The sequence below is a fragment of the Engystomops pustulosus genome, chromosome 2, assembly GCF_040894005.1.
Source record: "Engystomops pustulosus chromosome 2, aEngPut4.maternal, whole genome shotgun sequence".
Taxonomy (NCBI): domain Eukaryota; kingdom Metazoa; phylum Chordata; class Amphibia; order Anura; family Leptodactylidae; genus Engystomops; species Engystomops pustulosus.
The window spans coordinates 14,401,053-14,641,342 of record NC_092412.1 but is presented as its reverse complement, the minus strand read 5'-3'; the positions used below and the strand labels follow the sequence as shown (position 1 = coordinate 14,641,342).

General features: G+C 48.5%; 9 protein-coding genes across 26 annotated transcripts; 3 read left to right on the top strand and 6 right to left on the bottom strand.

Annotated features, from left to right (window-relative positions):
* The first annotated feature begins 34,148 nt into the window (after positions 1-34,148).
* PHOX2A (paired like homeobox 2A) lies at positions 34,149-44,185 on the top strand. The gene is made up of 3 exons (XM_072132947.1): positions 34,149-34,420; positions 40,901-41,088; positions 42,664-44,185. Exons 1-3 carry the CDS (start codon positions 34,180-34,182, stop codon positions 43,093-43,095), a joined length of 861 nt encoding a protein of 286 aa, XP_071989048.1. The 5' UTR covers positions 34,149-34,179; the 3' UTR covers positions 43,096-44,185.
* Positions 44,186-49,135: 4,950 nt separating this feature from the next.
* Positions 49,136-94,105, bottom strand: INPPL1 (inositol polyphosphate phosphatase like 1). Of its 4 annotated transcripts, none has more exons than XM_072133768.1 (28): positions 93,578-94,105; positions 83,477-83,540; positions 68,383-68,533; positions 67,409-67,511; positions 67,083-67,223; positions 64,891-64,981; positions 60,504-60,593; positions 60,292-60,390; positions 59,971-60,115; positions 59,627-59,733; positions 58,751-58,853; positions 58,413-58,609; positions 58,217-58,334; positions 58,037-58,133; positions 56,605-56,743; positions 56,305-56,404; positions 55,170-55,258; positions 54,930-55,011; positions 54,770-54,859; positions 54,585-54,698; positions 53,967-54,055; positions 53,615-53,702; positions 53,292-53,447; positions 53,125-53,209; positions 52,844-52,981; positions 51,835-52,537; positions 51,577-51,704; positions 49,136-50,362 (listed from the first exon to the last, which is right to left on the bottom strand). In XM_072133768.1, exons 1-28 carry the CDS (start codon positions 93,760-93,762, stop codon positions 50,272-50,274), a joined length of 3,783 nt encoding a protein of 1,260 aa, XP_071989869.1. In that variant the 5' UTR covers positions 93,763-94,105; the 3' UTR covers positions 49,136-50,271. The 4 variants fall into 4 exon arrangements, with proteins under 4 accessions (XP_071989869.1, XP_071989870.1, XP_071989873.1 ...); XM_072133769.1 differs by lacking the exon at positions 93,578-94,105 and adding an exon at positions 85,507-85,744; XM_072133772.1 differs by lacking the exon at positions 93,578-94,105 and adding an exon at positions 84,919-85,497.
* Positions 94,106-103,516: 9,411 nt separating this feature from the next.
* Positions 103,517-109,522, bottom strand: FOLR2 (folate receptor beta). Of its 3 annotated transcripts, none has more exons than XM_072133775.1 (6): positions 109,403-109,522; positions 108,441-108,696; positions 107,593-107,736; positions 106,438-106,626; positions 105,979-106,114; positions 103,517-105,618 (listed from the first exon to the last, which is right to left on the bottom strand). In XM_072133775.1, the coding sequence occupies exons 3-6, from the start codon at positions 107,722-107,724 to the stop codon at positions 105,341-105,343; spliced, it is 735 nt and encodes a 244-aa protein (XP_071989876.1). In that variant the 5' UTR covers positions 107,725-107,736; positions 108,441-108,696; positions 109,403-109,522; the 3' UTR covers positions 103,517-105,340. The 3 variants fall into 3 exon arrangements, with proteins under 3 accessions (XP_071989876.1, XP_071989874.1, XP_071989875.1); XM_072133773.1 differs by having other exon boundaries at positions 107,593-107,733; XM_072133774.1 differs by lacking the exon at positions 109,403-109,522 and adding an exon at positions 109,188-109,210 and having other exon boundaries at positions 107,593-107,733.
* Positions 109,523-113,210: 3,688 nt separating this feature from the next.
* On the bottom strand, positions 113,211-135,860 carry LOC140116416 (transmembrane O-methyltransferase homolog). Its single transcript, XM_072132945.1, has 5 exons — positions 135,185-135,860; positions 124,482-124,600; positions 114,994-115,263; positions 114,720-114,916; positions 113,211-113,924 (listed from the first exon to the last, which is right to left on the bottom strand). The coding sequence occupies exons 1-5, from the start codon at positions 135,304-135,306 to the stop codon at positions 113,604-113,606; spliced, it is 1,029 nt and encodes a 342-aa protein (XP_071989046.1). The 5' UTR covers positions 135,307-135,860; the 3' UTR covers positions 113,211-113,603.
* A 6,473-nt stretch (positions 135,861-142,333) lies between these two features.
* On the bottom strand, positions 142,334-164,015 carry LOC140117260 (secreted frizzled-related protein 2-like). 6 transcript variants are annotated; one of them, XM_072133763.1, is made up of 4 exons: positions 163,925-164,015; positions 147,164-147,686; positions 147,010-147,087; positions 142,334-143,271 (listed from the first exon to the last, which is right to left on the bottom strand). In XM_072133763.1, exons 2-4 carry the CDS (start codon positions 147,654-147,656, stop codon positions 142,967-142,969), a joined length of 876 nt encoding a protein of 291 aa, XP_071989864.1. In that variant the 5' UTR covers positions 147,657-147,686; positions 163,925-164,015; the 3' UTR covers positions 142,334-142,966. The 6 variants fall into 6 exon arrangements, with proteins under 6 accessions (XP_071989864.1, XP_071989865.1, XP_071989867.1 ...); XM_072133764.1 differs by having other exon boundaries at positions 163,904-163,971; XM_072133766.1 differs by lacking the exon at positions 163,925-164,015 and adding an exon at positions 162,204-162,237.
* Positions 163,943-168,516, top strand: LAMTOR1 (late endosomal/lysosomal adaptor, MAPK and MTOR activator 1). The gene is made up of 5 exons (XM_072133767.1): positions 163,943-164,127; positions 166,771-166,919; positions 167,016-167,093; positions 167,211-167,337; positions 167,649-168,516. The coding sequence occupies exons 1-5, from the start codon at positions 164,086-164,088 to the stop codon at positions 167,739-167,741; spliced, it is 489 nt and encodes a 162-aa protein (XP_071989868.1). The 5' UTR covers positions 163,943-164,085; the 3' UTR covers positions 167,742-168,516.
* A 2,085-nt stretch (positions 168,517-170,601) lies between these two features.
* On the bottom strand, positions 170,602-177,280 carry LRRC51 (leucine rich repeat containing 51). Of its 3 annotated transcripts, none has more exons than XM_072133757.1 (5): positions 177,097-177,280; positions 173,074-173,160; positions 172,505-172,710; positions 172,004-172,152; positions 170,602-171,103 (listed from the first exon to the last, which is right to left on the bottom strand). In XM_072133757.1, exons 1-5 carry the CDS (start codon positions 177,263-177,265, stop codon positions 170,965-170,967), a joined length of 750 nt encoding a protein of 249 aa, XP_071989858.1. In that variant the 5' UTR covers positions 177,266-177,280; the 3' UTR covers positions 170,602-170,964. The 3 variants fall into 3 exon arrangements, with proteins under 3 accessions (XP_071989858.1, XP_071989859.1, XP_071989860.1); XM_072133758.1 differs by lacking the exon at positions 177,097-177,280 and adding an exon at positions 174,089-174,201; XM_072133759.1 differs by lacking the exon at positions 177,097-177,280 and adding an exon at positions 173,919-173,940.
* Positions 174,279-207,458, top strand: NUMA1 (nuclear mitotic apparatus protein 1). Of its 6 annotated transcripts, none has more exons than XM_072133752.1 (27): positions 174,279-174,382; positions 183,746-183,825; positions 184,369-184,454; positions 185,408-185,478; positions 187,100-187,188; positions 187,382-187,462; positions 187,548-187,638; positions 188,020-188,149; positions 188,250-188,407; positions 188,751-188,865; positions 190,529-190,646; positions 190,746-190,886; positions 191,157-191,279; positions 191,392-195,027; positions 196,910-196,951; positions 197,747-197,815; positions 198,866-198,976; positions 199,184-199,414; positions 200,133-200,305; positions 200,402-200,657; positions 200,936-201,224; positions 201,352-201,488; positions 201,571-201,807; positions 201,896-201,991; positions 203,223-203,438; positions 204,096-204,119; positions 206,299-207,458. In XM_072133752.1, the coding sequence occupies exons 2-27, from the start codon at positions 183,784-183,786 to the stop codon at positions 206,329-206,331; spliced, it is 6,795 nt and encodes a 2,264-aa protein (XP_071989853.1). In that variant the 5' UTR covers positions 174,279-174,382; positions 183,746-183,783; the 3' UTR covers positions 206,332-207,458. The 6 variants fall into 6 exon arrangements, with proteins under 6 accessions (XP_071989853.1, XP_071989854.1, XP_071989851.1 ...); XM_072133753.1 differs by lacking the exon at positions 174,279-174,382 and adding an exon at positions 177,162-177,298 and having other exon boundaries at positions 198,869-198,976; XM_072133750.1 differs by lacking the exon at positions 174,279-174,382 and adding an exon at positions 177,162-177,298.
* Positions 207,459-207,610: 152 nt separating this feature from the next.
* LOC140117259 (interleukin-1 receptor type 2-like) lies at positions 207,611-212,422 on the bottom strand. The gene is made up of 5 exons (XM_072133760.1): positions 212,329-212,422; positions 209,849-209,920; positions 209,259-209,315; positions 209,013-209,142; positions 207,611-208,011 (listed from the first exon to the last, which is right to left on the bottom strand). Exons 1-5 carry the CDS (start codon positions 212,369-212,371, stop codon positions 207,807-207,809), a joined length of 507 nt encoding a protein of 168 aa, XP_071989861.1. The 5' UTR covers positions 212,372-212,422; the 3' UTR covers positions 207,611-207,806.
* Between the last annotated feature and the right edge of the window lie 27,868 nt (positions 212,423-240,290).

The window sequence follows — 240,290 nt, the reverse complement described above, 5'->3', positions numbered from 1 at the left end:
TCTTATATCACTGCTGGACTGTAATAAGATGTGATATTAGCCCCTCCTCTTATATCACTGCTGGACTGTAATAAGATGTGATATCAGCCCCTCCTCTTATATCACTGCTGGACTGTAATAAGATGTGATATCATCTCCTCCTCTTATATCACTGCTGGACTGTAATAAGATGTGATATCAGCTCCTCCTCTTATATCACTGCTGGACTGTAATAAGATGTGATATCAGCTCCTCCTCTTATATCACTGCTGGAGTGTAATAAGATGTGATATCAGCTCCTCCTCTTATATCACTGCTGGACTGTAATAAGATGTGATATCAGCTCCTCCTCTTATATCACTGCTGGACTGTAATAAGATGTGATATCAGCTCCTCCTCTTATATCACTGCTGGACTGTAATAAGATGTGATATCAGCCCCTCCTCTTATATCACTGCTGGACTGTAATAAGATGTGATATCAGCCCCTCCTCTTATATCACTGCTGGACTGTAATAAGATGTGATATCAGCTCCTCTTCTTATATCACTGCTGGAGTGTAATAAGATGTGATATCAGCCCCTCCTCTTATATCACAGCTGGAGTGTAATAAGATGTGATATCAGCTCCTCCTCTTATATCACTGCTGGACTGTAATAAGATGTGATATCAGCTCCTCCTCTTATATCACTGCTGGACTGTAATAAGATGTGATATCAGCCCCTCCTCTTATATCACTGCTGGACTGTAATAAGATGTGATATCAGCCCCTCCTCTTATATCACTGCTGGACTGTAATAAGATGTGATGATATCAGCTCCTCCTCTTATATCACTGCTGGAGTGTAATAAGATGTGATATCAGCCCCTCCTCTTATATCACTGCTGGACTGTAATAAGATGTGATGATATCAGCTCCTCCTCTTATATCACTGCTGGACTGTAATAAGATGTGATGATATCAGCTCCTCCTCTTATATCACTGCTGGACTGTAATAAGATGTGATATCAGCTCCTCCTCTTATATCACTGCTGGACTGTAATAAGATGTGATATCAGCTCCTCCTCTTATATCACTGCTGGACTGTAATAAGATGTGATATCAGCTCCTCCTCTTATATCACTGCTGGACTGTAATAAGATGTGATATCAGCTCCTCCTCTTATATCACTGCTGGACTGTAATAAGATGTGATATCAGCTCCTCCTCTTATATCACTGCTGGACTGTAATAAGATGTGATATCAGCCCCTCCTCTTATATCACTGCTGGAGTGTAATAAGATGTGATATCAGCTCCTCCTCTTATATCACTGCTGGACTGTAATAAGATGTGATATCAGCTCCTCCTCTTATATCACTGCTGGACTGTAATAAGATGTGATATCAGCCCCTCCTCTTATATCACTGCTGGAGTGTAATAAGATGTGATATCAGCCCCTCCTCTTATATCACTGCTGGACTGTAATAAGATGTGATATCAGCCCCTCCTCTTATATCACTGCTGGACTGTAATAAGATGTGATATCAGCTCCTCCTCTTATATCACTGCTGGACTGTAATAAGATGTGATATCAGCTCCTCCTCTTATATCACTGCTGGACTGTAATAAGATGTGATATCAGCTCCTCCTCTTATATCACTGCTGGACTGTAATAAGATGTGATATCGGCTCCTCCTCTTATATCACTGCTGGACTGTAATAAGATGTGATATCGGCTCCTCCTCTTATATCACTGCTGGACTGTAATAAGATGTGATATCGGCTCCTCCTCTTATATCACTGCTGGACTGTAATAAGATGTGATATCAGCTCCTCCTCTTATATCACTGCTGGACTGTAATAAGATGTGATATCAGCCCCTCCTCTTATATCACTGCTGGACTGTAATAAGATGTGATATCAGCTCCTCCTCTTATATCACTGCTGGAGTGTAATAAGATGTGATATCAGCTCCTCCTCTTATATCACTGCTGGACTGTAACAAGATGTGATATCAGCCCCTCCTCTTATATCACTGCTGGACTGTAATAAGATGTGATATCAGCCCCTCCTCTTATATCACTGCTGGACTGTAATAAGATGTGATATCAGCTCCTCCTCTTATATCACTGCTGGACTGTAATAAGATGTGATATCAGCTCCTCCTCTTATATCACTGCTGGACTGTAATAAGATGTGATATCAGCTCCTCCTCTTATATCACTGCTGGACTGTAATAAGATGTGATGATATCAGCCCCTCCTCTTATATCACTGCTGGACTGTAATAAGATGTGATATCAGCCCCTCCTCTTATATCACTGCTGGACTGTAATAAGATGTGATATCAGCCCCTCCTCTTATATCACTGCTGGACTGTAATAAGATGTGATATCAGCTCCTCCTCTTATATCACTGCTGGACTGTAATAAGATGTGATATCAGCCCCTCCTCTTATATCACTGCTGGACTGTAATAAGATGTGATATCAGCTCCTCCTCTTATATCACTGCTGGACTGTAATAAGATGTGATATCAGCCCTCCTCTTATATCACTGCTGGACTGTAATAAGATGCGATATCAGCCCCTCCTCTTATATCACTGCTGGACTGTAATAAGATGTGATATCAGCTCCTCCTCTTATATCACTGCTGGACTGTAATAAGATGTGATATCAGCTCCTCCTCTTATATCACTGCTGGACTGTAATAAGATGTGATATCAGCCCCTCCTCTTATATCACTGCTGGACTGTAATAAGATGTGATATCAGCCCCTCCTCTTATATCTCTGCTGGACTGTAATAAGATGTGATATCAGCCCCTCCTCTTATATCACTGCTGGACTGTAATAAGATGTGATATCAGCTCCTCCTCTTATATCACTGCTGGACTGTAATAAGATGTGATATCAGCTCCTCCTCTTATATCACTGCTGGACTGTAATAAGATGTGATATCAGCTCCTCCTCTTATATCACTGCTGGACTGTAATAAGATGTGATATCAGCCCCTCCTCTTATATCACTGCTGGACTGTAATAAGATGTGATATCAGCCCCTCCTCTTATATCACTGCTGGACTGTAATAAGATGTGATATCAGCCCCTCCTCTTATATCACTGCTGGACTGTAATAAGATGTGATATCAGCCCCTCCTCTTATATCACTGCTGGACTGTAATAAGATGTGATATCAGCTCCTCCTCTTATATCACTGCTGGACTGTAATAAGATGTGATATCAGCTCCTCCTCTTATATCACTGCTGGACTGTAATAAGATGTGATATCAGCTCCTCCTCTTATATCACTGCTGGAGTGTAATAAGATGTGATATCAGCTCCTCCTCTTATATCACTGCTGGACTGTAATAAGATGTGATATCAGCTCCTCCTCTTATATCACTGCTGGACTGTAATAAGATGTGATATCAGCTCCTCCTCTTATATCACTGCTGGACTGTAATAAGATGTGATATCAGCTCCTCCTCTTATATCACTGCTGGACTGTAATAAGATGTGATATCAGCTCCTCCTCTTATATCACTGCTGGACTGTAATAAGATGTGATATCAGCTCCTCCTCTTATATCACTGCTGGACTGTAATAAGATGTGATATCAGCTCCTCCTCTTATATCACTGCTGGACTGTAATAAGATGTGATATCAGCTCCTCCTCTTATATCACTGCTGGAGTGTAATAAGATGTGATATCAGCCCCTCCTCTTATATCACTGCTGGACTGTAATAAGATGTGATATCAGCCCCTCCTCTTATATCACTGCTGGACTGTAATAAGATGTGATATCAGCTCCTCCTCTTATATCACGGCTGGACTGTAATAAGATGTGATATCAGCTCCTCCTCTTATATCACTGCTGGACTGTAATAAGATGTGATATCAGCCCCTCCTCTTATATCACTGCTGGAGTGTAATAAGATGTGATATCAGCCCCTCCTCTTATATCACTGCTGGAGTGTAATAAGATGTGATATCAGCCCCTCCTCTTATATCACTGCTGGACTGTAATAAGATGTGATATCAGCTCCTCCTCTTATATCACTGCTGGACTGTAATAAGATGTGATATCAGCCCCTCCTCTTATATCACTGCTGGACTGTAATAAGATGTGATATCAGCTCCTCCTCTTATATCACTGCTGGACTGTAATAAGATGTGATATCAGCTCCTCCTCTTATATCACTGCTGGACTGTAATAAGATGTGATATCAGCTCCTCCTCTTATATCACTGCTGGACTGTAATAAGATGTGATATCAGCTCCTCCTCTTATATCACTGCTGGAGTGTAATAAGATGTGATATCAGCCCCTCCTCTTATATCACTGCTGGACTGTAATAAGATGTGATATCAGCTCCTCCTCTTATATCACTGCTGGACTGTAATAAGATGTGATATCAGCTCCTCCTCTTATATCACTGCTGGACTGTAATAAGATGTGATATCAGCCCCTCCTCTTATATCACTGCTGGAGTGTAATAAGATGTGATATCAGCCCCTCCTCTTATATCACTGCTGGACTGTAATAAGATGTGATATCAGCTCCTCCTCTTATATCACTGCTGGACTGTAATAAGATGTGATATCAGCTCCTCCTCTTATATCACTGCTGGAGTGTAATAAGATGTGATATCAGCCCCTCCTCTTATATCACTGCTGGACTGTAATAAGATGTGATATCAGCCCCTCCTCTTATATCACTGCTGGACTGTAATAAGATGTGATATCAGCCCCTCCTCTTATATCACTGCTGGACTGTAATAAGATGTGATATCGGCTCCTCCTCTTATATCACTGCTGGACTGTAATAAGATGTGATATCAGCCCCTCCTCTTATATCACTGCTGGACTGTAATAAGATGTGATATCAGCCCCTCCTCTTATATCACTGCTGGACTGTAATAAGATGTGATATCAGCCCCTCCTCTTATATCACTGCTGGACTGTAATAAGATGTGATATCAGCCCCTCCTCTTATATCACTGCTGGACTGTAATAAGATGTGATATCAGCTCCTCCTCTTATATCACTGCTGGACTGTAATAAGATGTGATATCAGCTCCTCCTCTTATATCACTGCTGGACTGTAATAAGATGTGATATCAGCCCCTCCTCTTATATCACTGCTGGACTGTAATAAGATGTGATATCAGCTCCTCCCCTTATATCACTGCTGGACTGTAATAAGATGTGATATCAGCTCCTCCTCTTATATCACTGCTGGACTGTAATAAGATGTGATATCAGCTCCTCCTCTTATATCACTGCTGGACTGTAATAAGATGTGATATCAGCCCCTCCTCTTATATCACTGCTGGACTGTAATAAGATGTGATATCAGCCCCTCCTCTTATATCACTGCTGGACTGTAATAAGATGTGATATCAGCTCCTCCTCTTATATCACTGCTGGACTGTAATAAGATGTGATATCAGCCCCTCCTCTTATATCACTGCTGGAGTGTAATAAGATGTGATATCAGCTCCTCCTCTTATATCACTGCTGGACTGTAATAAGATGTGATATCAGCTCCTCCTCTTATATCACTGCTGGAGTGTAATAAGATGTGATATCAGCCCCTCCTCTTATATCACTGCTGGAGTGTAATAAGATGTGATATCGGCTCCTCCTCTTATATCACTGCTGGACTGTAATAAGATGTGATATCAGCCCCTCCTCTTATATCACTGCTGGACTGTAATAAGATGTGATATCAGCCCCTCCTCTTATATCACTGCTGGACTGTAATAAGATGTGATATCAGCTCCTCCTCTTATATCACTGCTGGACTGTAATAAGATGTGATATCAGCCCCTCCTCTTATATCACTGCTGGACTGTAATAAGATGTGATATCAGCTCCTCCTCTTATATCACTGCTGGAGTGTAATAAGATGTGATATCAGCTCCTCCTCTTATATCACTGCTGGACTGTAATAAGATGTGATATCAGCTCCTCCTCTTATATCACTGCTGGACTGTAATAAGATGTGATATCAGCTCCTCCTCTTATATCACTGCTGGACTGTAATAAGATGTGATGATATCAGCTCCTCCTCTTATATCACTGCTGGACTGTAATAAGATGTGATGATATCAGCTCCTCCTCTTATATCACTGCTGGACTGTAATAAGATGTGATGATATCAGCTCCTCCTCTTATATCACTGCTGGACTGTAATAAGATGTGATATCAGCTCCTCCTCTTATATCACTGCTGGACTGTAATAAGATGTGATGATATCAGCTCCTCCTCTTATATCACTGCTGGACTGTAATAAGATGTGATGATATCAGCTCCTCCTCTTATATCACTGCTGGACTGTAATAAGATGTGATATCAGCTCCTCCTCTTATATCACTGCTGGACTGTAATAAGATGTGATATTAGCCCCTCCTCTTATATCACTGCTGGACTGTAATAAGATGTGATATCAGCCCCTCCTCTTATATCACTGCTGGACTGTAATAAGATGTGATGTCAGCTCCTCCTCTTATATCACTGCTGGACTGTAATAAGATGTGATATCATCTCCTCCTCTTATATCACTGCTGGACTGTAATAAGATGTGATATCAGCTCCTCCTCTTATATCACTGCTGGACTGTAATAAGATGTGATATCAGCTCCTCCTCTTATATCACTGCTGGAGTGTAATAAGATGTGATATCAGCTCCTCCTCTTATATCACTGCTGGACTGTAATAAGATGTGATATCAGCTTCTCCTCTTATATCACTGCTGGACTGTAATAAGATGTGATATTAGCCCCTCCTCTTATATCACTGCTGGACTGTAATAAGATGTGATATCAGCCCCTCCTCTTATATCACTGCTGGACTGTAATAAGATGTGATATCAGCTCCTCCTCTTATATCACTGCTGGACTGTAATAAGATGTGATATCAGCTCCTCCTCTTATATCACTGCTGGAGTGTAATAAGATGTGATATCAGCTCCTCTTCTTATATCACTGCTGGAGTGTAATAAGATGTGATATCAGCCCCTCCTCTTATATCACAGCTGGAGTGTAATAAGATGTGATATCAGCTCCTCCTCTTATATCACTGCTGGACTGTAATAAGATGTGATATCAGCTCCTCCTCTTATATCACTGCTGGACTGTAATAAGATGTGATATCAGCCCCTCCTCTTATATCACTGCTGGACTGTAATAAGATGTGATATCAGCCCCTCCTCTTATATCACTGCTGGACTGTAATAAGATGTGATGATATCAGCTCCTCCTCTTATATCACTGCTGGAGTGTAATAAGATGTGATATCAGCCCCTCCTCTTATATCACTGCTGGACTGTAATAAGATGTGATGATATCAGCTCCTCCTCTTATATCACTGCTGGACTGTAATAAGATGTGATGATATCAGCTCCTCCTCTTATATCACTGCTGGACTGTAATAAGATGTGATATCAGCTCCTCCTCTTATATCACTGCTGGACTGTAATAAGATGTGATGATATCAGCTCCTCCTCTTATATCACTGCTGGACTGTAATAAGATGTGATATCAGCTCCTCCTCTTATATCACTGCTGGACTGTAATAAGATGTGATATCAGCTCCTCCTCTTATATCACTGCTGGACTGTAATAAGATGTGATATCAGCTCCTCCTCTTATATCACTGCTGGACTGTAATAAGATGTGATATCAGCTCCTCCTCTTATATCACTGCTGGACTGTAATAAGATGTGATATCAGCCCCTCCTCTTATATCACTGCTGGACTGTAATAAGATGTGATGTCAGCTCCTCCTCTTATATCACTGCTGGACTGTAATAAGATGTGATATCAGCCCCTCCTCTTATATCACTGCTGGACTGTAATAAGATGTGATATCAGCCCCTCCTCTTATATCTCTGCTGGACTGTAATAAGATGTGATATCAGCCCCTCCTCTTATATCACTGCTGGACTGTAATAAGATGTGATATCAGCTCCTCCTCTTATATCACTGCTGGACTGTAATAAGATGTGATATCAGCCCCTCCTCTTATATCACTGCTGGACTGTAATAAGATGTGATATCAGCTCCTCCTCTTATATCACTGCTGGACTGTAATAAGATGTGATATCAGCTCCTCCTCTTATATCACTGCTGGACTGTAATAAGATGTGATATCAGCTCCTCCTCTTATATCACTGCTGGACTGTAATAAGATGTGATATCAGCTCCTCCTCTTATATCACTGCTGGACTGTAATAAGATGTGATATCAGCTCCTCCTCTTATATCACTGCTGGACTGTAATAAGATGTGATATCAGCTCCTCCTCTTATATCACTGCTGGACTGTAATAAGATGTGATATCAGCCCCTCCTCTTATATCACTGCTGGAGTGTAATAAGATGTGATATCAGCTCCTCCTCTTATATCACTGCTGGACTGTAATAAGATGTGATATCAGCTCCTCCTCTTATATCACTGCTGGACTGTAATAAGATGTGATATCAGCCCCTCCTCTTATATCACTGCTGGAGTGTAATAAGATGTGATATCAGCCCCTCCTCTTATATCACTGCTGGACTGTAATAAGATGTGATATCAGCCCCTCCTCTTATATCACTGCTGGACTGTAATAAGATGTGATATCAGCTCCTCCTCTTATATCACTGCTGGACTGTAATAAGATGTGATATCAGCTCCTCCTCTTATATCACTGCTGGACTGTAATAAGATGTGATATCAGCTCCTCCTCTTATATCACTGCTGGACTGTAATAAGATGTGATATCGGCTCCTCCTCTTATATCACTGCTGGACTGTAATAAGATGTGATATCGGCTCCTCCTCTTATATCACTGCTGGACTGTAATAAGATGTGATATCGGCTCCTCCTCTTATATCACTGCTGGACTGTAATAAGATGTGATATCAGCTCCTCCTCTTATATCACTGCTGGACTGTAATAAGATGTGATATCAGCTCCTCCTCTTATATCACTGCTGGACTGTAATAAGATGTGATATCAGCTCCTCCTCTTATATCACTGCTGGACTGTAATAAGATGTGATGATATCAGCCCCTCCTCTTATATCACTGCTGGACTGTAATAAGATGTGATATCAGCCCCTCCTCTTATATCACTGCTGGACTGTAATAAGATGTGATATCAGCCCCTCCTCTTATATCACTGCTGGACTGTAATAAGATGTGATATCAGCTCCTCCTCTTATATCACTGCTGGACTGTAATAAGATGTGATATCAGCCCCTCCTCTTATATCACTGCTGGACTGTAATAAGATGTGATATCAGCCCCTCCTCTTATATCACTGCTGGACTGTAATAAGATGTGATATCAGCTCCTCCTCTTATATCACTGCTGGACTGTAATAAGATGTGATATCAGCCCTCCTCTTATATCACTGCTGGACTGTAATAAGATGTGATATCAGCCCCTCCTCTTATATCACTGCTGGACTGTAATAAGATGTGATATCAGCTCCTCCTCTTATATCACTGCTGGACTGTAATAAGATGTGATATCAGCTCCTCCTCTTATATCACTGCTGGACTGTAATAAGATGTGATATCAGCCCCTCCTCTTATATCACTGCTGGACTGTAATAAGATGTGATGTCAGCTCCTCCTCTTATATCACTGCTGGACTGTAATAAGATGTGATATCAGCCCCTCCTCTTATATCACTGCTGGACTGTAATAAGATGTGATATCAGCCCCTCCTCTTATATCTCTGCTGGACTGTAATAAGATGTGATATCAGCCCCTCCTCTTATATCACTGCTGGACTGTAATAAGATGTGATATCAGCCCCTCCTCTTATATCACTGCTGGACTGTAATAAGATGTGATATCAGCTCCTCCTCTTATATCACTGCTGGACTGTAATAAGATGTGATATCAGCTCCTCCTCTTATATCACTGCTGGACTGTAATAAGATGTGATATCAGCCCCTCCTCTTATATCACTGCTGGACTGTAATAAGATGTGATATCAGCTCCTCCTCTTATATCACTGCTGGACTGTAATAAGATGTGATATCAGCTCCTCCTCTTATATCACTGCTGGACTGTAATAAGATGTGATATCAGCCCCTCCTCTTATATCACTGCTGGAGTGTAATAAGATGTGATATCAGCCCCTCCTCTTATATCACTGCTGGACTGTAATAAGATGTGATATCAGCTCCTCCTCTTATATCACTGCTGGACTGTAATAAGATGTGATATCAGCTCCTCCTCTTATATCACTGCTGGACTGTAATAAGATGTGATATCAGCCCCTCCTCTTATATCACTGCTGGACTGTAATAAGATGTGATATCAGCTCCTCCTCTTATATCACTGCTGGACTGTAATAAGATGTGATATCAGCCCCTCCTCTTATATCACTGCTGGACTGTAATAAGATGTGATATCAGCCCCTCCTCTTATATCACTGCTGGACTGTAATAAGATGTGATATCAGCCCCTCCTCTTATATCACTGCTGGACTGTAATAAGATGTGATATCAGCCCCTCCTCTTATATCACTGCTGGACTGTAATAAGATGTGATATCAGCCCCTCCTCTTATATCACTGCTGGACTGTAATAAGATGTGATATCAGCTCCTCCTCTTATATCACTGCTGGACTGTAATAAGATGTGATATCAGCTCCTCCTCTTATATCACTGCTGGACTGCAATAAGATGTGATATCAGCTCCTCCTCTTATATCACTGCTGGACTGTAATAAGATGTGATATCAGCTCCTCCTCTTATATCACTGCTGGAGTGTAATAAGATGTGATATCAGCCCCTCCTCTTATATCACTGCTGGACTGTAATAAGATGTGATATCAGCCCCTCCTCTTATATCACTGCTGGACTGTAATAAGATGTGATATCAGCCCCTCCTCTTATATCACTGCTGGACTGTAATAAGATGTGATATCATCTCCTCCTCTTATATCACTGCTGGACTGTAATAAGATGTGATATCAGCTCCTCCTCTTATATCACTGCTGGACTGCAATAAGATGTGATATCAGCTCCTCCTCTTATATCACTGCTGGACTGTAATAAGATGTGATATCAGCTCCTCCTCTTATATCACTGCTGGACTGTAATAAGATGTGATATCAGCTCCTCCTCTTATATCACTGCTGGACTGTAATAAGATGTGATATCAGCTCCTCCTCTTATATCACTGCTGGAGTGTAATAAGATGTGATATCAGCCCCTCCTCTTATATCACTGCTGGACTGTAATAAGATGTGATATCAGCTCCTCCTCTTATATCACTGCTGGACTGTAATAAGATGTGATATCAGCTCCTCCTCTTATATCACTGCTGGACTGTAATAAGATGTGATATCAGCCCCTCCTCTTATATCACTGCTGGAGTGTAATAAGATGTGATATCAGCCCCTCCTCTTATATCACTGCTGGACTGTAATAAGATGTGATATCAGCTCCTCCTCTTATATCACTGCTGGACTGTAATAAGATGTGATATCAGCTCCTCCTCTTATATCACTGCTGGACTGTAATAAGATGTGATATCAGCCCCTCCTCTTATATCACTGCTGGACTGTAATAAGATGTGATATCAGCTCCTCCTCTTATATCACTGCTGGACTGTAATAAGATGTGATATCAGCCCCTCCTCTTATATCACTGCTGGACTGTAATAAGATGTGATATCAGCCCCTCCTCTTATATCACTGCTGGACTGTAATAAGATGTGATATCAGCCCCTCCTCTTATATCACTGCTGGACTGTAATAAGATGTGATATCAGCCCCTCCTCTTATATCACTGCTGGACTGTAATAAGATGTGATATCAGCTCCTCCTCTTATATCACTGCTGGACTGTAATAAGATGTGATATCAGCTCCTCCTCTTATATCACTGCTGGAGTGTAATAAGATGTGATATCAGCTCCTCCTCTTATATCACTGCTGGACTGTAATAAGATGTGATATCACCTCCTCCTCTTATATCACTGCTGGACTGTAATAAGATGTGATATCAGCTCCTCCTCTTATATCACTGCTGGACTGTAATAAGATGTGATATCAGCTCCTCCTCTTATATCACTGCTGGACTGTAATAAGATGTGATATCAGCTCCTTCTCTTATATCACTGCTGGACTGTAATAAGATGTGATATCAGACCCTCCTCTTATATCACTGCTGGACTGTAATAAGATGTGATATCAGCCCCTCCTCTTATATCACTGCTGGACTGTAATAAGATGTGATATCAGCTCCTCCTCTTATATCACTGCTGGACTGTAATAAGATGTGATATCAGCTCCTCCTCTTATATCACTGCTGGACTGTAATAAGATGTGATATCAGCTCCTCCTCTTATATCACTGCTGGACTGTAATAAGATGTGATATCAGCTCCTCCTCTTATATCACTGCTGGACTGTAATAAGATGTGATATCAGCTCCTCCTCTTATATCACTGCTGGACTGTAATAAGATGTGATATCAGCCCCTCCTCTTATATCACTGCTGGACTGTAATAAGATGTGATATCAGCTCCTCCTCTTATATCACTGCTGGACTGTAATAAGATGTGATATCAGCTCCTCCTCTTATATCACTGCTGGACTGTAATAAGATGTGATATCAGCCCCTCCTCTTATATCACTGCTGGACTGTAATAAGATGTGATATCAGCTCCTCCTCTTATATCACTGCTGGACTGTAATAAGATGTGATATCAGCTCCTCCTCTTATATCACTGCTGGAGTGTAATAAGATGTGATATCAGCCCCTCCTCTTATATCACTGCTGGAGTGTAATAAGATGTGATATCAGCTCCTCCTCTTATATCACTGCTGGAGTGTAATAAGATGTGATATCAGCCCCTCCTCTTATATCACTGCTGGACTGTAATAAGATGTGATATCAGCCCCTCCTCTTATATCACTGCTGGAGTGTAATAAGATGTGATATCAGCCCCTCCTCTTATATCACTGCTGGACTGTAATAAGATGTGATATCAGCTCCTCCTCTTATATCACTGCTGGACTGTAATAAGATGTGATATCAGCTCCTCCTCTTATATCACTGCTGGACTGTAATAAGATGTGATATCAGCCCCTCCTCTTATATCACTGCTGGACTGTAATAAGATGTGATATCAGCCCCTCCTCTTATATCACTGCTGGACTGTAATAAGATGTGATATCAGCCCCTCCTCTTATATCACTGCTGGAGTGTAATAAGATGTGATATCAGCTCCTCCTCTTATATCACTGCTGGACTGTAATAAGATGTGATATCAGCTCCTTCTCTTATATCACTGCTGGACTGTAATAAGATGTGATATCAGACCCTCCTCTTATATCACTGCTGGACTGTAATAAGATGTGATATCAGCCCCTCCTCTTATATCACTGCTGGACTGTAATAAGATGTGATATCAGCTCCTCCTCTTATATCACTGCTGGACTGTAATAAGATGTGATATCAGCTCCTCCTCTTATATCACTGCTGGACTGTAATAAGATGTGATATCAGCTCCTCCTCTTATATCACTGCTGGACTGTAATAAGATGTGATATCAGCTCCTCCTCTTATATCACTGCTGGACTGTAATAAGATGTGATATCAGCTCCTCCTCTTATATCACTGCTGGACTGTAATAAGATGTGATATCAGCCCCTCCTCTTATATCACTGCTGTAGTGTAATAAGATGTGATATCAGCTCCTCCTCTTATATCACTGCTGGACTGTAATAAGATGTGATATCAGCCCCTCCTCTTATATCACTGCTGGACTGTAATAAGATGTGATATCAGCCCCTCCTCTTATATCACTGCTGGACTGTAATAAGATGTGATATCAGCCCCTCCTCTTATATCACTGCTGGACTGTAATAAGATGTGATATCAGCTCCTCCTCTTATATCACTGCTGGACTGTAATAAGATGTGATATCAGCCCCTCCTCTTATATCACTGCTGGACTGTAATAAGATGTGATATCAGCTCCTCCTCTTATATCACTGCTGGACTGTAATAAGATGTGATATCAGCTCCTCCTCTTATATCACTGCTGGACTGTAATAAGATGTGATATCAGCTCCTCCTCTTATATCACTGCTGGACTGTAATAAGATGTGATATCAGCCCCTCCTCTTATATCACTGCTGGAGTGTAATAAGATGTGATATCAGCTCCTCCTCTTATATCACTGCTGGACTGTAATAAGATGTGATATCAGCCCCTCCTCTTATATCACTGCTGGAGTGTAATAAGATGTGATATCAGCTCCTCCTCTTATATCACTGCTGGAGTGTAATAAGATGTGATATCAGCCCCTCCTCTTATATCACTGCTGGAGTGTAATAAGATGTGATATCAGCTCCTCCTCTTATATCACTGCTGGACTGTAATAAGATGTGATATCAGCTCCTCCTCTTATATCACTGCTGGACTGTAATAAGATGTGATATCAGCTCCTCCTCTTATATCACTGCTGGACTGTAATAAGATGTGATATCAGCCCCTCCTCTTATATCACTGCTGGACTGTAATAAGATGTGATATCAGCCCCTCCTCTTATATCACTGCTGGACTGTAATAAGATGTGATATCAGCCCCTCCTCTTATATCACTGCTGGACTGTAATAAGATGTGATATCAGCTCCTCCTCTTATATCACTGCTGGACTGTAATAAGATGTGATATCAGCCCCTCCTCTTATATCACTGCTGGACTGTAATAAGATGTGATATCAGCTCCTCCTCTTATATCACTGCTGGACTGTAATAAGATGTGATATCAGCTCCTCCTCTTATATCACTGCTGGACTGTAATAAGATGTGATATCAGCTCCTCCTCTTATATCACTGCTGGACTGTAATAAGATGTGATATCAGCCCCTCCTCTTATATCACTGCTGGACTGTAATAAGATGTGATATCAGCCCCTCCTCTTATATCACTGCTGGACTGTAATAAGATGTGATATCAGCCCCTCCTCTTATATCACTGCTGGACTGTAATAAGATGTGATATCAGCCCCTCCTCTTATATCACTGCTGGACTGTAATAAGATGTGATATCAGCTCCTCCTCTTATATCACTGCTGGACTGTAATAAGATGTGATATCAGCCCCTCCTCTTATATCACTGCTGGACTGTAATAAGATGTGATATCAGCCCCTCCTCTTATATCACTGCTGGACTGTAATAAGATGTGATATCAGCTCCTCCTCTTATATCACTGCTGGAGTGTAATAAGATGTGATATCAGCCCCTCCTCTTATATCACTGCTGGACTGTAATAAGATGTGATATCAGCTCCTCCTCTTATATCACTGCTGGACTGTAATAAGATGTGATATCAGCCCCTCCTCTTATATCACTGCTGGACTGTAATAAGATGTGATATCAGCTCCTCCTCTTATATCACTGCTGGACTGTAATAAGATGTGATATCAGCTCCTCCTCTTATATCACTGCTGGAGTGTAATAAGATGTGATATCAGCTCCTCCTCTTATATCACTGCTGGGCTGTAATAAGATGTGATATCAGCTCCTCCTCTTATATCACTGCTGGACTGTAATAAGATGTGATATCAGCCCCTCCTCTTATATCACTGCTGGACTGTAATAAGATGTGATATCAGCTCCTCCTCTTATATCACAGCTGGAGTGTAATAAGATGTGATATCAGCTCCTCCTCTTATATCACTGCTGGACTGTAATAAGATGTGATATCAGCCCCTCCTCTTATATCACTGCTGGACTGTAATAAGATGTGATATCAGCCCCTCCTCTTATATCACTGCTGGACTGTAATAAGATGTGATATCAGCCCCTCCTCTTATATCACTGCTGGAGTGTAATAAGATGTGATATCAGCTCCTCCTCTTATATCACTGCTGGACTGTAATAAGATGGGAGTTGTCTGTAGAAGCTTTGGATGTGACTAGAGTATAGTCCTGCTGTACGGTATATTTGTATAATCTCCGGGTGTGATATGATATAACGTGATGTTGGGGGTCAGTAATAAATCTGCGGCTCCCGGTTAATAATTCATGGTTTTCCGCTGTAGAATATTCCGGGGATCGTTCATCTCGGTGACGGCGCGGATCTGTCCTTCCGCCGCCGCCGTCGCCCCCGGCAACCAAATAGAAAACAACTTTATTTATTGGCTTTCATTTTGCAGCATTTACTGTCAGGGGAGACGAGCAGCGGGGGAGGCAGTGTCGCCTCGAGTTCAGCATCACCGGCTCATCCTCTAGTCACAGCCAGAGCTGCGCACACATAAACCTACCCTGCAGACAGCAGCGTCAGTGGCTTCCCATTACACTCTACTCACACCTAGAGCTGCCTGCAAAACTCACCTGCTGCAGTGCATCATGGGAAAATGCTGAATTCAGCGTCGTGTGACAGCAGATTTCTGAATACAGCTCTGAATGTGTCTAGAGACTGATGTGCTGTGACAGCAGAATAGTGAACGCAGCATTGTATGCGAATAGAGTACAAATCATGGTGTCAAATGCAGCTCTGGCTGTGAGTAGAGTATAAGACTGGACTGTAAGATCGTGTAAAGCCATATTGATGCCCGAAGCTTTGGATGTGACTGGAGTAGGAAACAGGTTGTAAATGCTGCTTTGGATATAAATGGAGTGCAACATTGTATGACAGCAGAATTGTGAATGCAGCTCTCGCTGTGAATTGAGTATAAGACAACAGAAAGTTATAATAATGACTGAATAACCTGGTGTCATTGAAGAATTGTGAGTGCAGCTCTGGGTGTGAATGGATTATGATATTGTATAACAGGATAATTGTGAGTGCAGCTCTGGGTGTGAATGGAGTATGACATTGTGTGACAGCAGAATTGTGAATGCAGCTCTGGGTGTGATTGGAGTATGACATTGTGTGACAGCAGAATAGTGAGTGCAGCTCTGGGTGTGAATGGAGTATGACATTGTGTAACAGCAGAATAGTGAGTGCAGCTCTGGGTGTGAATGGAGTATGACATTGTGTGACAGCAGAATAGTGAGTGCAGCTCTGGGTGTGAATGGAGTATGACATTATGTAACAGCAGAATAGTGAGTGCAGCTCTGGCTGTACGGGATAAATGATATGACAGTGCTGGGGATGTCTCAGGGTAGAGATCTAGTAGTGGTTGGCACCCAGCTTTCCCAGGGTCTGGCCGTCTTCTTGTACTCAGGACGTCTCGGGAATAGGAGCTGACACTCTACAGGAAGCTCCCAGGTTATTGATCGGTCGCCCTGTGATTCCCCGGAGACCCCCCCATTATCCTGTCACCGCGGCCCCTAATGAGGTTTGTACTGGATTTACAATATTTTTGAGTTTCCTACAAGAAATTACATTCCCCGCTATAACATAGGAACTAATGAGAATTAACGTCACAGATGTAACGATATAATCTGCTAATGAGGCAATAATGAAATCCTAATCACTGACCTCCGACCCCGGAGACAGGAGACAACATGTCCCCGCTATAACCCGGCCAGCTGGTATAACCTGGGTAGTATCCCCTGTATATAATGATATATGTACAGCCGGTATAACCTGGGTAGTATCCCCTGTATATAATGATATATGTACAGCTGGTATAACCTGGGGATCTCCTGTATATAATGATATATGTACAGCCGGTATAACCTGGGGATCTCCTGTATATAATGATATATGTACAGCCGCTATAACCTGGGGATCTCCTGTATATAATGATATATGTACAGCCGGTATAACCTGGGGATCTCCTGTATATAATGTTATATGTACAGCCGGTATAACCTGGGGATCTCCTGTATATAATGATATATGTACAGCCGGTATAACCTGGGGATCCCCTGTATATAATGATATATGTACAGCCGCTATAACCTGGGGATCTCCTGTATATAGTGATATATGTACAGCTGGTATAACCTGGGGATCTCCTGTATATAATGATATATGTACAGCCGCTATAACCTGGGGATCTCCTGTATATAATGATATATGTACAGCCGGTATAACCTGGGGATCTCCTGTATATAATGATATATGTACAGCTGGTATAACCTGGGGATCTCCTGTATATAATGATATATGTACAGCCGGTATAACCTGGGGATCCCCTGTATATAATGATATATGTACAGCTGGTATAACCTGGGGATCTCCTGTATATAATGATATATGTACAGCCGGTATAACCTGGGGATCCCCTGTATATAATGATATATGTACAGCTGGTATAACCTGGGGATCTCCTGTATATAATGATATATGTACAGCCGGTATAACCTGGGGATCTCCTGTATATAATGTTATATGTACAGCCGGTATAACCTGGGGATCCCCTGTATATAATGATATATGTACAGCTGGTATAACCTGGGGATCTCCTGTATATAATGTTATATGTACAGCCGGTATAACCTGGGTATCTCCTGTATATAATGATATATGTACAGCCGGTATAACCTGGGGATCTCCTGTATATAATGATATATGTACAGCTGGTATAACCTGGGGATCCCCTGTATATAATGATATATGCACAGCCGGTATAACCTGGGGATCCCCTGTATATAATGATATATGTACAGCCGGTATAACCTGGGGATCTCCTGTATATAATGATATATGTACAGCTGGTATAACCTGGAGATCTCCTGTATATAATGATATATGTACAGCCGGTATAACCTGGGGATCTCCTGTATATAATGATATATGTACAGCCGGTATAACCTGGGGATCTCCTGTATATAATGATATATGTACAGCCGGTATAACCTGGGGATCTCCTGTATATAATGATATATGTACAGCCGCTATAACCTGGGGATCTCCTGTATATAATGATATATGTACAGCCGGTATAACCTGGGGATCTCCTGTATATAATGATATATGTACAGCTGGTATAACCTGGGGATCTCCTGTATATAATGATATATGTACAGCCGGTATAACCTGGGGATCTCCTGTATATAATGATATATGTACAGCCGGTATAACCTGGGGATCTCCTGTATATAATGATATATGTACAGCCGGTATAACATGGGGATCTCCTGTATATAATGATATATGTACAGCTGGTATAACCTGGGGATCTCCTGTATATAATGATATATGTACAGCCGGTATAACCTGGGGATCTCCTGTATATAATGATATATGTACAGCCGGTATAACCTGGGGATCTCCTATATATAATGATATATGTACAGCCGTTATAACCTGGGGATCTCCTGTATATAATGATATATGTACAGCCGGTATAACCTGGGGATCTCCTGTATATAATGATATATGTACAGCTGGTATAACCTGGGGATCTCCTGTATATAATGATATATGTACAGCCGGTATAACCTGGGGATCTCCTGTATATAATGATATATGTACAGCTGGTATAACCTGGGGATCTCCTGTATATAATGATATATGTACAGCTGGTATAACCTGGGGATGTCCTGTATATAATGATATATGTACAGCCGGTATAACCTGGAGATCTCCTGTATATAATGATATATGTACAGCCGGTATAACCTGGGGATCTCCTGTATATAATGATATATGTACAGCTGGTATAACCTGGGGATCTCCTGTATATAATGATATATGTACAGCCGGTATAACCTGGGGATCTCCTGTATATAATGATATATGTACAGCTGCTATAACCTGGGGATCTCCTGTATATAATGATATATGTACAGCTGCTATAACCTGGGGATCTCCTGTATATAATGATATATGTACAGCCGGTATAACCTGGGGATCTCCTGTATATAATGATATATGTACAGCCGGTATAACCTGGGGATCTCCTGTATATAGTGATATATGTACAGCCGGTATAACCTGGGGATCTCCTGTATATAATGATATATGTACAGCCGGTATAACCTGGGGATCTCCTGTATATAATGATATATGTACAGCCGGTATAACCTGGAGATCTCCTGTATATAATGATATATGTACAGCCGGTATAACCTGGGGATCTCCTGTATATAATGATATATGTACAGCTGGTATAACCTGGGGATCTCCTGTATATAATGATATATGTACAGCCGGTATAACCTGGGGATCCCCTGTATATAATGATATATGTACAGCCGGTATAACCTGGGGATCTCCTGTATATAATGATATATGTACAGCCGGTATAACCTGGGGATCCCCTGTATATAATGATATATGTACAGCCGGTATAACCTGGGGGTCTCCTGTATATAATGATATATGTACAGCCGGTATAACCTGGGGATCTCCTGTATATAATGATATTTGTACAGCCGGTATAACCTGGGGATCCCCTGTATATAATGATATATGTACAGCCGGTATAACCTGGGGGTCTCCTGTATATAATGATATATGTACAGCCGGTATAACCTGGGGATCTCCTGTATATAATGATATATGTACAGCCGGTATAACCTGGGGATCTCCTGTATATAATGATATATGTACAGCTGGTATAACCTGGAGATCTCCTGTATATAATGATATATGTACAGCTGGTATAACCTGGGGATCTCCTGTATATAATGATATATGTACAGCTGGTATAACCTGGGGTCTCCTGTATATAATGATATATGTACAGCCGATATAACCTGGGGATCTCCTGTATATAATGATATATGTACAGCCGGTATAACCTGGGGATCTCCTGTATATAATGATATATGTACAGCCGGTATAACCTGGGGATCTCCTGTATATAATGATATATGTACAGCTGGTATAACCTTGGGATCTCCTGTATATAATGATATATGTACAGCTGGTATAACCTGGGGATCTCCTGTATATAATGATATATGTACAGCCGGTATAACCTGGGGATCTCCTGTATATAATGATATATGTACAGCTGGTATAACCTGAGGATCTCCTGTATATAATGATATATGTACAGCTGGTATAACCTGAGGATCTCCTGTATATAATGATATATGTACAGCCGGTATAACCTGGGGATCTCCTGTATATAATGATATATGTACAGCTGGTATAACCTGGGGATCTCCTGTATATAATGATATATGTACAGCTGGTATAACCTGGGGATCTCCTGTATATAATGATTTATGTACAGCCGCTATAACCTGGGGATCTCCTGTATATAGTGATATATGTACAGCTGGTATAACCTGGGGATGTCCTGTATATAATGATATATGTACAGCCGGTATAACCTGGAGATCTCCTGTATATAATGATATATGTACAGCTGGTATAACCTGGAGATCTCCTGTATATAATGATATATGTACAGCTGGTATAACCTGGGGATCTCCTGTATATAATGATATATGTACAGCCGGTATAACCTGGGGATCTCCTGTATATAATGATATATGTACAGCCGGTATAACCTGGGGATCTCCTGTATATAATGATATATGTACAGCCGGTATAACCTGGGGATCTCCTGTATATAATGATATATGTACAGCTGGTATAACCTGGGGATCTCCTGTATATAATGATATATGTACAGCCGGTATAACCTGGGGATCTCCTGTATATAATGTTATATGTACAGCCGGTATAACCTGGGGATCTACTGTATATAATGATATATGTACAGCCGGTATAACCTGGGGATCTCCTGTATATAATGATATATGTACAGCCGGTATAACCTGGGGATCTCCTGTATATAATGATATACGTACAGCCGGTATAACCTGGGGATCTCCTGTATATAATGATATATGTACAGCCGGTATAACCTGGGGATCTCCTGTATATAATGATATATGTACAGCCGCTATAACCTGGGGATCTCCTGTATATAATGATATATGTACAGCCGGTATAACCTGGAGATCTCCTGTATATAATGATATATGTACAGCCGGTATAACCTGGGGATCTCCTGTATATAATGATATATGTACAGCCGGTATAACCTGGGGATCTCCTGTATACATCTCTGTCAATCTTCATTGCAGAAACCAGAAGCAATTTTTTTGGGGGATTTTTTGTTGGGGAGGGGGATATTTTTTTCTCACGGTAAATTTTGTTTTGTTTTGTTTTTTTTCAGTTTTTTTTTTACTTTTCTTTTTTTTTTTTTTTTACTCATTTAGCCGCTCTGTGCAGCGCTGCATAATCTGTGTGCACTATTTTAATAAAGGTATTATTATTAATAGTGGTTTCAATTCTAAAATATTTGTTTATGATTTTGTCCTTTTTGTTATTTTCTACATTTTTTATGTTATTTTTGGTGCATTTTGTTTTAACTCTGTGTTGCATTTTTTTTTTTACATTATTCATTTTTTTTTTGTTCTCGTTATTTTTCATCCTCTTTGTACGTTTTTTCATTTCAGATTTTTGCTGTTTTTTACGTCTAAAGTTTATTTCAGTTCTCCGCTTTTCTTATTATTCTTTTACTTTTTTATCTTTATTGTTCTTTTATGTTTTTTTATGTTTTTTTTACATTTTAATAAATTTGCTTACCGTGTGTTTTTATCTCTTTCTTTGTTATATATTGTCATTTTTGTTGTATTATTCTGTTATTTGGCGTCTTTTGTCTCCTCCTCTGGTGGATCCTGTGTTGGGGATCTTCTCACATTCGCTCCTCCAGATGTAGTGCAGCGCCCCCTCCCTCTCCCGCAGCTGCCGCCTCCCCCTCCCCTCCTCTCAGGCAGGAAAGAGTCTTCTGGTGGCAGATTGTTGTCTAATTAGTTTATAAGAGAAGAGATGTAATTGAATTAGTCTCCTGTGCTCAGGGGGGGCGCTGCGGCCTGACAGTTGGTGCTCCTCATTCAGCAGACAGGACCCATCTTCTTGATCTAATTAACTTGTTTAACAACCTGCTCCAGTGCAAAGACACCGCAGCCAGCAGCAGGGAGGGGGCCCTAACCCTGCCAGAGGGTCAACACCCCCACCCAACCCCACCCCGGGGGATATAGGTGCTCTATCTATACACAGGAGCACCAGGGAGGGGGCCCTAACCTTGCCAGAGGGTCAGCACCGCCACCCCGGGGGATATAGGTGCTCTATCTATTCACAGGAGCACCAGGGAGGGGGCCCTAACCCTGCCAGAGGGTCAGCACCCCCCACCCCACCCCACCCCACCCTGGGGGATATAGGTGCTCTATCTATACACAGGAGCAGCAGGGAGGGGGCCCTAACCCTACCAGAGGGTCAGCACCCCCCACCCCACCCCGGGGGCTATAGGTATTCTATCTATACACAGGAGCACCAGGGAGGGGGCCCTATCCCTGCCAGAGGGTCAGCACCCCCCACCACACCCCACCCCGGGGGATATAGGTGCTCTATCTATACACAGGAGCACCAGGGAGGGGGCCCTAACCTTGCCAGAGGGTCAGCACCCCCACCCAACGCCACCCCGGGGGATATAGGTGCTCTATCTATTCACAGGAGCACCAGGGAGGGGGCCCTATCCCTGCCAGAGGGTCACCACCCCCACCCTGGGGGTTATAGGTGCTCTATCTATACACAGGAGCAGCAGGGAGGGGGCCCTAACCCTGCCAGAGGGTCAGCACCCCCACCCCGGGGGATATAGGTGCTCTATCTATACACAGGAGCACCAGGGAGGGGGCCCTATCCCTGCCAGAGGGTCAGCACCCCCACCCAACCCCGGGGGATATAGGTGCTCTATCTATACACAGGAGCACCAGGGAGGGGGCCCTATCCCTGCCAGAGGGTCAGCACCCCCCACCCCACCCCAGGGGATATAGGTGCTCTATCTATACACAGGAGCACCAGGGAGGGGGCCCTATCCCTGCCAGAGGGTCAACACACCCCACCCCACCCCGGGGGATATAGGTGCTCTATCTATACACAGGAGCACCAGGGAGGGGGCCCTATCCCTGCCAGAGGGTCAGCACCCCCCACCCCACCCCGGGGGATATAGGTGCTCTATCTATACACAGGAGCAGCAGGGAGGGGACCCTATCCCTGCCAGAGGGTCAGCACCCCCCACCCCACCCCAGGGGATATAGGTGCTCTATATCTATACACAGGAGCAGCAGGGAGGGGACCCTATCCCTGCCAGAGGGTCACCACCCCCACCCTGGGGGTTATAGGTGCTCTATCTATACACAGGAGCAGCAGGGAGGGGGCCCTAACCCTGCCAGAGGGTCAACACCCCCACCCAACGCCACCCCGGGGGATATAGGTGCTCTATCTATACACAGGAGCACCAGGGAGGGGGCCCTATCCCTGCCAGAGGGTCACCACCCCCACCCTGGGGGTTATAGGTGCTCTATCTATACACAGGAGCAGCAGGGAGGGGGCCCTAACCCTGCCAGAGGGTCAGCACCCCCACCCCGGGGGATATAGGTGCTCTATCTATACACAGGAGCACCAGGGAGGGGGCCCTATCCCTGCCAGAGGGTCAGCACCCCCACCCAACCCCGGGGGATATAGGTGCTCTATCTATACACAGGAGCACCAGGGAGGGGGCCCTATCCCTGCCAGAGGGTCAGCACCCCCCACCCCACCCCAGGGGATATAGGTGCTCTATCTATACACAGGAGCAGCAGGGAGGGGGCCCTATCCCTGCCAGAGGGTCAACACACCCCACCCCACCCCACCCCGGGGGATATAGGTGCTCTATCTATACACAGGAGCACCAGGGAGGGGGCCCTATCCCTGCCAGAGGGTCAGCACCCCCCACCCCACCCCGGGGGATATAGGTGCTCTATCTATACACAGGAGCAGCAGGGAGGGGACCCTATCCCTGCCAGAGGGTCAGCACCCCCCACCCCACCCCAGGGGATATAGGTGCTCTATATCTATACACAGGAGCAGCAGGGAGGGGACCCTATCCCTGCCAGAGGGTCAGCACCCCCCACCCTGGGGCGCTGTAGGTGAGATCCAAAATATTGGGTGATTTTTCTAAAAAATCTCAGCTAAAAGGTGGAGATTCTCAGCGAAGAGGAAGAAAAATCATTGGAGCTGCGAGACAACTACGACATGTGTAATCCCAGAACCCATCAGAACCAGAGCCAGAGGTCCAAAATACATGGACACTCCCAGCCCCGTTATTACCAACTTGTGCTCCCAGTCACTATTTATTTTCATCTCCTCATAATATTTGTCCTACATGACAATGCAGCGCTTGTTATCCATATATCTATCTCCTATCTATCTATCTATCTATCTATCTATCTCATATCTCTCTATCTATCTATCTATCTCCTATCTATCTATCTATCTCCTATCTATCTATCTCCTATCTATCTATCTATCTATCTATCTATCTATCTCCTATCTATCTATCTCTCTATCGCATATCTATCTATCTATCTATCTATCTCATATCTCTCTATCTATCTATCTCCTATCTATATCCATCTATCTATCTATCTCATATCTATCTATCTATCTCATATCTATCTATCTCATATCTATCTATCTATCTATCTATCTATATATCTATCTATCTATCTATCTCCTATCTATCTCCTATCTATCTATCTCTCTATCTATCTATCTCATATCTCCTATCCCTCCATCCATGTTTGGTGCCGGGATGATGGGATATAATGGGATGTTTCCATCTGGGATGCACATGAATGGGGCAGACAATGTTGGGGGAGATTTCCCTTTAGTCCTGACCCTGTGATGTCTGTGTACATAAGGTCCTTCGTTCTGGACGCGGCTCCTTTAATCTGCACATTCCATTACAGACCTATAGTCGCCTATGATCCCGTCACCGTTGGGGGGGGTGTTCCGGATCATACACCCCTGGTATCTCTCATACTAAAATCAGCCATTCAGGATTATGGGAAAGTTGCATCACTGTTGTCATGGCTGTCACCCAGCTTTCCCAGCCGCAGATATTATCCGTATACCTCAGTGACGCACGGATTCCCCCCGTGTCTCCGGCCGCCTCGTCTTTTTATCACCTCTTTCCACACTGATTTATTTCCCTCGTAAATGACGAGATATTTCTTGTGAATAGTCATTATCTGTCTAGAAATGATAACGAGGCTCATCTCCGGTCGGGAAAATGCGGCTCCTCTATCACCGGATAATTGGGAAAGAACAGGAGAACTGAATCACCGGGAAAATGGCGGATACAAGATAATAGCATTATAATATGATGGCAACCAATCACAGCACAGCTCCAATGCTACCAGAGCAGCCTGAGAAATGTAAGCGGCACTTTGATTGGTTACAACTAAGAAAGGTTCTTGATGGGGTTGTTCTTTCCATAGGACCCCCAGCGATTCACCTCCACTTTCCTGATCACCGGGGGACGTTGTGGGTAAGAGAAGAAATCTCCCTCAATGGAAAAGAGCTATGAAAGCCGACTCTAAGGGGAACTGCTCTTGTTACCAATAGCAACCAATCACAGCACAGCTTTCATGCAGCAAATGTAAAAAAGAGATGAAAGCTGCTCTGTGATTGGTTTTGTTTTAGTAATTAGCTAAAAGAGAAAGTCACAAGACCTGAAGCAGCTGATAACAGAGAGTAATAGATTGTAATCTCATAGCCTGACATGGCTGATAACAGAGAGTAATAGATTGTATCCCCCTGTACAGTCACCTCTCCCCAGGATGAAATGGCTGATAACAGAGAGTAATAGATTGTATCCCCCCCTGTACAGTCTCCTCTCCCCAGGATGAAATGGCTGATAACAGAGAGTAATAGATTGTATCCCCCTGTACAGTCTCCTCTCCCCGGGATGTAATGGCTGATAACAGAGAGTAATAGATTGTATCCCCCCTGTACAGTCTCCTCTCCCCAGGGTGTAATGGCTGATAACAGAGAGTAATAGACTGTATCCCCCTGTACAGTCTCCTCTCCCCAGGATGTAATGGCTGATAACAGAGAGTAATAGATTATATCCCCCTGTACAGTCTCCTCTCCCCAGGATGAAATGGCTGATAACAGAGAGTAATAGATTGTATCCCCCCTGTACAGTCTCCTCTCCCCAGGATGAAATGGCTGATAACAGAGAGTAATAGATTATATCCCCCTGTACAGTCTCCTCTCCCCAGGATGAAATGGCTGATAACAGAGAGTAATAGATTGTATCCCCCCTGTACAGTCTCCTCTCCCCAGGATGTAATGGCTGATAACAGAGAGTAATAGATTGTATCCCCCTGTACAGTCTCCTCTCCCCAGGATGAAATGGCTGATAACAGAGAGTAATAGATTGTATCCCCCTGTACAGTCTCCTCTCCCCAGGATGTAATGGCTGATAACAGAGAGTAATAGATTGTATCCCCCCTGTACAGTCACCTCTCCCCAGGATGTAATGGCTGATAACAGAGAGTAATAGATTGTATCCCCCCTGTACAGTCTCCTCTCCCCAGGATGAAATGGCTGATAACAGAGAGTAATAGATTGTATCCCCCTGTACAGTCTCCTCTCCCCAGGATGAAATGGCTGATAACAGAGAGTAATAGATTGTATCCCCCCTGTACAGTCTCCTCTCCCCGGGGTGTAATGGCTGATAACAGAGAGTAATAGATTGTATCCCCCTGTACAGTCTCCTCTCCCCAGGATGAAATGGCTGATAACAGAGAGTAATAGATTGTATCCCCCCTGTACAGTCTCCTCTCCCCAGGATGTAATGGCTGATAACAGAGAGTTATAGATTGTATCCCCCTGTACAGTCTCCTCTCCCCAGGATGTAATGGCTGATAACAGAGAGTAATAGATTGTATCCCCCCTGTACAGTCTCCTGTCCCCAGGATGTAATGGCTGATAACAGAGAGTAATAGATTGTATCCCCCTGTACAGTCTCCTCTCCCCAGGATGTAATGGCTGATAACAGAGAGTTATAGATTGTATCCCCCTGTACAGTCTCCTCTCCCCAGGATGAAATGGCTGATAACAGAGAGTAATAGATTGTATCCCCCCTGTACAGTCTCCTCTCCCCAGGATGAAATGGCTGATAACAGAGAGTAATAGATTGTATCCCCCCTGTACAGTCTCCTCTCCCCAGGATGTAATGGCTGATAACAGAGAGTAATAGATTGTATCCCCCTGTACAGTCTCCTCTCCCCAGGATGTAATGGCTGATAACAGAGAGTAATAGATTGTATCCCCCCTGTACAGTCACCTCTCCCCAGGGTGAAATGGCTGATAACAGAGAGTAATAGATTGTATCCCCCCTGTACAGTCTCCTCTCCCCAGGATGTAATGGCTGATAACAGAGAGTAATAGATTGTATCCCCCTGTACAGTCTCCTCTCCCCAGGATGAAATGGCTGATAACAGAGAGTAATAGATTGTATCCCCCTGTACAGTCTCCTCTCCCCGGGATGTAATAGCTGATAACAGAGAGTAATAGATTGTATCCCCCTGTACAGTCTCCTCTCCCCAGGATGAAATGGCTGATAACAGAGAGTAATAGATTGTATCCCCCCTGTACAGTCTCCTCTCCCCGGGGTGTAATGGCTGATAACAGAGAGTAATAGATTGTATCCCCCCTGTACAGTCTCCCCTCCCCAGGATGTAATGGCTGATAACAGAGAGTAATAGATTGTATCCCCCTGTACAGTCTCCTCTCCCCAGGATGTAATGGCTGATAACAGAGAGTAATAGATTGTATCCCCCTGTACAGTCTCCTCTCCCCAGGATGTAATGGCTGATAACAGAGAGTAATAGATTGTATCCCCCTGTACAGTCTCCTCTCCCCAGGATGTAATGGCTGATAACAGAGAGTAATAGATTGTATCCCCCCTGTACAGTCTCCTCTCCCCAGGATGAAATGGCTGATAACAGAGAGTAATAGATTGTATCCCCCCTGTACAGTCTCCTCTCCCCGGGGTGTAATGGCTGATAACAGAGAGTAATAGATTGTATCCCCCCTGTACAGTCTCCCCTCCCCAGGATGTAATGGCTGATAACAGAGAGTAATAGATTGTATCCCCCTGTACAGTCTCCTCTCCCCAGGATGTAATGGCTGATAACAGAGAGTAATAGATTGTATCCCCCTGTACAGTCTCCTCTCCCCAGGATGTAATGGCTGATAACAGAGAGTAATAGATTGTATCCCCCTGTACAGTCTCCTCTCCCCAGGATGTAATGGCTGATAACAGAGAGTAATAGATTGTATCCCCCCCCTGTACAGTCTCCTCTCCCCAGGATGTAATGGCTGATAACAGAGAGTAATAGATTGTATCCCCCTGTACAGTCTCCTCTCCCCAGGATGAAATGGCTGATAACAGAGAGTAATAGATTGTATCCCCCTGTACAGTCTCCTCTCCCCATGATGTAATGGCGGATAACAGAGAGTAATAGATTGTATCCCCCTGTACAGTCTCCTCTCCCCAGGATGTAATGGCTGATAACAGAGAGTAATAGATTGTATCCCCCCTGTACAGTCTCCTCTCCCCAGGATGTAATGGCTGATAACAGAGAGTAATAGATTGTATCCTCCTGTACAGTCTCCTCTCCCCGGGATGTAATGGCTGATAACAGAGAGTAATAGATTGTATCCCCCCTGTACAGTCTCCTCTCCCCAGGATGTAATGGCTGATAACAGAGAGTAATAGATTGTATCCCCCTGTACAGTCTCCTCTCCCCAGGATGAAATGGCTGATAACAGAGAGTAATAGATTGTATCCCCCCTGTACAGTCTCCTCTCCCCGGGATGAAACGGCTGATAACAGAGAGTAATAGATTGTATCCCCCCTGTACAGTCTCCTCTCCCCAGGATGAAATGGCTGATAACAGAGAGTAATAGATTGTATCCCCCCTGTACAGTCTCCTCTCCCCAGGATGAAATGGCTGATAACAGAGAGTAATAGATTGTATCCCCCTGTACAGTCTCCTCTCCCCAGGATGAAATGGCTGATAACAGAGAGTAATAGATTGTATCCCCCCTGTACAGTCTCCTCTCCCCAGGATGGAATGGCTGATAACAGAGAGTAATAGATTGTACCTCCTCTATTAGGGGTCTCTTCTCTATGGGGTCCCCAGTGTCCGGCCATGATGTAGGGTTACCGCTTGGCTCCTGACCCCTGACATCTGGATCAGTAATCAAATTAACTAAACACCGCCCTCTAGTGGCAGAGGAGCAGAGTGACATCTCAAGTCATAATCCATTATCTGTAATAAAACTGCCACATACACTGCCTGTATATACCCTGTATAATGCAACAATGTGCCGCCATATAGTGTGCAAGTAATGACATACAGCACACAAATAATACCACCAAATAATAACTGTCAGATAATACCACCATACTGTGCTCAGATAACATAATGCAGTGCCCAGATAATACCACCATACTGTGCTCAGATAACATAATGCAGTGCCCAGATAATACCACCATACTGTGCTCAGATAACATAATGCAGTGCCCAGATAATACCACCATACTGTGCTCAGATAACATAATGCAGTGCCCAGATAATACCACCATACTGTGCTCAGATAACATAATGCAGTGCCCATACAATACCACTATACAGGGCAGGAATAAGACTGCCATGGGCTATGAGCTGTAAGAATATTATGGCCCCTACGAGTCTGGAGTCACTCCCTACATGTGGTGCTAGGATCAGCTTTTTGGGGAATGGAGGATTGGAAATCTGTGGTTTCAGGACCTTTAGAGGACCTTCAAAAGTACTGAAATGGCTCATGTTGTCCATGTGTATAGAGAACAGGAGCGATGTATGAGGATTTCATGGATGAAGGTCCTTCTCAGTATGAAGTCAGTCAGTGCTTTGGGTGGCCATGGTGCCCAATCCCCCAGTATTGTAATCCACTACTGCCACTATAATGTGCCCAGATAACCAGACATTACCCAGATAATACCACCATACAGTACCCAGATAATACCACCATACAGTACTCAAATAAAATTATCATACAGTACCCACATAATAACATTATACATTACCCAGATAATACCAGCATACTGTGCCCAGATAACATAATACACTGCCCATATAATACCATCACACATGCCTGATAATACCATCACCCTGTGCCCATGTAATACCATCACACATGCCTGATAATACCATCATACAGTGCCCATGTAATACCATCATACAGTGCCCATGTAATACCATCATACAGTGCCCATGTAATACCATCACACAGTGCCCATGTAATACCATCACACAGTGCCCGTATAATACCATCACACAGTGCCCGTATAATACCATCACACAGTGCCCATGTAATACCATCATACAGTGCCCATGTAATACCATCACACAGTGCCCGTATAATACCATCACACAGTGCCCATGTAATACCATCATACAGTGCCCATGTAATACCATCACACAGTGCCCATGTAATACCATCACACAGTGCCCGTATAATACCATCACACAGTGCCCATGTAATACCATCATACAGTGCCCATATATATTACCATCACACAGTGCCCATGTAATACCATCACACAGTGTCCATATAATACCATCACACAGTGCCCGTGTAATACCATCACACAGTGTCCATATAATACCATCACACAGTGCCCGTGTAATACCATCACACAGTGTCCATATAATACCATCACACAGTGCCCATATATATTACCATCACACAGTGCCCATGTAATACCATCACACATGCCTGATAATACCATCACACAGTGCCCATATAATACCATCACACAGTGCCCATATAATACCATCACACAGTGCCCATGTAATACCATCACACAGTGTCCATATAATACCATCACACAGTGCCCATGTAATACCATCACACAGTGCCCATATAATACCATCACACCAACACATCACATTTACACATTATAACTATACATAACCCATACACACATATAATACCATCATACAGTATACACGTCACACATATCATACCATCATACAGTATACACGTCACACATATCATACCATCATACAGTATACACATCACATATATAATCCCATCATACAGTATACACATCACATATATAATCCCATCATACAGTATACACATAACATATAAAATCCCATCACACAGTATACACATCACATATATAATCCCATCATACAGTATACACATCACATATATAATCCCATCATACAGTATACACATCACATATATAATCCCATCATACAGTATACACATCACATATATAATCCCATCACACAGTATACACATCACATATATAATCCCATCATACAGTATACACATCACATATATAATCCCATCACACAGTATACACATCACATATATAATCCCATCATACAGTATACACATCACATATATAATCCCATCATACAGTATACACATCACATATATAATCCCATCATACAGTATACACGTCACACATGTAGCCAGCACTATTATATGTTGGCTTTCCCTGGATCAGAACATGTTGTGACTTTGTTGCCATTTTTTATGTTTTTATTCTATGGTTTTGTTGTGACGTTCTGAGGATGTATTGTCCCGGTCATGTGACTTGTGTCTTTTTTGTTTGACACATGTAACATATAACACATCACATTTACACATTCTACCTATACATAACCCATACACACAGTATACACCTGTATACACACACCTATATACACCTGTATATACACCTATATAAACATCTCATATACTGCACATGGCTGCGATGTGTGAACAATAACCTTATTACTGGAGGGTGTATGACGATATAATACTACTGCTATTATACTATTATATGCTGTAGCCAGTATTATAATATCCAGTGTTGTATCATTATAGTATCACGTGTAGTGGGGGAATAATAACCTTATACTGTGCAGTGATTAGAATATATGAATATTATCATCTACTGTACTCTTATGATCTTATAATGTACAGTGAGGATATAATCATGTTATAATATACAGTGAAGATTTATAATCATGTTATAATAAACAATGAGGAGACTCATGTTATAATAGTATAACCATTCTATAATGTGTAATATATATAAATATATTCTAATCGGCTGCACTTATATTATGTCTAGTTCGTATAATATAATGGTATAATGTGTAGTGATGATATAATTATCTTTCTATAAAATGTATTACATATATGTGTGTGTTATAATCTGCTGTAATTATATTATAATGTATTGTGGGGATATAATCGTCCTTCCATATTGTGCAGTTAATACATTATAATGTTATAATCCGCGGTCATGATATAATGTGGCTGATATGACCAGGTTATAATGTTTGCTGGTGATGTAATAATGTTATTATTGTGCACTGAGGATTCATCATCACCCTGCACCTGTTATAACGTTATTAGCAGCCATTAACCCCTCCGCCGCCGCCCGTCGTTCTGGGGGGGTCGGAGTCTCCATCACATGAGATTATAATCTCCACATCTGCCTCCTGGCATCAGATTTCGTTGAATTTCCCCGGATGTGAGACATAAAGATGGCGCCCCCCCCCCCTTATATTATAGCTGCAATGCATGACGTCACTGCACGTCATATATCTCCCTGATCACATGCGGCGCTTATTATATTATATTGGGAGACAGGATTATCCATCATGTAGCATTATAGATTGTTATTATTATTATAATTCCCGGATGTTCCTGCTGTTCAGACACAAACCATTATATCATCATCATTATAATAATCATTTATTACTACAACAACCGACCTCATCCTCCCTATCGCGATATAAAGAGAGGATCGTCATGTAATGTCCTTTGCCCGGGAACCTGTTATAACCTTATAGTAACCACAGCGGTATAAGCACCTGCTGGACTGTAATAACCATATAAAGCTCTAGTACAGAGAGAGAGCGATAGACTTATATAATAAGGTATCAGGCAGCTCTGTAATATAATGTCACAGAGCTGTAATAATGTTATATATCACACAGCAATGTAATATTATTATTATTATTATTATTATAGCTATAGTATAGTAATAATGTTATATATCGCACAGCACTGTATTGTTATAATGATACTGAGCTGTAGTATAGTAATAGTGTAATATATCGCACAGCACTGTACTATTATAGCCTTATAATGCTCTATCATGGTGATTACTATGTAGACTCCCCCAGTATAATGTGATATCGCAGGGTAATAAGGTGACTGCGCTATAATAACCATATAATCACCTGCTGGTTTGGGTATTGGGACACAATGAAGCGGTTTATTATAACCATATAATGCTCTGATGATGTGACGCAGCCTTGTACCATTATAATCCCCTATCATGACAGTGAGACCCCCCCAGACAAGAGGTGAGTGACAGGGGGCGGGGCAGGGGGCGGGGCGCCCAGGGTCCGGGTATTAGAGCTGCAGGAGCCCGGGCGGCGGCAGATGCGGGATGTGCCGGGAGCCCTCAGCATGGATTACTCTTACCTCAACTCCTATGACTCGTGCATGGCCGCCATGGAAGCCTCTGCCTACGCCGAGTACAGCAGCTGCAGCCAGGCCAACTCCTTCCAGTACACCCCCATCCGGGGCAGCTTCACTGCCAACCCCGGCTGCCCCCCGCTCACCCCGGCCAGCTGCACCCTGGGCGCCCTGCGGGACCACCAGCCCTCCCCCTACTCCACAGGTGAGTACAACTGCATCCGACTACACCCACCTACCATAACTACCCCATCCGACTACACCCACCTCCCATAACTACCCCATCCGACTACACCCCACCCCTGATATATGCCACCCACCCCCGACCAGGAAAGGACCAGAGGTATTCCCTTTTTACCGGTGAGTGAGTGCACCCCTAATAAATGCACCCTCAGTTACTTCATCCGACTACACTATATCTCTAAAAACTGCACCCTAGGAACCGCAAGCTGCCGCATCCCACCCCTGACCAGGTGAACCCCTCTGATACTAGAGGTCCCCCACTCCTCCTAACTGAACACCTAGATACTTCATCCGACTACAATGCAGCTCTGAAAACTGCACCCCAAGAACCCCAACCCCGCTGCATACCACATTTATCCAGCAATGAATCCTAGATATCCTTTATAGGAGTCCAACATCCCTGACTCCAGATCCCCTCCCGACTACAAAGGTGAGTGCAGGTAACTGTCCCCTATAGAGGATCTCCCACTGCTGCCTCTGTCAAACATATCCCTGTAACTACCCATGTCATATAAGGAGCCCGGTAGGTGGGCAACTCAGGGATCAGCTGTCATCTTTAATGACACCCGATATGTACCCGATATCTCCTATATAAGGCATCCGACTGCTCTGGATATTCTCTGTGACCCCAATCTTTGTTAAAGGGGGTCCTGAATGTTGTGTTGGTTCTGTACCTGATAATAGAAGGCGATGGGATTGGAGATCTTTGTATATATCGGGGGATATTCCTCCTTGTCGCAGCCTTCATCATATTTTGCGATCTTTCATTCCTCCTATAAATAGCGATAAACCCGACTACATCCGGATTTGAATTGGATTCTTTCCATGTCACGATATACAGGAGCACGCGATCGCTGTGTCGTTCTCCTCAGTAGGGACGAGTTCCACAATCTGATCATTGTATCTGTCACGATATCAGGAACAAACGCAACTATAATAGTGTCAGGATGTTCTCCTTCTCCCTTGTTATAATTATTGATAACAATAATAATTATTATTATTGCGATGACATCGTCCGATGTTTTTCGTTCAGAAAGATTTTGCAGAAAAATAAGCACAACCCCGACCATCACCTTCTAAGATCTTCTTATATCATTCCCAGATTTCTTATTCATTATCTGCAAAATGATTGATCTATTACAATCAAATCTACAACTATTGCGTTTTTTTTTAATAATTTGTCGTCCATTGGTTGTATTGTCACAGCGATAAAATAATAAGGACATTTATAATAAATTCACCTGTTATAATAACACCTTCATAGTAGGATATTAGGATATAGCAATTATACACACTGTTATACAACAATCGCACTAATATCGCAATACTCTATAAAACACTACAGTACAAATACCGGGACAATACTGGAAGCATCGATTTTTATCATTTGACAATTCTGTACTGCAGATTTTCAGGTTAACTTTGTATAAAATATTTTATCACAATATTTGGTCATCTTTTCCATATCGCAATATAAAAAGTGTAATTTTTTTAAAAAATTGAATAAACTATTTTTGTTTTAACATTTTATGAGATCCTTATATAAAATAGTTAGAACTTTCTGCTGTTCACGATTAACCCTCATGTCGCGATATTACCGCATCATGCAAAAAAAAAATATCTTTGAATTTGGGAGTTTAAATTTCTATTAGTGAGTGTTTGACTACAAAGTCTTCATTTACATAAAAAAACTCATACGATAATATAATATTTCTAGAGCATTATATCTGATATAAGGTTCTTGTACATTATCTCTGTCTTGTTACTTTATAATCTGTATATTATAGGAGAAAATAATATCATCTTATTCTATCACAAAACACTACACCATACATTGCTCTATTATATATAATATCGCGACATAACATTATAATTATGTGATACATTCCCGTGCCAGTAAAAAAAAGAAAAAAATATGACTATAAATTCCTGATATTAAACAATTAAATAACTGCCCCAAATGATTTACTGAAATATTCTCATCATTTTACGAAATATTCCGTCATGTAACCTTCATATCGTGATACATCGATAAATATTCCTTATACATGAATGAGATAATGGATGTCATGTCTCAGGATGTTTTATTGTAGATCGTTACAAAATCATCGGACGATCCCTAATCTATAGGAGACCCTCATATCGCGAGATGAAAATAATATAATATAATTATAATATTAGGAAATCCTCGCATCTCCTTGATAATAACCCGTAGATTATAATGTATTATAATCGTTGGAATTACCGCAGAACATCGTCCCGTGTGAATGCACCGATCACTGTCAGGATGTCGGTCTAGATGTTATCACGATATAGAATCGTCCTATGGGGAGACTGCTGTGATGTTGTGAGGGCCTATTATGATTATGTGGGGTCTCGGCACTACAACCCCCGACATCCCAGAGAAGATGAGTAGGGGGTGGACTACTACCCGGTGAATGGGGGGAGGTGAGTCTCCAGTGTATAGGGGTCCTCAGTATGGGGGGTCCCTATCAGGACTGAGGCTTCAAAGTGCAGGAGACCCCGGAGACTGATCCTTCCTTTGAAGTGTTAACATTGTATCCAGCCCTTTCCCTGCTACATTGTATCCAGAGCGGCCCCTGCAGGGCCCCAGCCGGGGGCCCCTCCCTGCCCCTCCACAGAATGAGAAAGGACAGTCACCTCCTGCGGCTCCGGGGCCATTATACCCTGCAGGGAGGGACACAGCCCCATTCATTAGGCTAATTACTGCTGGTCACTGCATGATGGACAGGAGACCACCATAGCCAGACCAAGAGCTGACAATCTATACAGCATCACCACACACTATCCCCCACTGGTCCTACCAGACCAAGAGCTGACAATCTATACAGCATCACCACACACTATCCCCCACTGGTCCTACCAGACCAAGAGCTGACAATCTATACAGCATCACCACACACTATCCCCCACTGGTCCTACCAGACCAAGAGCTGACAATCTATACAGCATCACCACACACTATCCCCCACTGGTCCTACCAGACCAAGAGCTGACAATCTATACAGCATCACCACACACTATCCCCCACTGGTCCTACCAGACCAAGAGCTGACAATCTATACAGCATCACCACACACTATCCCCCACTGGTCCTACCAGACCAAGAGCTGACAATCTATACAGCATCACCACACACTATCCCCCACTGGTCCTACCAGACCAAGAGCTGACAATCTATACAGCATCACCACACACTATCCCCCACTGGTCCTACCAGACCAAGAGCTGACAATCTATACAGCATCACCACACACTATCCCCCACTGGTCCTACCAGACCAAGAGCTGACAATCTATACAGCATCACCACACACTATCCCCCACTGGTCCTACCAGACCAAGAGCTGACAATCTATACAGCATCACCACACACTATCCCCCACTGGTCCCTACCAGACCAAGAGCTGACAATCTATACAGCATCACCACACACTATCCCCCACTGGTCCTACCAGACCAAGAGCTGACAATCTGTACAGCATCACCACACACTATCCCCCACTGGTCCCTACCAGACCAAGAGCTGACAATCTATACAGCATCACCACACACTATCCCCCACTGGTCCCTACCAGACCAAGAGCTGACAATCTATACAGCATCACCACACACTATCCCCCACTGGTCCTACCAGACCAAGAGCTGACAATCTATACAGCATCACCACACACTATCCCCCACTGGTCCCTGCCAGACCAAGAGCTGACAATCTATACAGCATCACCACACACTATCCCCCACTGGTCCTACCAGACCAAGAGCTGACAATCTATACAGCATCACCACACACTATCCCCCACTGGTCCTACCAGACCAAGAGCTGACAATCTATACAGCATCACCACACACTATCCCCCACTGGTCCCCAGACCAAGAGCTGACAATCTATACAGCATCACCACACACTATCCCCCACTGGTCCTACCAGACCAAGAGCTGACAATCTATACAGCATCACCACACACTATCCCCCACTGGTCCTACCAGACCAAGAGCTGACAATCTATACAGCATCACCACGCACTATCCCCCACTGGTCCCCAGACCAAGAGCTGACAATCTATACAGCATCACCGCACACTATCCCCCACTGGTCCTACCAGACCAAGAGCTGACAATCTATACAGCATCACCACACACTATCCCCCACTGGTCCTACCAGACCAAGAGCTGACAATCTATACAGCATCACCACACACTATCCCCCACTGGTCCTACCAGACCAAGAGCTGACAATCTATACAGCATCACCACACACTATCCCCCACTGGTCCCCAGACCAAGAGCTGACAATCTATACAGCATCACCACACACTATCCCCCACTGGTCCCCAGACCAAGAGCTGACAATCTATACAGCATCACCACACACTATCCCCCACTGGTCCCCAGACCAAGAGCTGACAATCTATACAGCATCACCACACACTATCCCCCACTGGTCCTACCAGACCAAGAGCTGACAATCTATACAGCATCACCACACACTATCCCCCACTGGTCCTACCAGACCAAGAGCTGACAATCTATACAGCATCACCACACACTATCCCCCACTGGTCCCCAGACCAAGAGCTGACAATCTATACAGCATCACCACACACTATCCCCCACTGGTCCTACCAGACCAAGAGCTGACAATCTATACAGCATCACCACACACTATCCCCCACTGGTCCTACCAGACCAAGAGCTGACAATCTATACAGCATCACCGCACACTATCCCCCACTGGTCCTACCAGACCAAGAGCTGACAATCTATACAGCATCACCGCACACTATCCCCCACTGGTCCTACCAGACCAAGAGCTGACAATCTATACAGCATCACCGCACACTATCCCCCACTGGTCCTACCAGACCAAGAGCTGACAATCTATACAGCATCACCACACACTATCCCCCACTGGTCCTACCAGACCAAGAGCTGACAATCTATACAGCATCACCACACACTATCCCCCACTGGTCCTACCAGACCAAGAGCTGACAATCTATACAGCATCACCACGCACTATCCCCCACTGGTCCCCAGACCAAGAGCTGACAATCTATACAGCATCACCACACACTATCCCCCACTGGTCCCCAGACCAAGAGCTGACAATCTATACAGCATCACCACACACTATCCCCCACTGGTCCCCAGACCAAGAGCTGACAATCTATACAGCATCACCACACACTATCACCCACTGGTCCTACCAGACCAAGAGCTGACAATCTATACAGCATCACCACACACTATCCCCCACTGGTCCCCAGACCAAGAGCTGACAATCTATACAGCATCACCACACACTATCCCCCACTGGTCCTACCAGACCAAGAGCTGACAATCTATACAGCATCACCACACACTATCCCCCACTGGTCCTACCAGACCAAGAGCTGACAATCTATACAGCATCACCACACACTATCCCCCACTGGTCTCCATGATCACGCACCGGTCCCTATTGGTCTCCATGATCACGCACCGGTCCCTATTGGTCTCCATGATCACGCACCGGTCCCTACTGGTCTCCATGATCACACACCGGTCCCTACTGGTCTCCATGATCACACACCGGTCCCTACTGGTCTCCATGATCACACACCGGTCCCTACTGGTCTCCATGATCACACACCGGTCCCTACTGGTCTCCATGATCACACACCGGTCCCTACTGGTCTCCATGATCACACACCGGTCCCTACTGGTCTCCATGATCACACACCGGTCCCTACTGGTCTCCATGATCACACACCGGTCCCTACTGGTCTCCATGATCACACACCGGTCCCTACTGGTCTCCATGATCACACACCGGTCCCTACTGGTCTCCATGATCACACACCGGTCCCTACTGGTCTCCATGATCACACACAGGTCCCTACTGGTCTCCATGATCACACACCGGTCCCTACTGGTCTCCATGATCACACACCGGTCCCTACTGGTCTCCATGATCACACACCGGTCCCTACTGGTCTCCATGATCACACACCGGTCCCTACTGGTCTCCATGATCACACACCGGTCCCTACTGGTCTCCATGATCACACACCGGTCCCTACTGGTCTCCATGATCACACACCGGTCCCTACTGGTCTCCATGATCACACACAGGTCCCTACTGGTCTCCATGATCACACACAGGTCCCTACTGGTCTCCATGATCACACACCGGTCCCTACTGGTCTCCATGATCACACACCGGTCCCTACCAGAGTCCAATATCACGTAGTGTCTGGTCTGTATTAGCATCTTCTATCTGCAGCTCTGACTCTCCCTATAAACCGCACACAGACCTTCCCCTGCAGCGCCATATGCCTGATACCAGAGAACAATAACCCGCAGGCATATGATGCCAGTCTTCATGTATCCTGTGTATATATTATGTCAGGCCTGACCCAATCTCTTCCTGCACACAGTACCCTACAAGTTCTTCTCCGACCCGTCCAGCATCAACGAGAAGCGGAAACAGCGGAGAATCCGGACAACGTTCACCAGCTCCCAACTAAAAGAACTGGAGAGGGTATTCGCCGAAACCCACTACCCAGATATCTACACCCGAGAGGAGCTGGCACTCAAGATAGACCTGACCGAAGCCCGAGTACAGGTAAGGAGTCCACAATTATACTCCAGAGCTGCGCTCACTATTCTGCTGCTGGTGCAGTCACTGTGTACATACATGACATTACTTATCCTGTACTGATCCTGAGTTACATCCTGTATTATACTCCAGAGCTGCACTCACTATTCTGCTGCTGGTGCAGTCACTGTGTACATACATGACATTACTTATCCTGTACTGATCCTGAGTTACATCCTGTATTATACCGCAGAGCTGCACTCACTATTCTGCTGCTGGTGCAGTCACTGTGTACATACATGACATTACTTATCCTGTACTGATCCTAAGTTACATCCTGTATTATACTCCAGAGCTGCACTCACTATTCTGCTGCTGGTGCAGTCACTGTACATACATGACATTACTTATCCTGTACTGATCCTGAGTTACATCCTGTATTATACTCCAGAGCTGCACTCACTGTTCTGCTGCTGGTGCAGTCACTGTGTACATACATGACATTACTTATCCTGTACAGATCCTGAGATACATTCTTTATTATACTCCAGAGCTGAACTCACTATTCTGCTGCTGGTGCAGTCACTGTGTACATACATGACATCACTTATCCTGTACTGATCCTGAGTTACATCCTGTATTATACTCCAGAGCTGCACTCACTATTCTGCTGCTGGTGCAGTCACTGTGTACATACATGACATTACTTATCCTGTACTGATCCTGAGTTACATCCTGTATTATACCCCAGAGCTGCACTCACTATTCTGCTGCTGGTGCAGTCACTGTGTACATACATGACATTACTTATCCTGTACTGATCCTGAGTTACATCCTGTATTATACTCCAGAGCTGCACTCACTATTCTGCTGCTGGTGCAGTCACTGTGTACATACATGACATTACTTATCCTGTACTGATCCTGAGTTACATCCTGTATTATACACAGAGCTGCACTCACTATTCTGCTGCTGGTGCAGTCACTGTGTACATACATGACATTACTTATCCTGTACTGATCCTGAGTTACATCCTGTATTATACACAGAGCTGCACTCACTATTCTGCTGCTGGTGCAGTCACTGTGTATATACATGACATTACTTATCCTGTACTGATCCTGAGTTACATCCTGTATTATACTCCAGAGCTGCACTCACTATTCTGCTGCTGGCGCAGTCACTGTGTACATACATGACATTACTTATCCTGTACTGATCCTGAGTTACATCCTGTATTATACTCCAGAGCTGCACTCACTATTCTGCTGCTGGTGCAGTCACTGTGTACATACATGACATTACTTATCCTGTACTGATCCTGAGTTACATCCTGTATTATACCCCAGAGCTGCACTCACTATTCTGCTGCTGGTGCAGTCGCTGTGTACATACATGACATTACTTATCCTGTACTGATCCTGAGTTACATCCTGTATTATACTCCAGAGCTGCACTCACTATTCTGCTGCTGGTGCAGTCACTGTGTACATACATGACATTACTTATCCTGTACTGATCCTGAGTTACATCCTGTATTATACTCCAGAGCTGCACTCACTATTCTGCTGGTCTTACACTTTTTTTCCCCTTTATCCTCAGGTTTGGTTCCAGAACAGAAGAGCTAAATTCCGCAAGCAAGAAAGAGCGGCAAATTCCAAATCTGGAAGTGGTGGAAATGGAGGAACGAATGGTAAAAAGTCTGACCCAACGTCATCATCGGAAGATGACGAGTCCAAGGAATCCAACTGCAGCCCGACCCCTGACAGCACAGCGTCCTTGCCCACGGCAGCGAGTCTGAACAGTCCGGGGGGCAGCCTGAGCCCCAGCCCGGGCAGTGGTAACAGCCTGGTGCCCCCCAGTCACAGCAGTCAGACCCTGAAGCCCCCACTATGGCCCGGAGTCCCCACCAGCAGCAGCACCGCGGACCTCCTCAAGGCCTGGCAGCCCGCAGACGCCGTGCCGGGACCCTTCGCCGGTGTCTTGTCTACATTTCATCGGAAGCCAAATGTCCTTAAGACAAACCTGTTCTAAGATACTGAGGTGATAAAATGGCCGACAAGGAGGAGGCCGCAAATGGACGATTGTGGAAATCGCCAAAGACGTAAAACGAGAATACAAAGGTCTCCGCTCCACGTCTAATACAGAGGACAGGCCCTCGAAGGCAAGGAGACATCCAAAATGGCGTCCGTCCATAGCAACAGCAGGACCCGCCCCCCACTCTCCAACCCCTTTTATTTATTATATTTATCTACAAATCGGATGTTTTTCCACAGAACGCAGCAGCGCGGGGGACGCCAACATCCACCATCTTATCCATGAGCAAAAGAATATGTGACACCCAAAGCAACCAATCAGAGCTGAGCTTACATTTCTCACACGTAGTACTTGTGCTGTGATTGGTTGCTAAGGGCAGGAGACAAGTTTATTTTGTGACAGAAATGAAATCCATGTTTTTTTTGATAATACGATCACGTGTTTGTCAGTAAAATGGCCGCCATTGGCTCATTAAAACATCCAGTGACGCAGGCTCCTCCCACCTGACTGTATACACAAGATACTTCCTGTTGTTGAGGAGTCACAGCTGTGCAAAGTCATGTGATTGGAGAGGAGTGCGCAGAGGGGAGGGGCATATGTGGTCATGTGATTCCCATACGGTAAATGAGCTCCATTATAGCAGTATTATAAGATCCCGCCCCTCACATCCATTACCCTCTCGATCAGCACATCTTCCGTTTTGTTATGGTGGGGGAAGGCGGCGGGGGCGGCCATCTTGAAGACAATGAACTGACGTTTCACTGTAAATTACTGTACATAATATAGAAGTTTTTGTATTTTCCAGGTGGCGAAAATGTCACTTTAGAATAATTGGGTGGGAAGGGTGAGAATCCATAAGACTCCGCCTCCTCCATGTAGTCACCAGGAGGGGGCGCCAGGTTGTAGATTATGTGCAAACCAACAGTATCACAACCTAAGGAAAGGAAGGGTTAATTCCCCAGTACGGTATAAATCTATATACCCTTATATACCGCTATACTCCTACATGACCCCACAGAGGTGATCGTTACCCCACATCAAATGTTTCATGTAATTTATAATCTCCAAATAAAATGTAATTTATTGTAAAGCTGCAAAACTGTTCTCTGTATTATATCTCATGTACACAGGGGGCGGTATTATAGTAGTTATATTCCTGTACATAGGGGGCAGTATTATAGTAGTTATATTCTTGTACATAGGGGCAGTATTATAGTAGTTATATTCCTGTACATAGGGGGCGGTATTATAGTAGTTGTATTCCTGTACATAGGGGGCGGTATTATAGTAGTTGTATTCTTGTACATAGGGGGCGGTATTATAGTAGTTGTATTCTTGTACACAGGGGGCGGTATTATAGCAGTTGTATTCTTGTACACAGGGGGCGGCATTATAGCAGTTGTATTCCTGTACACAGGGGGCGGCATTATAGCAGTTGTATTCCTGTACACAGGGGGCGGCATTATAGCAGTTGTATTCCTGTACACAGGGGGCGGCATTATAGCAGTTGTATTCCTGTACACAGGGGGCGGCATTATAGCAGTTGTATTCCTGTACACAGGGGGCGGCATTATAGCAGTTGTATTCCTGTACACAGGGGGCGGCATTATAGCAGTTGTATTCCTGTACACAGGGGGCGGCATTATAGCAGTTGTATTCCTGTACACAGGGGGCGGCATTATAGCAGTTGTATTCCTGTACACAGGGGGCGGCATTATAGCAGTTGTATTCCTGTACACAGGGGGCGGCATTATAGCAGTTGTATTCCTGTACACAGGGGGCGGCATTATAGCAGTTGTATTCCTGTACACAGGGGGCGGCATTATAGCAGTTGTATTCCTGTACACAGGGGGCGGCATTATAGCAGTTGTATTCCTGTACACAGGGGGCGGCATTATAGCAGTTGTATTCCTGTACACAGGGGGCAGCATTTATAGCAGTTGTATTCCTGTACACAGGGGGCAGCATTTATAGCAGTTGTATTCCTGTACACAGGGGGCAGCATTATAGCAGTTGTATTCCTGTACACAGGGGGCAGCATTATAGCAGTTGTATTCCTGTACACAGGGGGCAGCATTATAGCAGTTGTATTCCTGTACACAGGGGGCAGCATTATAGCAGTTGTATTCCTGTACACAGGGGGCAGCATTATAGCAGTTGTATTCCTGTACACAGGGGGCAGCATTATAGCAGTTGTATTCCTGTACACAGGGGGCAGCATTATAGCAGTTGTATTCCTGTACACAGGGGGCAGCATTATAGCAGTTGTATTCCTGTACACAGGGGGCAGCATTATAGCAGTTGTATTCCTGTACACAGGGGGCAGCATTATAGCAGTTGTATTCCTGTACACAGGGGGCAGCATTATAGCAGTTGTATTCCTGTACACAGGGGGCAGCATTATAGCAGTTGTATTCCTGTACACAGGGGGCAGCATTATAGCAGTTGTATTCCTGTACACAGGGGGCAGCATTATAGCAGTTGTATTCCTGTACACAGGGGGCAGCATTATAGCAGTTGTATTCCTGTACACAGGGGGCAGCATTATAGCAGTTGTATTCCTGTACACAGGGGGCAGCATTATAGCAGTTGTATTCCTGTACACAGGGGGCAGCATTATAGCAGTTGTATTCCTGTACACAGGGGGCAGCATTATAGCAGTTGTATTCCTGTACACAGGGGGCAGCATTATAGCAGTTGTATTCCTGTACACAGGGGGCAGCATTATAGCAGTTGTATTCCTGTACACAGGGGGCAGCATTATAGCAGTTGTATTCCTGTACACAGGGGGCAGCATTATAGCAGTTGTATTCCTGTACACAGGGGGCAGCATTATAGCAGTTGTATTCCTGTACACAGGGGGCAGCATTATAGCAGTTGTATTCCTGTACACAGGGGGCAGCATTATAGCAGTTGTATTCCTGTACACAGGGGGCAGCATTATAGCAGTTGTATTCCTGTACACAGGGGGCAGCATTATAGCAGTTGTATTCCTGTACACAGGGGGCAGCATTATAGCAGTTGTATTCCTGTACACAGGGGGCAGCATTATAGCAGTTGTATTCCTGTACACAGGGGGCAGCATTATAGCAGTTGTATTCCTGTACACAGGGGGCAGCATTATAGCAGTTGTATTCCTGTACACAGGGGGCAGCATTATAGCAGTTGTATTCCTGTACACAGGGGGCAGCATTATAGCAGTTGTATTCCTGTACACAGGGGGCAGCATTATAGCAGTTGTATTCCTGTACACAGGGGGCAGCATTATAGCAGTTGTATTCCTGTACACAGGGGGCAGCATTACAGCAGTTGTATTCCTGTACACAGGGGGCAGCATTACAGCAGTTGTATTCCTGTACACAGGGGGCAGCATTACAGCAGTTGTATTCCTGTACACAGGGGGCAGCATTACAGCAGTTGTATTCCTGTACACAGGGGGCAGCATTACAGCAGTTGTATTCCTGTACACAGGGGGCAGCATTACCGTAGTTGTATTCTTGTACACAGGGGGCAGTATTACAGTAGTTGTATTCTTGTACACAGGGGGCAGTATTACAGTAGTTATATTCTTGTACACAGGGGGCAGTATTATAGTAGTTATATTCTTGTACATAGGGGGCAGTATTATAGTAGTTATATTCTTGTACATAGGGGGCAGTATTATAGTAGTTATATTCTTGTACATAGGGGGCAGTATTATAGTAGTTATATTCTTGTACATAGGGGGCAGTATTATAGTAGTTATATTCTTGTACATAGGGGGCAGTATTATAGTAGTTATATTCTTGTACATAGGGGGCAGTATTATAGTAGTTATATTCTTGTACATAGGGGGCAGTATTATAGTAGTTATATTCTTGTACATAGGGGGCAGTATTGTAGTAGTTATATTCTTGTACATAGGGGGCAGTATTGTAGTAGTTATATTCTTGTACATAGGGGGCAGTATTGTAGTAGTTATATTCTTGTACATAGGGGGCAGTATTATAGTAGTTATATTCTTGTACATAGGGGGCAGTATTATAGTAGTTATATTCTTGTACATAGGGGGCAGTATTGTAGTAGTTATATTCTTGTACATAGGGGGCAGTATTGTAGTAGTTATATTCTTGTACATAGGGGGCAGTATTGTAGTAGTTATATTCTTGTACATAGGGGGCAGTATTGTAGTAGTTATATTCTTGTACATAGGGGGCAGTATTGTAGTAGTTATATTCCTGTACACAGGGGGCAGTATTGTAGTAGTTATATTCTTGTACACAGGGGGCAGTATTGTAGTAGTTATATTCTTGTACACAGGGGGCAGTATTGTAGTAGTTATATTCTTGTACACAGGGGGCAGTATTATAGTAGTTATATTCTTGTACATAGGGGGCAGTATTATAGTAGTTATATTCTTGTACATAGGGGGCAGTATTATAGTAGTTATATTCTTGTACATAGGGAGCAGTATTATAGTAGTTATATTCTTGTACATAGGGGCAGTATTATAGTAGTTATATTCTTGTACATAGGGGTCAGTATTATAGTAGTTATATTCTTGTACATAGGGGGCGGTATTATAGTAGTTATATTCCTGTACATAGGGGGCGGTATTATAGTAGTTATATTCCTGTACATAGGGGGCGGTATTATAGTAGTTATATTCTTGTACATAGGGGGCAGTATTATAGTAGTTATATTCTTGTACATAGGGGGCAGTATTATAGTAGTTATATTCTTGTACATAGGGGGCAGTATTATAGTAGTTATAGTCTTGTACATAGGGGGCAGTATTATAGTAGTTATAGTCTTGTACATAGGGGGAAGTATTATAGTAGTTATATTCTTGTGCACAGGGGGCAGTATTATAGTAGTTCTATTCTTGTACATAGGGGGGCAGTATTATAGTAGTTATATACTTGTACATTGGGGCAGTATTATAGTAGTTATATTGCTGTACATAGGGGGCAGTATTATAGTAGTTATATTCTTGTACATAGGGGGCAGTATTATAGTAGTTATATTCTTGTACATAGGGGGCAGTATTATAGTAGTTATATTCTTGTACATAGGGGGCAGTATTATAGTAGTTATAGTCTTGTACATAGGGGGCAGTATTATAGTAGTTATATTCTTGTGCACAGGGGGCAGTATTATAGTAGTTCTATTCTTGTACATAGGGGGGCAGTATTATAGTAGTTATATACTTGTACATTGGGGCAGTATTATAGTAGTTATATTCCTGTACATAGGGGGCAGTATTATAGCAGTTATATTCTTGTACATAGGGGGCAGTATTATAGCAGTTATATTCTTGTACATAGGGGACAGTATTATAGTAGTTATATTCTTGTACACAGGGGGCAGTATTATAGTAGTTATATTCTTGTACATAAAGTACAGTATTATAGTAGTTATATTCTTGTACATAGGGGGCAGTATTATAGTAGTTATATTCTTGTACATAGGGGGCAGTATTATAGTAGTTATATTCTAGTACATAGGGGGCAGTATTATAGTAGTTATATTCTTGTACATAGGGGGCAGTATTATAGTAGTTATATTCTTGTACATAGGGGGGCAGTATTATAGTAGTTATATTCTTGTACATAGGGGGCAGTATTATAGTAGTTATATTCTTGTACATAGGGGGCAGTATTATAGTAGTTATATTCTTGTTCAGGCACATCCTACCATCCTTATACTTACCCTCTTGCACCACATGACATGTATACATTGTCTCACACCCCGGATGGTGGTCACTATAGTATTGATGAGACACAAGTAGAATATACATCTATTTCCTTACAGGTGATGACTCTTTCATGTCCAGACCTCTTTGCCACTTCCATATTGTTAAGCTCGGAGCAGGGCATCACCACACTGCGCCCCTTAAAACCTCACAATAATTCAGAGAATAATTACAGCTGGATAATAACTATGTCCCACACTGCACCCCTAAATAATATATACTCCTCACAATTGAGCACAAATGGTGATGTCTGTCTGTGCACATCTATGATCCCGGTCATATTTGCTCAGTGACGTCGGAGGCTCAGTCTGATTCTCTTTATTATAGTCAGAACACATGGATACGGATCAGTGCGCTGCTGTTAGTGCGGTCGCTCGTGCGGTCGCTCGCGCGGTCGGATGATATTCTGGCGTCTGTCAGTGATCGCCAGATACGAGGAGTCTCGTTCCCTTTATTTGTGTTACCAATATCAAGCACCGGGGGCGCTGTGGCCAGGACTTCCCACACTGGTAACGCAGCGGCCATAGAAGCGTATGGTCACATGAGACTCCAACACAAGCAGTGGCGCAGTACAAGGAGCACACCGCCCCCTGCAGGCCACATCCCCTCATTACATGGCAGTAGAGGGGTAGACGACCCCTTTAGACTAGAAGTCATCAAATCCTCCACAATTCGCCCCTTTTATACCGATCCTGAGTCACATGATGTTTTATACTCTGGTCACAACCAAAGCTGCATTTACTCCACACCCAACCCCAGTGCACTTACTGGTAGAACTCCTCATCTCCCACAATGCAATACTGCTGAACCCAACCCATATTGGACAGTATGGATGTGTATGGGAGAGTGGCAATTGCAGCTCTGGTGGTGAGCAGAGTAGATTGATGCAGCTCTCACAGTGATTGGAGCAGAGGATGTAACTGATGATCCGTATGTGATAAGTTATGAGGGATTTGAGGCTTGTATAATAGCCTCATCCGCCATGACACCTGCAGAGCATCGCACAGTCCAGCAATCCGAAATGTGATTGGCCCACACAGCGCCATTCCCTTCAGTAGAGGAGAATCTGTTATCCAGGGCATCAGATAACTCACAGTCCGGGGGTTCATAAGGCACCAGGGCAGAGTAAGAGCAGACAAGATGGCGCTCGGCGACCACAGTACTGTCCATTGCGATGGTCGCGGCGGCCATTTTGGTCTAAAAAGAGTTGAAATGTGAAAAAACGTATTAAATAAGTATAGAAAAAAAAAGTAAAAATAACACAAAAAATCCTCATTGACGGCGAATATTAGTAACTAGAATAAAAACACATCAAATCTATAGAAATGTATAGACGGACGGCGCCGGTGTCCAGCAACACAGCAATGAGCGCGGACAGGAATATCCTGCGTAAGGAGCGCCCCGCAGCGAGGGGCCAAGGTAAACGCGCCGGACCCCCGTTACTTCCTGAGCTGCAGGTTGTCCAATATCTTCTTCTTGTGGCCGGGGTCCAGCACCCCCGCCTCCTCCAGATCCTCCTCCACAATGTCACTGCAAGACACAAGGGGATGCACAGACGTGAGCTCTGCAGAGCATCGCACCAGCTCCCCCCCCATGCTCTACACTGCAGCTCTGCTTGTTATGATTATATACCGAGCCAATGAGAATAAGCAGAGCTGCGGTGCACAGCATGGAGGAGCAGAGTGTTTCATACTTGTATGATGCAATGCTCTGCAGACCTCTGCAGGAGGTCAGATCTGCAGAGCATTGCATCATACAAGTATGAAATACTTAGCAGCTCTGCTTGTTCTGATTTTGTTCCTGCTTGAGGTCAGTACACAGAGATGAGATCTGCAGAGCATTGCATCATATATGTATGAAATACTCTGCAGCTCCATGCTTTACAGTGCAGCTCCGGTTCTTCTGATGAGCTCAGTACACAGACGTGAGATCTGCAGAGCATCGCACCAGGCACACATCCAGCTCCCTCCCCCATGCTCTACACTGCAGCTCTGCTTGTTATGATTATATACCAAGCCAATGACAACAAGCAAAGCTGCAGTGTACAGCATGGAGGAGCGGAGTGTTTCATACTTGTATAATGCAATGCTCTGCAGGAGGTCAGATCTGCAGAGCATTGCATCATATGTGAATGAAATACTCTGCCTCTCCATGCTTTACACTGCAGCTCCGGTTCTTCTGATGGGCTCAGTACACAGACATGAGATCTGCAGAGCATCGCACCAGGCACACATCCAGCTCCCTCCCCCATGCTCTACACTGCAGCTCTGCTTGTTATGATTATATACCGAGCCAATGACAACAAGCAAAGCTGCAGTGTACAGCATGGAGGAGCGGAGTGTTTCATACTTTGTATAATGCAATGCTCTGCAGACCTCTGCAGGAGGTCAGATCTGCAGAGCATTGCATCATATATGTATGAAATACTCTGCCGCTCCATGCTTTACACTGCAGCTCTGGTCCTTCTGATTGGCTCAGTACACAGATCTGCAGAGCATTGCATCAACATTACATATTCTATATTCCCATTATAGAAGGATAATCACATCATACAGGGTCATAATATCATAGGTGTCCTGACGCGGGAGCCCCCCTTCTTCAGTAACACGGGGTATAACATCCATAGGCTGTGCTCTGCTGCCACCTAGTGGTGAGTAACATCCAGGAAAGTATGTGAACCCCTGACCATGGCATTGCAGAACATAGGGGGTTAATATACATCCGTCCTCCTGTGAGGGTCCTACCTCAGGAACTCCAGGTCATCCCAGCCGTTGTGGATGAGCCCCTCCTCGTATCTCTCCAGCCCGATGGCCCGGAGCCACTCCCCGACGCTGGACCCCTGCAGCGAGTTGCGGCCCCCCTGGTACGCGGCCTGTGAGGGAGAACATAGAAGGGTCAGGCAATACTGGACTGCGGGAAAGCCGGGTGAGCATTTGCTGCGGTGGTCACCCAGCTTTCCCAGGGTCAGATAGGAGTGTATTCAGGGTTGGTTGATATCCTACCTCCTCGGCCAGGTCCTCCTGGATACTCTCCCGGATGCAGTGCGGAGGGAAGACGAGGGGGCGGCTGAAGTCCATGCCGCGGGGGGGCAGCTCCTTTTTGGTCTTGAGGTGGGCGGAGCGGCTCTGGGGCTCTGATTTGCCCCCCGAGTAGTCGACCTCGCTGAGGGTGCGCGCCATCTGCAGCACGGAGCAGGAGCGGTCATCCTGGTGCGCAGAGTGAGTCTCTGACATGTACGAGGACTGTGGGGTGGGGATCGGGGGCCGGGACTGGGTTTTGGGGTGATACTTGGTCTCGGGGGGTTCGCTGAAGGTGACGCCCACCCGCACTTTGCGCTGATCCGCCTCCTCCGAGGGTCTGGAGTGCAGCTCCCCGGATGTCATGTAGAAGGGGTTGTCCAGCATCTCAAACTCGGCCGACTTGGGGAGAGGAGGGGGCGGAAAGTCGGGGGGCGGCAGGTTTAGGGTCCCCACATCTTCATCGGATGACGCCTCCTCGCACCTGCCGCTGTGCTGGAACGTACGCCTCTGCACCGGAACCGTGATCTGGACCTTGTTCTTGGGCACGGCTGTGGTGGGGGCGGCCGCCTGACCCTCCGGGGGTAACATCTGGTGGGGGACGCCTTCCAGGACGTAGTAGGCCGGGTTATTGAAGCTGTTCTTAATGCCGAGTCCATCCCCCTCCGCCTGCACCTCCATCTTAACCCTGGAAGAGAATTATATAGGGTGACCCGGCTGCACCCCAGCTCTGTGCCCCTTATCATGGGGGTAACATCCACTCCAGGGTAACCCTGTGCACTAAATATCTGGGAGAGGCATCGTCTTACTAGTGCAACATAGCATATAATATACAATTTATTATACTCCAGTCACATCCAAAACTTACTCTGGCACAAGCGCTACAACTCCCATGAAGCACAGAAGAAGTGAAGAAAGTAGCAGGATTGCAAATGCAGCTTTGGATGTGACTAGAGTATATAAGACATGGAGTAGGAAGAAGGGAGTAAGTCACCGTGCCAGCGCTGGGTCCTCCTTGGTGGTGGTGGGCAGGCGGGCCGTAGGGTGAGCCGGAGCTTTTTCAGGATCCTCCAACAACTTCCCAAGGGTCGGTGCTGGCGCCTCTGTGGGCGGATGCCTCCTGCTGCTGGATCTGGGAGGAGACATGAAGGGTCAGTAACAGCCGAGCAGGGGCAGGGCACCACAGCGGGGGCGGGGCAGGGCACCACAGCGGGGGCGGGGCAGGGTAAGGGCAGAGCACCGCGGGGGCGGAGCAGGGTGGGGCCAGTGCATTACCTTGTGTAGTCGTGGTTGGGACGGGATATGGACGGCGGTTTCCCTTTAACTGCTCCGGTCTCATCTTTGTCGATACTGATCCATTCTGCAGGAGGCATAGAAGGATGTCAGGTCATGTGACAGCGGTTTCCCGAGCTCCTTCCCATTATCATACGTCTCCATCTTACCGTACAGCCGCTCCCTGGTTCCCATGCGCTCTGCCGGCACCCGCACCTTCATAGATCCCCGGATGTTGCCGGTCTCTTCTCCCCGGTGGGACAGGTAGGTGAGGAACTGCTGCGATGTGCTGCCGATCATGGACTTGAGCGCGATCACGCACTCGCCTGCCGCGGAGGAGGCACAAGACACGAGGTTATAGGGGGGGTTAGAGACTTTCCTGACATTATTAGATTTTCTCTACTATTCAGCCATAAGTCACACTACTGCCGAGCCTCCATCTACTGAAGCCTCTCGCTTTACCACACGCTGCGATGTCAGGAGCGTTCCTCACCGTACGACTCGTATCCGTCCATGGACTTGACCGTCAGTAGTAAATGCTGGTCCTGCAGATACTCAATCTCAGACAGGATGGGCCTCAGCTGTGAGAGGAGGGGGCAGGAGGTGACATCACATCAGTGTATGAGGTCATCAACAGCCAAAACATTGTATATACAGGGAGACGCAGAGTCTGCCAGGAGGGGAGGGGGCTGAGCCATGATACACAGGTGTAATACTCTGCAGGACATATCTCTTTTTATCTGTCACTATGTGGAGGGAGTGATGTAATAATCTTCAGGCTATATCATTATGTATCAGTCGGGGTGTAGGGGGAGCGATGTTCTGCAGACGCTTCAATGACTTACTGTGGGCAGTTGCCTCGATGACCACTGAACCTTCAGGAAGTTGATGTTGTCGATGCTCTGACTGTCGTTCTCACTGCTCTTCTTGTACTCTGCGGGGGACAGCACAGTCAGATGCGGAGCGGCACCTAGTGACAGCCCCGGAGAGCGGCGGGCCCCCTGGTGACAGCCCCGGAGAGCGGTGAGTCCCCTGGTGAAAGCCCCGAAGAGCGGTGGGCCCCCTGGTGAAAGCCCCGAAGAGCGGTGGGCCCCTGGTAACAGCCCCAGAGAGCGGTGGGCCCCTGGTAACAGCCCCGGAGAGCGGTGGGCCCCCTGGTAACAGCCCCGGAGAGCGGTGGGCCCCCTGGTGACAGCCCCGGAGAGTGGTGGGCCCCCTGGTGACAGCCCCGGAGAGTGGTGGGTCCCCTGGTGACAGCCCCGGAGAGCGGTGGGCCCCCTGGTGACAGCCCCGGAGAGTGGTGGGCCCCCTGGTGACAGCCCCGGAGAGCGGTGGGCCCCCTGGTGACAGCCCCGGAGAGCGGTGGGCCCCCTGGTGACAGCCCCGGAGAGCGGTGGGCCCCCTGGTGACAGCCCCGGAGAGTGGTGGGTCCCCTGGTGACTCAACTCCTCGGATTCTCTCACCTTCCAGACATCCAGAATAAAACTCGATGAAAAACTTGGTCCTGCTCGCCGTCTTCACGATGGCCTCGATGCTCTCGAACTCGATGTAGGCCTGCTCTGACGGCTTGAGGAGACCTGGGGGAGAGATGGAGTGTCAGCTCCCAGGACGAGGCTGGACACAGCGGGGCAGCGGACACAACACTCACCTTTCTTGGACACAAACTGTGACGTCACCCCCACCTCAAATGACGCAAACACCGGGGAGTGATCGCTGGTCATGATGTCATCAGTGCAGCCTGGGGAATACAAGCGGGAGGTGACATCACTGATGACATCACATGTACCCACAATGCACTGCACACTCACCATAGGAGTTACAGATGATGTGGGTCTCCGGGTAGGATTTCCACAGGATCCGGTCGCACCAGGAGGGGACGTTGGTCCTGACCTGGAACACAGAGAGAAGACAATATCCCATGATATCAGAGGCCGGAGGAGGCGCGAGGCACAGGGCGCCTCAGTACATACAAGAGCAGCTTACAGGGCGAGACCCTCCTACGTCAGGCCCCACAGGAGGGGGTTATACAAGGTCCGCTGACTACTCACCCCCGTGGGCTTGTGCTTGTGCCACACGTACGTGTCCCGGGAGCCGCGCTCATAGCGATACGTGGGGGGGAACGTGATCTCCTCCTCACCTGTAACACATGGGAAGTGACTGGATGATGGGGGCAGTAGTGTGACGGGAGGATAATGGGGGAGTAGTGAGATGGAAGATGGGGGCAGTAGTGTGACAGGAGGATAATGGAAGATGAAGGGAATAGTAGTGAGATGGAAGATGGGGAGAGTAGTGAGGTGGAAGATGGGGAGAGTAGTGAGGTGGAAGATGGGGAGAGTAGTGAGGTGGAAGATGGGGAGAGTAGTGAGATGGAAGATGGGGAGAGTAGTGAGATGGAAGATGGGGAGAGTAGTGAGATGGAAGATGGGGAGAGTAGTGAGATGGAAGATGGGGAGAGTAGTGAGATGGAAGATGGGGAGAGTAGTGAGGTGGAAGATGGGGAGAGTAGTGAGATGGAAGATGGGGAGAGTAGTGAGGAGGAAGATGGGGAGAGTAGTGAGATGGAAGATGGGAGGAGTAGTGTGACAGGAGGATAATGGAAGATGAAGGCAATAGTAGTGAGATGGAAGATGGGGAGAGTAGTGAGATGGAAGATGGGAGGAGTAGTGAGATGGAAGATGGGGGGAGTAGTGAGATGGAAGATGGGGGGAGTAGTGAGATGGAAGATGGGGGGAGTAGTGAGATGGAAGATGGGGGGAGTAGTGAGATGGAAGATGGGTGGAGTAGTGAGATGGAAGATGGGAGGAGTAGTGAGATGGAAGATGGGAGGAGTAGTGAGATGGAAGATGGGAGGAGTAGTGAGATGGAAGATGGGAGGAGTAGTGAGATGGAAGATGGGAGGAGTAGTGAGATGGAAGATGGGAGGAGTAGTGAGATGGAAGATGGGAGGAGTAGTGAGATGGAAGATGGGGAGAGTGGTGAGATGGAAGATGGGGAGAGTAGTGAGATGGAAGATGGGGAGAGTAGTGAGATGGAAGATGGGGAGAGTAGTGAGATGGAAGATGGGGGGAGTAGTGAGATGGAAGATGGGGAGAGTGGTGAGATGGATGATGGGGGGGGGGGAGTAGTGAGATAGATGATGGGGGAGTAGTGAGATGGAAGATGGGGGGAGTAGTTATGTCTTACTGAATCGCAGGAAGATCTTGTTCTTCTCCTTCTCCAGGTTGAGTTGATCGACTTTCAGCAATGGATCAAACTCCTTCCGGCTGATGAAATTCAGGATCTCCTGTAATCCCGAGAATATTGTGTGAGAACAGAATCAGTGATTGTGCAGCGCAGGAGAACCGCTACCGTCACGATACCAGAACCAGGAACGGATCAGAGAGAGACCTGCCCCGGGGTATCAGGTGCCTCTGACACTACGTGACTGGGATGAGATGCAGATTGTGTGAGGACCGCGGCGCCCCCCTCTGAGCGCAGACTTACCTGCACGTCCATGTCCAGGCGGTAGTTCAGGTCTCCGAACCAGAAGAGATGTGTGAAGCGGAGGGAGATGTCAAAGGAGTTGAGTTGCTTGTCCCCGAGAGACAGGAGCCGCAGGATGTCCAGGTAATTCTGGTTCCGTCTGAGGGGGAGACGGGTCTATTAGTCTTGCGAAAGGAGATACAGCGCCCCCAACAACCCTTCAGCAGGAGTGCACCTCCACCTCCCCCCAGCGGCAGAGCGCCTCCGCCTCCCCCCCAGCGGGACAGCGCCTCCACAGCGGGACAGCGCCTCCACAGCGGGACAGCGCCTCCACTGCGGGACAGCGCCTCCACTGCGGGACAGCGCCTCCACTGCGGGACAGCGCCTCCACTGCGGGACAGCGCCTCCACATCCGCACACCGCCTCCACATCCGCACACCGCCTCCACATCCGCACACCGCCTCCACATCCGCACACCGCCTCCACATCCGCACACCGCCTCCACATCCGCACACCGCCTCCACATCCGCACACCGCCTCCACATCCGCACACCGCCTCCACATCCGCACACCGCCTCCACATCCGCACACCGCCTCCACATCCGCACACCGCCTCCACATCCGCACACCGCCTCCACATCCGCACACCGCCTCCACATCCGCACACCGCCTCCACATCCGCACACCGCCTCCACATCCGCACACCGCCTCCACATCCGCACACCGCCTCCACATCCGCACACCGCCTCCACATCCGCACACCGCCTCCACATCCGCACACCGCCTCCACATCCGCACACCGCCTCCACATCCGCACACCGCCTCCACATCCGCACACCGCCTCCACATCCGCACACCGCCTCCACATCCGCACACCGCCTCCACATCCGCACACCGCCTCCACATCCGCACACCGCCTCCACATCCGCACACCGCCTCCACATCAGCACACCGCCTCCACATCAGCACACCGCCTCCACATCAGCACACCGCCTCCACATCAGCACACCGCCTCCACATCAGCACACCGCCTCCACATCAGCACACCGCCTCCACATCAGCACACCGCCTCCACATCAGCACACCGCCTCCACATCAGCACACCGCCTCCACATCAGCACACCGCCTCCACATCAGCACACCGCCTCCACATCAGCACACCGCCTCCACATCAGCACACCGCCTCCACATCAGCACACCGCCTCCACATCAGCACACCGCCTCCACATCAGCACACCGCCTCCACATCAGCACACCGCCTCCACATCAGCACACCGCCTCCACATCAGCACACCGCCTCCACATCAGCACACCGCCTCCACATCAGCACACCGCCTCCACATCAGCACACCGCCTCCACATCAGCACACCGCCTCTACCTCCTCCCCAGTGGGACAGCGCCTCCACCTCCTCCACATCGGCACAGCGCCTTCACCTCCATAGCAGGACTTACCTTGCGGTTTTCTCATTCCCTGAGGTCAGGTGACAGTTCACAAAGCCAAACGACGTCCCGTTGAACATGAAGGATATGCCCACCGCCCCTTTATTCCCTGTGTAGAGAGGAGACAGCATAATGGCGGCCATCTTGTCTCCCGGCACCATGCTCCAGGGTGTGACCTTTACCCTCTCTCACCTAAGGTGTTGGCTATACCGGTCTTGACGCTGGACGTGCTGACGTGCGTGATCCGGTTCTCGTGCTCCACGCGGACCAGGACGGCAATCTTAATATTCCATAAGGACTGCATTGCGACCTGTGGGGGGCAGCACCAGATACAGATAAGTCTCCAGCCTTTATAGGGGACCCCGTACAGCCCCAGCAGGGGACCTACCAGTCGATAGTCCAGCTCTGTGCACTCCTTCAGCATAGCCCTCAGGAAATCCACCCACTCCTTATCACCCACAGAGTTCTCCTGTGTCCCGAAGACATAGATATCGTGCGGGATGGTGACCGCCATCTCATCCAGCGTCTTCCCTAATCCCTTGGAGCCCATCCAGGACGTGATGTTTTTCTGCGGAGGAACACTTCCTGTATACGGGATAACGCGAAGCTTTACAGCAAGCAGTAAGGCGAGATCTGCTTTATTATGTGCAATGCTGACATCTAGTGGTCAATGTGGCAACTACCATCTGTCCTACATGACTTTCAGTGATTTATGTTGGCTCTCACCCATGTTCCAGGTCCCTATGAAGACGGAGATCATGTCCGGCTCGTCCTGGTTGGAGTGCTTGTTCTTCATCAGTTGTAGCAGCTGACAGAAGGCTTCCCGCTTCTAGAGAGAAGGAGAAACCAGAGACAAAACAACCATAAACCAATCAGAATTACTCCCTATAGAAATACAGCATGGACAACCCCTTTAAAGGAAAATGTCAGCTGGTGTGACCATGGAGACTGCACCCAGTGTAATATTGTCCCTGGAGAGATGTGGAATCATACCACTGTGTATGTTATTAGTAGCCACAGGACTGTGATATTCCAGGATTGTAGCTTCTCCAAGTGCACTGAACATGTACCCTTACACTGCTGTGCACTATGATCTCTGCAGCCACTGGTAGAAATGTGTAATCAGACCTCTGTGTATGTTGTTAGTAGCAGCAGGACTGTGAAATATGGACTTATATTCAATGTCCTCACACTGCTGTGCTCTTACCTGTCTTCCCCTTATCGTACACGTATGATTACACATCTCTCCAGAGAGCACAGAGCTCAGAAGTGTGAGGACATGCACCCAGTGCATTTTGAGAAGCTACAATCATGAAATATAAATACATATATCACAATTCTGCTGCTACTAACAGAATGTTTACACTTCCCTCCAGGGCCAATACATAAAGCTGGCTACAGAGAGTAGAGAACTCAGCAGTGTGAGGAAATGCCCCCACTACAATCCTGGAATGTAAATCCTTATTTCACAGTCCTGCTGCTACTAACAACATCCACAAAGGTACAATACAGGGACAATATCTGGCTGCAGTCTGTTGGGTAGCACCTGCTGATGGTTTCCCTTTGCAGTTAGGTCACATGACAATTTTCGGGTGCACTTACCCTGGCACTGACGAAGATGAAGTCTTTGCGTTGAGTTTTATCCTTTTCTTTCTCAAACACGATCCCGAGCTTGGACGGCACCCGCTGGGACTTGATCAGTTGTCGGACTAGAGGGGGAGGGTTAGAGTGGATTATTTTTGGGGTGTATACAGAATGGGCGGATTCTTATATCCCCTGTGACTGCATTACAATGTATCAGGCTGCTGTCCATTGCCTGTGTAAATGTTACATCTCTTAGGATGTAGTGCAGCAGCCAGTGAACCAGCAGGGGGTGCAGAGCTGTGCAGTACCTCGCTCGGCCTCCAGGTGAGGCCTGCGAGCCGCGGTTATCGGCCTCTACTCACTTTTATCATGGGCGAAGGTGTTCCAGTCCTCCTGCGCCTCCTTCACCTTCTTATTAACCACGAGCTTCCCCCCGTCCACATCCACGGTCAGCGTGTACTTCTGAGACTTCACGATCTTGGTGAGGTCCAGCATGTCCAGCTTCACCTAGGGAGAAGAATACAGGCACCTCGGGTAACCAGGGGAACGCCTCATTACTTAAAGGTTCTGTTCCAGAACTCCACAATAGAGGGCGCTCCATTACTTGAGGGGATCCGTAATTACACTGCATGGTGTGATAACATCGCCTCCTACAGGCAGGGGATGGCACTGCAGGCACTTACCTCAAAGGTCTGCACCGGGATACTCTTGGCCTTTCTGGATGACTGCGGCACCGGAGCCGACTGCGCCGAATTACTCATGTCCTGTAACGCCTTCAGAGCCTGATTGATTGACAGATACATAGAGACGAGATGGAGGGATATATACATGTGATATAGATAGATGATAGAGGTAGATAGATAGGTAGGTGGGTGTTATACTCGGCTGTCCTCACCTTCTTCTCGATGCTGGACAGCAGGTCCTTCAGGATGCTCAGCTTACACACCAGACTCTCCAGCTCCTGTTCTCCGCTCGGGTTTGCAGCCTGAGGATAAGAGGACGAGGATCAGGCCCCCGGGGACAAGTAGCTTTTAAGAGACGGCTCCTCCCGTACACACGCGGCTCCATTATACAGCAGCGAGGGGGGGTCCGCAGCCTCTTCACCAGCCACATACACGGTCATATACACCTCCACACGATGTATACATCTCCCCCTGTCATACACGTCTCCCCCTGTCATATACATCTCCCCCGTCATATCCGTCTCCCCCTGTCATATCCATCTCCCCCTGTCATATCCATCTCCTCCCCCTGTCATATCCATCTCCTCCCCCTGTCATATCCATCTCCTCCCCCTGTCATATCCATCTCCTCCCCCTGTCATATCCATCTCCTCCCCCTGTCATATCCATCTCCTCCCCCTGTCATATCCATCTCCTCCCCCTGTCATATCCATCTCCTCCCCCCGTCATATCCATCTCCTCCCCCTGTCATATCCATCTCCATCTCCTCCCCCTGTCATATACACCTCCTCCTGTCATATACACCTCCTCCCCCTGTCATATCCATCTCCTCCCCCTGTCATATACACCTCCTCCTGTCATATACACCTCCTCCTGTCATATACACCTCGTCCTGTCATATACATCTCCTCCCCGTCATATCCATCTCCCCCTGTCACATCCATCTCCCCCCTGTCATATACATCTCCCCCCTGTCATATACATCTCCCCCCCCTGTCATATCCATCTCCCCCCTGTCATATACATCTCCTCCCCCCGTCATATCCGTCTCCCCCTGTCATATCCATCTCCATCTCCTCCTCCTGTCATATCCATCTCCATCTCCTCCTCCTGTCATATACACCTCCTCCTGTCATATACACCTCCTCCTGTCATATACACCTCCTCCTGTCATATACACCTCCTCCTGTCATATACACCTCCTCCTGTCATATCCATCTCCACCCCCTGTCATATCCATCTCCTCCCCCTGTCATATCCATCTCCTCCCCCTGTCATATCCATCTCCTCCTGTCATATCCATCTCCCCCCTGTCATATACATCTCCCACCTGTCATATACATCTCCCCCCTGTCATATCCATCTCCTCCCCCCTGTCATATACATCTCCCCCCTGTCATATCCATCTCCTCCCCCCTGTCATATCCATCTCCTCCCCCCTGTCATATACATCTCCCCCCTGTCATATCCATCTCCTCCCCCTGTCATATCCATCTCCTCCCCCTGTCATATCCATCTCCTCCCCCTGTCATATCCATCTCCTCCCCCTGTCATATCCATCTCCTCCCCCTGTCATATCCATCTCCTCCCCCTGTCATATCCATCTCCTCCCCCTGTCATATCCATCTCCTCCCCCTGTCATATCCATCTCCTCCCCCTGTCATATCCATCTCCTCCCCCTGTCATATCCATCTCTTCCCCCTGTCATATCCGTCTCCCCCTGTCATATACATCTCCTCCCCCTGTCATATCCATCTCCCCCCTGTCATATACATCTCCCCCCTGTCATATACATCTCCCCCCTGTCATATACATCTCCCCCTGTCATATACATCTCCCCCTGTCATATACATCTCCTCCCCCTGTCATATCCATCTCCTCCCCCTGTCATATCCATCTCCTCCCCCTGTCATATCCATCTCCTCCCCCTGTCATATCCATCTCCTCCCCCTGTCATATCCATCTCCTCCCCCTGTCATATCCATCTCCTCCCCCCGTCATATCCATCTCCTCCCCCTGTCATATCCATCTCCTCCCCCTGTCATATCCATCTCCTCCTGTCATATCCATCTCCCCCCTGTCATATACATCTCCCACCTGTCATATACATCTCCCCCCTGTCATATCCATCTCCTCCCCCCTGTCATATCCATCTCCCCCCTGTCATATCCATCTCCTCCCCCCTGTCATATCCATCTCCTCCCCCCTGTCATATACATCTCCCCCCTGTCATATCCATCTCCTCCCCCTGTCATATCCATCTCCTCCCCCTGTCATATCCATCTCCTCCCCCTGTCATATCCATCTCCTCCCCCTGTCATATCCATCTCCTCCCCCTGTCATATCCATCTCCTCCCCCTGTCATATCCATCTCCTCCCCCTGTCATATCCATCTCCTCCCCCTGTCATATCCATCTCCTCCCCCTGTCATATCCATCTCCTCCCCCTGTCATATCCATCTCTTCCCCCTGTCATATCCGTCTCCCCCTGTCATATACATCTCCTCCCCCTGTCATATCCATCTCCCCCCTGTCATATACATCTCCCCCCTGTCATATACATCTCCCCCTGTCATATACATCTCCCCCTGTCATATACATCTCCCCCTGTCATATACATCTCCTCCCCCTGTCATATCCATCTCCTCCCCCTGTCATATCCATCTCCTCCCCCTGTCATATCCATCTCCTCCCCCTGTCATATCCATCTCCTCCCCCTGTCATATCCATCTCCTCCCCCTGTCATATCCATCTCCTCCCCCCGTCATATCCATCTCCTCCCCCCGTCATATCCATCTCCTCCCCCCGTCATATCCATCTCCTCCCCCCGTCATATCCATCTCCTCCCCCTGTCATATCCGTCTCCTCCCCCTGTCATATCCGTCTCCTCCCCCTGTCATATCCATCTCCTCCCCCTGTCATATCCATCTCCTCCCCCTGTCATATCCATCTCCTCCCCCTGTCATATCCATCTCCTCCCCCTGTCATATCCATCTCCTCCCCCTGTCATATCCATCTCCTCCCCCTGTCATATCCATCTCCTCCCCCTGTCATATCCATCTCCCCCCTGTCATATACATCTCCCCCCTGTCATATACATCTCCTCCCCCTGTCATATCCATCTCTTCCCCCTGTCATATCCATCTCTTCCCCCTGTCATATCCGTCTCCCCCTGTCATATACATCTCCTCCCCCTGTCATATCCATCTCCCCCCTGTCATATACATCTCCCCCCTGTCATATACATCTCCCCCTGTCATATACATCTCCCCCTGTCATATACATCTCCCCCTGTCATATACATCTCCCCCTGTCATATACATCTCCTCCCCCTGTCATATCCATCTCCTCCCCCTGTCATATCCATCTCCTCCCCCTGTCATATCCATCTCCTCCCCCTGTCATATCCATCTCCTCCCCCTGTCATATCCATCTCCTCCCCCTGTCATATCCATCTCCCCCCTGTCATATACATCTCCCCCCTGTCATATACATCTCCTCCCCCTGTCATATCCATCTCTTCCCCCTGTCATATCCGTCTCCCCCTGTCATATCCGTCTCCTCCCCCCGTCATATACATCTCCCCCCCCCCGTCATATCCATCTCCCCCCCCCGTCATATCCATCTCCCCCCCCCGTCATATCCATCTCCCCCCTGTCATATCCATCTCCTCCCCCTGTCATATACATCTCCCCCCCCCGTCATATCCATCTCCCCCCCCCGTCATATCCATCTCCCCCCTGTCATATCCATCTCCCCCCTGTCATATCCATCTCCTCCCCCTGTCATATCCATCTCCTCCCCCCGTCATATACATCTCCCCCCCCCCGTCATATCCATCTCCCCCCCCCGTCATATCCATCTCCCCCCTGTCATATCCATCTCCTCCCCCTGTCATATACATCTCCCCCCCCCGTCATATCCATCTCCCCCCTGTCATATCCATCTCCCCCCTGTCATATCCATCTCCTCCCCCTGTCATATCCATCTCCTCCCCCCGTCATATCCATCTCCCCCCCCCGTCATATCCATCTCCCCCCTGTCATATCCATCTCCCCCCTGTCATATACATCTCCTCCCCCTGTCATATCCATCTCCCCCCTGTCATATCCATCTCCTCCCCCTGTCATATACATCTCCCCCCTGTCATATACATCTCCTCCCCCTGTCATATCCGTCTCCCCCTGTCATATACATCCCCCCCCCCTGTCATATCCGTCTCCCCCTGTCATATACATCTCCTCCCCCTGTCATATCCATCTCCTCCCCCTGTCATATCCATCTCCTCCCCCTGTCATATCCATCTCTTCCCTCTGTCATATCCATCTCCTCCTCCTGTCATATCCATCCCCTCCCCCTGTCATATACATCTCCCCCCTGTCATATACATCTCCCCCTGTCATATACATCTCCCCCCCCTGTCATATACATCTCCTCCCCCTGTCATATCCATCTCCTCCCCCTGTCATATCCATCTCCTCCCCCTGTCATATCCATCTCCTCCCCCTGTCATATACATCTCCTCCCCCTGTCATATACAGCGCCATCTATATGTGTGGTATCCCCCGCCATCTACCTCCCCCTGCAGACTATCGCTCACCTGCTGCAGGATCTTGCTCACTAGGCCGGAGCTCTGCTGGTCAAAGATCTTGGAGAGAATTTCCAGTCCGGATAAAACTTTATCCACCTCCCTGAGAGGGAAAGGAGGAAGAGACGGGACAATGAGGAGAATATATGGGAGTGTGGGGTGTAAGATATGGGGGTGCATATACACTATAATGTGTGGGGCGTAAGATATGGGGGTGCACGTACACTACAATGTGTTGGGTGTAGGATATGGGGGTGCACATACACTATAATGGGTGGGGTGTAGGATATGGGGGTGCACATACACTATAATGTGTGGGGTGTAAGATATGGGGGTGCACATACACTATAATGGGTGGGGCGTAAGATATGGGGGTGCACATACACTATAATGTGTTGGGTGTAGGATATGGGGGTGCACATACACTATAATGTGTGGGGTGTAAGATATGCGGGTGCACATACACTATAATGGGTGGGGCGTAAGATATGGGGGTGCACATACACTATAATGTGTGGGGTGTAAGATATGGGGGTGCACATACACTATAATGTGTGGGGTGTAAGACATGGGGGTGCACGTACACTATAATGTGTGGGGTGTAAGATATGGGGGTGCACGTACACTATAATGTGTGGGGTGAAAGATATGGGGGTGCACGTACACTATAATGTGTGGGGTGAAAGATATGGGGGTGCACATACACTATAATGTGTGGGGTGTAAGATATGGGGGTGCACATACACTATAATGTGTGGGGTGTAAGATATGGGGGTGCACATACACTATAATGTGTGGGGGGTAAGATATGGGGGTGCACATACACTATAATGTGTGGGGCATGTAAGATATGGGGGTGCACGTACACTATGTGTTGGGTGTAGGATATGGGGGTGCACATACACTATAATGTGTGGGGTGTAAGATATGGGGGAGCACATACACTATAATGTGTGGGGCGTAAGATATGGGGGTGCACGTACACTATAATGTGTGGGGTGTAAGATATTGGGGTGCACATACACTATAATGTGTGGGTGTAAGATATGGGGGTGCACGTACACTATAATGTGTGGGGTGTAAGATATGGGGGTGCACATACACTATAATGTGTGGGGCGTAAGATATGGGGGTGCACATACACTATAATGTGTGGGGCATAAGATATGGGGGTGCACATACACTATAATGTGTAGGGTGTAAGATATGGGGGTGCAGATACACTATAATGTGTGGGGCGTAAGATATGGGGGTACACATACACTATAATGTGTGTGGCATAAGATATGGGGGTGCACATACACTATAATGTGTAGGGTGTAGGATATGGGGGTGCACATACACTATAATGTGTGGGGCATAAGATATGGGGGTGCACATACACTATAATGTGTAGGGTGTAGGATATGGGGGTGCCCATACACTATAATGTGTGGGGTGTAAGATATGGGGGTGCACATGCACTATAATGTATGGGGTGTAAGATATGGGGGTGCACATACACTATAATGTATGGGGTGTAAGATATGGGGGTGCACATACACTATAATGTGTAGGGTGTAGGATATGGGGGTGCACATACACTATAATGTGTGGGGTGTAAAATATGGGGGTGCACATACACTATAATGTGTGGGGCGTAAGATATGGGGGTACACATACACTATAATGTGTGTGGCATAAGATATGGGGGTGCACATACACTATAATGTGTAGGGTGTAGGATATGGGGGTGCACATACACTATAATGTGTGGGGCATAAGATATGGGGGTGCACATACACTATAATGTATGGGGTGTAAGATATGGGGGTGCACATACACTATAATGTATGGGGTGTAAGATATGGGGGTGCACATACACTATAATGTGTAGGGTGTAGGATATGGGGGTGCCCATACACTATAATGTGTGGGGTGTAAGATATGGGGGTGCACATACACTATAATGTATGGGGTGTAAGATATGGGGGTGCACATACACTATAATGTGTGGGGTGTATGCAAGATATGGGGGTGCAGATACACTATAATGTGTGGGGTGTCATCTATGTGGGGTGTTACATAACATACGGGGTGACAGAGAATGTGGGGTGCAATGTAAGATACAGAGACAATATGGGGGTAAACAGAACATGTGGGGTGTAATGTGACATATAGGAAGGCATGGGGTGGCGCTCCCAGCTGGTGACGGGTCCTCTCACCCGTGCAGCCTCTTGCAGGACACGACCAGGGTCTTGTTGAGGTGGGGGAGACTGGTGGCCCCCGATTTCACGGCCTCCAGGTCCAGGGCGTAGCTGCTCTTCAGATACTCGTGGGACACGGTGCTCAGCCCATTGGTGGAGCTGCCGGAGAAAACAGGGAGATGTGAAGAGCGAGCGCCATCCATACATAGAGAGAACCTGTCTGTATCTGGGAAAGCTGGGTGCCCACCCTCAGGTACTGGGGTCACACTGGGGTCCATAAGAAGAAATCTGTCTAAAATATTGAAATCTGGCTGATCTCTGCTATCACCGGGCTCCTCTATTACCTCTCACATGGGCTCAGGTCTCCCCCACTCGGGACCAAGGACCCCCCCGAAAAGCTGGCGGAGGCCGAGCGCGGGGGCAGCGGAGGCTTCTCATCTTCTCCATCTGAAATACACAACCAAGACTGTAAAATCTTCTACTGATCCAGAGCAATGACATGTGCTATACTCCACTCACAGCCAAAGCTGCATTTATATTCACACTGTACTGACTGTACATTCTGCACAATGCGTCTCTAATCATAAGAGCAAAACTGAGATTGTGACTGGAGTATCAAACATGATGTAACAAAACGACTTTGTATGCAGCTCTAGATGTGACTGGAGTATAGGATCTGTCATAAGATAACAGGAGGACTGTAAATGCAGCTCCGGAAGTGACTGGAGTATCACACATGATGTAACAGAAGGATTGTTAATGCAGCTCTAGATGTAACTGGAGTATCATACATGATGTAACAGAAGGACTTTGAATGCAGTTTTGTATATGACTGGAGTATATAACATGAAATAACTTAAGGATTGTGAATGCAGCTCTGGATGTAACTGGAGTACGGGACATAAGATAAAGACTGTGAATGCAGCTTTTAAAGTGGCTGGAGTATAAAACTTGATGTAACAGAAGAATTGTGAACAGGAGTGAGGCATGAGGCATCTGCAGACTGTGATGTGACCGGAGTAAAGGACATGCTGCAGCTGCATCATTGGATGTGTATGGAGTATTAAACATGACAGCAGAATAGTGAATGCAGCTTTGGAGGGGAGTGAAGGAGGAGCCATTATATAGATCCCTGCTAGCACTGCATAAGTACAAGGCGTTATGCAAGGAGTGTGGATGCAGCTCTGGATGTAACTGGAGTATAAAGAATGATCACACACAATATCAGTACAAAGGTTTTAACCCATAAAATGCCATCTAATGTCATTATCTACATAAGAACCACAAGTCCCAGCAGTCCCAGACATTGAGTACTGACCGGAGTAGTCCCTGTCCTCCATGATGTCCTTGTCCTTCTCCCGCTCCACGGGGTACAGCAGGGTGCACACCATCCCCTGATTCGGCTGCAGGTAGAGGGATATCAGGTCCCCCAGCTTCTTGAATCGCCGCACCTGGACCCCCTGAGACGTCTGTGAGAGAGGGGAGACCCGTGATCAGTGCTCCGCGGTACCCCAGCACCAAGTACTGCCCTCCGACCCAGGAGACATCCGGCACTAGGACCTCACATCCACCTCCCTGCTGGTCCATGGGCTGCAACGTGTCACAGCAGGCGCCTGCTCAGCGCTGGGACCGCCCACATTTATATGCAGCTTTGGGTGTGACTGGAGTGCGAGACAATATATATATTTACAGCTGGTTGTGTTTGGCCTTATGGGGGCGCTCTGTCATCACCGACCAAATATCAGTGCCACAACCAACCAATCACATCCTCTTCTCTAAACTTCTATATCCGAGTAGAGTACAGAGTATACAGCGCTGTGCCCCCAGCACAGATGTGTCCCCCCATAGCTGTTATATGATATCAGTGTATACAGCGCTGTGCCCCCAGTACAGATGTGTCCCCCCATAGCTGTTATATGATATCAGTGTATACAGCGCTATGCCCCCAGCACAGATGTGTCCCCCATAGCTGTTATATGATATCAGTGTATACAGCGCTGTGCCCCCAGTACAGATGTGTCCCCCCATAGCTGTTATATGATATCAGTGTATACAGCGCTGTGCCCCCAGTACAGATGTCCCCCCCATAGCTGTTATATGATATCAGTGTATACAGCGCTGTGCCCCCCAGTACAGATGTGTCCCCCATAGCTGTTATATGATATCAGTGTATACAGCGCTGTGCCCCCAGCACAGATGTGTCCCCCATAGCTGTTATATGATATCAGTGTATACAGCGCTGCCCCCCAGTACAGATGTGTCCCCCATAGCTGTTATATGATATCAGTGTATACAGCGCTGTGCCCCCAGCACAGATGTGTCCCCCATAGCTGTTATATGATATCAGTATATACAGCGCTGTGCCCCCCAGTACAGATGTGTCCCCCCATAGCTGTTATATGATATCAGTGTATACAGCGCTGTGCCCCCAGTACAGATGTGTCCCCCCCATAGCTGTTATATGCTATCAGTGTATACAGTGCTGTGCCCCCAGTACAGATGTGTCCCCCCATAGCTGTTATATGATATCAGTGTATACAGCGCTGTGCCCCCCAGTACAGATGTGTCCCCCCATAGCTGTTATATGATATCAGTGTATACAGCGCTGTGCCCCCAGTACAGATGTGTCCCCCCATAGCTGTTATATGATATCAGTGTATACAGCGCTGCCCCCCAGTACAGATGAGCCCCCCATAGCTGTTATATGATATCAGTGTATACAGCGCTGCCCCCCAGTACAGATGTGTCCCCCCATAGCTGTTATATGATATCAGTGTATACAGCGCTGCCCCCCAGTACAGATGTGTCCCCCCATAGCTGTTATATGATATCAGTGTATACAGCGCTGCCCCCCAGTACAGATGTGTCCCCCCATAGCTGTTATATGATATCAGTGTATACAGCGCTGCCCCCCAGTACAGATGTGTCCCCCATAGCTGTTATATGATATCAGTGTATACAGCGCTGTGCCCCCAGTACAGATGTGTCCCCCCATAGCTGTTATATGATATCAGTGTATACAGCGCTGTGCCCCCAGTACAGATGTGTGCCCCCCATAGCTGTTATATGATATCAGTGTATACAGCGCTGTGCCCCCAGTACAGATGTGTCCCCCCATAGCTGTTATATGATATCAGTGTATACAGTGCTGCCCCCAGTACAGATGTGTCCCCCCATAGCTGTTATATGATATCAGTGTATACAGCGCTGTGCCCCCCAGTACAGATGTGTCCCCCCATAGCTGTTATATGATATCAGTGTATACAGCGCTGCCCCCCAGTACAGATGTGTCCCCCCATAGCTGTTATATGATATCAGTGTATACAGCGCTGCCCCCCAGTACAGATGTGTCCCCCCATAGCTGTTATATGATATCAGTGTATACAGCGCTGCCCCCCAGTACAGATGTGTCCCCCCATAGCTGTTATATAATATCAGTGTATACAGCGCTGTGCCCCCCAGTACAGATGTGTCCCCCCATAGCTGTTATATGATATCAGTGTATACAGCGCCGTGCCCCCAGTACAGATGTGTCCCCCCCCATAGCTGTTATATGATATCAGTGTATACAGCGCTGCCCCCCAGTACAGATGTGTCCCCCCATAGCTGTTATATGATATCAGTGTATACAGCGCTGCCCCCCAGTACAGATGTGTCCCCCCATAGCTGTTATATGATATCAGTGTATACAGCGCTGTGCCCCCAGTACAGATGTGTCCCCCATAGCTGTTATATGATATCAGTGTATACAGCGCTGCCCCCAGTACAGATGTGTCCCCCCATAGCTGTTATATGATATCAGTGTATGCAGCGCTGTGCCCCCCAGTACAGATGTGTCCCCCATAGCTGTTATATGATATCAGTGTATACAGCGCTGTGCCCCCAGTACAGATGTGTCCCCCCATAGCTGTTATATGATATCAGTGTATACAGCGCTGTGCCCCCCAGTACAGATGTGTCCCCCATAGCTGTTATATGATATCAGTGTATACAGCGCTGTGCCCCCCAGTACAGATGTGTCCCCCATAGCTGTTATATGATATCAGTGTATACAGCGCTGTGCCCCCCAGTACAGATGTGTCCCCCCATAGCTGTTATATGATATCAGTGTATACAGCGCTGTGCCCCCAGTACAGATGTGTCCCCCCATAGCTGTTATATGATATCAGTGTATACAGCGCTGTGCCCCCAGTACAGATGTGTCCCCCCATAGCTGTTATATGATATCAGTGTATACAGCGCTGTGCCCCCAGTACAGATGTGTCCCCCATAGCTGTTATATGATATCAGTGTATACAGCGCTGTGCCCCCCAGTACAGATGTGTCCCCCCATAGCTGTTATATGATATCAGTGTATACAGCGCTGTGCCCCCAGTACAGATGTGTCCCCCCATAGCTGTTATATGATATCAGTGTATACAGCCCTGCCCCCCAGTACAGATGTGTCCCCCATAGCTGTTATATGATATCAGTGTATACAGCGCTGTGCCCCCAGTACAGATGTGTCCCCCCATAGCTGTTATATGATATCAGTGTATACAGCGCTGTGCCCCCCAGTACAGATGTGTTCCCCCCATAGCTGTTATATGATATCAGTGTATACAGCCCTGCCCCCCAGTACAGATGTGTCCCCCATAGCTGTTATATGATATCAGTGTATACAGCGCTGTGCCCCCAGTACAGATGTGTCCCCCCATAGCTGTTATATGATATCAGTGTATACAGCGCTGTGCCCCCAGTACAGATGTCCCCCCCATAGCTGTTATATGATATCAGTGTATACAGCGCTGTGCCCCCAGTACAGATGTCCCCCCCATAGCTGTTATATGATATCAGTGTATACAGCGCTGTGCCCCCAGTACAGATGTCCCCCCCATAGCTGTTATATGATATCAGTGTATACAGCGCTGTGCCCCCAGTACAGATGTCCCCCCCATAGCTGTTATATGATATCAGTGTATACAGCGCTGTGCCCCCCAGTACAGATGTGTCCCCCATAGCTGTTATATGATATCAGTGTATACAGTGCTGTGCCCCCAGTACAGATGTGTCCCCCCATAGCTGTTATATGATATCAGTGTATACAGCGCTGTGCCCCCCGGTACAGATGTGTCCCCCCATAGCTGTTATATGAGATCAGTGTATACAGCGCTGTGCCCCCAGTACAGATGTTTCCCCCCATAGCTGTTATATGATATCAGTGTATACAGCGCTGTGCCCCCAGTACAGATGTGTCCCCCATAGCTGTTATATGATATCAGTGTATACAGCGCTGCCCCCCAGTACAGATGTGTCCCCCATAGCTGTTATATGATATCAGTGTATACAGCGCTGCCCCCCAGTACAGATGTGTCCCCCCATAGCTGTTATATGATATCAGTGTATACAGCGCTGCCCCCCAGTACAGATGTGTCCCCCCATAGCTGTTATATGATATCAGTGTATACAGCGCTGCCCCCCAGTACAGATGTGTCCCCCCCATAGCTGTTATATGATATCAGTGTATACAGCGCTGTGCCCCCAGTACAGATGTGTCCCCCCATAGCTGTTATATGATATCAGTGTATACAGCGCTGCCCCCAGTACAGATGTGTCCCCCCATAGCTGTTATATGATATCAGTGTATACAGCGCTGTGCCCCCAGTACAGATGTGTCCCCCCCCATAGCTGTTATATGATATCAGTGTATACAGCGCTGTGCCCCCAGTACAGATGTCCCCCCCATAGCTGTTATATGATATCAGTGTATACAGCGCTGTGCCCCCCAGTACAGATGTGTCCCCCCATAGCTGTTATATGATATCAGTGTATACAGCGCTGTGCCCCCCAGTACAGATGTCCCCCCCATAGCTGTTATATGATATCAGTGTATACAGCGCTGTGCCCCCCAGTACAGATGTCCCCCCCATAGCTGTTATATGATATCAGTGTATACAGCGCTGTGCCCCCAGTACAGATGTGTCCCCCCATAGCTGTTATATGCTATCAGTGTATACAGTGCTGTGCCCCCCAGCACATATGTGTCCCCCATAGCTGTTATATGATATCAGTGTATACACGCTGTGCCCCCAGTACAGATGTGTCCCCCCATAGCTGTTATATGATATCAGTGTATACAGCGCTGTGCCCCCAGTACAGATGTGTCCCCCCATAGCTGTTATATGATATCAGTGTATACAGTGCTGTGCCCCCCCGTACAGATGTGTCCCCCCATAGCTGTTATATGATATCAGTGTATACAGCGCTGCCCCCAGCACAGATGTGTCCCCCCCATAGCTGTTATATGATATCAGTGTATACAGCGCTGTGCCCCCAGTACAGATGTGTCCCCCCCATAGCTGTTATATGATATCAGTGTATACAGCGCTGTGCCCCCAGTACAGATGTGTCCCCCCCCATAGCTGTTATATGATATCAGTGTATACAGCGCTGTGCCCCCAGTACAGATGTGTCCCCCCATAGCTGTTATATGATATCAGTGTATACAGCGCTGTGCCCCCCAGTACAGATGTGTCCCCCCATAGCTGTTATATGAGATCAGTGTATACAGCGCTGTGCCCCCAGTACAGATGTGTCCCCCCATAGCTGTTATATGATATCAGTGTATACAGCGCTGTGCCCCCCAGTACAGATGTGTCCCCCATAGCTGTTATATGATATCAGTGTATACAGCGCTGTGCCCCCCAGTACAGATGTGTCCCCCCATAGCTGTTATATGATATCAGTGTATACAGCGCTACCCCCAGTACAGATGTGTCCCCCCATAGCTGTTATATGATATCAGTGTATACAGCGCTGTGCCCCCCAGTACAGATGTGTCCCCCCCCCATAGATGTTATATGATATCAGTGTATACAGCGCTGTGCCCCCCAGAACAGATGTGTCCCCCCATAGCTGTTATATGATATCAGTGTATACAGCGCTGCCCCCCAGTACAGATGTGTCCCCCCATAGCTGTTATATGATATCAGTGTATACAGCGCTGCCCCCAGTACAGATGTGTCCCCCCCCCATAGCTGTTATATGATATCAGTGTATACAGCGCTGTGCCCCCAGTACAGATGTGTCCCCCATAGCTGTTACATGATATCAGTGTATACAGCGCTGCGCCCCAGTACAGATGTGTCCCCCCATAGCTGTTATATGCTATCAGTGTATACAGCGCTGTGCCCCCAGTACAGATGTGTCCCCCCATAGCTGTTATATGATATCAGTGTATACAGCGCTGCCCCCAGCACAGATGTGTCCCCCCATAGCTGTTATATGATATCAGTGTATACAGCGCTGTGCCCCCCAGTACAGATGTGTCCCCCCATAGCTGTTATATGATATCAGTGTATACAGCGCTGTGCCCCCAGTACAGATGTGTCCCCCATAGCTGTTATATGATATCAGTGTATACAGCGCTGTGCCCCCAGTACAGATGTGTCCCCCCATAGCTGTTATATGATATCAGTGTATACAGCGCTGTGCCCCCCAGTACAGATGTGTCCCCCCATAGCTGTTATATGATATCAGTGTATACAGTGCTGTGCCCCCAGTACAGATGTGTCCCCCCATAGCTGTTATATGATATCAGTGTATACAGCGCTGCCCCCAGTACAGATGTGTCCCCCCATAGCTGTTATATGATATCAGTGTATACAGCGCTGCCCCCCAGTACAGATGAGCCCCCCATAGCTGTTATATGATATCAGTGTATACAGCGCTGTGCCCCCCAGTACAGATGTGTCCCCCATAGCTGTTATATGATATCAGTGTATACAGCGCTGCCCCCAGTACAGATGTGTCCCCCCATAGCTGTTATATGATATCAGTGTATACAGCGCTGCCCCCAGTACAGATGTGTCCCCCCATAGCTGTTATATGATATCAGTGTATACAGCGCTGTGCCCCCAGTACAGATGTGTCCCCCCATAGCTGTTATATGATATCAGTGTATACAGCGCTGTGCCCCCCAGTACAGATGTGTCCCCCCATAGCTGTTATATGATATCAGTGTATACAGCGCTGTGCCCCCCAGTACAGATGTGTCCCCCCATAGCTGTTATATGATATCAGTGTATACAGCACTGTGCCCCCAGTACAGATGTGTCCCCCCATAGCTGTTATATGATATCAGTGTATACAGCGCTGTGCCCCCAGTACAGATGTGTCCCCCCATAGCTGTTATATGATATCAGTGTATACAGCGCTGTGCCCCCCAGTACAGATGTGTCCCCCCCATAGCTGTTATATGATATCAGTGTATACAGCGCTGCCCCCAGTACAGATGTGTCCCCCCATAGCTGTTATATGATATCAGTGTATACAGCGCTGTGCCCCCAGTACAGATGTGTCCCCCCATAGCTGTTATATGATATCAGTGTATACAGCGCTGCCCCGCAGTACAGATGTGTCCCCCCATAGCTGTTATATGATATCAGTGTATACAGCGCTGTGCCCCCAGCACAGATGTGTCCCCCCATAGCTGTTATATGATATCAGTGTATACAGCGCTGTGCCTCCAGTACAGATGTGTCCCCCCCCCCATAGCTGTTATATGATATCAGTGTATACAGCGCTGTGCCCCCCAGTACAGATGTGTCCCCCCATAGCTGTTATATGATATCAGTGTATACAGCGCTGCCCCCCAGTACAGATGTGTCCCCCATAGCTGTTATATGATATCAGTGTATACAGCGCTGTGCCCCCAGTACAGATGTGTCCCCCCCATAGCTGTTATATGATATCAGTGTATACAGCGCTGTGCCCCCCAGTACAGATGTGTCCCCCCCATAGCTGTTATATGATATCAGTGCATACAGCGCTGTGCCCCCCAGTACAGATGTGTCCCCCCATAGCTGTTATATGATATCAGTGTATACAGCGCTGTGCCCCCCCCATAGCTGTTATATGATATCAGTGTATACAGCGCTGCCCCCCAGTACAGATGTGTCCCCCCCATAGCTGTTATATGATATCAGTGTATACAGCGCTGCCCCCCAGTACAGATGTGTCCCCCCATAGCTGTTATATGATATCAGTGTATACAGCGCTGTGCCCCCAGTACAGATGTCCCCCCCATAGCTGTTATATGATATCAGTGTATACAGCGCTGCCCCCCAGTACAGATGTGTCCCCCCATAGCTGTTATATGATATCAGTGTATACAGCGCTGTGCCCCCAGTACAGATGTGTCCCCCCATAGCTGTTATATGATATCAGTGTATACAGCGCTGTGCCCCCCAGTACAGATGTGTCCCCCCATAGCTGTTATATGATATCAGTGTATACAGCGCTGCCCCCAGTACAGATGTGTCCCCCCATAGCTGTTATATGATATCAGTGTATACAGCGCTGCCCCCAGTACAGATGTGTCCCCCCATAGCTGTTATATGATATCAGTGTATACAGCGCTGTGCCCCCAGTACAGATGTGTCCCCCCATAGCTGTTATATGATATCAGTGTATACAGCGCTGTGCCCCCAGTACAGATGTGTCCCCCCATAGCTGTTATATGATATCAGTGTATACAGCGCTGCCCCCCAGTACAGATGTGTCCCCCCATAGCTGTTATATGATATCAGTGTATACAGCGCTGCCCCCAGTACAGATGTGTCCCCCATAGCTGTTATATGATATCAGTGTATACAGCGCTGCCCCCCAGTACAGATGTGCCCCCCCATAGCTGTTATATGATATCAGTGTATACAGCGCTGTGCCCCCCAGTACAGATGTGTCCCCCCATAGCTGTTATATGATATCAGTGTATACAGTGCTGTGCCCCCCAGCACAGATGTGTCCCCCATAGCTGTTATATGATATCAGTGTATACAGCGCTGTGCCCCCAGTACAGATGTGTCCCCCCCATAGCTGTTACATGATATCAGTGTATACAGCGCTGCCCCCCAGTACAGATGTGTCCCCCCCATAGCTGTTATATGATATCAGTGTATACAGCGCTGTGCCCCCAGTACAGATGTGTCCCCCCATAGCTGTTATATGAGATCAGTGTATACAGCGCTGTGCCCCCAGTACAGATGTGTCCCCCCATAGCTGTTATATGATATCAGTGTATACAGCGCTGCCCCGCAGTACAGATGTGTCCCCCCATAGCTGTTATATGATATCAGTGTATACAGCGCTGTGCCCCCAGCACAGATGTGTCCCCCCATAGCTGTTATATGATATCAGTGTATACAGCGCTGTGCCTCCAGTACAGATGTGTCCCCCCCCCCCATAGCTGTTATATGATATCAGTGTATACAGCGCTGTGCCCCCCAGTACAGATGTGTCCCCCATAGCTGTTATATGATATCAGTGTATACAGCGCTGTGCCCCCAGTACAGATGTGTCCCCCCCATAGCTGTTATATGATATCAGTGTATACAGCGCTGCCCCCCAGTACAGATGTGTCCCCCCCATAGCTGTTATATGATATCAGTGTATACAGCGCTGTGCCCCCAGTACAGATGTGTCCCCCCATAGCTGTTATATGATATCAGTGTATACAGCGCTGTGCCCCCAGTACAGATGTCCCCCCCATAGCTGTTATATGATATCAGTGTATACAGCGCTGTGCCCCCCAGTACAGATGTGTCCCCCCATAGCTGTTATATGATATCAGTGTATACAGCGCTGTGCCCCCAGTACAGATGTGTCCCCCCATAGCTGTTATATGATATCAGTGTATACAGCGCTGTGCCCCCAGTACAGATGTGTCCCCCAAAGCTGTTATATGATATCAGTGTATACAGCGCTGCCCCCCAGTACAGATGTGTCCCCCCATAGCTGTTATATGATATCAGTGTATACAGCGCTGTGCCCCCCAGTACAGATGTGTCCCCCCATAGCTGTTATATGATATCAGTGTATACAGCGCTGTGCCCCCAGTACAGATGTGTGCCCCCCATAGCTGTTATATGATATCAGTGTATACAGCGCTGTGCCCCCAGTACAGATGTGTCCCCCATAGCTGTTATATGATATCAGTGTATACAGCGCTGCCCCCAGTACAGATGTGTCCCCCCATAGCTGTTATATGATATCAGTGTATACAGCGCTGTGCCCCCCAGTACAGATGTGTCCCCCATAGCTGTTATATGATATCAGTGTATACAGCGCTGTGCCCCCCAGTACAGATGTGTCCCCCCATAGCTGTTATATGATATCAGTGTATACAGTGCTGTGCCCCCCAGCACAGATGTGTCCCCCATAGCTGTTATATGATATCAGTGTATACAGCGCTGTGCCCCCAGTACAGATGTGTCCCCCCCATAGCTGTTACATGATATCAGTGTATACAGCGCTGCCCCCCAGTACAGATGTGTCCCCCCCATAGCTGTTATATGATATCAGTGTATACAGCGCTGTGCCCCCAGTACAGATGTGTCCCCCCATAGCTGTTATATGAGATCAGTGTATACAGCGCTGTGCCCCCAGTACAGATGTGTCCCCCCATAGCTGTTATATGATATCAGTGTATACAGCGCTGCCCCGCAGTACAGATGTGTCCCCCCATAGCTGTTATATGATATCAGTGTATACAGCGCTGGGCCCCTAGCACAGATGTGTCCCCCCATAGCTGTTATATGATATCAGTGTATACAGCGCTGTGCCTCCAGTACAGATGTGTCCCCCCCCCCCATAGCTGTTATATGATATCAGTGTATACAGCGCTGTGCCCCCCAGTACAGATGTGTCCCCCATAGCTGTTATATGATATCAGTGTATACAGCGCTGTGCCCCCAGTACAGATGTGTCCCCCCCATAGCTGTTATATGATATCAGTGTATACAGCGCTGCCCCCCAGTACAGATGTGTCCCCCCCATAGCTGTTATATGATATCAGTGTATACAGCGCTGTGCCCCCAGTACAGATGTGTCCCCCCATAGCTGTTATATGATATCAGTGTATACAGCGCTGTGCCCCCAGTACAGATGTCCCCCCCATAGCTGTTATATGATATCAGTGTATACAGCGCTGTGCCCCCCAGTACAGATGTGTCCCCCCATAGCTGTTATATGATATCAGTGTATACAGCGCTGTGCCCCCAGTACAGATGTGTCCCCCCATAGCTGTTATATGATATCAGTGTATACAGCGCTGTGCCCCCAGTACAGATGTGTCCCCCAAAGCTGTTATATGATATCAGTGTATACAGCGCTGCCCCCCAGTACAGATGTGTCCCCCCATAGCTGTTATATGATATCAGTGTATACAGCGCTGTGCCCCCCAGTACAGATGTGTCCCCCCATAGCTGTTATATGATATCAGTGTATACAGCGCTGTGCCCCCAGTACAGATGTGTGCCCCCCATAGCTGTTATATGATATCAGTGTATACAGCGCTGTGCCCCCAGTACAGATGTGTCCCCCATAGCTGTTATATGATATCAGTGTATACAGCGCTGCCCCCAGTACAGATGTGTACCCCCATAGCTGTTATATGATATCAGTGTATACAGCGCTGTGCCCCCCAGTACAGATGTGTCCCCCATAGCTGTTATATGATATCAGTGTATACAGCGCTGTGCCCCCCAGTACAGATGTGCCCCCCCATAGCTGTTATATGATATCAGTGTATACAGCGCTGTGCCCCCAGTACAGATGTGTCCCCCATAGCTGTTATATGATATCAGTGTATACAGCGCTGTGCCCCCAGTACAGATGTGTCCCCCCATAGCTGTTATATGATATCAGTGTATACAGCGCTGTGCCCCCCGGTACAGATGTGTCCCCCCATAGCTGTTATATGATATCAGTGTATACAGCGCTGCCCCCAGTACAGATGTGTCCCCCCATAGCTGTTATATGATATCAGTGTATACAGCGCTGTGCCCCCAGTACAGATGTGTCCCCCCCCATAGCTGTTATATGATATCAGTGTATACAGCGCTGTGCCCCCAGTACAGATGTCCCCCCCATAGCTGTTATATGATATCAGTGTATACAGCGCTGTGCCCCCCAGTACAGATGTGTCCCCCCATAGCTGTTATATGATATCAGTGTATACAGCGCTGCCCCCCAGTACAGATGTGTCCCCCCCATAGCTGTTATATGATATCAGTGTATACAGCGCTGTGCCCTCCAGTACAGATGTGTCCCCCCATAGCTGTTATATGATATCAGTGTATACAGCGCTGTGCCCCCCAGTACAGATGTGTCCCCCATAGCTGTTATATGATATCAGTGTATACAGCGCTGCCCCCAGTACAGATGTGCCCCCCCATAGCTGTTATATGATATCAGTGTATACAGCGCTGTGCCCCCCAGTACAGATGTGTCCCCCCATAGCTGTTATATGATATCAGTGTATACAGTGCTGTGCCCCCCAGCACAGATGTGTCCCCCATAGCTGTTATATGATATCAGTGTATACAGCGCTGTGCCCCCAGTACAGATGTGTCCCCCCCATAGCTGTTACATGATATCAGTGTATACAGCGCTGCCCCCCAGTACAGATGTCCCCCCCATAGCTGTTACATGATATCAGTGTATACAGCGCTGCGCCCCAGTACAGATGTGTCCCCCCATAGCTGTTATATGATATCAGTGTATACAGCGCTGTGCCCCCCAGTACAGATGTGTCCCCCCCATAGCTGTTATATGATATCAGTGTATACAGCGCTGCCCCCCAGTACAGATGTGTCCCCCCATAGCTGTTATATGATATCAGTGTATACAGCGCTGTGCCCCCAGCACAGATGTGTCCCCCATAGCTGTTATATGATATCAGTGTATACAGCGCTGTGCCCCCAGTACAGATGTGTCCCCCATAGCTGTTATATGATATCAGTGTATACAGCGCTGTGCCCCCAGTACAGATGTGTCCCCCCATAGCTGTTATATGCTATCAGTGTATACAGTGCTGTGCCCCCCAGCACATATGTGTCCCCCATAGCTGTTATATGATATCAGTGTATACACGCTGTGCCCCCAGTACAGATGTGTCCCCCCATAGCTGTTATATGATATCAGTGTATACAGCGCTGCCCCCAGTACAGATGTGTCCCCCCCATAGCTGTTATATGATATCAGTGTATACAGCGCTGTGCCCCCAGTACAGATGTGTCCCCCCATAGCTGTTATATGATATCAGTGTATACAGCGCTGCCCCCCAGCACAGATGTGTCCCCCATAGCTGTTATATGATATCAGTGTATACAGCGCTGTGCCCCCAGTACAGATGTGTCCCCCCATAGCTGTTATATGATATCAGTGTATACAGCGCTGCCCCCCAGCACAGATGTGTCCCCCCATAGCTGTTATATGATATCAGTGTATACAGCGCTGCCCCCAGTACAGATGTGTCCCCCCATAGCTGTTATATGATATCAGTGTATACAGCGCTGTGCCCCCAGTACAGATGTGTCCCCCCATAGCTGTTATATGAGATCAGTGTATACAGCGCTGTGCCCCCCAGTACAGAAGTGTCCCCCCATAGCTGTTATATGATATCAGTGTATACAGCGCTGTGCCCCCCAGTACAGATGTGTCCCCCCATAGCTGTTATATGATATCAGTGTATACAGCGCTGTGCCCCCCAGTACAGATGTGTCCCCCCATAGCTGTTATATGATATCAGTGTATACAGCGCTGTGCCCCCAGTACAGATGTGTCCCCCCCCATAGCTGTTATATGATATCAGTGTATACAGCGCTGCCCCCAGTACAGATGTGTCCCCCCATAGCTGTTATATGATATCAGTGTATACAGCGCTGCCCCCCAGTACAGATGTGTCCCCCCCATAGCTGTTATATGATATCAGTGTATACAGCGCTGCCCCCCAGTACAGATGTGTCCCCCCATAGCTGTTATATGATATCAGTGTATACAGCGCTGTGCCCCCCAGTACAGATGTGTCCCCCCATAGCTGTTATGATATCAGTGTATACAGCGCTGTGCCCCCCAGTACAGATGTGTCCCCCCATAGCTGTTATATGATATCAGTGTATACAGCGCTGTGCCCCCAGTACAGATGTGTCCCCCCATAGCTGTTATATATCAGTGTATACAGCGCTGCCCCCCAGTACAGATGTGTCCCCCCATAGCTGTTATATGATATCAGTGTATACAGCGCTGTGCCCCCCAGTACAGATGTGTCCCCCCATAGCTGTTATATGATATCAGTGTATACAGCGCTGCCCCCCAGTACAGATGTGTCCCCCCATAGCTGTTATATGATATGAGTGTATACAGCGCTGTGTCCCCAGTACAGATGTGTCCCCCCCCATAGCTGGTATATGATATCAGTGTATACAGCGCTGCCCCCAGTACAGATGTGTCCCCCCATAGCTGTTATATGATATCAGTGTATACAGCGCTGCCCCCCAGTACAGATGTGTCCCCCCATAGCTGTTATATGATATCAGTGTATACAGCGCTGTGCCCCCAGTACAGATGTGTCCCCCCATAGCTGTTATATGATATCAGTGTATACAGCGCTGTGCCCCCAGTACAGATGTGTCCCCCCATAGCTGTTATATGATATCAGTGTATACAGCCCTGCCCCTCCGTACAGATGTGTCCCCCCATAGCTGTTATATGATATCAGTGTATACAGCTTTTCCCCCCAGTACAGATGTGTCCCCCCATAGCTGTTATATGATATCAGTGTATACAGCGCTGTGCCCCCAGTACAGATGTGTCCCCCCCCCATAGCTGTTATATGATATCAGTGTATACAGCGCTGCCCCCAGTACAGATGTGTCCCCCCATAGCTGTTATATGATATCAGTGTATACAGCGCTGCCCCCCAGTACAGATGTGTCCCCCCATAGCTGTTATATGATATCAGTGCATACAGCGCTGTGCCCCCCAGTACAGATGTGTCCCCCCATAGCTGTTATATGATATCAGTGTATACAGCGCTGTGCCCCCAGTACAGATGTGTCCCCCCATAGCTGTTATATGATATCAGTGTATACAGCGCTGTGCCCCCAGTACAGATGTGTCCCCCCATAGCTGTTATATGATATCAGTGTATACAGCGCTGTGCCCCCCAGTACAGATGTGTCCCCCCATAGCTGTTATATGATATCAGTGTATACAGCGCTGCCCCCCAGTACAGATGTGTCCCCCCATAGCTGTTATATGATATCAGTGTATACAGCGCTGTGCCCCCAGTACAGATGTGTCCCCCATAGCTGTTATATGATATCAGTGTATACAGCGCTGTGCCCCCCGTCCCCCTCGGATGCTGGAGCCCCCCTCCGGGTACAGACACCTGTTTGTGCAGCTGTCCGCTCGTCTAGACTGATGTTGGGGACAGGACATTGCATAGTACAGGGAGCAGCTGTCACCCTCCGGCCTCTGGACAGTCAGCATTAACCTGCAGTGACCTTCCCCACCGGGGACGCCGAGCCTCAGACATGTGCATGTGACTGGGGAACAATGGAGAGAATCTAGAGGGCTACAGTCCCCATTACCTGCACGGCCAGGTAGTCCTCCTCATCTGGCAGGATCCGGTAGGTGTGCACGTGCTTCTGGAACCTGCGGAGGACAGCAGACAGGACGGTTATTACAGGTCATTGCTACCAGTGATAATAACAGACCTTCTGACGGACAATGGGCCGTCTGCTGAGTGTAGGGATCAGCTGGAAATATCTGTAGTTAAGTACTGCATGGATCACTGCAAGTCCTTAGTGTGATCCCTATATATCCTCTGCAAGTTCATAGTATGATCCCACCAGATCCTTAAGAGTATTTTGCAAGATCCCTACAGATTCCCTACAAGCCCTTAGCTGACAGTAGGGATCATTATGAGGACCTAGAAATGTTCTTCATAGGGCTCCTGCAGGGATCACTGTGGGGATTTATAAAGGCTCTTTGTAGGGATTACTATAGGGGTCATTGGGGAGACCTGTTAAGGCTTTAAGTAGGAATCATTGTGGGGACCTGCACAAATTCTGTGTAGGGATCATTGTGGGACCCTGAATAGATTCTGTGTAGGGATCATTGTGGGACCCTGAATAGATTCTGTGTAGGGATCATTGTGGGACCCTGAATAGATTCTGTGTAGGGATCATTGTGGGGATCTGCATACATTCTATGTAGGGATCATTGTGGGGACCTGCACAGATTCTATGTAGGGATCATTGTGGGGACCTGCACAGATTCTATGTAGGGATCATTGTGGGGACCTGCACAGATTAAATGTAGGGATCATTGTGAGGACCTGCACAGATTTTATGTAGGGATCATTGTGGGGACCTGCACAGATTAAATGTAGGGATTATTGTGGGGACCTGCACAGATTATGTGTAGGGATCATTGTGAGGATCTGCATAGATTCCGTGTAGGGATCATTTTGGGGACCTGCACAGGTTCTATGTAGGGATCGGTTAATAGTGTCTTAGTCCTCCCAAAAGACTACCGTATTCAGTAGGGATCATTGTGAGGACATTTTGTATAGCTTGGGAGATCAGAACTATGGAAAAGCTGGGTGGCGGTCTCGGTTATATTGATGTAAGGATTCTGTAGGGAGCAATGTGTACACTGTCAATAGTATGTAACATAGGAGCGGTTCAGGGTCACCTGGACGGGTGCAGCCCATTACCCCAGGTGTTAGCGCACAACAGATGGCCCTGGGGATTTCCAGCTTGCTCAGGTACGCTCCATTGTCACCCAGCTACACCTGTGCCCTTGAGAGAGATCACTAACACAAAGAGCACTGTGACAAACATATTTTGGGTACATAGGGCCAACTAGGTCATACTGTACACAAACAATAGGAGCTGCAATACATACAACTCCACACGCGGAGGCGCTATAATACACGAGGCTCGCATCCCACCTCCGAGACGTCACCAGAAAAAGGAAACCTTGAGACTGCAGAACTAAACTTCGAGTCGTGAAACACAGATCTCACCCTCAAGAGGAAGAAAGAGGCTCTAAAAACCAGAAAATGGGCTTTTCTCTGCAAAACATCCGCCGCAGCACGAAAAAAAAAAACTAAACTGTGAAAAGATGTCGAGAGGGGAAAAAAATGATAGAAGAAGCTTCTATAAATTCTGAAATCCGCCTTGAGGGGGGTCGCCACGCACACACCTGTCTATGTGTCACATGACCTGGTGCGTCTCCGGGGTATTTACATATGGAAATGACTCCTGGCTGCAGTTCTCCATTGTGTGTAGACGTCGCTCAGCGCGGTGAAGAAGCATTTATAATAAATGAGATACATGTAATGCAATACCACACACAACCTGAGGACAGGTGGGGCGCTGTTTGAGTAGAGAGCAGCCATATTTTTCTAATTCTAGGCAACCCCTTTAAGTCAGGGGTTCAGCCTCTGGATCCCCAGGATACACTGTATTTATGGGATGACATACGGGATATAATTAGGGGGTCATTAAGCACAGTGGACGCTTGTCGCGGTCTTGAGGATCTGCAGTGATCCTCCATTGTTATATTATACTGACAGTCACAAATGGCGTCGCCATGAAGTAAATATTATTACAATAACGGAGGTGACCAGAAGCCGGCGCCGTCCGGAACGTGTTTATCCCCAAACATTGCGCTGGTTCTGAAAACACAGAAGTTTTATAAAAGGGGCAAATAATGGGACACCGGACAGGACAGCCAATGAGATTGTAGTTTCCAATCCATTTTGGGGAAAAGGAAAAGTGTGATACGATTGGTTGCTATGCTGATCTTAATTCACTAAACTGGTTGCTATGATAAAATAGGGGTCAGAGTTCAGCTTTCATTTTCCCAGATCAGGTTAAGAAATGAAAGCCGTGATATGATTGGCTGTTTCGAAGATGAAATACAGATTCTTACTGGTTGTTGTAAGAAACACGGCTGTAAAGGATTAAAGCTTATGTCTGATTGGTTGCTACAGTAAACAAGGTCCTAGAAAATTAAAAAGCTACATTTTGATTGGTTGCTCAACACCATTCACTTAAAGGGGATAGCGCTGCACACGGACTATGTTATAAATGGAATGGACCCCGACCGCCATGACACCATGGTCAGTGTATCAGCAGTGGTTCCTGGTGTCAGACCCCCATCAACCACAAATTCATAAATGTGGGGTACAGGCACAAATAATACACAACCCCCAATATATCATACACTCGACACCCCAGGATGACCTCTGACCTGAGCACCCGTCCACACCTCATAGCTGTAACGTAACCTATTATTTATCAGTCACCGCTCCTTGTGCGACACCAGACGCAGTCAGCAAACAGTATCACACAGGCTAGGATTAGATACACAGCTCAGAAGACGGTATCACACAGGATAGGATTAGATACACAGCTCAGAAGACGGTATCACACAGGATAGGATTAGATACACACAGCTCAGAAGACGGTATCACACAGGATAGGATTAGATACACAGCTCAGAAGGTAGTATCACACAGGATAGGATTAAATACACAGCTCAGCAGACAGTATCACACAGGAGAGGATTAGATACACAGCTCAGCAGACAGTATCACACAGGATGGGATTAGATACACAGCTCAGAAGACGGTATCACACAGGATAGGATTAGATACACAGCTCAGCAGTCAGTATCACACAGGATAGGATTAAATACACAGCTCAGCAGACAGTATCACACAGGATGGGATTAGATACACAGCTCAGCAGACAGTATCACACAGGATGGGATTAGATACACAGCTCAGAAGACAGTATCACACAGGATGGGATTAGATACACAGCGCAGCAGACAGGATCACACAGGATATGGTTTGATACACAGGGTAGGATTAGATACAGAGCTCAGCAGACAGTATCACACATAGGATTAGATACACAGCACAGCAGACTGTATCACACAGGATAGGATTAGATACAGAGCGCAGCAGACAGTATCACACAGAATAGGATTAGATACACAGCTCAGCAGACAGTATCACACAGGTTAGGATTAGATACACAGCTCATTAGGTAGTATCACACAGGATAGGATTAGATACAGAGCGCAGCAGACAGTATCACACAGAATAGGATTAGATACACAGCTCAGCAGACAGTATCACACAGGATAGGATGAGATGCACAGCTCAGCAGACAGTATCACACAGAATAGGATTAGATACACAGCTCAGCAGACAGTATCACAGAGGATAGGATTAGATACACAGCTCATTAGGTAGTATCACACAGGATAGGATGAGATACACAGCGCAGCAGGCTGTATCACACAGGAGAGGATTAGATACACAGCTCAGCAGTATCACACAGGATAGGATTAGATACACAGCTCAGCAGACAGTATCACACAGGATAGGATTAGATACACAGCTCATTAGGTAGTATCACACAGGATAGGATGAGATACACAGCTCCGGCAGATAGCATGACGTATCTCAGGCTTAGATACAGGTCTGTGGGCCTGCAGTCCTGAGCACAGTGGTGATCTGGCTATATATAACTGGGTGGCAGTGGATCTGTGGGTGTTGTGGGCGCAGCTGTTTCCATGCTGCAGCTGTCTCCGGCCTAGAAGCTGCAGATATTCTCCGCATTCCTCATATCATGAGATGTGACGTTATGGAGGATCCCCGAGGCTACAGAGCCGCCTCACAGGACAGGAATCCCCCCACAGCCACGGCCAGACCCGCACCTACACACAGGGGGCGCCGATCAGGGGACACGCATCATACAACATGTATAGAAGGGGCATCAGTGATAACTGGAAACATGGAGAATTAGGAGTGCAGCTCTGGATGTGACTAGAGTAGAAATAGTGACTGGAAACTTAGAGAAACTAAGTTGTGACCATTCAGACTGTACAGAGTGCTATGTATTGTCCCTGGAGAGCTGAGTGCACAGCAGTGTGAGGACACAGCTCCAGAAGCTACAGTCCTGAAATACAAATCCATATATCACAGTCCTGCTGCTAATAACAACATACATCACATGTCAGGGCCAATACGTAGCACTGGGAGCAGTCTGCACGGCTGCAGGCGCAGATCGCTGATTACAAGCTCTTGGGTTCCTCTTTGTGCACCCACTCAGGAAAGCGGAGGCGGAGGCGGGTGCACATGAAGGGTACTCCAGTGTAACCGCAGCCGGAGACCTGAGAGTAATGACACCCTACCCCTACTGTGCGGCGGTGACTCAGTCCCCCGAGGTCAGGTATTTCTGATTAGTCAGGACCACGATACCAGCGCGCACACAGTAACGACACCTCAGCCCCGCCACATCCTCTTTCATCTATACCTAGAATACCTAAAGGAAAGCAACAAATCACAGAATGAAACTGACTGCAACCAGATCCTCAACCAAAGCGACAGGAAGTGAATGTGATGACATCATCAAAGTATGGAGCGATGAGGTCACCATGACCCCGGGGCATGAGATGTAGTCACCGCAGAGGAAGTGACCACATGGTGAATGTGACTGCACCAGGGACTGCAGACACAGGGACCGCACAGGAGAGGGAGAGTGCAGACACAGGGACCGCACAGGAGAAGGAGAGTGCAGACACAGGGACCGCACAGGAGAAGGAGAGTGCAGACACAGGGACCGCACAGGAGAAGGAGAGTGCAGACACAGGGACCGCACAGGAGAAGGAGACTGCAGACACAGGGACCGCACAGGAGAAGGAGAGTGCAGACACAGGGACCGCACAGGAGAAGGAGAGTGCAGACACAGGGACCGCACAGGAGAAGGAGAGTGCAGACACAGGGACCGCACAGGAGAGGGAGACTGCAGACACAGGGACCGCACAGGAGAGGGAGACTGCAGACACAGGGACCGCACAGGAGAAGGAGAGTGCAGACACAGGGACCGCACAGGAGAAGGAGACTGCAGACAAAGTGAGCGCACAGGAGAAGGAGAGTGCAGACAAAGGGAGCGCACAGGAGAAGGAGAGTGCAGACACAGGGACAGCACAGGAGAAGGAGAGTGCAGACACAGGGACAGCACAGGAGAAGGAGAGTGCAGACACAGGGACAGCACAGGAGAAGGAGAGTGCAGACACAGGGACCGCACAGGAGAAGGAGACTGCAGACACAGGGACCGCACAGGAGAAGGAGAGTGCAGACACAGGGACCGCACAGGAGAAGGAGACTGCAGACACAGGGACCGCACAGGAGAAGGAGACTGCAGACACAGGGACCGCACAGGAGAAGGAGAGTGCAGACACAGGGACCGCACAGGAGAAGGAGAGTGCAGACACAGGGACAGCACAGGAGAAGGAGAGTGCAGACACAGGGACAGCACAGGAGAAGGAGAGTGCAGACACAGGGACCGCACAGGAGAAGGAGACTGCAGACACAGGGACAGCACAGGAGAAGGAGACTGCAGACACAGGGACAGCACAGGAGAAGGAGACTGCAGACACAGGGACAGCACAGGAGAAGGAGACTGCAGACACAGGGACAGCACAGGAGAAGGAGACTGCAGACACAGGGACCGCACAGGAGAAGGAGACTGCAGACACAGGGACCGCACAGGAGAAGGAGAGTGCAGACACAGGGACAGCACAGGAGAAGGAGACTGCAGACACAGGGACAGCACAAGAGAAGGAGACTGCAGACACAGGGACAGCACAGGAGAAGGAGACTGCAGACACAGGGACAGCACAGGAGAAGGAGACTGCAGACACAGGGACCGCACAGGAGAAGGAGACTGCAGACACAGGGACAGCACAGGAGAAGGAGACTGCAGACACAGGGACAGCACAGGAGAAGGAGACTGCAGACACAGGGACAGCACAGGAGAAGGAGACTGCAGACACAGGGACCGCACAGGAGAAGGAGAGTGCAGACACAGGGACCGCACAGGAGAGGGAGAGTGCAGACACAGGGACCGCACAGGAGAAGGAGACTGCAGACAAAGGGAGCGCACAGGAGAAGGAGAGTGCAGACAAAGGGAGCGCACAGGAGAAGGAGAGTGCAGACACAGGGACAGCACAGGAGACGGAGAGTGCAGACACAGGGACAGCACAGGAGAAGGAGAGTGCAGACACAGGGACCGCACAGGAGAAGGAGAGTGCAGACACAGGGACCGCACAGGAGGAAGAGAGACTGCAGACACAGGGACCGCACAGGAGAAGGAGACTGCAGACACAGGGACCGCACAGGAGAAGGAGAGTGCAGACACAGGGACCGCACAGGAGGAAGAGAGACTGCAGACACAGGGACCGCACAGGAGAAGGAGACTGCAGACACAGGGACCGCACAGGAGAAGGAGACTGCAGACACAGGGACAGCACAGGAGAAGGAGAGTGCAGACACAGGGACCGCACAGGAGAAGGAGAGTGCAGACACAGGGACCGCACAGGAGAAGGAGACTGCAGACACAGGGACAGCACAGGAGAAGGAGACTGCAGACACAGGGACAGCACAGGAGAAGGAGACTGCAGACACAGGGACAGCACAGGAGAAGGAGACTGCAGACACAGGGACAGCACAGGAGAAGGAGACTGCAGACACAGGGACCGCACAGGAGAAGGAGACTGCAGACACAGGGACAGCACAGGAGAAGGAGACTGCAGACACAGGGACAGCACAGGAGAAGGAGACTGCAGACACAGGGACAGCACAGGAGAAGGAGACTGCAGACACAGGGACCGCACAGGAGAAGGAGACTGCAGACACAGGGACCGCACAGGAGAAGGAGACTGCAGACACAGGGACCGCACAGGAGAAGGAGACTGCAGACACAGGGACCGCACAGGAGAAGGAGACTGCAGACACAGGGACAGCACAGGAGAAGGAGACTGCAGACACAGGGACAGCACAGGAGAAGGAGACTGCAGACACAGGGACCGCACAGGAGAAGGAGACTGCAGACACAGGGACCGCACAGGAGAAGTGCACACGCTATGGCAGTATACTATGTACAGGATGATATATACTTGGCTCCGCTCTCGGTATGCTGTGTATGTCACAGATGGTTTAACCTCTTTATAAACACCAGCTCTGTATAAACTCCAGTGACGTCTCCTCCATTGTTCTGGGATTGCAGTCACCTCCAGGCTGTGAATTCCTACAACCAGAAATCCGACCATTTCCTTTATGTCAGGCAGCGAAGATCCTGCAGGGAAAGTAGGAAGTCCCCCAGCACCTGGACAAGGGGAGCAGCACGTCCATTATAAGGGCCTGATAGGTCATGTGATCAGACTGTAATAGCCAATTTACACAATTTATAATTGGCCTCATATTTAGTGACCAAAACAACCAATAATAATGGGAGCAACAGTTTCCCATTATTACAGTCCAGCAGTGATATAAGAGGAGGAGCTGATATCACATCTTATTACAGTCCAGCAGTGATATAAGAGGAGGAGCTGATATCACATCTTATTACAGTCCAGCAGTGATATAAGAGGAGGAGCTGATATCACATCTTATTACACTCCAGCAGTGATATAAGAGGAGGAGCTGATATCACATCTTATTACACTCCAGCAGTGATATAAGAGGAGGAGCTGATATCACATCTTATTACAGTCCAGCAGTGATATAAGAGGAGGAGCTGATATCACATCTTATTACAGTCCAGCAGTGATATAAGAGGGGGGGCTGATATCACATCTTATTACAGTCCAGCAGTGATATAAGAGGAGGAGCTGATATCACATCTTATTACAGTCCAGCAGTGATATAAGAGGAGGAGCTGATATCACATCTTATTACAGTCCAGCAGTGATATAAGAGGAGGAGCTGATATCACATCTTATTACAGTCCAGCAGTGATATAAGAGGAGGAGCTGATATCACATCTTATTACAGTCCAGCAGTGATATAAGAGGAGGGGCTGATATCACATCTTATTACAGTCCAGCAGTTACTTATTACATATAAGCTGATAAAAGAGAGCAATAGCTTGTATCCAGCTGCCCAGTAAATGTTGTAAGGTCACTTTCAGTCCTGATCTGTGAGAGGAAGCATGGAGGGACATTATAATAAGCGCGGTTCTGCTGGCGCCAGTCCTCGGCTGTAATAAGACTCTCTTCTTCCTGGACAGGATGACTCTGGGGTCACTGATGACACAAGACTCGCCCGTCATGTGATCTCAGCTGACAACAAACATCACCCAGCCTGTGCTGTTCTCTGTTATCAGCCATTTTCAAAGCAGTGACCACACAGGGATTTGTTCTTCTTCCGACGTCTTAAAGGGGAACTTTATCTGAGCCAAAATCCATTATGACCCAAATTGATTTGTTCTTCTTCCAGCTCTTGAAAAGGATTTGATGGCCGGAGGGTTCACACTCACTGACACCATATACTAAGGGTCAATGGAGGCCGAGGCCATCAGCAGTGATAGGGGGCGGGGCCAAAGTCTGACAGCTGCCAATCAACCCAAAAGTAGGAGGGGTCTCGGTCTCAACCCCCAATGAAAACCCACCCAAGACTTTGAGGATTCAAAATTATAAACTTCTCTATTCCCAAACAAACCTTCACACTAAATGACCGTCCCTTTAAGAAGAAATATGGCAGAGCCCGGACATTACCAGTCTGTGTGAATGGATCCTTAGTCATCAACCACCCACGTGCACAAGTATTCACACCCCCCTCCCCAACCAGCAGGACCCACACTCCTCCCCTGAGGCAGGTTTTAAAAGTGGGGAGGTAAACATTTTTGCAACATAAAAAAATCATAAAATTACAAAACCTGAAAAGCGAATGGTCGGTCATGTGACTCCCTACGGCGATATAAGTAATAGGGCCCTAGGATTCTTCATACACAGCACCAGGGTCCGTCACCTCATATTACAGCACGGAGGGGCCAGGGTGTCCCACAGTAACCTCGCCCTAATCCAAATTTTTTTTTGCTACATTTTTAGATTTTTTGGCTAATTTTTTGGAATCCCTATTCCAGAATACGGTGTGCGCTGATGATGTCCTACCCCAGACCCCCGGACCGGACTCCTGTAGAGTGTAAGCTCTTGTGAGCGAGGTCTCACTAGAACCGATGGTTGGGTTAGACGCCCCTGCCCAATCCCAACATGTTCGGGTCAGGCGGCCGAACCCGACCATGGGGTCTGCTCATCTCTATACCCAAATCTTTGGCGACCATGTTTATACGTACATATATACTCGAGTATATGCCTAGTTTTTCAGCACAAAAAAAATGTGCTGAAACCCCAAACTCGGCTTATACTCAAGTAAGAAAAAAATATAGGTTTTACCAGGTTTTTTTGGTGGTAAAATTAAAACTCGAGTATAAGCCGACCCAAGTATAAGCCGAGGCCCCTAATTTTACCACAAAAACCTGGTAAGACCTGTATTTTTTTTACTCAAGTATAAGCCGAGTTTGGGGTTTCAGCACATTTTTTTGTGCTGAAAAACTAGGCTTATACTCGAGTATATATGGTACTTGGGTCGGCTTATACTTGAGTATATACAGTGTATATATATATATATATATATATGTGGTTTGGTAGCCCAATATATACAGGTCGCATGCGCTGTAAATAACCGCCATGTTGATACGTAATTGCGGTATTATGAGTAATATTCTAATGTGATAATCAGTAACTCATTGGCGCGGGATGTTACGTGTATCACTATCGCTCCACTATCCGCCCTCCTTTGCGCCATTCTCCAGGATACTCACAGCACACACAGGGCATAGGCTCCGGTGACGCTTTCGCTGTCTCGTACCAGGAAGCTGCCATCTCGTCCAGCCTTGGCCAGTAACTCCTCGGCGGCGGCCCGGCTCAGGTCGCGGTGATACCAGGGCAGCGCCATGTTAGCCGCGGCGATCACCGCAGATGGAACCGCGCCGCAGCTCGACGCCATATTATCTGGGAAGCGTAGAAGAATACGTAATCCAACAGTGAATCCAAAAATTATTAGAATAAAAAAAACTGGAAAAACAAAATCCCCAAAACACAAAATGTGGAGAGAGAAAAAAAAAACACAAAGTAAAATCCCCCCCGGGGTGGAGGGGGTTAAAAAGTGGTAACAAGTCTCCGGCAGAAGTTACAAAGTATCCGGGCGGCACAAGTGACCCGACACGGGGCGGCACCTCCGCCCGGCACACAGGAGGCCGCAGTCACCGGGCACAGGGCACTGCCAGTAACCGGAGCCCCATCCTGCGGCCACCCGCCTGAAAGAGGAAACGGCAACAACCTCCTCCTCCTCCTCCTCCGCCGCCTCCTCCCCGGACACCCCCGCAGCGCCCCCCGGTGTCTGCACAGCGGAACTGCTCCCGGGGCCGCCGCTCACACTGGAGTCGGGACGTCCGTTATTCTGTACATTACAAAAGACAAATCACTTCATAAACCGAACGTCGAATTTGAAAAGTAACGGCCAGAACGTTCTGTCCGGTAACTTAACCCCTGTGGTACTGGCCCATTTTCAGCCTTTTTTTGCTCCCCACCTCAGTCCTCACTTTTACTGTAAGAGGATTTTCTCCTTAGTGTAAATTACTTTCAATGTCACCGATTCAGGATTTATATAACTGTATTGCGAATTTTTTAAGGTAATTTTTTTTTTAACCCTTTCCTTTTTTGCGTTTCCATTTTCTCTCTCCCCTCTTCCCTCTTCATCACACAAATCAGGGGCCGTGGTCGACGGATTTGGACAACCTGCGGGATTTAACATCTCAAATCGTGTCGCAAGACATGCACTCACATGCACCGGGAAGAAGAAGGTGAACCCCGGGGACCTGAGCGGGGAAGCGACACATGCAGGACATCGGGCGCATGATCTTGGTGAATGGCGCCGGACTTCACCTTCGTCGGACAGTCCGGATCGGGGATTGTGACAGGACCGGGTAAGTAAATGTGCCCCATTGTGTTTACATTTTTACCTCTGTGATCCAAAAAGCAGCTCCCCTTTATCCGTAGGTTCGGCACAATCTCAGTGATACATTTACATAGGTTTTATTATGTTTTAATACTAAAAAATAAAAATCTTCAGTCCAAAGGAAAAAAAAAATCTTTGTTTTTCCATATTCTGACGCCAATAACTTTTTCATAGTCCAGTCTATGGAGCGGTGCGAGGGGTTACTTTCTGCGGGAGGCACTGACGTTTTCATTGATACCATTATGGGGATTGTATGATCTTTTGATAACTTTTTATATAAAGAAATCTACCACCAGGATGAAAGATAGTAAACCAAACACACTTACATGCTAGTGTGGGCTTACTGTGGCAGGTTCTGCTCTTCTTTGAGCTGTGGTTTTTTAAAAAAAAAAAGTTAAAAAAATTATGTAAAAGAACGTGAGGGGCTCTGGGCTCCATTGATGACAATGGAGCCTGGAGCCCCCCAGGTTCATTTGCATAATTTTTAAAACCTTTATTTCGTAAACACAAGGGCATAAGGAGCTACAAGAAGAGCGGATCCTGCCAGAGGGGACACACACCAGCATGTAAGTGTGTTTGGTTTACAATCCTTCATCCTGGTGGTAGATTTCCTTTAAATGTTTATGTGTTGCAAGTAATAATCAGATAAATCAGACATTTAGGGACAAGTCGATAGCCAAAATGTTTACGAATTTTACGTGTTTATTTTTTATGTTTTCTAGGGAAAGTGGGGCGGTTAGAATTTTAATATTTTTCTTAATTTCATTAATATTTTCAAAACTTTTTTCAAAAATTTGAAGGCCCCCCCCCCCCCCCCAAGCACTTTATAACTCTTCTAGGTCTGATCACTCATACAATATACTGCCTCTATATTACAGACTGTAATATCGATTGGCCAATCACAGCTGTGGGACCTTTAACAGGCTCCCAACTGTCATTGCGCTGATTGGCGCTCTCTGATGACATCACAGGGGGGCGTTGCCCATGTAAAGCACTGTTAGGTGCTGCTGTTAGGTGCTGACCGTGGCACATAATAGGTTGTCTGGCGTGATTGGTGCCAGCACCGGCCGTGGCAGCTACCAGCAGTTGTAATACAGCAGACACCCACCGATACGTGAGCTCTCTCCATACAGCGCTTACTGCTGTACAATGTATATAGCCCAGGGGTGTAACTTAAGGGGGTGCAGAGGTTGCGGTCGCACCTGGGCCCAAGAGGTTTAGGGGGCCCATAAGGTGTCACTTTCCCATATGAGAAGACTATTACTATAAACCATACATTATAGTCGGGGGCCTGGCACAGACTTTGCACTGGGGCCCATCAGCTTCTAGTTACACCACTGGCAGGACCTCATGTATGGAATGGTCTGAAATTGCTGAGGACAGCGCTCAGGAATCTCCAGCACTTACATTGGCTGTCTATGTGAGCGTCCAAGATAGCCGAGAACTGTACCTGACAATTTCCGATGCTCCCATATAACTATATGGTGCGGACCGGCACACGCTCAACCCGTCACTTCACCCACAAGTGAGAACACGACCCCCATTCCCCATATTGCTGAGCGGTCCTGTTAGTTAGTACAACCCTTTGGAGGTCTGTATTTATTTATTATCTGGTCTGGGGTCTGCATCATTATATATTATCTGGACAGGTATTAGTTCTCATTGTCTGATATGGGGGTCTCTATTATTGTTTATTTTCCATTCTGGGGTCTGTATTATCATTGTCTAGGTCTTAGCTTTTAATAATTGTGTGATCTGGGGTCTGTATTATATATATATTACCAGGTCTGGGGTCTGTATTATATATATATTACCAGGTCTGGGGTCTGTATTATATATATATTACCAGGTCTGGGGTCTGTATTATATATATATTACCAGGTCTGGGGTCTGTATTATATATATATTACCAGGTCTGGGGTCTGTATTATATATATATATTACCAGGTCTGGGGTCTGTATTATATATATATATATTACCAGGTCTGGGGTCTGTATTATATATATATATTACCAGGTCTGGGGTCTGTATTATATATATATTACCAGGTCTGGGGTCTGTATTATATATATATATTACCAGGTCTGGGGTCTGTATTATATATATATATTACCAGGTCTGGGGTCTGTATTATATATATATATATATTACCAGGTCTGGGGTCTGTATTATATATATATTACCAGGTCTGGGGTCTGTATTATATATTTATTACCAGGTCTGGGGTCTGTATTATATATATATTACCAGGTCTGGGGTCTGTATTATATATATATTACCAGGTCTGGGGTCTGTATTATATATTTATTACCAGGTCTGGGGTCTGTATTATATATATATTACCAGGTCTGGGGTCTGTATTATATATATATTACCAGGTCTGGGGTCTGTATTATATATTTATTACCAGGTCTGGGGTCTGTATTATATATATATTACCAGGTCTGGGGTCTGTATTATATATTTATTACCAGGTCTGGGGTCTGTATTATATATTTATTACCAGGTCTGGGGTCTGTATTATATATTTATTACCAGGTCTGGGGTCTGTATTATATATTTATTACCAGGTCTGGGGTCTGTATTATATATTTATTACCAGGTCTGGGGTCTGTATTATATATTTATTACCAGGTCTGGGGTCTGTATTATATATATATTACCAGGTCTGGGGTCTGTATTATATATTTATTACCAGGTCTGGGGTCTGTATTATATATACATTACCAGGTCTGGGGTCTGTATTATATATACATTACCAGGTCTGGGGTCTGTATTATATATTTATTACCAGGTCTGGGGTCTGTATTATATATTTATTACCAGGTCTGGGGTCTGTATTATATATATATTACCAGGTCTGGGGTCTGTATTATATATTTATTACCAGGTCTGGGGTCTGTATTATATATTTATTACCAGGTCTGGGGTCTGTATTATATATTTATTACCAGGTCTGGGGTCTGTATTATATATTTATTACCAGGTCTGGGGTCTGTATTATATATGTATTACCAGGTCTGGGGTCTGTATTATATATATATTACCAGGTCTGGGGTCTGTATTATATATTTATTACCAGGTCTGGGGTCTGTATTATATATATATTACCAGGTCTGGGGTCTGTATTATATATATATTACCAGGTCTGGGGTCTGTATTATATATTTATTACCAGGTCTGGGGTCTGTATTATATATATATTACCAGGTCTGGGGTCTGTATTATATATATATTACCAGGTCTGGGGTCTGTATTATATATTTATTACCAGGTCTGGGGTCTGTATTATATATTTATTACCAGGTCTGGGGTCTGTATTATATATATATTACCAGGTCTGGGGTCTGTATTATATATATATTACCAGGTCTGGGGTCTCTATTATATATATATTACCAGGTCTGGGGTCTGTATTATATATTTATTACCAGGTCTGGGGTCTGTATTATATATATATTACCAGGTCTGGGGTCTGTATTATATATATATTACCAGGTCTGGGGTCTGTATTATATATTTATTACCAGGTCTGGGGTCTGTATTATATATTTATTACCAGGTCTGGGGTCTGTATTATATATTTATTACCAGGTCTGGGGTCTGTATTATATATATTACCAGGTCTGGGGTCTGTATTATATATTTATTACCAGGTCTGGGGTCTGTATTATATATATATATTACCAGGTCTGGGGTCTGTATGATATATTTATTACCAGGTCTGGGGTCTGTATTATATATACATTACCAGGTCTGGGGTCTGTATTATATATTTATTACCAGGCCTGGGGTCTGTATTATATATTTATTACCAGGTCTGGGGTCTGTATTATATATACATTACCAGGTCTGGGGTCTGTATTATATATTTATTACCAGGTCCGGGGTCTGTATTATATATACATTACCAGGTCTGGGGTCTGTATTATATATTTATTACCAGGTCTGGGGTCTGTATTATATATATATTACCAGGTCTGGGGTCTGTATTATATATATTACCAGGTCTGGGGTCTGTATTATATATTTATTACCAGATCTGGGGTCTGTATTATATATATATTACCAGGTCTGGGGTCTGTATTATATATATATTACCAGGCCTGGGGTCTGTATTATATATATTACCAGGTCTGGGGTCTGTATTATATATTTATTACCAGGCCTGGGGTCTGTATTATATATTTATTACCAGGTCTGGGGTCTGTATTATATATTTATTACCAGGTCTGGGGTCTGTATTATATATATATTACCAGGTCTGGGGTCTGTATTATATATTTATTACCAGGTCTGGGGTCTGTATTATATATTTATTACCAGGTCTGGGGTCTGTATTATATATTTATTACCAGGTCTGGGGTCTGTATTATATATTTATTACCAGGTCTGGGGTCTGTATTATATATGTATTACCAGGTCTGGGGTCTGTATTATATATATATTACCAGGTCTGGGGTCTGTATTATATATTTATTACCAGGTCTGGGGTCTGTATTATATATATATTACCAGGTCTGGGGTCTGTATTATATATATATTACCAGGTCTGGGGTCTGTATTATATATTTATTACCAGGTCTGGGGTCTGTATTATATATATATTACCAGGTCTGGGGTCTGTATTATATATATATTACCAGGTCTGGGGTCTGTATTATATATTTATTACCAGGTCTGGGGTCTGTATTATATATTTATTACCAGGTCTGGGGTCTGTATTATATATATATTACCAGGTCTGGGGTCTGTATTATATATATATTACCAGGTCTGGGGTCTCTATTATATATATATTACCAGGTCTGGGGTCTGTATTATATATTTATTACCAGGTCTGGGGTCTGTATTATATATATATTACCAGGTCTGGGGTCTGTATTATATATATATTACCAGGTCTGGGGTCTGTATTATATATTTATTACCAGGTCTGGGGTCTGTATTATATATTTATTACCAGGTCTGGGGTCTGTATTATATATTTATTACCAGGTCTGGGGTCTGTATTATATATATTACCAGGTCTGGGGTCTGTATTATATATTTATTACCAGGTCTGGGGTCTGTATTATATATATATATTACCAGGTCTGGGGTCTGTATGATATATTTATTACCAGGTCTGGGGTCTGTATTATATATACATTACCAGGTCTGGGGTCTGTATTATATATTTATTACCAGGCCTGGGGTCTGTATTATATATTTATTACCAGGTCTGGGGTCTGTATTATATATACATTACCAGGTCTGGGGTCTGTATTATATATTTATTACCAGGTCCGGGGTCTGTATTATATATACATTACCAGGTCTGGGGTCTGTATTATATATTTATTACCAGGTCTGGGGTCTGTATTATATATATATTACCAGGTCTGGGGTCTGTATTATATATATTACCAGGTCTGGGGTCTGTATTATATATTTATTACCAGATCTGGGGTCTGTATTATATATATATTACCAGGTCTGGGGTCTGTATTATATATATATTACCAGGCCTGGGGTCTGTATTATATATATTACCAGGTCTGGGGTCTGTATTATATATTTATTACCAGGCCTGGGGTCTGTATTATATATTTATTACCAGGTCTGGGGTCTGTATTATATATTTATTACCAGGTCTGGGGTCTGTATTATATATTTATTACCAGGTCTGGGGTCTGTATTATATATTTATTACCAGGCCTGGGGTCTGTATTATATATTTATTACCAGGTCTGGGGTCTGTATTATATATTTATTACCAGGTCTGGGGTCTGTATTATCTATTTATTACCAGGTCTGGGGTCTGTATTATATATTTATTACCAGGCCTGGGGTCTGTATTATATATTTATTACCAGGTCTGGGGTCTGTATTATATATTTATTACCAGGTCTGGGGTCTGTATTATATATTTATTACCAGGTCTGGGGTCTGTATTATATATATTACCAGGTCTGGGGTCTGTATTATATATTTATTACCAGGTCTGGGGTCTGTATTATCTATTTATTACCAGGTCTGGGGTCTGTATTATATATTTATTACCAGGCCTGGGGTCTGTATTATATATTTATTACCAGGTCTGGGGTCTGTATTATATATTTATTACCAGGTCTGGGGTCTGTATTATATATTTATTACCAGGTCTGGGGTCTGTATTATATATATTACCAGGTCTGGGGTCTGTATTATATATTTATTACCAGGTCTGGGGTCTGTATTATCTATTTATTACCAGGTCTGGGGTCTGTATTATATATTTATTACCAGGTCTGGGGTCTGTATTATATATATATTACCAGGTCTGGGGTCTGTATTATATATTTATTACCAGGTCTGGGGTCTGTATTATATATTTATTACCAGGTCTAGGGTCTGTATTATATATTTATTACCAGGTCTGGGGTCTGTATTATATATTTATTACCAGGCCTGGGGTCTGTATTATATATTTATTACCAGGTCTGGGGTCTGTATTATCTATTTATTACCAGGTCTAGGGTCTGTATTATATATTTATTACCAGGTCTGGGGTCTGTATTATATATTTATTACCAGGTCTAGGGTCTGTATTATATATTTATTACCAGGTCTGGGGTCTGTATTATATATTTATTACCAGGTCTAGGGTCTGTATTATATATTTATTACCAGGTCTGGGGTCTGTATTATATATATATTACCAGGTCTGGGGTCTGTATTATATATTTATTACCAGGCCTGGGGTCTGTATTATATATTTATTACCAGGTCTGGGGTCTGTATTATCTATTTATTACCAGGTCTGGGGTCTGTATTATATATATATTACCAGGTCTGGGGTCTGTATTATATATATATTACCAGGTCTGGGGTCTGTATTATATATATATTACCAGGTCTGGGGTCTGTATTATATATATATTACCAGGTCTGGGGTCTGTATTATATATTTATTACCAGGTCTGGGGTCTGTATTATATATTTATTACCAGGTCTGGGGTCTGTATTATATATTTATTACCAGGCCTGGGGTCTGTATTATATATTTATTACCAGGTCTGGGGTCTGTATTATCTATTTATTACCAGGTCTGGGGTCTGTATTATATATATATTACCAGGTCTGGGGTCTGTATTATATATATATTACCAGGTCTGGGGTCTGTATTATATATATATTACCAGGTCTGGGGTCTGTATTATATATATATTACCAGGTCTGGGGTCTGTATTATATATTTATTACCAGGTCTGGGGTCTGTATTATATATTTATTACCAGGTCTGGGGTCTGTATTATATATTTATTACCAGGCCTGGGGTCTGTATTATATATTTATTACCAGGTCTGGGGTCTGTATTATCTATTTATTACCAGGTCTGGGGTCTGTATTATATATATATTACCAGGTCTGGGGTCTGTATTATATATATATTACCAGGTCTGGGGTCTGTATTATATATATATTACCAGGTCTGGGGTCTGTATTATATATTTATTACCAGGTCTGGGGTCTGTATTATATATTTATTACCAGGTCTGGGGTCTGTATTATATATTTATTACCAGGTCTGGGGTCTGTATTATATATTTATTACCAGGCCTGGGGTCTGTATTATTACTTATTGCCTGGTTACGTTTATTACGATTCATAGTAACGTCTGAGGTCTGTATTATATATTTATTACCAGGTCTGGGGTCTGTATTATATATTTATTACCAGGTCTGGGGTCTGTATTATATATATATTACCAGGTCTGGGGTCTGTATTATATATTTATTACCAGGTCTGGGGTCTGTATTATATATTTATTACCAGGTCTGGGGTCTGTATTATATATTTATTACCAGGTCTGGGGTCTGTATTATATATTTATTACCAGGTCTGGGGTCTGTATTATATATTTATTACCAGGTCTGGGGTCTGTATTATATATTTATTACCAGGTCTGGGGTCTGTATTATTACTTATTGCCTGGTTACGTTTTTTACGATTCATAGTAACGTCTGAGGTCTGTATTATTGGTTTTCCAGCCTGGAGTATTACTTATTGCCCGGTCTGGGGTCTGGGGTCTGGTTGTCCGCAGGAGTGTAATGTACATGACAAGCTGCACAGATATCGGCTCACTCTGCCCCCATTGCCTTCTTCTTGCGGCGCATGCATGTTGTGGCGCATGCCCAGCGTCTCTCTGCGTTGTGAATGGCGATACGTGACCAGTCGCCCCCGTGTGCATGAAGCCTTATCCCACACACGGACAGATCGGTCATGAATGAGGGGAGGACGCCCTCCAGATGCTTCTCAGAGGTTCCGAAAAGACTGAATTAAATATTATATATTCCCTCCCTTGACCACCAGGGCCACATCCATTAACCCTTCCCCACCTCCAGGATGCAGGATACTTGTGGGGACCTCCCAACCAGTAACCCCCCCCCCCACCACCACCACCATTGTGTGCAGGTCTGTATGTGGCCTCTAGGTGGTAGCACAGTCCTCTGTGTACACAGTCACAAAGCTGCAGGTTAATTATTACAAGGAGGAAAGAATCAGCCCTCACATTAACCCTTTCAGCTCCGCAGTCCCTGCGCAGGACTTTGTACCTACCTGCCCACAGTGACAATAGAGAGAAAAGCCTCCGGTTATCAACATTTCTGCTTGTTGGCAATGGAAGGAATCTTATCCAGAAAACCCGTCCTGATCCAGCTGAGGGTTTGTTTCTGTGTAGCAGTTTCTTCGGGCTGTGTCCTCACCCACAGTAACAAAAGGGTCAGGACGGTGGAATACCAATACACATACACAGATCGGATGTGAGGGTGGGGCTGGGGGCAAATTATAAAACCTAAATGGTAACTCCCCTTTTTCTTAATGCAGATTCGGATTCCCCAGGAAAAATGACATTGATTTGACTTCTTTGGTCTTTTTCAATTTCAGAGGTCGGGGACACGCATTACACCCGCCCCTGATGTGTGAGAGGGCGGGGACTCGCATTACACCCGCCCCTGATGTGTGAGAGGGCGGGGACACGCATTACACCCGCCCCTGATGTGTGAGAGGGTGGGGACTCACATTACACCCGCCCCTGATGTGTGAGAGGGCGGAGACTCACATTACACCCGCCCCTGATGTATGAGAAGGCAGGGACTCACGTTACACCCAGCTCCGATTTGTGAGAGGGCGGGGACTCACATTCCACCCGCCCCCAATGTGTGAGAGGGCGGGGACTTGCATTCCACTTGTGTGAGAGGGTGGAGACTCGAATTACACCCACCGCCCCTTGTGTGAGAGTGCGGGGACTGGCAATATACCCGCCCCTGATGTGTGAGAGGGCGGGGACTGGCAATACATCCGCCCCCGATGTGTGAGAGGGCGGGGACTCACATTACACCCTCCCCCAATGCGTGAGAGCATTTGCATTACTCAAGTACCCGGCGGGTGAAAATATAGGGTCAACTTTTTTTTTAGAAATATTTGTCACACACGTTTGTTTTGTAATCTAAAATCCAATTTCTTGAGAAATCCCCATTTTACCCATTTTGGTGATTACAGCGCCATCTGTCAATGAAAAAACTCGAATCATAATTTAAGTCAATGTTATCTTTCCTTGGGAATCCAATTCTGCAATAAAAAATGTGCATTCCCATTTAAGATTTTATAGCCCCCCCCCCCCATAGGGGTCGGAGTTTGATATTATTGGATGGTATTTAACATGTATATTTTTAGTTTTTCGATCCAATGTGTATTTTATGACATATTCCACCTTCCTGACATTTTAGTTATTTCCTGTAGATCTATGAATGAGGCTCTACAGGAACGGAGAGAGAGCAATTTTGAAATCTTGCCCCTGTTTGGTTACATTTACAGGACCCCCCCCAAATACCACAACAAATATAACTCGTTACGTGACTTGTCTTCACCCTCAGTATACACCTGTACACTGGGGAGTACTCTACCCATTATGTACCCTTAGTATATGTACATGTACCCTGCCCGATGCTCTACTACTTTCCTAAATTAGGCCCCTCTGCATCCCCACTCAATTCTCCCTTTATAGATTCCTCTGTGCCCCCATGGCTTCTGGGTATCATATATCAAGATCAGGGCTAGATTATAGGGAGAGCACCTGGGGCACGAGTCTCAGGGCCCCCACCAGTGAGCAGGAGTAGGGGGTCCCCCACTATCCTGCCTGCCACCACTCCTGCGATCAGCAATATCAGAACCTATTGAGGTCCACCACCTCCCTTTTTGGGGAGGGAAAGGTAGGAGTGGTGTTACCCCTTAAAGTGCGTACCATAGTGTTCTGAATCTGCCCCCTCTTGCCCTCCAGCAGGTTTTGACCCTTCGATCTCTAGACACCGTGTTATTAGAGGCTATGGCCCTTTAATATACAGATCCCAGCTCTCTGATACATTTACATCAGTGATGAGAGAAATTAAAGGGACAGTCCTCTATATCTCTGGGCAGACGCCATCCTGTAGGGCGGGAGCAGTGAGCAGCGGGGATTGATCACATGATCAGAGATAGCCAATCCCGAGCTGTATAGTCCCAGGATCGGCACATTATATACCGAGGGGGGAAGTCTCCGCCATCTCACACCGTCCACAGTGTAAAGACTGGCGCCAGGATGATGGTCAGCGCCAGGCGAGGATTGTGGGCGGCGCCCTTTAGCTCGGCGTAATATTCGGCCACTTTCACGTTGGGGGTGACGTCATCGTTATCGAATGTGAGCCTCATACAGCGGCCGCTGCTCCTCTCGTAATCCGTGAACTTGTAGGAATTACTCCAGACCTTCTCACAGAAATCCTTGGCAGACGGGAAAACGTCTCCTAAGCGCCGGCACGGCTTCCCCTGCGGGCACCGATTTATCTCTGGAAAATATATAAAAGTGGCAGGGGATGAGTGCGCAGAGGATGTGTCAGGGGCTGGGTAAAAAAGAAGGAGGTGTCAGGGGGATGAGCGGGCAGAGCGGCAGGGGACTAGCAGGCAGAGGACGTGTCAGGAGCTGCGCAGTGTGGCAGCAGAGGAGCCAGGGGCTGGGTAGAGAAGAAGGGGAGGTTTCAGGGGACGAGCGGGCAGAGCGGCAGAGCCCAATGTGCCAGGGGCTGGGTAGAGAAGAAGGGGAAGTGTCAGGGGGATGAGTGGACAGAGTGACATGGGACAAGTGGGCAGAGGATGTGTCAAGGGTTGGGCAGAGCGGCCAGAAAGGAGCGGGCAGAGCGCTTACTCACTTGTTGACCAGTCCCAGCCGATGTGCCAGTTGTCCATGCAGGTGAAGTCGTTTTGGCAGTCGTTGTACCAGGACTCACAGTCCTCCTTACACAGCGGCACGTCCACTATGCGCTCCTTCCTCCAGGTCTGGTCCACCTGGGCACACAAGACTCACTTATACTCCACTCACATCCAAAGAGGAGCCCAAAATTCTGCTATTCAACCACTTCTTTATGCTCCTGTCACACCCAAAGCTGATCACACAACTATAGAAGAAAATCCATTTCTGATATTTGTTTATTCATTAGACACAAGTCACAGCTGAAGCTGCATCCAAAACTAGGCTGATCTATACTCCAATCCCAACCAAAGCTGCTCCCAAACCCATTTTTATGTCCCAGTAACATTGAAAGATTAATTCATTTTTCTTATAATAAATCCATTATCCCCCTCATGTAGGACCCCCGTGCACCCCTCACCTGCACAATCCAGGGCCCCAGGTTGGGGGAGCACTCGTAGAAACACGTGTCATGGATGAAATGGGTCTTACACAGATCCGACATAATACCGCAGTGATCCCAATTAAAGTTGTACAGATACGACACATCAGTGTGCGCAGCGTGAGAGGTGTTTGCAGTACAACACGACTTGTCCTTCCACGGAGAGCACTGCACAGAGACACAGGACAGAACTGACACATTGTACAGAAAGTCAGCTCTGAGAAAGAGCCCTCACTCCTGACTGTAGTGTAATATATCTTTATATGTCCCCTATGATCTGTAAAGTTATATTCTTGTACATAGGGGGCAGTATTATAGTAGTTATATTCTTGTACATAGGGGGCAGTATTATAGTAGTTATATTCTTGTACATAGGGGGCAGTATTATAGTAGTTATATTCTTGTACATAGGGGGCAGTATTATAGTAGTTATATTCCTGTACATAGGGGGTAGTATTATAGTAGTTATATTCCTGTACATAGGGAGCAGTATTATAGTAGTTATATTCCTGTACATAGGGGGCAGTATTATAGTAGTTATATTCTTGTACATAGGGGGCAGTATTATAGTAGTTATATTCTTGTACATAGGGGGCAGTATTATAGTAGTTATATTCCTGTACATAGGGGCAGTATTATAGTAGTTATATTCTTGTACATAGGAGGCAGTATTATAGTAGTTATATTCCTGTACATAGGGGGCAGTATTATAGTGGTTATATTCCTGTACATAGGGGGCAGTATTATAGTAGTTATATTCTTGTACACAGGGGGCAGTATTATAGTAGTTATATTCCTGTACATAGGAGGCAGTATTATAGTAGTTATATTCTTGTACATAGGGGGCAGTATTATAGTAGTTATATTCTTGTACATAGGGGGCAGTATTATAGTAGTTATATTCCTGTACATAGGGAGCAGTATTATAGTAGTTATATTCCTGTACATAGGGGGCAGTATTATAGTAGTTATATTCTTGTACATAGGGGGCAGTATTATAGTAGTTATATTCCTGTACATAGGGGGCAGTATTATAGCAGTTATATTCTTGTACATAGGGGGCAGTATTATAGTAGTTATAGTCTTGTACATAGGGGGCAGTATTATAGTAGATGTAATCCTCCGCTCTTGCACCTTATTATGTAGGTAATCCTCAGGTCCAGGCTCGGTCTTGTGATGTTTCCCGTCTATACACACATTCATGTAATCCTCTTTGGCAGCAGATATGAAGGATGCGGCAGTCAGGAGGAGGATGCAGGTCAGCATGGTTCTAGTCTGCTGAACATATAGTGGTGTAATAATCATCTGTACACGGTTATGCTACATGATATAATTCTGCACCATGATATGACAAAGGTACGATCTGATGTAATCATCCAGCTTTCCCACACCCCTGAGTGGTCAGTCTCCATAGTTATACATAACTTCATTCAACGTTCCTGTATTATCTAGTTTAGTGAGGATTAATGGAAAGGGCAACACCCCCCTCGCTGTGATAAATGTAATCACCCAGCTTTCCTGCACCTGAGTGGTCAGGCCTATAGTTATATTCCTTAATCCTGTATCACTCTTCCTAGTCTGGTTTAACACTGAGGAGCCTGGAAAAGCAGAGCGACATCTCCATCCCTGCAATGGCGGACAAATCAGTTATCACCCAGCTTTCCTGCACCCCCTGAGTATTCAGCCTCTATTCCACAATCCTAAATTACTGCATATACAGACCAGTGTGACATTCAGGAGCCTGGGAAAGCTGGGTGATCACTACAAGGGGGCGGCCACGTTGATAATGATGACCCAGCTTTTCTACAATAAGTAGGACTCGTATGAATAATTAATAACATCTAGTGATGTGTCGGAGGAGCTTTGTGGCCCCCGGGACTCCAGGGCCCGGATAATTCGGGAATCTCTATTTGTGACGGACCACAAATAGAGGTAGTGGTGGCACTGTGAACACATACATTGTAATATATGATGGTACTTACCTTACAGTGTCAGTCCAGGATGTGGGTAAAAAGTGGGAGCAGGTAGGTTGGTCCGGTGCCAAGTATCAGGAGCGCAATATAGGACCCAATGGATCAGCTGATTTAAGGGTTTTGGTGTCAGGGGAACAGGTGTGCTTTGCTGGGTTTCGGACAGGTAGGTTGCCAGGGGTTTGTGTAGGTAGGTTACCAGGGGCTCCGTGTCCAGGTGTCGGGGATCACGCAGAGCACCTGTTCCTTCTCTTATCCCTGACAGAATCTGCAGAGTCGGGAAAAGACAGTGGAGAATTATTCAACGTTCTTCTCCGAGGGGCAAAGTGCGGACTGACATCTACATTAATCTTTAGCCAAGATGTTGGACACTTGGCAGGATCCAGCAGCTGCATTCAGTCCTGCAGAGCTGCACTCACCCCACAATCGTGCCTAGCCGCAGACCTGCCCTACACTCACCCCAGAGCCCTGCTGAGCCCTAGACCTGAGGCGAATTCACTCCTGCAGAGCTGCACTCACCCCACAATCGTGCCTAGCCGCAGACCTGCCCTACACTCACCCCACGATCCTGCTGAGCCCTAGACCTGAGGCGAATTCACTCCTGCAGAGCTGCACTCACCCCACAATCGTGCCTAGCCACAGACCTGCCCTACACTCACCCCAGAGCCCTGCTGAGCCCTAGACCTGAGGCGAATTCACTCCTGCAGAGCTGCACTCACCCCACAATCGTGCCTAGCCACAGACCTGCCCTACACTCACCCCAGAGTCCTGCTGAGCCCTAGACCTGAGGCGAATTCACTCCTGCAGAGCTGCACTCACTACAAAATACTACAGACCTTGGCTGGGCTCTCCCCAAAATCCTACAGAGCCCTAGACCTGAACTGAATTCACACCTTCAGAGCTGCACTCAACCCACCATCCCCAGACCTAAGCTGACCCCACCCCAAAATCCTGTAGACCTGAACTGCACTCACCCCAAAATCCTGCAGAGACCCAGCCTTGCACAGTATTAACTCCTACAGAGCTGCACTCATGTCCTACGGATCTGAGCTTCCCAGGATAATCAGCGGCCATGTCATCCTTCCAGCTGAGGGCAATCACCTGCGGGGCGGGGGTGGGGGTCAGTATCCGGCTATAGGGCAGGTGTAGGGTCCAGGTCTTTTGCTGCGTTTATTGTTTCAGACATTATTACATTTGCCCCCCACCCAGAACAACGTGATAGACCCTAAAATTAGGGACTGTCCTGCTGGATCCCAGATGATTTGGGTGCATAGCGGAGGTTCACCTCCACCGGCTGAAGACACTACAGGAATTGTTGTAGCATTTTAGTGCAGATTTTCCTGAAGGATTTTGGAACCAAATCCAGGAGCAGATTATTGAGGAATGGGAATGATAAAGGAAGGAGTTATCCAATTCCTCCTCCTCCTCCTGCGTGTTTGAGCGCAGTAGTGAATCAGCCATCGGCTCCCGGCTCCACCGTTCTGCCTCCGCCGCGTGATGATGACATCATCAATACATGACTCTGGCTACCTGGGGTACCCACACTTTATCCTCATATTGTCCTGGGAGGTAGTGGAACACTTACCTTTACCAGATACGTTGCTTTCCGTTAGTGTCAGTTTCCGTTTTTAATTATTTTATAGCCATCCGTTTTTTTTATTCCAATTATCCGCTCAAATAACAGAAGTCATAACAGGAGATGAAAAATCGGAAACCATGGAATACAAGTCCATTGAAAATAATAGTCAACAGGAAAAAAATGAACAAATTATTCATCCATTTTTTTTTAACGGAAACTGCTAAATTGAAGCCAGAACGCAGATGAAAAGTGGCGCTAATCTTATGAGGTACAAATCTGACTGTGGGTGAGATTATCAAGTCTTCTACCAATCCCTATATCCTGATAATGTAGAAGGGATGGCGGAGGGTCCGATTCTCTAGGTCGGCTCATCTTGCCATCATCTTTTGTCCTCCGAACAGTTGGCCCAATGTAAAGGGTTTGGCCACTTTTCAATAAATCTCTGCATGTACATGCACCTGTGTCTTTACCTCCTTTAAGAGTTTCAGCCTTTCCCTGTTCTCTCCATGCTGCCCTCTGCATGTCACCCACTCTGTCTCTTTGATCACTGACAGAGAGAGGACAAGGGGAAGGAGCAGGATGAGTCATTATCTCCTGCTGCAGCTCCTCCTATTCATCAGTGTTCAGAGATGTAAACAAATATCCACTGAGACTTTGCAGACAGCAGTAAAGTAGGTAGCTGGACTTCTGAATCACTTGATGAACATTTAGGGTGAACATTTAGGTCTGCCATCACCCTTAGGGATCCAGGCACTGTGACTGTGGTAATCTTCCTATAATTATTATGCGTGGTCTCCTTCCTTCTAAAATCAACTTTTAAGATTATGCAAATGAGACTGGTGAGCTCCTGGGTGTGTTACCTGTCCCTGTTTGCGGCAGATTCACAGGCCGTTACACTGTCCCCTCCCCCCATGTGCTGAAACTTCCTCTTCTGTGGTGAGAATATATTAGGTCGAGAGAGACAGTGTAACAGCACGGAGAGGCTCTGGTAACGTCCCCAGATCTCATTTGGCTCATTAACATCATTTTAAAAGTTGATTTTAGAAGGAAGGAGGCCATGAATAAGAAATATAAGAAGATACCGAAGTCACGGTGCCTGGATCTATGATTAAGTGTTCCTGGTTTATCACAATTGATTTTTGATGGATGAATAAATACCTCGTACAGGGGGGTCACCCGTACTGCATTATATGATTACATAAAAAGGGTAGAGGTCCAGCGGACCCTGGCACATATATTGGAACCATGGCACCCGACTCTCTCAGTTCATGCCTCATCTAGTGGGTGATGCCCAGGGCAGTAGGCTCCCTGTAGATGTTAGCCAACTGCTGCCCTTGATTCCCACGCTCCGGGTATTAGATGAATCTTTTAATAGTCTTGGCTGTGGACGGTGCTGGAGCCATAGATGTCAGCAGACACTTTCATACCCTGTCTATGACCCTGTGAACCCTCCACACCCCTGGTCACCTCTCCTGCTGGAGCTTGTCTTAGCTGACCCATCACTCTAGGATTGAGGGAGAGGTGAATGTCCGCAATGCCAGGGCTACAACTTGTCCGGGTGCTCTCCTCATGTGGCAGACTGAGTGCACAGATATTATTCTAATACCATTTTACCCTATGACCTCCAAGCGCCTTCCTTACTCTGTCTTTGGGGTCATAGGGGATTTTCGCAGGGTGGGCATAGCGGAAGATCAAGGTCGTTACTGTAACCAACTCCTTGATTCTGAGCAGCACCTGGACTTAGAACCAAATACTCCAACACCATGATGTGTACCAGGGCGTGCAATATCACTGCCATGGTGACATCTTACCCCTCATACCTGGGCACATCCTTGGTATAAAGAACCTTTTCCATAATATACTGGGATATTAAGACATTGTTTGTGTATCCCATTATTCCTTAAACTTGATATCGCAACTGGGATACTGAGGGGGTGGGCACGAGGTACAAAAGATATCATGGGTGACCCCTGTTGGGAGTATTGTGCAGGATACCTAATATGGCTTTTAAAGTGTAAGTGATTTTTATCAAATTGTCATATGCATTCCCCCCTTTAAAAACAAGCAGAGTTATGGCATTTTATGTTCTGAAGCTACTTGTCACAAATCTTCATCAGCAGCAATGAAGTGGGTGGAGAATAACCTCTTCTTGTCTTTGCCCTGAAGCTGAGCAAACTATAAACTGCCCTCACTTCCCAAGATGCTTTATGTAAACCTAGTTATCAGCGAACGCAGGGTTATTCCCTGCATGCAAATCCACTGAGCTCAGCATAGTGTGTACCGTATTTTTCGGACTATAAGGTGCACAAAAAATCCTTCAGAAATCAAAGGTACGCCTTACAGCTGCCTTATACTGTGCACTAGTCTGCCACCTGCTGGTCATTCATCCTTATAATCAGGTGCGCCTTATAATCCAGTGCGCCTTACATATGAAACTAGATGTTTCAGCAGGCATTTATTTATGGTGCGCCTTATAATCCGGTGCACCTTATAGTCTGAAAAATACTGTACATACAGGATGTTTAAATGGAGAATGTAATAAGTAGTAAAAACCAGCAGTGTAACAAGTAGTGTATTGTCTGTGCTGTCCGATTACTAATGCTTAACTACTTCCCTGCTGTGATGATTGTGTCTGATGATTATCTCTGCATGAGAGAGACAGTATAGTCAGGAAAAAGTTTCGCCTGTTCCCTATTATTCTCTCCATCTCAGTCTGTGGTTCTGCAGAACTTTTTCTGTGTGTCCACAGATCTGCACTGAAAAAGCTCTCCAGCTAGCTATAAACTGAGAGCATCATGTGTCCAATTTTTTTGTTTAAATACTTTATGGTCGCAGAGAGATAAGCAGCACAGTCAGGGGAGACAGCTACTGCAGGGACAGTCTAAACTGAGAAGGATAGCAAAGAAACTGCAGCACATAGGAAATTAAAGTAATAGGCAGAGATGTTTTACATGACGAGAGATACTGATATTGTGAAAAAAAACCTAAAAATTATCCTGCCCTCAAGTTCTCGTACCCGGCTTCACATGTGACACTTCCAACACCAACCCTTGGCAGTGCGATCAGGCTGAGGCAGACTAGGACACCCAGAGGTCACACATTGATTTCCATTGTCACACACCTATACCGATGGACCCGTGCTTTCTCTTTTCTGTTGTAGGTTTTATTTGGAAAATTTAAAAAAAAAGTCTAAAAACCTCTTTAATACACCAGAGAACACATCTATGTCATTTGTCCTGATAGTTTGTTACAATGTATCAGTGCAATGAATGATGACTGGATATAACATTGTAACAAAGCCACAGCAGGAAATTTTCCAGATCTCCGCTTGCTGTTAGTGAATGGGAACATTATTTTGATTCATAAGATAGTGTTGTATTTCCCGCAGCTGAGGGTTTGTTACAGTTGGAAACATTTGCTCATGTACGAATCACAATAAAACTGCAGGTCCTTTGGTCCTTGTTCTCATGGAAAACCATCAAGGTCCGGATTTTACTGTGACTTGGACACGACCCAATGCCGCCAGGTAACCGCAGTCACATGACCTCATCCCGTAGAAAGGGGCGGAGCACGGACTTAGGGTCTATCTGGCGGGGTCACTGCAGTTTGGTGTAGGTGAGCTCAGCCATGCCGTCCCGGATGTAGCGGAAGTATTCCAGGTGTCCGCGGTGCATCTTCAGCTGATACTTCGCGCACGTCTTGACGTACTGTAGGAAATGGGGGGCCCCGGGGAAGAGGACATTGTCGGCCAGGATGAGGGTCCCCTCCTGCAGCAGTCCCACCTCCTCCAGCAGCTGCAGGTCCCGCAGGTAGCAGCGCTTCCCGTGATCCATGAAGATGAAGTCCAGTTTCTGCACGCCGTGCTTGTCCTTCAGCTGCGCTATGATGTCATCGGAGGGTCCGACTAGCAGCTCCACCTACAGGCGGGGAGGATAGAACACGGAGTGAGCACAGATACCGGGGGAGCACTTGTCAGATGGGTGCGAGTGGTGGTGGTGGGGTCACCCCTGTGCCCTACTGACCCATACAATGCCCATGAGGTTATTAATAGAGTCATAACCCCAAATTCAAGGTGGACAGTCCCAGATTCAGGGTCACGGTCGCAGATTTAGGTGGAAAAGTCCCATATTCCGGAGCCTTGTCCAAAATCGAGGTCCCAGATTAAAGGGCAGAATCACAAATTAAAAGGGACAGCGGGTGGGCAGGGACACAGTCTTGGATTCGGGGACACTGTGCATGGGGGACAGTGAGGGCACATTTTACTTTTTGTGGGGGGGGGGGGGGTTGGGGGGGAACTTGGTAGGAATAATACTGTCCGGGGCACAGTCCCAGATTCAGGATCACAGTACCAAACTGAACGTGAGCGGTCCTGGATTCACCGTCACAGTCGCAGATTATGGATGTAAGCTTCCAGATTGAAAGCGGACAGTCCTAGATTAAGGAGAACAGTCCCAAATCGAGGGTAATGGCCCCAGATTATGGGTCAGGAACCCTAAATGAAAGGGGCATGGTCCCAGTTCATGGGCAATGTGCATAAGGGACACTGAGGGCACATTTTACTGTTTGGGGGGGCACATGGAAGGAATAATACTGTCCGGGGTATGGTCCCAGATTCATGGTCACATTAGCAGATTGAGTCATGGTCCCAGATTAATGGTGAAAGGTCCCAGCTAAAGGGTGGAAGGTCCCAGATTCATAAACTCATATCTCACCGTATCATCATCGAACCCCGCCAGCCTGATCACCTTCTCAGCCACTGCCGCTTTCCTGGGATTGGCGTCCACAGTGTAGAGCCTGGCGCCCAGGGGCAGCGCCTGCGCCATGATGATGGTGGCATAGCCGCACTGCGTGCCCAGCTCCAGCACATTGAGGGGCGCGTTCTCATAGATCAGCCGATCCAGGATCTTCCCTGTGAAGAAATAACCACAAATATTCGATATACACAACAGATATGAGCACAATATGGCGGCTCCCGGGACAATTTACCTTTCTGGGGGCCGATGTTACTCAGGTATTCACTGTGATAACAATATTGGTCGAATGTATTGAGCACATGCTGAGGGTCTCCGGGGATGGCGTGTGTGATAACGTACTGGAAGGCCCTCTCCTCACGCGGGATCCCAGTAAGATAATCCTGAATACGGCGCACAATGACAGCGCGATAGAAGAGCAGGAAGTAATGGCGGTAACGGATAATCACCGTGATAATGAATGGAATGAAAGCCAAAGCGATGGCGGGAGAAACCATGATCCCAACTGCAGAGGACAACACATAACAGAGTATCAGTATTATAATACTGCCCCCTATGTACAAGAATATAACTACTATAATACTGCCCCCTATGTACAAGAATATAACTACTATAATACTGCCCCCTATGTACAAGAATATAACTGCTATAATACTGCCTCCTATGTACAAGAATATAACTACTATAATACTGCCCCCTATGTACAAGAATATAACTACTATAATACTGCCCCCTATGTACAAGTATATAACTGCTATAATACTGCCCCCTATGTACAAGAATATAACTACTATAATACTGCCCCCTATGTACAAGAATGTAACTACTATAATACTGCCCCCTATGTACAAGAATATAACTACTATAATACTGCTCCCTATGTACAAGAATATAACTACTATAATACTGCCCCCTATGTACAAGAATATAACTACTATAATACTGCCCCTTATGTACAAGAATATAACTACTATAATACTGCCCCTATGTACAGGAATATAACTACTATAATACTGCCCCCTATGTACAAGAATATAACTACTATAATACTGCCCCCTATGTACAAGAATATAACTACTATAATACTGTCCTCTATGTACAAGAATATAACTACTATAATACTGTCCCCTATGTACAAGAATATAACTACTATAATACTGTCCCCTATGTACAAGAATATAGTTACTATAATACTGTCCCCTATGTACAAGAATATAACTACTATAATACTGTCCCCTATGTACAAGAATATAACTACTATAATACTGTCCCCTATGTACAAGAATATAACTACTATAATACTGCCCCCTATGTACAGGGTTATAACTACTATAATACTGCCCCCTATGTACAAGAATATAACTACTATAATACTGCCCCCTATGTACAGGAATATAACTACTATAATACTGCCCCCCTATGTACAGGAATATAACTACTATAATACTGCCCCTATGTACAAGAATATAACTACTATAATACTGCCCCCTATGTACAAGAATATAACTACTATAATACTGCTCCCTATGTACAAGAATATAACTACTATAACACTGCCCCCTATGTACAAGAATATAACTACTATAATACTGCCCCCTATGTACAGGAATATAACTACTATAATACTGCCCCTATGTACAAGAATATAACTACTATAATACTGCCCCCTATGTACAAGAATATAACTACTATAATACTGCCCCCTATGTAGAAGAATATAACTACTATAATACTGCTCCCTATGTACAGGAATATAACTACTATAATACTGCCCCCTATGTACAGGAATATAACTACTATAATACTGCCCCCTATGTACAAGAATAGAACTACTATAATACTGCCCCCTATGTAGAAGAATATAACTACTATAATACTGCTCCCTATGTACAGGAATATAACTACTATAATACTGCCCCTTATGTACAAGAATATAACTACTATAATACTGCCCCCTATGTACAGGAATATAACTACTATAATACTGCCCCCTATGTACAAGAATATAACTACTATAATACTGCCCCTTATGTACAAGAATGGTGAATTAGTACTCACCGGTAATTCGGTTTCCATCTAGTCCTCCATGACGGCCCACTTGGAGGATGCCCCTTGACCTCTGTAGGGACAGGAAGCAGAGAGGTTAAAAGCCTCCCCCCCGCATCCTCCCGCCAGTGTCTACCAAATAACTACACCGGTGGAAGGTAACGAAAAAAAAATTTTTTATTTGTATGTTAAATGTTCACATACATCTTATGGTACAGTAAAACCATAGGGAGGGAAATATATAGGCCGTCATGGAGGACTAGATGGAAACCGAATTACCGGTGAGTACTAATTCACCATTTCCAAAACGTCCTCCATGACGGCCCACTTGGAGATCTACCAGATTAGTAGAAACTCTAGGGTGGGATAACTGCCTGTAGAACCCTCCTTCCGAAGGAGAGGTCCTGCGAACTTGGTAAATCCAGACGATAGTGTTTAATGAATGTAGATGTTGACGCCCAGGTGGCCGCTTTGCAGATCTGCTCAAGTGATGCGCCTCTTCTTTCGGCCCAGGAGGCTGACATAGCCCTGGTGGAATGAGCCTTTAAATTAGAAGGAACTTCCTTCCCTTGTAAGGTATAGCATGTGGAAATGGCCGACTTAAGCCATCTTGCTATTGAGATCTTGGAAGCTTTTCTCCCCTTATTTTTCCCCTGGAATTGAATAAATAAGTTATGATCAATGCGCCAGGGTTCTGTAGCCTGCAGATAAGCTAGTACAACCCTTCTTACGTCTAGAAGATGCCATGAGGCTTCGTCATTCGAAGAAGGATTTTCGTAGAAGGACGGGAGGGTAATCTCCTGGTTCCGGTGGAAATCTGATACCACTTTGGGAACGAACCCGGGGTCTAGAGTAAGAACAATACAGTCAGGAAGAATGCGCATATAGGGTTCCCTGATGGAAATAGCCTGGAGCTCCCCCAACCTCTTGGCTGTGGTAACAGCAATCAGTAGAGTAGTTTTTAGCGTTAAATTTTTAATGTTAGAGCTCTCCAGAGGTTCGAAAGGAGGTCTGGAAAGAGCGTCTAACACTAGGGTGAGATCCCACGTAGGGGTCCTCCTGAGAACCTGAGGTCTGATTCTGGAGGAGGCCGAGATAAAACGCTTGACCCACCTGTGGTCCGCTAAGGGGAGATCGAAAAAGGCTCCCAGGGCCGAGACCTGCACCTTCAAGGTGCTAGTGGATAGGCCCAATTCCAGGCCCTTCTGAAGAAAGTCCAGGATCTGGAAAATATTTGGGTTGAGTTGAGATGGAGGATTATCCCCACAGAAAGACACAAATTTCTTCCAAATTTTGTGATATATGTTAAAAGTAACTTTTTTCCTACTTGCCTTGAGTGTGGTTACCACCGCTCTGGAGAGGCCCTGTGATCTTAAAAAATCGGACTCAGGATCCACGCCGCCAATTGTAGCTTCTCCGGGTCTGGATGGAAGATAGGACCCTGACGTAGAAGATCCTTCCTTGGAGGCAATATCACTGGTTGTTGGATGGCCAGGGATGTCAGCAAAGGGTACCAGCCCTTTTTTGGCCAGTTCGGGCAGATGAGTATTACCCTTGCCTGGTCCATAAGGATCTTCCTGAGGACCCTTGCGACCAAGGGAATAGGGGGAAAGGCGTAGGAGAGAGGTTCGGTCCAAGGATGACTGAAGGCGTCTAGTCGATCCTTCGGCTCCCTTGCCTCCAGAGAGAAGTATAGATGACACATTGAATTCTCCCTTGTGGCGAATAAGTCGACTTGCGGAGTGCCCCAGAGCTCTGTCAACTGGCTGAAGATTTCCTGATTTAAGCACCATTCGTTGGGAGAAATCACTCTCCTGCTGAGGAAGTCTGCCTCCGTATTCAAAACTCCTCTTAGGTGAGTTGCGGAAAGAGATAGTAGGTTCTCTTCTGCCCAGAAAAAGATGGTGCGAGTCAGGGAGGAAAGAGCTATTGACCTCGTACCTCCTTGTCGCCTTAGGTAAGACACCGCCGTGGTGTTGTCTGTTAGGATATGGACATGTTGATTCTTCACTAGAAGAGGGTTGGACCTTAAGGCTTCCCAGACGGCTCGTAGTTCCCGATAGTTTGAAGGTTTCTTTGCAAGTGAAGGGGTCCAGGGTCCCTGGGCGTAATGCGAAGGGAAGACTGCTCCCCAGCCTAGGCTGCTTGCATCGGTCGTGATGGTCAGACACGGAAGGCAGTGCCAGGCAACCCCTTTCTCCAGATGTTTTGTTTCCAACCACCATTGCAGATCTCTTTTTACCGAGGATGGAATGATGATTTTCCTGTCCAATCCCGAGGTTCTCCGGTTCCAAGAACGGAGAATCCAGCTTTGCAGAGTGCGACAATGGCTCTGGCTCCAAGCTACGGATGAAATGCAGGCCGTGAGGAGACCCAGGATTTTCATTGCTCCTCTGATTGTAATGGAGGTCTTCCTCCTGAAGGAGCGGATCTGGAGTCTTAACCCGTCGGCTTTTTCCTGAGGGAGAAAGGACATCATAAGAGTAGAGTTCAACATTACCCCTAGGAACTTCTTGTGAGTGGAGGGAGACAGATCGGATTTTTGGGGGTTGATTATCCACCCCAGATCTGAGAGTTTTCTCATGGTAAAATCTCTTGCTGTGATAAGATCTGATCTGTTCTTCCCTATAATCAGAAGGTCGTCTAAATATGGTACAATAGACACCCTCTGTAGCCTCAGGAAAGCAACAACCTCCACCATGACTTTTGTAAAAACTCTCGGAGCTGAAGAAATACCAAAGGGTAGAGCCCGGAATTGAAAGTGGAGGATAGAACCCTCTGGAGAAAAGACTGAAAATCTGAGGAACTTTTGAGAGGAGTGGTGAATAGGAATGTGGTAGTAGGCGTCCCGAAGGTCTATCGTGCACATATAGTGGTCGGTATATATAAGCTGAGTAGCGGATCTTACCGATTCCATATGAAATCTCCTGTAAGTGATGAAGTTGTTTAGGGATTTCAGATTTATAATCAGCCTGTTCGACCCGTTTGGTTTCTTGACCAGGAATAGTGGAGAGTAGAAGCCCGACTTTTCTTGGTCCTGCGGAACTGGAATCACCACTCCGGATTGAATGAGGGATGATACCTCCTGCCAAATAAGAAAATGGGTAGAAGGAGAAGTATAGGATGAAGGCGAGACAAATCTTGAGGGGGGGTAGGTGCTGAATTCTATTTTGTAACCGGAACTGATGATGTTCAAGACCCAAGGATTTGAGGTGATATTTGTCCACTGAGTGATGAACTGTAGAAGACGCCCCCCCACTCTGGCGTCATTGCTTCTTTCCCCCCGAGTTGTCTGGAGGATTGGAGAACAGAAACCCCCTACCTCTGCCTCCCTTAGGGTAGCTCCAGCGCCCCTGTTTACCTTTCCCGCGAAAGGAATCTTTAGGGTTCTTGAAGGGACGAAAGGAAGGTTTCCTGGAGGATGTCTTGTTTTCTGGAAACCCCTTCTTCTTATCAGAGGCTTTTTCTAGGATGTTGTCTAATTCAGGACCGAAAACGAAATCTCCTGTGAACGGGATGCTGCAGAGTTTTGATTTTGATCGTATATCGCCGCCCCACTGTTTCAGCCATAAGGCTCTTCTTGCTGCGTTTGTTAATGCACCTTCCTTTGCAGCGAAGCGGACGCCCTCGGCGGAGGCATCTGCTAAGAATGCCGTGGCGGATCTTAGGAGCGGAATGCTGTCCAGTAAGGATGCTCTGGGGGTACCTTCTCTAATATGTGATTCCAGCTCGTTCAGCCAGAAGTAGAGGGTCCTTGCAACTGATGTAGCTGATATGTTAGATTTTAAGCTAAGCATCGACGTCTCCCAGGCTTTTTTAAGAAGCGCGTCAGATTTTCGGTCCATAGGATCCCTGAGCTGAGCGGAGTCCTCGAAGGGAAGGTCTGTTTTTTTGACCACCTTTGTCACCTGTACATCTACTTTCGGAACGGAGTCCCAAACCTTAGAGACCTCTTGATCAAAGACGAGGCGTCTCTTAAAGCTCTTAGAGGTTAGGATCTTCTTCTCTGGGTCTTTCCATTCCTCTGTAATCAACCCTTTCAAGGTTTCGTTAACCGGAAAAACACGTTGTTTTTTAGCCCTTAGGCCCCCGAACAACTCGTCCTCCCGAGACATACAGGGAACTTCTTCTTCGATATTCAAAGTTTCGCGGATTGCCTTCAAGAGGTTATCCAGATCATCTATCTGGAACAGGTGACGAGAATCCAATCTCTGACTGAAGTCCTGGGAATCTTGCTCTTCAGTATCTGCCAGGGAACAAGACGGACCCTCTGAATCATAGGTTTCTTCATCTGATGAGGAGATGTCCGCCAGTCTAGGTTTTTTAGGAGGCGGATCTTTTTGTGTAGCTGACGCCACAGATGCTGTCACTTTATCTTCAATAAAGGATTTTAACTCATCCATGAAAGAAACTTTTTCAGACCGCATAAATTCATCGATACATGGTCTGCATATAGGTTTTACATATGATTCGGGCAAAACCTGGAGGCACATATTACATTTCCTAGCAGGGGTCCTACTCCTGATAGAACGGTCGGACTTGCTGGATTTCTCAGACCTCTCAGGTCTGTCCTCTTTGCCTTTCCCCTTAGACCCTTGTTCTTTATCCTAAGGGGGAAAGGTGAGGAAATTTAACTAACTTGGGGCTCAATATGTATCATAGATACCATAAGACCATGCCATACAGCACCACTTACGTGACCAGAAGGGTGGAGTAGGCCCAAGTCTGCCTCATCAGCCATAGTAAGGAAGTCTGGGACGGCACAACCACAGTACACTGTAACGCTACGAGTGAACGCCAAAATTAGCAACCCACCTCGTTAAATACCTTATCGGGGAGCCCATCCCCCATGCAGGTGGCGGTACAGCGGTACAGCAGTCCTCCGTGACGATTCGGCCTACTTCCGGTCGCGACCGGAAGTCGTCACGGAGCGCAAAGGACGCCTGGGAACGGAGGTTCCCCCAGGCGCCACGCGTCCTCGCGTAAGCCCTGCTCGGCCGCGGGTGAAGACGGAAGATCCGGATCCACCTAGAGCCAGGGAGGAACCCCCGGGGAAGAGTCCAGCCGTGGCCCCGATCCGGAGGGGAACTACGACCTGCAATAGGTCGGCGTAACCCCAGGTAAGTGCTCTCTTGCATAGGAACAAAACGTCCCTCCCCCCCCACTTGGAGGAGAGAGAGACCCTCTCTACCTGCCCTCTGTAGGGACAGGAAGACACTGGCGGGAGGATGCGGGGGGGAGGCTTTTAACCTCTCTGCTTCCTGTCCCTACAGAGGTCAAGGGGCATCCTCCAAGTGGGCCGTCATGGAGGACGTTTTGGAAATATAACTACTATAATACTGCCCCCTATGTACAGGAATATAACTACTATAATACTGTCCCCTATGTACAGGAATATAACTACTATAATACTGCCCCCTATGTACAAGAATATAACTACTATAATACTGTCCTCTATGTACAAGAATATAACTACTATAATACTGTCCCCTATGTACAAGAATATAACTACTATAATACTGTCCCCTATGTACAAGAATATAACTACTATAATACTGTCCCCTATGTACAAGAATATAACTACTATAATACTGTCCCCTATGTACAAGAATATAACTACTATAATACTGCCCCCTATGTACAGGGTTATAACTACTATAATACTGCCCCCTATGTACAAGAATATAACTACTATAATACTGCCCCCTATGTACAGGAATATAACTACTATAATACTGCCCCCCTATGTACAGGAATATAACTACTATAATACTGCCCCCTATGTACAAGAATATAACTACTATAATACTGCTCCCTATGTACAGGAATATAACTACTATAATACTGCCCCTTATGTACAAGAATATAACTACTATAATACTGCCCCCTATGTACAGGAATATAACTACTATAATACTGCCCCCTATGTACAAGAATATAACTACTATAATACTGCCCCTTATGTACAAGAATATAACTACTATAATACTGCCCCTATGTACAGGAATATAACTACTATAATACTGCCCCCTATGTACAAGAATATAACTACTATAATACTGCCCCCTATGTGCAAGAATATAACTACTATAATACTGCTCCCAATGTACAAGTATATAACTACTATAATACTGCCCCCTATGTACAAGAATATAACTACTATAATACTGTCCTCTATGTACAAGAATATAACTACTATAATACTGTCCCCTATGTACAAGAATATAACTACTATAATACTGTCCCCTATGTACAAGAATATAACTACTATAATACTGTCCCCTATGTACAAGAATATAACTACTATAATACTGTCCCCTATGTACAAGAATATAACTACTATAATACTGCCCCCTATGTACAGGGTTATAACTACTATAATACTGCCCCCTATGTACAAGAATATAACTACTATAATACTGCCCCCTATGTACAGGAATATAACTACTATAATACTGCCCCCCTATGTACAGGAATATAACTACTATAATACTGCCCCCTATGTACAAGAATATAACTACTATAATACTGCTCCCTATGTACAAGAATATAACTACTATAACACTGCCCCCTATGTACAAGAATATAACTACTATAATACTGCCCCCTATGTACAGGAATATAACTACTATAATACTGCCCCCTATGTAAAAGAATAGAACTACTATAATACTGCCCCCTATGTAGAAGAATATAACTACTATAATACTGCTCCCTATGTACAAGAATATAACTACTATAATACTGCCCCCTATGTACAGGAATATAACTACTATAATACTGCCCCTTATGTACAAGAATATAACTACTATAATACTGCCCCCTATGTACAGGAATATAACTACTATAATACTGCCCCCTATGTACAGGAATATAACTACTATAATACTGCCCCCTATGTACAGGAATATAACTACTATAATACTGCCCCCTATGTACAAGAATATAACTACTATAATACTGTCCCCTATGTACAAGAATATAACTACTATAATACTGCCCCCTATGTACAGGAATATAACTGCTATAATACTGCCCCCTATGTACAAGAATATAACTACTATAATACTGCCCCCTATGTACAGGAATATAACTACTATAACACTGCCCCCTATGTACAGGAATATAACTACTATAATACTGCCCCCTATGTACAGGAATATAACTACTATAATACTGCCCCCTATGTACAAGAATATAACTACTATAATACTGCCCCCTATGTACAGGAATATAACTACTATAATACTGCCCCCTATGTACAAGTATATAACTACTATAATACTGCCCCTATGTACAAGAATATAACTACTATAACACTGCCCCCTATGTACAGGAATATAACTACTATAATACTGCCCCCTATGTACAAGTATATAACTACTATAATACTGCCCCCTATGTACAGGAATATAACTACTATAATACTGCCCCCTATGTACAAGTATATAACTACTATAATACTGCCCCCTATGTACAGGAATATAACTACTGTAACACTGCCCCCTATGTACAGGAATATAACTACTATATACTGTAGAACTGTTTTCTACCGCTATACGGTTACGGGTCCCCCTACACACATTCTGAACCCCCGTTTACTCCTCTGACTTCAATACTACCAGTGCCCTGGACCCTATTAGAAGGGATATTTCTATATGATAGTGATTTACTTACTGTGCTGTCCGTCTCTCTCTCCGGCTGTGGATCTTCTCTCCTGTGTCCTACATCCGGCGCTGCTTCCAGTCTTCTCCTCCATTATTAATGAGTTGGTGCAGCCAGTCAGGGGGCGACACCTGAGAGGTGGGGGTCAGGTTACTGCAGGTGCCAGGTGTTATAGGGTGAGGATACCGCCGCTCACTGTCTGCTCAGTGCCCTATAAGATCCAGTCCCACTTCTGGCACCTCAAATCATTCCCAATGAGGTGAATATGCATCACTTATTCTGTATTATACTCCAGAGCTGCACTCACTATCCTGCTGCTGGTGCAGTCACTGTGTACATATATGACATTACTTATCCTGTACTGATCCTGAGTTACATCCTGTATTATACTCCAGAGCTGCACTCACTATTCTGCTACCGGTGCGGTCACTGTGTACATACATGACATTACTTATCCTGTACTGATCCTGAGTTACATCCTGTATTATACTCCAGAGCTGCACTCACTATTCTGCTGGAGGTGCAGTCACTGTGTACATACATGACATTACTTATCCTGTACTGATCCTGAGTTACATCCTGTATTATACCCCAGAGCTGCACTCACTATTCTGCTGCTGGTGCAGTCACTGTGTACATACATGACATTACTTATCCTGTACTGATCCTGAGTTACATCCTGTATTATACTCCAGAGCTGCACTCACTATTCTGCTGGTGCAGTCACTGTGTACATACATGACATTACTTATCCTGTACTGATCCTGAGTTACATCCTGTATTATACTCCAGAGCTGCACTCACTATTCTGCTGGTGCAGTCACTGTGTACATACATGACATTACTTATCCTGTACTGATCCTGAGTTACATCCTGTATTATACTCCAGAGCTGCACTCACTATTCTGCTGGTGCAGTCACTGTGTACATACATGACATTACTTATCCTGTACTGATCCTGAGTTACATCCTGTATTATACCCCAGAGCTGCACTCACTATTCTGCTGCTGGTGCAGTCACTGTGTACATACATGACATTACTTATCCTGTACTGATCCTGAGTTACATCCTGTATTATACTCCAGAGCTGCACTCACTATTCTGCTGGTGCAGTCACTGTGTACATACATGACATTACTTATCCTGTACTGATCCTGAGTTACATCCTGTATTATACTCCAGAGCTGCACTCACTATTCTGCTGGTGCAGTCACTGTGTACATACATGACATTACTTATCCTGTACTGATCCTGAGTTACATCCTGTATTATACCCCAGAGCTGCACTCACTATGCTGCTGCTGGTGCAGTCACTGTGTACATACATGACATTACTTATCCTGTACTGATCCTGAGTTACATCCTGTATTATACTCCAGAGCTGCACTCACTATTCTGCTGCTGGTGCAGTCACTGTGTACATACATGACATTACTTATCCTGTACTGATCCTGAGTTACATCCTGTATTATACTCCAGAGCTGCACTCACTATTCTGCTGCTGGTGCAGTCACTGTGTACATACATGACATTACTTATCCTGTACTGATCCTGAGTTACATCCTGTATTATACTCCAGAGCTGCACTCACTATTCTGCTGGAGGTGCAGTCACTGTGTACATACATGACATTACTTATCCTGTACTGATCCTGAGTTACATCCTGTATTATCCTCCAGAGCTGCACTCACTATTCTGCTGCTGGTGCAGTCACTGTGTACATACATGACATTACTTATCCTGTACTGATCCTGAGTTACATCCTGTATTATACCCCAGAGCTGCACTCACTATTCTGCTGCTGGTGCAGTCACTGTGTACATACATGACATTACTTATCCTGTACTGATCCTGAGTTACATCCTGTAGATCTTTTATTTTATATAAAAATAAAAAACATAACAATACAAACCAAACATAATACATAATATATACAAAATATATACAATATCTTACCTGCTGGTCCAGCCACATTCACTCCTAGCTAAAACAATAACTTAAAATACACCAAAATGTATAAACACCAAATACTACAACCCCCACCCAACCGATTGTCACACCCTCAACCAAACCAATAAACAATAAGACAAGCCACACCCACAAATAAACATAAATGACTATAAATATACATAAACCCACCCCACACCCTCTAATAACAAACCACCCCACACAGATCACATCCCACACCCATTTTTTTTTTTTTTTTTTTTTTTTTTTTTTTTTTTTTATAAATATATAATAACAAACACAGAATACACATAACACTACACTAAACTAAATCCCTCGCCCGCACCCTCCCCTTCCCCCCAGACACTGGTCTAACGTCCAAAGTTTGCGTTAAGTAGTCCAGACCAGTGCCCAGGGTCATAGAGTCCAAGGTCAATGTAAATCCCACCACCATCACCCCCCTCCCAACCTAACACTATGTCCCAAGCCCCACTATATACAATATATACAGTATTTACAACATAACAAAGAAAACAGAATACAATTAAAGTCTAAACAACATAAATACAAACCACATAAAGCCCAGGTTCGGCGCCTGCAAGCCCTACATCACTACATGCTCAGAACACAAAACAAAAATCTACAGTGCAGCTTCAGCCCAACACCAGGAGAGGAGATGACAGACTAAGGGACACTAAAGGAGAACCCCCTCCAAAGGAGAGAGGCCCTCCCCGTGCCCAGCCTCTCATACTCCAGAGAGCGCACCTTCACCAGGTCACCCAGAATGTTCCTAACCACCTCATCCACCGGGAGGATTTTACGCTGCGTCGATACTAAACACCGTGCGTTCCACGTGTGGTACCTGACCACTAGGCTAACTAGGAATAACGTGCAGCGGTCCCGGCCACCCAGGCCTCTGAATGCTCCATAGGCCCACTCCGCATAGGAGAGACCGGCCAACCCGGGCCAATGGATGGAAGCGCCCACCCGGTTGTACACCTCTGTGTTAAAGGGGCACTGAAGCAGGAAGTGGTCCATGCTCTCCAGCAGACCACCGCACTCCTCCCGGGGACAACCCCTTTCCTCAGAGCTCCTACACTTCAGATTGTCCCTCACACACAGCTTTCCATGGAAGCAGCGCCAAGTCACGTCCCAAAACTTCAAGGGGATCCTGATGGAATTCAAAAGACCTAAACCCACCCCAAGATCCCGACTTGGGCAATCCCTGAGGGCCAGAGGCTTCTGGAAATGGGTCAACAGGACCCTCTTGTCAAGGATTTTCCTCGACATGGTCCTGATCTCCCACATTCCCAGACCCCACCGGCGAATCACCTTCAGAACCGGGGTAGCGTAAGCCGGAAGATGCCCATGCGGTGTACGGAGATCCTTCACTTGCCCTCCTGTCTCCCATTCCTGGAAGAAAGGCCGAAACCATCCCCTACAGGAGTATACCCACGGAGGAGCCCTCTCTTTCCAGAGGTTTGCTACATTGATCTTAAGAAAGGTATTCACTAGGAACACCACAGGGTTGACCATACACAACCCTCCTTGTCTCCTCGTGCGGTAAGTAACCTCCCTCTTGATTAGGTTCAGCCTATTCCCCCATAACAGCTGGAAGAACAGACTGTAGACCCGAGTCCAGAGGGGTTCTGGCAACATGCACACACTGCCCAGATAAATCAGCAACGGGAGCAGGTAAGTTTTGATCAGGTTAACCCTTTCTCTGAGGGTCAAAGACCAACCCTTCCACTGGTCCACCTTCTGAGCGGCGATCTTAAGCCTGCCGTCCCAGTTTTGCATGGGGTAATCCCCCTGGCCAAATTCGATGCCGAGAACTTTGGCAGAGTCCTGGGGCCCTGGAAGAGTGTCCGGGAGATCAAAGCCCGGATCCCCCTCTCCCAGCCAGAGACTCTCACACTTATCCCGGTTGATCTTGGACCCAGAAGCATCTGAGTAGCGGTCAACCTCTGACATCACCCATTGCGCCTCCCCTCCCGAGGACACGAAAAGGGTGACATCATCGGCATACGCTACCACCTTTAGAGTGGCTTCCGGTGCTGCCCGATCCATCCCGACTCCCACCAACGGCCCACGATCAACCCTCCTAAGGAATGGGTCAATCGCGAACACGTATAAAAGTGGGCTCAGAGGACAACCCTGGCGAACACCAGACCCGACCTCAAAAGAGCGGCCAATCCAACCGTTCACAAGCGGGAAACTCTCTGCCCCTGCGTACAAAACTTTCAGCCAATTGACAAACTCCCCCGGCAGGCCATACCTCAGAAGGACAGACCAGAGGTACTCGTGGTTAACCCGATCAAACGCTTTTGCCTGATCCAAGGACAGCAAGTACCCCTTCCAGTTACCAGCCCTGCCCTGCTCCACTGCCTCCCGGACACAAAGCACAGCACTAAATGTACTGCGGCCTGGAACAGAGCAGTGCTGGGTCCCCGAAAGGAGCCGGGGCGCAAACTGCACCAGCCGATTAAACAGCACCTTTGCCAAAACCTTTCTGTCCGTATTGAGAAGCGCTATGGGACGCCAGTTCTCAACACGAGATCGGTCCTTACCCTTTGACAGGATGATCAGGGCTGACCTCCTCATTGACTTCGGCAGAGCGCCCGAGGAAAGACACTCATTGAATACCTCAGTCAAGAGGGGAACCAAGGCGTCCTTAAAGGTCTTATAAAACTCAGATGTTAAGCCATCCGGGCCTGGCGATTTCTTGAGGGCGAGCCCTTCAATCGCCCGGCTGACTTCCTCTTCCCTGATCATCTCTGTCAAAACATCAAGAGAGGGGTCTACTCCTGGCTCAGGGACAGTTTCTGCCAGGAAATCCGACATCACATCCCGATCTAGATCCTTCCTGCCCAAGAGGTGCGAGTAGAAGGATCTGACGACCTCCAGAATCCCTGATCTGGACCTTTTCAGGGATCCCGTACTGTCAACCAGTCCTGTGACAACTTTACCATTCACTGACATCTTGCAGTTTCTGTAAGGGTCGGGCGAGCGGTATTTCCCGTAATCCCTCTCAAAAACCAAAGATGCGTGTCTATCGTACTGACACCTCTTCAGCAAGGATTTCACTCTGGAGATGTCCTCACGACTACCCCCAGTCGAGACGAGATGCTCGAGTTTCCTCCTCAGGCCCTGATACAGGCGGTACCTGTCCAGGCTCCTGAGGCTCGAGAGCTGGCGGAAGAATCTCGCCACCCTTTTCTTGAGCATCTCCCACCACTCTGACTTACTGCTACAAAGGCCCAGCAATGGTACCTGGCTCTGAAGAAAGTCCTCAAAGGATTGTCTGATCTCCGCTTCTTCCAGGAGAGACGAATTGAGCTTCCAGTAGCCTCTTCCCATCCGGGGGGTCTCTGTAACATTCAGAGAAAACAAAATTAAACAGTGGTCGGAGAACTCCACCTCAACAACGGACACTGGTGAAGAAATGGCTTCCTCCTTTAAATAAAACCTGTCTATTCTAGACCTGCAGCTACCCCTATAATAGGTGAACCCCGGGTGGCCTGGGGTGTGCCGGATGTGGACATCCACCAGGCGAGCCTCACTAGCTATACTATTAAGAGCGACGCTATCATAAGTCAGCTTGTCTCTGGAACCTCCCCTATCCTGGGACCTCGTGACAGCATTGAAGTCCCCTCCAAAGACCACCTGCCGACTTGTAAAAAGGTAGGGCTTGATCCTCATAAAGAGACACTTCCTGTCCCACTTTGACTGGGGACCATAGATGTTAATTAGGCGAAGTTCTTGTCCCTTCATGAGGACATCCAGGATCAGGCACCTCCCCATTTCTAACTCAATAACTCGTCGGCATTCTACCGGTGCGGTAAAAAGTACCGCCACTCCGCTATACGGCTCGGCCGCAAGAGACCAATAGGAAGGCCCGTGTCTCCATTCCCTCTTAGCTTTAAACACGGCCGCCAAATCTGGCAGCCTGGTCTCCTGCAAAAATAAAATGTCGGCTTCAACACGGCCGAGAAAATCAAAGGCCGCAAATCTAGCCGCATCAGACTTAATGCTGGCGACATTAATGGACGCCAGCGTCAACGGAGTGGGTGCCGCCATCATGAGTGATTGAGTTAGACGGCTTTCTTTTTACCCATCTTACCACCACCCTCGGGAAATGAACACCCCCTTTTTAGACATATTGTGGTGTCCATCTCCCTCACCTCTGATGCTTCAGGGGCAGATCCAGGACCTGCCCCCTCATCCTCGTCTCCAGACTCTGGGCCAGTCTCCCCTCCTGAGGACCCTGACTCCCCAGGGGGAGACTCGGCACCTCCTGCAGGCTCCGCTACCTCTGGCCCTTCACCCTCAGCCCCTCCATCGGCAGGAGAGGCTCCATCCAGGGCCAGGAATCGATTTGAAAGTTCGACCAGCGGGGGGTCGGTTGCACCTTCCTTGGGTACCTTAGTCAGGGAGGGAGAAGATCTTACACCTCCCTTCTTTTTACCCTTTTTCTTCTTTTTGGCGCCACGCTTACGCTTTTCCTCTAGCCACGCCCTATTATCCTCGTCCATACTCTCATAATGGGAGGAGTCTGAGGACGTGGCACCTTCCTCTCTCTCGATCCTCCTGACCTCCTCATCCAGTACATCCTCCCCTGGGGCCTCAGCGACAGGTGTGGTCTCTAGGAGAGCGCCAGAGGTTGTCCCAGCAGCCCGAGACTCCCCCCGCTCTCTCTCCTGTTGACGCTTCTCTAGACGCCTTAGCTGGGCAGGCGTCTTTTTCCTGTCTTTCTTCCCTGGCCCCTCCATTCCTCCGCCTCTGCTAGTCCCCTCCCCAGCAGATTCAGCCTCATGGCTTTCATCCGCTGAGGCTGAGCCCGCATTAGCGAAGGAAAGAGGACAACGACTGTACGGGTGACCGAGATCACCACACAGGTTACACCTAATCTGCCCTGTACAGGATGCAGCGAGATGGCCGACACCCCCACACAACGCACACTTCTGCACGGTGCAGTTTGCGCTGAAATGTGTGGGGTCACCGCACCTGTGACACAGCTTAGGCTGCCCCCGGTAGAAGATCAGGATCCGATCCCTCCCCAGGAAGGCTGATGAAGGGATGTGGGCGACTGAGTTACCTGAACGCCTCAACTTTACCATGAAGGTCCAGGCCCCTGACCAGATACCATACTCATCACGATTTTTTTCCGGTACTCCCAGTACCTCTCCATAACGATTTATCCAGGTCATGATGTCAAAGCAAGATAATGATTCGTTACGGGTAAGAACGGTCACTTTCTTGAGTTCGCTCTGGCGGGACACTGCTTGCACAGCAAAGTCCCGCCACTCGGGCTCGTTGTATCTCAGCTCATAGTTGGACCAGAAGAGCTCAAGCCCCTCCGGCCGAACAAAGCTGATATCAAACTCAGATGTACCATAGGGATGGATCAAGGCAAAGATGTCAGCCGCCTTGAAGTCCATCTTCAGCAGCAGCTCAACTACCCGTGCCCGAGGGGGACACACATCACTGCCACGCCACCGAAGACGGACCACATTCCTACGGTTAGCACCCGGCCCGGTTGTCGGGAGCGACCATGATGTCTCCCTGCCTCTTTGCTCTCGGAAGGCAGACAGGCCGTGCCTCTCTATCCAAAACGACAAATCAACCTCCTGCCCCGCTACATTGATCGTCCTTTCTCCCTTCTGTAAGGCCTGCAGGAGGCGCCGTTGCAAAAAGCCGTCCCCAGAGCCCAGAGACGAGGATGATGGAACCCTACTTCCCCCAGCAGCGACACTGGCATAGCTCTTAATAGGGGCCGCCACTGGGGGAGCAACCGGACCAACCCCTGCACCCACCACATTAACACTACCCACCTGCATGTTATACTCAGCCGCGCCACTCACACCCCCAGTCACTCCATCAGTCATCCCCATAACTGGTAACGGTTCTCCACCACTCACACCATTCACATTATCCACCACAACATTACTGACTCCACTCACACTGGCTGGACCAGCAGCAATATTAGCAGACAAGACCACCTCCGCATCTTCAGGCACAAGGGACGGGGGTCCCCCCGCAGCGCATCGCCCAGAGGGGACCCCAACTTGTGTCACACTTGTGCCCTCCGCATCATCGGTAGCAGATGTTATTTTACTTTTCTTAGAGGAAGGTAAGAGTCGCCGCTGATCTTTGGCTGGTATGTGGCGCCGCTGATCCCCACCTTCCTCAGCACTCCTCTGCAGACTGTCTCCAACACCAACACAAAACAGTACTTTAGGCTTGGGAGGTCCAGAGCCCTCAGCCTCAGCGACCCCTCCACGCTGCCGCCGCTCCATAACCAAGTGATCAGCGGCAACAGCATGAAGAGGCGCCGAGGCACCGGAAGCTGCCACCAGTGCCGGGCTATCCCCCCCTCCCACTGGGGGACGCACCACAGCACTGGATTTGGATGGTATCGCAACAGCCGAGCCGCCCTTACTGTCCGGCCTTGCGGCCGATGCCTCCCCTGCTCCCCCACTGTTACCACAAACAGAGACGGAGCCCATCGCCACATCAGATGTCACACCTGTAATCTCCCCGCTCCCTGGCACTGAGTCCACTGTAGGACCCGTGCTGGGCTGGGTAACGGGGCTCGCACAGTGAGCTGACCCTGCGGCCGACTCGGGTTTTACGGGGAGGGGGCTGTAGACTAGACTCACCACTTCCACGGATTTGGTCTTCTTCTTTCGTGGTTTGCTGCCCCCCGGTGCATCCTCCGGCAGATCGTCTCCAAAAGTAAAGTCCTGGAGGTGCACAGGGGACTCGAGCCGTCGGATCTCCTCCATCAGCGCCCCTCCCTGGTGGCTGTCACTATCCTCACCCGGGCCGGCAGAACCGCAGCCAGATGACATGGCCGCTTGTCCTGCAGGGGGCCCACTGCACGGCACCGGACTTTCCTCCTCCGTCTGACTCTCAGGCTGAAGCCCCATCAGCCGCCTCTGCTTCTCCTCCTCCATCTCCCGGAACCGCTCATCATTAAGGATCTTTTCCTTGAATGGTCCGCTCCTCTCCAGCAGGTAAACCTTCCTCTCCTCCAAGGCCTGGATGTTAGTCTGGAGCCTGGAAATCTCTGCCATAATCTGCTCCTTCTTCCTCTTTGGGGCAGAGCTTGCCCTGGCATGGGCGCACCTGAGCTCCTCCCGCAGTCTCCTCACCGTCTTGCTGGCTTCTTCGTACTCAGAGAGGTGGCCCAGAGCCCGGGAGGCATAGGTGGAAATAGACTCCCGGGTCCTCAGCATTCCCCAGCCCTCTTCACTGAGGTCAGCCTCACCTCTCTGAGCACTCAGCTTTCCCGCGGTATCCAGCTTTTCCGAGGTACCCAGCTTTCCCGAGGTGTCCAGCTTTCCTGGGGTTTTGGCGCTTTTTGAAGCCTTAGCTGGCCTGGGGGTACTTGGAGCAGCATTGCTGCTGTTCCTTGCAGATCTTCTCACCCCCAAGGCTTCCGCAGCGCTGGCCGGTTCCTGGCTACCCCTGCCTCCCGCCGGCCTAGACCGGGAAGCAGGAGCCTGGGACTTGCTGCCCTGGCTCATGCCTGAAAACCCACTCCCTCCCTGGGAGAGGAGAGAGCAGGCCCCAGGTGGAGGTGGTTTTCCCTGGAGCTCAGGAGCAGCAGCAGCACACAGCCTCTCACAGCAACAGAGAGTTAACGAGCTGACGAGATACACCTGAGATGCACTCACTATTCTGCTGCTGGTGCAGTCACTGTGTACATACATGACATTACTTATCCTGTACTGATCCTGAGTTACATCCTGTATTATACTCCAGAGCTGCACTCACTATTCTCCTGCTACTGGTTGCACTCACAATGTATTTATATGTTGCTGACCCAGATTTGTTTTTCTCTTGTGGATTTTTTATGGTCTTAATTAATATTGAATTTTGACCACAGTTTATGAGATGATTAAAGTTCAGGACAACGTCACTTTATCCTATTTCGCAAAAATGGAGGAGCCTAGAACATACTACCATATATTATACATAGTACAGGACCAGAGGGGAGGAGCCTAGAACATACTACAATATATTATACATGGAATAGGACCAGAGGGGAGGAGCCTAGGACATACTACAATATATTATACATAGAATAGGACCAGAGGGGAGGAGCCTAGGACATACTACAGTATATTATACATAGTACAGGACCGGAGGGGAGGAGCCTAGAACATACTACAATATATTATACATAGAATAGGACCAGAGGGGAGGAGCCTAGAACATACTACAGTATATTATACATAGTACAGGACCAGAGGGGAGGAGCCTAGAACATACTACAGTATATTATACATAGTACAGGACCAGAGGGGAGGAGCCTAGAACATACTACAATATATTATACATAGAATAGGACCGGAGGGGAGGAGCCTAGGACATACTACAGTATATTATACATAGTACAGGACCGGAGGGGAGGAGCCTAGAACATACTACAATATATTATACATAGTACAGGATTAGAGGGGAGGAGCCTAGAACATACTACAGTATATTATACATAGTACAGGACCAGAGGGGAGGAGCCTAGAACATACTACAGTATATTATACATAGTACAGGACCAGAGGGGAGGAGCCTAGAACATACTACAATATATTATACATAGAATAGGACCGGAGGGGAGGAGCCTAGGACATACTACAGTATATTATACATAGTACAGGACCGGAGGGGAGGAGCCTAGGACATACTACAGTATATTATACATAGTACAGGACCAGAGGGGAGGAGCCTAGAACATACTACAGTATATTATACATACAACAGGCGTAGCGGTGGAAGGACCATGAAACCCTTAGGTCCAGGGGGGGCAGTGGAACCCCAAGTCCTCCTGACAATGGCCGCCACACAGCAGATTGTGCTTATGTCATATGAACCATCCATAGCCAGAAAGTACAATGCTCCGGGCTCCGGCCCAGTACTCGGCACACAGATGTAGCAGAGCTGAATGTGTCATTGTCACGGTGTCACATGACATGTTGGGTCTCATTCTGTTCCCTGTGACGGGACCCGAGTTGCCTTTTGGGCTGGGGGTAGGGGGCAGGGGGTGTGCAGTGATATCTATAACATTGGTAACATGGGCTAGTACAAGGGGGGAGGAGGTACTGGCACTGACCCAATAATTGGGGGCTGAGTGAAGCTGCCCCTGGGGGGTCTTTGGTCATATGTTACCCCCACACACACATTCCTGGCAGCGGAGGGGGTCACGTGACCCCTCCCTGGGGAGCAGATCTTAGTTCTGGTAATATAAACAAGCCCCTCAGAGCGGGGACCCCCTCCCCTCAGCCATCAGTGCCCCCAGTGTTGTCTGTGGCGAGGAGGGATGACATCACAAGTGGCGCCTGTTCAGCACAACATCTGCTCTGCATTACTGCCCAAATATAAATGGAGCGAGGGGGGGGCTGCATCGTAATAACCTAATAATCACACAGTAATGGAAAATTAATTACACTCTGGAGCCGCAACGTCCATGTGAACACCCCCCGCCAAGCCCCCGATACCCCCCAGGCTCTGCTCCAACCATGGACTATGAATCCTATACTGTAGGAGCGTTACAAGAGCGGGTAGGGGTAGAGGGGCAACAATCCCAAAACCATCAACCCCCAGACACCAGGGGTCACAGGGACAACCCCCAGACACCAGGGGTCACAGGGACAACCCCCAGACACCAGGGGTCACAGGGACAACCCCCAGACACCAGGGGTCACAGGGACAACCCCCAGACACCAGGGGTCACAGGGACAACCCCCAGACACCAGGGGTCACAGGGACAACCCCCAGACACCAGGGGTCACAGGGACAGCCCCCAGACACCAGGGGTCACAGGGACAGCCCCCAGACACCAGGGGCCACAGGGAAAACCCCCAGACACCAGGGGCCACAGGGACAACCCCCAGACACCAGGGGTCACAGGGACAACCCCCAGACACCAGGGGTCACAGGGACAACCCCCAGACACCAGGGGCCACAGGGAAAACCCCCAGACACCAGGGGCCACAGGGAAAACCCCCAGACACCAGGGGCCACAGGGAAAACCCCCAGACACCAGGGGTCACAGGGACAACCCCCAGACACCAGGGGTCACAGGGACAACCCCCAGACACCAGGGGTCACAGGGACAACCCCCAGACACCAGGGGTCACAGGGACAACCCCCAGACACCAGGGGTCACAGGGACAACCCCCAGACACCAGGGGTCACAGGGACAACCCCCAGACACCAGGGGTCACAGGGACAACCCCCAGACACCAGGGGTCACAGGGACAATCCCCAGACACCAGGGGTCACAGGGACAACCCCCAGACACCAGGGGTCACAGGGACAACCCCCAGACACCAGGGGTCACAGGGACAACCCCCAGACACCAGGGGTCACAGGGACAACCCCCAGACACCAGGGGTCACAGGGAAAACCCCCAGACACAAGGGGCCACAGGGACAACCCCCAGACACCAGGGGCCACAGGGACAACCCCCAGACACCAGGGGTCACAGGGACAACCCCCAGACACCAGGGGTCAAAGGGACAACCCCCAGACACCAGGGGTCACAGGGAAAACCCCCAGAAACCAGGGGTCACAGGGAAAACCCCCAGACACCAGGGGCCACAGGGACAACCCCCAGACACCAGGGACAGAGAAGTAACAACTCCCAGACACCAGGGATAAAAAAGCAACAATCCCCAGAACCGGGTACACCGGAACAACAACCCCCAGACACCAGGGACATCAGAGCAACAACCCCAGACACCAGGGACACCGGAACAACAACCCCCAGACACCAGGGATGGAGGAGCAACAACCCCAGACACCAGGGACACCGGAACAACAACCCCCAGACACCAGGGATGGAGGAGCAACAACCCCAGACACCAGGGATGGAGGAGCAACAACCCCAGACACCAGGGATGGAGGAGCAACAACCCTCCAGACACCAGGGACATCGGAGCAACAACCCTCCAGACACCAGGGATGGAGGAGCAACAACCCCAGACACCAGGGATGGAGGAGCAACAACCCCAGACACCAGGGATGAAGGAGCAACAACCCCAGACACCAGGGACAGAAAAGCAGCAATCCCAGACACCAGGGACACTGGAGCAACAACCCCAGACACCAGGGACATCGGAGCAACAACCCCAGACACCAGGGATGGAGGAGCAACAACCCTCTAGACACCAGGGAAAATCGGAGCAACAACCCCAGACACCAGGGATGGAGGAGCAACAACCCCAGACACCAGGGATGGAGGAGCAACAACCCCAGACACCAGGGACAAAGAAGCAACAACCCCCCAGACACCAGGGACATCGGAGCAACAACCCCAGACACCAGGGATGGAGGAGCAACAACCCCAGACACCAGGGATGGAGGAGCAACAACCCTCCAGACACCAGGGATGGAGGAGCAACAACCCTCCAGACACCAGGGACATCGGAGCAACAACCCCAGACACCAGGGATGGAGGAGCAACAACCCTCCAGACACCAGGGACATCGGAGCAACAACCCTCCAGACACCAGGGATGGAGGAGCAACAACCCCCAGACACCAGGGATGGAGGAGCAACAACCCCCAGACACCAGGGATGGAGGAGCAACAACCCCAGACACCAGGGATGGAGGAGCAACAACCCCCCAGACACCAGGGATGGAGGAGCAACAACCCCCCAGACACCAGGGATGGAGGAGCAACAACCCCCCAGACACCAGGGATGGAGGAGCAACAACCCCCCAGACACCAGGGATGGAGGAGCAACAACCCCCCAGACACCAGGGATGGAGGAGCAACAACCCCCCAGACACCAGGGATGGAGGAGCAACAACCCCCCAGACACCAGGGACAAAGAAGCAACAACCCCAGACACCAGGGATGGAGGAGCAACAACCCCCCAGACACCAGGGATGGAGGAGCAACAACCCCCCAGACACCAGGGACAAAGAAGCAACAACACCCCAGACACCAGGGACAAAGAAGCAGCAACACCCCAGACACCAGGGATGGAGGAGCAACAACCCCCCAGACACCAGGGATGGAGGAGCAACAACCCCCCAGACACCAGGGATGGAGGAGCAACAACCCCCCAGACACCAGGGACAAAGAAGCAACAACACCCCAGACACCAGGGACAAAGAAGCAACAACACCCCAGACACCAGGGATGGAGGAGCAACAACCCCAGACACCAGGGATGGAGGAGCAACAACCCTCCAGACACCAGGGACATCGGAGCAACAACCCCAGACACCAGGGATGGAGGAGCAACAACCCTCCAGACACCAGGGACATCGGAGCAACAACCCCAGACACCAGGGATGGAGGAGCAACAACCCTCCAGACACCAGGGACATCGGAGCAACAACCCCAGACACCAGGGATGGAGGAGCAACAACCCCAGACACCAGGGATGGAGGAGCAACAACCCCAGACACCAGGGATGGAGGAGCAACAACCCCAGACACCAGGGATGGAGGAGCAACAACCCCAGACACCAGGGACATCGGAGCAACAACCCCAGACACCAGGGACAAAGAAGCAACAACCCCCCAGACACCAGGGACAAAGAAGCAACAACACCCCAGACACCAGGGATGGAGGAGCAACAACCCCCCAGACACCAGGGACAAAGAAGCAACAACACCCCAGACACCAGGGATGGAGGAGCAACAACCCCAGACACCAGGGATGGAGGAGCAACAACCCCCCAGACACCAGGGATGGAGGAGCAACAACCCCAGACACCAGGGACATCGGAGCAACAACCCCAGACACCAGGGAAGGAGAAGCAACAACCCCAGACACCAGGGAAGGAGAAGCAACAACCCCAGACACCAGGGATGGAGGAGCAACAACCCTCCAGACACCAGGGATGGAGGAGCAACAACCCCCCAGACACCAGGGATGGAGGAGCAACAACCCCCCAGACACCAGGGATGGAGGAGCAACAACCCCCCAGACACCAGGGATGGAGGAGCAACAACCCCCCAGACACCAGGGATGGAGGAGCAACAACCCCCCAGACACCAGGGACAAAGAAGCAACAACACCCCAGACACCAGGGATGGAGGAGCAACAACCCCAGACACCAGGGATGGAGGAGCAACAACCCCCCAGACACCAGGGATGGAGGAGCAACAACCCCCCAGACACCAGGGATGGAGGAGCAACAACCCCAGACACCAGGGATGGAGGAGCAACAACCCCCCAGACACCAGGGACAAAGAAGCAACAACACCCCAGACACCAGGGATGGAGGAGCAACAACCCCAGACACCAGGGATGGAGGAGCAACAACCCTCCAGACACCAGGGATGGAGGAGCAACAACCCCAGACACCAGGGATGGAGGGGCAACAACCCCAGACACCAGGGATGGAGGAGCAACAACCCCCCAGACACAAGGGATGGAGGAGCAACAACCCCAGACACCAGGGATGGAGTGGCAACAACCCCAGACACCAGGGATGGAGGAGCAACAACCCCAGACACCAGGGATGGAGGAGCAACAACCCCAGACACCAGGGATGGAGGAGCAACAACCCCCCCAGACACCAGGGACAAAGAAGCAACAACACCCCAGACACCAGGGACAAAGAAGCAACAACACCCCAGACACCAGGGATGGAGGAGCAACAACCCCAGACACCAGGGATGGAGGAGCAACAACCCCCCAGACACCAGGGACAAAGAAGCAACAACACCCCAGACACCAGGGATGGAGGAGCAACAACCCCAGACACCAGGGATGGAGGAGCAACAACCCTCCAGACACCAGGGATGGAGGAGCAACAACCCTCCAGACACCAGGGACATCGGAGCAACAACCCCCCAGATACCAGGGATGGAGGAGCAACAACCCTCCAGACACCAGGGATGGAGGAGCAACAACCCCAGACACCAGGGATGGAGGAGCAACAACCCCCCAGACACCAGGGATGGAGGAGCAACAACCCCAGACACCAGGGATGGAGGAGCAACAACCCCAGACACCAGGGATGGAGGAGCAACAACCCCAGACACCAGGGATGGAGGAGCAACAACCCCAGACACCAGGGATGGAGGAGTAACAACCCCCCAGACACCAGGGATGGAGGAGCAACAACCCCCCCAGACACCAGGGACAAAGAAGCAACAACACCCCAGACACCAGGGATGGAGGAGCAACAACCCCCCAGACACCAGGGACAAAGAAGCAACAACACCCCAGACACCAGGGATGGAGGAGCAACAACCCCAGACACCAGGGATGGAGGAGCAACAACCCTCCAGACACCAGGGATGGAGGAGCAACAACCCTCCAGACACCAGGGACATCGGAGCAACAACCCCCCAGACACCAGGGATGGAGGAGCAACAACCCCAGACACCATGGATGGAGGAGCAACAACCCCAGACACCAGGGATGGAGGAGCAACAACCCCAGACACCAGGGATGGAGGAGCAACAACCCTCCAGACACCAGGGATGGAGGAGCAACAACCCCAGACACCAGGGATGGAGGAGCAACAACCCCCCAGACACCAGGGATGGAGGAGCAACAACCCCCCAGACACCAGGGATGGAGGAGCAACAACCCCCCAGACACCAGGGATGGAGGAGCAACAACCCCCCAGACACCAGGGACAAAGAAGCAACAACACCCCAGACACCAGGGACAAAGAAGCAACAACACCCCAGACACCAGGGATGGAGGAGAAATAACACCCAGACACCAGGGATGGAGGAGAAATAACCCCCAGACACCAGGGATGGAGGAGAAATAACCCCCAGACACCAGGGAGAGAGTAGAAACACCTCCAGACACCAGGGATGGAGGAGAAATAACCCCCAGACACCAGGGAGAGAGTAGAAACACCTCCAGATGTCAGGGACAGCAATGAGTCTTTGGTTGTTAACAAGAATGTTTCTATTCACAGACAGCAAACATAATCCCAGAAGTGATTCTGCAAATGGTAGTTCCACAATGATCACCTACCTGTCTGATCGCTGGAGGTCTGACCTGTGGGGTCCCGTGCCCCCCATTAATATGAGTGTTAGTCAGGCATGCGCCCATTTGTTAATCCCAAATAAACACGGGAGACATGGGACCTCCTGTGATATGTCACCTCCTATCATGCGAGAGATCAGTCCCCGTCTCCTTCTTAGGGGCCACCTATTCCCTCACAGCAATGAATGAAACTCCCAGGGACGACTGTGAAGAGCGGACATGAGGTTTATATATACAGAGCCCCCTCCCCCAATCAAGGGGGTCATAGACTCCTCAGGTCTTCAAGGATGGATAATCACAGAAGAACACAAATTAAGAGTAACTAAACCTTGGAATAGAGATGATGATAACAGAGAACTTTGTAATATGCTTCAGAAATCTGTCCCTGTGTCCTTCTTTTTCCCCTGTCCTTCTTCCTTACTTTGTGTAAATCGGCTCCATGTCCCCTTCCACCAATGAGAGATAAAGTTCCTAATGACTTAACTCCTTACAGACAGTCCCTGGATAGTTTCATCAGTCCAGAGAGATGAATCATCAAGTGAAATATTCTCTAGAAATGGAAAGAGTTAAGTATTAGCCTCCTTATCTGTCTGAAGGCTTTCAGATACACTGCTCATTGCTGGAGAAATAGCAGGCAAATGGCACAGAGAAGTTGTTTTACTTATATTACATTGTTTACTATCATCACCTGATCATATCTTCAAAAGTTTAGTTACTCGGTAAGTAAAGTAGCTTCTCTCTTCCCTGTTCCTGCTATTTCTCCTGTAGTGAGCAGCGTATGTGAAAGCCTTGAGAGTTCTGTCAAGCAGATAAGGAGGCTAATGATTAACTCTTTCCACACCTCCAGCGATTTTCAAAGTTCACTCTTATCTCCTCTATTCATTTTTTTAAAATCTTAGTGATCGTTTCGCTTCTTTAATGGATGAACAGTTTTAGTAGAAATATGTTTTATTGGGTGTTGTGACCATCGGTGATCTCCTGTGATGTAAACTGGATTTTTTCTGTGTTTCCTTCCCTCTGCAGTGCCCCCCACAGGGGAAAGTTCACATATGGGCGGGTCTATAAAACATTTGGGCGTGTCCACATAGGTGTGTCTAAGAAAAATAGGGGCGTGTCCAGTAATCATAACAACTATGGATGGGTCCTTCAGACATCTGATAAAAACATGTTTTCTCCATGTCGGGAGGCTCCGCCTCTCAAAGTGGGAGGGGCTAGACACCCAAAGCCAGTTTTTGCTTTTAAAGGAACAGTCCAATGCAAATAGATAAAAATGTTCTGCACTTTCCCTCCGTTGCTTATATACAGCAATGGATACAAATATAAAATTATAGATTTATAAGTCGTTCTCCAAAGATAATAAAACTAAAAGCCTTTAAAGGGATGATCACATGATGAGTCCAAGTAAAAAAGAGGGCTTCTGATTGGTGCAGGAATCATGGGCGGGGAAAGATCAGTAAGTGCACACACTGATAGTGACCACTGGAGGCAGTGACACCTGCCCACCGATTGAAACAGGCTCCTCCCTCAAGACATGATGCTCCCCCTCCTCCTCCGGTGATCCCTTTAACATTGCATTTTCCTCACAGTCCTGGAAAATTTCTTCATTTCTTTGTCACTTTTCTGCCATTTCCTGACCCAGGAGATGACGAGGCGATCCGCGGCTCGGTGCCCCATGACCAGAACCGTGGAGCCGGGTTCCTGCAGCTCCGGACAGATACAGGAGTCCCCATCACTCAGCCACAGGACCGTCTTCTTCAGCTCCTCCTCTGTCCAGCCCTTGGCCTTATACACAGTCCTACCCCGGACCTCCGGGACCATCATCACATCTCCATCCACTGCCGACACCGAGCGGATACTCACCTTCATGGCTGAGGAACACACAGGATTAGATACACAGATCAGCACACTGTATCACATAGGAGATTATTAGATACACAGCTCAGCAGACAGTATCACACATGGTAGGATTAGATACACAGCACAGCAGACAGTATCACACAGGATTGGATTAGATACACAGCTCAGCTGGCAGTGTCACACAGGAGAGGATTAGATACACAGCTCAGCAGACAGTATCACACAGGATAGGATTAGATACACAGCTCAGCAGACAGTATCACACAGGATAGGATTAGATACACAGCTCAGCAGACCGTATCACACAGGAGAGGATTAGATACACATCTCAGCAGACAGTATCACACAGGGTAGGATTAGATACACAGCACAGCAGACAGTATCACACAGGATAGGATTAGATACACAGCTCAGCAGACCGTATCACACAGGAGAGGATTAGATACACATCTCAGCAGACAGTATCACACATGGTAGGATTAGATACACAGCACAGCAGACAGTATCACACAGGATAGGATTAGATACACAGCTCAGCAGACAGTATCACACAGCATAGGATTAGATACACAGCTCAGCAGGCAGTATCACACAGCATAGGATTAGATACACAGCTCAGCAGCCAGTATTACACAGGATAGGATTAGATACACAGCTCAGCAGACAGTATCACACAGGATTGGATTAGATACACAGCTCAGCAGACAGTATCACACAGGAGAGGATTAGATACACAGCTCAGCAGACAGTATCACACAGGATGGGATTAGATACACAGCTCAGCAGGCAGTATCACACAGGATAGGATTAGATACACAGCTCAGCAGACAGTATCACACAGGATAGGATTAGATACACAGCTCAGCAGACAGTATCACACAGGATTGGATTAGATACACAGCTCAGCTGGCAGTGTCACACTGGATAGGATTAGATACACAGCTCAGCAGGCAGTATCACACAGGATAGGATTAGATACACAGCTCAGCAGGCAGTATCACACAGGATAGGATTAGATACACAGCTCAGCAGACTGTATAACACAGGATAGGATTAGATACACAGCACAGCAGACAGTATCACACAGGATAGGATTAGATACACAGCTCAGCAGACAGTATCACACAGGAGAGGATTAGATACACAGCTCAGCAGGCAGTATCACACAGGATAGGATTAGATACACAGCTCAGCTGGCAGTGTCACACTGGATAGGATTAGATACACAGCTCAGCAGGCAGTATCACACAGGATAGGATTAGATACACAGATCAGCAGACAGTATCACACTGGATAGGATTAGATACACAGCTCAGCAGACAGTATCACACAGGATAGGATTAGATACACAGCTCAGCAGACAGTATCACACAGGAGAGGATTAGATACACAGCTCAGCAGGCAGTATCACACAGGATAGGATTAGATACACAGCTCAGCAGCCAGTATCACACAGGAGAGGATTAGATACAGGGCTCAGCAGACAGTATCACACTGGATAGGATTATATACACAGCTCAGCAGACAGTATCACACTGGATAGGATTAGATACACAGCTCAGCAGACAGTATCACACAGGATAGGATTAGATACACAGCTCAGCAGACAGTATCACACAGGATAGGATTAGATACACAGCTCAGCAGCCAGTATCACACAGGATAGGATTAGATACAGGGCTCAGCAGACAGTATAACACAGGATAGGATTAGATACACAGCTCAGCAGCCAGTATCACACAGGATAGGATTAGATACAGGGCTCAGCAGACAGCATTAGATAGAGATTTATATTCCACGATTATAGCTTCTCCAAGTGGAATGGGAGTGTGTCCTAACACTGCTGCGCTCTGTGCATTGCTTTGTCCAGATGTAGTGAAGCACTTCAGTGAAGAGAGCAAAGGGCAAAGAAGTGTGAGGACACCCCCCCCCCCCCCCCCAGTGCACTTGGAGAGACTACAATCGTGGAATATCAATCCATATGTCTTCCTGCTTCAGGTGAAAACATACACAGAGCTTTGATCACACATCTCTCCGGAGACAATGCCTAGCAGTGGCTGCACAGAGCACAGCAGTGTGAGGTATCTCCGGAGACAATGCCTAGCACTGGCTGCACAGAGCACAGCAGTGTGAGGTATCTCCGGAGACAATGCCTAGCAGTGGCTGCACAGAGCACAGCAGTGTGAGGTATCTCCGGAGACAATGCCTAGCAGTGGCTGCACAGAGCACAGCAGTGTGAGGTATCTCCGGAGACAATGCCTAGCAGTGGCTGCACAGAGCACAGCAGTGTGAGGTATCTCCGGAGACAATACCTAGCAGTGGCTGCACAGAGCACAGCAGTGTGAGGTATTTCCGGAGACAATACCTAGCAGTGGCTGCACAGAGCACAGCAGTGTGAGGTATTTCCTGAGACAATACCTAGCAGTGGCTGCACAGAGCACAGCAGTGTGAGGTATTTCCGGAGACAATACCTAGCAGTGGCTGCACAGAGCACAGCAGTGTGAGGTATTTCCGGAGACAATACCTAGCAGTGGCTGCACAGAGCACAGCAGTGTGAGGTATTTCCGGAGACAATACCTAGCAGTGTGAGGTATCCTCGGAGACAATACCTAGCAGTGGCTGCACAGAGCACAGCAGTGTGAGGTATCTCCAGAGAAAATACCTAGCAGTGGCTGCACAGAGCACAGCAGTGTGAGGTATCTCCAGAGACAATACCTAGCACTTGCTGCACAGAGCACAGCAGTGTGAGGTATCTCCGGATACAATACCTAGCACTGGCTGCACAGAGCACAGCAGTGTGAGGTATCTCCGGAGACAATACCTAGCACTGGCTGCACAGAGCACAGCAGTGTGAGGTATCTCTGGAGACAATACCTAGCACTGGCCGCACAGAGCACAGCAGTGTGAGGTATCTCCGGAGACAATACCTAGCAGTGGCCGCACAGAGCACAGCAGTGTGAGGTATCTCCGGAGACAATACCTAGCAGTGGCCGCACAGAGCACAGCAGTGTGAGGTATCTCCGGAGACAATACCTAGCAGTGGCCGCACAGAGCACAGCAGTGTGAGGTATCTCCGGAGACAATACCTAGCAGTGGCCGTACAGAGCACAGCAGTGTGAGGTATCTCCGGGGACAATACCTAGCACTGGCCGCACAGAGCACAGCAGTGTGAGGTATCTCCGGATACAATACCTAGCACTGGCTGCACAGAGCACAGCAGTGTGAGGTATCTCCGGAGACAATACCTAGCACTGACTGCACTAAGCACAGCAGTGTGAGGTATCTCCGGATACAATACCTAGCAGTGGCTGCACAGAGCACAGCAGTGTGAGGTATCTCCGGATACAACACCTAGCACTGGCTGCACAGAGCACAGCAGTGTGAGGTATCTCCGGATACAATACCTAGCAGTGGCTGCACAGAGCACAGCAGTGTGAGGTATCTCCGGAGGCAATACCTAGCACTGGCTGCACAGAGCACAGCAGTGTGAGGTATCTCCAGAGACAATACCTAGCAGTGGCTGCACAGAGCACAGCAGTGTGAGGTATCTCCGGATACAATACCTAGCAGTGGCTGCACAGAGCACAGCAGTGTGAGGTATCTCCATAGACAATACCTAGCAGTGGCTGCACAGAGCACAGCAGTGTGAGGTATCTCCGGATACAATACCTAGCACTGGCTGCACAGAGCACAGCAGTGTGAGGTATCTCCAGGGACAAGGTAGTTGTATTTTCTCCCCTAGGACTTACCAAAGTCTCGTGAGCAGAAATCCTGCAGGAACTCCTTCTCGGTGTCTGCGGGGCTGTGGCAGGCCGGACAGGGGAGCTCTGGAATCAGACAGGGGGGAGGATAAACATCAGGGAGGGGCACCGGCGCGCTGCGCTCACATATCTGCCCACCTACCTTCTTTTTCCACCACAGCTTTGTCCTCCATGCCAGCAGGGGGCACACACAGCTCATTCCTTTCTGGAAACTTGGAGCAGTTAAACATCTCGGGCCATGGGAAGCCAAAGGCGGCCATGACGGGGGTGCACCCGTCCCGCACGGCCTCGCACAGGGAGCGGCAGGGGTGGATGGCCTCCTCCAGGTCACTCAGGCACACCGGGGCAAACAGCGAGCACAGGAACTTCTTGGTGTCCGTGTGGCACTGCTTGGTGAGCAGGGGCACCCAGGACCCCGCCTGCTGCAGAACCTCTTTCATGGTGTCGTGTCCCAGCAGGTTGGGCAGGCGCATCTCGCTGTAGCCTACCCCATGGCACAGTGTCATACTGCTGGGGATGGCCTTGCAGCTGCTCTTACGGCTGCTCAGCTGGGTGAGGATAAAAGGGAAACCCCACACCGGGTGCAGAAGACACAAGACCCCCAACAGGACTCCGACAGACGGCAGGACCCTCATGGCCACCGCAGAGGCTGATCACAGGATAACCTAGAAGATATAATGCCACACATGTAAATCCAGAGCTGCCTGGTTCAGGATTTATATTCCAGGATTGACGCTTCTCTATATGCACTGGGTATGTGTCCTCACACTGCTGTGCTCTGTGCTTTCTGCCGTCAGTGTGGGGTACTGTCTATGGAGAGATGTGTAATCAGACCTTTATGTGTGTTGTTAGTAGCAGCAGGACTGTAAAATGTGGAATTATATTCTAGGATTGTAGCCTCTCCAAATGAACTAGGGGGGTGTCCTCACACTGCTGTGCCCTCTGTATTCAATTGCTCCACAGCCCCTCACACTACTGTGCCCCCTGTATCCAATTGCTCCACAGCCCCTCACACTGCTGTGCCCCCTGTATTCAATTGCTCCACAGCCCCTCACACTGCTGTGCCCTCTGTATTCAATTACTCCACAGCCCCTCACACTGCTGTGCCCCCTGTATTCAATTGCTCCACACCCCCTCACACTGCTGTGCCCCCTGTATTCAATTGCTCCACAGCCCCTCACACTGCTGTGCCCTCTGTATTCAATTGCTCCACTGCCCCTCACACTGCTGTGCCCTCTATATTCAATTGCTCCACAGCCCCTCACACTGCTGTGCCCCCTGTATTCAATTGCTCCACTGCCCCTCACACTGCTGTGCCCTCTGTATTCAATTGCCCCACTGCCCCTCACACTGCTGTGCCCTCTGTATTCAATTGCTCCACTGCCCCTCACACTGCTGTGCCCCCTGTATTCAATTGCTCCACAGCCCCTCACACTGCTGTGCCCTCTGTATTCAATTGCTCCACAGCCCCTCACACTGCTGTGCCCCCTGTATTCAATTGCTCCACAGCCCCTCACACTGCTGTGCCCCCTGTATTCAATTGCTCCACAGCCCCTCACACTGCTGTGCCCCCTGTATTCAATTGCTCCACAGCCCCTTCCCTCTGCTCAGTCTCTGTTTAAATTCAATGGTAATCACTCATAGGAAAGAGGAGGATCTGTGGAACAGTTTGATGCAGAGAGTACAGAGCACAGCAGTGTGAGGATATACCACCCCTGCACTAGGAGAAGCTACAATACCTGAATATAATTCCATATATCACAGTCCTGCTGCTACTAACAACATACACAGTGGTCTAATTTCACATCTCTTCAGGCACTGGCTGCAGAGAGCACAGCAGTGTGAGGACACACACCCAGTGCACTTGGAGAAGCTGCAATGCCTGAATATAAATCCATATTTCATAGTCCTGCTGCTACTAACAACAAAAACAAAGGAATGATTACACATCTCTTCAGAGACAATACCTAACACTGGCTACAGAGTGCAAAGAGCACAGCAGTGTGAGGGCATACCACCCCTGCACTAGGAGAAGCTACAATAGCTGAATATAATTCCATATATCACAGTCCTGCTGCTACTAACAACATACACAGTGGTCTAATTACACATCTCTCCAGGGACACTATATTACACTGGCTGCAGAGAGCACAGAGCACAGCAGTGAGAGGACATGTCTCCAGTAAAATCCTGGAATATAAATCTATATATCACAGTCCTGCTTCTAGTAACAACATACATAAAGGTCTGATTACACATCTCTCCAGGGACAATACACAACCCTGGCTGCAGTCACCCCTGCTGATGGTTTCCTCCCAGCACCCCCTGCTTCTCCCTTGGGAGCTGAGCCGGGAGGACAGCAGGATTTTCCCGCATGCTTGCTGATGTTTTCCCATAACAATCGGAAGAATTATCTTCAGGAATTTCTACCCAAACATTTCACATCTTGGAGTGGAAATTCTGTCCCTGCGGTGTAAGACATTCCAGCAGCAATACATTACCCAGGACAGCTGCTTAAAGGGGCACGAACATCCAACTACCCCCCCCCCCCCCACAGAGGAGACCCGTACATAGGAATCCTGTCAGCACAAGGCCACACCCCCTTTCCGAAAAAGTTATAAAAGGTCATCAGTGCAGGTACAATGTATCAGCCTGGTGCTGACGGCTCGTTACAGTGTATCAGTCTGTTACTTATGGCTTGTTACAATGTATCAGCCTGGTGCTGTTGGCTTGTTACAATGTATCAGCCTGGTGCTGATACAATGCCTGATGCTTCTTACAATGTATCAGGCTGTTTCCTGATGGCTTGTTACAGTGTATCAGTCTGTTACTTATGGCTTGTTACATTTTATCAGTCTGTTACGTGTGGCTTGTTACAATGTATCTGTACTTGTTGTAATGTATCCATCTGTTCTCGAGGGCTTGTTACAGTGTATCAGTCTGTTACTTATGGCTTGTTACAATGTATCAGCCTGGTGCTGTTGGCTTGTTACAATGTATCAGCCTGGTGCTGATACAATGCCTGATGCTTCTTACAATGTATCAGGCTGTTTCCTGATGGCTTGTTACAGTGTATCAGTCTGTTACTTATGGCTTGTTACATTTTATCAGTCTGTTACGTGTGGCTTGTTACAATGTATCTGTACTTGTTGTAATGTATCCATCTGTTCTCGAGGGCTTGTTACAGTGTATCAGTCTGTTACTTATGGCTTGTTACAATGTATCAGCCTGGTGCTGTTGGCTTGTTACAATGTATCAGCCTGGTGCTGATACAATGCCTGATGCTTCTTACAATGTATCAGGCTGTTTCCTGATGGCTTGTTACAGTGTATCAGTCTGTTACTTATGGCTTGTTACATTTTATCAGTCTGTTACGTGTGGCTTGTTACAATGTATCTGTACTTGTTGTAATGTATCCATCTGTTCTCGAGGGCTTGTTACAGTGTATCAGTCTGTTCCTGATGGCTTGTTACAATATATCAGTCTGTTGCTGAGGGCTTGTTACAATGTATCAGTGCAGGTAAATCTTTATACAGGGATTATCCAGGCTATTTATCTCACATACATATTGGATCTATTGTCACAAACCCTCAGCAGTGTGAAATCTTAGATGTCTATTTAACCTGATTTTACAGACAGCTAGCACAGGTTTGCAGCAGTCAGGCTGCCGCTATAGAGAACCACAGCCATCAATCAGCCTTCACCTTTTACACAAAGCCAGCAACCATCCTTCAAGTCCCCTAAACACACAAAGTAACAGATGCTCAGCTGTAAGCAGCATCTTACCTGCAGGTGGACGTCGCTCCTCTCCTAGTGGATATCCCAGGACTGGAGTAATGTAGAGGAGCTGGGGCAGCGCTCACTGCTACACAGCACAGATCTGGCACAGTGTGTCAGGACATGGAGGGGGGCGAGCAGGACCTCCCCTGTGCTGACGCTTCTCCCCCAGGTGGGGACAGGCCGGGGCAGCGCACAGATGTGTTGGGTCTCGCCTCTCCAGCTGTGATGGAGTTTACATAGGGGGAGCGGGTAATTGCTGCTCTCACGGCTGCAGGTCTGGAGCAGTGTTTCGCCTGCAGCCAGCGCACATAATAAAACCCTCATTGTCATAAAACTCTCAGGGAGAAGGGGGGTGAGGATCCTTGTGCAACCAGACACTGGTTTTATATAAATTCTTCACCTTTCTGGCAAATGAATGAGAACAAGACTCTGCATGTAGACAGTGCGATGTACAGAGGCTGCGGGGTGCCGACCGGGGCACAGGGAAAGCTGGGTGGGGGGCATTAAAGGGATCCTGTCAGCAGGTGTGACCATACCAACTGCAGCCAGCGTCATATATTGTCCCTGGAGAGATGTGTAATCAGATCTTTGTGTATGTGATTAGTAGCAGCAGGACTGTCATATACAGATTTTTATTCCAGGATTGTCCCTTCTTCAAGTGCACTGGAGGCGTGTCCTCACACTGCTGTGCTCGTATCTCTCTTCAGAAAGTATTAGGTAATGTTCCTATTTCACAGTCCTGCTGCTACTAACAATATACATAAAGGAATGGTTATACATCTCTACCTAACGCTGGCTGCAGAGAGCACATAGCACAGCAGTGTGAGGACAATTCCCTGTGCACAAAAGGAAGCTACAATCCTAGAATATAAAAACTAGAGAAACTACAATATTAGATTATAAATACATTTTTCACTGTACTGCTGCTACTAACGTCATTCACAGATCCGAGTAATGACCTTACATAAGGAAAATGGCACTAAACTATTTCAAGGGGTTATTCAAGACTAGAAAATATGACCGCTTTCTTACAGAATGAGCACCAAATGCCCGCTGGGGTTACCCTGGACCGCCCTGGCGCCCGCTGGGGCTACCCTGGACCACCCTGGGGCCCGCTGGTGCTACCCTGGACCACCCTGGGGCCCGCTGGTGCTACCCTGGACCACCCTGGGGCCCGCTGGTGCTACCCTGGACCACCCTGGGGCCCGCTGGGGTTACCCTGGACCTCCCTGGCGCACGCTGGGGCTACCCTGGACTGCCGTGGCGCCCGCTGGGGCTACCCTGGACCACCCTGGGGCCCGCTGGGGCTACCCTGGACCACCCTGGGGCCCGCTGGGGCTACCCTGGACCACCCTGGGGCCCGCTGGGGATACCTTGGACCACCCTGGGGCCCGCTGGGGATACCCTGGACCACCCTGGGGCCCGCTGGGGATACCCTGGGGATACCCTGGACCACCCTGGGGCCCGCTGGGGATACCCTGGACCACCCTGGGGCCCGCTGGGGATACCCTGGACCACCCTGGGGCCCGCTGGGGATACCCTGGACCACCCTGGGGCCCGCTGGGGATACCCAGGACTGCCTTGGCGCCCGCTGGGGTTACCCTGGACCTCCCTGGCGACCGCTGGGGCTACCCAGGACTGCCTTGGCGCCCGCTGGGGTTACCCAGGACTGCCTTGGCGCCCGCTGGGGTCACCCAGGACTGCCTTGGCGCCCGCTGGGGTTACCCAGGACTGCCTTGGTGCCCGCTGGCTTATACACTGCCCCCTGTACTGCACCAATAAAGCGATGCTATTAAGGGGATACCCCAGCTCTGTGTGTGGCGTTGCGCTGCTGTATTATGAGCATGGCCCCTGCTGCTGGCGTACAGTACAATACGCAGCCTTCTCCTGGCGCGAGGGGGGCGCGCAGCTGCTGTGACAGAGGGGGCTCTGTGCTCCAGACACACGGCAGGAAACCTCTCCGGGGTCACACATGAAATCCTAGAGATGTGTGGACGTCATTCAGAGGCAGATTACCATCTGTTACCCCCCACACCGGTGCCACCTCTCACCTTACACTGCAGGGAGGGCGGACTACAAGTCTCAGCATTGCCCAGGGTCAGAGACATCACAGGGTTAGATCATATCATGGGTCTGACCTGGGAATACAACACCACAAAAACAGTGAGGACTGACACTAGGGAGTGTAATACTCAAACACACTGATGGGGGGCGCACTGCCCAGAATTATGAGGGTCCAAGCCCCCCGGACAGGTGACTGACCGCACACCTGCTACAGATCTACAGTCCTCTCATTACTCCAGTCACAGTCCTGCTGGCCGGCACTGGGGCAGCGGGTGGGAGATTTGGGGTCTGTTCCTTTGTGTCCTATAATAAAATATGATCTGGAGACAATAAATATGAAGCCCCCCATTCATTCTGCAGACCCCTCCTATCAGTCATAAACTTCAAAGTGCGACCTGATTGTCCTGAAGAAGATGAAAGAGCCGCCAGGAAGTCGTTACAGGACGGGAATTACTGCTCCGGACCAGGACAATCAGTGGTCAGGCCGGATCAGCAGAGGGCGCCCTAACATATAGGGGGTATACAGAACAGAGGGCGCCCCAACATATGGGGGTATAAAGAGCAGAGGGCGCCCCAACATACTGGGGGTATATAGAGCAGAGGGCGCCCCAACATACTGGGGGTATATAGAGCAGGGGGGACCCCAACATATAGGGGGTATACAGAACAGAGGGCGCCCCAACATATAGGCGGTATATAGAGCAGAGGGCGCCCCAACATATAGGGGGTATATAGAACAGGGGGGACCCCAACATACTGGGGGTATAAAGAGCAGAGGGCACCCCAACATATAGGGGGTATATAGAGCAGGGGGGGGACCCCAACATACTGGGGGTATATAGATCAGGGGGCGCACCAACATATAGGGGGTATACAGAGCAGGGGGGATCCCAACATATAGGGGGTATACAGAACAGAGGATGCCCCAATATATAGGGGGTATAAAGAGCAGTGGGCGCCCCAACATACTGGGGTATATAGAACAGAGGGTGCCTCCAACATACTGGGGGTATATAGAACAGAGGTTGCCTCCAACATACTGGGGGTATATAGAACAGAGGTTGCCTCCAACATACTGGGGGTATATAGGCCAGGGGTGGCCCCAACATACTGGGGGTATCCAGACCAGGGGCACCGCTACGTACTGGGGGTATCCAGACCAGGGGCACCCCTACGTACTGGGGGTATCCAGACCAGGGGTGCCCCTACGTACTGGGGGTATCCAGACCAGGGGTGCCCCTACGTACTGGGGGTATCCAGACCAGGGGCGCCCCTACGTACTGGGGGTATCCAGACCAGGGGCTCCCCTACGTACTGGGGGTATCCAGACCAGGGGTGCCCCTACGTACTGGGGGTATCCAGACCAGGGGCGCCCCTACGTACTGGGGGTATCCAGACCAGGGGCACCCCTACGTACTGGGGGTATCCAGACCAGGGGCACCCCTACGTACTGGGGGTATCCAGACCAGGGGCTCCCCTACGTACTGGGGGTATCCAGACCAGGGGCTCCCCTACGTACTGGGGGTATCCAGACCAGGGGCGCCCCTACATACTGGGGGAATCCAGACCAGGGGCTCCCCTACGTACTGGGGGTATCCAGACCAGGGGCGCCCCTACGTACTGGGGGTATCCAGACCAAGGGCGCCCCTACGTACTGGGGGTATCCAGACCAGGGGCGCCCCTACGTACTGGGGGTATCCAGACCAGGGGCGCCCCTACTTATTCGGGGTATCCAGACCAGGGGCGCCCCTACGTACTGGGGATATCCAGACCAGGGGCACCTCTACATACTGGGGGTATCCAGACCAGGGGCGCCCCTACGTACTGGGGGTATCCAGACCAGGGGCGCCCCTACGTACTGGGGGTATCCAGACCAGGGGCGCCCCTACGTACTGGGGGTATCCAGACCAGGGGCGCCCCTACGCACTGGGGATATCCAGACCAGGGGCACCTCTACATACTGGGTATATCCAGACCAGGGGCACCTCTACATACTGGGGATATCCAGACCAGGGGCGCCCCCGTATACTGGGGTGTATGATATCTCATCAGAGCATAACAGCAAAACACAGGACTACAACATATAACAAAACCAGGAGTCATATATCACAGGACATACACATAGCGCCCTATGGGCAACTAAGGGGCAGATACAATGAGGCTAAAAACACAAAATCTGCCCAAATATAAGGTGCACACCCTCACCCCACAGCCCTACAGACTACAAAACCTGCAGATGTGAACACAACCTGAACTCACCAGGATCATCCACAACCTCCGGAGACTGATGGTCCCGACCTCATCACAGGCAACGAGGGGCAGATGGAGGAGCAGTGCTCTCACCTGCACCAGGGGGCGCCACTAAGCTGACATCATTACAGAACAACAGCAGCCGCATCCCAGAGAGACAGAAGTTATGTATATCATATATAACATGTGTACCCCAATATTCCCCGCTCTACCCCATTATACCCTGTACATAGCGCTGTGCCCCCTGTTACACCCTGTACATAGCGCTGTGCCCCCTGTTATACCCTGCACATAGTGCTGTGCCCCTGTTATACCCTGTGCATAGTACTGTGCCCCTGTTATACCCTATACATAGTGCTGTGCCCCTGTTATACCCTATACATAGTGCTGTGCCCCTGTTATACCCTGTACATAGTACTGTGCCCCTGTTATACCCTGTACATAGCGCTGTGCCCCCTGTTATACCCTGTACACAGCGCTGTGCCCCTGTTATACCCTGTACATAGCGCTGTGCCCCTGTTATACCCTGTACATAGTGCTGTGCCCCTGTTATACCCTGTACATAGCGCTGTGCCCCTGTTATACCCTGTACATAGCGCTGTGCCCCTGTTATACCCTGTACATAGCGCTGTGCCCCTGTTATACCCTGTACATAGCGCTGTGCCCCTGTTATACCCTGTACATAGCGCTGTGCCCCCTGTTATACCCTGTACATAGCGCTGTGCCCCCTGTTATACCCTGTACATAGCGCTGTGCCCCCTGTTATACCCTGCACATAGTGCTGTGCCCCTGTTATACCCTGTACATAGCGCTGTGCCCCCTGTTATACCCTGTACATAGCGCTGTGCCCCCTGTTATACCCTGTACATAGCGCTGTGCCCCTGTTATACCCTGTACATAGCGCTGTGCCCCTGTTATACCCTGTACATAGCGCTGTGCCCCTGTTATACCCTGTACATAGCGCTGTGCCCCCTGTTATACCCTGCACATAGCGCTGTGCCCCCTGTTATACCCTGCACATAGCGCTGTGCCCCCTGTTATACCCTGCACATAGTACTGTGCCCCTGTTATACCCTGTACATAGTGCTGTGCCCCTGTTATACCCTATACATAGTACTGTGCCCCTGTTATACCCGGTACATAGCGCTGTGCCCCTGTTATACCCTGTACATAGCGCTGTGCCCCAGTTATACCCTGCACATAGTACTGTGCCCCTGTTATACCTTGCACACTGCAGGCTGTTGGTGTTTATCTCTGCTCAGCGCTGTGCCCTTTGTTATACCCTGTACATAGCGTTGTGCCCCTGTTATACCCTGTACATAGCGCTGTGCCCCTGTTATACCCTGTACATAGCGCTGTGCCCCTGTTATACCCTGTACATAGCGCTGTGCCCCTGTTATACCCTGTACATAGCGCTGTGCCCCCTGTTATACCCTGTACATAGCGCTGTGCCCCCTGTTATACCCTGTACATAGCGCTGTGCCCCCTGTTATACCCTGCACATAGTGCTGTGCCCCTGTTATACCCTGTACATAGCGCTGTGCCCCCTGTTATACCCTGTACATAGCGCTGTGCCCCCTGTTATACCCTGTACATAGCGCTGTGCCCCTGTTATACCCTGTACATAGCGCTGTGCCCCTGTTATACCCTGTACATAGCGCTGTGCCCCTGTTATACCCTGTACATAGCGCTGTGCCCCCTGTTATACCCTGCACATAGCGCTGTGCCCCCTGTTATACCCTGCACATAGCGCTGTGCCCCCTGTTATACCCTGCACATAGCGCTGTGCCCCCTGTTATACCCTGCACATAGTACTGTGCCCCTGTTATACCCTGTACATAGTGCTGTGCCCCTGTTATACCCTATACATAGTACTGTGCCCCTGTTATACCCGGTACATAGCGCTGTGCCCCTGTTATACCCTGTACATAGCGTTGTGCCCCAGTTATACCCTGCACATAGTACTGTGCCCCTGTTATACCTTGCACACTGCAGGCTGTTGGTGTTTATCTCTGCTCAGCGCTGTGCCCTTTGTTATACCCTGTACATAGCGTTGTGCCCCTGTTATACCCTGCATATAGTACTGTGCCCCTGTTATACCCTGCACACTGCAGGCTGTTGGTGTTTATCTCTGCTCAGCGCTGTGTCAGGACCTAGAAACATCACAACTGAGATCACATTGTACTGGAAATACTAACAGCACAGACAGGAGGGGGCAGAGAGCGCGACCCGACCTCACCTCATGTGTGACCGCTGGGTCACTACCACTGCTGTCTGAGAGGATACAGCACAGCCAACAGTGTCACATGTAATACAAATATGTTCATCGCCAGCAATGTTTCAGGGGTCCACTAATGGCCGAGGCATTTTAAGAATTCTTATATTCAGAATTCTGGATGTTTGCACTCAATACAAGTTCACGAAGCGCCAGTCCTTCCAATCCGCCCTCGTGGGTGCAAGACACACCAGAATTATGGACGAGACGCCTGAATGGGGGCATTCACACATTTAACAGACATGTGATCGGTAATGTGCACTCATTGGGAGCATTATGTCAGTGTTCTGTAATTGTGACACCCCCCCCCCCCCCCCCCGCATCATCACCTAAAAGAGGGTGACCAGAGTGTACAAATCTGTATAACGTATACCACATATTTGACTCTACATATGTTATAGCAGAAATCTGGAGTAGATTTTGGCTACATTGACACATTCCGTTTGCATTGCATTTAAAAATGCCCCATCGCATACGCGTTTCCATTGAAAGGAATGCGATCGTTTCTTTGTGATTGTAGATGTTTTAGATGGCTGTACAGGCAGGTGCTTCGTTACGTTTGTGCCTATAGTGAATGTACAGGGGATGTAAAAGTAGTGTATAGGGGATGTCAAGTGCTGATTTGTTGCTCTTTGAGGCTGCATTCACATGTTATGCGTGATTTCAAACGCATCAGAGCCACTAAGAAGAGGAGATTTGCCTAATTAGGCCTTGGTCACACGTACCGCTAGGAGTCCGTTCATAACGCAACGCTAGCGCTCAGGGGCTATATTTACTATAGCGTTTCCGCCAGTTTTGTGGCGCTCTCACCACATGTTCTGCTCTCAGACCTATTTATTAGCTGGCGGCACCAGAAAAAATGACTTTTTCCGACTGCTCCGACTCTTCTCCGAAAAGGGGCGTGGCTTTGGCGGAGTGGAAACTCAGACACAATTAATATGTGTCCTTTTTGGGCGCTGTAAACTGGCGGAAAGTAGACCAAAAGAAAACTGGTCTAGCAGGGACTGTTGGACACATTTCTGGTGCTCGGGACAGATTTTGGTCCCAGGGACAGAAAATAGTCTCGGCGCCAGAAATGTCTCTGCACAGCTCTACAATATTAAATGTGTATCTTCTTTCCCAGAGCAGGTCAATGCGGACACCGATACTTTGAGTAAATGTCCCCCAGTGTTTCCAAAATGCATGGGTTAACGCATGCGCTTTGTAAGTGCAGTTTGCCTCACACGCAGGGCCGGATTAAGGTTGGTGGGGGCCCCTGGGCGCAAAATCTGGTGGAGGCCCCCACTGAGTGCAGCGTACATACACGTCCTCCTGCTTCCTTTCCACTATCCCAGCAGTAACACAGCTACATACAGCCGCCTGGCCCCCAGTAACACAGCTACATACAGCTGCCTGGCCCCCAGTAACACAGCTACATACAGCCGCCTGGCCCCCAGTAACACAGCTACATACAGCCGCCTGGCCCCCAGTAACACAGCTACATACAGCCGCCTCATCCCCAGTAACACAGCTACATACAGCCGCCTGGCCCCCAGTAACACAGCTACATACAGCCGCCTGGCCCCCAGTAACACAGCTACATACAGCCGCCTCATCCCCAGTAACACAGCTACATACAGCCGCCTGGCCCACAGTAACACAGCTACATACAGCTGCCTCATCCCCGGTAACACAGCTACATACAGCTGCCTCACCCCCAGTAACACAGCTACATACAGCCGCCTCTCCCCCAGTAACACAGCTACATACAGCCACCTCATCCCCAGTAACACAGCTACATACAGCCACCTCATCCCCAGTAACACAGCTACATACAGCCACCTCATCCCCAGTAACACAGCTACATACAGCCGCCTGGCCCCCAGTAACACAGCTACATACAGCCGCCTGGCCCCCAGTAACACAGCTACATACAGCCGCCTCGCCACCAGTAACACAGCTACATACAGCTGCCTCATCCCCAGTATCACAGCTACATACAGCCGCCTCACCCCCAGTAACACAGCTACATACAGCCGCCTCATCCCCAGTAACACAGCTACATACAGCCGCCTCACCCCCAGTAACACAGCTACATACAGCCGCCTCATCCTCAGTAACACAGCTACATACAGCCGCCTCGTCCCCAGTAACACAGCTACATACAGCCGCCTGGCCCCCAGTAACACAGCTACATACAGCCGCCTGGCCCCCAGTAACACAGCTACATACAGCCGCCTCATCCTCAGTAACACAGCTACATACAGCCGCCTCATCCCCAGTAACACAGCTACATACAGCCGCCTCATCCCCAGTAACACAGCTACATACAGCCGCCTGGCCCCCAGTAACACAGCTACATACAGCCGCCTGGCCCCCAGTAACACAGCTACATACAGCCGCCTGGCCCCCAGTAACACAGCTACATACAGCCGCCTGGCCCCCAGTAACACAGCTACATATAGCCACCTCATCCCCAGTAACACAGCTACATACAGCCGCCTGGCCCACAGTAACACAGCTACATACAGCCACCTCATCCCCAGTAACACAGCTACATACAGCCGCCTGGCCCACAGTAACACAGCTACATACAGCCACCTCATCCCCAGTAACACAGCTACATACAGCCACCTCATCCCCAGTAACACAGCTACATACAGCCACCTCATCCCCAGTAACACAGCTACATACAGCCGCCTGGCCCCCAGTAACACAGCTACATACAGCCGCCTGGCCCCCAGTAACACAGCTACATACAGCCGCCTGGCCCCCAGTAACACAGCTACATACAGCCGCCTGGCCCCCAGTAACACAGCTACATACAGCCGCCTGGCCCCCAGTAACACAGCTACATACAGCTGCCTCATCCCCAGTATCACAGCTACATACAGCCGCCTCACCCCCAGTAACACAGCTACATACAGCCGCCTCATCCCCAGTAACACAGCTACATACAGCCGCCTCACCCCCAGTAACACAGCTACATACAGCCGCCTCATCCCCAGTAACACAGCTACATACAGCCGCCTCACCCCCAGTAACACAGCTACATACAGCCGCCTCATCCTCAGTAACACAGCTACATACAGCCGCCTCGTCCCCAGTAACACAGCTACATACAGCCGCCTGGCCCCCAGTAACACAGCTACATACAGCCGCCTGGCCCCCAGTAACACAGCTACATACAGCCGCCTGGCCCCCAGTAACACAGCTACATACAGCCGCCTGGCCCCCAGTAACACAGCTACATACAGCCGCCTCGCCACCAGTAACACAGCTACATACAGCCGCCTGGCCCCCAGTAACACAGCTACATACAGCCGCCTGGCCCCCAGTAACACAGCTACATACAGCCGCCTCGCCACCAGTAACACAGCTACATACAGCTGCCTCATCCCCAGTAACACAGCTACATACAGCCGCCTCGTCCCCAGTAACACAGCTACATACAGCCGCCTGGCCCCCAGTAACACAGCTACATACAGCCGCCTCGCCACCAGTAACACAGCTACATACAGCTGCCTCATCCCCAGTAACACAGCTACATACAGCCGCCTGGCCCCCAGTAACACAGCTACATACAGCCACCTCATCCCCAGACTGATATATACACACCTTTATATACTTATATACACACAGATAAAGTTCTACACGCATATACTTGCACCCATATATACACACACATTTATGCACTCATATACATTTATACACTAATACACAGAGTATATACAAACTCATAAAGTATATACACACATACAGCAAATACACACACATTCAGTATATACAGCATATACACACACATATGGGAAATACACACATAGTATATAGAGCATATACATACATACCATATACCCAGCATAATATATAAATATAATTTAAATGTACACACATATATGCATGTATAAATACAGTATATGCATCTTATGCATCTATTCACAGTATATACACAGTAGATGCATATATACCCATGTACACAGTATATACACAGTAGATGCATATATACCCATATACACAGTATATACACAGTAGATGCATATATACCCATATATACAGTATATACACAGGAGATGCATATATACCCATATACACAGTATATACACAGTAGATGCATATATGCCCATATACACAGTATATACACAGTAGATGCATATATACCCATATACACAGTATATACACAGGAGATGCATATATACCCATATACACAGTATATACACAGTAGATGCATATATACCCATGTACAAAGTATATACACAGTAGATGCATATATACCCATGTACACAGTATATACACAGTAGATGCATATATACCCATGTACACAGTATATACTCAGTAGATGCATATATACCCATGTACACAGTATATACACAGTAGATGCATATATACCCATAAATAAACAGTATATACACAGTAGATGCATATATACCCATAAATAAACAGCATATACACAGTAGATGCATATATACCCATAAATAAACAGTATATACACAGTAGATGCATATATACCCATAAATAAACAGTATATACACAGTAGATGCATATATACCCATAAATAAACAGTATATACACAGTAGATGCATATATACCCATAAATAAACAGTATATACACAGTAGATGCATATATACCCATAAATAAACAGTATATACATATATACACATATATACACATAAACAGTATATACATATATACACATAAACAGTATATACATATATACACATATATACACATAAAAAGTATATACATATATACACATAAACAGTATATACATATATACACATAAATAAACAGTATATACATATATACACACAAATAAATACATATGTATATACTTACCTTTTAGGGTGACCGGCCGTGGCTTCAGGTGGGTGTTCAGGCGGGTTGGGGGTCTTTCGGTTGTTGTTCAGCTGCGAGGGGGTCGGCGGTGCTTGTTCACGCGGGGGAAGGGGGGGCGGAGGGGGGGTGTCGTTTGTTCGGACGGGGAGGGGGTTCGAGCGGGAGCGGGGGGCGGGGCAATCGAGCGGGTTTAACTTGTTCAGGCGGGCCGGCGGGGGTTGGTTGCTCGGCCACGCATGCATGGGGATTGGGGGGCGGGAGGGCTGTAACCTGTGCAGAGGGGGGCGGCCGTGGATGCGGTGTCACCTGTGCTGAGGGGGCGGCCTGGGAGGTGGAGGCGGTGTCACCTTTGACGGGGGCGTCTCTGTGGTGCAGGGAGATGAGCGGGGAGGCGGTCACCTGAGTCTGGGAGCGGACATCTCAGACGGGTGGCCCGGGAGGTGCGATCTGGTGGGGGCCCCTAGGGGGGGCAAGATGGTGGGGGCCCCGGGGCTCGAGCCCCGTGAGCCCCGCCTATAATCCGGCCCTGCTCACATGCGTTGCGTTTTTGACGCATTCCACTGGCTTCAGCCTTGATTACATGCTACATGCCCGGTGGGCGCGACTTTGTCTGCGTTTGCAAGCGCAGACAAAGCGCCCTGTGTGGCGCCGGCCTAAGGTTACATTGCGTTTAAGCAGATGCAGTGGAAACGCATGCGATTGATAAGCCGATCGCATGCGGTTCTCTGGAAACGTATGTGCTTTCGGGCCGAGGACCTCCCCCTGTGCGCTAGCTTCGCGTTATGAACGGACGCCTAGCGGTATGCGTGACCGCGGCCTGAGGAGAAGTGATTTGCGTTAACATTGCATTAACAAACGTAAACTGTAATGTAATTAGGCAAATCACCTCTCATCAGCTGTTGTAATGCGTTTCAAACGCAATGAAAATGCAACGTGTGAACGCACCCTCTGTCACTGGCCTTAGTTTTTCGCTGATAAAAGATGGGGTCATTGTTCCCCCTTGGGATTGTTAAGCCACGTTCACACATGCCATTTCCATTGCATAATATTGTGTTTCTATGCAAACGTGGAGTAAGGCCACGGTCACACGATCCGCTAGGCGTCCGTTCATAACGCGACGCTAGCGCACAGGGGGCGGTCCTCGGCCCGAACTCACATGCGTTAACAGGGAAACGCATGCGATCGGCTTATCAATCGCATGCGTTTCCCTGTTAACGCATGTGTGTTCGGGCCAAGGACCTCCCCCTGTGCGCTAGCGTCGCGTTATGAACGGACGTCTAGCGGTACCTGTGACCGCGGCCTAAGAACTAATACTGGTGTCAAAAGAGCCATAGACATTTTGATGAATGGATTGATGTAGTTTTAATGTTATTCATTGTATCTTGAAGAAGGTATAAAACTTAAACATCTTGTCAGAATATGTTTCTGTGCGTCATTTTTTAAAAATTAGATTGATGTGTTGAAACGCATTGTGCAAAACACATGCACTTGTGGTGGAAGCAAATATGTTTTCATAGGATGCGTTTTGTCAATACGTTTTAAAATTGCAATGAAAACGCAACGTGTGAATATAGCACTGAACATGTACAATCCCTATCACGCACAGTAAAGCAATCAGAATCCTCCTCTCATTGTACAAAGCAGGAAAAATTTATAAAAACCTCGATGTGATTGGTTACTTCATAGGCTCCACCCCTTACATGGTTAACTATAATATTTACAGAATTCCCCGCGTGCTCTACGCGGGTCGGTCCTGGTTTCCATGGCGATTTGTCACATGTCTTGCGTAGCCCGGAAGCGGAAGTGCTGTGGGGCGCCGCGGCTTCCTGTGGTCATGTGATAGCGGAGAGTTGTTGGTGTCTCCGAGCTGCCCCGAGCGGACATGGGCTGCTGCTACAGCGGGGAGTCTGACAGCGGCAAGGGGGTGAGTACCGGCCCGGGGGACGCGCTGCGAGCACAGGGAGGGCGGGAAACACAGCGGACACCAGGGGGCGCTCACTATGAGGGGCAGAGGCCATGGGGCAAGAACTTAGGGGCAGCGTGTGGCTGTGGGGGGAGGGAGGCCAGACCTACATGGCCGCTCACTTCCTGTGAGTTGTAGGATCCGGTCCTCTCCTCCACTCCCTGTGTCTGTACCTGTCCTCACACTGCTGTGCTCTGTGCAGGGAGCAGCTGCTCCACTGCCCCGCGGCTCTGAAGGAAAGCTGTATCCTTGTTGGATACTACAGCACACACACAGCCTAGAGCGGAGCGGCTGTGAGGTAGCTCGATGCACAGAGCACAGCAGTGTGAGGACTGTGTGAGAAGCGACAATCATGGAATATTAATCCTTATTTCGCAGTGATGTTGTGAAATCCATACAAAGGGTCGCGCTATAGCCCCCAACAAGTCCTAATCCTGTCCTACAAGTTGTGACTGTGGGGGCAGGGCGGGTCATGTGACTGGGGGAGGGGAAGGGATCATGACCTAAAGGGCCGCACACTTGTATTTCTGCACCACACACACACACGTGTCCCCAGTCCTATTCTGTGCGTCTGGAGTGTGCTGGGGAACAAGTCCTCACCCTTCTGTGCTCTGTGCATGCAACTACTCCACAGCCAATCAGCTGACTGTGCGACTGTGTTCATGGAAACTTGATAAACCAAGACCACTCAATCATAGATTCGGGCACAGAGACTGTGTGCAAGGGCCACACATCTTCAGTGTGTTTTGTGCCTTTCTGCACCACACAGCAGCAGGTCTTAGTCTCACCCCCCCCCCACCAAACTTTTTGTCACTTCAGCAGCAGTGAACACACATTGGGAGGATGAGGGGCTTCTGCACTGTGTAACATCCTATGAATCTGCAGCACAGAGGGGTTCTGATAAAACCCCCATCCTGGAGCCTTTCTGGCTCATTAAAAGGAACGAGATACTAAAGATGGGAATGGGTCCTACATATTGGAGATGGGTAGGGGTCCTAGTGGGGGGGAGGGTCCTACATACTGGAGATGGGTATTGGTCATAGTGGGGGGAGGGGGTCCTACATACTAAAGATGGGTTTGGCTCCTAGTGGTGACAGGGTCCTACATACTGGAGATGGCTGTGGGTGCTTGTGGGGGGAGGGGTCCCGCATATTGGAGATGGGTCCTAGTGGGGGGAGGGGTCCTGCATACTGGAGATGGGTCCTAGTGGGGGGAGGGGTCCTGCATACTGGAGATGGTCCTAGTGGGGGGGGGGGGCTCACATACTGGAGATGGGTATGGGTCCTACTGGTGACAGGGTCCTACATACTGCAATACCATATGAAGGGGCTAGCACAACCAAATGGTATATACATGAGCTGGTGCACAATATTATCACCTGAACAACAAAGAAAGAAAAGCGTATGCACCAAAGAGGCTCTATCAATGTAGTATGCAAAAAGTTATATAAACTTTATTAAACACAAAACGGGATACATATGACACACATCTAAAACATAATATACACAAATGTCCACTGGCGACCAGGGTCCAGGTCAGCACAGTAGAGACCCCTGCTAGTTCACCCTGTGGCGAACACAAAATCCTCTCAACCAAAGAAATATAGGGGATGATCAATTGTCAAAGGGTCAGATCACAAATAAATCCTAATGGTCTATCCCTAGAAACTAGGTAAGTCCTAATAGCTGCCAGACACCAGATCAGCAATAGCCCACATAAGTACTAAGCCTGCAAGTGCATGAAATGTATAGGTGTCTGGCAGCTATTAGGACTTACCTAGTTTCTAGGGATAGACCATTAGGATTTATTTGTGATCTGACCCTTTGACAATTGATCATCCCCTATATTTCTTTGGTTGAGAGGATTTTGTGTTCGCCACAGGGTGAACTAGCAGGGGTCTCTACTGTGCTGACCTGGACCCTGGTCGCCAGTGGACATTTGTGTATATTATGTTTTAGATGTGTGTCATATGTATCCCGTTTTGTGTTTAATAAAGTTAATATAACTTTTTGCATACTATATTGATGGAGCCTTTTTTGGTGCATACTCTTTTTTTCTTTATTTGTGAAAAGTCCTGCATACTGGAGATGGCTTTGGGTCCTAGTGGGGGGGGGAGGGGTCCCGCATACTGGAGATGGGTCCTAGTGGGGGGAGGGGTCCCGCATATTGGACATGGGTTTGGGCCCTAGTGGGGGGAGGGGGCCTCACATACTGGAGATGGGTAGGGGTCTTAGTGGGGGGAGGGGGGCACACATAATGGATTAGGGAGGGTTGCAGCAGCAGTTGTGTAGAAGTGAAGGATATGGGATAACAGCAGGAGATATCAGAAGATTCCTCAGGGTCACCTAATGTGCTGTCCCTGGAGCACAGCAGGGGTTCTGTCACTATTGCAGCTGTGATGACATTGTAGCTTGGCTGCAGTGACCACTAGGGGGCAACCTGCCTGCAGCTTCCTATAGTGTGTAATAACTCCATGGGAGCTGCAGATACATTTGTCTTATTGCGCTCCATGGAGAGACCTGGGAGGGTCTGGTGGGAGGTGGTCACATGTCTTTCCTACCTCTGGGTGCAGAACTATTTTACATTTTGCTTCATTATCTCCAGGACCAAGGAGAAAGACAACACTTGTTACCCCCGAACGAGACGCTTCCCAACAGGACGCAAAATGGATCAGAACCGAACTGTACGAATAACCCGTCTGCCCGAACGGATGAGCAGGCCCTGCTGTCACGTATCCTGGCCCGGACGGCACAGTATGTATCCTGCAGTTATACCTTCTTACCATAGGGGGGCAGTCATCTCCTCAGTTCAGGCTCTTCATGTCTAAAGCTTCTGCTTCTTCTCTACAGGAACATTATTGATGTATCGGCCGTAGAGTCCCAGGGGATGGAGCAGCATGAATGTATGGACAGGGCCAGACAGTACAGGTGAGGAGATATATACACTGGACACCGGATGCCCCTAATACAAGAACTCAGCCAGAACAACTCCAGGCGGGGGGCTTCATATGTTCTGACCTTTTCCCATATTCTGTTTCTCTGCAGCACAAAACTAGCAAAACTGAGCGGTAACCTGACGCACTGGAGGAAGGTGCCCCCTCTGCCCTCGCTCACTGCCCAGCCACACCAAATACTCGCCAGCGACCCAGTCCCTTATGCAGATATACAGCAGGTAATGAGGACTGCACAAAGTGCCGCACCTTACTACTATCCTGGGTTGTACTTATTCAGTTTTCAAGATCTCTGCTTGCTGGCACACATCCAGAGGCTGGGGGAAGAAAACGAGTCTCCCTGATTTTTCACCACTGTTAATTTTAAACACATGGGGGTGACAATCTCCGGCCTAAATAGTTAATGTTTGAGCAGGGCGTGCAGATGCTCAGTGATGAGGGGGTCTCCTTGGATGAGTGCCCGTCCTTGGAAAGCGGAAGTGCGCCTTCTTCCAGTGATTAGGTAGTAATGTCCTTCTCTTTCCTCTTTCAGGTTTCAAAGATAGCAGCTTACGCCTTCAGTGCACTTTCTCAGATCCGTGTGGACGCCAAGGAAGATCTGGTTGTACAGTTTGGGATCCCATAACTCGTCCGCTCCCCCCTCTTCCTTCTCATTTGTCCTCCCTCCCCCCACTATACACTCGCACTGACTCTCTGCATCATCCCTGGGACGCCGCCTCGCCTCTTGCACTGGTCCGTATGTGATAAAGCTGCTTTCTTAGCGGGGATGGTGCGTCTCCCGGCTGACGTTATGCAGCAGCATTGGGGGTCTCATTAACCCTTTCCTGTTTAGCTTCTGACATACTGAATTTTGGTGGAGGTAATGGATTGTAAATCAGTCACTGCACACGGCCATGGTCAGTTTCACTAAAGTCACTAAGGGGTTACCCATCGTGCAGGTCCTGGGAATCCTGGGTAATAATCCTACATGATCCGACAGTCCGCACATTTTCCATAAACCTATAGTTCTCCTTGCACAGAACCTGTCTGTCCAGGGACATCTCCACTGTGTGACCTGTGCGGTCCATTCATTACAAGTACTTGTGGCTCCGTCCCCCACAGGCCGCCATATTGCTAGTCTGGCCAATCCACTTCCTAGGAACTAGGATAAACTAACACCCCCCCACAAGTAAAACGGCGCCCCCCTGTGCCACAGGAGCGCATCTAACACGCGGTTATCAAGCCACCTGCCAGAGGAATAGACCGGATGTTTCTTTCTTTCTCTATTTTCTGACTTAATTAAAACGAATCAATGTAAAAAAAGAAAATAAGAATTTTGGAAAAATTTGCGTTGGGCCCCCCCTCCTTGTTTTACCTTTTTTACTTCCCGACACTGTAGATTAAATGTTTTCCTCAATTAAGTCTTGTCTCCTGCTTTTCTTTATTTTTGGGCAGTCAACTAATCGCCATCCAAGAAATTGCTATGGAACGAGGGTTTCCTCATCGAATAACCTGTCATGGCGATTTGGGACCTTCCCTCTGCCTGATGTAATGTCACACATCAGTGGGTGGGGGAAGTGCTCCTGCACAGTGTAACAGCCTGTGAAGCTACAGTGTCCCTAAAATTTAACATGCTTGATTTTAATGGTAGATTTTCTTGAAAGGGATTTGGTCAGTAAGGACATATGATAGAGGTTAAACATGTGATCACTAGGACCTTGATAACTGGGTCCCTGGTAGAACGGAGCTTTGTCTTGCCGTTCATTCACTTTTAACTTGCATCCCAGAAGCCGGTTCTGCCCATTCCTTCATTCTAGGAATGTTGTTCTGGAGATTTGTAACCTAAAACCGCTTAAAGGAACTGATAGACTAAAAGGTTTGTACTTGTTTGACCTCTTTATTGGCAGTGGTTGGGGCTGCAATATATAGAGAAGGATAGATGATTATCTGAGTGGGAATCCAGCGACTGTGACCCTCCTCCATCACAAGAACCCGTTTTCACTATGAGTGGATTGAGTATTAATCGTCCTATTCCAATTATAGCCTAAGGGAGAGGCAAAGCGCTCAGATATCTCTATATTATTGAATAAAGTGGGGAGGACACAAGCTCAATGACCATGTCCAGTCCTTATCATTAGTATGGGAGCAGTCAGGAATTGCTGAGCTCAGCGCTTGCCAATCTCTGGTAGTCCCGCTCGCTGTCTGCTGCTGTTCTTGAATAGTTCTGAAACTATAAACTAATCAATGGATCAAATGCCCAACGTGCTGCTCCACCCATTGGTGAGAACAGGGTACTAAATGATGTATACGATATAGGGTATATATATGTATGATAGAAGTTGCTGCAGTACATGGTATAAGTCAACTGATATACATGTATATAGGAAAAGCTGCGTTATGTGATGTACATGGTGTATAGCACCAACCTTTTTGTATTCGGGGACCGGTTGCACCCAATTTTTTTTTTCGGGGGACCCGGAAAAATGGTCTGCCCAGTAAATACAGATATCTAAACCCATATAAAGTGTCATTTCCTGCATCCCCCTATCTAAAATGTCCTCTTTTCTGTAGCCCCCCCCCCTTATGCTTAATTTTATGCAACCCCCTCCTGTTACTGTAGCCCCCTCCTGATAGTGCTCCTTAGTCTGTAGCCCCTTTTTTTTATACCACATATACTCTAGTATAAGCCGAGGTTCTTTGTCGCCCGGCAGATGCGCTTCTATGTGAACTGCCAGTGTGCACACACAATGACGCTGCCGATTAAGTCATGAAGTGTGTGCACTGGCAGCGCATATATAGATCTGCCTCTGTCCGTGTACTGGGGAGAAGAAGAGCGTCCGAGGCAAGTATAGAGTTTATAGGCAGCCCGGTGGCTCAGTGGTTTTCACTACAGTACAGCCTTGCAGTGCTGGAGTCCTGGGTTCAAGTCCATCCAGGTCAACATCTGCAAAGAGTTTGTATGTTCTCTCTGTGTTTGTGTGGGTTTCCTCTGGGTCCTCTGGTAGGTTGATTAGATTGCCAAATCAGTCCCTATCCCCAATGGGGCTCACAAACTCTGTGCAGCGCTGTTGAATCTGTGTGCGCAAACAATTTAAGGAATTATTATTAAGTTCTTTTGGGCATGGCCCTGTGGTTGGGGGACCACTGGTGTATAGGCCATGTGATATACATGTATATAGGAGAAGCTGTTGCAGTATGTGATGTATACGACATGGGATATACATGTATATGTTATAAGCTGCTGTAGTACATGGTGTATAGGACATGTATATGGGGAAGTGGAGCCCCTGCACCCATCTTCTCCTGTATGACTTCTCTCCCCCGTTACATTTGGAGTATCTGATGAAACATGGATTTCAGAAGCCACAAAACCTCTTCCTGAATCTGACAACAGTCTTCATTAACCCTTTGGCTGCCCTGCAACAGGACGGGGCAAAGGGGCATGTAAGAATAAATACTACCGAACCCACTTAGGAGACGCTGTTGTATGTAGGGAAGACAACCCCTTTTTCATAGTTTATATTTTAATAGACATTTTCCAGAGCTCTGTACACAGCAGAGGTTTTGTTACTGTAGCAATCCTCTTTGGGGAAAAAGAGCAGAATAGGTTTCTCACCTATTGTACTAGTTTGTTGCAATGTATGAGTCTTCTTAAGGAAAATCTAAAATAGATGCAACTGTAATGACACCTCTGCAGTGTGTAACATTAGTACTGTGCTGGATGTCCGTATTCACTGACAGCTAGCAGAGATCTGATAACTGGCACTGAGCCATAGCTGAGACTGAAGGCAGTGGTGCAGAGGCAGTTCAGTCCTGAGGGGGTGAGAATGTCATTTATTACTGCCCCTTCTATATGATGCTGGTGGCTGTCACTCCTTCTTAGACCTTTTGATGTGTTTAGGTTTAAGGTTCATCCGTCTCCACACCTCGGCTGTGACTCTATCTTGTTTGGTGACTGCGCTGAAGTCCAGGGACTTGAGATTGGGCAGAAGGGACAGAATGTAGGATCTGTGGGGGGTACAAAGTTTGTCAGAGCTGTCTAACACTTCATGTGACCAAAACTGTAATATGACCTCACCTGTACCCCTTCTCGGTCTCTATGGGGTATCAGTGTAGTGTGACCTCACCTGTACCCCTTCTCGGTCTCTATGGGGTATCAGTGTAGTGTGACCTCACCTGTACCCCTTCTCGGTCTCTATGGGGTATCAGTGTAGTGTGACCTCACCTGTACCCCTTCTCGGTCTCTATGGGGTATCAGTGTAGTGTGACCTCACCTGTACCCCTTCTCGGTCTCTATGGGGTATCAGTGTAGTGTGACCTCACCTGAACCCCTTCTCGGTCTCTATGGGGTATCAGTGTAGTGTGACCTTACCTGTACCCCTTCTCGGTCTCTATGGGGTATAACTGTAATGTAACCTCACCTGTACCCCTTCTCGTTATCTGGAGTATCAGTGTAGTGAGACCTCATCTGAACTCCTTTTCGGTCTCTATGGGGTATCAGTGTAGTGTGACCTCACCTGTACCCCTTTTCGGTCTCTATGGGGTATCAGTGTAGTGTGACCTTGCCTGTACCCCTTTTCGTTCTCTATGGGGTATTAGTGTAGTGTGACCTCACCCGTACCCCTTCTCGGTCTCTATGGGGTATCACTGTAGTGTAACCTCACCTTTACCCCTTCTCACTCTCTATGGGGTATCAGTGTAGTGTGACCTTACCTGTACCCCTTCTCGGTCTCTATGGGGTATCACTGTAGTGTAACCTCACCCGTACCCCTTCTCAGTCTCTATGGGGTATCACTGTAGTGTAACCTCACCCGTACCCCTTCTCGGTCTCTATGGGGTATCAGTGTAGTGTAACCTCACCTGTACCCCCTTCTCGTTATCTGGAGTATCAGTGTAGTGTGACCTCACCTGTACCCCTTCTCACTCTCTATGGGGTTGCCGTGTAGGGTGAGGCTCTTGAGCTTCGGCAGAGCGGCCAGCTTGTCCACCTCTCTCAGGTCACTGATGCTGTTCCCATGCAGGTTCAGCACAGACAGATGACGGTATGTGGTGAGGACCTGCCAGACATCATACAATGTGATCATGACTTCAATTTCCTAAAATATTCTGTGCTACCAGGGATTCTGCTCCTTCTATTATAAGCTCATACTTCTTCTGAAATACTCTGTGCGTCTGGGCCCCTGCTCCTTGATCTATCAGAATATGTTTATGTTGGGCCTCTTGTTTGATTTACTTCCTGCCCTTTCCTCTATGTAACTCTCTGTCTGCGACCGTCCTAAAACATTCTGTGCTGTTTTTGTTATATATTTGTCATTCTGTTTGCTCCTCTGAAACTCTCTGTGCTTCTCACACTCTCAAGTACAATAGTATATCCCAGCACAGTCCCTCCTTCCCCTGTGTGGGACTTACGGGGTCTATGTTGGGAAGGTAATTGAAGGAGAGGTCTATCCAGCAGAGGTGGTCCGGCTCGCTCAGCAGCCTCTCCAGGACATCTCGGAAGCTGTGGAGGTCGGTCAGGGTGTTGTTATTCAGCCGCAGCGCCCTGGTCATCAGCTTCCCGCCCTCACAGCGCTGTATGGGTTTCGGCCCCTCACGGGGGTCCTCCTGCAGCACATCTGTGGATATGAAGAATGTTGGTGGCTCATGGGGGTTTTCTTCAAAACACAAACCAGTGATGTCCTCCCAGAAGTAGCTGCAGTACTGTGGATTTATATTCCACAATTTTAACTTCTTCAACTCCATTGGGAGTGTCCTAACACTGTTGTGCTCCCTGCAGCTATAGTTACGTATTGTCCCTGGAGAGGTGTGTAATCTTACCTTTATGTGTGTTATTAGTAGCAGCAGGACTGTGCTTCTCTTTAATTGCAAAGAGCACAGCAGTGGGAGGACACCATCCAGTGCACTTAGAGAAGCTACAATCCTAGAATTACTGCTGGGAATACACATAGGAGAAGAGGTCATTGCTGGTCGGCCATTACCTTCCATGGAGTTGATGCACTTGAACGCCAGGTCAATGGGGGGCCTGGAGCCACAGTCATTGTCAATGCGTTTACTCATTGCAGAACCTGAAAGAGACAGAGAGAGCTGAAGGTAAGAATGGCTGCCATGTATGTGAAGACCCCTCTGGAGAACCCCTGTAACCTCCGGTGTTATCAATGTAGGGTCACACAAGGTTAATTGACCCTTTGTGGTTAATAATCATTATGGATTCACACCAAGATCATGTGAAGAGGTTTATATACCCCGAGGGCGACTGACATAATAATAGCAACTTATTATCCCTGGAGGGAAAAGAATGTGTCAGAATCCGTTATAAAACCACATAATACATAAAGAACACACTATAAATACAGAATAATAATAATTTATATAGCGTACACAGGGATAACAGTATAAAAACACACATAGATATAGAGATGAGCAGGAAACCTGCACCTTGGGGCTTTACTAGAAAGTACTTCACCTGTGAACAACTGGAAGGGGAACTGCAAAGAGGAGGTGCAACATCAGGGGGAGGTGATTGCTGGGGGAGCTGCTGGGGCACAACACAACAGGAGGGGGAGCTGCTGGCAGGGCGGGGAGCACAATAAGAGTGGAATCTGTAGGGGGGGGACACAACAGGAGGGGGAGCTGTTGGGGGGGGGCACTGGAGGGGGAGATGGGTCACACAAAGGCCAAAAAAATTCCAGCTTGTGTCCCTCGTGGTTTGATAACAATTCCCAAAGGGAAGACACGGAAAAATAAACAGATCTGGGCACAAAACTGACAAAACAAACTCAAACCGGACCCAGGAATAAGAAAAAAACCCACAGAAAATACTTACAAGATTAAAAATAATTCATTGTAGATACCTGAGTCTAATAAAAAAAAAAACCACGAAAAACTCAAACAAATGAGGGGGAGGACACTATCACTCTGATTTTCTATTATTAAAAAAATTCATTTTCATAAACAAATCCCAAAAAGTTCTTGTGCGGCCCCCGGGACACTCACCGCTCACTGCCAGGACTCTCCGCCGCTATGGCAGACAGTCACCATAGTAACTGTACACAAAGCACACCACCTGACCGGAAGTGAGGAGGATCACCTGACCGGAAAAGACTTCACCTTCACAGGTGAAAGGGAATCACATGACCGGAAGTAGAGTACCTCTTCAGCGGAAGCAGCTAGTTATTGCGCAATGATATCTCTGCTGTACACTAGTCTTTGTTATGAGTATAGTGAGGCAGTAGAACTACAAGTATCAGCATCACCTCCCTCCCCGGTGCCAGTCACATGAACCCTAAGGTTTGGTCACACAGCTGTGAATGTGATTGGCTTTCTGACGTAATTTTATGAAAATCGCCTAACAAAGGGGCGTGGTTTCTGTTTTGTGCCCAAGATGTCTACAGAATTATGCTTCACCCCTGATGTGGATTGTAACTTACACATTGTAGTGTGAGGGGGTGACACAAGAGCTTACAGTCTATGAGGATGAGGGGTGACACAAGAGCTTACAGTCTATGAAGATGAGGGGGGATACAAGAGCTTACAGTCTATGAGGATGAGGGGGTGACACAAGAGCTTACAGTCTATGAGGATGAGGGGGAGACACAGAGCTCACAGTCTATGAGGATGAGGGGGAGACACAGAGCTCACAGTCTATGAGGATGAGGGGTGACACAAGAGCTTACAGTCTATGAGGATGAGGGGGGACACAAGAGCTTACAGTCTATGAGGATGAGAGGGTGACACAAGAGCTTACAGTTATGAGGATGAGGGGGTGACACAAGAGCTTACAGTCTATGAGGATGAGGAATGGCACAAGAGCTTACAGTCTATGAGGATGAGGGGTGACACAAGAGCTTACAGTCTATGAGGATGAGGGGTGACACAAGAGCTTACAGTCTATGAGGATGAGGGGGTGACACAAGAGCTTACAGTCTATGAGGATGAAGGGGGGACACAAGAGCTTACAGTCTATGAGGATGAGGAATGACACAAGAGCTTACAGTCTATGAGGATGAGGGGGTGACACAAGAGCTTACAGTCTATGAGGATGAGGGGTGACACAAGAGCTTACAGTCTATGAGGATGAGGGGTGACACAAGAGGTATGAGAGCTTGTATAATGCTCCAGACATTCTTTATAAGGGAACGCAATCAAATAATTTGATAAATAAAATGCCTGAACCAACCATCAGCCCCATCTTATATACAAAGTCCAAGGTGAAAGTGACTGCAGAGAAGCCTGGAGCTTGGTATATGGTGTTTGCAGGACAACAGAATGGACAGGATGAACTCATCCTCAGACTGTAAGCTCTTGTCTCCTGTATATCCCCATGTACAGCTCAGTCTCCTGTATATCCCCGTGTACTGCTCAGTCTCCCGTATATCCCCATGTACGGCTCAGTCTCCCGTATATCCCCATGTACGGCTCAGTCTCCCGTATATCCCCGTGTCCGGCTCAGTCTCCCGTATATCCCCGTGTACGGCTCAGTCTCCCGTATATCCCCGTGTACGGCTCAGTCTCCCGTATATCCCCGTGTACGGCTCAGTCTCCCGTATATCCCCGTGTACGGCTCAGTCTCCCGTATATCCCCGTGTACGGCTCAGTCTCCCGTATATCCCCGTGTACGGCTCAGTCTCCCGTATATCCCCGTGTACGGCTCAGTCTCCCGTATATCCCCGTGTACGGCTCAGCCTCCCGTATATCCCCGTGTACGGCTCAGCCTCCCGTATATCCCCGTGTACGGCTCAGCCTCCCGTATATCCCAGTGTACGGCTCAGCCTCCCGTATATCCCCGTGTACGGCTCAGTCTCCCGTATATCCCCGTGTACGGCTCAGTCTCCCGTATATCCCCGTGTACGGCTCAGTCTCCCGTATATCCCCGTGTACGGCTCAGCCTCCCGTATATCCCAGTGTACGGCTCAGCCTCCCGTATATCCCCGTGTACGGCTCAGTCTCCCGTATATCCCCGTGTACGGCTCAGTCTCCTGTATATCCCCATGTACGGCTCAGTCTCCTGTATATCCCCGTGTACGGCTCAGTCTCCCGTATATCCCCATGTACGGCTCAGCCTCCCGTATATCCCCGTGTACGGCTCAGCCTCCCGTATATCCCCGTGTACGGCTCAGCCTCCCGTATATCCCCGTGTACGGCTCAGTCTCCCGTATATCCCCATGTACGGCTCAGCCTCCCGTATATCCCAGTGTACGGCTCAGCCTCCCGTATATCCCCGTGTACAGCTCAGTCTCCTGTATATCCCCGTGTACGGCTCAGTCTCCTGTATATCCCCGTGTACAGCTCAGTCTCCCGTATATCCCCATGTACAGCTCAGTCTCCTGTATATCCCCATGTACGGCTCAGTCTCCTGTATATCCCCATGTACGGCTCAGTCTCCTGTATATCTCCATGTACGGCTCAGTCTCCTGTATATCCCCGTGTACAGCTCAGTCTCCCGTATATCCCCATGTACGGCTCAGTCTCCCGTATATCCCCATGTACAGCTCAGCCTCCCGTATATCCCAGTGTACGGCTCAGCCTCCCGTATATCCCCGTGTACGGCTCAGTCTCCTGTATATCCCCGTGTACAGCTCAGTCTCCCGTATATCCCCATGTACGGCTCAGTCTCCTGTATATCCCCGTGTACGGCTCAGTCTCCTGTATATCCCCATGTACGGCTCAGCCTCCCGTATATCCCCGTGTACGGCTCAGTCTCCTGTATATCCCCATGTACAGCTCAGCCTCCCGTATATCCCCGTGTACAGCTCAGTCTCCCGTATATCCCCATGTACGGCTCAGTCTCCTGTATATCCCCGTGTACAGCTCAGTCTCCTGTATATCTCCATGTACGGCTCAGTCTCCTGTATATCCCCATGTACGGCTCAGTCTCCTATATATATCCCCGTGTACGGCTCAGTCTCCCGTATATCCCCATGTACGGCTCAGTCTCCCGTATATCTCCATGTACGGCTCAGTCTCCCGTATATCTCCTATCTCCATGTGCTGCTCAGTCTCACCAGCAGGGGGCGTTGGTGTTGTGGCGGAGGGGCGTGTTCTATTAGTAGTGCGTAGACGGGGCGGGGCTTGTGTCGTGACGTCACGTTGGAGGCGCGAGGACAGAGTGCAGCCAATGGCGGCCTGGCCCGCCGGCGGCTCCGGGTTTGAATAATATTCCGTCCGGGACATAGAGGAGGCGGAGAGCGGGGACTCCCGGTGCGGGTGAGTGCGGGAGGCCCCGGGTGCGGTGTTCCGGTGTGTGCGGCCGGGGGAGGCGGAGGAACTGTATCTGCGTCATCACCGAACGAGACCGGGAGTGGGCGGAGGGTCACCGGGGACTGATAGGGGGGTCACTGGGGTACATGATGGGGAGCGGGGTCACCGGGGAGTGATAGGGGGGTCACTGAGGTAAATGATGGGGAGCGGGGTCACCGGGGAGTGATAGGGGGGTCACTGAGGTAAATGATGGGGAGCGGGGTCACCGGGGAGTGATAGGGGGGTCACTGAGGTAAATGATGGGGAGCGGGGTCACCGGGGAGTGATAGGGGGGTCACTGAGGTAAATGATGGGTAGTGGGGTCATTGGGGAGTGATTAGGGGGTCACTGAGGTAAATGATGGGGAGCGGGGTCATTGGGGAGTAATAGGGGGGTCACTGAGGTACATGATGGGGAGCGGGGTCACCGGGGAGTAATAGGGGGGGTCACTGAGGTAAATGATGGGGAGCGGGGTCACCGGGGAGTGATTAGGGGGTCACTGAGGTAAATGATGGGGAGTGGGGTCACCAGGGAGTGATAGGGGGGTCACTGAGGTAAATGATGGGGAGCGGGGTCACCAGGGAGTGATAGGGGGGTCACTGAGGTAAATGATGGGGAGCGTGGTCATTGGGGAGTGATAGGGGGGGTCACTGAGGTAAATGATGGGGAGCGGGGTCATTGGGGAGTAATAGGGGGGTCACTGAGGTAAATGATGGGGAGCGGGGTCACTGGGGAGTTATAGGGGGATCACTGAGGTAAATGATGGGGAGCGGGATCACCGGGGAGTGATTAGGGGGTCACTGAGGTAAATGATGGGGAGCGGGGTCACCGGGGAGTGATTAGGGGGTCACTGAGGTACATGATGGGGAGCGGGGTCACCGGGGAGTGATTAGGGGGTCACTGAGGTACATGATGGGGAGCGGGGTCACCGGGGAGTGATAGGGGGGTCACTGAGGTAAATGATGGGTAGTGGGGTCATTGGGGAGTGATTAGGGGGTCACTGAGGTAAATGATGGGGAGCGGGGTCATTGGGGAGTAATAGGGGGGTCACTGAGGTACATGATGGGGAGCGGGGTCACCGGGGAGTGATAGGGGGGTCACTGGGGTAAATGATGGGGAGCGGGGTCACCGGGGAGTGATTAGGGGGTCACTGAGGTAAATGATGGGGAGTGGGGTCACCAGGGAGTGATAGGGGGGTCACTGAGGTAAATGATGGGGAGTGGGGTCACCAGGGAGTGATAGGGGGGTCACTGAGGTAAATGATGGGGAGCGGGGTCACCAGGGAGTGATAGGGGGGTCACTGAGGTAAATGATGGGGAGCGAGGTCACCAGGGAGTGATAGGGGGGTCACTGAGGTAAATGATGGGGAGCGGGGTCATTGGGGAGTAATAGGGGGATCACTGAGGTAAATGATGGGGAGCGGGGTCACCGGGCAGTGATAGGGGGGTCACTGAGGTAAATAATGGGTATTAGGGTCACCAGGGAGTGAAAGGGGGGTCACTGAGTTAAATGATGGTGAGTGGGGTTACCGGGGAGTGATAGGGGGTCACTGAGGTAAATGATGTGGAGCGGGGTCACCGGGGAGTAATAGGGGGGTCACTGAGGTAAATGATGGGGAGCGGGGTCATTGGGGAGTAATAGGGGGGTCACTGAGGTAAATGATGGGGAGCGGGGTCACCCGGGAGTGATTAGGGGGTCACTGAGGTAAATGATGGGGAGCGGGGTCTTTGGGGAGTAATAGGGGGGTCACTGAGGTAAATGATGGGGAGCGGGGTCACCGGGGAGTGATAGGGGGGTCACTGAGGTAAATGATGGGGAGCGGGGTCACCAGGGAGTGATTAGGGGGTCACTGAGGTAAATGATGGGGAGCGGGGTCATTGGGGAGTAATAGGGGGGGTCACTGAGGTAAATGATGGGGAGCGGGGTCATTGGGGAGTAATAGGGGGGTCACTGAGGTAAATGATGTGGAGCGGGGTCACCGGGGAGTGATAGGGGGGTCAGTGAGGTAAATGATGGGGAGCGGGGTCATTGGGGAGTGATAGGGGGTCACTGAGGTAAATAATGGGGAGTTGTCACCGGAGAGTGATAGGGGGGTCACTGAGGTAAATGATGGGGAGCGGGGTCATTGGGGAGTAATAGGGGGGTCACTGAGGTAAATGATGGGGAGCAGGGTCACCAGGGAGTGATTAGGGGGTCACTGAGGTAAATGATGGGGAGCGGGGTCACCAGGGAGTGATTAGGGGGTCACTGAGGTAAATGATGGGGAGCGGGTTCACCGGGGAGTGATTAGGGGGTCACTGAGGTAAATGATGGGGAGCGGGGTCACCGGGGAGTGATTAGGGGGTCACTGAGGTAAATGATGGGGAGCGGGGTCACTGAGGTAAATGATGGGGAGCGGGGTCACTGAGGTAAATGATGGGGAGCAGGGTCATTGGGGAGTAATAGCGGGGTCACTGAGGTAAATGATGGGGAGCGGGGTCATTGGGGAGTAATAGGGGGGTCACTGAGGTAAATGATGGGGAGCGGGGTCACCAGGGAGTGATTAGGGGGTCACTGAGATAAATGATGGGGAGCTGGGACACTTGGGAGTGATAGGGGGGTCACTGAGATAAATGATGGGGAGTGGGGTCACCAGGGATTGATAGGGGGGTCACTGATGTAAATGATGGGGAGCGGGGTCACCAGGGATTGATAGCGGGGTCACTGAGGTAAAGGATGGGGAGCGGGGTCACCAGGGATTGATAGCGGGGTCACTGAGGTAAATGATGGGGAGCGGGGTCACCAGGGATTGATAGCGGGGTCACTGAGGTAAATGATGGGGAGCGGGGTCCCCGGGGAGTGATGGTGGGGGGGGGGTCACTGAGGCTGTATCTCCCTGTGTTGATTTAGTGGGTGTTGTTCTGTTGCTGCTGCTCTCGGTGTGACCTGTGCACTGTATACACCTTTGTGTCAGGCACCTGGAGTGACAGTGTTGCAGTGTGTGCCGTGTCCAGCCGGAGTGCCAGAGCGGTGGGTGTAGGTTCAGGGCGGAGGTGCTGGGTCACCCCCATGGTCGCCTGCGGACACCCGCTTATTTATTGTGGCCTAGAAAGCTGTCGCTGTGAGATCCCTGGCCTCTGTGTGGCGCTGTGCTCCTGAGGATGCATTACTGTCTGCGTTGCCTGCTGTTATTAGTGGGGTCGAGGCCCCGGTCACATGACCTCTGTAAGTGATCAGTGTAGGGGTGGCCATGATCTCAGTAAGGTTGTCTATATGATTTGGGAATGGGGTGCCCCCTATGGGATAGGATTTGGGGTCATCCCTCTACCTGTTATGTGATTGTGAGCCTGCGGCATGCTGGGAGTTGTTGTTCTTGCAGTGTTGGAAACTTGTTGTACATTGGAAAATGAATTCTCCTTCTGACTATTGAGACGACCAGACGTGTAATTGTTATTGGATTGTTATGGATGTGACAGCAGAAACCATTGTTTCCACAGGGGGGCGCTGTTCTGCTGCCGCCTGTATAGGTGACATTGATCCTTGACACATGGACCGAATCACTTGTTGCCTGTACTGGGCGCTCATGACCCCTATAGAGTGTCCCAGGGGGGTGAGGGGGGGTCCTTTGCTGCTTATTGCTCCCATTATGTAGATTTGATGTAATCATAGGCCCCTGGGTCGTCCTCTGTGTTGCTGCCATCGCTTTCCATATCCTTCAGGTTTCCTGTATTGATGTATGTGAGAAGGGAATCTGCAAGCAAAGGGTTAAATCTGCTCCGGTGCAGCCACACGCGAGTGCACTTATGTGCTGCCGCTACTCAGCCTAACCCTGCTGCTCCACTTCCTCCTCCCACAATCCTCCACATCACAGCGGTGTCACTGTCCCAGAGCATGCTGGGAATTGGCATGCAAATACAAGCTGATCTGCCATGGAGGCTGCTGTGGGGCTCCGGGAAGCCTCCCGTCGTGCCTCAGGCTGCAGCTCTGCCGTGTGAAGTGGACACAACTTTATAAAGTTATTACGTGTCCCCCTCCCCTGCTATCAGAGGGCTGCGGTGGGCACAGGCGGGGGACACACTAGGCACAGCTTCACAGTGAGTTGTTTGCAGTTAATTGTCACTTTGCTTGTGTTAATTATGTACTAACGATGTGCTGGGGAGGATGGGGTTAAGGCTCTTTGTGAGTGCTGCTCTATAGATGTGTGTAGTGCTACGGATTACTGCTTCTACACTGTGTAGTACTGGGGGGGCAGGATGTCAGGCAGTCATCAGGTGGGGGACACTAGGGGGCAGCCTACCAGCCAGTCATCAGGTGGGGGGCACTAGGGGGCAGCCTACCAGGCAGTTATCAGGTGGGGGGCACTAGGGGGCAGCCTACCAGGCAGTCATCAGGTGGGGGGCACTAGGGGGCAGCCTACCAGGCAGTCATCAGATGGGGGGCACTAGGGGGCAGCCTACCAGGCAGTCATCAGGTGGGGGGGCACTAGGGGGCAGCCTACCAGGCAGTCATCAGGTGGGGGGCACTAGGGGGCAGCCTACCAGCCAGTCATCAGGTGGGGGGCACTAGGGGGCAGCCTACCAGCCAGTCATCAGGTGGGGGACACTAGGGGGCAGCCTACCAGGCAGTCATCAGGTGGGGGACACTAGGGGGCAGCCTACCAGGCAGTCATCAGGTGGGGGGCACTAGGGGGCAGCCTACCAGCCAGTCATCAGGTGGGGGGCACTAGGGGGCAGCCTACCAGCCAGTCATCAGGTGGGGGGCACTAGGGGGCAGCTTACCAGCCAGTCATCATATGGGGGACACTAGGGGGCAGCTTACCAGCCAGTCATCATATGGGGGACACTAGGGGGCAGCCTACCAGGCAGTCATCAGGTGGGGGGGCACTAGGGGGCAGCCTACCAGGCAGTCATCAGGTGGGGGACACTAGGGGGCAGCCTACCAGGCAGTCATCAGGTGGGGGGCACTAGGGGGCAGCCTACCAGCCAGTCATCAGGTGGGGGGCACTAGGGGGCAGCCTACCAGCCAGTCATCAGGTGGGGGGCACTAGGGGGCAGCTTACCAGCCAGTCATCATATGGGGGACACTAGGGGGCAGCTTACCAGCCAGTCATCATATGGGGGACACTAGGGGGCAGCCTGCCAGCCAGTCATCAGGTGGGGGGACTAGGGGGCAGCCTAGCAGCCAGTCATAGGGCCCAGGTATAGGACACTAGGGGGCAGTAACCTGCTTATTTGGCAAATTTTCACTAGATCTGTGTTTATTTTGGGTGCTTTGGGGTAACTTATGCCTCTCTTTTGGGATTGAAGGACTGGAGCCAACGTCTGCTCATCTGATTTGGTGCCTAAATTTGATGTAAACATTTTCTAGCTTTTCCCTATATTTGCCAAAGCTTTTCTGTGACTCCTCGCCCTCCTCAATTTCACTTCCATCTCCACCAAAATAGTCTCCGACTTCACAGTCTGTTTTCTTGGTCACTCAAGCAGCTCTGACATGACTGTGCGCGTGGCCACCAGCAGCTCTGACAGGACTGTGCGCGTGGCCACTTATGCTCCGGGGGTCTCCACTATTAGTAGTGTTATCCTCCGGGGGTCTCCACTATTAGTAGTGTTATCCTCCGGGGGTCTCCAGTATTGCCTGCTGGTTACAGTACTGGTTGCTGCTGTGGTACTTTGTGCTGTGGTTTTGGGTGCATCTAGGGGGCTCGATCTCTGAACGTTTAGCATTATGACAATATGGTCCTTTGACCACTAAATGTAGTTCCTTCGGTCAGGAGCAGAACAGACATTTAAAGGAAATGTCATAATTTTATAATGTATAATATGTTAGTGGAATCAGACCGTCCTGCTGTTTATCACTCCCGGGTGTATGCACTTGGTACAATTGTTACATACTCTTAGCTGTGATACACATCAGTAGTGTTAGACATATAAATAACAATGGTTTCCATTCCCCACCAGGTAGCACGGTCTGTACTGCTCCTTTAAGTATGTGGAATGCGCTGATCCCGGTGGTGTCGCTGTCCCAGCAGTTCAGGGGTTACTCTTATCTGATAGATGGGGTGGACTTTGTATAGATGGTTGTCACCCGCTACCTTGGTTGGTGTCGCGCTCCTGGACATCACATCATGAGACACTTGAACCGCTTTAGCTGCATCAATGGAAAGGAGCCTGCCGCAGCACAGAGGATTTCAGGATAGATGTGTGCCGATGATATGGCACACTCCTGAAATTCTCTGGAGATGCTCATACTTCTACTAGGTAACGTCATCAAAATCATCTGCTGAAATACTCTGTGCTGCTGTGAACCCTGATCTGTCCATGCAATGTCTTATTCTGTGTTGTTGTGGTTGGAGCAGCATCCTCTGTGCTCTCTCTGGGGCATTTGCTTCTGTTCACACTGACCTGTATAACCTGACAGCGGCTTCTCTTCCCGCAGGAGAATCGGATGCTGTGTGACTCAGCCGAGCTGCCACAATGTCTGTACGTGGGACCTTGATGGAGTCGCTGCTCACATGGGTAAGGAGCGGGCATCATATTATGGCGGTATAGCTACCACGTGTCCACATTAGTAGGCAGGGTACCGTTGTGGTGCACATGGACTGAGCAGCTGGACCCTATAACATGGGCGTCTATCAGGCTGACTAAAGCCATAAAGGGGATCTCGCACAGTCCTATAAGGAGATGATTTACTTGGACTTGTGGGGCTTCCCTGATCTGACATAGATCTTCTCGGTGTGGGAGTAGCTCTCTCGAGGTCATCCATGAGCAGTTTACTGAAGTCAGACCCCTCTGGGACCCCCACAATCAGCAGATGCAAGAAGCAGCAATACTCAGTCACTTAGATTGTCATAGCTGCACCTAGACAGACATACAAAGGATTGCATCGCCCCACAGGGGTCCCTGGGGTCACTCCACATGGCCTGTCCTGAGGATAGATGTGTGATGAAGGATGCCTCGTCTACTCCAGTTTATCTCCTCAAGTCATCCCATAGTATACTAATGGGGTCTGGATGTGACAGGGGGGACTCTGACTTCTCTTTCTTTTTGTGTTTCCACCAGGTGAACAGCTTGAAGGTGGACGAGCCCATCGAGCAGCTCTCCCAGATGCAGGATCTGAACACCTTCATCAAGATTATCACAAAGCTGTAAGTCATGTCCCACCTCTAGGAGGCGCCGTTCTTTGATTTAGGATGATGGTCTAAGTAATCTGCCATGGCTGAGCCCAAGTCTCCTGACCCCCGGACTATCTCACATCCTGCTCTGGCTGATTCCTGTTACCTGCACAAAGTGTTAGGGAAAGTGATAGATCTGTGGTGCTGCTGTGTTCAGCTCAGAGGATCATCTACTGATGGCAGTGTAGCTGTGGGAGGTTTAGTGCTTTCAAGCTCTGATAAAAGTGACAATTTTTTTGTCTTTATTGCCTCCAATAATTGCAACCTTTTCTTAGAAGCAGAACAACAGAGGCCAAAGCAACATGATTTCATTAGAAAACTGCAAATATTTGTCCCCCCACAATGATCTTGTGGATGAGCAGCTGGAGTTCTGCCTCCATACAGATAGGGGAACGCCGTCCTCAGGTACTTCTGGCGCTTCTATAGAAAGAAGCTGCAGGAATCCAGCTGTATGCCAGTGTTCATTATGGGCGACAGTGGTCGTATACCCACCCGTCAGATACCCTTTAAGAGTGGGGAACTACATGCCGGTTTTTAGAAGTGTTTCCCATTGTGCCTTCTGCTGAGATCTTTTGTAATTGTGAACTTCTTGAAACTTTTCAGCAGAGATTCAACTTCTAGGTTTCTCTGTGTAGTCCCCATCTGCCGGTATCTTCCCCCTCTCTGTATTTTGTGTTACTTCTCCTATCAATCCTCAGCTGCTGCCCATACAAAGCCTAAGCGTAGCACTTGGCGTGAGTCCCATCGGGGTTCCACAAGACTGGTTCTGACCAATAGGTAGTAATTTAATCACTCTGATACCAGAGACAATGGCGGAGATCACTGTCTATAATTGATGGTAACACATCAGGTGAGGCTGCACTACACTGACATGGACGGTTGTGTGTATGTTATATGTACTGATCCGCACTCTCCATGTATTACAGGAACGGCAACATCGATGATGCCACCCGCATTCTGAGGCAACCGATGGAGGACAGACTGAAGTACTTACAGAGTAAGATAAATAGATGATCCAAGACAATGTACATTCACTGCCCTGACAGCACATGTCTGAAGACTGTGCATAAGTACTGAGCTGCACTGATGGAGTCACTGTGTACATACATGACATTACTTATCCTGTACTGATCCTGAGTTACATCCTGTATTATACTCCAGAGCTGCACTCACTATTCTGCTGCTGGTGCAGTTACTGTGTACATACATGACATTACTTATCCTGTACTGATCCTGAGTTACATCCTGTATTATACTCCAGAGCTGCACTCACTATTCTGCTGCTGGTGCAGTCACTGTGTACATACATGACATTACTTATCCTGTACTGATCCTGAGTTACATCCTGTATTATACTCCAGAGCTGCACTCACTATTCTGCTGCTGGTGCAGTCACTGTGTACATACATGACATTACTTATCCTGTACTGATCCTGAGTTACATCCTGTATTATACTCCAGAGCTGCATTCACTATTCTGCTGCTGGTGCAGTCACTGTGTACATACATGACATTACTAATCCTGTACTGATCCTGAGTTACATCCTGTATTATACTCCAGAGCTACACTCACTATTCTGCTGCTGGTGCAGTCACTGTGCACATACATGACATTACTTATCCTGTACTGATCCTGAGTTACATCCTGTATTATACCCCAGAGCTGCACTCACTCTTCTGCTGCTGGTGCAGTCACTGTGTACATACATGACATTACTTATCCTGTACTGATCCTGAGTTACATCCTGTATTATACCCCAGAGCTGCACTCACTATTCTGCTGCTGGTGCAGTCACTGTATATACATGACATTACTTATCCTGTACTGGTCCTGAGTTACATCCTGTATTATACTCCAGAGCTGCACTCACTATTCTGCTGCTGGTGCAGTCACTGTGCACATACATGACATTACTTATCCTGTACTGATCCTGAGTTACATCCTGTATTATACTCCAGAGCTGCACTCACTATTCTGCTGCTGGTGCAGTCACTGTGTACATACATGACATTACTTATCCTGTACTGATCCTGAGTTACATCCTGTATTATACCCCAGAGCTGCACTCACTATTCTGCTGCTGGTGCAGTCACTGTGTACATACATGACATTACTTATCCTGTACTGATCCTGAGTTACATCTTTTAGATCTTTTTTTATTAAAATATGTATTTTAAAACAATACAATGACACAAAACGTGAACCAAACATAATATGCAATACATACAAAATATTTACAATTGCCAGCCACATTTACTCATAGCACACTTTTTTGTTGTTGAAGATATCATAACAGAATATGCACCTAAATAACCCATTAACAATTGAAAGCAAATCACACCCACATATTAACATCAATAAAACCCACACCCAAATTATATATATATTTATATTTATATTATGGCCTGTATTATACCCCAGAGCTGCATTCATTTTCGAATCACTGGCTAAACAGATGGGATGATTTAAGACCTGGAGTATAATACAGACTATAAATAAATTGTAATGTGTGCTCAGTGATGCACAATTACTTCCTTCATAGAGGCTGCAGATAATTGTTGTAGTTGAGGTTTTGGCAAAGTATCTTTGGTTTATGTGTGTGTTTCCCCCCCTGCAGAACACTGCAGATGTGGCTCCAGAGCAGAAGATTTGGTCCAGTGGGAGAAGATCCTGCATGGAGAGAACAGTGATCTTGAGATTTGTAAGGTAAATAAAATGCCCAATGTTTGCTTCTCAGGGGGTCATGTGATAGTTCTGTGTAGGAAGATTCAGGAAGCATATGATACCACTAGGAGGCGACCTTGTCCCATATACATTAGAGGTCTGCTTTTCTTGGGGAGGCTATTAGTGTGTTGTTTACGGTCTTCACGCTGTCCGTCTTTCATATTCCCTTTCTCAGGTCATCGTTCTGCTCTTCTATGTCTCAAACATGAAGTGTAAAAACGCACAGGAATGGGAGACGTACGACCACAAGACGCAGGTAAGTTCTCTGTCTCTGTATTTTTGGGGGAGGAGGGAGATGTTGGTGAGGACACAGTTATGAGCATCCTTGTGTTTTCCTGCAGACCGAGCTCGCCTCCATCTTGAGGTTCGTTCTGGATAATGAGGACGATCCATCGCTTGCTGATAAACTGATCCTCTTCCTACAGAGGAAAGGTAAAGAGTACAACACGTGTGGGTGTCTAGATGCCATTGTGCACTACATGTATGGATGGAGCAGCAGGACTGTTGCCACTACCTCTCGCCTCTATGTGCATTGCATGATTTACTGTAACTGTACAAACCAGTGTGTAACAGTTGTAGGATAAAGGAAATCTACCATCCAAATTGTGCATGAAAAAGCAGAAATTGTTCAAAGATCCAGGCACCGTGACTGTGGGAATCTTCTAATCTTTGTTATCCATGGCCTCCTTCCTTTTAAAATCTACTTTTAAAATTCTACCAAAAGAGAAATTTGGTAGAATTTTAATTTTAATACTTTTTTAATGTATAGATGATCCATTGTGTGAATAATTGTTCTCCCCTTCCTCCGGGCAGCTCGGGTCTTCTCCCCCTCTGACAGCGCCTCCAGCTCTGATGAGGTCACGTCACCCACTGTTCCATCCCGGAAGACACAGGTGCGATTTCTGGAGCTGCATCGCGTGGCCTCCTCTTCCACTATGAAAAGGTAATATTATTCGAGCCTCGTGGTCACGTGTCCTGCTCAGTGTTTGGTTTGCAGGAATCTTTCTCCCCCTCTATTGCACTGACCACCCTGTCCTCTGCAGCTTGCCGTTAGACTCTCCCTCCTCCCCGATGAGCGAGGTGCTACATATGCCGCAGTTCCAGATACGAAGGCTCCGGAAGCAGATTATCGAGGGAAGAGACTTAAGGGATGAACTGGAGCTTGAGCTCTCGGAGACCAAAAAACGTCTTGCAGAGAAAGGTGAGGCCACAGGGAGCTATGAGCCGCCCATTGCATCTACTTGTACTTCACATACTGATGACCTGTGCACTGGAAGGGTCATCACTATCTGCAGATAATTCTCTGCACTGGCAGATGTACCCCTCATGGAAACAGAAGTGAATAGTCATCATTGTCAGGTCCATATACAATGGATGGACCGTTTTGTCTTCCGATTCTATCCATTGTATAGATCCAGTGAAAGCCAAAACTGCCGATTAATTCAAGGTAAAGGAAGGGAGGGGGAGGGGGCTGCTTTCATTCAATTGGCATTTCTTCTGAAATGTTGAGAACTTGCTGCTCATGTCTTGTGTCCTGTTTACAGAGGCCCAGATCTTCCTCATGCAGCAGCGCATCGAACGTCTGGTGGTGCTGAACGAGAAGCAGGCGGACCAGCAGGAGCCCCGAGAGATGGAGGAGCTGCGAGAGAAGAACGAGAGGTGAGCACCCACCGCTGCCGGATAATAATAATTCCTTTATATAGCTCACACAGATTACGCAGAGATCACCAAATCAGTCATTGTCCCCAAATCGAATCAACCTACCAGTATGTATTGGCGACTGGGAGAAAACACACGCAAACAAGGAGAGAAGATACAAACTCTTTGCAGATGATGACCCTGGTGGCCAACCACCAAGCCACCATGCTTGGCACTGGTGCACACGCAGCTCTTTAGGCTTACCTGCACTGCAGTGGGTGGGTGCTCTGGTGCACATGCAGCTCTTTAGGCTTACCTGCACTGCAGTGGGTGGGTGCTCTGGTGCACACATGGCTCCTCAGGGTTACCTGCACTGCAGTGGGTGGGTGCTCTGGTGCACACGCAGCTCTTCAGGGTGAGCTGCACTGCAGTGGGTGGGTGCTCTGGTGCACACATGGCTCCTCAGGGTTACCTGCACTGCAGTGGGTGGGTGCTCTGGTGCACACATGGCTCCTCAGGGTGAACTGCAGTGAGTGGGTGCTCTGGTGCACACATGGCTCCTCAGGGTTACCTGCACTGCAGTGGGTGGGTGCTCTGGTGCACACGCAGCTCTTCAGGGTGAGCTGCACTGCAGTGGGTGGGTGCTCTGGTGCACACATGGCTCCTCAGGGTTACCTGCACCACTGCTGGATGGGCTGTATTGCACATACAGCTCTTCAGGGTTTCTATGATGATCAGTTTTAATTTTCAATATCTGTAAACTGTACATAATCAGTGGGGCTCTGCCTCTCTGGTGTTCTGGATGGTTTGGATTTTTCCCTGTAGTTTCCACCATCCCTCAGTAATTACTGTAATTTTTTTGATCTCTACTGTAAATTGGAGGAGGCAGGATTTCTCCTCCAGCCCAGGACCACTCTTCTATCTAATTATCAGGGTCAGATGGGTGTACAAATCCTAAAATATTGTCATGTATTATTTGGATACGATTGAGGCTACATGGAAACTTCCAACTACACTGTAAGCGGCATCTATAAGGATGATGGAGGTGCAAGGTCCCTGCAGGGTGAATTGAACTTCCTGATGGCACCATTTAATATGATGTCTACAAACTATTCCAAATGTGGTGGTCCTGCGCTTGTTCTCATGAAATCCAAAACATTTTAGTAGATAAGTGGCTGCACATAACTGAGGGTACAGGGAGATGGAGGGATATAGCAGTGTGGGGCTGCAGGATGTCCCTGGCTCCGCTCCCATGCTAGGTTCTTCAGCACCGGGGATGATGTCTAGTCTTCTATAGACAATGGGGGGGGGGGGGAGACAGAAGTGTCTGAGAGCAGAACTGTTCTAATTGCTCATTGAAACCAATCAGAGAGCAGCTTTCATGTCTCCACAGCTGCTTATAAAATACAGCTGAGCTCTGATTGGTTTCCATGGGCAACTAGAACAATTTTACCTTCATTCTGATAAATCTCCCCCAATGTCTGTAATACACACACAGTTGAAGCTCCCCCTGGTGGCCAACAGTGGGATTTTTTTTTTCTAATAAGTACATTGATTAAAAAGACACTTCTTTTTTTTTTTTTCTGCTTGTACATCTAATTTAAGGGTTAATGTAATTGTCTCCTTGTTTACACTTCATCACACGGGGGCTGCATAAATTTTCCTGTACGTTTCTGTCTGTCAGCCTCATGATCCGCCTGCGGGATGCCCTCAAGCAGTGCCAGGATATGAAGACGGACAAGAACCAGCTGGAGCGCAAGAATGATCAGCTCTTTGAGGAGAACGGAGACCTCTCGTACAAGGTACGTCCTCGTACAAGGTGCCTCGTCCTTCAGCGTAGCGCCACCCGCAGTTAGGAGCTGTAGCTCATGTCTCCATTTTTTTTTTTCGCTTCCACCCAGGTGCGTGACTTGTCGAATCGCTTGGCGCAGCTGCAGGAGGCGCTCAATGAGACCAGTGATGAACACGAGGCGTCGGTGGCCGCATGGCAGAAGCAGCAGAGTCAGCTGGAGAACGAGCTTAACACGGCCATAACCGAGAAGGTAATGTTATGCTATGCCATGCGGTGCTGACCGGGGGCTGGGGAAGGCTCCTAGATAAGGGATGAATGTCTGGTAGGATTCAACCCCTATAAAATCTTAGGCTTTAGTGAATATGAAGGATTTGTGGTCATAGGATAAGGGTCTAGGACTAATCAGAAGGCTAATTTAATGACTCCTGGAGCAATGGTCTTGATCAGGAGGGTTTGTTCGGTCTCGGTCACATGGTCCTTGATATTTAATAAAGTTTTTGGCTTTGTGCGTTTTTTGCAGAAATGTCTAGAAGAACGCAACCAGATTCTGCAGGAGAAGATCTCCATGTTGGAGGACCAGCTGAAGATGATGGGAGACTCTGCGTCTCAAGACAAAGGGGAGCGATTGGGGGACGTTCTCAAGGTATGTAACAATTCTTTACGTTGATGTGTACGTAGGTTAGGAATAGATGTATACAGCCCCTTCACCTTTTGGCCTACTGCTTGCTGACTGTTTTCTGTCTTGTCTCCTTCAGCTGGAGCATCTACAGCAAGAGGTTGTCGCTCTAAACACTAAATCCTTGGAGCTTCAGGGTCAGATCACACACCTGGAGGAGGAGAAGACAGTGGCACTTGCTGACCTCGAGTCACAGCAATCGCGATTCCAGTCTGAAAAGATGCAACTCCAAGACATCGTAACAAACCTGCAGACGTCCTTATCCGAGATCACATTCCAGAAGGAGAAGCAGGAGCAGGACGCCAGGCTCCAGGAGGAGAAGCTGACCTGTCAGATTACAACCCTGAAGCTGGAGATCTCCAAACTGAAGATGTCTCTGACACAGAAGGATCACGAGCTTGCAGCTCTGCAGAAAGAAGTGGAAGAGGAGAGGAGGCAGAGAGGACAACTAGAGGCCGTGCTGCAGAAGCAAGAGGAGTCTTCTAAGAAGAACATCGCAGAGCTGAGTCATCAGGTTGACCATCTTGGGAGCACCCTAAGGCAGACCGAAGGCAAGTTGCTGGAGTTAAATGAACAACTTGGCCTAAACACCCAACAGATGCTGAGTTTACAGCAGGAACGTGAAAAATGTGCAAACGAGAGAGACTCTGCTATTACAATGTTCAATGACTACAAGAATAGCAAGGAGGAAGAAGTGAAGGCCTTGGGTAAGACGTGCCAGGCCTTACAGAACGATCAGCGAGCAGGATTGGTAGCAGTGGAAGAGCTGAAGAAGGAGAAGGCAGAGCTGGCTCTCAAAGTGCGGGAGCTGGATGCCACCATCTTGGACTTAATTGCCAAATGCCAGAACCTGGATGCCGAGAATGACACCCAGATCAAGTCTCACGCGTCTACTCTGGAGTCACTGAGGACACAAATCTCTGAGCAAGAGGCTCAGCTGAAGATATACGAACAGAGAGTCTCCGAGATGGAGCTGGTTAGTGAGGAGAACACACAGATTAAAGCACAGCTCTCATCTCTGGAGGAAACGGTGAAAAACCTGAAGGATCTGTTAGATGAGGAGAAGGAGAAGTCGTCGCTGCTGCAGAGCGAGCGCCAGAGAAGCTCGGAGCTGGAAGGCGACATGAAGGGCTTGAGGGAAAGCAGAGACCAGGCTGTTTCTGAGCTCGAGAGAGAGAAGTCTGCGGCAAACGAGCTCAAATCTCGGGTCACTCAGTTAGAAGAAGAACTCCGAGCAAACACTGAGAACCTTCAACAGAAGTTGTCTGAATCCTCTGCCACGACCCGGCAGCGGGAGGAGGAAATTGAGAGACTCGCTAAGGAAATGCGCACATGGAAAGAACGAGCCGACAGCTCCAGTCATGTTAAGGCTCACATGGAGAGGCTGAAGCAAGAGCTCGATGAGGTCTGCAAGCAGCTGGAGAAAGAGCGCTTAAAAATGGCCGAAGTTGAAGCAGAGTCCAAAGCCGCTATGTCCATGCAGGTGGATCAGGTCCAACGCCTGGAGTCTGAACTCTCTGCGGCTACGGCGCGTCTCGAAGAGAAGGAAGCCCAAGAGCAGAAGCTGCTTCATACCATCCAGGTGACTGAGGAGAAGCTCCGGTTGGCCCAGAAGGAGGACGCAGAGCACGTATCAAAGCTGGAAACAACCTGTAGTAATAAAGTGCAAGAGCTCCAGGTCCTCTCCAAAGACCTTGCAGCCGAGAAGCAAAAAAGTGCAGAACTAGAAGCCGCTTTGAAGCATCTGGACGAACAGAAATCCCAGAAGATCTTGGCTTTGGAGTCGCAAATAAGTTCAATGCGAGGAGACCTCAAAGAGCGAGAAGGAACCTTGGAGAAACTTTCCACAGAGCTGGAACTCATGAGTAAGCAGTTTAAGGAGTCTCGGGCGAAGCATCAGCAGGAGCTCGCTCACAAAGAAGAAGAGGTCCATCGTCTGGCGAGCGAGAAGGAAAAAGTCCTCGGAGAATTAAAGACTGAACAAGAAGCTAAACTGGAAGCCACCGTACAGCTGCAGAAATGCACGGAGGTCCACAAAAATGAGTTCTCGGCCCTGCAGAACGAGCTGTCCCGCTCTCTAGATCTCATTACACTGAAGGAGGGGGAGCTGGAGAGACTCGGCAAAGAGATGTCTTCTAGAGAGGAGGAGATTCAGAAGGAGAAAAGCCACTCTGCTGGTCTCCTCAAAGAGGTCCAAGCCCTCAATGTCTTTAAAGAACGATGCACCACACAGGAGGAGCAGATAAAACACTACGTCCAAACCACCAAAGCCACTGACTCCGAGATCAGCGCTTTGAAAGCCGCACTCTCCGAAAAAGACGGCCTCCTCGAACGTGTGGAGCAAGACCTCCAGAACCAAATACGAGAAGTCGCCTCCATCCGGCAGGAGTATCAAGCTACTTTGGCAGAAGTGCCAGTTCTTCAGTCCAGAGCTACAGAACTGGAGAGTAGATGCAGCGGACTGGAAGATATGGTACACGTTGCCCGGAAAGAAGCCGCTGACGCTATAAAGGCAGCATCCGAAAAGGCTTCCGCTTCGGAGCTACATAAGAAAGGAATGCAGGTGCTGGCCGCCGAGGTCCAGCAGGAGCAGCAGAAGACCTCCGAGCTCGTGAAGCAGCTGGAAGAGTCCAGAGCTTTGCAGTCTGAGACCGAGGCCTCCTTAGAAGCTTTGAAGAAGGAATTGATACATAAAGTTCAGGAGTTAGAGCAAAGCCAAAAGTCACTGAGCGAATCCAGCCGGGAGCTGACAACTATCAGGTCCACATCTCAGGAATATGAAAAGGAGTTATCCGGAACCAGGGAGCAGGTCGCCCAATATCAGAAGGAGATCGAGAAGAAGACTGACCAGGTGCAAAGTCTGCAGAAGGAGTTGAGTCATTTCTCCACCAAGATGACCAGCAATGAGCGTGATTACCTCGAGGTCAAGGAGCTCCTCTCCAGAGAGACCAGTAGAAGCAATGGGTTGGAGCAGCAGCTGAGAACTGTCCACGAGAAGCTCGAAGCATCCTCCAAGGAACTTCTCGAAAAACAAGGTGCCGTCCAGAGCCTGTCAACAGAGGCTGCGTCCTACAAAGCGGAAGCAGAGAAGGAAAGGATGGCGGCGGAAGGGCTTCAGAAGACCCTGACGTCTTACCAAGCTGCTGCAGCAAAACTGGAGACTGATCTCAAGATGTGGCAAGAGAAGTGCAGCCAGAAGGAGCAGGAGATGTCTAACATCAAGATTCAGCTGGAGGAACTGGCCTCCCTACAAAACCTCCACCAAGAGATGAGTCAAAGGGAAAGCCAACACAAAGAGGAACTTCTCCAAAACCAAAGGACCACAGAGAGTCTACAGAAGGAACTGGAAATAGCCAAAGCAGAGGCAAAGTCCCTGGCTAAGGAGAAGATGATGGTGGAGACTCTGCAGAAGGAGGTGAAAGATCATCTGAACCAAGTGGCCTCTCTGCAGGAGCAGAACCAGCACCTGTCCGCAGAGAACAAGACTCTGGCCCAGTCCTACGAACAGCAGCTGAAGAAGGCGCAGACAGAACTGGGCCAGATGTCGGAGCAGCACACCAAGGAGCTGGAGTCTCTCCAGATACAATACGAGAAGAAAGTCTCTGAAGGAAAGGAGCAACTTCAAGATGTCACCAGCAAATATGAGCACGCCAAATCCAAGATCCTGGACGAGAGGCAGAAGTTCCAGGAGGAAAAGCAGAAACTGCTGAGTCAGGTATCGTGCTCCGTCATGTAATAATCTGGCTGCAAACTGTGCTCCTCAACATCAGATAACTCTTAGCATGTCTTGAGGCCTATTGGGGCATGCTGGGAGTTGTAGTTTTTTAACAGCGGTAGGTAGGTCACTGATGTACAATAACAAGACGGAGAAGGAATTTTATTGGAAGGGAACCTGTCACCAGGGACCTCATTTTCACTAAAAACTGATTGTAAAAGCACCTGCAGTAAAAATATGCCTCTGCCTTTTTATAAGCATTTGCATTACAATATAATTGTGTTTTATAACTTACCTTGCACCCTGACAAAATCCTGGGGTAGTCACAGGGGTTGGGCTTTGGTTTGGATGCATTTCAAAAAACATGTGACTTGTCTGAGCTGCCGGCTGCCTCCATCTTTGTGCTCCTGTACATCTCCTCTCTTCCCCACTGATGTCAGATCACCAGGCTGTGACCTCTGAGAAGGAGCAAGAGGTGGAACTGTACAGGAGCACAAAGGTGGGGGCTAAGATCTGAGGAGTAACGCAGACAAGGCACATGTTTTTTGAAATGCATCCAAACCAAAGCCCAACCCCTGTGACTACCCGAGGGTTTTGTCAGGGTGCAAGGTAACACACAATTGTACTGTAATGCAAATGCTTAGAAAAGGCAGAGAGGCAGATGTGCACTGCAGGAGTAATAAGCTTTTGCAAGCTGTCTTTAGTGAAAATGAGGTCCCTGGTGACAGGTTCCCTATAAAGGGGTTCTCTGGTGATGGCAAGTTACGTTGTCCTGTGGAGAGGGCCTTACTGGCTATTACCAGAGAACCCCTTTAAAGGGGGGGGGTCTTCTTAAAACTGCACTGTATCTGACTAAATGGATGGGCACCTACTCTGAATTTAAAGGGGGTTGTCGCAAGGTTGCAGCCCATTTGCTGGATAGGGGGATAACCTTATGATGGGACTTCTGAGATCACATGCAGATTGGTGAAAGTTGTTTCCTCTAATTGATGGAGGGTTGATCATGCTCCCTGCTGCTCTGCCCCCTGTATAGCCCTGGCGAGAGGGCACAGCACTCCGATGTATGGCAAACGCATCCAACCTGCTCTGTAGGGGGGAGATCCTGGAAAAGGGGTCTATGAAGATAAAACCCGATTAAAGGGGTTGTCCAAAATTAATGTTATTGTTTGTATTATAAAAAGTTATACAAGTTTCCAATATTCCTCATGGTTCTCTAGATCTCTGCTTGCTGTCATTCTATAGAAAGCTTTTGCGTCTACTTCCAGTGGACAGAAATCTGACCATGGTCACACAGGTGCAGGGCTCGTTATGTCACAGAGAGTAATCAGATGTGGGTGTTATAACGAGCAGTGCACCTGTGTGACCATGGGCAGATTTCTGTCCACTGGAAGTAGACGCAAAAGCTTTCTATAGAATGACAGCAAGCAGAGATCTAGAGACCCATGAGGAATTGATACAGAAAGTATATTGGAAAGGTGTATAACTTTTTATAATACAAACAATAACATTAATTTGGTGAAATGGGACAACCCCTTTAAGGGTCCATTCACATTACCGTTGCCAGCATCTTGTCTATACATTTTCTGATTGTGTATTACACGTTATACGCTATTTATGGCTGCACCCTCAACATAACTATTAGAGGGGTTTCATAAATAGTGGCCAAAATAGTCCACCTATAAAACACGAGCTTTGCAGATTTGGGGGAAGTTCTAGTGATTTGGTGTTGACATGACATTTCCTCGACTACACCAGGACTATGTGCAGAGACTGAACCAGCAGAGATGTAATCGCAGCTCTGGTTGTGACTGGAGTAGATTCGCATTGGATATTGTAGTGCGTTGCGCTCCTCATTAACCCTTCCGTTTCTGCTGTCCATCAGGTGGATCACTTGGAGACGGCAAAGAAGGAGCAGTCAGACCAGGTAACGGGTGTCACCAGCCCCCGGCTCCAGCTCCTTAAACGGTGATGGTGCATGCCGCTAACACATCCCCACTCTGTGCCACCTCCGGGCTCTCGCTGCGCAGCAGTTTTTTTCCTTGCGAACTGTTTGCCTCAGGGTCCGCAGCAGAACACGGGACCCCCACATTGTGTGCCGTTTCCATCCCTCAAATAGTTTGAATAGATTCTGCTGTGGAGAGAGGAAAAAAAATTGCAAATCTCAAAATCACAGGTCAGCAAACTTCCATTTTCTTTAGCATCTTCTGCTTCCAAACCTGTGAATTGTCCCTGAATCGTTGTGTAATTGTATCTGGGCCCGGGGCCCCTCCTCCAGCATCTATAGATATCTATGTAATGTCTGCACAATGATTTCTTACCCACGTAATTCTCATCCTATCAAGCCGAGCCCTCAACCCCTCCAATCCCCATGTCCCTAATTGATCTCCTCCATCCTGCGTTCCTATGTGACGTGATGATTACATGGATGTAGAATCTTGCCCCTACCTGCAAACAGTTTCCAATGAAGGCGGCAGCCTGGTCCCTGTGATGGTCTGTGGGTTGTGGGAGGGATGCATGATGGGGGGCAGCTCAGGCCTGCTACAGGGGCTTCTCCTCGCGCTACTAACCTCTCGCCCTGCATTAATTTCGTGGCTTAGCACTCCCCCCTTGTGGTGTTCTTCTGCCAGCGCATGATCAGGGCTTCCTGTGGATGTTGACGTGAGTGCACGTCTGGTCTCGTGTCTGTAGATTGTGACGTCTTGTCTTGTGATTCTTGTAGGTGCGTGAGCTGAACAAGCAGATCACCCAACAGGAGAAGACCATCCGGAGCCAGCAGCAGAAGCTCAAGGTACAAGGGACGTTCAAGTCAGAGCAAATTCATTGAATAGGGCAGCACGGTGGCTCAGTGGTTAGCATTACAGCCTTCCAGCGCCGGGGGTCTTGGGTCCAAGTCCCAGGGTCAACATCTGCGAAGAGTTTGTATGTTCTCTCTGTGTTTGCGTGGGTTTCCTCCGGGTCCTCTGGTTTCCTCCAACATACTGGTAGGTTGATTAGATTGTGAGCCCCATTTGGGACAGGGACAGATTAGACAAGCTCTGTGCAGTGCTATGTAATCTGTGTGCACTATATAAATAAGGAATTATTATTATTATTACATTGTGCAGGGCCTGAAGGGAGGAGCAGGACTCCTTCTCTTCTTGTTTCTAGAGCCTGGAGTCCTGCTCAGGCCCTGCACAAGGTAGAATTCAATGAATCCGCTCTGACAAGTTAAGTAAATACTTGAGACTGCTCCATATCCACAGGATAGGCAATAATATACTGATAGGGGGTCTAACTTCTGGGGATCCCAGGAGCACAAGATCCTCAGCAATCTGGAGAACGTAGGTCTCGTCCTGGCTGGATGGAGCAGCAGTAGAAGCATGCGCCCTGTCATCCCATTCACCGGCCATATGACTGCTGGAGATGACAGAGCGCTCTGTTTGGTTATATCCGTCATTCAGTTAAAAGGAGTGGCAAGGCGCATTCTAGTTCTGCATATCTAAACGCGATTGAGAACGCGTCCCCCCATCCTCTGGAGAGCGGGTGCCCCCCGAGGATTGAGCATAACTTTATTGTAATAATTATAATTGTGTGTATAATGAGTCCAAGTTACTTTGATCCAATTCCTTGCAGTTTTTTATGTCTGCTTGCTGAAGGCTACATTCACACAAAGTAAACAATTTAAACTGGTCCTTAGTCATGTGATGGCGCTCGGCTCGTTACATCACAGAGTCTAATTGTTGCTGTGTGATATAACGAGCCTTGCACCTCTGGGTGGGTGATAGCCGGGCCCCCGCAATGACTGTAACCAGCCGAATATCTACAACATACACTGACCATTGTGATGCTTTATTCCTAGCAGCGGGACAGCGATGCACACAGCGAGGTGGAGAAGACCCAGAAGAAGGTGTCAGAGCTGGAGGAGCAGCTGGAGAAGCAGGTGCAGGCCGTGGAGCACTACAAGACTCAGGTCAGCTTCTTTACACCTTCCTTATTCATCAGTCTCCCCCGGGGGTCTGTCAGTGTGAGCTTATATATTGGCAGATGTGTATTGTACAGACCTATAATGTGCATACAGAGGTCTCTCTCTCTCCTCTAAGGGAGTCGGGGTGAACATATATACAGATTAATATATTGGCACATTTCACTTTATACCGTTCTCTCTGCTCTTCACCAGATGGAGAAAGCAAAGCATCACTACGATGCCAAGAAGCAGCAGAACCAGCAGCTGAGCGACGAGCTGGCGAGCATGACCCGGGAGCAGGACAAGCTGCACAAGGAGAACACCGAGCTCAAGGGGGAGTCCGAGAGGCTGAACAAGGAGCTGCAGCTCTCACTGCTCCAAACCAAGGAGGCTGAGCAGAACTGCAAAAGCCTGAGCAGCCAAGTGCGGAGCCTGGAGGCGCAGGTGAGTCTGCCGGGTCCTGTGTGCACCTCCACCCTGAGTATAGTAGTAAAAAGGTAATACAGGCCCCAAAATGCTAACTTCTGAGTGGATGCTGAATTTGATGAAAAAATACATTGTCACATTTACTTGTGGTCTCTGATTTTATGGCTTTCATGGCTCGCTCCAAATGATGCATCCCCTCTTTTCTTTGGGTCTGTTCTATCGGAGAGGAAAAAATTATTTAGGTTATTAGGTTATTTTTAGAGCCTTTTGGAACCCTGTGCGACCTATTGATCAGTTTTTTAATAATTATGTGTTGTGCAATGGCAAAATAGTGTTGATTTGGCCGATAATTTTTTGTAAAGCGCCGGGAATAACAGTTTTTAGGTTTTGATAGTTATCGCTACAAAATATCTAGGATTGTTTATGATTTTATTCGTTTATTTTTATGTGTACTAGGGAAATGTGGAGGATTTAAACTTAGATTTATTTTATTTATTTTTAACCTTTTTTATTTCTTGAACTATTTAGACCCTGCTTAGGGTACTTTAAACCTTGGTGGTCTATTTGCTCCCATCATGTACTGCATGTTCTCTAGTCTCCTCCATTATGATCCCAGCCAAAATGGCGCTGATCATGGGTGTTAGCAGTGGGCGCTTGCTGAATAAAGACTGTGAACCTTCTTCAAACATCCTTAGCACCGATGTACAAGTCATCACATCTGCTCTTTATCCCGCAGGTGGAGTTCGCTGATCGGCAGCTGCGAGAACTTGTCAAGTTCCAAGGTTCCACTGATTCCATGAAGAGCAGAGAGTCCCTGTGCCCACCCCGAGTCACCCGCAGCCACCCAGACGTCAGCATCGACAGCCTGGAGATGAGCGATGAGGAGGAGCATCCTATGAACTCCACCAGGTAACACCGATGGTATCACTGTATGATGCCAAAGTGCCTGATATGGAAAGGTCTTAGTGAAATTTTACTTATGACATTTCCTTCATTAATCTATAGAAAGAACGGCCGTTCCCATCGGGAACCATCGACATCCACGGCCAAGTCCACCAGCCCGGAGGCTCCATCATCCAGCCGTCTCCCCAGGAAAGTGGAGTCATTAGAAAGCCTATACTTCACCCCCATCCCCAACCGTGTGCAGTCCAAGCTGGACACCAGCATCGGCTCCATCGGGGACCTGTCTCTAGATTCTACCAAGAAAACGCGATCGGCTCGAAGACGGACCACCCAAGTCATCAACATTACTATGACGAAGGTGAGAGGAGGAGATCTGCTCCATTGCCAGCCTTGGCCTCTACATACAAGATGTCCCTCATCTTTCCTAAACAAGGAAGCACTAAACATGTGAAGTGAATGTGGTGGAGCTGCAATACTAATCACGGCCACAATAGAGGGCACAGCGCTGCAGAGACTGAAATGTCCATATTAGCTCTGCACTCTTTATTTTACCAGACATAGACTACCCCTGGCAGTGTAGCCTTATGTGCAGCAGCTTCTTCTGATTGTGTTGTGTCTTTTCCTTTTAATACATAGAGAACCAAAGAGGAAGCGGAGCCAGAGCCAGAAAGTGCCAACACCTCATTCTACAGCCTCCGCTCTGCACCCTCGCACCCCAATCTACACCAGCCTCATCCCACCCGACGTGGAGGGAGACCCCAACCTGCCGTCTCTGCTCCGGTCCTCACCAGCCTCCCCTCTATGGAGTCACTGGCGAAAACCGAACACTTGTCATCTGACGACAGTCTAAACAACTCTGTGCTGATGAGTCTGCCTGGGTATCGGCCCACCACCCGCAGATCTACCCGCCTATCCCAGGCAGGAGGTGAGTGCCCACTGCTCCATGCAGAAGTAATGGTTGTAACCTGTAACCATTCTGTACATCCCCTATAAAAGTAGTGATTGAGTAATAGGAGACTACATCAGTGCACATCAATGTTATGTGTCTTTAGGTCGGAACAGCATCTATATGGGCACCGGCCAGGATGAGCCCGACCCTCAGGACGACTGGACCAGAATTGCAGAACTGCAACAGCGGAATCGGGCCTGCCCTCCCCATCTCAAGACCTGCTACCCCCTGGAGTCAAGGGTACGTCTGTTCCTGCACTTATGTTGTAGAATCCATTGAAGAGTTTCTCCTAATCTGTGCCCTAATAATCTTGCTTCCTCAGCCGTCTCTCCTGACCACGACCATAACCGATGAAGAGGTAAAAACCGGAGATCCTAAAGAGACCATGCGACGAGCCACCCTACTGCCTTCCCAGATCCAGGAGTCTGTGGGCAGCACGCGGAGGATGACCATGGCGTCTACCGGGATGGAGCACACGTATGGCGCCAGTGGCATCACAACACGGCAGCAGATGAAGCGGGTGTCCGAGGATTCTCATTACGGACCAGACACCCCAGAGGTGAGGCTTTCCTGACGTGTGTGGAGGGGGGTGTTACATTCTTGTTCCCTTATATGTAACAACACTTCTGTTTTAATTTCCTTGGCAGTCAAAGAAGTCTGCCAGCTGCTTCCCACGACCAATGACCCCAAAAGAGTCCCGAAGAGTGTCTGCTGCAGAAAGCAAAGCCAGCGCCAGCCAGCAGGTACCGTACCACATTGGAACATTGGATCCCAAATCCTTCCTATACTATACAAGTGGTGCCGCTGCATACAGGGTAGAGCCGGAAGCAGATTCAGCTCCCATTGCATAGAGTGGTCATTGTTGGCCACTCATACTTGACCTGTTAAAGCTTTGTATGAACTCCTAATAGGGTCACCCTTATACTTACCATGTTTGCTGTTTGCCACTGGAAGCCGTGGGTCACCTGGGCAGCAGGACTATGGACTGTCGGCTTCTGGAAGATGGAGGAGGCCGTGCAGTCATTATTACTGTATGCACACCGCTCCATAATGACCGCTTCCATATCAGTGGTTGGAGGGGCGTTCAGATACATCAGATATCTACACACCCCTCTGACTACTGATACAGGAGTGGTTATCATAGAAGTGGCGTGAGTACAGTAAATCTGGACATCACGAGTATTGTACCCTTTTTATAATGACCTAAGGATAGAATTACTAGCTATATCCCAAAAAACCCTTTTTAAAGGAAATCTACCATCAAAATCCATCATGATAAGCCAGGGGCACTTACTCATAGATTCAGGCACTGGCACTGAGGTAATCTTATTTTATTTGTTATCCATGGTCTGCTTCCTTCTAAAATCAACTTTTAAAATTTTGTGCTAACTTGGCTGTGTTACCAGAGCCCCTTCGTACTGCACGTGCTGGAGCACTTCCCCCTCCCACTGTGTAGGGTGACATCAGACATGGGGAGGGGAGGGTGCTGAGGGATGAGACATTGTGACAGCTTGTGAAGCTGCAGCGCTGAGGGGCTCTGGTAAGGCCACCTGGCTCATAAACATAATTGTAAAAGTTGATTTTAGAAGAAGGGCCATGGATAACAAACATAAGATGTTTCCCACAGTCCTGGTGCCTGGATCTATGAGTAAGTGATCCTGGTTTATCTTGATGGATTTTGATAGTAGATTATTCAGAAAGCTAAAAACGTGTCTGGTTCTAAAATCCGCAACATAAAAGTCTACAGGTTCTGTGTATTGTAGCTTCGCCCCATTGCCTTGAATAGAGCTGAGCTGCACCAGCTGACACATGTAGACTCTATGTAGGCCCGGATGGAAGCTGCCTGTGGTGTTCATCTGGTGACACAAGCTGCCTGTACTGTGCGCCCCAGTAGTTTATACTGTTATATACTAGTGTATAGTTTGTGCTGCTGAGCTTTTCCTGGCACTGACTTCTTTCTTCACCTCCTGTTAGTCGAGCTCCAGTCGTCGTCAGTCGATGGCCTTCAACGTTTTCAATACCCCCAAGAAGCTGGGGAGCAGTTTGCTTAAAAGAGGTCTCAACAAGAAGTCCACCCCCAAGTCTACCCCCCAGGGCCGTGGAAACACCAGCAAGTCCCCGCACCTCGGTATCCGCAAGTCTCCCGGCAGAAAGTCCCCCCGAGCCACCGCCAAATCCCCGAAGAACAAGGTGAGTGATGGGGCTGTGAGACAACCCCTTCCTGTCCTGCCCGGGTCCTCTTACAGGGGAATAGCATCCTACATCTCAGGCTGCTGCTGACAATATTTGCCTGTAATAGAAACTTGTAGGGGTTGACCTGGACTAGAATATTCATCTACTATTTGTATTGATCATACAATGAGAGTGGAGAAGCTTCAAGCAGCTGATGAAGGGTTTCCCACCCCCAGCAAAATGATATCGATGACTTGTCATATGGAAACGTAACCAATAGTCCCACCATGGAAATCTGGATTTGTATTTATGTGTAGTAATAATAATAATTTCATATCCTCCTCACACTGAATAGACTGAGCTCTCCAATCATTATATCACATTAATATCTTAAAGGAATGCTCCAGTTACAGCTGATTCATTGGATTATACTTTGTGCAGAGCCTGGAGGGAGGAGCACCGGTACCATGTATTATTCAATGCATTGGCTGTAGCTGGAGTGCTCCTTTAATGTACGCAGCCCCATAGCGCGGGAATGTCCATTCTGTGTGCAGACACCATCCACTGTGTCACCCCAGTAGTGATGTGCCCCGAACATTTACAGAGTCAAATATCCTCCTGCTCCCTCATCACTTGGTCTGGCAGAGGGTAATGGCTGAAATTATTCTTGTATAGGTCACACGGGACCCCGAAATACAGGTAAGTGTGAAGGGTGAGATGCTTTCACTGGGAGGAGTGTTGTGTGGTTTGAGGGTCTCCTTCTGCACAAATGGTTAAAGTCCGAGCTCTTCTATATATAACACTGATCTCTTATAGGGGAATCCTGTAATGCATATGGGGTCTGGGGACCGGGGCAGGGGTCTGCACTCATGCAGTAAGTGATGTGTTATTAGTAGAGCTCAGATGTGTGCACCCTGATGTATCCTGTATCATCCTGTAACACATGGGGGGTCGGGGCAGGGGGCTGCACTCATGTAGTAAGTGATGTGTTATTAGTAGAGCTCAGATGTGTGCACCCTGATGTATCCTGTATCATCCTGTAACACATGGGGGGTCGGGGCAGGGGGCTGCACTCATGTAGTAAGTGATGTGTTATTAGTAGAGCTCAGATGTGTGCACCCTCATGTATCCTGTATCATCCTGTAACACATGGGGGGTCGGGGCAGGGGGCTGCACTCATGTAGTAAGTGATGTGTTATTAGTAGAGCTCAGATGTGTGCACCCTGATGTATCCTGTATCATCCTGTAACACATGGGGGGTCGGGGCAGGGGGCTGCACTCATGTAGTAAGTGATGTGTTATTAGTCGAGCTCAGATGTGTGCACCCTGATGTATCCTGTATCATCCTGTAACACATGGGGGGTCGGGGCAGGGGGCTGCACTCATGTAGTAAGTGATGTGTTATTAGTAGAGCTCAGATGTGTGCACCCTCATGTATCCTGTATCATCCTGTAACACATGGGGGGTCGGGGCAGGGGGCTGCACTCATGTAGTAAGTGATGTGTTATTAGTAGAGCTCAGATGTGTGCACCCTGATGTATCCTGTATCATCCTGTAACACATGGGGGGTCGGGGCAGGGGGCTGCACTCATGTAGTAAGTGATGTGTTATTAGTAGAGCTCAGATGTGTGCACCCTGATGTATCCTGTATCATCCTGTAACACATGGGGGGTCGGGGCAGGGGGCTGCACTCATGTAGTAAGTGATGTGTTATTAGTAGAGCTCAGATGTGTGCACCCTGATGTATCCTGTATCATCCTGTAACACATGGGGGGTCGGGGCAGGGGGCTGCACTCATGTAGTAAGTGATGTGTTATTAGTCGAGCTCAGATGTGTGCACCCTGATGTATCCTGTATCATCCTGTAACACATGGGGGGTCGGGGCAGGGGGCTGCACTCATGTAGTAAGTGATGTGTTATTAGTAGAGCTCAGATGTGTGCACCCTGATGTCTCCTGTATCATCCTGTAACACATGGGGGGCCGGGGCGGGGGTCTGCACTCATGTAGTAAGTGATGTGTTATTAGTCGAGCTCAGATGTGTGCACCCTGATGTATCCTGTATCATCCTGTAACACATGGGGGGTCGGGGCAGGGGGCTGCACTCATGTAGTAAGTGATGTGTTATTAGTAGAGCTCAGATGTGTGCACCCTGATGTATCCTGTATCATCCTGTAACACATGGGGGGTCGGGGCAGGGGGCTGCACTCATGTAGTAAGTGATGTGTTATTAGTAGAGCTCAGATGTGTGCACCCTGATGTATCCTGTATCATCCTGTAACACATGGGGGGTCGGGGCAGGGGGCTGCACTCATGTAGTAAGTGATGTGTTATTAGTAGAGCTCAGATGTGTGCACCCTGATGTATCCTGTATCATCCTGTAACACATGGGGGGTCGGGGCAGGGGGCTGCACTCATGTAGTAAGTGATGTGTTATTAGTCGAGCTCAGATGTGTGCACCCTGATGTATCCTGTATCATCCTGTAACACATGGGGGGTCGGGGCAGGGGGCTGCACTCATGTAGTAAGTGATGTGTTATTAGTAGAGCTCAGATGTGTGCACCCTGATGTCTCCTGTATCATCCTGTAACACATGGGGGGCCGGGGCGGGGGTCTGCACTCATGTAGTAAGTGATGTGTTATTAGTCGAGCTCAGATGACTGATGTCTCCTGTATCATCCTATCGTCCTGGAAAACCCTTAACCCTGTTTCGGGCGATTACTAGAATATACTGTTTCCTGTGGTTGGGGGCAGCACATGGGGCTCCTGGGGTCACATAATGTGGACGATCCCCTCGCTGTCTTGTCTTTTCAAAATTTTCCTTTTATTTTTCTGCTCTTCTCATTTTTTTTTTTTTTTTTACTTTTTTTCTTTTTCCAGTTTTTTGAGAGGGGTCCGAAGAAAAACAAGTAAAGCCACGATCCGCAGCGATGCTATCTGAGGACTATGGATCTAGTGATGGACATGGCCGCTGTGCGCCATGAGGATGGGCCCCTGTGCTTGGCTCCAGGTCATCGGGGGGCGCACGGGGGTCACTCATGGACTACATTTTATTGCAGACCCGGGTGATTATACTGGGTGGGGGGAGGGGGGATTATTCCAGAGATGATTGGTAATCAGTGCTTGCATTTCACGCTCGCGCCTCGTATGTACGGCAGGCAGTTTTTATTTTACAGGAAACTTTTAGTGCCTTATTGCTGTGGCTTCTGTAATTTAGCTTAAAAAAAAAATTTTTTTTTTATTTATTAAAAATGTTTCTGCCTATTGGGATCCATTTATTACCCTGACAGCGATGACGTGAAGACAAGTGACCGGCGGGTGTCAGCACCACCCTCCCTGACCCCTATCAGCGCTTTGCTTGCCTCGGGGGTCCCCCCCCCTGTGACTCATTGCCTTCTTGTCTCTGAACTCCAGTACAGCAGGGGGCGCTGTGGTGTGCACCAGGTCCTGCTGTAGGACTGATGAAGCTTTCTACACCACAGATGAAGTTGTTGATTTTTACATTACGTTTCGCCCTCAGATTCTTATCGGCATCTTTTATTCATCTTAACTTCAATCCTTTTACTCCAGTCACCTCCAGAGCTGCACCCATGTATCCTGGTCTCTTCTAACGAGCTCTAGGCCCCCGGGACACTGCATGTTGTGTTTGTTACAGCTAACCAAATCTGCCGCAGTGCATTGTGGGATGCAGAAGGGGGCGTGTGTCCGCACGGCTCCACCCCTTTCTGATTTTGTCTAGGTCTCTCTCTGGAGCAGTTTGTGGTAATATCGGGTTATATGAAGACTACACAGTCACTAGTCGTGGTGGTGGACATCCCCTTTAAGTGCAGTGTCCTGGAGCAGCCATCGTCTGATGTGTAGATTTAGGGTTTCGTGTTTTTTATATACAGTAATAATGATGTCATCGCTTCCCCTGGTCAGTTCAGATGTGATGTCAGCGGCCCGGATGATGGGGGTCATTGTTCTTCTTGGTGTAATCTCTACGGTTTGCACTGTATTTCATTTTTATTTTTGTAAATAAAGTTATTCGCTCCTCCTCCCGCGATCTACTGTCTTGTCATAACTAGAGACGCAACTCATATCACTGCTGGACTGTAATAAGATGTGATACACACACCCACCACTAGGGGTCAGTGTTACACAGTATGATGACCACATGCAGTAAATGATCTATACTCGGGGGCAGTGGGGGCGCTGTTTAGTGGTTGTGTTTTTTGATCTCTTGTATTACAGTATTCACAGGACAGGACTCAGAATACATGAACGCCCCTGTCTATGGAGAATAATGTCCAGGCTGATACTGTCACGCTCCTCCTCCTGTGAACAGTTTGAATGCACCCGACGCATCAGAGGCGAGAGCCGTATTGCAGAAGCCGCATTCTTTAATCTTATCTTTCAGGATCTCGTTTTCTTCCATCTTTTTTGACAATTATCCTGACCTTGGAAATATCAGATTTCTCCGGGACCAGGGTGAGGCGTCTGATGTCCCCTCCTGACGGGTCCTGCACCACACAGGTGAACGTGGTCCTGAAGTCCTTCACCTCTAGTGGGCCGAACTCTAGGATCTGCTCCACGGTCTTCCCTCTTGTGATTCTAGAAAATTGTAACAGGATAAGTAATGTCATGTATGTACACAGTGACTGCACCAGCAGCAGAATAGTGAGTGCAGCTCTGGAGTATAATACAGGATGTAACTCAGGATCAGTACAGGATAAGTAATGTCATGTATGTACACAGTGACTGCACCAGCAGCAGAATAGTGAGTGCAGCTCTGGGGTATAATACAGGATGTAACTCAGGATCAGTACAGGATAAGTAATGTCATGTATGTACACAGTGACTGCACCAGCAGAATAGTGAGTGCAGCTCTGGGGTATAATACAGGATGTAACTCAGGATCAGTACAGGATAAGTAATGTCATGTATGTACACAGTGACTGCACCAGCAGCAGAATAGTGAGAGCAGCTCTGGGGTATAATACAGGATGTAACTCAGGATCAGTACAGGATAAGTAATGTCATGTATGTACACAGTGACTGCACCAGCAGAATAGTGAGTGCAGCTCTGGTGTATAATACCAGGATGTAACTCCGGATCAGTACAGGATAAGTAATGTCGTGTATGTACACAGTGACTGCACCAGCAGCAGAATAGTGAGTGCAACTCTGGGGTATAATGCAGGGTGTAACTCAGGATCAGTACAGGATAAGTAATGTCATGTATGTACACAGTGACTGCACCAGCAGCAGAATAGTGAGTGCAGCTCTGGGGTATAATACAGGATGTAACTCAGGATCAGTACAGGATAAGTAATGTCATGTATATACACAGTGACTGCACCAGCAGCAGGATAGTGAGTGCAGCTCTGGGGTATAATACAGGATGTAACTCAGGATCAGTACAGGATGAGTAATGTTATGTATGTACACAGTGACTGCACCAGCAGCAGAATAGTGAGTGCAGCTCTGGGGTATAATACAGGATGTAACTCAGGATCAGTACAGGATGAGTAATGTTATGTATGTACACAGTGACTGCACCAGCAGCAGAATAGTGAGTGCAGCTCTGGAGTAGTGTGATGGGCTGCACTCACCCTTTGCTATGTTCGGTCACCCGGCTGTCGGGGTAGGCGTCCTCCACAAACGTGTCGTTCACCAGCCAGTAGATGTTGTGGAATCGCAGCCACCTGGTCTCGGCTTTGCAGGTTATTGTCAGGTTCTTATCTGGAAATTGTTGGGACAAGTTTATAGATTAATAACCTTATCAGGAGACTTCAGTAGTTGGAGGCGATGCACAATCTGACCTGAAGGAGGTAGGTACTGGACACCAGAAGACTTACCTTGTGTGTCGATGATTGTATTATTTTCTGGACTAAGAATCTTTGTGGAGAGCGAAGCTGTAACAAACCAAAGGAGATTTATTACTCCTGCCATCCTGCCTGTACATCATGTGTGAGAGGTCGTCACAGTCCCGCCCCCTGCCTGTACATCATGTGTGAGGTAGTCACAGCCCCGCCCCCTGCCTGTACATAATGTGTGAGAGGTGGTCACAGCCCCTCCCCCTGCCTGTACATCATGTGTGAGAGGTGGTCACAGCCCCGCCCCCAGCCTGTACATCATGTGTGAGTAGTCACAGCCCCGCCCCCTGCCTGTACATCATGTGTGAGAGGTGGTCACAGCCCCGCCCCCCTGCCTGTACATCATGTGTGAGAGGTGGTCACAGCCCCTCCCCCTGCCTGTACATCATGTGTGAGAGGTAGTCACAGCCCCGCCCCCTGCCTGTACATCATGTGTGAGAGGTGGTCACAGCCCCGCCCCCCTGCCTGGACATCATGTGTGAGAGGTGGTCACAGCCCCACCCCCTGCCTGTACATCATGTGTGAGAGGTGGTCACAGCCCCGCCCCCCCGGCCTGTACGTCTGATTCTTACCTGCTGTAACACTGATGAGGCTGTAGATGAGGATGACTGTGACCAGTGACAGTCCGGCTGCTCCTCCTTGACCTGTAACAGAAGAGGGCGACATTGATGGAGATCCCAGGTACCAGGACCTCACTAATAAGTCACCCTTTATACAGGGAACCTGCCCCCACATGGTCACAAAAGCCGCCAGTGACGGGGAGTCCTTAGGGAACCCGACTCCTTTTCTTTTAGCTAAAGATTTATTCCCTTACATCCCCATAAATCACCTGTAGATTATATGAATCGCCTGTAGATTATATGAATCACCTGTAGATTATATGAATCGCCTGTAGATTATATGAATCGCCTGTAGATTATATGAATCGCCTGTAGATTATATTCCCTGGCATCAGATCGCTCCTGTGTTACCATCGCCTCTACTCCTCCTCATGCTCCATCACTTCTCTCAGCATGTCATGTGACCAGGGTGATGTCATATAAATTACATTTTGAATTGTTTTCCCCATGTGTTTATCTGATCACATGAAATCCCAGCAGCCTCCATGGACTTCTTCTTCTCCCTGTCATCCATGGAGGCTGCTGTGATTTCATGTGATCAGATAAACACATGGGGAAGACCATTCAAATGTAACAGACCTTCGATGACATCACCCTGGTCACATGCAATGAGACCTGTCAATCAGGAACAAGGAGGCGGAGCAGTGCAGTAGCGGACCCCATTACTAGCATTGTAAACTTATATGCAACTCACCTGATGCGAGTCCAAACTGAATTTGCAACATTGCATCCACGGAGAGGAGACATTTAGGGCGCGTTCACACGTTGTGTTTTGGTTGCGTTTTCATTACAGCTGATGAGAGGTGATTTGCCTAATTACATTACCGTTTACGTTTGTTAACGCAATTTTAACGCGTGCGTTAACATCGCATTTACAAAGCGTTTTGTAAACGGAAATGTTAACAGTGATGTAATTAGGCAAATCACCTCTCAGTTGTACAGTTGTATTGCAGAATTTATTACTAGCAATCAGACCCTGCAGGGTTAAAGTACCCTAGAGGGTCTGAAATAATGGTAAAAAATATAAAATGTATGTAAAAAAATTGTAAAAAAAAAAGTAAAGTGTAAATCTCCCTCCTTCCTTTCCCTGGATCACATATAAAAGTAAATAAACTGTAAAAATCATAAATGGGTATCGCCGTGTCCCAAAATGTCCTTTCTATCAAAATATTAAAAAAAGCTTATTCCTGGCTGTGAACACCATAACCTCCTGAAGGGGTTAATGAAGTGTTTATTTTGGGAGGTTGATTTAAATGTCAGGTTCTCTATAATCCACCCACGACTCTGTCACATAGGGCCATCAGTCTGTGGAAAGTCCTAGCTGAGTAATGTCTTATACTCTAGTCACATCCCAAGCTGCATTTACTGCGCTTCTTAGAGTGGGCTGCTGTATCTACTCCAGTCACAGCCAGAGCTGTATTCAGAATTTCCTGTAATGGGCAATGCCTTATGGGTGATCAGGCAATTATTCAATTATACTCCAGTCACAGCCAGAGCTGTATTCAGAATTTCCTGTAATGGCAATGCTTTATGGGTGATCAGGCAATTATTCAATTATACTCCACTCACTTCCAGAGCTGCACTCACAATTATTCTTGCGGCAGGTAAGAGCAGTGCATTGTGGGGGATAAGGATAATATCACATGTTATTGTTTGGTTTGTATTATAGTCACAGCCAAAGCTGCTTTCACATTTCTGCATCTGATGCCTATTATTCCATGTTTAATACTCTAATCACACCCAGAGCTGCCTTCACAATTACCCTGGTAACTGTAGAACTGTGCATTATGGGGGATCAGGTTACTATTACATGGGTTTTGTGGGGCTTATACTCCAGTCACAACCAAAGCTGCTTTCACAATTATACTGGTTTTATGTATTAAATGTGCAGGTACTAACCCAATTCATGTCTTATACTCTAGTCACTACTTAAGCTGCACTCAAACTTTAAATGTCCCTTTAGCAAATGTGCTGTGAATTATGGGTAATACTCTAATCACATCCAGAGCTGCACCTATAAGTAATTTGGAATAGTCTGATGTACCGGAAAACTAATAGGCGGCAGTAGCTGGTCACCCATTTAAAGTGAGCGCAGCTTGAGATGTGACTAGAGTATAATTCACTAAAATAATGCGGAATATTCTGTTGTACCGGAAAACCAAATTATTTTTGTGCATTATACTCTAGTCACATCCAAAGCTGCCCCCGTAATAACAGTAAAATAGTATCAATGGCAATGTCTAGGTCTCATCCGTCAAAGTATATATAGTGATTGTTAGTGCAGCTCAGGATGTGACTAGAGCAGAAAACAAGTAACAGGGGGTTCAGTCTAAGTCCCCTCTATAAAAATATCATAAATTTATATTTATTAAATCTTAGGCCATAACAGGTCGTCCCGTCCCCCATCTCCTGCGGAGCCCCCAGCACCTCACCTTGTGCGGAGCGGAGCGCGGTCCTCCCTGTCTGCAGCTGCATCCTGAGGGTGAGTGACGAGAAGCTTCACATCTGTTACTTATAGGTCAGGACCCGGGACTGCAGGGGCGGAGGAGGGAAACCCCCTACACACCCCCAAACCTCCGAGAGGCTTATGTAATACCTCATCCCAGAACATGCGTAACACGAGGGGATGAGATACACAGATCAGCACACTGTATCACACAGGGTAAGATTAGATACACAGATCAGCACACTGTATCACACAGGAGGGGATTAGATACACAGCTCAGCACGCTGTATCACACAGGAGAGGATGAGATACACAGCTCACTGTATCACACAGGAGGGGATTAGATACACAGCTCAGCACACTGTATCACACAGGAGGGGATGAGATACACAGCTCACTGTATCACACAGGAGAGGATGAGATACACAGCTCACTGTATCACACAGGAGGGGATGAGATACACAGCTCAGCAGACAGTATCACACAGGAATGGATGAGATGCACAGCTCAGCAGACAGTATCACACAGGAGAGGATGAGATACACAGCTCAGCACACTGTATCACACAGGATAGGATTAGATACACAGCTCAGAAGACGGTATCACACAGGAGAGGATTAGATACACAGCTCAGCACACCATATCACACAGGAGGGGATTAGATACACAGCTCAGCAGGCAGTATCACACAGGATAGGATTAGATACACAGCTCAGCAGACAGTATCACACAGGAGATGATTAGATACACAGCTCAGCAGGCAGTATCACACAGGATAGGATTAGATACACAGCTCAGCAGACAGTATCACACAGGAGATGATTAGATACACAGCTCAGCAGGCAGTATCACACAGGATAGGATTAGATACACAGCTCAGCAGGCAGTATCACACAGGATAGGATTAGATACACAGCTCAGCAGACAGTATCACACAGGAGATGATTAGATACACAGCTCAGCAGGCAGTATCACACAGGATAGGATTAGATACACAGCTCAGCAGACTGTATCACACAGGAGATGATTAGATACACAGCTCAGCAGACAGTATCACACAGGAGAGGATTAGATACACAGCTCAGCACACCATATCACACAGGAGGGGATTAGATACACAGCTCAGCAGGCAGTATCACACAGGATAGGATTAGATACACAGCTCAGCAGACAGTATCACACAGGATAGGATTAGATACACAGCTCAGCAGACAGTATCACACAGGAGAGGATTAGATACACAGCTCAGCACACCATATCACACAGGAGGGGATTAGATACACAGCTCAGCAGACAGTATCACACAGGATAGGATTAGATACACAGCTCAGCAGACAGTATCACACAGGATAGGATTAGATACACAGCTCAGAAGACAGTATCACACAGGAGATGATTAGATACACAGCTCAGCAGACAGTATCACACAGGATAGGATTAGATACACAGCTCAGCAGGCAGTATCACACAGGATAGGATTAGATACACAGCTCAGCAGGCAGTATCACACAGGATAGGATTAGATACACAGCTCAGCAGACAGTATCACACAGGATAGGATTAGATACACAGCTCAGCAGACAGTATCACACAGGATAGGATTAGATACACAGCTCAGCAGACAGTATCACACAGGATTGGATTAGATACACAGCTCAGCAGACAGTATCACACAGGATAGGATTAGATACACAGCTCAGCAGACGGTATCACACAGGATAGGATTAGATACACAGCTCAGCAGACAGTATCACACAGGATAGGATTAGATACACAGCTCAGCAGACAGTATCACACAGGAGATGATTAGATACACAGCTCAGCAGACAGTATCACACAGGATAGGATTAGATACACAGCTCAGCAGGTGATAGCTCAGTAAAGTATCACTAGTAGGCGGCTTAGATACATGTATGAGGACTGTATCACTCGGTGTCAGGTCTCCTCCTGCAGGTTTCGCTTTTGCTCTGGGCTCAGGATGTTCAGTTTCCGGGAATCTCTCGGATTCTTCTGTGGCTCCGGATTAACCCTCGGATGACCAGTGTGCACCTTTCGTGTACTTAACCCCTTCATGTCACAGCCCTTTTGTGTTTCTGTTTGTTATCTGTGGGGCTCCTTGTACCTCCCTATACAGCACAATGTACAACGCTGTGTATGTGTGCGGGCAATATGGCACCAGTAGTATGTCCTCACCAATGTCATACACTGCTGCAGCACATCTTCCCCTCTCCCGCATGCACTGCTGCAGCACATCTTCCCCTCTCCCGCATGCACTGCTGCAGCACATCTTCCCCTCTCCCGCATACACTGCTGCAGCACATCTTCACCTCTCCCGCATACACTGCTGCATCCGCACATCTTCCCCTCTCCATCATACACTGCTGCAGCCGCACAGCTTCCCCTCTCCCGCATACACTGCTGCAGCCGCACAGCTTCCCCTCTCCACCATACACTGCTGCAGCCGCACAGCTTCCCCTCTCCCGCATACACTGCTGCAGCCGCACAGCTTCCCCTCTCCATCATACACTGCTGCAGCCGCACAGGTTCCCCTCTCCACCATACACTGCTGCAGCCGCACAGCTTCCCCTCTCCATCATACACTGCTGCAGCCGCACAGCTTCCCCTCTCCTGCATACACTGCTGCAGCCGCACAGCTTCCCCTCTCCATCATACACTGCTGCAGCCGCACAGCTTCCCCTCTCCACCATACACTGCTGCAGCCGCACAGCTTCCCCTCTCCACCATACACTGCTGCAGCCGCACAGCTTCCCCTCTCCATCATACACTGCTGCAGCCGCACAGCTTCCCCTCTCCATCATACACTGCTGCAGCCGCACAGGTTCCCCTCTCCACCATACACTGCTGCAGCCGCACAGCTTCCCCTCTCCACCATACACTGCTGCAGCCGCACAGCTTCCCCTCTTCACCATACACTGCTGCAGCCGCACAGCTTCCCCTCTTCACCATACACTGCTGCAGCAGCACAGCTTCCCCTCTCCATCACACACTGCTGCAGCCGCACAGCTTCCCCTCTCCCGCATACACTGCTGCAGCCGCACAGCTTCCCCTCTCCCGCATACACTGCTGCAGCCGCACAGCTTCCCCTCTCCATCATACACTGCTGCAGCCGCACAGCTTCCCCTCTCCCGCATACACTGCTGCAGCCGCACAGCTTCCCCTCTCCATCATACACTGCTGCAGCCGCACTGCTTCCCCTCTCCATCATACACTGCTGCAGCCGCACATCTTCCCCTCTCCACCATACACTGCTGCAGCCGCACAGGTTCCCCTCTCCACCATACACTGCTGCAGCCGCACAGGTTCCCCTCTCCACCATACACTGCTGCAGCCGCACAGGTTCCCCTCTCCACCATACACTGCTGCAGCCGCACAGCTTCCCCTCTTCACCATACACTGCTGCAGCCGCACAGCTTCCCCTCTTCACCATACACTGCTGCAGCCGCACAGCTTCCCCTCTTCACCATACACTGCTGCAGCCGCACAGCTTCCCCTCTCCATCACACACTGCTGCAGCCGCACAGCTTCCCCTCTCCCGCATACACTGCTGCAGCCGCACAGCTTCCCCTCTCCATCATACACTGCTGCAGCCGCACAGCTTCCCCTCTCCCGCATACACTGCTGCAGCCGCACAGCTTCCCCTCTCCATCATACACTGCTGCAGCCGCACATCTTCCCCTCTCCATCATACACTGCTGCAGCCGCACAGGTTCCCCTCTCCACCATACACTGCTGCAGCCGCACAGCTTCCCCTCTCCCGCATACACTGCTGCAGCCGCACAGCTTCCCCTCTTCACCATACACTGCTGCAGCCGCACAGCTTCCCCTCTCCATCATACACTGCTGCAGCCGCACAGCTTCCCCTCTCCATCATACACTGCTGCAGCCGCACAGCTTCCCCTCTCCATCATACACTGCTGCAGCCGCACAGCTTCCCCTCTCCCGCATACACTGCTGCAGCCGCACAGCTTCCCCTCTCCCGCATACACTGCTGCAGCCACACAGCTTCCCTTCTCCCGCATACACTGCTGCAGCCGCACAGCTTCCCCTCTCCCGCATACACTGCTGCAGCCGCACAGCTTCCCCTCTCACGCATATACTGCTGCAGCCGCACAGCTTCCCCTCTCCCGCATACACTGCTGCAGCCACACAGCTTCCCTTCTCCCGCATACACTGCTGCAGCCGCACAGCTTCCCCTCTCCCGCATACACTGCTGCAGCCGCACAGCTTCCCCTCTCACGCATATACTGCTGCAGCCGCACAGCTTCCCCTCTCACGCATACACTGCTGCAGCCGCACAGCTTCCCCTCTCACGCATACACTGCTGCAGCCGCACAGCTTCCCCTCTCCCGCATACACTGCTGCAGCCGCACAGCTTCCCCTCTCCCGCATACACTGCTGCAGCCGCACAGCTTCCCCTCTCCCGCATACACTGCTGCAGCCGCACAGCTTCCCCTCTCCCGCACACACTGCTGCAGCCGCACAGCTTCCCCTCTCCATCACACACTGCTACAGCCGCACAGCTTTCCCTCTCCCAGCACATCTTCCCCTCTCCATCATACACTGCTGCAGCCGCACAGCTTCCCCTCTCCACCATACACTGCTGCAGCCGCACAGCTTCCCCTCTCCACCATACACTGCTGCAGCCGCACAGCTTCCCCTCTCCACCATACACTGCTGCAGCCGCACAGCTTCCCCTCTCCACCATACACTGCTGCAGCCGCACAGCTTCCCCTCTCCACCATACACTGCTGCAGCCGCACAGCTTCCCCTCTCCACCATACACTGCTGCAGCCGCACAGCTTCCCCTCTCCACCATACACTGCTGCAGCCGCACAGCTTCCCCTCTCCACCATACACTGCTGCAGCCGCACAGCTTCCCCTCTCCCGCATACACTGCTGCAGCCGCACAGCTTCCCCTCTCCCGCATACACTGCTGCAGCCGCACAGCTTCCCCTCTCCCGCATACACTGCTGCAGCCGCACAGCTTCCCCTCTCCCGCATACACTGCTGCAGCCGCACAGCTTCCCCTCTCCCGCATACACTGCTGCAGCCGCACAGCTTCCCCTCTCCCGCATACACTGCTGCAGCCGCACAGCTTCCCCTCTCCCGCATACACTGCTGCAGCCGCACAGCTTCCCCTCTCCCGCATACACTGCTGCAGCCGCACAGCTTCCCCTCTCCCGCATACACTGCTGCAGCCGCACAGCTTCCCCTCTCCCGCATACACTGCTGCAGCCGCACAGCTTCCCCTCTCCCGCATACACTGCTGCAGCCGCACAGCTTCCCCTCTCCCGCATACACTGCTGCAGCCGCACAGCTTCCCCTCTCCCGCATACACTGCTGCAGCCGCACAGCTTCCCCTCTCCCGCATACACTGCTGCAGCCGCACAGCTTCCCCTCTCCCGCATACACTGCTGCAGCCGCACAGCTTCCCCTCTCCCGCATACACTGCTGCAGCCGCACAGCTTCCCCTCTCCCGCATACACTGCTGCAGCCGCACAGCTTCCCCTCTCCCGCATACACTGCTGCAGCCGCACAGCTTCCCCTCTCCACCATACACTGCTGCAGCCGCACAGCTTCCCCTCTCCACCATACACTGCTGCAGCCGCACAGCTTCCCCTCTCCACCATACACTGCTGCAGCCGCACAGCTTCCCCTCTCCACCATACACTGCTGCAGCCGCACAGCTTCCCCTCTCCACCATACACTGCTGCAGCCGCACAGCTTCCCCTCTCCACCATACACTGCTGCAGCCGCACAGCTTCCCCTCTCCACCATACACTGCTGCAGCCGCACAGCTTCCCCTCTCCACCATACACTGCTGCAGCCGCACAGCTTCCCCTCTGCACCATACACTGCTGCAGCCGCACAGCTTCCCCTCTCCACCATACACTGCTGCAGCCGCACAGCTTCCCCTCTCCACCATACACTGCTGCAGCCGCACAGCTTCCCCTCTCCATCATACACTGCTGCAGCCGCACAGCTTCCCCTCTCCACCATACACTGCTGCAGCCGCACAGGTTCCATATGTGCTCACATTGTCCAGGCTAAATTGTAACAAACCCTCAGCAGTGGAAGGACTGTGCAGGCTCTGACCACTGCCGCAGCTCAGCATCTGTATACAATCAGTGATATGTGATCACTATGCGTCATGTCACAGTCATCACCTCCCGCCTCAGGGGCTCCAGTTCTAGTACATTAGATTAGATTTCCCTCCTCTTAGTGAGCAGTGTGGTTACAGGGACAATGACAGGACCGCTGCGGCATGTACTAAACTTTCCATCCCTGTGGTTGTGGCTGATTTGAGAAGGGGGGCAATGTTTGTCTAGAGGGCGATCAGATGTGTGAGGAGAGACTGGTACAGAGATGTGGAGCGACTGGCGGGGGACGTCTCCCCATGACTTATACCTCTGACTGCGGCCAAAACTATGGAAGGAAGAGCTGCTCCGGAGCACAAACTGAGGCATATAGAAAGGACATGGTGCCAGGGAGGAGATGTCCAGCTACACGGGGGGATGCGGTGCCAGGGAGCAGATGTACAGCTACACGGGGGGATGCGGTGCCAGGGAGGAGATGTACAGCTACACGGGGGGAATTGGTGCCAGGGAGGATTTGTACAGCTACACGGGGGATTGCGGTGCCAGGGAGGAGATGTACAGCTACACGGGGGGATGCTGTGTCAGGGAGGAGATGTACAGCTACACGGGGGGATGCTGTGTCAGGGAGGAGATGTACAGCTACACAGGGGGATGCTGTGTCAGGGAGGAGATGTACAGCTACACGGGGGGATGCGGTGCCAGGGAGAAGATGTACAGCTACACGGGGGGAAGTGGTGCCAGGGAGGAGGAGATGTACAGCCACACAGGGGGATGAGGTGCCAGGGAGGAGATGTACAGCTACACGGGGGGATGCTGTGCCAGGGAGGAGATGTACAGCTACACGGGGGGGATGCGGTGCCAGGGAGGAGATGTCCAGCTACACGGGGGGATGCGGTGCCAGGGAGGAGATGTACAGCTACACAGGGGGAAGTGATGCCAGGGAGGAGGAGATGTACAGCCACACAGGGGGATGAGGTGCCAGGGAGGAGATGTACAGCTACACGGGGGGATGCGGTGCCAGGGAGGAGATGTACAGCTACACAGGGGGAAGTGATGCCAGGGAGGAGGAGATGTACAGCCACACAGGGGGATGAGGTGCCAGGGAGGAGATGTACAGCTACAAGGGGGGATGCGGTGCCGGGGAGGAGAGGTCCAGCTACACGGGGGGATGCGGTGCCGGGGAGGAGAGGTCCAGCTACACGGGGGGATGCTGTGCCAGGGAGGAGATGTACAGCTACACGGGGGATTGCGGTGCCAGGGAGGAGATGTACAGCTACACGGGGGGATGCGGTGCCAGGGAGGAGATTTACAGCTACACGGGGGGAAGTGATGCCAGGGAGGAGGAGATGTACAGCCACACAGGGGGATGAGGTGCCAGGGAGGAGATGTACAGCTACACGGGGGGATGCGGTGCCAGGGAGGAGATGTACAGCTACACAGGGGGAAGTGATGCCAGGGAGGAGGAGATGTACAGCCACACAGGGGGATGAGGTGCCAGGGAGGAGATGTACAGCTACAAGGGGGGATGCGGTGCCGGGGAGGAGATGTCCAGCTACACGGGGGGATGCGGTGCCGGGGAGGAGAGGTCCAGCTACACGGGGGGATGCGGTGCCGGGGAGGAGAGGTCCAGCTACACGGGGGGATGCTGTGCCAGGGAGGAGATGTACAGCTACACGGGGGATTACGGTGCCAGGGAGGAGATGTACAGCTACACGGGGGGATGCGGTGCCAGGGAGGAGATTTACAGCTACACGGGGGGAAGTGATGCCAGGGAGGAGGAGATGTACAGCCACACAGGGGGATGAGGTGCCGGGGAGGAGATGTCCAGCTACACGGGGGGATGCGGTGCCGGGGAGGAGATGTCCAGCTACACGGGGGGATGCGGTGCCGGGGAGGAGATGTCCAGCTACACGGGGGGATGCGGTGCCGGGGAGGAGATGTCCAGCTACACGGGGGGGATGCGGTGCCGGGGAGGAGATGTCCAGCTACACGGGGGGATGCAGTGCCAGGGAGGAGAGGTCCAGCTACACGGGGGGATGCTGTGCCAGGGAGGAGATGTACAGCTACACGGGGGATTGCGGTGCCAGGGAGGAGATGTACAGCTACACGGGGGGGGGGGGGGATGCGGTGCCAGGGAGGAGATGTACAGCTACACGGGGGGATGCGGTGCCAGGGAGGAGATGTACAGCTACACGGGAGGATGCGATGCCAGGGAGGAGATGTACAGCTACACGGGGGGGATGCGGTGCCAGGGAGGAGATGTACAGCTACACGGGGGGGATGCGGTGCCAGGGAGGAGATGTACAGCTACACGGGGGGGATGCGGTGCCAGGGAGGAGATGTACAGCTACACGGGAGGATGCTGTGCCAGGGAGGATTTGTACAGCTACACGGGGGGGATGCGGTGCCGGGGAGGAGATGTACAGCCACACGGGGGGATGTAGTGCCGGGGAGGAGATGTACAGCTACACGGGGGGATGCGGTGCCAGGGAGGAGATGTACAGCTACACGGGGGGATGCGGTGCCAGGGAGGAGATGTACAGCCACACGGGGGGGATGCGGTGCCAGGGAGGAGATGTACAGCTACACGGGGGGGATGCGGTGCCAGGGAGGAGATGTACAGCTACACGGGGGGGATGCGGTGCCAGGGAGGAGATGTACAGCTACACGGGGGGGATGCGGTGCCAGGGAGGAGATGTACAGCTACACGGGGGGGATGCGGTGCCAGGGAGGATATGTACAGCTACACGGGGGGGATGCGGTGCCAGGGAGGAGATGTACAGCTACACGGGGGGGATGCGGTGCCAGGGAGGAGATGTACAGCTACACGGGGGGGATGCGGTGCCAGGGAGGAGATGTACAGCTACACGGGGGGGATGCGGTGCCAGGGAGGAGATGTACAGCTACACGGGGGGGATGCGGTGCCAGGGAGGAGATGTACAGCTACACGGGAGGATGCTGTGCCAGGGAGGATTTGTACAGCTACATGGGGGGGATGCGGTGCCAGGGAGGAGATGTACAGCTACACGGGGGGATGTAGTGCTGGGGAGGAGATGTACAGCCACACGGGGGGGATGCGGTGCCAGGGAGGAGATGTGCTCAGAGGTGTCACATACTGGTTACATGGGGCTGTACTCTGCCTGGGTGCACACGCTCTGCATGTTGTGACCGGGCCCCTTCCCAGCATTGCGTCAGGGGCCCCAGGAATGTTTCCTCCGCTTCCCGGTGACATTCGGCTTCCAGTAACTCACAGAGTTTCTTCCCTCACTCGGATATTTACTCTACTTGTTTACATAACATTACACAAGAGCGTGGGCACCGCCGCAACATCCGGAGATCTCTATCCCCTCCACCTCCTGCACATCCATGACCTCATCCACACACCTACATGTACTGCCGGGCCCCCGGTGCCATGGATCCTGGGGCCTAAGTCATATTTTTCAGTGGGATTATAATATTAATGTGCACATCTATAAATATTATCAGACATAATCTCATCTTGGACCGTCCGCTGACTTTAGACCCAGTCCAGCTCTGATCAGCACCGCCAGTCACATAGTGCCACAGCTCCTATAGCTGCCTCAATTACAGGGGAAAACTCGTAAGGGCGCGTTCACACGATTTTTTTTTAATGCTTTTTGACGCATTCCAAAGGCTTCAGCTCGGATCACATACTGAGGTTACATTATGCGTTTTAGCAGATGCAGTGGAAACACAATGTAACCTCAGCGTGTGATCAAGGCTGAAGCCTTTTGAATGCGTCAAAAACGCTGGCAGGCTGTATACTACAGGGGGCTGGCAGGCTGTATACTACAGGGGGCTGGCAGGCTGTATACTACAGGGGGCTGGCTATATACTATGGGGGGGAGGGCTGGCTATATACTATGGGGGGAGGGCTGGCTATATACTATGGGGGGCAGGCTATATACTATGGGGGCAGGCTATATACTACAGGGGGCTGGCTATATTCTACAGGGTTACTGGCAGGCTGTATACTACAGGGGGGGCTGGCAGGCTGTATACTACAGGGGGGGCTGGCAGGCTATATACTACAGGGGGCTGGCAGGCTATATACTACAGGGGGCTAGTAGGCTATATACTACAGGGGGCTGGCAGGCTATATACTACAGGGGGCTGGCAGGCTATATACTACAGGGGGCTGGCAGGCTGTATACTACAGGGGGCTGGCAGGCTGTATACTACAGGGGGCTGGCAGGCTGTATACTACAGGGGGCTGGCTATATACTATGGGGGGGAGGGCTGGCTATATACTATGGGGGGAGGGCTGGCTATATACTATGGGGGGCAGGCTATATACTATGGGGGCAGGCTATATACTACACGGGGCTGGCTATATTCTACAGGGTTACTGGCAGGCTGTATACTACAGGGGGGGCTGGCAGGCTGTATACTACAGGGGGGGCTGGCAGGCTGTATACTACAGGGGGGGCTGGCAGGCTATATACTACAGGGGGCTGGCAGGCTATATACTACAGGGGGCTAGTAGGCTATATACTACAGGGGGCTGGCAGGCTATATACTACAGGGGGCTGGCAGGCTGTATACTACAGGGGGCTGGCAGGCTGTATACTACAGGGGGCTGGCAGGCTGTATACTACAGGGGGCAGGCTGGCTGTATACTATGGGGGGCAGGCTGGCTGTATACTACAGGGGGCTGGCAGGCTGTATACTACAGGGGGCTGGCTATATACTATGGGGGGAGGGCTGGCTATATACTATGGGGGGGAGGGCTGGCTATATACTATGGGGGGCAGGCTATATACTACAGGGGGCTGGCTATATACTATGGGGGGAGGGCTGGCTATATACTATGGGGGGAGGGCTGGCTATATACTATGGGGGGAGGGCTGGCTATATACTATGGGGGGAGGGCTGGCTATATACTATGGGGGGCAGGCTATATACTACAGGGGGCTGGCTATATTCTACAGGGTTACTGGCAGGCTGTATACTACAGGGGGGCTGGCAGGCTGTATACTACAGGGGGGGCTGGCAGGCTATATACTACAGGGGGCTGGCAGGCTATATACTACAGGGGGCTAGTAGGCTATATACTACAGGGGGCTGGCAGGCTATATACTACAGGGGGCTGGCTATATACTACAAGGGGCTGTCTGACTATATACTACAGGGGGCTGGCTATATACTACAGGGGCTGGCTATATACTACAGGGGGCTGTCTGACTATATACTACAGGGAGCTGGCTATATACTACAGGGGGCTGGCTATATACTACAGGGGGCTGTCTGACTATATACTACAGGGGGCTGGCTATATACTACAGGGGGCTGGCTATATACTACAGGGGGCTGTCTGACTATATACTACAGGGGGCTGGCAGGCTATATACTACACTGGGCTGCCCATATAGTACAGGGGCTGGATAGTTATATACTTCTGGGGTCTGGCTATATTTTTTGATGATTAATTAAGGAAATAACCAACCTCATACACGGTAACAGTACAGCTCCGTGCAGGAAATAACTGGGAACATTCCTGGAATCCTGCACTCATGTTCCTCCTCTGAAAGTCAGACCCCAGCTGGAGGACGTCACGACACATATCCTGGACTTACAGATACATCCCCCATATAAACAGCACGGATACCTACAGGACGTCAGGTGTATGTACACAGTGACTGCACCAGCAGCAGAATAGTGAGTGCAGCTCTGGGGTGTAATACAGGATGTAACTCAGGATCAGTACAGGATAAGTAATGTCATGTATGTACACAGTGACTGCACCAGCAGCAGAATAGTGAGTGCAGCTCTGGGGTATAATACAGGATGTAACTCAGGATCAGTTTAGGATAAGTAATGTCATGTATGTACACAGTGACTGCACCAGTAGCAGAATAGTGAGTGCAGCTCTGGGGTGTAATACAGGATGTAACTCAGGATCAGTACAGGATAAGTAATGTCATGTATGGACACAGAGACTGCACCAGCAGCAGAATAGTGAGTGCAGCTCTGGGGTATAATACAGGATGTAACTCAGGATCAGTTTAGGATAAGTAATGTCATGTATGTACACAGTGACTGCACCAGTAGCAGAATAGTGAGTGCAGCTCTGGGGTGTAATACAGGATGTAACTCAGGATCAGTACAGGATAAGTAATGTCATGTATGGACACAGTGACTGCACCAGCAGCAGAATAGTGAGTGCAGCTCTGGGGTATAATACAGGATGTAACTCAGGATCAGTACAGGATAAGTAATGTCATGTATGTACACAGTGACTGCACCAGCAGCAGAATAGAGAGTGCAGCTCTGGAGTATAATACAGGATGTAACTCAGGATCAGTACAGGATAAGTAATGTCATGTATGTACACAGTGACTGCACCAGCAGCAGAATAGTGAGTGCAGCTCTGGGGTATAATACAGGATGTAACTCAGGATCAGTACAGGATAAGTAATGTCATGTATGTACACAGTGACTGCACCAGCAGCAGTATAGTGAGTGCAGCTCTGGGGTATAATACAGGATGTAACTCAGGATCAGTACAGGATAAGTAATGTCATGTATGTACACAGTGACTGCACCAGCAGCAGAATAGTGAGTGCAGCTCTGGAGTATAATACAGGATGTAACTTAGGATCAGTACAGGATAAGTACTGTCATGTATGTACACAGTGACTGCACCAGCAGCAGAATAGTGAGTGCAGCTCTGGGGTATAATACAGGATGTAACTCAGGATCAGTACAGGATAAGTAATGTCATGTATGTACACAGTGACTGCACCAGCAGCAGAATAGTGAGTGCGGCTCTGGGGTATATAATACAGGATGTAACTCAGGATCAGTACAGGATAAGTAATGTCATGTATGTACACAGTGACTGCACCACCAGCAGAATAGTGACTGCAGCTCTGGAGTATAATACAGGATGTAACTCAGGATCAGTACAGGATAAGTAATGTCATGTATGTACACTGTGACTGCACCAGCAGCAGAATAGTGAGTGCAGCTCTGGGGTATAATACAGGATGTAACTCAGGATCAGTACAGGATAAGTAATGTCATGTATATACACAGTGACTGCACCAGCAGCAGAATAGTGAGTCCAGCTCTGGAGTATAATACAGGATGTAACTCAGGATCAGTACAGGATAAGTAATGTCATGTATGTACACAGTGACTGCACCAGCAGCAGATAGTGAGTGCATCTCTGGCGTTGCTCGTCAGCTCGTTAGCTGTCTGTTGCTGTGAGAGGCTGTGTGCTGCTGCTGCTCCTGAGCTCCAGGGAAAACCACCTCCACCTGGGGCCTGCTCTCTCCTCTCCCAGGGAGGGAGTGGGTTTCCAGGCATGAGCCAGGGCAGCAAGTCCCAGGCTCCTGCTTCCCGGTCTAGGCCGGCGGGAGGCAGGGGTAGCCAGGAACCGGCTAGCGCTGCGGAAGCCTTGGGGGTAAGAAGATCTGCAAGGAACAGCAGCAATGCTGCTCCAAGTAGCCCCAGGCCAGCTAAGGCTTCAAAAAGCGCCAAAACCCCAGGAAAGCTGGATACCTTGGGAAAGCTGGGTACCTCGGAAAAGCTGGATACCGCGGGAAAGCTGAGTGCTCAGAGAGGTGAGGCTGACCTCAGTGAAGAGGGCTGGGGAATGCTGAGGACCCGGGAGTCTATTTCCACCTATGCCTCCCGGGCTCTGGGCCACCTCTCTGAGTACGAAGAAGCCAGCAAGACGGTGAGGAGACTGCGGGAGGAGCTCAGGTGCGCCCATGCCAGGGCAAGCTCTGCCCCAAAGAGGAAGAAGGAGCAGATTATGGCAGAGATTTCCAGGCTCCAGACTGACATCCAGGCCTTGGAGGAGAGGAAGGCTTACCTGCTAGAGAGGAGCGGTCCGTTTAAAGAAAAGATCCTTAATGATGAGAGATTCCGGGAGATGGAGGAGGAAAAGCAGAGGCGGCTGATGGGGCTTCAGCCAGAGAGTCAGACGGAGGAGGAAAGTCCGGTGCCGTGCAGTGGGCCCCCTGCAGGACAAGCGGCTATGTCATCTGGCTGCGGTTCTGCCAGCCCGGGTGAGGATAGTGACAGCCACCAGGGAGGGGCGCTGATGGAGGAGATCCGACGGCTCGAGTCCCCTGTGCACCTCCAGGACTTTACTTTTGGAGACGATCTGCCGGAGGATGCGCCGGGGGGCAGCAAACCACGAAAGAAGAAGACCAAATCCGTGGAAGTGGTGAGTCTAGTCTACAGCCCCCTCCCCGTAAAACCCGAGTCGGCCGCAGGGTCAGCTCACTGTGCGAGCCCCGTTACCCAGCCCAGCGCGGGTCCTGCAGTGGACTCAGTGCCAGGGAGCGGGGAGATTACAGGTGTGACATCTGATGTGGCGATGGGCTCCGTCTCTGTTTGTGGTAACAGTGGGGGAGCAGGGGAGGCATCGGCCGCAAGGCCGGACAGTGGTGCGGAGGTGGTCTTGTCTGCTAATGTTTCTGCTGGTCCAGCCAGTGTGAGTGGTGTCAGTAATGTTGTGGTGGATAATGTGAATGGTGTGAGTGGTGGAGAATCTTTTCCAGCTTTGGGGGTGGGTGATGGAGTGACTGGTGGTGTGAGTGGCGCGGCTGGGTGTAACATGCAGGTGGGTAGTGTTAATGTGGTGGGTGCAGGGGTTGGTCCGGTTGCTCCCCCAGTGGCGGCCCCTATTAAGAGCTATGCCAGTGTCGCTGCTGGGGGAAGTAGGGTTCCATCATCCTCGTCTCTGGGCTCTGGGGATGGCTTTTTGCAGCGGCGCCTCCTGCAGGCCTTACAGAAGGGAGAAAGGACGATCAATGTAGCGGGGCAGGAGGTTGATTTGTCGTTTTGGATAGAGAGGCACGGCCTGTCTGCCTTCCGAGAGCAAAGAGGCAGGGAGACATCATGGTCGCTCCCGACAACCGGGCCGGGTGCTAACCGTAGGAATGTGGTCCGTCTTCGGTGGCGTGGCAGTGATGTGTGTCCCCCTCGGGCACGGGTAGTTGAGCTGCTGCTGAAGATGGACTTCAAGGCGGCTGACATCTTTGCCTTGATCCATCCCTATGGTACATCTGAGTTTGATGTCAGCTTTGTTCGGCCGGAGGGGCTTGAGCTCTTCTGGTCTAACTATGAGCTGAGATACAACGAGCCCGAGTGGCGGGACTTTGCTGTGCAAGCAGTGTCCCGCCAGTGCAAAGTCAAGAAAGTGACCGTTCTTACCCGTAACGAATCACTATCTTGCTTTGACATCATGACCTGGATGAATCGTTATGGAGAGGTACTGGGAGTACCCGAGAAAAATCGTGATGAGTATGGTATCTGGTCAGGGGCCTGGACCTTCATGGTGAAGTTGAGGCGTTCAGGTAACTCAGTCGCCCACATCCCTTCATCAGCCTTCCTGGGGAGGGATCGGATCCTGATCTTCTACCGGGGGCAGCCTAAGCTGTGTCACAGGTGCGGTGACCCCACACATTTCAGCGCAAACTGCACCGTGCAGAAGTGTGCGTTGTGTGGGGGTGTCGGCCATCTCGCTGTATCCTGTACAGGGCAGATTGGGTGTAACCTGTGTGGTGATCTCGGTCACCCGTACAGTCGTTGTCCTCTTTCCTTCGCTAATGCGGGCTCAGCCTCAGCGGATGAAAGCCATGAGGCTGAATCTGCTGGGGAGGGGACTAGCAGAGGCGGAGGAATGGAGGGGCCAGGGAAGAAAGACAGGAAAAAGACGCCTGCCCAGCTAAGGCGTCTAGAGAAGCGTCAACAGGAGAGAGAGCGGGGGGAGTCTCGGGCTGCTGGGAAGACCTCTGGCGCTATCCTGGAGACCACACCTGTCGCTGAGGCCCCAGGGGATGATGTACTGGATGAGGAGGTCAGGAGGATCGAGAGAGAGGAAGGTGCCACGTCCTCAGACTCCTCCCATTATGAGAGTATGGACGAGGATAATAGGGCGTGGCTAGAGGAAAAGCGTAAGCGTGGCGCCAAAAAGAAGAAAAAGGGTAAAAAGAAGGGAGGTGTAAGATCTTCTCCCTCCCTGACTAAGGTACCCAAGGAAGGTGCAACCGACCCCCCCGCTGGTCGAACTTTCAAATCGATTCCTGGCCCTGGATGGAGCGCCTCCTGCCGATGGAGGGGCTGAGGGTGAAGGGCCAGAGGTGGCGGAGCCTGCAGGAGGTGCCGAGTCTCCCCCTGGGGAGTCAGGGTCCTCAGGAGGGGAGACTGGCCCAGAGTCTGGAGACGAGGATGAGGGGGCAGGTCCTGGATCTGCCCCTGAAGCATCAGAGGTGCGGGAGATGGACACCACAATATGTCTAAAAAGGGGGTGTTCATTTCCCGAGGGTGGTGGTAAGATGGGTAAAAAGAAAGCCGTCTAACTCAATCACTCATGATGGCGGCACCCACTCCGTTGACGCTGGCGTCCATTAATGTCGCCAGCATTAAGTCTGATGCGGCTAGATTTGCGGCCTTTGATTTTCTCGGCCGCGTTGAAGCCGACATTTTATTTTTGCAGGAGACCAGGCTGCCAGATTTGGCGGCCGTGTTTAAAGCTAAGAGGGAATGGAGACACGGGCCTTCCTATTGGTCTCTTGCGGCCGAGCCGTATAGCGGAGTGGCGGTCCTTTTTACCGCACCGGTAGAATGCCGACGAGTTATTGAGTTAGAAATGGGGAGGTGCCTGATCCTGGATGTCCTCATGAAGGGGCAAGAACTTCGCCTAATTAACATCTATGGTCCCCAGTCCAAGTGGGACAGGAAGTGTCTCTTTATGAGGATCAAGCCCTACCTTTTTACAAGTCGGCAGGTGGTCTTTGGAGGGGACTTCAATGCTGTCACGAGGTCCCAGGATAGGGGAGGTTCCAGAGACAAGCTGACTTATGATAGCGTCGCTCTTAATAGCATAGCTAGTGAGGCTCGCCTGGTGGATGTCCACATCCGGCACACCCCAGGCCACGCGGGGTTCACCTATTATAGGGGTAGCTGCAGGTCTAGAATAGACAGGCTTTATTTAAAGGAGGAAGCCATTTCTTCAGCAGTTTCTGTTGTTGAGGTGGAGTTCTCCGACCACTGTCTAATTTTGTTTTCTCTGAATGTTACAGAGACCCCTCGGATGGGAAGAGGCTACTGGAAGCTCAATTCGTCTCTCCTGGAAGAAGCGGAGATCAGACAATCCTTTGAGGACTTTCTTCAGAGCCAGGTACCATTGCTGGGCCTTTGTAGCAGTAAGTCAGAGTGGTGGGAGATGCTCAAGAAAAGGGTGGCGAGATTCTTCCGCCAGCTCTCGAGCCTCAGGAGCCTGGACAGGTACCGTCTGTATCAGGGCCTGAGGAGGAAACTCGAGCATCTCGTCTCGACTGGAGGTAGTCGTGAGGACATCTCCAGAGTGAAATCCTTGCTGAAGAGGTGTCAGTACGATAGACACGCATCTTTGGTTTTTGAGAGGGATTACGGGAAATACCGCTCGCCCGACCCTTACAGAAACTGCAAGATGTCAGTGAATGGTAAAGTTGTCACAGGACTGGTTGACAGTACGGGATCCCTGAAAAGGTCCAGATCGGGGATTCTGGAGGTCGTCAGATCCTTCTACTCGCGCCTCTTGGGCAGGAAGGATCTAGATCGGGATGTGATGTCGGCTTTCCTGGCTGAAACTGTCCCTGAGCCAGGAGTAGACCCCTCTCTTGATGTTTTGACAGAGATGATCAGGGAAGAGGAAGTCAGCCGGGCGATTGAAGGGCTCGCCCTCAAGAAATCGCCGGGTCCGGATGGCTTAACATCTGAGTTTTATAAGGCCTTTAAGGACGCCTTGGTTCCCCTCTTGACTGAGGTATTCAATGAGTGTCTTTCCTCGGGCGCTCTGCCGAAGTCAATGAGGAGGTCTGCCCTGATCATCCTGTCAGAGGGTAAGGACCGATCTCGTATTGAGAACTGGTGTCCCATAGCGCTTCTCAATACGGACAGAAAGGTTTTGGCAAAGGTGCTGTTTAATCGGCTGGTGCAGTTTGCACCCCGGCTCCTTTCGGGGACCCAGCACTGCTCTGTTCCAGGCCGCAGTACATTTAGTGCTGTGCTTTGTGTCCGGGAGGCAGTGGAGCAGGGCAGGGCTGGTAACTGGAAGGGGTACCTGCTGTCCTTGGATCAGGCAAAAGCGTTTGAACCTCTGGTCTGTCCTTCTGATGTATGGCCTGCCGGGGGAGTTTGTCAATTGGCTAAAGGTTTTGTACACAGGGGCAGAGAGTTTCCCGCTTGTGAACGGTTGGATTGGCCGCTCTTTTGAGGTCGGGTCTGGTGTTCGCCAGGGTTGTCCTCTGAGCCCACTACTGTACGTGTTCGCGATTGACCCATTCCTTAGGAGGGTTGATCGTGGGCAGTTGGTGGGCAGCACCGGAAGCCACTCTAAGGGTGGTAGCGTATGCCGATGATGTCACTGTTTTCGTGTCCTCGGGAGGGGAGGCGCAATGGGTGATGTCAGAGGTTGACCGCTACTCAGAGGCTTCTGGGTCCAAGATCAACCGGGATAAGTGTGAGAGTCTCTGGCTGGGAGAGGGGGATCCAGGCTTTGATCTCCCGGACACTCTTCCAGGGCCCCAGGACTCTGCCAAAGTTCTCGGCATCGAATTTGGCCAGGGGGATTACCCCATGCAAAACTGGGACGGCAGGCTTAAGATCGCCGCTCAGAGGGTGGACCAGTGGAAGGGTTGGTCTTTGACCCTCAGGGAAAGGGTTAATCTGATCAAAACTTACCTGCTCCCGTTGATGATTTATCTGGGCAGTGTGTGCATGTTGCCAGAGCCCCTCTGGACTCGGGTCTACAGTCTGTTCTTCCAGCTGTTATGGGGGAATAGGCTGAACCTAATCAAGAGGGAGGTTACTTACCGCACGAGGAGACAAGGAGGGTTGTGTATGGTCAACCCTGTGGTGTTCCTAGTGAATACCTTTCTTAAGATCAATGTAGCAAACCTCTGGAAAGAGAGGGCTCCTCCGTGGGTATACTCCTGCAGGGGATGGTTTCGGCCTTTCTTCCAGGAATGGGAGACAGGAGGGCGAGTGAAGGATCTCCGTACACCGCATGGGCATCTTCCGGCTTACGCTACCCCGGTTCTGAAGGTGATTCGCCGGTGGGGTCTGGGAATGTGGGAGATCAGGACCATGTCGAGGAAACTCCTTGACAAGAGGGTTCTGTTGACCCATTTCCAGAAGCCTCTGGCCCTCAGGGATTGCCCAAGTCGGGATCTGGGGGTGGGTTTGAGTTTATTGAATTCCATCAGGATCCCCTTGAAGTTTTGGGACGTGACTTGGCGCTGCTTCCATGGAAAGCTGTGTGTGAGGGACAATCTGAAGTGTAGGAGCTCTGAGGAAAGGGGTTGTCCCCGGGAGGAGTGCGGTGGCCTGCTGGAGAGCATGGACCACTTCCTGCTTCAGTGCCCCTTTAACACAGAGGTGTACAACCGAGTGGGCGCTTCCATCCATTGGCCCGGGTTGGCCGGTCTCTCCTATGCGGAGTGGGCCTATGGAGCATTCAGAGATTTTATTTGTATTCTGTTTTTCTTTATGTTATGTTGTAAATACTGTATATATTGTATATATTGTATATAGTGTATATATTGTATATAGTGGGGTTTGGGACACAGTGTTAGGTTGGGAGGTTGGTGATGGTGGTGGGATTTATGAACTGACCTTGGACTCTATGACCCTGGGCACTGGGCTGGACTACTTAACGCAAACTTTGGACGTTAGACCAGTGTCTGGGGGGAAGGGGAGGGTGCGGGCGAGGGATTTAGTTTAGTGTAGTGTTGTGTGTATAATGTGTTTGTTATTATATATTTAAAAAAAAAAAACGGGTGTGGGATGTGATCTGTGTGGGGTGGTTTGTTATTAGAGGGTGTGGGGTGGGTTTATGTATATTTATAGTCATTTATGTTTTATTTGTGGGTGTGGTTTGTCTTATTGTTTATTGGTTTGGTTTAGGTTGTGATAATCGGTTGGGTGGGGGTTGTAGTATTTGGTGTTCATTCATTTCGGTGTATTTTAAGTTATTGTTTTTACTAGTTGTGAATGGGGCTGGACCAGCAGGTAAGATATTGTATATATTGTATATTATGTTTTGTTTGTATTGTTATGTTTTTTTACTTTTATATAAAATAAAAGATCTACAGGATGTAACTCAGGATCAGTACAGGATAAGTAATGTCATGTATGTACACAGTGACTGCACCAGCAGCAGAATAGTGAGTGCAGCTCTGGGGTGTAATACAGGATGTAACTCAGGATCAGTACAGGATAAGTAATGTCATGTATGTACACTGTGACTGCATCAGCAGCAGAATAGTGAGTGCAGCTCTGGAGTATAATACAGGATGTAACTCAGGATCAGTACAGGATAAGTAATGTCATGTATGTACACAGTGACTGCACCAGCAGCAGAATAGTGAGTGCAGCTCTGGAGTATAATACAGGATGTAACTCAGGATCAGTACAGGATAAGTAATGTCATGTATGTACACAGTGACTGCACCAGCAGCAGAATAGTGAGTGCAGCTCTAGAGTATAATACAGGATGTAACTCAGGATCAGTACAGGATAAGTAATGTCATGTATGTACACAGTGACTGCACCAGCAGCAGAATAGTGAGTGCAGCTCTGGAGTATAATACAGGATGTAACTCAGGATCAGTACAGGATAAGTAATGTCATGTATGTACACAGTGACTGCACCAGCAGCAGAATAGTGAGTGCAGCTCTGGGGTATAATACAGGATGTAACTCAGGATCAGTACAGGATAAGTAATGCCATGTATGTACACAGTGACTGCACTAGCAGCAGAATAGTGAGTGCAGCTCTGGAGTATAATACAGGATGTAACTCAGGATCAGTACAGGATAAGTAATGTCATGTATGTACATAGTGACTGCACCAGCAGCAGAATAGTGAGTGCAGCTCTGGGGTATAATACAGGATGTAACTCAGGATCAGTACAGGATAAGTAATGTCATGTATGTACACAGTGACTGCACCAGCAGCAGAATAGTGAGTGCAGCTCTGGAGTATAATACAGGATGTAACTCAGGATCAGTACAGGATAAGTAATGTCATGTATGTACACAGTGACTGCACCAGCAGCAGAATAGTGAGTGCAGCTCTAGAGTATAATACAGGATGTAACTCAGGATCAGTACAGGATAAGTAATGTCATGTATGTACACAGTGACTGCACCAGCAGCAGAATAGTGAGTGCAGCTCTGGAGTATAATACAGGATGTAACTCAGGATCAGTACAGGATAAGTAATGTCATGTATGTACACAGTGACTGCACCAGCAGCAGAATAGTGAGTGCAGCTCTGGGGTATAATACAGGATGTAACTCAGGATCAGTACAGGATAAGTAATGTCATGTATGTACACAGTGACTGCACCAGCAGCAGAATAGTGAGTGCAGCTCTGGAGTATAATACAGGGCCATTAATCTGTGTGTCAGACACTTTTTTTGTATTTGCATATAATTTTGATGAGTGTCATGATGAATGTGAGATGACTTTCCAGTCATTGCTCTTCTGGTTGTGGTTGTGACTAGTCGCACATTCTGACATTTGATAGCGGCCGGTAATTTCCCTCCTCGGGTGTCAGGAAACTTCCTGTTATGGGGAAATGTATTCGGGGCTTCAGTCACGTGTCGGATTTGCTTGCAGTTCCTGGACCCTATGACACAGTGACATTTGCACACAATATGCTGCGTCTGGTGTTTATGATGGTCACATGACTGTGTGTCATGTCCCAGGACTTGTTTCTATTCATTGACATGTATATGTGTTATACTGCTTTGCCTTTTGACCCTCCTGTCTTCCTGTCCCCTAGCTTCAGTATTGTAACTCCTCCCCTCTCCCTCATGTATGCAGCCATCTTTGTCAGGAAAAGTGTATATCTGAATGTCTCTGCTACCCTGGCAAATTATATCCTTTTCACACCATTGTAACCAGCATTTCTTCAAGATTTCTGCACTAAATAAAGCTGGAATCTTCCCACATGCTTCTTCGATGGAGTTGACACTGTCTGACGCGTGATTTCGGTGTAAGTACTGGTTAAAACAAAGATATAAGACTATCTATAAACACCTGCTTACAGCCAGGTTATTGAGTCAGAACAGTGAAAAGGATCATAGACTGCCAGTCCCAGCCGTGGGGACAGAGACTCAGCTACAGCTACAGTCTTAGCAGCCATCCCTCCTCAGAGTAATCCATCCTGTGTGTATTCCATCATCATGGCTGAGGGACACTCAGTACAGGGAGGCATGGATCCCAGTCTGCTGTCCAGTGATAAGGACAAACGGTCTGTTAAGCCTACATGGAAGGTTAGAGAGAACCTTGAAAGCCTCCAGCATGAACTTTCATCAGACATTATGAATCTGTGGAAAAATTTACAGGCACATGTCTTCACCATTTCCTTGCCTGAACATAATGTATTGCCTCTAGAGGGAGCCCTAGAGACACTGTCCACTATGCATGAGCATTACATGCTGAAATGTCAAGAATATGAAAGCATTCTGAAAAGAATCAATACACAAGATAGTCTAGAAGAACTGCAAAACTTCCAGCATCTTAATGCTGAACGAGACGGCTTAATATACGAAACTTTGTCAAAAACAAGGGCAAGAATTGTGCAACTTCAAGAAACAACATCTCGTACTTCTGAGTCCACAAGACGTTCTAAACGCACGTCTCGGTCGCGATCTTCAAAATATTCAACACTCAGTGAGCAGCTTATAAAGGCGCGTGCAGAAGCCGAGGCGACTAAGGTTCAAGCCGCCTTTGCGCAAAAGAAAGCTGAAATGGAAGCAGAGGCAGCGCAGAGGAAGGCTGAAATAGAAGCAGATGCAGCTAGAAGAAAGGCAGAAATAGAAGCTCTTCAGAAACAATGTGAGCATGCTGTAGCCATCGCAAAGGTGAAGGTCCTGGAAGAAGCAGCCAGTGGGAGTGAAAGAGACAGTGTTGCCTTGAGCGGAATGGATGCAGAGGACCCTCTCAAGCGTACTAGAGACTATGTGTTAAGCCAAAGCAGTGAACCCCAGATTGCTACTACCGTTCCTGACAGAGCAGATATGTCTTCACAGCGACAACACATAATTCCTCCTGCAATATCCCAAAGTCAAGGTCAGTACAACACTCTGCCTGTTCATCATCCTGATTCTTCACTCTACATGAATCACCACGGCCCTACACCCCAGCACGCTCAACAAGCTAAAACGCCAAACCCTAACAATGGCCTAGCATCATACCAAGCCACAGCTAAGCCTATGGACAGTAAGCCACCTCCTGGGCTAAACGCCTATGCAGCCTCATTTACACCTGTGTTTCTTAGCCAGAACGCCGAGAACAATGTGACCAACATTACTCAGCCAGCATTTCCTTGTCCAAGCTCAGAACGAACAGACATGTCAGAGTTTGCAAGATACATGTTACGCCGTGAACTTACTAAAACCGGACTCACAAGGTTTGATGACCAGCCTGAGAACTACAGAGGCTGGAAATGTGCCTTCAGAACCGCAATTAGTGACCTCGGCATCACTGCTGCTGAAGAGCTAGATCTGTTGATCCGATGGCTAGGCCCACAGTCCACAGAACGTATTAAGAGACTCAGGTCTGTCCACATTGGCAATCCTGCAGCAGGTCTTACAGCTGCCTGGCAGAGACTAGAGCGAACCTATGGCAGTCCTGAAGCAATTGAGAGTGCTCTCTTCAAACGGTTGCAAAGTTTCCCAAGGCTATCTGGCAAGGACAACCAAAAATTTCAAGAGCTTAGTGACCTACTTTCAGAGCTCCAACTAGCCAAGACAGACCCTCACCTACCTGGTCTCAGCTACTTGGATACTTCTCGTGGGGTAAACCAAATAGTTGCCAAACTGCCACCTAACATCCAAGAAAAATGGGCTACAGTTGGGTCAAGATACAAAAGAGAGAATGAAGTCTGTTTTCCTCCATTTGACTACTTCTGTCAGTTTGTCAGCAACATTGCAGAGTCCAAGAATGACCCAAGCTTTTTCTACGGTGAGTCCAGCGGCCTCAGTTCACCACCTTCTAAATATGACAGCCCACACTCCGAGTACAGAAAACACAGAGGTCCAGTGTCAGTAAAAAAGACTGATGTTCTTCCCACTACCTCATCAGCTTCTGAGGAGCTCAGCTGTAAGATCAACCAAGGTGAAAAGATTGAGAACCCCAATCGCCTATGCCCTATTCATAAGAAGCCACATCCTCTCAAGAAGTGTATTGGCTTCAGAAAGAAGCCACTTCAAGAGCGCAAGGAGCTGCTAAAGAAGTTTGGAATATGTTTCCGATGTTGTGCTTCCACTGAACACGTTGCTAAGGACTGTAAATCCACTATAAAGTGCATAGAATGTGACAGTGAGAACCACGTACAAGCTCTTCACCCCTCTCAGTCCAGCCCTACACCATCTACAGATCTCCCTCCTCCGGCAAAGCATGGCGGGGAGAACACAGATCAAGCAACAAGGCCCATCACAGTATCCTCTTCATGTACAGAAGTCTGCGGAGAAGATCTTTGTGACAAGTCCTGCGCAAGGATATGCCTGGTCAAGGTGTACCCAAATGGTCAGCCAGAAAAGACTTTAAAGGTGTATGCCATCCTGGACGACCAGAGCAACCGATCACTTGCAAGGTCAGAACTTTTTGATCTGTTTAACCTAAAGGGGGATGCTTACCCATATACCTTGGGCACTTGTAGTGGCATTACAGAGGTTTCAGGGAGAAGAGCCAGTGGACTTGTAGTAGCTTCTCTAATGGGAAATCTAGAGGTACCTTTGCCCACACTTGTTGAATGCAACCAGATACCATCAAACAGACAGGAGATCCCTACACCAGAAGCTGCTCTCCATCACCCTCATCTAAGGACCATAGCCAGTGAAATACCAGCTCTGGACAAAAATGCAGAGATCCTGCTTTTACTGGGAAGAGACATTCTCAGAGTGCACAAAATACGTCAGCAAATCAATGGTCCACATGATGCACCATTTGCCCAGCGCCTTGACTTAGGCTGGGTCATTATAGGCAACGTCTGCATTGACCGAATGAAAAGGCCTACCAAGATATCTTCATTTAAGACTCATATATTGCCAAATGGTCGCAGCACTTATTTTCAGCCATGCCCATGTCATTACCAGGTGAAAGAAAAGATGAGTAACTGTAAGGGGCAGCATGATCAGCAAGATGACATGAACATTTGCCTTCCATGGGATGATAGCCTTGGATCTACAGTGTTCAACACCACAAGTGATGACAACAAGTTGGCACCTGCTAGAGAAGATAAAGAATTTCTCAAAGTAATGGATAAGGAATTCACTCAAAATGATTCCAACAGCTGGGTAGCACCTTTACCTTTCCGTACTCCAAGAACAAAACTACCAAACAATCTGCAGCAAGCAGCCTCAAGATTTTCTTCTTTAAAGCGTACCTTAAAGAGAAAGCCAGAGATGGAAAAGCACTTTGTAGACTTTATGCAGAAGGTGTTTGATAGAGACCATGCAGAACCTGCACCGCCACTAAAGGAAGGAGAAGAATGCTGGTACCTGCCATCATTTGGTGTGTATCACCCTCGGAAACCGGACCAAATCAGAGTGGTGTTTGATTCTAGCGCACAGTTTGAGGGAGTGTCTCTCAACAATATGCTCCTCACTGGTCCTAACCTCAACAACAGTCTTCTAGGGGTCCTAATGCGCTTCAGACAAGAACCTGTTGCAATAATGGCTGACATTCAACAGATGTTCCATTGCTTCATTGTTAAAGAAGACAACAGAAACTATCTTCGGTTTCTTTGGCACAAGGACAACGACGTCAACAAGGAAGTCATAGATTATCGAATGAAGGTGCATGTCTTCGGCAACAGCCCATCTCCTGCTGTAGCAATCTATGGACTCAGAAGGACAGCCCAACAAGGTGAGGAGGAGTATGGTTCTGATGCTCGTCAGTTTGTTGAGAGGAATTTCTATGTTGATGATGGACTTAAGTCTTTACCCACAAGTGAAGAGGCAGTTGATCTTCTTACCAGAACACAAGAGATGCTGTCTGCAGCAAATCTCAGACTTCACAAGATCATCTCCACTAACCATGAGGTAATGAAAGCCTTTCCCTCAGAAGATCATGCCATCAACTTGAAGAGTCTTGATCTTGGTTCTGATCCAGGCTCCTCCTGTGCGCAGCCTAGGGTTGCTCTGGAACATTGAACAAGATACTTTTACTTTCCAAGTGTCTGCTTGTGATAAACCTTTCACCAAGCGAGGAGTTTTATCTGTTGTGAACAGTATTTACGATCCTCTTGGGTTCATTGCGCCCATCACTATCCAAGGCAAGATACTGCTAAGACAGCTTACCACTGAAAATACGGACTGGGACTCTCCGCTACCTATTGAGAAACAACTAAGGTGGGAAAAATGGAAAAGGTCTCTGGAAGTGTTAGAGCAACTCCAAGTTCCACGTTGTTATTCAACCAGCTCCCTTTCAACAGCCATCAGAAGGGAAGTCCACATCTTTTCTGATGCATCAGTGGAAGCCATAGCTGCAGTAGCCTATCTGAAGACCACAGGAGCCAGCAATGAGACACATTGCGGATTCGTCGTAGGTAAGGCAAAACTTACTCCAAAACCCGCACACTCTATACCGAGACTTGAGCTTTGCGCAGCCGTGCTAGCAGTTGAAATTGCTGAAGTAATACGAGACGAAATAGACATTTCAATTGATTCGTTTACATTTTACACGGACAGCAAAGTTGTGCTCGGTTATATACATAACCAGACTAAACAGTTTTACATGTATGTCAGCAACCGAGTAGAACGCATCAGGAGCTTTTCTATGCCTGAACAGTGGCAGTATATCTCCACGGAACTTAACCCTGCTGATCGAGGAACAAGACCTGCACCAATTGCACGTCTTTTAGATCACATGTGGTTATCTCCTCCAAAGTTTCTGTGTGAGGAAACTTGTCTGACTCCATCCAATGATGTCTTTGAGCTAATTGATCCTGAGTCTGATAAGGAAATCAGGCCCACAGTCTCCACGTTGTACACTTCTGTAACTTCAAAGGTCAAGCTGAAGTCACATCGCTTCGAGCGTTTCTCAACTTGGTCATCCATTGTGCGAGCTATTGCCAGATTGGTTCACATCTCTCGCTGCTTTGCTAAGGACACACCATCACAGTGTCATGGGTGGCATATGTGTAAGGAACACCCTACTGCTTCAGACCTTGAACATGCTGAACAAGTCATCATCTGTTGTGTTCAACAAGAAGTGTATCATCAGGAGATAAATTTTATCTCAAAAAACATCAGTTTGTCCAAGAGTAGTGCACTCTACAAACTCAATCCAGTGCTCGATCGCCACGAGTTACTGAGAGTGGGCGGCCGGATAGAGAGATCTGACCTGCTTAACAAGGAACAAAATCCTATCATAATACCAGGTGGACATTATATTGCTACTTTGCTGATCAGACACCATCATGAGCTAGTACAGCACCAAGGCAGGCAGTTTACTGAAGGTGTCATCAGGTCAGCTGGTTTCTGGATTGTGGGCATGAAGAGATGTATTTCCTCTGTACTCCACAAATGTGTTAAGTGTCACAAGTTAAGAGGAAGACAGCAACAGCAGCAAATGGCAAACCTACCAGCAGACCGTCTAAGTGCTGATCCACCATTTACTTATGTTGGGGTCGATGTCTTTGGTCCATGGCCAGTAGTTACTCGTAGAACCCGTGGTGGAGCTGCAAATAGCAAGCGATGGGCAGTACTGTTTACTTGTCTCAGCATTCGAGCAGTACACATTGAAGTAATTGAATGCATGGATGCCTCTTGCTTCATCAATGCCCTT

Bases quoted from the DNA above. Each gene is read 5' to 3' on its own strand.
- PHOX2A (XM_072132947.1), top strand. From the start codon at position 34,180: ATGCGGGATGTGCCGGGAGCCCTCAGCATGGATTACTCTTACCTCAAC. The intron at 34,421-40,900 runs GTGAGTACAACT...TCCTGCACACAG, and splicing joins GCCCTCCCCCTACTCCACAG to TACCCTACAAGTTCTTCTCC. The intron at 41,089-42,663 runs GTAAGGAGTCCA...CTTTATCCTCAG, and splicing joins TGACCGAAGCCCGAGTACAG to GTTTGGTTCCAGAACAGAAG.
- INPPL1 (XM_072133768.1), bottom strand. From the start codon at position 93,762: ATGGCGTCGAGCTGCGGCGCGGTTCCATCTGCGGTGATCGCCGCGGCT. The intron at 58,610-58,750 runs GTGAGAGCCAAC...TCCCGTATACAG, and splicing joins CATAGGGACCTGGAACATGG to GAAGTGTTCCTCCGCAGAAA. The intron at 54,056-54,584 runs GTGAGAGAATCC...TGTCCCCCGCAG, and splicing joins TTATTCTGGATGTCTGGAAG to AGTACAAGAAGAGCAGTGAG.
- FOLR2 (XM_072133775.1), bottom strand. From the start codon at position 107,724: ATGCTGACCTGCATCCTCCTCCTGACTGCCGCATCCTTCATATCTGCT. The intron at 106,627-107,592 runs GTGCAAGAGCGG...GTCTCTGTGCAG, and splicing joins AGGATTACCTACATAATAAG to TGCTCTCCGTGGAAGGACAA. The intron at 106,115-106,437 runs GTGAGGGGTGCA...TTGTGTGCCCAG, and splicing joins TGGGGCCCTGGATTGTGCAG to GTGGACCAGACCTGGAGGAA.
- LOC140116416 (XM_072132945.1), bottom strand. From the start codon at position 135,306: ATGGATGGTTCATATGACATAAGCACAATCTGCTGTGTGGCGGCCATT. The intron at 115,264-124,481 runs GTAAGTAAATCA...TGTCCTCTGCAG, and splicing joins AGAGAGAGACGGACAGCACA to TTGGGATCATGGTTTCTCCC. The intron at 114,917-114,993 runs GTAAATTGTCCC...ATTTCTTCACAG, and splicing joins TAACATCGGCCCCCAGAAAG to GGAAGATCCTGGATCGGCTG.
- LOC140117260 (XM_072133763.1), bottom strand. From the start codon at position 147,656: ATGAGGGTCCTGCCGTCTGTCGGAGTCCTGTTGGGGGTCTTGTGTCTT. The intron at 147,088-147,163 runs GTAGGTGGGCAG...GTCTGATTCCAG, and splicing joins AGCTGTGGTGGAAAAAGAAG to AGCTCCCCTGTCCGGCCTGC. The intron at 143,272-147,009 runs GTAAGTCCTAGG...TGTGTTCCTCAG, and splicing joins TTTCTGCTCACGAGACTTTG to CCATGAAGGTGAGTATCCGC.
- LAMTOR1 (XM_072133767.1), top strand. From the start codon at position 164,086: ATGGGCTGCTGCTACAGCGGGGAGTCTGACAGCGGCAAGGGG. The intron at 164,128-166,770 runs GTGAGTACCGGC...CATTATCTCCAG, and splicing joins AGTCTGACAGCGGCAAGGGG to GACCAAGGAGAAAGACAACA. The intron at 166,920-167,015 runs GTATGTATCCTG...TCTTCTCTACAG, and splicing joins ATCCTGGCCCGGACGGCACA to GAACATTATTGATGTATCGG.
- LRRC51 (XM_072133757.1), bottom strand. From the start codon at position 177,265: ATGTCCCGGACGGAATATTATTCAAACCCGGAGCCGCCGGCGGGCCAG. The intron at 172,711-173,073 runs GTAATGGCCGAC...TCATATCCACAG, and splicing joins GTGCATCAACTCCATGGAAG to ATGTGCTGCAGGAGGACCCC. The intron at 171,104-172,003 runs GTGAGGTCACAC...TACCCCCCACAG, and splicing joins GAGAGTGAGAAGGGGTACAG to ATCCTACATTCTGTCCCTTC.
- NUMA1 (XM_072133752.1), top strand. From the start codon at position 183,784: ATGTCTGTACGTGGGACCTTGATGGAGTCGCTGCTCACATGG. The intron at 190,647-190,745 runs GTACGTCCTCGT...GCTTCCACCCAG, and splicing joins ACGGAGACCTCTCGTACAAG to GTGCGTGACTTGTCGAATCG. The intron at 204,120-206,298 runs GTAAGTGTGAAG...TTCTTTTTCCAG, and splicing joins CACGGGACCCCGAAATACAG to TTTTTTGAGAGGGGTCCGAA.
- LOC140117259 (XM_072133760.1), bottom strand. From the start codon at position 212,371: ATGCAGCTGCAGACAGGGAGGACCGCGCTCCGCTCCGCACAAG. The intron at 209,921-212,328 runs GTGAGGTGCTGG...CTTCTGTTACAG, and splicing joins CGCGCTCCGCTCCGCACAAG to GTCAAGGAGGAGCAGCCGGA. The intron at 209,316-209,848 runs GTAAGAATCAGA...GGTTTGTTACAG, and splicing joins CCTCATCAGTGTTACAGCAG to CTTCGCTCTCCACAAAGATT.